The sequence below is a fragment of the Colius striatus genome, chromosome 10 (genome assembly GCF_028858725.1).
Source record: "Colius striatus isolate bColStr4 chromosome 10, bColStr4.1.hap1, whole genome shotgun sequence".
In the NCBI taxonomy this organism is placed as follows: Eukaryota; Metazoa; Chordata; class Aves; order Coliiformes; family Coliidae; genus Colius; species Colius striatus.
Genome location: NC_084768.1, coordinates 15,477,290 through 15,765,647, shown reverse-complemented (window position 1 = coordinate 15,765,647; position 288,358 = coordinate 15,477,290). Strand labels below are relative to the sequence as shown.

The 288,358-nt window shown below is 36.6% G+C and overlaps 1 protein-coding gene across 11 annotated transcripts; it reads right to left on the bottom strand.

Annotated features, from left to right (window-relative positions):
• Nucleotides 1-75,416: 75,416 nt before the first annotated feature.
• ADGRL2 (adhesion G protein-coupled receptor L2) lies at nt 75,417-236,555 on the bottom strand. Of its 11 annotated transcripts, none has more exons than XM_062003946.1 (22): nt 235,751-236,555; nt 204,293-204,464; nt 148,707-148,920; nt 126,157-126,266; nt 119,702-120,502; nt 111,660-111,956; nt 111,017-111,120; nt 110,009-110,194; nt 108,932-108,970; nt 105,871-106,054; nt 103,885-104,007; nt 103,408-103,613; nt 102,167-102,340; nt 100,936-101,145; nt 99,884-100,104; nt 98,547-98,613; nt 89,790-89,881; nt 87,737-87,905; nt 84,004-84,132; nt 83,501-83,597; nt 80,633-80,761; nt 75,417-77,302 (listed from the first exon to the last, which is right to left on the bottom strand). In XM_062003946.1, the coding sequence occupies exons 2-22, from the start codon at nt 204,363-204,365 to the stop codon at nt 76,548-76,550; spliced, it is 4,380 nt and encodes a 1,459-aa protein (XP_061859930.1). In that variant the 5' UTR covers nt 204,366-204,464; nt 235,751-236,555; the 3' UTR covers nt 75,417-76,547. The 11 variants fall into 11 exon arrangements, with proteins under 11 accessions (XP_061859930.1, XP_061859919.1, XP_061859925.1 ...); XM_062003943.1 differs by lacking the exon at nt 80,633-80,761 and adding an exon at nt 80,326-80,407 and having other exon boundaries at nt 77,214-77,302; XM_062003944.1 differs by lacking the exon at nt 80,633-80,761 and adding an exon at nt 80,326-80,407 and having other exon boundaries at nt 77,214-77,302; nt 83,534-83,597.
• Between the last annotated feature and the right edge of the window lie 51,803 nt (nt 236,556-288,358).

Here is a 288,358-nt window from a genome sequence, read left to right as displayed (position 1 = left end):
ACTACAGAACAGCAAGCAAAAAAATATGTTTCCAAGGAGCACTTTTAAACATACTTGCTCCCTTTAGGTACATTGGACTTGTAAGTACAATAAAATGAAGAATTTTATCAGTACCTGTGACATCTATAAGCTAGAAATTGAGACTTTAATAGTGCTAATTATGTGAAGACAAACTGACAAAACATCCTGCTAAATGAACAAGTAGATGTCCACCTCAGTGACTGGGAAGTTAATTATCTTCATCACAAATGGGGTAATTGCAGACATGTTTTTGTGTAGCATTGTAACAGCACGTTTCACGTATAATAGCTGGGCTTAAATATCTTCTCTGTTTGCATTCCAAAATCTTGATACATATTGCAGCAACATCCAGTAGCACTGGATAAGTCCTCTAATAGTACCCTATCCTACTTCCAGAAATTTTTGTTTGAAAGAATCTAGGTGGTTATTTCTTGTCAGTCTATTTCATGCATCATAGTCTTGAGCTATTAGTTAAAAAGATATTGAAACTAGAGGAGTCCTCTACAGAAAAAATGTAACCAAGTTCTCCTCAGTTCATTTCCATCTGAAACAAATAAACTCATGAGAAATTCAAGCAGGAGAATCTTAAAATCCTTCAAATTAAAAACTTTGTTCTGACTAGACACAAAAATGCCTGAGATAGAGTCTTGTTTTCTGATTAAATTCTGTAGCATTTGGTAAAATAAATCTATCCTTTTAATATTAGAAAATTATATATGTATATAAAATTGTATGTAAATAAAACAGTTTTGCTTTAGTGAAGCTGAGTTTAAAACATTTTATAGAAGTGTAAACCACAGGAACAGAAGCTGAAATAAGCATTCATTGAAATTCATGCCTCCAGAATTTATACACTTATACAACAAGTGTGTTGTACTCTCTCAAACTAGTGAGCTAAAATCTCTGTTTTGCAAAGATGATCCACTCCCCACACCCCACTTACAACCTTTAATTTCAAGTAAAAACCATCTGCTTCACCTTTAATTACCTTGCGCACCCTAACTTCTGTTAAAAAAATTTGAGGTTTCCAAATCCAGTTGCATACTGAAAAATTGCTGGTTTGTGTGCCATAACCGAAGTCAGAGTTCAGGTATTGATCTCAGAAAAAAATTACTGAGAATTGTGGGGATTTTGTTCTGACAAGAAAAAATTACTTTTAAGATGCAAAATTCTTTCAGTGACATGCATTAGTGGTAATCAGTGTGTGTTGCTATGGTTCAGTAGAAGTCAGCATTGAACTTCAGAAAACTCTTTCAACCTTTCCTCTCTAACTGTATAAATGTGAAAGTAACAATAAATCTTGTTGACAATTACTTCCACGTCTATTGGCAGTCAGTCAGCTGCAATGTGAACAGCATTGTGCACAATATGTGCAGCATAGCCAACACCCATTAACTATCTCCCTAGTTTCTCCTGTGACTTAGAGAACATGTTATTTTTCCCCAGTGAGCAGCCCTTTCAAATGCTGAATTAGTAATATTAGCACCAAATACTACTAATTTGTCAGCCAGGCTGTGTTTTTCCAAAGTGTTCACAATGGGGTCTGATAACTGCTTTGCAACTCAGCAGAGCAAAGATGAAAATTCAAAAACTTCTTTAAATCATTTGTATAAGATATAAAGAAGTGGTGTAAAATTCTTTTGTTTTTAGCATTGGAATAGTCAGTATGTATCCCTACTCCCAGCCCCCTCCCCAAAAAAGAGGAATTTCAACCCTATTCATCAACAGTTAAATACATTCTAATACAGAAGCATATACATAAGGTTCTGAAGAAACAGAACTAGAAACATTTTTAACAATGTGGAATACTTGTTCAAAAAGGATATTGTCAGGACCTCTGTATTTTCAGATATTAGTGGCTAGCTTAAATAATATGTATGAAGAAGAGGAACTTTTCTGCTATAAGTAACAAATTTCAATTGTATATCACGTATTCATTGCTTGCATATAGTTTTCATTGACTTCAGTATGAAATCAGAGCAAATAATTGAGTAGCATATGAAACTGAAAAGCACAAATGGATCAGAGTTGATAGTCTCATTTCTCTAATCAGTTTTCCTATGCAATTTTAACAGGCAAATGCACATACACACTTATATGTGAAACCATACACATATTGATAGATAGACCTGTATCTAATTTTCATAAATACATAGTTCTCTATCATCAGTAAAGCTGACATTCAATAGACAATGGAGACTTGTCATGGACATCTGAAGAATTAATTTGGTTTGTTTCCTTTCATGAAATTTTTTATTTTCAATTCATGCTTATTCAAATGCAACATATAGATGATATTTTAGTAGGAACTGTAACAGCTAATGCTATCCATAGTTTTCCCCATTGCAAGATTCCCAACAGGTCAGCATTAAACTGACTGATTTAGTACAAAGAGGAAAAGGTAACTACTTTGGTGGCTAGGGAAGATATATAGGGAGTCTTTGCCAGAATAGCCTAAATGTTAGAAGAAAGCTTGAGAATTATGTGTGATTATCCAAAGGATTTTATCCACATCTCTACAGCACTGTTTTTTTAAAATGAGAGGATACAATCTAACTGAAGCCTGGATTGCATCATAGGAATACTGACTGCAGGGAAAGCATATGTTACTGAGTAGCTTTGTTATCTGGCACTCCTGGAAGGTTCCTCACTTCCAGGACTAGAAAGTGGGCTGCCACACACTGGGAAGGGCCACAGCATGAGAGACTGGATGCTGTCTTCTGTGACTGCCAGTCATTTCTCAACCGGACTAATGAATCAGTTCCAATTTCTAAAGGAGTCAGAGAACTCCACAGAGTGTCTTGTCTGCAACTTGAATGTCCTTCTAGGTTTTCAGCTGAATCATTTGTGGATTTCAGTATAATTTTAAGATGATTTTCTGATCTGCTTTTCTGTGCTGTTAAACTTGCATTATAGGAAAACTATATAGGAAAAACTGTTTTGTTCCTGGTGTAGTAATGTTGGGGAAAAAAAAGAAAAGAAAAGGAAAGAACAAAATACACTGGGAAAGTTCTGTTCTGAGAATTATCACTGCTTTACTTGAATCTCAGTCAATCACAGAATCACATAATGGTAGGGGCTGGAAGGAATCTCTAGAGATCACCCAGTCCAATCCCTTGCTAAAGCAGATTCATCTCTATCAGGTCACACAGGAACGTCTCCAGGTGGGTTTTGAAATTCTCTAGAGGAGACTCCACACTCTTACTGGGTAGCCTGTGCCAGGGCTCCCTCACAGTAAAGAAGTTTCTCCTCATGTTCAAGTGAAAGTTTTTGCTTTCTAGCTTGTGTCTATTACCCCTTGTCCTGTTACTGGACACTACAGAAAAAGACTGGCCCCATCGTCTTAACATCTGCCCTTAGATATACACTTAGGTATTTGTAAGCATTGGTGAAGTCCTCCTTCAGTCTTCCCTTCCCCAGAGTAAACAGCCCCAGGTTTCACAGCCTTTTGTCATTGGAGGGATGCTCCAGTCCCCTGATAATCTTGGTAGCCCTCCACTGGACTCATGCTAGAAGTTCCCCTAGAAGTTTCCTGTCCCTAGAGCTGGGGAGCCCAGAATTGAACATATTACTCCAGATTATTGCCTTACCAGAGGAAAATAGAGATAAACTGCTTTGACATGCTGGCCACACTCTTCTTAACTCACCTCAGGATGCTATTGGCCTTCTTGGCCATGAGGGCACATTGCTGGTGCATGTATAATTTTCTGTCCACCAGGATTCCCAGGTCCCTCTCTACAGAGCTGCTCTCTAGGTCACCCCCCAGCTTGTACTGGTGCATGAGCAAACATTTTCAGTGCCTTATAATCTGGATATCTAAATGAATTTTAGACAAGTGGCCTGAATAACACCCACAGTTCTCAAAATAGTGACTCAGGCAGTTCCTTAAAGATTTGATAATTTGAAGGGAAGAACATTGCCTAGGGATTCTGGAAATAAAATAAAATTCATTACTCTCTAAGACATGTTCTGAGGCAATTAACATCTAGTACCCAATTTTGTCATTAGCCTTCCTGAACCCATTGTGTACATTGTGGAACTAATATATTTTTGACTTACAATTTTTTGGCACTGTTAAGACAATATTTTTAAAATACTATAAGAGTCTTACATTGAAATTTCTACATAACATAAATGTAGTGCCTCTTGCAGAATATACTCGATTCTACATTTTTCTTTTCTTTTACTTGAATTTGAATAAAAAAGAGTTAATGAAGTTATCCAGCACTAGTAGAGATGAAGCAATAATATGGAATATGGGTTGTAAAAACTGCCCCTGTGCAAGAGTGTTATTTTTTAATTGAAGTAAGTCTTCTGGTTTATGCTCAGCTATTGCCCTGCATTTTAATACCCTCATAAGGATCACACAAAAAAAGGATGAAAGAAAGAAAAATATAAGAGTATATGTTTTAAATGTTATGTTAACATATTTTTTCCCCACAAAGAAAAGGAACCTGCTAGAAATGTTGAATTGTTTTAAAACTTTCAACAATTGGAGATTATTGAAATACTAAATTACTGGCACACAAGAGAACTAGATGATTGTTATTCCACATTTACAACACAAACCAAATGATGGCTTGGAAAAAAAACACAGCAGCAAATATTTTGAGTCTTAATTATCAGACTGAAAAGGCTGATGAACAAAAGAGAGAAAGGGGGAATGTGTGGAATAGTGAACGAAAGGACAAACACGTTTGAAAAAAAAAGTAAAGCCTTTGTCAGGCTCAAAAAGAGAAACAGACTTAATTATTATTTTCTCTTCATTCCATTTTGGGAGCTTTATCTGAAACTATAACTTACAAAGAGCAATTATAAACAAATGGCACTCAGCATGAGTACTTCTCTGAGGTTTGATCATCTCATCCTTGGCTCTTACATCAGCACAATGATGTGTTGCACATTGGAAAACAGCATGACTAGGAGTGTAGAAGAGAAGTCATGCAGTGATTTAAACCTATAGCTTCATTTATCTGCTCCATATGGAATTGCAACCTGGACAACAGTAACAATCCATTAAAATGAAGGGCTTATTCCAATGGAACCTGGCTATATTAGTTAAAGTATTCTGCAATTCATGGAGAACAGCAGAGAATATGGAAATAATTTCCTAGAATAATCCAGAGAATTACTTTATGCGTCTGATATAGATCACTGGGGAAATAATTTAAAAGCATTTTTAAATATCTTCCATTTTCTATTATGAGCCTTTGGTTTTCCACAGTTTGTGAGAAGTGAGACATTGTGGCTTAGAAAACTAATTACAAAACATAAAATGCTCAAGTCTAATGGAACAAATCAGACAGAAAAAAGATTTCTATATAGAAAGAACAATGTTTGAACGGAAGCTACAGCTTTTACGTAGTGTCTTCCTCTCAACATCTTTGTTATACATTCTCTTTGTTCCTGTTAGCTTACTAATTAGCTATGATTTTTTTTAATGCCCCTTACACAGGGTTAATTTTGTCTTACTCAACAGCAGGGGTTTGTGTAATAATAATTCACATAGCAATGTCAATGATTAAAACCCTTTCATTAACATGGTACCTTAAAGATAATGAATGTGAAGCTTTTAGCTAACCCAATCTCTAGGCTCAGAAAGGCATTTTTTTCCAGAAAATAATAAAAAAAATCCTTGTACAGATTAGCTTTTGCCAGCAGAACAAATGAGATCTTTGTTTGGGTGTATTACAAACAGTCATGCAAATCAAAGAGCATTTATTATAAATACAGTGATGTGGCATGCTTCTTTTGACAAAAGAATCCTAATAATGTACTTGAAAAATGCAAAACATGCATTCAGAAGTGCTAATTTTCTGGCTTTTTTTTTTTTTGTAGACAGCATTGTCAAGGCACAGGTAATCAACTGAGGGGTCACAGTCCTTCGAGCTGATGTTGTCAGATATATGGTAGAAGGTGCTTTAGGCTGAATACGTCATTTCTCTTCAGCCTCTTCAAGAATTTTAAACAGGTTTATCTGTCAGGATAGAAGAAGTGTGGTTCAGTAATTAGGGACACAAGATGAAATACCATTTTGGAAAGTTTTAATAAGTGCTAGAGCAACTGTTCTACTGAACACTGTCTTTTCTAAAAAAATACTTTGCCACCTACATTCTAATGGTTCTTACATTTCAGTTTTACTAAGTGCAAAAGATGTTTGCCGGATGAATTCATCCCTGTACAAATAGACTATACTAATAAAGAAAAATGCCTTAGCAACAGCAGCAGGGCAACAGTGTTGAGAAGACTGGTAACTCTCATTCAATCCAGTCACAGCATTCTTCCCTTAATATACTGTGCTTTCACTTGTGTAAATCAAATCTTTGTTTTGAAAACTAATATATAGTGCATCCATATTTTCTGCCATTCCATTGTACTTTATATCTGGATTTTTTTTTAATGTCAAATAAGATTTATATAACAGCCAACTAATTTACATTAATAAATTCTGGCTTTGACAGTTTAACATAAAAACTAGGGAAAAACTCTTCTTGACACTGTCTTTCCCAGTTAAGATTGTAAGATTTTTGTACATTTTAAACTGTTTTTACCTAGTGCAATGGAAACTTCTTAATATCAAATTAAGGGGTCATGCTGCAAAGACTCAAGCAAATCTCTGCCTTTATTTGTGTAGATGCTGTCATTGGAGTCAGCTTTTTCCTTGCTAAGCCTTTACTGCATTAAAGTTTTGAGCAATTGATCAACATGAACAGAATTCCTCCACAAACAAGCTCAGCTGACATATTCAATGGGCTGATAGCCAAATGCATCTTTCAGATAGTCTCTCTGCTGTGTCATTCACTCAAGTAATTCAAGAAGGAGGTCAGTGAATAGGTAGTTAGTGGGAATACTTACTGCAGCTGTAGCTTCTCTGTAATTTTCCTGTGGATAATTTTATATATTTTTGTCTTTAGTGTATTGCTGTTCCCATTGCTCTCATAAGTACAAATAATTGCTTCCGTTTTTTAAAGGAAAGAAAGCAGAAGATAGCCCCCTAGAAAGCTGAGTCACTAAGCTGGCTACTAAAATTAATATAAATATGACTAAGTAAAAGTTTCATCTGATAAAGGCACTAATATGAAAACTAATATAAATGCTTTTGTGTAAGAGACTTGTCAAGACAGAGCTTCAGGCTCTGATTTACCCAGCAAGATGCAAAATCTGTGAAAATTCTTAATCTCATATATGTAACTTTCCTTATAGCTCTGTTCTCAAAAAAAACCGCTGCACTGATGTTTATGGATTCTTATTTCCCAGAATGCCTTAGCCTTAAAAAAGTGAGAAGAAAAATCTAATTCTCCAAATAAAACCATGTTGCAAAATATGGAGCAGAAACAGTTTCTCTCAGCTAGATAGGTGGTTTGTTGCAAACTGGATGTTTTCAGTACTCTGCTGCTTCTGGGCCTATGGCAAACCAAGCACGGTGCTGGAAATTACATTGTAATATGACATCATATTGGAACCAGAGAAAGGTTTTAGAAGGTACAAAAAAAGTGCATAATCATGTGGGGACTAAAGAAGGAATGTGGTGCACAGAGCAGTCACAGTTTAATGCTATTACACCAAGGTAGTTCTGATAAATTGGAAAATATACCTTTTTTAGTCACTTAGAACATAGACAGCTCAAAGGTGACACAAGGCCAGCTTTCCCTCCTGCCATGCTTTCATGTTCAGTCTTGGTACATATCTGTGTTTCAGACCTGAACAACAATGTTGTCTGATTCTTTGGATTTTATTTTATGGCATAACTCCATTAATTCTTCCTGAAGAAGTAGCATATTGAGTTTATTATGATAATTTTTTATTCCTTTATAGCAAATGCTTCCTAGACTCTTTAAGAATATCATTAAATATCACAAAAGGAATTCATTGGCTCTAATATTCAAATCAGTATTTCTGTTTCAGCAGAGACAATGAAAAAGCTAACCCAAGACCCTTCAAAATTCTCCTGGAAGTGGACTAATTCCTGTCTGTATCTGTTCAGTACTACAGGACTATTTTCTGACTAAATATTTAAATAATATTTTCAGTTTGTTTGTTTGTATATTTAGTATTTATTTACCTCCTGGGTATTCATGGAAAAAGAAGTGTTTGACAGACTTCTCTCTCCTTTTCCAGGTATGTCCTCTCAACTCTGTATTTCACTAATTTTCTCTCCTTTTTTTCCATTCTGACATGCAACACTCTCCTTACCCTTCCAAATAATAATAAGCTATTTCTTATTCTCATTGTTTTGCAGGGACCTGCTTTTTCTTGGTAACAGGGGAATGGGGCTGCAGTGCAGACCCTGCAAAAAGTTCTCAGACTTTCCCCTGGCTCTTGGGTTCAGACCCACCTCCAGCCCAGCTGGGCCAATCTGGCACCTCTGCCATCACTATTTAAGGATGGGAATTTGAAGTGCTTGGGAGAAGGTGTAAGAGTGGTACAAGATGGAGCTGATCATGAGGACTCTACAGTCACAGAAGGAGGAAGGAGGCGTGCCAGACTGGAGACCTTTCTGCAATCCATGGCAGGAGCCCAGATGTGCCCCTGCAACCTCTGGAGGGCAATGGCAGGACTGAGAGCCACCAGCAGCTCCGAGTGAGTGTGCCTGGACAGGTGAGAGACTGTGTGAGGAAGTAGTCATGGCGCAGGCTGTGCTGGAGCCTGTGGGCTGCAGAGTAGACCCACACAAGAGGCAGAGAGGAGCTGCAGCACTTGGGATAGAAGTAGGTTGGAATGGCCTGTGTAGCGCTGCCAGGTGTGTGAGGGACCCCACAGAGGAGCAGGGAGGACTGGCAAGGAGCCTGCCTGCCCTGAGGAGAGACAAAGGACAGAAGCCATTGAGAATAGACTGACTGAAACCCCCACTCCCTGCCCCTCTGAGCCTTTCAGTGGGGGAGGAGATAAAGACACCAGGAGCCTGGGAAGAGGGGAGGGGTGGGGAGAAGATGGTCTTAAAGGGCTGGTTGTGCTCTTCATCATTGTTACTACTCTGTGTTGTTTTGTGTTGGTTATGTTTTTGGGGGTTTATGGTTATGTTTTAGTTGATGTTGGATTAAATTATTTTCTGTTTTCTTCTCCAAGCTGAGTAGCCTGGTCTCTTTTGTCCATGACCATAAGCAGCAATTAAGCCCTCCCTGCCCTTTGGCAGTTCTCAAGTCTATGGTACTTGAGTCTAATTGTGGTCTTTTGTCCCTGGATGGGCCTAAACCCATAAGACACTTGTCAATAAATCTATTCCTAAAAGAATAGACTCAAAGGGATCAACATCCTTACCAACATCTCTCCATGAGAACGAGCTGTGATCAGCAGAGACATAGACAATTACCTATCAGGAAGTACTTGCTTCAATATGCCTTTTGTATCATGCTATGCCAATCATATCTTATTGAATTGAAAAATGTCTATCTCATAAGAGTTATAATTCTATTTTAAACTTGGAGATGTGTGAGTATATCTTCAGTAAAAACTACTAATAAAAGAATCAGACCTATTTTTCCTATGTGTATTTCCCTGCATTCTGATAGACATTTCAACTTCTATGGCAGATGGAATGGCATACATGAAAAAAGAGAGAGAAAATCAAGTGAAATGGAATATATGCAACTACATTTTTGATGAATGAAATATTTTTCCTCTAGAAAATATTTTGAAGCAGCTTGTTTCTGTATGAATGGGGACCATCCTTAAGTTACTAGGAAGGCGTGGAATCAGCTTTTTTTTTTTTTCAGTATTTTTTTAATCAGCTATCTTACTGGTCTGGTTGCAAAAGGAAAAATAGTAAATAAAAATATCTTCAAAGAGTGAAATAATTGGTAGGTTTTTTTGGTTTTTTTTTTTTTCTGAAATGTCTGGTTGGGGTGTTAAGGCTTCTAATTGTATTGGGCTTTTGTGGCCAGGTCTCATTGTGGAGTTTATAAAAGGCCCTATTACAACTCGCATAGCACTGCTAGTGTGCTTATTGTCTGGGTTGGGATTTAATTCTGGTACATCACTTGCAACCAAGACAACCTTGGCATTGCAGTTAATCACACCTTTTTATGAGCTCTATCTCACTGAAGTGCATTCTCCTCAGCGTACAGCCATAGCCTACTAATCTGGAAAAGAACTCTTGCAGATAATGAGAAAAGTAAAATCCTAGCAGAGAAAATTAATGGTCAGTCCTTTCCACTGGCTTTGTAAAGACTATGACCTCAGCAAAACTGAGTCAGTGTTCATGCTGCTACTTCTGCCTGGAGCCATGTAAGATTTCATACTTCTATAAATTTGGTCCAGGGAAAACATTTATGCAGCCAAAAGCCAATAGATGTTTAGATAAGGATTTGGTCTCATAGGTCTAAAGAACAGCAGTATATTCTTAGCCTATTTGTGATATAAGTAGATGTTCTGCCAACTACAGTATCTTCTCCTTGTGGTAGATCTTGCCTCCAGTCAATCTTGTTGACTTTCTCCTATGGTATAGTGGTTGTGTCTCAGTGTTCTAGATGTTCTGTAAATCTAAACAGAGACTACTGCCTCATTTTGACAGGTTTTGGAACAACTAAAGGTAAATGCTGAGATGGAAAGAAAGAGAGATTTATAACAAAAAGGTTGGCACAGTTACAGCAAAAGTTTTCTTGTTTCCCTAACTAAAACATTGTGGGGCTTTCTACTTTATGGAACAGAAACACAAAGTAGACTATATAATAATTCCTTAGAGTAACCACTCTGAATGTAACTCTTTCTGAAATACAACTCTGAAACAATTCTCTCTCCAGCAGGGACAGTGGTTGCATAGAACAGAGAAGTCAGATTCTAAGAGGGAGAACCATCACCCTCTAAGTAAGAAAAGAAAGATTGTTTGGTTTTTGTGATTTTAACTTTAAGAGAAAATAGCTAGAGTATGGAATTCATCTCAAAAAATATTTTCTGTTGGAAATGCTAAGTGGCACTTCAGTGATTACTTGAAAATGGCATCATTTTACTAGGTTTGTCAGGAGTTCAGATTTTGTGTTTGCAACTTACCTGTACTGGAGGTGTTTATTGTCCATTGTTCTGAAAAATCTTCATGAAATGAAGGAAGTGCAAGCACAGATGAGTAGCAAAAGTTAATAAACAGCCAATAGAGCCTTGCACTGCAATCTATGCTCCTTTCCTTACTATTCCTGAAATAATTAGATACTTCAGGTGTAACTGAGTACTACAGTATGATTTAAATCATAGAAACACGCTCCTCTGATCATCAGGTGATGGTTTTACATCTTCAACTTGGACTGGAAACCAAACAGGAATCCATAATTAACTGATCATTGCAGATTTAGATAGCATTAAACTGAATTTATTTTAATATACTATCCTACCTGCCCAGATGAAAGACTTAGTGCTCTGAAGGACCTCATGAAAAAAACAAGAGATAATCTCTGTACAACCAATCTTTCCTGTTAATGTTACTGATGTAACTCTCTATGGTTAAACAATGAGAGAAATGTAGCTGAGCCAAATATGTCCTTAAAAACAGATAATAATGGTAATTGCTGCATATATTTATAGCAGATTAGGAAAAAAATAGAAGGAAATATAAAAATATGATATGGGAAAGAAATTATAAAGAAAAAGAGAATATAATAAGCACAATTATTAGTGTTTCTTAGGTTGAAAAGCTTACTTCAATGTTAAATTTACTTTTCTCCATTACAAACGCTAGAAAGACACATGCCAATGCTCTACAGTCCTGTTAACGGAAGACTGATGAGGAAAGATTTTAGCCTGCAGTGTCTTGAATTCATTGCCATACCCTTTTTCCATCTCCATGATAGAAGACTCCATGGAGTTCATTTATGCTGCTTTTAATTTGGCTAGATGTGTCACCATTGAATGATGTGGACAATGTTTCTGCCTTTTCCAGCACTTCTGTTTGCGATTTCATGTCATGATGAACCCTAAGTTAACCTAAGTCTCTCACGCAAAATATTGTGGAAAACTAATCCACCATAATTCAGAAACCATTTTTAAGAAAAGGAACAAATTCTGAGGCAGTAAGTTACACTAGCTGAACTCAGAATTACATAGATTACTCATACTGACACTCATGAGTACGAAATGGCCACATACATTTGTACAAATGAGATGGAATAAGGCGTAGGAAAGATATAAATAGGATATGATATGCTTTTAGCATACATCCTGCGTGTAACTGGCTTATTGGTTCTACTCCTCTCAGTAATTTTCAACATCAGTAGGTCAAACTCAGTAGCAATGTTTCAATTATATGCTAGTATATGATTCTATGATAAATCTTATAGACTCCCCTGGAAGAAAGTTAAAAATTGTGTCAACTAAGAACTCTTTCAAAATGTATTTAGATCTATATCTCTGAATTTGATGTTGTCTGTGTTCATGTTAGTACAGATCACAGTAGATGACTTTACTGCAGAATATGTTACTCAAAATTATCTGATATTCGCAGAGTGGTATCAGAGTGGTCTTTGCTTTGTTGCAAATAGATGGTGATGGGAGTGTGATGACAGACATCAGCACAGTGACAGAAAAAAACAGGATACATAAGTCACTCTGAGTGTAATAAATGCTTGAGAATTTGACAATAACAATTTGAGAGCCAACAGGGAAGCTTGGCACGATGAAGTGCGGTGAATCAGGATGATCAAATGATTTTATTAGTTTGCTTTTATTAGTCAGATCTATTTCCATTTTTTTAATATGACCAGGGAAAAAAGAAGTAATTGTAATCAGTTTATCAAATACAACCCTAGCAGAGAGTATGCCACTGGTAACTTGATTTTGTTCCAACTGAACACACTATGTTTTGACTAATCTTCAGCATCCAAGATCATTCTTCTTAAAATGTCAGGAAGATGAGTCAGAGTAATAGTTATTTGTTTTGTTTGGGTGTTTTATTTAAAATAATCTCAAAAGTATCTTTCAGAGCTGCTCTCATTGTTTTTGGCAGACTTGGGACAAATGAAGCTTACAAAACAAAAAAACATCTCAATTTATCTTCAGACCACAGACTGAGAGCCTACCACAGTCAGATACAACATAAGCTTTGCCAGTGCCCATGCCCTCTCCCCCTGTCACGTGAACTTCACCTGAAATAATCTCATACTCAGTGGGAGAGAAAGGATTCTGTAACTGTGGTAGCTAATGCCCAAGGCTCCCCAAAGCAATGATGAACAATTATTATAAACTATTCCAAATTATAGATAGGAGGCACTGCAATGAAGACTTTTTTTAGGCTGGACTGAGACAATTACTAGATGAAGGAAAATATTATTATTTTAGGAAATGTAACATTTTAATACATTGTGAAAAATGATGAGGGAATAATAAATGGAGGGCATAAAAAGAGCTAATAATAAAAAGGAGCTTGGTGAGAAATCCTGCTGTCATATTTGCATTTACCCTGAAACTAATGCCATGCACATTTTAGAATGCAAATAATTCACAAAAGGAAGCAAAATGAGGATGTTAATAATCATTTTTCCCTTAATGAGAAGCTGTACTTTGATTGAAAGGAACTTTAAGGTGGCCTGAACTGGACCTAACAAAGGAGCTTTTGGTTTTTTTCTTCTTTGAGACTTTAAAGGAATGAGTTAGAATAATATTCTGTCTCTTAAAATCCCCAGCATTAACATTGTTATCACAAATCTTATTTCAAATTAAAAAAGACATGTTAGGAAAATTATTCATTCCATATGGGATTTTCTTTTTCACTTCAGCTATTAACTTTAAATACTTTCTCATTTGGGAACAGCTTAAGTTTTTAGGTTTATACTCTTTTTTAAAAATCTCATTCACAAAATAGATTGTTGTATCAGCTTCTTATCTCAGGACTTCCACACAAAGACTCTAGGTTACCTTCTTCATTCTTTTGCTGAGTGAGGTCTTGTTGGACACAGATGGCTTAAATGGAAACTGACCTCTTGAACAGACTGGAATGCCCACCTTCTTAATGCTGCTTAGAAACACACGTGTAATTCACACAAAACACTTTAATTAATTCAAACTAGGTTAGTTCAGATTTGAAAATACTGTTTCCAAACATTAAGAATATGGAAATTGCATTGGATTAGACTGGAGACACTTTGCCAGTGTTGACCAGCACCTTTTTATCCCCTCAAGGCAAATTCTAAGTAGATATAATTGTACTAAATTAAACACATCTTTTATTAGAAGGAGGTGAACCAGACTGATTTGTTCCTGTATGGCCTGAATCCTACCACTCTTCCTAACAGAGGAATATAGTATCATTCTCTGTGAGTCATCAACAACACACCGAAGAGCTAATAAAATATACTTCACTGTCACCCCATGTATACTGGAAGACAGTGGCAATGTTTTCTCCGAGGAATTCCAGCAAATGGGATTTTATTTCTTTTCCTATATTTGTTTTCAGTAGGTATTTTGAAAACAGCCTGTGGGTTATGTATGCTCTGCACTGCATGTGGTATGTTGCTGATCACTGATGTGGCATGTGACCCTCTCTTTGATTGCATCTGTTTTAAACAGGAAAGCGTAAAATGAATATGATGAAGCAAATAATAAACAGTCTTTTAAGTTTCCCAATGATCCAAATATGTGGCGAGAAGTACCCCAAGCACCATGGGCAGCCACCTGGGCTGTGTATCCCAGAAACCCTGACACTTTTCCACTCACATTCCAGAAATTCCTTCCCACTGCATATGTTGAGGCAGCCATTCTATTTCAGACACAAGTTTGTGGCATGGAGCCTTGTACTCAGTTATCAAATAGGCATGTTTTCAAGTAAAAAATTTGCTACAGTGAAGTGAAGTAAAACGTTTGAATATTTAGGTGGACTCTAAGAGGACAAATACGATGTAATTGAACCATGGCTCAAAAAATCAGAGTAAATGGCCACTAAAATTTTTTTATAGTGTACTTTTGAAGGGCATAATTAATATTGCCTGTCATTAAGGTGCAACATCTTTCTTATATTGACCTTAATTTGATTTCATGTTCCTCATTAGTCATCGGCTGGTAATGGCACTGCAGGATACATGCATTTTTAAAAGTAAATGGTGACTTAGGGATTGTTGTTAGCATTTTATAAAATTAGTTTCCTTGCAAACAGCGCTAGGTAATTGTCTTGGTCCATGCAAGACTGCAACTAAGCAGGAACAAAGTTCAGTAAATAAGATTCATTTTGTCTGTGTGCCAACCTTACACATTTAACTAATTTTTCTATTCCATGTTTATAGGCTTTATGATACCTCCAATATTAGTTTGGTCAATACTTTCAAACAATGCATGAAAATAGTTTTATGATAATAATGATTAAAGATTTTAACATGTTTTTTAATTAAAGGAACATTTCTTTAATTCTTTCCCCTGAGATTTTTTTCAGGCTTCTCATTAACGTTGCAGGATGGTTATACCTTCAAGTTGATCAATCAAAAATTGCCATCTTGGTGCAATGCTGCCATTTTTTTCATGTTATGTAACATAATTCAACAAGTAATCAACTTCAAATGCACTCAGATGGATTACTCAATTAAATCTGACCCAACAATGAGGATGGCCTAGTATCAATCTCAGAAATAGTTTCCCAATCATCTTAGCAAGCACTTATTTAGGATCTGTTCCTGTAACAGCTAAACTATCTTGAACTACGTGTGTGAGATTTATCCATGAGGTTGTTTGTGTGCATAAACACGTGTACAAATCTTTGCTTGACGAAGGCCTTGCACTGCGTAACTAATGAAACAAAATTATTTGTCCTCTTTTAGATCATGAGTATTTATTTCTCTTAACAAGTATGTGTGATTTTTATGGACTACTTTCTGATTATGTGTTAGATTTAGAAAAATATTATTTCATGTGGCAATGAAACTCTGCTCAGTAACTCTTTCCAGTTTTATTTTCTTAATGGTTGTATAAGAGTTCTTATATCTGTGCAATGGCTTCCCCAACATTTCTCAACTTTTAGTGCAAGTTTAATAGGTTACAAGTTTAATTATGTTTTCTAATATATGTTCATAGTGCTGCTTATATATACTGATGTATTCATGCAAAACTATAAAAAAAAATGACATTTTACATAACAAGAATATTCTGCATGTACATATACAGATGGATTCAGAAACTGTTCTGCCTGCAAAGACAACCAGTTGCAACTCCTGGATTTTATTTTTAGGAAAAAATGCGTGTAGATGCTATTCCCCTTTTCTGGACCTAATTAATTGTAGCAGATACATGTTAATGATGAGAATAATGAGTTTTATACTTATATCTTTTATATGTGTACATGTTGTGTTAATTTTGTTGAAATATCAGTATTATAAAATGTACCACAGCACTCTATTATATCAGCCAATGTCATTTAAAGCAAAATTTTTTTAAAGAGGTTAAAGTAACCCTTGGATTCCCACTACATAAAAATTGAAACTAATTTGAACCTCAAATTATTACAATCAAGAAAGCTACAAAGTCTTTGGTATGTAGTGTGTTTGTATGTGTTTAATATTTGGTTATGAGTGACAATTCATTATTTTGTGGCATTGGTGTTTACCCTTACACTGATTTATTGGCTTCTCTGTTTCAATGCACAGATGTGTGCTCTTATTTTCAATTTTTTTGTCAGTGATAGTTTCAATGGAAATATGTCTCAGAATCTATCATACATAGTACTTGTATTTGGATTCTACTTTTTACCCTTTTCCACAACTTGTGACCTTTTATCGAGGCTATTTTTCCCTCCCTCAACCCCTGAGCTTTGTCCCCACAAGACTTTTGAATAACAGGGGAGACAGAAACAATTGGATAAAATGTCACAGATATATTTCTACAGAAGTTCTCTGATTTGTATTTACTTAGTCTTTATTTTTCAAGTATATATCGCCGTTTACATCTCTTCCTTTACCTTCAGCAAATGATGGTCTATATTGCATTTGCTAATTGCAAATTTTGTTGCAGACTTTGCCATCTGATAAGTGGTGAAAGCTTTATATTCTGAGCCAAAAGCAAATGCACGCAACAACCACAGATACGTATGGTATTTCCATAAGCTAGCATTTACAATTATCCTCTGTTGTTCCTCTGACATTGTCTAAAGAGCAGTTATCTGGTATTCTCTAAGAATACTATATATTTATTTATGTAATTGTAGAATGTGACAGTATTGTTCCCTGGAAATCAGAATTTGCAAGTACTGAGAGATTAATACGTTGTCTTTCACCCATGTTGTCCATCTTTAGCTATATGTATATATAGATATATGTATATTTATACACACACACACAGACACAAAATCTGGTTCCTCTTGAAAAAATATATAGCAATATTTTAACTAATGTTAGACTTAAAATTCTTTCAGGCTGAAAATACAAAGAATATATTTTAAAAAGTAAATTTAATTACCATGTATTCCTAAGACAGTCTCCTGGCTCACAGTAATTGTCCTTATGGCTGTAAAAGTAGACATTCCCAAGATTAAAGTTTTTGTCAAGGAAGGAAAACTTTTAGTGCGTTAAAAATTATAATGTCATGCTATTTAAAGTTGTAACATTATAGCAGGTACTCTATACTGCATTTTTGTTCTTGGAATAGGATTTCCCACTTAGATAACATTTTGTCAGATTGCATTTTGATTATTTTTTCCCCTTGACAGCTGTCATTAGTAGAGAAGTCAATGGGTTCATCAAAAAGGTAACAAAAGAAGAGACCATATAGCTACAGTTTTACTCCAGAACAGAAAATGGAATTACATGCATTAGCTGTACTAGGAATGTCTTTCTTCTAGCATTGGAGGTTTGACACTTGAATTTAGATAGGTACTGATGTACCTTCAAGATCTTGATTTCTCCCTGTGAGACATCATGCTGAATACTTTTCACTGGATCCCTATTGGGAGTGGTAGAAATCATACCTTTCATGCTACTTATGGTACCTGCAAGATAATGACTCAGGAAGAGTCACTGATATGGTTTGGGGAGCTTTGGCGATTTTGTTATTGTTCTTTTCACAGCAGGCATCAGGGCAAATGTTTATCAGGAAAAAAACCTGAGAGTTTAACAGAACTAAAGAGAAAGTCAGGCATGTTTAAACAGTTTTCTCCCAGGCGTTGTTCCAGTTTTTGATTTGCATACCTCTACCAGAATTAAATGGTGTTTTAAACTTGATAATCTTTTATATCTTTTATTTAATCCTTAACTCCTGACTTGAGAATTATTAATAACATTAAATATTAGTCTTACAGTATTAGCTGACTAGTAAATGGAAAAGATATCTAAGAAGTCTTATTACCCTTACTGGAATCATTTCAGAGAGTTTAAAAGGTACAAAAGAAATGCCAATATTTGAATCCTGCTAGTGGAGCTACCCAGTGAAGAACAAGAATATTCAATATAATATCAATTAAAATTAGATGGAAAAAGTGATCTAATACTAATTGGTTTTATCTCTAAATTACTAAATAGTTATAGTCTAGAGAAACAAGAATCCTATTATTCTTAATTTATTCTGTAGCAGATAACTGCAGTGGTTTAGAGATAAAGGAATTCAGTTTTTAGGACTGATAAATCCTTGCTGGTGTTTTGGATTAGCTAATATTTAGCAAATGGAGAAATGCAAGTGACTTGACCTAATGCAAGTAAAGGTGTAGGTAATGTGATGAATAGCACTGTTATTTCAAAGTTAGACCTCTCTATAAGTAGTGTTTTGAAACAGATAAATTAATGAATATAAAGATGTCAAATTAGAAATAAATCCAATTTCTTTGTTCAATAAAGTTTATAATCTTTTCAGACTGCACAATAGACAGTATAATATGCATTTGGAGTGGTTTCTTACTACTTTAAGTCCAAGTACCGTTCTCAAAATCCTATTTGTTGATTATAAAAACTGATTAAATCTAATCTCCTGGCAGATCTTTTGCCAATAGTACCTCACCAATGATGCTGAAGTTAATTGCAGAAACAATGGTTGTTTTCATGGCATTATAATGTAGCTTCTTTTTTATCTTTAGCACTTTACTAGTTTAGGGAAATAAGGTGAAAATACATAAATGTATAATTAGCATCTCATTTCAGTGAGACATATTTAGTACTTGGAGATTTCCTTGATCTCTTTTCTTTCCTGGCACAGCAAAGGACCTTTTTGCAGGGATTCAGGAAGTCATTCCTCCATGAATGTAACATAGTTTATTGGTAACATCTCATTTTAATGTAAGTGCAGTATGCTAGCATATGTGCAACAATGCTCTAGTCCTTCAGACCCAGAATGTTTGGGCTTTATTGACAGATTTCTCTGAATATTATCATTTAATTAAATTTATGAGGTAGAGATTTTCTTCAATCATGAATAATACATCTGTTTGAAATTCATCTAAACCACATATAATGTCTGCCCAAATCTCTATATGTAAATGAGCATCAATCACCAAGTTGTCTCTTAAGCTTCCAATTTACTTAAGTAATATAAATACTGTATATTCAAAAAGATTCATGCACAAGTAACCAATTATTTTATGGTCATTACATTTTATTCTCATTGAAAGAATATCCAACTGTTTTTGTGACACTAGATAATGTCAGAGAAGACTGGAGATCATTTTCAAGAGGCAGCTAATCCACTAACCTGAATTCTCTGTCTGCCAGGATAGTTCTGTTGTGCGGTCCTTGAGCTTTCAGTGCACTAGTACAGGAATGGACCACAATGACCAACAAATTTGTCCCTAGATACTTAAAAAATGTGTTAATCTGTTCTTACAAATAGTTCATAATAGTTCATAAGCTCCAGGATAAATTAACTGTGGTTTTCTATGGATTTGTGTCTTCTAGTTGTTTCTCATATTTATAAAAATATAAGATTGAGGTGAAGTCTTGCTCACTGATGAGGTTTCATACGGCTTTCTTCCATCTGTTATTATTTGTGGCCATACTGTAGCTTTTATAGAGACTCTTTCACTACTTGTCCTCACTTTTTCCATAAAATTTGAGTGTAGTTAGTGATCCATCCTTCTGTCAAATCTGGTTAAAAATTCAACAACTTTTGGTGGACACATGTAGAATCAGACAGCATGTGTGTATGAGTTTATTCACATAAGAAAGTGATATTTTGGGGAAAAAGGAGCTTTGCTTACTATCCTTCCCTTCGGTGCAGGGAAGGAGATATTTGTGGTTTTTCTTTTTTTTTTTACCATGGAGGTCAACCTTTTCTTTAACTGTGCACTAATTGTGATTTATTGCTCTGCGTATTTTACAGTTCTGGGTTTCTCCAGAGCAGAGCAAACATGAAGAAACACAGTTTACAAATGTGTGCTTTCAGCCATACCATGGGGGGGCCATGCATTCCATCTGGCAGCACATTAGCTTCCGATTTGAAAGCCATGTGCTTTGTTCCAGCTCAGTTCTTAATTAACAGCATGTCCTGAAGTTAGTTGTCTCAAATTTCATTCATATTCTCTAATAGAATGGAAGGGTATTTCTGATATCATTAAATTTAGGGCTAGATCCTGTAACTCCACTTGAATTTAAAGTAGAAATTTTATTAATGAGAACTATATTTATATAGGATTATCATTTTTCAGTCTTTGCATGGAAAATCTTCTAAGTACTAAAGGTATATAATAACTAATGAAAAGACTGAAAAGGTGTCATTTGTTTTGTGAACAGGAATTCCAGGTGATCTTGGGTTTAGTACAATAGATATGTTTGATGTCTGTGTATCTGCATGTGTCCTCACCAAAGAAGGCAAGGCTTGGTTTGTGGAGGTTCATTGATAGGAATTCAGTAGGAGTCTTGGATATGTCCTTTTGTACCTGGCTAGCCTAAAATCATTCAATTAGTCTTTCACACATGTAAGATGTTAATTCACAGCTCTACAAAGCCTTGTTCATGTTTTAAAGAAATGTATATTTGTCCCTGATATTTTTTAAAATAGTTCCAAATGAAAACATTTATAAAATATTCCAAAAAATGTGCCAAAACAAAGCAACCTTGCTTTTTCTACTGTGTAAGGAGCTGGCTGTGTGAATTAGAATTTCACAGAATCATTACGGTTCAAAAAGACCTTTAAGATCATCTGGTCGAACCACGAACCTCACATTGCCAAGCCCATCACTAAATTGAACCATATACCTCAGCACCTCATCTATGCATCTTTTGAATATCTGCAGGGATGATGACTCCACCTCCCTGGGCAGCCTGTTCCAATGCTTAACAACCCTCTCAGTGAAAAACTTCTTCCCAATGTGTAATCTAAACCTCTCTTTGTGCAACTCAAGCCTATTTCCTCTTGTCCTATCATTCATTACTAGACAAATCTACCTTCCCTCACTACAACTCCCCTTCACGTAGTTGTAGAGAGTGATCATATGTCCTCTCAGCCTCCTCTAGGCTAAACATCCCCTGCTCCTTCAGCTGCTCCTCATAAGACTTGTTCTCTAGACCCTTCATCAGCTTCGTTGCCCATCTCTGGACATGCTCCAGCACCTCAGTGTCCTTCTTGTAGTGAGGGGCCCAGAACTGGATGCAGTATTCGAGGTGTGGCCTCACCAGTGCTGAGTATAGGGGGACAATCACTTCCCTGGCCCTGCTGGTCACACTGCTTCTGATGCAAGCCAGAATGCCATTGGCCTTCTTGACCACCTGAGCACACTACTGGCTCATATTCAGCTAGCTGTTGATTAACAGCCCCAGGTACTTTTCTGCAAGAGAACTCTCAAGCCACTCTGTCTCAAGCCTACATTGTTGCCTGGAGTTGTTGCAGCCCAAGCAACAACCCCAGGCCAGACTTGGCATTTGGCCTTGTTGAACGTCATACAATTGGTCTCACTCCATCAATGCGGGTCCCTCTAAAGAGCCTTCCTGTCCTCAAGCAGGTCTATGCACCTACCCAGCTTGGTGTCATCAGCAAATTTACTGAGGGTGCACTCAATCCCCTCATCCAGATCACTGATAAAAATGTTAAATAGAACAGACCTCAACACTGAGCCCTGGGGAACACCTCTGGTGACTGGCCACCAACTGGATTTAACTCCATTCACTGCTACTCCCTGGTCTTGGCCATCCAACCAGTTTACCATCCATCTGAGAGTGGGTCCATCCAAGCCATGGGCAGCTGGTTTCTCCAAGAGGATGCTGTGGGAGACTATGTCAAAGGCCTTACTAAAGTCCAGGAAGACCACAATCACATCCTTTCCCTCATCCACTAAGCAGGTCATCTTGTCATAGAAAGAGATCAGGTTGGTCAAACAGGACCTGCCATTCATAAAGCTGTGTTAATGGGACCTGAATGCTGGGTTATACTGCATGTGCCTCAGGATGGTGCTCAGCATAATCTGTTACATAACCTTCCTGGCACCAAGGTCAGGCTGACAGGCTTGTAGGCCCCAGGATCCTCCTTCTGACTCTTCTTGTAGATGAGTGTCATATTTGCCATCCTCCAGTCCTCTGGGACTTCCCTGGTGAGCCAGGACTGCTGGTATATGATGGAGAGTGGCTTGGCAAGCACTTCTTCCAACTCCCTCAGCACCCTCAGGTGGATCTCATCCAGCCCCATTGACTTGTGTTTGTCAAGGTGGAGAAACAGGTTGCACACCATTTCCCTTCAGGCTAAGGCGGCTTTAGTCTGGCCCTTGTCTCTGTCTTCCGACTCAGGAGGCTGGGTGGCCAGAAAAGAGCTGGTTTTACTATTGAACACTGAGGCAAAGAAGGAGTTAAGTATCTCACTCTTTTCCCCATTCTTATTCACAAAGTTTCCCCCTTCATCTATTAAAGAGGGAAGATTCCCTCTAGTTCCTCTTTTATTTCTAATATATTTGTAGAAACTTTTCTTACGATCTTTTACAGTAATGGCCAGCTTAAGTTCAAATTGAGCCTTGGCTCCTGGGCTGCCTTCTTCTTCCAAAGATTGTAAATTCTCTTTTGCCTCCTGAGCTCCAACAGAAGCTCTCTGTTCAGTCAGACCCACCTGCTTATCTTCTTGCTCACAGGGACACCTTGGTCCTGTGCCTTTAGTATTTTCTTCTTGAAGAATGTCCAGCCTTTCTGGACTCTGCCCTTCAGGACTGCTTCCCAAGGGACAACAACAACCAACTTCCTAAACAAGTGAAAGTCTGCCACCTGGAAATCTAAGGTGGCAGTTTTGCTGATCCTTCTCCTTGCTTCTCTGAAGTTTGAGAACTCGATTATTTCTTGATCATTATTCCTTAGGCAACCTACAACCATCATGTCCCCCATCAGACTTTTTTTTGTTTGCAAACACCAGGTCCAGCAAGGAGCCTTCCCTCTTTGGCTCTCTTGCCAGCTGCGTGAGGAAGTTATCCTCCACACACTCCAGAAACCTCCTGGACTGTCTCCTCTCTGCTGTGTTTATTCCCAGCAGACGTCTGGTAGGTAGGCTGAAGTCAGCCATGAGAATGAGGGCCAGCAATCCTGAGAATTTTCCCAATTGCCTAAAGAATATCTCATCTACCTTCTCATCCTGGCTGAGTGGCCTATAACAGACTCCTACCATGACATTCCCCTTGTTATCTTTCCCCCTGATTCTTACTTATAAACACTCAACCCTATGCTCACCATCATTGATCTCAAAACAGTCAAGGTATTCCTTATCATAGAGGGCTACCTCCTTGCCTCTCCTCTCCTTTGTGTTCCTTCTGAAGAGTCTGCAGCCATCCAGTGCAGCACTCCATTTGTGTGGCTCATCCCACCATGTTTCTGTAACAGTGATAATGTCAAACCTCCCTTGGTGCATAATGGCCTTCAGCTCTTTGACCTGTTTGTTGCCCATGCTGTGTGCACTGGTGTAGATGCACTTCAGGTAGATTACTGATCCTACCACCTTTTGGGAGGAAGATGTCCTCTCCCACATGACCATTTATAGATGTTTCTGTGATCTCTAATGCATTAACCCTTGTTTCTCTGCTGCCACTACGATCTCCATCTCCAGTCTCCACTGAGGTGGCAACCCCAAGGATGTCAGTGGCAGCACACCATCCCTCAGACGCCTGCATACTGCCCCCAGGCTTATCTCTGTCAAGCCTGAGTTTATGTCTTTTTGCCACAGTGCTCTCATTTGCACAGCTCAACATGTGAGATATTTTCCTAATTTAAAATTAAACTGAAAATATTTTTTTGGTACTTTTTGAGAATTTTGTAGTGTAGACATTTTTGCTTAAATTTCTCAAAATGTTTTCTTTTCTTCAAAAATTTAATCTTTTTTAATTAATCTTGGAACTTTTCCTAGGATGTTTGTAACAGCTGTAATTGGTTCAAGATCAAATTGCCTATTTTGCACCTTGGAGGTTGCTATGAACTTCTACATTTCCATTAAATGATCCTGTATTTTCTTCAGTAAATGCTATTTAACTATTCCAGTAATTAATAAAACCAAAGAATGGTTCCTACTGTGAATCTTGCCCACATGCTTTTAGGTTCCTGTATCATAGGTGAGGATATGCTTGTAAAGTCTGACATTTAATTAAGTTGTTTTGATCTCTTTTTTTTCCTCCTTTTTGCACATACTAATTATTATACCTATGAAGTCTAATTCAATTGTTTGATATGTGTTGATGTTTTCATAATATAACAAGGCTTTGTTTCTTGTGTACTGCAGTTATTGTGTAACTGTGATCACAAGATACACAGAGCTTTGTAACATACAAGAAAAATATGCTCATGACCCAAGTTTACAATGTTGATTATTTTCCTTGTAGGGTTAATGTCAGTAATTTGAAGATGTGGATTGATTTCCTTTTTAGTGACTACATTTGATATAACGGGACTAAGTTCAAAGCTTAGAGAAGGAAACACTTCTAAAAGCAAAAAATGCATGAGCCCTACTTTTTACTGCATATGATTTTTAACAATGAGTTTGCCCAGTTCATTTCAACAGGGTTCAGTGGGGCTCATGTCTGAATACAGTCATTTAAAAGAAATGTCCATATTCTTCTATAAATAAATGTGCATCTGAAACTTCTTTCCTACAAAGAAAATTTAGGCATTCAGTGCAATTGTAATTTGAATCTCCTGATGGATCTTTTGTTGTTTGTGTTTCTTTTCCACTTCCGTAGACTAGACCTGAACCCTCCCTGCCAACTGTTAGTGAACTTGTTTCTAATCAATGACAGCAAACAGTACAAAGAGCTTATTCCGAGAGTTGTCTCTGAGAGGGACTACCGAAAGGAAATAGGAACATTTTATCCAAATTACTTGAAGAAAAATGCAGTTACATTAAGCAGTGTTTACACTGAATTAAAAAATTAACTCTCAGTTCATTAAAGTAGCCACTATCCAATTGGATGTTTTACTGAATACCTTGTAAGATGGAACCTTCTTTGGTTGATGGTTGACTTTGTTGGCCTTTAACAGTCTGTACAATAGACTAACTAGGAAAGTACAGCAAAAGGTCCTAATTCATCTTATAGGAGATAAATGGATATGAATTAAGTAAATGGCTTGAGATTTTTCTTCAACTTTGAACCATATTAACTCTTTAATATCTTCCAGGTACAAAATTATGTGTAAAATATATTTGCTCATCTCTATGTGCACGATTCTGACTTTGTTTCCTAAAGCTGGATCCACTTGCCTATAAAATCAAAGGACTTACTTTTGTCTTCATCCACTGTAGTGTTTAGCAGCTCATGTCACTCAGTATGAAACTATATCCTTTTACCTTTGCTTTATGGATGTTACTTAGTGATGCACTGGAAAATAAAGCTATTATATAATACATATTGTTATTTTAGATATCTATTGTTATTTTAAAGAAAATAAGTGGTTAAAATCTTACTAACCCAAATGTGAATTGCATTTCAAAGTGATTAAGAGAATGTATTTTAATTTTCCTGAAGATTTAGTAGGTCTTAGATGGCAGGAGGTTTTCCATTGTTTAGAATATTTATTTACATCATTTGCAGAATCAATTATTTTTATTAGAAAAAATTTTAGTTCATTTGCATTGATGTTTAAAACCTTTTTTTGGTCCAGATTAAACAACCAGTTGCACTGCTAGAATCCCCTGATTATTCTAGTGAATTCTCTGATTATTCTAGTAAACTATCCCAAGATTTTTCAAATTTTTTAAGGAAATTTCCAGAAAATACTTTTTAGTGATCCTCATGAACTCTTTGCAAACTTCAAGATGTTAAGTATTATAAACTCCATTAGTATTGTTTTGCCTGAAGACAAAGAACAATTCACAATGCTCAAAGACCTCCAGATCTTCATAAGTATCCTGAATGATTCTCCAAGAAAAAAAATTCTCTGGAGTGGAAATCTCCATGTTTTTGGCAATATATGCCATATATGTGTAGTGCTGCTGCCAATTCCTGTATGAATACGGTGTTCTTCCTGATTCAGATAAGTCCCATAGAGGAGATAGGGGATAATTTTATATTATTTAGGTAAAAATAATAACTAGATTTACCTTTTATTGTTGATATTATTCTGCAGGCATGTGTTGAATCAAAACTCTTCTGGAATGCATTGTGCATGCCAGTGCCTTTATACATTATATCTTTCTCCCTTGAATGTGTATAGCAGCAAAAAAACCCCTGTAGAAACGCAACGAAAAAAATGTTCTGGAAAGCAGTAATTAGGAATAAAACTCTTCAGAGGCAGATGTCCATTCCTAATACCTTCATCTATCATGCCTCAAGTATAGAACGGGTAAGGATATAAAGTCTTTGTTCAGAAATGTATTGTGTTTGTTTTTTTCTATTAATGAGGTTTTGTCTTGTTTGCATGTCAAATTATGAACCTGTGAATATCTGTAATTCCCAACTACAAGGATATTATTATTACACAGTGATACCACTTACTATGTATCTCTTTGTATACAGTAGTTATAGGAGAAATTTTTTTAATTCAAGAAAGTTAATGCAAGTTTAAAGATGAAACATGAATCAATTTGATAATGTTATAAAATTCTGTAACATTTTAAGACAAAAGTAATTTACCTCCCATTTTGAATAAAGGCACGTTTTTTCTGGAAGGTCTCCAGAAAGTCTCTCCATTTCTCACCTACCAGCCCAAGAGACCATGGCACACTCTCCCGATTCATACAAACTGATTGCAATTGCCTCCATAGTTCCTTTTTTTTCCATCCATTTCATCAGAAATCTGCTTCAGAGTATGAGCCAACTATCCTGTTTCTATGAGATCTGCAGCAGCTATATCTGACACCCATTGCCATGCTTCTGTAGCTGAGCTCTGTGGTGCTTCTGACAAATCTCTTTTCCTCAGATTGGCTTTAGCTACTCTATTCAGTATGCCTGCAGACTCTTTTTATTATAAACAGTAGGGCTGTGTGGAGGAAGAGAATACAGAAGAAACCAGTAGATTGAAGTAAGTGATTTGAGGAGAAAGAAAAAGTCTGCACAGCAGAGAATTTTTAAGTGTATGTTATTGCAAATTTATGTTCCCTCTTTGTCAAGAGGGAAGCATCAAGTTTTAATAACACATGGCAAGCTTAAGAAAAGGAAGCCAGGATTTTCTTGCCTTCACCTCAACAGAGGTAAGCAGGTATTTGTGCATACTGACCAGTCAGAATCTGAGCAAAGGTTGGGTTGGAAGTGGAATAACCTACCTCTGACACATAATAGAAGAAGTAAACTGTGGAATTAACTGAATATTTGAGCATAACTCAGCCTATTAAAATAAATGATGCCATCATTAAAAGCTCTTAATGACAAGAAAAAGCTGCATACGGTAATATATTAGAAAAAAACCCAACAAACATTTAATATTTTCTTTTTGGACAAAGAAACATAGAAGGTAATTGTGAATTAAATCCAGCTGCATAGAGAAGGTAAATGAGGATCAACTCCAGCTGTGCTTGATTTCCATAAGTATCTAGGATTGCAGTTTAGGCTACAGGCCTAGATATAGCACAATTTGCTGGATGCTTCTTATAGCCCTTGACAAAAACCAACCACCAGAAAAAGAGATTCATTTATGCTGATATCATTTCAACAGTATGTTATTGGCATGCTTACATGGTGTGACAGAGCTAAGCTAATCATGTGCAAAATATTAAAATAGAAGCTGAACAAATGTGTTTACCTCCCAAAATGTGGTAACTTTATGATGTTTTTAGCTTGTTTGATTGCGTTACTATTAAGGTTGTTTTACATTTTCCAACGGAGTACTGTGTTTCGTTGTCATATCCATGCTAAACTATAACCCTTTTATTGAGTAACACAAGCATAGTCACAGGATACATCGACCAGCCACATAAGTAATCATTTCCGTCATAAGGATGTGTATGTACACGAAGTTCATCACTGTCATACTCAATTTTATCAGTGTCTTTATGTAATTTTAACATTAACCATTATGATTGTCTTAGTATATAGTCATTCACATATCCCTTCCTACTCATTAGTAGTATTTATGTGTCCAAATAATGTATTTCTTCTAAGTAAAAACCTATTTTATGAATAAAGCTGCAAGCAGTAAAAACCAAAAAACTAACCAACCTGGGAGTGGAAAAAAATGAGAACTTTTGAGTAAAGGGCCTTGGAATGCTAGAGGATCCCAAATGCCTATTGTCTGGGGAAGAAAGTGATTTATAATATACACTGAATGAATTTGAGGTTAGAAAATGAGCAATGGGATGAGGTTGATTGTTCCAGGACTCCTTTTATCAGGAAATCTGGCATTGTGCTATACATAAAGCCCACATTTAAATGGTCTTTCTTTGTCATATAACTGACAGAGCCCCACAGCCCCAGAGTATTTTGATGAAATAGTGACAACAGAGGAGTAAAAGACAGTTGTCATCTACATCAACTGTTTCACCACAGTGTTATTTATGTTTAACCACACATGGAAAAATTTTTTTTCTAGTGGAATTAAGTGACTATACTACTACAGTGTAACAATAACACTTTAAAATATTTTTAAAGATAAAAAGTCTCTCTCTGTGATTTCTTTCTAATGCAACTACACCAACTGTTAAGCTGAAACCATTTGTTGCATGAGAAGGGCTAAATCTGTGTTCTGATAGGAAAGTGAAATATAAACCATGATCATCCAAAAGTAGTTTTGATCAGGAACTAACTTTTAGGTGTCTTATCTCTAGATATCTAATCACTCTACATTACCTCAGTAGAACATGGTGCAATTATGATCTAAGAAAAGTTATTTAAACACCTGCATGCTAAGTAGAGGAATGTGAAGCTATGTGATAAGAAATTTCTCCTCTGTCTATAGCTAGATTGCCTGGTCTAAGGTTTTAATGTTAAACTTGATCTACTTTGGATCTGCAGTCCCACATTATACACCTAGAACTGTTCTTTGAAGGCCAGAATTATGTTAGCTTTCTTTTCAAATGCACATGTGGAGAAGAAACCTCATCAAGTGTGGGTTACTTTTTTTTTTCTGTGAGATGGGCCTGTAAATCCTTTTAGGATGAAGAAGGAATTTAACACATTTCTTGTTTATAGGGAGTGTTCTTCCTCCTAGGCTATTACACCATCCTTTTCTTGTGTTCATTATGAAAGAATATTTAGCTGATTCTCATTGAGAGTAAATTCTGTTTGTACGTTATATATGTCTTCCACTCACCCTCCAACTACTCTTGGATTGCACTCTTCAGAATGTAAGGAATCCTCTGCATAATTTTGGATTCTTATCAAGCTTAAGACAAACTAAATGAACTGCTAAAGCTGGAATGGTTCTAAACCGAAACAGGCTCCTAGATCCTAGAGAAATCAGACTGAGTCAAGCAACAAAATGCCTCTGTGGTTAAACAATTCTTAGGCTGGAGCTTTTTCAATCATAATTTTAGACTTTTCCTCAACTGCAGTTGAATTCAGGGGAGAAGAGATGTTTGTTTTTAAAAAACAAGACAAAACAAAATGCATATCTCCAACTGTTAGTGTTTTTCACAGCAGCATCCAAAAAGTTGAGGGACATAATGTGCAACTTAGTAGAGAGATAGAACTCTTGCCTATGAAGACGTTGGAGTTAGAAAAGAACCTGAAATATATCATATTTATCCAGAAAGAAAATAAAAACCAGCTTGCATTTTTTCTCTCAGAGACTATCTCCTCCTTCCCCTACCACCTCACCCCACCCCCCTGAAAAGTTACCAGTTTCAGCTGTTTCTGTTCCTCTATTTGTCTCCAATGTATTAGAAGGAGGAAGGCAGAATACATCTTCTTTTGTCAAGGAAATTATGGATAACAGTTATAGTCTTGGAGTAATCTTTTAAAATTGTCCTTGGCCAAATTCAACAATGCAACCCAGCTCAGCCAAGTACTTCAGTATGCACATAATTTTATTCACTTACTTAAATCCCTCTGACTTCAAGAGGATTTGAGTAGTGCTTAAGTGCTTTGCTGCAACACTGCCTTAAATTGGTAAATGGCAAATTTCAGACAGAGAAAGGAAGGCCACAGTTTTTGCCGCCTTTGCTGGTAGGTATCTAAAAAATTAGGGTTTTTTTTTTCAGACAATCCTGCAATCCCTATTGCTTCCAATTTTCTTTTATTCCTTTGGTTCTTTTTAGAGTTATTGTGCTCTTTTTTACTATGATCTTCAGTAATACACCACTGAGAGCATCATTCCGAAAGAAGAGATGTTCTGGTCTGCTTTGGGCAAGTGAACTTTCAGCAATTGCCAGGACAAATCAGGCATATCCTAAATCAAATTGGATGGATCTAGCAAGAACACACTTCCAACGTTTAACGAGGTAAATAAGGGCAATTTTTAATGGGTTATTTTGAAAAGTAATTAAGTGCTAACCCTAGTGATGGTAAAGTTATGACTGAAAATGTCACCTTTTACATTTTCCTTTTGTTTTTTTTCAGCTTACATAGATAGTATCTTCTTAATATGATAACTGATCTTTAATGCAATCAATTGTCATTCTGTTTTACCGGCAAAAAGATCACAACGTGTTAAGATGATTAATGTATCTGTGAGGTGAAATATTCATAAATCTAACTGACCTGCCTCACATACAATGAGATAATATATAGCAGGGTTATGTGCTTCATTTGCTTTGCAAAACACAGCCTCTGCCTTGAGTAAATCCATGCTAAATTATAAATATGAAGTGAAGGGAAAAGAGAAAAACACACACCGGGCTTTTTCTTCCTTTTATTTCAAAGTAATCTTTAAAACCAGCTCCTTTCACCATATGTTTACACGAAACATAGTTCTGACCCTGATTTGAAATTTTGGATAGAAGTTATTATTTAAAAAGTTAATAATTAAAAACAGTTTCCATGAAAAGAAAATCTATGGATCAAAAGAGAGGGAGAGGTGATATTGAAGTGTCTGGTTGGCAAAACTAAGCACTGTGTTCTTGCTCTTATCCCCACTGAAAACCTGTATCTGTTGCTCAGATTAGAAATGGAATGTGTGTAGCAGGCAGTTGATGTGGGTTCACTGGCAGGCAATTCTGCCTGTTGGAACCTGTTCTTAGCAGAATCTTCTTGGAGAAAAACATTTGTTTTCAAAAAAAGCACTTGTGTGCACTAAGCAAATAGAGGTCTCACATGGTTTTGGTTTTTTTTTTCCTGAAATGCATTTCAAGTAAGTTAGGAGGATAAGCAGGAAAAAAAAATTTCTTCAGGTACTGTGCCACATGGCATACCTGCACTCATACTTGGAACTCTATGGCTTAGGCCTGTGCTGCATACCAGCCTACATATTCTCAATCTTAACATGTAAATATGAAAGATAAGGTGATAATTGTTATTCTGAATGGCACTATTTTTCATTTTCTTCTTTTGTCCCAAACACTGCTAGCTTATTTACCCAGTCATTGTGCTTAGCTGATGAGCAGCAGAATTGAGTAACTGTGCATTTCATACAGTTTTAATTGTAGCGTGCTATATGAACATGTAAACCCTTTAAAGAATTTACCCAAAGAACTTTTTGAAAACATTGTGCTTTTTTTTTCTTTTTGGTGTTCCTTGGAATGTTATTAATAGTGTGGAACAGATCTAAGCAATTGTTTGAGTACTACACTAGAGCTTTTTGTTTCAAGTATAAACTGAAGATCAACACATTTTTGATACTCCTAGTACCAAGTGCTTATAAAGTGTTTATATCTATAATTGTGTCAAATTATGTTAATTAAGCACTGAAAGACACTACTAAGTTGAAGTGCTCAAAAAGTGCACTACTCTGAGTGTCACCCAGGGGCTCTTCATATTAGACACTTGGGGGACAATTTTTTTCCTTCCAAGCACTATGTCTTAAAGTATCTTTCTAGTATTAATTAAATTTAAAAAGCAAGTGCCAGTTAAGTGCATATGATTTACTCTAATCTTTTTAAATGAAAATGCATTTTAGACTAAAATGCCCTTTCTATTTTACAGTGCACCAGTTTCCTCCTCAATTGTCCCCCATATCTTCTCTTATTGAGATTTCAACTACTAAAAACAACCATGGGAAAGGCTGGGAATTAACTTCATTATGAAAGATTAGGCATAAAATAGAAGTACTTAAAGGATCAAATACTCATATTAGGATATCTAATACCCTTATGAAGAAAAATCATATAGCTTCTGTGTAGACTTAGGCCACTCTGAGTTTGTTCTTATGCCTGTCCCTAGCCCTCATCTTTACTCATTAAATTGATGCTACAGGTTTCTAGAACAACTGCAGCAGACAAGATTTTACATAAGTTAGAGTCATGTACGTGAGCTCCCAAACTAAATGTTTTGTCCAAGATGATCTAGTAGAACATAAACTCGTGTCCCATTAGATGACTGATGACCACTTCTGTTGTAAGATGGAAGAGCTCTGCATGGCACAATAGCTATTTAGTATGATTAGGGGAAAAAAAAAAAATTCTGAAGGAGAACAGTTTTAAGATAGAGATAGTAGCACAAGGACACCAGAATTTAGTATTTCCCTGAAGAATAAAAAAAAAAAAAAATCCTGAAGTTTGATCAAAAATAAATAGGCACTTTTTGAAACGTTATGATTGAATGTCCTACTTTAAGGGCTATTCTGTTTCATGGTAGAATATTCTTCTTTTAGGTATGCAGATAACAATCTTTACATCACCTAATTCTGACTAGACTCTATTAAAATGATTTTTTTCACTTTTCTAAACTGTATTTAATCCTTGTGTCAATGTGCTGATAGAGATAGTAAAGATATATCTGAACTTTAAACATCTTCAATCTTTTTCTTGAGCTTTAATTCTTGTTGCACAGCCTCAGCAATCAGATTTCAACACTGTTCCTCAGAAAAGCTTACAGATTTAGAAACCATAGTGAGATAACATTCTACTTTGACCCAAAGATACATTCTGCTACATCTTTGGGATGGCTTTTAAATAAGAATGTCTATGGAAATTTTCTAAATAGAGTTTTATTTGGTAATGACTAGAAATTATCAGAGAGGTGGCAGGAGTCTGCCAGAATGTAGTGGTGAGTTGTGTACTCTAGATAAGGAGATATCCCAGTCAGTCCTCACTGGAAGCATTATCTGAAAGGTCCGAATTGTTCTTAGCTTCATTCCTTGGGGAAAGTTATCCATTTCACAAGTGTCACTCTGAATGTAGCACGAGTGAAGAAACCAAGAACTGGGTAAATACTGAGCTTGCTTTATTAGTTCAAAGTAAAATGTATTGTCAGGATAGCTGAAGACTTTCTCAACAATTGCTTACACTGTGTATCGAAGTAGCTTTCACTGCTGTATAAAGCAGAAGGCTTTATGCTCTACAGATCCCAATCTAGCTCTTACCTGCAGGTTGATCCAGTTATCAGTGAAGTCAGTTACCAAGGGACTGATTTAGAGTGAGCTGAATAAAGAAAACAAAATTTGAATCGTGATTAGTTTGAACTGTTATTGTCTGCTGTTTGGAAGGAAAGGAATCAGTGCTCTGATTGTCTTCTGTAAGGTTACCTATTATACACTGAATCCCACTTTTCTATCCTTCTAGCTACTTGATTGCCTATTTATTTGCAATAGTCTTTGGAGGTAATGAAGAGATTAAATTTAGATAGAGGGCTCAGATTCACTATTGGCACAGCCCTCCTGAAATAAGTGGAATTAGTCAGCAGAGTCAAAATACCTTGTGTTCAGCAATCATAAGCTATATGGCCTGTTGATGACTTCCAAAATCCCTTCAATGGATACTAGAGTGTGGTTGTACAGTGTAATTTTAAAAGACAATACATACAGGTCTGAAAAACAGAAGACATTGAAATACAAAATGTTTTACGTTACCTAGATGAAATAATTGTCAAAATGAATAAAGGTAAGAATTTGGAGGAGGGATCTATGAGAGAATTATTCTTGCTTTTGGGCAATGTTTACTTTGTTTAGGTACGCCTTTCTTTTTAATCTTCGACTGGTTTGGATATAGGTCTTTTTAATACGAGGTACATATCGTCCACTGAATGTTGTAAGTAGTTAGACAAATGGTATTGGTTACTGTTATATAAATGATTTTCTAATCAAAGCATTAGCCAACAGATAGCTTCCAGCATTGTTATTGTTGTACATTCTGCCAGTGTTCACTAATTTCAGGGTATGACAGGTCCTGAAAATCTAAAATCGTTTGTCAGACCTGAGGACATTTGCTCCTTGCCTGTCTAGGAATAGAAAGACTGATGAGAATACAAAATCAGAGGATCATTAAGATCCAGATTTAAAGCTACAGCCACATAAAAACAAGGACAGAGAGGTACACAAACACAGTGAAGTTAAAGAGCTGTTTATAGAATACAGGAGAAAATAAAATCCTGGGAGAAAAAAGAAAATACAATTAACTAAAAATATATATGATGTCATGAAAGGGCATACCACTTTTTACTGCTGATCATGAGGTTTTCTGAGATATGCCTATACAAAGCTGTGGTGTACCAGAAGTGCCCACTTAACTTTTAGGCCTTCAACTCAAGAAAGCAGGAATGGTGAGTCTCTACTTTTACGTTTCAATGTTCCATTTGCATGAGAGAATGAAAATGTAGCCTTCAATAAAAATGTCTTATTTGATGAATACCTTATGCTACAGAAATTTTTTAATACAATATTCATACATTACATACTTGGAAATTATCTTCCATTGATCTAAACTTGTATATATCTTTCTTATGCAATCACTTGGTACATAACTCCAATTATGTGTTTTTTCCTTCTACACCTACAGTAAGTTAGTTTTCATAAGGATGAGAAAGTGCCTCCTGAGACAACACATTGCTGAAAAGAATTAGAAGACCAGAGGTAATAGATCTTTTAATTTAAGATAGAGCCACTTGCCATTTCCGTTCCTTTAAAAGCAGTCAATTCTAATTATGGAGATTTAACTTGGATTAAGAAAGAAAAATACTAAAGTAAGCACTGCTTCCTCTACTATAACTAGCATTCAGGCTTTTTGTACATGTACTGACGATGGTAAAGTGACTACCACCAAATTCTGAATTAACTTTTCATGTGACGGGAATTTTGTTGCTCTTAAAATATTTTCCTTTTCACTTTAAAAGGTTGAAAAAGTAGGTATTACTGGCAATTACTGACACTGGGAAGAAAAAAAACAAGTTGGGGAGAGGCATTTTGAAAGGAGGAAAACATTGTTAACATTTCTTGTCAACTAATATTCCTTTTAATCCACAGAATATCACAATTCCAATGAGAGAAAACACTTATGAGCTACCTTAAGTTAAATATTTTCAGAGTCCAACACAAATAGTGAAAGTTTCAATAAAAGCTACCCTGCTTGAAAAAAATCAACACGGAAAAATCACTTTCAGTGCAGTTTCAAAGACAACTGTTGCATTTCCTCATCTCCTTTTGCCTTGTGTCCCTGAAATGTTTTTGATTTTATCATATCTTCTTTTTTCCTAATAGCATTTGTTCTCCACATGGAAATTATTTAGTAATCATCAATATATCTGGTATCATTCCCTGAGATACCATTTATCTTGGGACTGTTTATCACTTTCCTTATCTGTGCCACAGATGTGCTGGCCTGTATTTGGAAACTTCATTCTTTTCCGAGCTATCAAAAAATCTGTGGAAAGGAATAGGACAACAAAAGCAAGTCACCTCCGATAATCAAGGATTCACAGTTTTTGGAACTTTAAAAAATATTCTGTTTTTCTTTGTCATGCTCCTATTCTAGGGAATGTGATCTGACTTTATTTAGTACAGTAAAAGATCATCTTTGTACCAAATTTTCTGGTATTTTGTTTGGGGATGGTGGTAGAAATGCTGTGCTACCTCTCCCAAAAATATTGATATTGATCTCGAACAGACTGTAATATATAGTCCTCATCCTGTTTCTGAGGCAGAACAAAGGAATCAGAGTATGTTTTCAGGATAGTTTATTATGGATATTTGTGATTTACCACGAAAACTACAAGCCTCTGGTAAAGCATACGGTCATAAAGCCAGAGAAGAGTTTTAACATACTCTATATAAAAAACCCCTACATGACTATTTTCTGTAAGGAACTTTGGTAGAGGATCAATGCATGGCCAATATAATAATTTGGAATTAAAATAAATATCAAGAATTGAACAGTATCTGTTTTGGTTTCTCATGTTTTATTCAGTTAGTGTTATCAAAATAATATACCGCTGGATAATTTGAAGTCATAGTCTTCCAATTGCATTGTACTTTTTTACTCATCTCCCTATTGTTATATTTCTAACACAAATATTCCCAGAGTTACACTTCTGTCCTGGGTTTGGCCAGGATAGGGTTAACCTCGCCAGCCGCCGCCAGGGGGCGCGGCCAGGCCATTCAATCCCACGTGACTTCACGCTCAGGATATCAGGGCAGCGGCCGGGCCGCAGCGGCGCTGCGGGCGGTGCGGGAACTGCAGTTGTGCCGTCGGGCTGCGGGCGGTGAGTAGTTACACTGGGCATTGCTCGTTTTACTGTGTCCTTTGGCCATCATTGTAACTGCCCACTCTTTGTGGTGTTCCAATAAATTGTCCTTATCTCAACCCACAAAGTTCTAGAACTCTCTGTGGATTCTCTTCCCCATCCTGCTGAGGTGGGGAGGAGTGAGTAACTGGGTGGTTTGGTTATTGTTCAGCTAGGGCTAAACCACCACAGTTTCCCTAAGAAAATAGCCACTAAATGAGGAGTGACCAAGGTGGAACTCTTGAAGGTCATCTATAGGCACAAAATGAATTTATGTATGAAATATCAGTGTAAAATTATAAGCATATCCAAAATTATCACTGTGCAATAAACCAAACTTAGAATGTGTCTAAGACTAATTGCAATGGTTATTTGATGTATTTTGTTGAGTGGAGATGACAGCTGAGTAACTCTTCACATACTGATGAACTGCAAGAAGAAACAGAACAAAGAAAACAAATATTGAGCCCTGTGACAGTGCAAACATCCATTTGAATTTTGACTACTGAGCTTTGCATATTTTTCTGTGTTAAATGGATTCATATACTTTACTCCAACTTGGACTTATATGGTAGAGGATGCACTAAGAATGAAAACGAGTTCAGAGAATCTGCCTAATTATAGAAATATATATTCAGTAGACTGCAACCTACTATTCATTTAAGCCTCCTCCAAAAGCATAAGGATGTGGATGAAAAGAGAGACTTGGTAGTACGGTTGGAGGTGGTGAGAAGTTTGCAGAAGACTTCAGGATCTGAATGAGCTATTGTGAGGTCCCCCTGGATTTATCTTGCAGGGACTATGTCTCTGTGAATTCCCTGGGAGATATCTGTCCAGCAACACAAAAATCTCTCACAATTCCTATAGAAATTCTCAGGCCAGCCTGGCCCTATGCAGAGATGACATTTCATCTAGAAAGGTCAGCCAGCAGGAGGGAGCTGAGCAGGCAGTGCAGGTTACACAAAGTGCAGCCTGGAGAGGAGTTGTCCAAATGTTTTTGGAGGACTACCAACAATCTTTGGTTCTAGACCTTGTCTGGGGGTCTATTTTACTTAGTTTTAAAATGGTTTCACACTGTTGCTGGGCTTTCCCAAACTAATGGTATGTTCCAGTTCCATTTAATGAAACTATTTGTTTTGCCACAAAATTTTTGGTTGCAAGTAGGACTGTGTGGCCAGTGAAGGATCCCAGGAAAATGTGTGTTTCTCCTGTATTTTGTGGGGAGTATGGAGCTGTTTTTAATTTCACTTTTTAAGAACACTGAGTCCTGAACTTGGCACGTGCTGCTATTCAGAAGTCCTGACAGAGAACTCGAAATACTGTATATGCTGGGGGGAAACAACCATAAAGTGGCAGTGACTCAATATTGTACCTATTAGTTTTTCAGGCTTGCAGAGTTAATGAATTATTAAATCCAGAACTGGGCTGAAAGAAGAGTATTTAGTACATTTGTTTATGATATGAGTACTAGGCATTGGCCAGGAGAAAAATCTAATGGATATTCTACATTTACCTTCAGAGTGACGCTGAAATAAATCTGAATGGGATGTGAAGCTTCTGGTGACACTTGTATGATCCCTCTTACTATTTACAATTGAATGCTACTTTTACATATGGCTAAACATTTCTGGATTTGAGGTGAGATTGTTTCAGATGTTTCCCTCACATCATGATTAGCTGTTTTAAGTTTCAGATTGGAAATTAACACGCTTGATCAAATATAGGATTATTACTTGCTTCTTACAGAGTATAAATGAGAAACTTTCACAGTTTTATTTTAAAAAAGAAAACAAAATGTGGCCAGAAAAATGGGTTTATCCTGCTATTAAAATAAAACTTCAATAGTGATATATTTTCTCCTGGAACTATGACATGCTGCTTTAAAAGAGCTCAAATTTTCTTTGCAAATGGAACAGCCTACGGATCTGTAGCAAGTATCCAATATTCTGTTATTCATCTGTAGCAATGCCAAGACTAAAAGAGGAGGAACTGTTATTTAAAAGTCTATGGAGACAGTACTTGGTTATTTTCTTTAACTCAGTGATGAATCTGCTTTTAATATATGTAGAGAACAAAGCAGTTCAGACCATTACACTTTCTAAACAGAATGTATGAAGAGAGGCAATTCTTCATTTATTTGAATGAGGTGCTTGTAGGCAATATTTGTCTAGCATACTACCTCTTCAGCTTGCAATCCCTACATTGTAAAAACCTCCAAATATTTACCACACTGAAGAAACAACTCCTCATCAGAGGAAATGACAGATTTTTTTTTTTTTAATAAAATCTTGAATGGATTTAGCAAATACCTAGTTAAGCATAATGGAAAATATGTGAGGTTAAAGGAACACAATGGCTCCTCAGGGATACACAGTTGTCCTTTTTGCCCATTTAAAACCCCCATCTAGCTGTGCTTGAGTGGCATGGTGATCACGGATGGTGCTGTGATTCCTCTTGCTCTGCATTCTCCTGGTTGAGGCAGTTGCATTTTGAAAAATATGCATCAGAAAGTATGAGAAGCAAATTCAGCTGTAGTGTTTGACAGCTTGTCTTTATTCCTAGCATGTCAAAATGGTGCTAATCTGCAGGACCCATGGGTAAATTCTGTCTGTACTTTATGGCTGGATTCAGTAGTTCAGATATGACTTTAAACAATACTTATTATGCATGCTGGCCTACAATGCTAGGCGTTCTTTTTCTTTTGTTTTTCAAAAGGTTCAAAGACATTAGGCAATTCCAGTCTGCCCTTCAGGCTGGGTTGCACCCATCTAGCAAGTGTCTGATTTTATCTGATTGCACCCTAAGCTGATTGGGAATGTGGGAGTCCTGGCTTCAGTTTCTGTCTGTGCTTGACAATCGAATCCACATCCCCTCGTGGCTAGGGGGTATTTAGGATGGAGATTTTCCAAATATTAATTGGATACAGAAACTGGAAGCTGGAATTCCATTCTCCCAGGTGAATACTGAATCAAGTTAGGTTTTAGAGTGATATTAGTTCTTACCTTCTGCCTTTTTTCTATGACTTCGTAGGTAGAGTGTAACAGCAAATTGTATGTGTGGTATTTGTCCCCATTTATTCATGGAAAAAAGTTTCACTTCAGTAGGAATTTTAAGCTATTTTCACTAAACCGAGCAATGTTGGGGTTTTTTATTGGGCTTTCCACTGTCAAAAAACGTTACCATCTTCCATCAAAAGTCAAGAGCACTGCAGTGTTTCTCACCTTTATAGTTTGACAGTACACAGTAAGAGAGCAGAGGTTCTACCTTGTGATTTTTTTTTCCTCTTCCACAAAATGCAGTCTGCAAAATACAGCTATTTTATGTTAGGAATATATTCAAAGGAGATTATTTCAGTAGCTAAGATGGCAGTTTTAAAATTGAACAAAAGCTATTTAAGTCGAATGTTTCTTTTTTGTTTGTTTTGGGACTTTTTTCTGTAGCAAATTCTGACCTTTTGTCATTATTTTATAAATAATAATTAAACCTAAACATATCTCTACCATTTTGGATTGCTCTTGGCTTTGAGTTCTTTAACCAGTTTACTGTTCATATATGGCAAATATACATATGGTGAATAATTTCTTTCACAAATGTAGTGATGTTTATATTTGCAGAAGTGAGACAAGCAAGAAAAAAAAGCACTATGTTACGGAATTGAAATGACAAGAAATTCTTAGGCAGTTATACTGCAGTTATTCAAGTTGTAATTTGATGTTATCATCTGTTCTGTGTTTTATGATTATTTTCAACTTCCTAACGTGAATTTTACCTTGACTAAATGCAATGCACAGTACAAGTAAAATATCTGCTACAACTATCAGAGTAAATAGGCATAATCCACAGATTCAGCATCTCAGGGGTATTAGATCATCTTTGTATGTTAAATAGAGTCAATGTTCACCCTGTACATGCCCCCTCACATACAATAAGGACACATTCTCAGTACTTATATGGCTTTACTGGTAGCATCTCAATGCCAAAATTCTATATATTAATTTTCAAGCTAGATTAAAATGGATATGCTTCTTAATGCAAATTACCTTCCAAGCACCCCAGGCTTATCAGTGTGTTACTCTGTCCCACTTCAGGAAAGCTCCCTTCAGTACTCAGGATCAGCAGTGAAATCACAGGGACTTGCAGATAGATTTAAATAAATCCATTTCTATGAATACGTAAGGAAGAAATGATCAGAAGTTCAAAGGTCAAAGCTCCTTGTTTAATTTTTTTAATGATTTCCAATTCCTGCTAAGGCTCACAGTTTCAACATTCTGCTCAGTTATTTACCCAGCAGTCATCCTATCCATATTTGATATGGGATAATTAGCAACTGGCCTTGAGAAGTGCAGCCCTTTCTACCATCTGCACAATCAATGTTAGAAAGTGTTCCACTTCCTAGGGATAACCATGTATTTTCTGAACAGCTCTTGATTTATTAAAAGGGATATAATGATCATGAAGAGTGTTAAACTTTCAGCCTTCTATTGACAGTGGTTCTGTTTAGCTTCATTTGATGTGATGCTAACATCTGTCCAATGAGATGGAGGCCACCTGCTTGTTTTATGTAAGTTGTAATAATCATTAGTTGCTAAAGACCCCTATATTCAGCATATTAACCATTGCCAATGATAAAAATGAAAGCATTTGTAGTTCCTGATCAGCCTTCCAATTTTGCTTTTTATTGCAATAATTGTATTAGAACTTTCTAGAATCTTTTGAAAGCATGCAAGAGTAACAGATTTTTGTTCTTTCAAGCTGGTAATTTAAGTTTCCCTAAGATACCAGGCTGAGATGGCAGTCCTAGTTTCACTGATTGGTGTGATGACTAGAGATTGCACAAGCTGTGAGTGATCAGATTTCTAAATGGTTTGTAAATGCTGGGGAAATAAGGATACTCTCCAACATAACTTGCCAATAGTAACAGGTCACATTAACATGAAATTGCAATAAATATAAATATAAACCCATTTTTCACTGATCAGTGACATATAAAATGCTGCCTCATTTCTTTTGGCCTTGAAAATAATCACTTGTAAGGTGTCTAGACTCCTCGATACACAACAACTTACATAATATTTTGTTAGCCAGTAGTATGTTATTTTTAAAACAACTGTTTCTTTCTTTTGTGACTGGTAAAACAGTGAAACTCATTTCCTTTCTCCTAAAGGTTTTATTTTTATGTGGTAAATAAAAGGAGAGAGATAAATGGTATTAAAGTGATGTCAACTGCAGCTAAACAAGTAGCTTTATCAAAAAGCCCATTCCAGAAATCTTAAAGGAATATCCTTTTTCACAAAGAAACTCTAACAATGTCCTAGAAATCTCTCCTACTGTTAAATTAGTATGTCCATTCAGTAGGCATGCATACAAAATGAGAGTTTATGCTGTGTTAGGCAATAATGCACTTATACAATTTTTAGCTTAATAGAAACAATGATCTTAATAAGCATATTCAATTGGAAGACACTATCTGATAATGTACATTTTATTTCGCTACTAACAAACTGAATTACATGCTAGAGGTTTGCTGTCAAATTGAAACCTAGTCAGTCCATAAAAATGATTTAATAACAGATTCCTGTAGTGCAGTATTCCTGCATCTCCCTTTAACTACTGCGGGTTTAAAATCCATTTGTCCTCATCTTATTTATGAAAATGTTTCTCTTTTGAGCATTATGAAAAATGAAAAGGGTTACAAGTGTATGGTTACAAGAGATGGTGAAACCTGCCACATATGATGATGTAAAAGCTGTCCATGCTAAAGCCATTAGAAAAACACTAGTGAGAAGGATCTCTCACAAAAACTAGTCGCATGCACAACAAATACATTGAAAATAGACAATTGCATTGTTACTACTACATATCTCCCAAACTGAGTAAATCAAGCATTTTCAGAGGGAAGTAGAAGTTTTTAAAACAGATAATTAAGCTTTGATTATTTTCTTTTTAAATGGATTATTATGAGTTAAAATTTGTTGAAATAAGTGGGATCATGTACTATGGAGAAGACTGGGGGGAAAAAAAAGCTGCTATTAAAATTTTAATTCCTTAAGATGATTCTTGAAGGCTCTATTGCTTGACTTTTCCTAGTATTTAATCATTGTATTGTGCAATTCCTGCTCTACCTTTTTGACTCTAGACAAAATATAATCTTGGAACCCAGCCCCATAATTTCAATATGCATATAATTTTACGTAGTTGATGAATCCAGCATGTGATGGTAAACAGCAGGGAGGGGCTCAATGGAAACTCATTTGTTAGTTTTCCCTCTTGGAAGCTGTTATTTTTATAAATTACTGATATTGGACACTGTAGGAGTGCCCTTTTTCATATACACTGAAGTACTTCACTGGCCCCAGGAGTCACTAAGACTAGTGGATTTTAATAGTTATAGATCTTAAATGGAGGGTTAGAAATTGTTTCTTTTCATTACAATTACAACAAGGAATTAACCCCAAGGGTATCCACTTAATTTCATAATATATAGACTGGAACGCTAATAATGTGTCTCTTCTAAAATGTAATAAAGAAGCAACTGCCCCTTGGCTCCCTGGGGTAGATTTTTGTAAAACGTATTACAAAAAAATGTAACACAAAGAAGATTTTACATTAACAAGCTTTGTAATGGCACTAGCTCCAGTGCTCAAAGTGCTCTGAAGCCCATAGACACCAAGTATTGGCACTGGTTTTACAGCAGGAATTTAGTACTAGCACTTTCGTATCGCTTCACCGGTACAGGGGAAAACTAAAACAGTGATAGAAGGAGTGGAGGGTAATTTACAATTAAGCACATAAAGAAGTGAAAGAGCAGAGAAAGGAAGAGGGGAGTACGGTAGTACAAAGTAATTACTTCCTTCAAGGTCCACTTGGACCTATCCCCTAGCCAAGTTTCCTGTGTTATTTTAATCTTCCATGCCCTATTGCAAAACAAAAATTGTAAGCCTTGGCCTTACAATTGGCAGCAAGTGAACTCCAGTACATTTGCTATTCTATTTGCACTTGTGAGTAGCAGTGTAGCCTCTGACCTCTCAGTGATTATGGATGGTGACTGTGACACAAATTCCTGGCCAAGATCCTGGACCAGGCTGTGGTTTTAAATCTAGGTTAAAGACATTCCTGTTTGCTGATTATTTTAATGGGGTCTGACTACAGCATCCTGGGAGAGCTTTGCAGGAAAGACAACAAAAAAAGTACACGAGCTGTGCCTATGCTATACTGAAATAAAAAAAAAAATGCAGTTAGACGAAAAATCCATTTTGTTTTGGTTTGATTTTTAATGGTAATGCTTCCAGGCATTTTTAACAGAGGTTTTAAGATTGTTGCTTCTTAGGGAAAATTCATTAGGGAAGAAACCTTTGGCCAGTGTTTTTTAATTATGCATGATATGCCCAGAATTCTGTGTGCCTACTTGTGTTGCTAACATCCTGCTTGTAGCAGCAGATTTGAATAATTTGCCTGACTAATCATGACTGTGTGCAAATGCTCAACTGATGTGTTTGTACCCCCTAAAATCAGATTCTCCCAGAGTTACTCAGGTGAGAATTTTACCTATGATTTTTGGCTTTTTATTGGATTCCTACTTCCAAATGCCAGGAATCCAAAATTATAATTTCAGAACTAACTTTTCTTACATAGGCTGATAGTTCCTATTTAATTTATGTAAAAATTTCTATAAAGATGCAGAAACACCTGTCTTTAACAAAATTTGCTGTTGCTGTCAGAGATCTGCCAAGGCAAGAGAGAATAGATTTCTAGAAGGCTACCAAGAAAAAGAATGAAAATGGAAAGAATGAGATAGCACTTTTTGTTCACCAAGATGCTGTATGCATCTAGCAATACATTACCAGCAGGGATGAGAATGCTAAGCACCACATAAATCTAGAACTGCCATGGTATGAGTCAGGCAAGTAACAGCATGGCAGAGACTATTTGAGAGGTCAGGAGGTGGGAAAGATCACAGAATCACACAGAAGCTGAGGTTGGGAGGAACCTCTTGTCGCATCACTAGGCACTACTGAAAAGAGCCTGGCTCCATCTTTGGGGCACATTACCTTCAGGTATTTATGCACAATGATGAGCCTTCTCCAGCATGAACAATCCCTACTCTCTCAGTCCTTCCTTGTAGAAGATGTGCTCTAGCTCCTTAATCGTCTTTGTGGCCTTTCTCTCCAGTATGTAAAAGTCTTGTTTATACTGGGATGCCCAGAATCAGACACAGTGCTCCCTGTGTGGCCTCACCAGTGCTGAATAGAGGAAAAGGATCACCCTCCTTGACGTGCTGGCAATGCTTTGCTGAGTACAGTCCAGGATATCATTAACCTTCTTTATTCGGTTAAAAACCCAATTAAACTGAAAGAGCTGGCCTCTGCAGCTGACTTTTAGGACTCACAGTGAAGTATAGAGGGTTGCTTTCTACTGAGATGTCTCTGTGCAGTTTCAAGCCTCCTCTCACTTTTTTTTCTTTTCCATTCCTCTTTTCCATGGACAGTCTTCTCTAAATTTTGACTGGTGAAATCCATCTTTAAAAAATTACAAAATAAACTGGGAGAAAATCTAAATCCATGTCTTGCCAGCTGATTTCAATTAATTTTATTTTACTAGTATTAAGTTTGGCGTTTCTGGACCCTTTTTTCCATTAGTGGTATTAAATTTAAATGGGGGAAAATATTTACATAGGAATTTACATTTTAACAGATTTCATCACTTTCTCTAGGTTGCAATTTTAGAGTTCTTAAAAGCATCCTGAAGCCAGTTTACTCAATAACAAGAGTAAAAATGTCAAGGAAGAACAGAAGAGGCAGAATAGAAGTTTGGCATGTAACTGTTAGAAGCCAAAGGCTGAAGAGTCTCTGAAGAGAAAAGATTCAGGATTCAACATTAAGGAAATGCTTGCAACCATTTCTCCCACTTGTGAGTAATTACTCCTATGCAACTGAGTAATAATTTCAATTGAAATCATATGAGTGATTTCAGTACTCAGCATTTTGATCATGGATCATAATCTGGATTTTACTCAAGGACTAATTAAAAAATAAAATGCTATGGATCTGTTTTTGTAAATGATAAGTCAGAGTTGTTTCACTGGGTGAAGTTAAGTTGAAATTGTATGTGTATTAGGAATTAAATTGGAGATCTTAGTGTAAGGGCATCTGTTTCCTTTCTTCGCATGAGAGTACCTATGCTAAGTTTCTTCCATTTCTTCCATCTATCCACAAGTGATACAAGAGCAAGTCATTTTAAGGGAAATCCTTATTACAGCAAGATAGCAAACATGATGTACTTCACAACCAGCATTATCTCCTTCAACCAAATACAGGCATAGATACCATAGGTTGGATGCCAATTTGTTTCACACAAATGACAAGTTGTAAATCACTCCTACTGTATTGCCATGTATCTAGTCATATTGCACCCAGCCTCTGTGACTCTAGAATACATTCATTTGTGAAGTACGAAATGTGTGGTAAAACTTATACTATGAAAAATAGAAGTATCATACTTGAGAGCTGGAAGAAGAAATTTGAAGCACTGAGTATTACTCTTTCACAGGTATTGTAATTTTTGCCTTTATTGTACTGCCTCCATATAGTGATAGGTAAGCACGTGCTTTGTTTTCTGGTAAGGGTGATTTCTGTGATAGACACCAGATGTTCTACAGCCTTTATTCTAAAACTCCCATTCTTTTAAAATAAAATAGGGATGCACACCCTTTCTTACATCAAGAAAATACATTACTTGTCCATTTCACAGAATCACAGAATCTTAAGGGTTGGAAGGCACCTTAAAAGATCACCCAGTCCAACCCCCCTTCCAGAGCAGGATCTCCTAGAGTACGTCAACAGGAACTCATCCAGGTAGGTTTTAAATGTCTCCAGAGAAGGAGATTCAACAACCCATCTGGGCAGCCTGTTCCAGTGCTCCCTCACTCTCACAGTGAAGAAATCCATCCTTATATTCCTTTGTAACCTCTTGTGTTCCAGTTTATACCCGTTGTCTTCAATGTACATGCACTTGATACCTTTTAATTAGGAGGGACATTTGATAAGGTGCCTTTCCCTTTACCTGGGGAATAGAGGCTAGACAAAGTGATTGCATGTAGTGGTCTAGCAGTGCTTCATTTACTTATAATCTAGGTATTTTGAGATCCTATTATCCCACCTCACCCCTCCCCTCACCTCTTCCTCTCCTGTAATACATGAAGAGTTCTAGCTGGAAACGGGGCATCTCTATCTTCTGTCCATTTAAACAATCACTTTGAGGGGATTAGAATGGAAAGGGTTTTTTTCATTTTTTGATGTAATAGAATTGAAAGCAGTTAAGACCCAACAAGTTTAATATTAGAAAAGATAAGCATGTTATTTCATAATATTATGTGGCTGATATTTACTGTAAATAAAGCTGAAAAGACTAGCTTCATAGGAGAACATGGGAACAGGAATTCTGCTAATGAACTTTATGTTCTCGGGAGAAGAAAAATGTTGGAATCTTTTCAGCTGAAGCCTTTGAAAATATTTATTTTCCCTAATCAAATGTATAGTACATGAAGGAAGCTCAGAAATGGATGGAATCCGAGAGGTAGGCTCTGGAACTTCTTCTCTAGATTGCTTATATTATGAGCTGAAGAGCACTCCCGACTTGCATGGGATTCATTTAAAAGCCTGGAGTGTGAACATCAGGTAAATATTTGAGATGTGTGTGTGTGTATATATATATATTTATATATTTATATATGTATATATATGTAGCATAGCCTACATAGTGTTAAGTAAATGAAGTTGTGTGACCTTTTGTGTAAAACATTTATCTACCTGCTTGTCCAGGTCAAAGCTGTAGAAGAATGCAAAGTCACAGATAATCAAAGAATTGAGCTCCCTTTTCAGCTCTGTGTAATTAGTAAAGCAAGTTTCTACCTAACTTGTTTTCAGCAATATAATCCATGACACTGTAGTTTAAAATCAGTAATTCTTTCGTTACAACTGAAAAATATAACAGGACATTTGAACATCACTGGAAATGGCTGAATCCTTGTGTGCTACTCTGTTTGAAGCAACTACTGCCCAATTGTTCAGAGGTGATGTTTCCACTATGGTATGGTTATGCCTAAACTTCAGTAAGATGCCACAGAGGGTGGTAAAGGCCTAACCTTTTAATATCCAATATTTCAAAGAAATATTTTTTTTAAAATATAATCGTTTCTAGAACTAGTATTCTAGCTCTTACCCTAAAAATGGATGGACCAACACAATGTTTATTTGTCCTTAACTTGTGCAGCAGATTTCAGAAGATAAGACAGATATCTGAACATTTAATGGGAGAAAATCTGTGGGACCCTTGATAATTTGTTTGAAAATAAGAATACCACTTAATCAGCTGTTAAAATAGTGAAAGGCGTTTTCAAGCTGTCATCATCAGAAAACATAAACCATCCATTAGAAACCACCTCAAAAACAATTGAAGTCATTGGTAAAGTAGCCAGAAGCGTATCAAGTAACCATCATTGTCAGAACCCTTTTTTTAACCTTCAAGTAAACTGTCACCTGACTTGACAACTAACTCTGACCTGCCTGTGTCCCACGACTCTAGCAGGGCAAAATCAGGTGAGATTTTGCACGGGGAACAGTCTGCAGTGTTCAGGGAGTCCTGGATAAAAAGCAGCAGAGATTCAGTTCCTAAATGTCAAAACGATTTCTGGAATTTTGAGTTGGTGAGAAGAGCATGGTAACTTGTTTAAGGCATTGTTAGACTGTATCTGCTTTGTGTGACTAACAAATAACAAAAGTTGTTCAATTATCTGCCCTTCTGCACTAAGTATATCTCTATTGTAACCTGTGGTCTATAACCCTTTCTGAAAATGTCCCATTCCCACCTACTGCAAAGCATTGTATGAGTGAGTTCAGACTGGCTGCTGCTTATTTGGAAGACTAGCCAAATAGCAAGATCTGTACTTATTATCAGGACAGATGTCTAACGCAATGGCTGAGGAGGATATTGTAGCCTATGGGTCTGAAAATGCCACCTAGCCCTACAAAACAAGTAGAGGGAAAAGAAACTAGAAAGACTGGTCTAACCAGACTGACTTTGCTGAATCAGTGTGAGGACTGGCAGAAAGGAAGGATATTAAACTCCTGTTCACTTAAGGACAACTTTAAGCAAGTCCATAATTTGTTGTCTTTGTAGAAGGTTTTTATGCAGTGCATGGTTCAGTAGGGACTTAAATCATACTGTTAAATCAGGGAATTTGTATTTCAAATATGATTACCGGTACTCAACAGATCTGCTAAAAAGGATTTTGGAGATACTGAAAGTGGTCTTTTTGTAAAGTTTTTTTTAAAATTCATTCCGTTTATCAGCAAAAAATTCTGTATCTCCTGGTTATAAATGTTAGGGAATAGAAAGAACGTAGTGCACCTAGTAACTAATCTTTTAGCTGCACTGAAATATTATTAGTGTGGAGGGGCACATGTTGAGAATGGGGAGCAGTTTTTAAGTGAGGGAAGTATAGTTTTTTAATGGGGTATGCCATTTAAATTTATATTTATTAATCCGTGAACATTTCAAATGTTACATTCATTTATTAAATCATACTCCTTTTATTAAGAAAGCCCAAGCAGGTGCTTCTTGCTTTTACAACACTTTAGGTATACAACGAAGTGCACTTCTGCTTTCATCACAAAGTACACCTTAGTGAGAACTGTAAATAAACTACACTCATATTCAGACTTGCAAAGCAGGAGTTTTGACACTTTTCTCAATAAAAAACAATGTGCAGTTGTACTACTGTTTTGGGGTAAAAAAACATCCAGAAGAACAAAGGTACTCTGAGGATATAAGTAGGAACAAAATTCATTCTGATTTAAGCAACTTAATTATGACTTGATTTTGGTGGAGCTAGTAAAGTTTGTGCAGAGTAGTCATTTACATTATTAGGAGATAAATGATCTGAACACAGCCATGATATTTTTCATTATCTTTCTTATTTACCTGGAGCAAAGACTGATGAGTAACAGCAGAGGCAGCTGTGCTTAGAGACAGAGATTGTGACGCTCAGACTCACAGTGTAGCTGCACAAAAACGCAGCTTACTGCTTGAAATTTCCAGCCAAACTGGAAAATATCTACACTGTATCTGTTATAAAGCACACTATTCTGCACCAACTAAGCCCCTTTACGTGAAGCAATTGATCACAGGAAGTGATAATGCCCTATCTATTTGAACTTGCATATAATCCATTTCCATATGAGCATTAAGATATTAGCTAGAAGACTTGCAGAATGTCTGGTGTTCATATTGTTTCCTTTGTTGTTGTTCAGGACCTTAGAGAAACCATAAGTGTAAGTAAACTAATGTCAGTAATAATCCCAAATCTCTCCAGTTACCTGGGACCAGATGATAAATCAGAACACTCAAGAGCTGCAGAACTGGTGTGAGAAATATATGTGAAAGATAAAAACGTAGCAGCATGATCCAACTTCTCTAATGGATTTTCAAAGAACACCCAAGTTGAGATGATATAGGAAATTACTGTGCCACTCAGTCATTGAGGCTGTCTGAAATGACCTGCATTGTCACATCTTTGAAATGTTGTGATCATAAATCTCTTCCCAGGACAGTGAAAAGGAATCTGACACTGTGGTACTGTTACACAGTTTTGTGTAGCTAGAGCAGTCAGACAGCACGTGGCAAATTGAGCACAGTTCTCATCTTCTGTGGATTTCAGCCCTTCTCTTACCTCTCAAAACAGTGTGGTAACCACCATCACTGATAGAGATGAGACTACAAGCAGTGGCAAATCTCAGTTGTGCTGTTGCTATTGCTCATGTAGTTGCCTTTACTCTTATTTTTAATCCTTAAATATTTGTCAAAACAAAACACTTTTTAAGAGTTAAGTATCTATTTTCCTCCACCTCATGACTTTGTAAAAAGGGAGGTGGAAGGTTGGACCAGTGAGCTTAAGTCCCTCTAAGGCAGAGAATTGATGAATGAGTACTCTTGTTCTGTGAGAACCCTCATCTGTTTGATTATATTTACAAGACAGGTCTAGAAGACAAGAAGATTGGACAATTGCCTAATTTAAGGATCCATACTAGGCTTTGGTGGAGGCTTGGTGCTTCTTTCATTCACAGTTATTGGATGTGTGATACATGAAAAAAATTGCTATGTACAAAGAAGTGAAATTAATGTGTCAACTGCAGTCTCATCTGCTGTTCACACAAGTGATCTCACCCATCTTTCTCTGTTGGAGGAAGCACATTGTTGATTAATGTTCGAAAATGTTTAAAATCATAAAAATAGGTTCAAAATCATAAAGTCATCCATTAACTTATCATTTGTGGACTGAGAAGCAGTAGAGAAAGACATTTTCTCAGAGGAAAATTAAATGTGTGTGGCATCCAGCTGCTTTCAGGACTGGAGAGCTGTTGAGTTGAGTAGGTGGACTACAGCTTTACATGGAGGCGTCTGTGGGAGTTGACTGGTCATGACTGTGCTGTCAGGAATTGATAATTGGAGAGCTGTGCTAATGAACCTTTTCTGCTTCAAATAACTAAAGTACCTAGTATCTTCTACTGCAACACATAATGTAGATACACTTGAACATTTTTTTATCTAGTTCTGGATATCTGCATCTTACTAATGTTGCACTAGAAACCGCTCTTTGAAGTTTAGACATTTAAATATCTTATATTACCTGACTATTACCCAAATCAAGACCAAACATAACAGAAGTTACACAAGAGGCATGTTTATCACAAACAAGCTAACGTTTCCATTATGTGTGAGCAAGGGACCAACATCATAACGTGTTGGCTGTGACACTAAATGTGCTACCCTACTTCTTTGTGTCTATGTTCAGCAGCCCGCAAAATTATGATGATGATACCTATTACACACAACTATTGAAAGAATTAATTCACTAATGTTTGCAAAGAACATTCTAGCAGAAGAGATCATTTATCAGAAGGCACTACACAATTGCTAAGTGTTAATTTATTATTCTTTATTATCAGATTCAATAGGACATCCAATATAAATCTTTAAAAAACAAATAAAAAGCTGATCAGCAAGCTCTTATTCACACTGTCAAAGCCAGTAATGACCAAATAGTCTTGTCTGTGGAAGTACAAAAAAATAACCCATGCTACTTGGTATGTTGAAGCAGCAATTAGCACACATTGTAAGGAGAAGAAGTGGAGCTAGACCAGAAATGAGCCTTGATGAGCCTAATTGCCTTTAATTATCCCTAAACATTTTCTTGTTGTCTGTCTTATGAAGGCAGAAGAAACCCTGTAGCTCTGAAAGGAAATAAGGCTTGGTTTTGTTTTCATCTTTTAAAGAGGGACATAATAGCCACCATGGAAACATGTTCTTAATCAACGACATTAAACTCCTGGCTGCTCTGCTTCTCTTGAAATTGCTTAGCTTCATTATTATCAGGGGGAAGGAGGAGGGGATGGGGTCTAATCACTATTTAGCTTTTCTTAGCAAATTAAAATATTAATTACAATGCACATTATTTTATCTTTGCTTAAGCTATTTGTAAGTATTGGTGAATGAAAGCTCACTTCATGTTGGAGTAATTTATTCTCAAACTGTTCAGACTTACTTTTTAAATTCCTTTTAAAAAATCATTGGAGCATGAAATGCTGTCTTCTGAGAGCCAGGAACTATCTTTTTCTTTTTCTTTTTTTTTTTTGGTCTTGAAGATAGCTGTATAATTAAAGGTACGTTTTCTAAAAACTAAAATGTACAATCAAATGCTATGGGAAGCTGAGCAATGGAAGGCCAGATACCTCAGGACTAATGGACGGATGTTTCTCTCGTTCATATTTACAAGACACAATGCAGTAACCAGTCTGATTCTTTTCATTTCACGGGATAATGAAAAAGAGAGGAAGAGGCTTTTGAAAAAGAAACTATCATAGGAAATCCCATGAACCCTGCATATCTACCTCTCTCAAAACTTAAGTAATATTAGTGATGTTAGTTTTGGACTATAGAAATAGGATGGGATTAGAAAAGTGATTTAATAACTTGAGCAAGATCAGCACTTCTATGTATCTTTTGTGGGCATCCTACACCTTTTCTTGATGTGTCCATGCCACTTTTATTTTTCACTATGAACATTCTGCTGTTACGTTTCATAGGGAAGAAAATTTGCAGAAAGGGAACAAATTAAAAAATGTCTCTGTATCAAATTGTGGCTCAGCAAACTTTTTTTTTAATTAAAATGTATGCTGGCATAAATCAGTATAGGTCTAATAGCTGTAATGAAGCTGTGTTGATTTATACCAACTGCAGATACAATTAATTCATCTATTGGAGTAGTTTTTGTAGAATTGTATGGAAGGCTGTGGAAAACACATAACACTATGTCAAACAGATGTAGTCCTACATGCATTGCTGTCATTGCTGTAAGTCACTGGAGAAAATCAAAAACATATTACTGGTTTTCGCTAGACAGTGGTCTATGACTTCTGCTTTCCTTATGGTTGTCTTGCAAAGCTTGTGGATATTGCTAGAAAAAGCAGGGTGTGACTGTAAGTAGCTGTGAGAGCATTTAAGGTCTATCAAGGGCCCTATTAGACATCAGATGTACATCTGTATTCTGAACATTCAAAGATGTTTAAGCTTAAGAGATATGTAGGCTGATTCAATTAAATCAAATTACCAAAATTAAACATATTGATAAACAGAAGGGAAAAGATAATAGGAACTTTTTTCTTTTCTTTTTTTTTTTTTTCAAGTCTACTTAGCAATTAAGGAAAAAAGTGAGCTGACATTTGCCAGTGGCAACTTCCATTTCAGTTCAGTTCTAGACCCGACCTCTTTTACCATTATGATCTCTTCCTTTCACCTTGAAGAACAAATACTTTAAAAGCTCAGGGTATATGTGCAGAGAGGGTCAACAATATTTTTAATTGTAGCCGTGGGATATTCATCTCAGAAGACACGCCATGGGGTCAAAGGATTTTCTTTTCTTAATTGTGGAAACCTTACACAGGCTCACTCCAAGACATTCTTGCTGACCTACATTATTGATATGGTTGGACTCACTGGTCCTTATTTATTTTGCCTGGCACCTTATTCTCCTGACCCATTGCTGTGTTTTCTGATTTTTTTCTAGTTGTTCTCTTTATTGTTGCTATTGTTCTTATGCTACAAAAAAAGATGAGAAAAATGCATTATGAAGCCAGGCTTCTGCTTTCATTTGTGACAGCAGAAACAAAGAATATGACTGTGTCTCATTCCTTGTCTCCTACTTAAGCATAGACTGAATTCTGGAGGTCTATACATACAACCTCTCACCTGATAGAATATTTTTGTTTGTGGGTGCTCTTGTGTGGGCAGCAGCCTGTAGGAACTGCAGCTGTTCCATTGGGACTGAGCAGGGTAGGAACTGCAGCTGTTCCATTGGGACTGAGCATCGGGGTCTGGACAGCAAGCATTGACACTAAGCATCATACACTTTGTGTATTTATTTGCTGTTGTTGTGGCTGTTTCTTCTCCCCTTATGGTGTTCTGTTAAATTGTCCTTATCTCAACCCAATGAGGTTTTACCTTTTTCTTCCCATTCCCCTCTACATCCTGTCACGGCGAGGGGGGAGGAGCGAGGAGTGAGTGGGCAGCTGCATGGCTGATTGTTGCCAGCTGAGCTTAAATCACAACAATGTGACAGGAAGAATTTCTTCCCAGGACCCAGATCATTTCAATGCCATCCTTTGCTTCCAACTTTCTAATAACTTTGTGAGCTGGGAGATGAAGCTGGGTCTGTAGCCCAAGAAAGTGATTAGTTGGAGTGGTGGAATGCCAAATCCGGCCCATCTTCGAGGGTTTGGCCCATCCTGTGAGATCATTAAGCCACTTCCTGAGTTATTTTCTTACATTCAAGTGAATTTTCCTGACTGCACACAAGTAAGAAATTTTCAAAAGATTTTTACCCGCTAAAATATTCACTTTCATTTTCCATAGCACAGATCTACTAACAGCAGTATCATGTGAGTTTGGTCTAAGCAATAGTCTCCCCTGTACTTGGGCTGTCACTTTAAAGAGTTCATAGACTATATGCTCTATATCATAACTGCTTTCTCCTAGCATTCAGCATGTCTAGCTTTGTATGGAAATTTGCAGAGTCGTTTAAACACATAGAACTTCTGCTATTGCCTTTATAATTCCCTCCCCCCTTAGATTTCCTGGAGTAACTCATGTAAATTCCTAGCTGATCTAAGAAATCACCTCCTTAATAGTAAAATATCTATATTATGTGCTTGAGGATGATGAATTGGTGGTTTTGTGTAGGATTATGTACATCTTGTGCACAGATGTTTGACCTTTCCTTTAGACATGTTACTTATGTATTTAGTGAGGAATGGAGTTGGCTTTCCCACAAGGGGTTGGATCAGGCCCTTTGAAGGCTTTGTTTATGCTTCCCTGTGGCAGAATCAATGCAAGAGAGCAAATGATTGCTGCCATTTGCCCCTCTACCTGTGTCAGTACAATTCCCTATAAGCTGAGAGGAATTCAGGAATTAGAAGGCTTTCTGGGTGTAGAGGGAAGAGAAGTTAATAGGAAACATATTAGTACAGCTGCTAGATACGTAACATTTTATTTGCACTGTGATCTTTGTTTGCTGCATGTGAGGCAGCAGTTGAAGGGTTTAGTCCTGAAATCAAGTTTAGCAGCTAAGTTGACACAGAGTTCAGTTTGGATTAGAAGCCAAAAGCAGCTGTTTTCACAAAGGCAAATTCCTGCATCAATCTCTCACTGGTCCTGTTGATTTCACAGCCTCTTTAGAGCTCTTATATCCTCATATTCTCAAAGGTACAACTTTATCTTCCTGAATATCTCGACTTTGAATAATAGATGGGTTGTTGTGATCTCCAGGTCAGGGGAGACTTAGTTTCCCCACTCCTGGTAAGCTTAAAGAGAGCCTAAGCTAGGATCCAGTAGCCTGTTCTAGAAACTGAGAAAGTGAGAAGAAAGCAGCAGCTGCTGCTAAGTTCCTAATGATCCTCTTGGTGTATTTTGGTTTTTTTTTAAAAATGACAATGAAGTCTGTATTCCATCTATAAGTTTGATACAAGTACCTAAAATTATGTATCACTTACTTTGAACTTAGGAAGCCTAGGAAGAGACAAAGAGAGCTTCCAGACCTAAGTGGTCATTTCACCCTGCCATCAAAACTTAATTGCATTCTTCTGTGACAGTTATTTTACTAGACTGCATCTCTGTTGCTTAAAAAATTGCCCTTTGCCCACCTTCATGGGCTGAGTGAGGTCAGCTGTAGTAGTCTGGCACAGACCTCTAAATGTGATCAGAGAAAAGCCCTTGACTTCTACCTGACTCTGCTTTTCTATTTCATTTTGTAAAAGCTCATATCCAACAGCTAATTGAAAGTAAAATTGGGAATTATACCTCTCTCTTGTTCAAGACAAAGAGAAGACAAGGGTCTTGTAGCTTCCTACTCAGTTTAACTGAATTCACTGTGACAAGATTTACGGACACTAAAACAAGTCTTTAACTTGAGACTTCTGTGTCTTCAGAGTAAACCTCACAATGTTTGGAGCATCTAAAGAAAAGCTGTTACAATAGTTTAAAGAGTATTTCTGGTAGTCATTTAATTTCTCAAGGTCTGGTCAGGGATGTGAAGGTTGGTGCAGCCTTGGCTGCAGTGACCATGAGATGGTGGAGTTCAGGATGCTGTGTGGAAGAAGCAGGATACCAAGATTGTGACCTTGGGCTTCAGGCCTCTTCAAAGACCAGATTGGAGGAATCTGATGGGATAGGTTTCTAGAAGGTAGGGCTGCCCAAGAAAGCTGTTTAATATTCAAATGCCAGTCCTCAATCATTCCTCCAAGGCCAAGATCAGTGTATCCCCACTAGGAAAAGAGAGTAAGAAGCACCTTCTGGAACAGCTCAAATTGAAGAAGGAACTGTATGGAATGTGGAAAAAGGGACTAGTTGCTCGGGAAGAGTACAAGAAAGTTCTCAGAGTATGCAGGAATACAAGCAAGGCTAAAGCCCTCTTGGAATTAAATCTGGCAAGGGTTCTAATGGAAAACAAGAAAGGCTTCTTCAGGTACATCTGTAGCAAAAGACAGACTCAGGAGAATGTAAGCCTGATGCCATGAAGAAGCCAGTCAGGACTCAATAGCCAATGTGACTGTGAAGCAGGTTTTCTTTATTGCAGTGCTGGGGAACACAGGAGATTTCTCCACCAAACGTGCCCACCTCAACCTTTGGATTTTCAGTTTATGTTTACAGACTTTAGGTTTTTTTTCTGTAGTGCCCAGTGACAGGACAAGGGATAATGGGCACAAGATGGAACACAGAGAAAAAATCAATCTGATTCTATCAATCTGATAGAATCTAAATGGTTAAACTGAGCATTCAAAGCAGCCTGACTCCAAACAAAGCTATTGTATATAAGAGTGAGTATTCTCCACTAATATCTTTTTGCAAAGTTTTAATTTGCATTTGCAGTGTTACCAATGGTGGAAGCTTCTGTTTCAGACAGGATGAAAATGGAAACCATAGCATTCAGCCAAATATCAGCTCACTAGAGAAAGCAGAAGCCTTGATTTATGTACTGCTTTCTATAAAGTGGAAAATCATATTTCTGAAACTGTTAATAAACCACCACCTATGGTCTCCAAAGGGCAATTTTGTCTTCTCTCTTATTCCGTACTTTTGTTTATATTAATTAGAACTGTCCCCATTTCTGATCTTTGCTATATTTTTTTTCTTTACCTCTTTTATTACTCAGCAGCAAGCTTGTATTTTATGTGCAGAATAAATGTTAGTCCTGTGTAAACAGCCTATATGTGGTTTATGTGCCACTGAATTTCACTTAATTGCATTGAACCGAAGGTGACTTGAAAGCTGTCTACATTTGTATCAGTTATCATAGGGTGAATGTTGCCTCCTAGATAATGTTGTATGGCCTGTTGTCGTTAAGAATTACTGTACCACCTACGAAATAGATTCTCAGACCATAGCATTTTCTGCCATAGCTCTCAGTAACAAGCTGATATCACCTGAGTAGTTTGGAAGTTCAGGGACTTTGCAATTGCAAGTTATCTTCTGTTGTTGGAGGAGATTTACTTTTTTCCAGACAAAAATGTTAAATCCAGACATGATATATATATGCACGGTGGCATACTCTGATATCAGACATACCTCTGATAATTCATCAGAACTTAGTAAAAGATAAACCAGACATATTTTGGTGTGTTTTGAAGTGTCATATAAAACAGAGACAACACAATTCCTATCACAAATTATTGTAGCATCAATGGACACATTCCTTCCGTAGTGGAATAGCCCTGATGAAAAATCTCCCTCAAGGCTCAAGTCCAACCTCATGCCTTCTCACTCGCGATGATTTTCTGGTTTTACTGACTAGTAAAATTGAAGGATCAGCTTTTATCTGGCTGCACAGCTACCTAGAAATAAGGAATCTTCAATTACAACTGAAAGTAGATTTATTTCTAGCATTTGACATAGGTTCAAGAAGTCCAGTGGCAATGAAATGTCAAATATAGTCCAACCCATTCTCTTACAGTTATATTTGACATTGGAGGATTTGATTTTATTTTATTTTTAATAACCTTAGTAACAATGCTTTCAAGATAGGTTTTTATCTTCCTCACCTATTTGACACTGTCAGCAATGAATGCCAAGTAATCAATAGTCCTGACCTAGGATTCATTTTGCAGCCCAATATTGGCTATAAAATTTGTCAGGTCGCATTTTTCCCAACTTTTTTTCCCTACACTGTAATGGATAAAATTGTATGATAACAGAGGAAGATGGAGATGAAAGCTAAGACTCTCAGGATATCAGCAGAATTAAAGTCCATCTTCTTCCATTTCATTCTTAAATATAGTGAAAGGTGAAAATAGCACACTTGGATAATCTTTCCCATAGGAAACCCCCCACTGCACAATGGAGAACAAAGCTGAGGACTAACGCAATACTTCCAGCTTGTTCTCTTAGCAATAGGAGAACTGGTTGCCATGCCATAGTTTGCAGGCACTAGAGAATACATGTCGGTCTTTCCATCGTTTTCCAAAGCCCCTATTTTTAGAGTGGATGATTGGAATAAAAAACTGTACACTCAAATGCTTCCTTGTGATTGAGAAGGACTCTGTTGACACTTACAAATAACCAGAGTCTGTATGGAAAAGCAGGCAAACTTAGGAGCAGCTTGCAGAAATGTCTGTTTTCCTCCCCAGCTGCTCCTGAACTGCAGAAGTACAGGCAAGCACACTGGCGGAGCTTTATTTTTATTCCCAAACTCTGTGGATTAAAAAGTTTATTAACAGATTGCAGTGATTTGGGTCATCTTTTTGGTCTTTTTTTTTTTTTTTTTTTGAGCCAGTAAATGATGAGATTTTGGTCACTCTAAAATGTTAATTTTCCATGTCTACTAGGACTTCAGAAAGTAATTGTGTTTTTTGTGCCACTTTTTTACACCTTCTCCATCACTTTAAGTTCCTATTTCTGAGTGTACCATATGTTTTGGAGATGACAGTGGCTGAAGCTATGGACGTTAAAACAGCTTCTGATGTTTTAAGAATGAACTTTAAAAGAGACATGAGATGTGTATTTGTATGTTATATTTAGTTTTTACACTCTGCGTAGTATTTGCTTGGTTCGGTATGGCATTTTTATGATAGCTATTTTATGCCTTTAAGGATATATATATGGTTGGAAAATGGATGAAGACTCGTAATTCACCACATTTCCAATTTAAAACATAGAATTAAATACAAACATAAAAGATTTGTTGTTATTATCTCTCTTGGTAGAACGATAATGCATTAGAATAAAAAATAGCAAAGGTTCTGAAATCTCTGGTTTTGCTGCTAAACCTTTTCATATGGTTGTGTATCTCTAACAGAAAAATGTCTGAGAGGCATGAAGTTCTAAGATGAGGTTAAATGAATGAAAGTCTTGTGGATTTTCTGAAAACTGTGAGCTTCACAAGCAGTTACATGTTATTCTAATGCCTTCAAATCAGCAGAAGTGCAAGTCTTTACTGTTTTGTGTAGTTCTACTGTGATTAGTATTAAAAATTGTGTGATCTTTTAAGGATCACGGCCTTAACTAAGAAATATGGAAGCACTGTAAATTTCTGTTTTCTGTTTAAAGGAATTATACATGTAACAGCAATTCCCCTGTCCTTTGGAATGATCCTCTAAAATCCCATCTGGTGTGCTCTCAGGGCAGATGTCTTTGCTCAGTGTCTAAAATGACACTAGATACCATTGTTTAAGCACAGAATTATTCTCATTGTTTATTGCTTGGCTGCTCCTTGTGTCTTACAGGGGCACAGAAATCTCAAATGTAATTAGGCAGCCCTGGAGATTTGCCCTGTGAGTGCAGATCTAAGTTGTGTCTTTTTCCCAGCTGTTCCTGAAGCTGAAGCTTGCAAAGGGCTCAGTCAAAAGCAGCTGTTTAAAAGTCTTGTTTTGAAGGGAACCTGCAGCAGAGGACTCTTCCCCAGTTTGCTGTCTGTGTTTATTCTTTGCTTTGTGCAAAAGGACTTTGCCCACAGCTTTTGATCTAGAAACTCACTGCAAGAGACTTGCTTGTCCAAGTCTTTCTTCAGACAAATTGCTACATGGAAAAGAACATGTAATGTTAAACAAAATAACCATTAGTGAAAGTGTCTGTCTCATAATTCTGGAAAAGTATTTGAAACAAAAATATTGAGGAAGATTTTTTTCTGGTATATGAGCACTACGTTCTCCCAAATGTCTTTTGACTTCTGAGTTATGCCACCAAGCACACTTTAAATGTATCTGTATTCTGTGCATTAATATGGCAGAATAACTGTGATTTTGAACATACACACAAGCTTGAAGAAGTATTATGTAAGAGAGTCTGGCTCATTTATCAATAAAAATAGGTTAAAAAATAATTACAAATCGAGTTCAGAAGTGAAAATACAACTGCATTTCATCTGTAGTCATTCTGTTTTGAACAGGAATTCCAGAATTTAGACCTTTTTCAGCAAACAAACACTGATATAGCAAAAAAAGAAGAAATAATATAATGCATTAGAATCATTTATTTCAGTTACCATTTATTTATTTTGTATTGAAATAATAATTAAAAATCTCTACAAGGCTGATGTTAGATAGTTGCCTGACTGTTCCTAAATCTGAGCAAAATTGTTATAATTTCTAATTAACAGTGCCACGATATTGTAGCAGGACTGCAATAATGACTAGTGCAGGAATTTGGCTAATAGCTTTTCATTGCTCTGAATATTTTAAAGATACTTAACTACCTAAAGGCACCTTTAAAAATGTACTACTTTCATGTTGGCATTCTACAAAAAAACTCAGAGAGATGTCTTTTTCAGCCTGTCAGAAAGTCACCAAATTCAGTTAATTTTAGAATAAAGAACAGTTAGACAAACTTGGTGTTATTCTTTAGGTATGGAATGACAATTTAGGGGAAACTTCCTTTAAAAGTTTTCTAGAGAACGACATAGTTTGTTGTAAGCATTGTCAGGAATATAGTTCTAAGGCACTTCAGAAATACATATATTGATTTTGCAGCTTCATTTTACGATTATCAACCTCAAAAGTGTTTATGGATATTTTTTTCATGCAGCTGTTGTGAAATGTCTTCTCAACAACATCATTATAAGAAATGTTTCCAGGTAACTTCTTTTCCAAACTAGAAGTTAGATTCACAAAAGTAAATGGGAGCTTTTTGTGATGCTGATACTGTTGAGCTATTTTTATTACAAATTTGGCAGGTCTGGTTTATTTTAAAATATACCAAATTAGCTACAATAAAGAATTTCTCCAGGTCTTTTGTTCGATTTGGTTTATTTTTGATCCCTCCTTCAGCTCAATTATGTCTTCGTGTTTGAATCCCTCACTGGACAAATACTTGTGCTTATTTTAATCTCTCTCCTCTCCTCTCCTCTCCTCTCCTCTCCTCTCCTCTCCTCTCCAACGTTTGTCCCCAATTTTTATTTCTCTTTTTTCTTCTGTGATTTTTGTTTCTCCATTGTCATCCTGGATCTTTTGGTCACTTTCCATTTTCCAGGATATCACATTATGTTCAGTGTGTTCAGTTGCCTTTCCTCGTGTAAGGCTGCAGCCACAGTGAACAGCCTTAAAGGACAGGCATCTGAGATCCCTGTCCTTTCCTCAGCTTAATTGTAAGCTATTCTGGGGAAAGAAGGGGTCTGTTAGTTTTGATTTTTGTTTTCTGCAGAGTGAACATGACCCATTGTAAGAGAAAGCAATGAGCCATGCTCTGTCACTGAGTGCTGTGGAAGTCAGTGTATGAAAATGAACAAACTGATCCTCTGTCCTTCACTATGATTTGTATTATCCCACTCTTTATTGAATTAAATGTGTTAATAAAGGACTTATGTAGCAGCTAAGAGGGAGTTGGCTGCCATTTATCAATTAATTACCCATGAAAACTGATGTTACATGGTAGTAGTAATCGCACCCATGGTGTTAGGCATATGCTACATAAAAATGCAGTCACCTTGAAATAATATGGGCAAATCAGCTTGTAACCTGCAGAATACAATTAATAATCTAGTCCTGAGAACTGAAGGACTGAAATTTGTCTCGGAGTGGTCTGTGGAAGATTGTGGAATCTTTTATTTTTGGTTCAAGTTTTGGGTGAACAAATTCATTGAGCTGCCTTTAATTCTGAGATCAGGGATTTCTCTCTTACTAGACAGTACATGTATGCATTAAGTTTAGTATTTCTTTGGGGAGGGCAGGGGTGCAAAGGTTTGTGGCAGACAGCTAGTGGAAAACCAAGCTGTAAGGGAAGTTAAAGATACATTGCTAGAGCTTGTATTGACTTCAACAGCTAATGTCTACAACAGTAGAATGAAGGCCCTGATATGATAGTGCTCTCATTGCTGTTCTCTTTCTAAATCAGGCTAATGTAAGGGCAGCTGCAGCCATTTTATTGCTGTGGAGAAAAGAGTTATACAGCTGCTAGGTTACAAGTGGTATTATGTGCTTCAAGTAATTTGTCCTGCATTAGATACTGCTACCACAGGAGCTTAGAAAGAAAATGGTACAAACCAGGAGTACATTTCTGCTTGGTAACATTAACTTGGGTTTACTACTCACTCTGGAATAAATAACAAAACTTGGAAATAAAGCAGCTATGGTATACAAACATGGCAATCTAGCTTTGAAACTGTATGAAATGTTTGTATACCTTCCTGCTCTTCTCATATTACTAATTACTGAAACGTTCTTTAACTCCCACTACACTAATGTCATTTAGCTTTCTTGCAATGATGTTGGAAGGCACCAGACTGATGGCTCTTTTTGCCAGTTGTTGACACTTTTCTTGTTATGTGAACTGCAGCAGATACCAAGACTGTTCAGAATTTGTTGCTGGAGTGTCAATGATTGCAAATGATAGCACAGCATTATGTTTACATCATTGTCAATGCCTATTGCCTTTCTCTTCTACAGGGAAAGATGTAGTCACTTCCCAGAAAGCTTACAATCCACACTTGTAAATGAGGTGCAAGGAGTGAGTCACAAATAAGAACACAAAGAGGTTGAATTAGCAACAGCAGTATGATGACCTAAAGCCTGTTTAAATCAAAAGAAATGTTAACTGCAATTGTCTTTGGAGTCTAGAAAGATGATGCAAGAAGAAAAACCTGATGGCACTTCAGATTTTGTATGTTGACTTATCTAATCTTTCAAAAAGGCTTTGAACAGAAAATACAGTGAGTGATGTGGGAAGGAGTTGGGTTTTGTTTTGGTTTAGTTAGTTTTCTATGCAGGTATTCTTCATGGTGTCTGACATACATAGGTAAAACTTTTTCATTTTCCTTCCCTACACACACCCCCCAGTAAAAACAAACTTAATATGAATATAATAGTATAAGCCACAATACAATACAATACATTTGTAGTTTAAAATGTTCTCAACTCCAGCTTTAACCTATGGCTTAATAAATTAAAAATAATATCCACCAAACTGCAAAAATTATGCACAGGCATTCATTTCAGAGTCAGAGCTATTTGGATGCAGCTATAAATGTACCAGTTGTGCCAATAACTAAGCAATACTTTTATTTTAATTTTATTGTTGGAGCATTTCACACTTCAAGTATATTATATGCCTCTGATCATACTCTTTGTAATTATGGCAATCCAGCTAGCTGCTAAGGTTGAAAAAGATAACTCTCACTAGAAATCTGAAAAAGTGAATTAATTAATACATTTCATTATGTAAAAGAACACTACAAAGTTCTCATGTGAGAAGTTGACAGATATGCAAAAATGCTACCCTTTGGGAAAAAAAAATCTTATTCCAACTACGTTGACAAAGATTCACTTCAGATTTTATTCCAAAATCATATATGTGTCTCATGTCAAAATCTGGACTATAAATGGTGCTATGACTGAGCAGTAGAACAGACATTAGTAACCTCTGGAAGCAAATCAGCATCAGGAGAAGTGAAGTCAGGATACAGGTAAAGATTATGTTGTCTGGAATGTGAAATAAGACTCTGTGACTCTTTCTTAAATAATCTGTAGCAGATAAGTTTTCAGATAGGATGTATGTTACATAAAACCTCAAATTTAGGGCACTAGCTAAAGGAAACATCTCTATTGTGAGATTCATTCCCAAACCAGGCATTCTGGTGGTCATTTTGTCAGGGTCCAGGACTCTAGTATTGCTGTAATTGACTTACTCTTCCTTGAACTGTGGAATCCATCTTTAAATCCTTTCTAGCTGATACACAGCAGGGCCTTCAAACCTGAGGTGACAAAAAGGGATGATTGCCTTAATTTTCCTGGTTTATCTCCATCTTTGTATGAAACTTTCAATGGGACTGACATGAACAACTGCTTGTCTTGTTCCCAATACTACTTTAAGCACAAAAGTTTTAGGTCACTACTGACAGTGAACATGGTTTATCTGTTTCTCAAACAGCTGAGTGGAACCTTGAGTTCCTCTAAGGACAAATGACGTGTCAGTTGCCAATTGTAAGAAAGATATCGGATTCCAAAAGCTGCAAATAGTGCTGCCAAATATCCAGGGTTTATTTAATATCCTTTTATTGTGGCTTCTTTTGTTACTTCAGTCTTTGCTAGTCAGAATATAAGTGGTTCAGTTGAATACATTCACAGAAGTATAGTACAATAACTTCTGCCTTATTCCAATATAGAATGGATTGCCTACAAGTCTTACTTGCCCTTCTGCTCTTCTTCTGTTTCTATAAGGCAAGTATCCTGTCGCTCTGTCCCATTTCCTATTTTGATCATCATCTTGTCTCCTTTAAGCTACTGTGAACAGGAACTGAAGACAAAATGTGTGTTTATATGTAGCATTTTAAACCAGCTGCAATTTCAGTGCTGGACCAATCCTCTGATTAGACAAGTGGAAAAGCTGTGTGTATTCAGTGTGCATTATACCCTATAATAAATGTCAGAGCAAAGAAGAGCAAAAAAGGAAAAAACATCCTGTTACAGGCAAGCAATAGCCAAGAAGCAAAAGAAGAACCTGTGTCAAAAAGCAAAAATATCAAGACCAAACGGAAGTTCAAGGGTGACAAAGAAAAGAATCACGGCCGTTTTGGTGAGTAAATACTTTTAGACAGGTATTGATCTAGTGGAGGAAACACAGCGTTTACTCTCCATTGTGAAACAGCACTTGCAGGGGGCGATGCACACTGGAACATGATTTTAAGTAGAGAAGAGAGACAAAGCATTTTTCCATGGTTAGAAAGCATTCTGAAAGATTGAGGTCCCTTTTCTCTTTATTTTTGACATCTGGTACCAAAGTCTAAGTATTAACAAACTGAAATATGAAAAGATCCTCTTAATGATTCACGATAGAAATCATCTCGCTGAAGTCAGCAAAAGCTTTTGCCATTGATTTGACTGGGGCCAGGGCTTCACTACAGGCTTTACTGTAATGAATAGTAATCTGGTGCTGATGGCAGAACAAAACATGACAAGAAATATGTTGCAAAAGCTCCTGTCTTCTGTTCTTCACTTTTCCTCCTGTTGAAGCTGTTGCTGTGCCCCAGTGCTGGGTTTGGGGTACATGGTACTTGTTATTTTCTACCAACTGAACTAGTTGATCTGGATTCCTTTACTTACTCATTTGGCTAATGGAAGAAACTTAGTATGCATAAACGGGAGAGTTGTCTTGTTTCCTAAGAGCAAATAATGCACTAAATGTTGTCATTCCCTACCCTCCAACTTTTCAATTATTCCTTACCTCTTGAGAGAAAAGAGATTAAATAGTAAGCATTAAATTTACCAGTGAGGCTACAAGGAGAGCATAGATGTGGAACAGCATTGGCTCTGTGATAAGGTAATAAAACAGAAGTGAGGAACAGCAGAGAGAAATGGCAACAAATAGTATCAAACAGCAAACCTCACTCTGTTGCCGTTAACCAGTGCAGATCTGGAATAATCTCACAGACCTCAATCAAAATATGCTGATTTTGTACTGGCATAAATTGAGTCAAAACTTGTTTGGACAGATCCTGCATGCTCTGCCCTTCCCTGTTGTAATAACGCCTGCTTGTGTACTAGCTCATAACTCCAATAAAATGACTGTGATCATCTTTCAGTATTCCAGTAAAAATATTCACAGAGAACTGTATCAGGAGGCCACAGTGTTTTCCTATAATTCAACAAAGCCAACCAGAAATCTTCATCATCTCTCAAGTGGAGGGTTACAGAATTAAATTTCATTCCTCATACTGACTTTTTTCAACTGGATACTCTCAGTAAATCTTGTTGCCTCTGGGTCCCAGAACTCACAAATTTCAGCATATGAAGTAGATTCACAGCTGTTGAGCCATTGTCTTGTCTGGAGCTACCACTTTTTTTCTTGCTGAGAGTATAACTTACTGTACTTTGTTCTGGGGCACATAGCAGATAGCAGCATGCTGATGCACCATTTCACATAGAGACACTTTAGATCATTTCTTTGTCTGGTTTTGGAGGAGAACTAAATACTAAATATTTGATGTGTAGGAACCCTGCTCCTTGCCTTGCTTAAGGATCAGCACCATTCATTCAAGAAAAATGCAGCTCTTCTGTAAGCAAGTTGTGATGGAGATTTGAAGATGTAGATTTGCAAGTCTGAAAGCAACTTCGTACCATCCATGGACTACATAAATCAATGTAAAAAAAGGTAATTTTCATTTCAGCATTTGCTAATGGATGTCTTCTTAACCCTATTCCCTGCTGATGTCGCTGATTCTTGCACAAAGTATACTGACCATTTCAAGAGCAGCCTGTTTGTATCTTTGTAGCGAACAGAGACCTTGAACACTGTTCTATTCTTGATATATTTAATCAGAAAAATGTGAAACATATCCATAATGAAAAAGGATTTAGTTTTTATTGGAAAGAAAGTTTATCTACATAATAAATTGACAAGCTTTTAGAACCTCACTAATTGCAACCAGTTGCTGGAAGACTCCTTTCAAATTACCGAAACTTGTAAATCAGTGTATAAAGTGGCAAACTAAACAAGGCTAGTGTTATTTGAATGGCTTTCATATCCTAGTTCTTCTGCCCCAAAGAAATAGATTTTCTGTTTCCTTTTCCTGAAAAATACAAATAAAATATTAACTGATTACCTTTTTTTGTATAATCATCCTTTTCTAGGGAAGGGTTGAGGAGCAGACAGAAAGAAGAATTGTTTGTTTTTACCAGGGCAACCAAGACCTTTCTATGTGCATGTTTAATGAATGAATCAGCTTACTTTAGCACACAATTGCTTAGATAGATAATTATTCAAGAAACAATGCTGCCTTGGGAAAATCTATAGTAATAAAAAAGAAATCTGGATGGGCTGAATAACCTTTTCAGGCAGATATTTATCTCCAAATGAAGCTATTTTTGGTAAAGTTGCTATTCTCTAGAAAATGCATTATTCGATGGTTAAAAAATAGTCAGATTGTTAGTGTTTAGAACCTGGAGTTCAAGGTGGCAGTGAAATAAAGCATTAATGGATGTTATTCGCAGATGTACAGCTGGGAAGATTGTTATGTTTTAAGTATAAAGTCAAAGTGGCAATATGAGCTGAATCTATGCATCTGTACTCTAGTGAAAACTGTTGCCATTACCAATATGATCTGATAGCAGGTTCTAATTAAAGTTACAAGCCAGAGGGAATAGACATTAGGAAAGAAAAGAATAATTCCGTGAATAAATTGCACTTGATTTACTAGTTCACAAAAAAGGTCTAAAAATTAGTATCTGAAATTACTTTAAATACAGCATCTATCAAACCACAGAACAATAATCAAGTCGACCTAATTAGAACACTTATAACTATAAGCAGCATGTAACATGTTCTTATCTTGACGTGGGGAGACCAAGTAGTCTCCTAAGTGCCAGTTAATCTGCAACAAACTTTAGCTGAGACCTAGAAGAAACCCCCTGCAGCAGCTACCTGCTTACTTTAGACCTCAAACTATCCAGAATATAGCTTCTTATACTCTCTGTATCTGCATTAAGAGCAACCTCTGTGTGCACATGATGAATTGGATCATGAAAGGTCTTCAGCAATTTGCACAGCACTTTGTAGGAGCAATTTTGTCCATAACTGTAGGCTAGCCCTCTTTATGTATGTGTTACATACGCTGTTGCTTCTAATATTCATTCAGGCCACCAATCCTTTAAATATGAGAACATTGTCTCTGCAGATACATAGCTTTTAAGAGTGGACATAGACCAGATTTCCTTAAGTGATGCTGAGGAGTACAGTACTTTGTGTAGTACCAGCAACTCTGGGTAGGTAACACGGCATTGCTGGTGCTGGTCAGTCTTGTTCTCAGAGAAGGGTGTATTCATAGCCATAGAAAGCTGGAATAGATAATTTACAGGAAGCCTATGCGAAGACAAATCCTTGCCCAGCTTTCTATTTCTGGGTGTATTGACAGTTTTCTTAATTTTCAGTGGGTTTGTGACTGGCAGAGTTTTGATCTATTGAAATACATTGGTTTGGTTAAATTCTGTTTTGAAAGCGTGCTTTGGAAAATTCAAGATGTGCTTGGAATGACAAATTTTTGGACTGCTTTCTGGAAGCATATAGTGCAAGGCTGTAAACATGAATTACCAAGATTGAAGAGTCAGAAATGCTTTACTGAACTGAAGTATTTTGTCATATTATCCAAACAGATGGACACTAGTGAGATTGTTTTGTTTTGCTTTGAAGAGGCAGCAGCTAACGGTGCTGGAAAGGAGACAAATGAGAAAGAGCAAAATTAAGTCTGTACCTCATTTTATTCATATTATCCTTTTATTTTCTTCTTCATTTGTCTGTATTCCCCTTCCCTCCCCAGCTTTTGAAATAAGGTCAAGGCACAGGCTCCTCCAGCAGCCTCTAATGCGCTTGGAAACCTTCACTGTTTCATATAAACTTGAATGTATTTTGTTCTTTGTCATGGAAACAACCCTGTCACCAGCCAATTCAGCTACCAGTGATGCTCTCCTGAAGAAGGTTTTTAGCAGTAGCTTCACATTAAGCTGCTCGTGCCTGAGAGAAGGAAAGAACTGAGTGCCCAGGTCAACATTTGCAGGACTAGCGTGACTGTAACTCAGCACAGATACTGAAAGAAGCAGGCCACTGTGAGCTGATGTTCAGTGGCATGCTGAGGGCCTAACTACTCTGGCCAGCCCAATTTTGATCCTTTGAGTTTCTTAGCTGGAAGCTGTGGTGGGAACTGGAGTGCCCTGATTGTATCCCAGCAGAGGGGCCCACTTTTGGCTGGAAAACATCTACCTGCCACCCTGCAGGCCACATGGCACAGCTGGTACTGTGAACACGGTACAACACAGTCTCTCAGCAGCTTTGCACAGCCTTCATGGGAGGTGTACGTTGTGTCAAAGTCTGTGGAGTTTTGGATCTGCACAGGCCGAATGTGTGACCCTTTCACAGCACAAACAGTAAACTTGGTATGGTCAGAGCCTTCATTTGCCTTTGATGAAAACAAAGAGCTGGGAGAAATTTTACAGCCCGTTTTCTATAGCAAAGGGATACACACAGGCTCAGTGAACTTTGGAAAAATTCACAAATGCAGCCCCTGCTGCAATGAGCCAGCAGAAGTACAGGCAGATCAGCAGGTGCTTCAGGGCTTCAATGGCAGCACGTGCATTGTGAAGTTATACAGACTCACAGTGCTTATCTCTTATCTCCAGACAAATTCTAATTATTGTCAGGACAGTAGTTTCAGCAGGGGAGGGAAGGAGCCCCTTTGTAACGTAATTTCTGGATTATGGCATTCAGAGGCTTCACTGGTATGCACGATGATGTAGTGACACTGCTCTTGGCACCTGGCTTGCTGTGACTCACCTCCGCTGTGATAATGTGGCTGCACGTGGAATGACAAAACATCTTTCCTGACAAAAACGTCTGTGTCTACAAGGTTAGTATTAATTCTGCCCCTGAAGTAATGCCTGTTGTACCTGTGGATGATGTACCTTGGGATTTCAGTGCCTAAATTCTACCTAATTTTCACTTTGAACAGTTAAGTGCTTTTTCAGTCTGACATCTAGCAGCCCCACATTGAAGCACATAGTGCAGAGGAAACACTGGCGAAAGAGATGTAACTGCTTAGGGCAAGAAAACTGTGCCTCTCTAACATACTAAAATTAAGTGGCTTGTGCAGCTTCTGAGAATAGAGAGGATGGTTGATGTAATTTCTTTGAATTTTTAAAAGAAAATTAAAAAAATCCTTGTAAAAATAACCTTACCAAGAAGTCATTAAAGTAAACTGGTATCAAGGAAGTGATAGCCAAAGCAGTCATGCGTTAGAGACTAAGAGGTAAAGCAGGATTAAATGGTCAATTTTTTTTTCACGGCAAAAGGCTAATGGCATGGTGCCCGAACACTGTCTATTCAAACTGGTGCTATCTGAGAAAGGGGATGAACACACTGTCTAGAAGTGGCACTGTTTGCTGTTAACAGGGAATTATTTCTGTTAATCAGAACTAGGGAAGATTGCGAATGACCCAGGTTAACAAAGTGAATAAATGGTCAGCACGGAGCAGATGAAATACAATGCTGACAAATACAAGGTTGGGCACACATTCAGAGGAATAATTGGAAGTGTTTGTAGACTTTGCAGGGTTCTAAATTAACCATAACTATTTAGGTCATTACTTGCTATGATCAGCTTAGTGGAAAAAAAAAAATTGTTGTGAAAGGATATGATGAAAACAGAAGATGATGTGAGACTGTGTGGGAAGGGAAAAAAAAAGCAAGCAAGCATGGAATAGAAAATACAATTCTATCCATAAATCAGCAATAACAATTCACCTGTAATTTTGTTCTTGCCCTACCTCTTAAAGCATACAGCCAAAAAGTAATTCTATGGACTAGTAACTAAGTGATTAGAGAAACAGAGGAGACTGAAAACAAGGATTTGTTTAGGAAAGTCAAGTTAATAGGAGATAAAGCATTTAGAAGAATGAGTGGTATAAAGAATACAAGCTAAGAAGTTTCTATTTATCCTGCTAATGCAAAAAAAAAAAAAAAAAAAAAGCAAAGTGGTATATTTAAATGGAATGAAAATGAATTATTTTCATGAAAACCTCATTAACCTTTGGGACTCATTCTCTTAAGCAATCATGGAGGTGGAAAGTTCAGCAGCATTACGCTATTTTAAAGCAATTCTTATGCTACATGAGGACTGAACAGCTCCAGATAGCTAGTCAATGCTGCTTATCCAGAGATCCTGCTTCTCCATTAGAAAAGCCTATACAGACACTAACCTGCTGCTTCCTATTTGTGAATCAGACCTTTTAATGTGCACAGATGTTTTTGTGCTCAGCTTTGCTATCTCTTAACTTTTAAGTGGTTGGCAGTGCACAGTCTGCATTGTGCAAAGCCTCCTTTGTCCAAAGGCTACTCAAGGCTACTTCCTTTTCTGAGGAAGAAATGGTGAAGTATTACATAATTCTGTAGGAGAATTTTCCTGATAAAACTACCTACTCTGAATGTTATTTCTGCAACTGTGACTTCCTCCATCTGGGATCCTGGACTGATGACTTCAGCAGCTGGTGCATTATGTGGAATGGTCCTTAAAATCTCCTTGCTGCTGAGTTGAGGCTTGTATGATTTTCAGTGGCATTTATAACCACTCAGGCTGCACCATGGTGTGATCCGTTTCACATGCCAGGAACTCTGATGGGGAGCAGTTGAGATTAATGATGACATAATACAGTAAGAAGAGATATTAATGCTCTTAGGCATGAATTAATGAAATACTATTGAGAATTTATCCTGCATGAATAAAAGGATTTGGAAGTTGTCGTTCTAAAAACCACATGAAGGATTTTACTATATAAAAAAAGCCCAAACACTGTTGAAACAGACAGGGTCCTAATGAACCTTTACTCCAGGTTTTTGTCAGAGCTGGATGATTGAGTTGGATCCATTAATAGAATTGCTACTAATTTCCAAACTGTTTATATAAATGGGAGGCAGAGATCTCTTGCTTCCAGGGCTGTGGTGGTGCTAATTTTTATCCCTAGCTCAGTGCAAAGCTGGGTTCCAACCTGTGATGCAATTGTGGAGTAGAGACTCAGCATCCCTGTGGCACTCATAAATCTGGGGGCCTTATCTCATAGTGTAGCCATCCAGCAGTACCCTTGCTCATTGATATGGCAGCAATGCTCTTCATAAATGTGGAGGCTGACTGTCACCATTTAAAAGAAATCTAAGGTATGCTTTAGTGTGATCTCCCTCGTGTGACCTTGCAGGGGTACAGCTGAGCTGGAACTGAAGAATTGCTGCTGTGTCCCACCACTTTTCATCCTCCATCGTCTCCTAGAGTGAGTGAGTCAAAACCCCAGTGAAGATTGGCATATATATATATATACACATATACACAACTGTCTACCTGTAGCTTCTCTTGATTTAAAAAAGAGTTTTATTCAGGGATAAAACTTTACACTAATATATGTTGTCATATAATCAAGTCTAGAAGACAAGTTTTGTTAAGTTTTGAGGCAAGGGGGATAACAGTATATTTTATTTTCTTGTTCTGTTAATGTCTGTTCTGAGTAGTTCAGAAAAACATTTCCTTAAAAATTAGGACATAAAATATGACACATATTTTACCCATAACTTATGTCAATTTGAAACACCTTTTATTGCCTACATAAGTGAATATATGTAAACTTTATTAGTAATTTCATTTCAAATTTAAAAGAAGCAAAGGTGTATTGTAGAATTCACAGATAAAGGTTAATTTTAACTATAAAGATATTACCAGTGTCGCATTTCTTCATGTTATGGTTCACTTATGTAGAATTGAGATGTATTTTATATTGAACAATGCATAGCACCATTATACAACAGTTCACTAAATGCACATCCCATTTAATCTTTTGTAGGACTTAATATAACTGGACTGAAGTTACAAGGAAGAATTGAACTGAGCCAGTAGGGTTAACACTGATACTAACAGGAGATTACTAGCCATAAGAAAATTACAGCTCTTCTGAAAGTGCCTAAAATAGCAGCATATCCTTGGCACTATCATAGGAACTGGTTAACTGATGACCCTGAAGAAACACTTGTTTCCATTAATTCTGCTGTCATTATTTCACTACTCTCGAACTCTTCCTCTGAATTCTTCTGTCCTTCTGATCCCAAGACAAGATGGTAGGAACGTGAGAAGAGAACATAAAGAAATTACAATAAGCTGTCAGCTCTATAATTATACTGTAACCTACTACACTGAGAAGTTACACCAACAGAAATTTGGCAAGGTATCAGCTGCTAGTTAAACACAGGACACTCACTAGCATAACATTAAAAAAAAAAAAAACAGGCTCACTAAAAAGCAACATCTACATTACAAAGAAGCTAACAAAAGAATGATACTTAGGTTCAGTTGGTTCATCTTAGGTTCATCAGCTACATTTTCTTCTTTGATGAATACTTGTTACATTTGAAATTGAATATATATTTAAGACTGCAATGCTACAAACCTTCTTCCAGCATGTAGTTTTGCCACCTTTAGTTAGACATAAAGAAGTACTTGCTCAAACTAGGGTTGAAGATTCTGCTGAAAGCTGATGATGTTTATTAGGTCATGTACACTGTAATTACTTGAGCACCACAAGTTTTAAATCCCTAAGAAAGAAACGATTTCCTAGGTAGAAGGCAGCAAGTATGCTTTTAAGTTGCCAGACAGACCAAGGGAATCATTTTTGCTCCAGTTTGCTGTATACCCTGAATCAGAACAAATTCTTACTTCATAGATTATTTGTATGTCAGATTTGTCAAGCATCTCTACTAAACAGAAGTAAACAGTTTCTGATTAAATTTTAAACGTTCCAGTGAATCTACCTCAAACATATTAAGTGTTTAGGAAGATACTGGCAAGAGTTATCAGGAGGGTTGATGGTGAAGATGCCTTTTTCTTCAAGAACAATTACTATAGTGTCACAGTCCTGATTACAGATATATTGAGGTCACCTGAACCCCATAGTTACATTACAATCTGGATCTTACTTTTTTTTCCCCCCCCCAGAGTTTGAATTCTCTCAACAGCAGGAAGTCTTGCCCAAAATATTCCTCTGAAATCCAAACTTTTTCAAAATGCATTGCTTTATTTTTCCAAATGGCCTTTATATATTGCAAGGCATTAGAAGGTAACAGAATTGATAAAAGTTTCAAATGAATTTTTGCTGTTATCATACGTATAGTCACAGTGGCCACACATGAAACTAATTTTAGAGTTATTTGGAAGAACACAGTTTTGGAAGTGGCGACAAATGAAGTTCTTGGCCTTATCTTTAAGAGGTCCTGGTTGAGAGGGACAAAAGAGGCTTGAAAATCAAGACAACAACAACTTCAGACTTCGAATTTGCCACTGATCTGTAGATAACATCTTGGGTATCAGCTGCCTTCTGCAGTTCTCTAGTCTGATAAAAATAGGGACAGTCATGCTTATTTATCTAACTCCAAACAGTGCCGGATGGATTAATTATTAAGATAGCACTCTGAGTGCTATCCAAATGCTGCTTATTCATGTTTTCCCCACTGCAACAATGTATCTTCATTGCTAATAATTAACTGCTAATTACTGTTGCCAAGAATAGGATAGTGGTGTTTACCACCTTACTTTTAATTTCAGTACAGATGCCTACTTAGAAGTTATGTAAATATATAAAATTACAGTACATTTTCCTAATGACCCTGCTATGTCAGAGTTTGATCCTACTCAACTGTGACTAGAGTAATGAATAGTAAAGACGACCTCTCTTCTGGAGAGCTACAAAGTTTCTGTTGTACTCTTGACGCTTAAATCATGAAATGGGAAGAAGCCATTCTAAGCAGGATATACCTGGGTCAAAGGACTGCTGATGCCAATTATGCTTCGTACATAATAATGCACATTTTACCTATTTGGAAAAAAGTTCACATTTATTTACTGTCAAACAGGTGTTAAACTTTACACTGGATATTAGTGATGGGCTCATTATTAACAGGTTTACACAAAGGGATGAAAAAAGCAGAATTTTGTTGAAACAATTTACATTTCATTAGATTTTTATCATAAAATAAATTAATTACTAAATATAGGCAGAAGGAATATGGAAGAGTAATAGTTATGTTTTATTTATTTTTTTTTAAAGGACAGGCACCTTTTATTCACGAGAAAGCTTGTGAGAAGTGTCCAGTGTCCCCGTTACCCCTTACCACCCAACCCTGATTAAAGAATGAACAGGGAATTGAGTTACAATCTTTGTTAGCTATACCAAATTTGTGCAAGGCTTGGCATAATTGGCTTCTGAAACAATCTTCTCCCCCAAATTATGTTTTTTGGCAATAAAAATTCAGAACATAAGAATAAAAACTAACTTGTCAAAGCAGAACACTGTTTACAGTGAAAAATAAGTGAAAATGGGTAGAACTTGCATTTTTAAACATACTACCGTACTATGAACAGAGTGTAAGAAAAACAGCTTATATGTGCAACCAAGAGCTTTTCACAATATTTTCTTCAAACTCTTTAAAATTATTTTTTTAATGACAATTATATCTCAGTTGGACACAAATGTATTTATTTTACCCTAGCAATAGAACAAAATATAATTTCTTTAGCCATTTTTTTTTTCATGAGAACGGTTCATTGTACAGTTGAGGAAATATATGAAATAAGGCCTGTGGCTTGATTGCTAGTGGTTAGACATGTATTCAATCTTTGCCCTAATGGAAAAGATTTGCAGTGAACTGCAAACTGATGCAGAATATCTCTCCTGCTTTTGCAAGTCTTGTCAGGAATAGTAAGGTACAGTAAATTTGTCCCACAGGATTTTAGAGCCTACGCCTTGTATATAATACAATGTAGGCCTAGAAAAAAAAATGGTGCAGCCATATTTACAAATTTAGTTCACAAACTGCTGCAGTAAAATGGCTGGAAAGTGTTTATTTCTTTTTTTTTTTCACAATTTTGTTAAATTCAGCAGCAGAAGATATCTTAAAATACCTTGTTGGTATTTTTTTCTTTGTAACAAATAATTCATTTTAGTATACTCTGTGTATATACAAAGTTTTTGTTTTATAAAAATTCACAGAACTGCGAGGTCCAGTCATCCCTGTTACCGGAGAACCACAGGGTCAACAGAATTGTCTCTTCAAGCAGATATGAGGGAGCCTGCATGGGGCCAATTAAGTCTTTTTAATACTTGTACGTGGCCTTTAATATTTCTTTGCTACACTATTAAAGGCTTGTCACTAGTTGCATTTGTCCTTCTCTAACATCTCCTTCTGGAATACATCCTTCCTTGTTAATGGGAATTATATAGCCGTCGCTATTACCCCTGCTGATTTGATAGTACATCTGAAGCTGATGGCCAGCTCCTAGGTTTGGCATGCTCTTGTAGTAAATGTCCTCATTTTCGCTCCTCCTGGAGGGGGAGAGATCTTCTTCAACGTCGGGGCTGCTCTCTGGATACGGAGAGTCTCTGAGATTAGGCATACTCGTGTAAAGGGAGTCTCTGTTGGGGGACCGGAGCTGGTCATCAGCCTCGGCTGTCAGCTGCGAGACATAGCTGTCGGTTCCCTCGGTCTTCACTTTCTTCTGGGGCTGATACAGAAGGGAGTGAGTCCGCTGAGGAATGAGTGGGGCCTCAAGCTCTTTGTGGTGGAGCTCCAGCCCAGGGGTGTCACTGTGCATCAAAGATGAGGCGTCTGCCACGATGGCGTCATCTTCGCTACTGCTCCCACCGATCACAGCTTTGGCTGGTAGCGTGCGCTCCAAGTTGTGGTTCTTGCTGCTGCCCCGCAGGTTGTTGTGCACTAATTCTGAAATGATCATTTTCTCAAAAGCAGTATCATTCAGGCTTAGTCCACAGTCTACAACTTGCACACTGTCGTTATAGTCTCCGTTGCGCAATGAGTAGCTGTTGTTGAAATTACCATTTAGCGGTAGAGTATCCATGGCACTTGTATCCCTGGCATTGTTCAGTGAATGTCCTGAAATGGAAAAGGACAGCTCTGGTTATTGTCTGATGTGCTTTTTATCACTATGCTTTGTTTTAAACGAAATTCTTTAATGTAGTTCAGGACAAAGTTGTACTTGGAAGTAAGACTTGAAGGAAGTTAGGTTACATCGAACATTCCCAAATCTAAACAGTTGCACACCTTATAGGAAAGATGCATTTTAAAAATAGTAATGTGTATTTCCTGTGGGGAATAGTGTCATTTTCATTTCTTAATTTAGTGTCAATTGTATGACTCTTCCACAAGGAACCGTTCACTCCATGCCCTTGCATATGTAATGCAAAGCAAATTCATTTGGAAACAGCTATGTTTTGAAGTACTCTACCATGATTTAGAAAAAGAAAATTAACAGAATTTGTCCTAAACGACACTAAATTAAAAAGTAATTAGATCACAGACATAACTGAAGGTAAATGTTCAACATAAACCCACATAACTGGCAAGCAACTACTTTAACAACATTTCTAACATTTTTTTTTCCTTTTTTTTTTTTTTTTGAGATGAAGTAAAGAAAAGAATGAAAAAAATGGGTAAGTACAAAGAATTTATGTTAAACAAGGACAGCCATCTTTCACACTACAGGGACCAGGGCCCACAAGCACCATCCAACAACACGATAGACAGCAGGTGGAATGACTCACTTTGGACAACTCACATCATGTCTGTCTGCTCAGGCTATCTGGCCTAAGAGTAGCTGATATATAAAAGAAAGTAAAATGATTTATTGTAACATGATGAAGAATTACTGAGCTTCTCAGCAACTTAGTCAGAGCAAGGGTTCAGCAAATTAGATTACTAAGCAATAACAGCTTTTCTTTCCCCACTTAATGTAATTTTTTTGCACTAATATTCTGTCTGCCAACAACGGCCCCAGGCTTCTAAAGGTCAAAGTTTGCCTGCAGTCTGCATCAGTCACAGTGACAGCGCTGAATGAACCAGAATAGTTAATTAAGAGCTAGGCCCACAGTTACTATGGGCATGGAAGTCAAATGCAGAAATGTTAGGAATTTCTATAAGTATGGGTCACAAAAATTAAACCAAAGAATAAATATTAGTTGTGGAATGGGAAGAGGAAATCAGCCATGGCTGATACCTCATAGCTACTGGAAGAATGACAGATTGGATAAGTCTGCTGGAAACATGAAAAGAAGTTTAAGGGGAGGGAGGGGGAAATGAAATCTTATGATGATTAAGGTCTTTATGCTTTTGGGTTTGGCTTTTTTTTGGGGGGGGGTGGGGGAACACAATAAAGAAAAGATTTTCCTACAGACACAGAGACATGTAAACTATGACAGCACAGTGCTTCCCAAGCAAAGGAAAAAGAAAAGAAAAAAACAAACTCTGAAAGAAATTAAATAGTCTGAACAATGAAAAGTCAGATGGTTAGAGCATTCCTAGGATATCACTTTATCTACAGGTACATCTGGAAGAAAAGAAAGAATGGAGTGACTTTACTGAAATGAAACTGACCACTGTGAGGCTGCTGCATTATATGCAAGGCTTGGAGGAGCATAAGAAAAAAGTTGTTTTGGAAAACATTATACATTTTCCCGTTTTAGGTTCTTTTCATAATTAGAGCTGCAGCTTATCCTAGAAAATTCAGTCTTCTCTGGAAATACTGTTTTCAATTAAAAAGTAATTGCATTTTCTCATGAAAAGATTTTTGTGTCTTCAGCTTTAAAATATAGAGTAATAATTTCCAAATAAATTCTGAGTAATTTACAAATCATTTTGTATTTGTGTTATTGCTAACTCCTCTCCATGTGTACTGATTTAAACAGTGATGAGGACTGTTTGAAAGGTCTCTTTAAGCTTTGATTAAACAACTTTGTAGTTTTGCAATTTCATATATGTTTCAAGATTTTTTCCTTGCAATGGATTTAGCTGTGCAGAACATATGGCATTTATAAAAGTAGACAACACATGGACCACATGCTGGCATTCATTTCCCTCATGAAAATGATTTAATTCTATAATTTTAATTCTCTTTTCTTCTGCTAAACAGATACCAAAATATATCTGATAATCCAAAATGAGTTTTCTATGATATACTGCAGAGCTAAGCACAATAGAATATATTCAAATTGGTTTGATGAGGCAAATTTTGTTGCCCACGATCAGGTAATTCATTTGAAATCTTTCCATAGCCTGTAGCAAGATTACCATGTGAATGTAAAAATATAAGTAAGTTGTTAAGCACTTCTGCTTGACACTGCTTTGGCTTTAAACAGCAAATTATTTCAGCATTGCATAACTTCTGTTACCAATAGGGTTTGCTACAGACCTCGTGTTGTTTCCCAAAAAGCAGTATGCAAGTACTTTTTGAATGTGGAAACATTTCTTTTGCAAATTGTGAACCACTTGCCCGCTGAGTCTACTTCATGACCACTAGTTATGTTTTAATTGTGCCCATTAAAAATCATGCTGAAAAAATTTACATTTGATAGGCAAAGTTAAGTTTTACTCCCATACTTGTCTCTCTGTAGGTTGCTAGAGGAAAGCATAAGGAAAGTAAGAAAACAAGAGAATGAAAATAGAAACTACAGTTCAGTTTAAAAGGAAACTTGAAATAAAAACTGGAAGCAAGGTTTTTATGAGCTCTTTATCAAAGATTTATCGTTCCAGTTATACTAAAGTGATCTTATGACTCATCAAATAGTAACTGCTAGGTATTTACTGATGAATTGCACTGTAGTTAAAAAAAGCAACTACATAATGCGTAACAACAAAATGTTAGGTAGTGATGACACCATTTATTCCTACAGAACTAAACTGTTCTAACTGTTAATCTCAAGATTCTCCTACAGGAAAAATGATCTACCATAAAGCTGCACTATACTATAGTTTAGATCCGTTTGACGCTGGATACAATTTTCTCCACTGGAGTATCAAAAGGTGTCAGGATGCCTTGCGCTGCTTTAGTATCTAATCCGTTCCAAAACCAGGTTTTTCTCAGCAAGCTTTAGAGTCAACCTTACATTGCATAGACATGATACCTCTAAGTGATATATATCTTGAAGATGGGCTCTCGGACCATGTGGTGTCAGTCCTGTAATAGTATATTAAGATTTATGCCACCTGTGTTAAAAACATGGATAATTATTGGTAAATACTGTTATGGCAAAGGCATTACTATAATATAGTGCAGTTTTACAAGCTGACATTGGCAATACTGTATTTCTTGAACTGACAGAAATTCAGAATGTACAGCTAGGATATTGAAACTTGAGATTCTGTCTAGGGAAAAGAAGGGATTTGGAGTGAGCCAAGACAAGCGGTTTTACTCAGGAAGAATAAGCACACCTGGTGAGTTAAACACAGGAGCTGAAGGGGCATTACATACAACTGTTTCAGCGAGCAATGTGTTATAGGGGTTGTTAGTGCCGTGTGGTCGAAGAAGAGGGTTTGTTAGTAGGTAATTGCCAGTCATTCCTAAAGCAAAAGAAACAGAAAAAAAAAAAAGTCAGTTCTTTAATTTTAGGCTGACAGTTTCAATAAAGAATATTTTTTATCCATCATGAATCATGCAGGACTTGTCAAATGTAATTCAGCTGAAAATTTCTGAATGTATTTGAGCTATGTTTTTGAAATGGGAGCAGGAAAATACAGTTAAGATTCCAGTAATTCACAGGTGCTGTCCAAATCCCCAAAGTAAACATCTGGTGAGAGTGACGTTTACTAATGTATACAAAATCTCTGTTACACAAGAATAGCAATTAAATGTGTAGAGATCAAGGTACTACATAAAGCTATTATAACTTTAAAATGATTGTATGGAACACTTCTGTCCAGGATTGAGAGAACTGAATTTTGCAAACTGAAAGGCATTGAAAAATCTTTTATGACAAGATCAGAGCTGTTATTCACTTTATAAAAAACACACAGATAGTTTCAAAGACAGTGGATGACAAACTGCAAGAAGCATATCTTAGTATATGCAGAAGTATGCATGCTGAGGGGAAAGTAAAATATTTGCTCTAAGAAGTCAGAGCATTCACATTTTCTCTCGGGACATTCATGCTGCAAATTTATCTGCCAGGTTTTAAAAAATAATTCCCCAAATGACAATTTGTTTGTAAACAATCAGTTTACAAACAACGTAAAATGAAGCAAAACACTACATGAACAAGTATTTTTTTAAAGCCATTTTACATGTTAATGCAACACTATTTAAACAACTCTTAGAATAATTAGAAAAAAAGAGTCAGCATATTTTGAGGAAATATAGAAAAGTCAATTATCTCCTATTTCTAGCTAGTAGAAGAAAAAAGGGCTTCAATAATGACCAAAAAACCCCCAAGAGAAACCACAAAATGTTGTGATTTAGAACTTAAACATTTAATTAAGGTAAAAAAGCCACTTTCTTTTCTCTTGTATTGCACAGCAGTGCATCAGGATCGTGTATTACAGACCCAAGGACATCTAAAGGCCCAGCTATATTTCTATATTATGGATACTTTTATTTGGCAAGGAACAGATAGTATATATTGCAAATATTAATGCTTTTGTACTGCCATAGATACTTGGTAGCAGAAATGAGCAGAAAACTCTCATGTTCAGAGAATTAATGCCTGATTATGCTAAAGTAAGTTTGTATCAGTGAAGGACTAGAAACGTTTTATCACAACTTTTTTCAATTGTAATATACTTATTCCTAGAACTATTGACTGAAATACATTTTGCTTGGTGGGGTTTTTTTTTGTATACTATATTTAATCTTGGTTAGAATTATTACCTGTCATTCATAATTAGGAGAATTTCTTGCCACCATTCAAAACTTTATTTTTACTTTAAAGTACAAATGAGACTTGTCATTAATTACTAAACTACCCTTGTATATCTATGTACCACTGAGATAGGAACAATATTATAGTTGAATAATGATGGTATCATTTTTTCTAATCATGGCAGAACATCTCCAGTGACCAGAGCTCTGAAACAGGGAGAAGCTTTCAAGATCTATGTTCAACTCTGGATTAAATGAGGACACAGCATGATTAGAACAAACCTCAGGAGTTAGACACATGAAACTGGGGTGATATCTCTGACATTTATCTATAGTGTATTTAGGGGTTTTCAATAACACTGGAAGGAAACGTACTTCTTTCTTTGGCATGGAAAATAAACATTCTCTACTACGAGAAGTTACTTAATTTTGATTTTGCCAGAGGAACATACAAGATTCAGATGGGGAGAGCAGTGAGACACACAGGTCTTACTCTCTTCCCGTATGCCAAACAGCAGAATGCACATTGTGCTTTCTGAAATCTTTTCTTTTTGCAAAATACCAGATTTTTTACTTCCAAAATGGCCGTGAGTTAAGTACAAGTTCCTACTATCAGATCTTTAAAAAAAAACAAGGGAGGAAGATGTGCTTGTTCTGGCTGATGAGGGCTTTGAGCAGCCCTGACAGTGGTGAATTTTCTGTTTGAAACTTTCTGAGTTGAGCAGGAACTGGTCACAATGAGATCGGGGCTAAGAGATGTGGGTAGAAGAACAGGTTTTGAACCTGGCTTGCACAGAGCAGTCTTCCCTCCACCGCTAGCCTTAGAAAAACACGGGGGGAAGGGGAGAAAGGAAGGGACATTCTGTCTTGGTAAATACCCTGTCTTCTAAATGGACATGAGAATGAAGTTACAGTTTTCAAAGTCTATTTGAGATGAGAAATTCCGACTTTTGGCTTCTCTGTGCCTGAAAATCTGGATTCTATCCCATGTGACAGATACGATGCTCTTTGAAATAGAAAAGATAAATGCTTTACAGACATCTTTTGCATAGAAATGATATCAATTAGATTTCACTGGGAAAATTTCTGCACCTAGAAATCATAGTCAAATAGGCATTAAAATGTTACTGCACTCATATTTCTGTTTCAGATTTAACCTGTAAAGGTTAGGAAAGAATTAAAATTACAATCTTTTAAGTTAAATTATTGATGAAACTTATTGAAATACATTCCCATGAATGGAGGAATTCAGCTTCTATAGCAGGGGCCAGCTGAGGGAACACGGTTTTAAAAAGCGCTGGTGGACGACTTTAAAACTCTGCTTTTAGGGAACATTTGTTCCAGATTTTTTTTTTTTTAACATTCTTTTCAATTCTCTGGTTAAATGATATAAAATCTGTATAAAATTTAAGGCTTCTAAAATTGAAATGTTCCCAGTGACTGACCTTGATTAAGTGTTGAAGTGCTGTTGATGTCACCTGAGATAAAAGACGATTCAGATTGTTTTCTCACAGTGTCATTCCACATCCTCCTTATGCGACTCTGTTAACGTAGAGCAATGAGACAGAAGCATATTAAGTTGCAAATGATCTTTTCCTACTGATGTGCTATTATGTAGAATATTTGTGTTTATTTTGGCCTAAAGTAATCCATTCTTCTACCATGTAGTGAAACTCCTTCTGTTATTAAAAGTCTAATTTATTAAATTTCATTTAGATGAGTGCAAACCTTCCCATAAACCAGCCCCAAATTACAAGTAAAGTAAGGCCTTTGCATTATCTTAAAGTAAAGGGAAATGTTTAAAAAGAAATCAATTCTACTATGCAGAAGTATGTATTTTCCATCTAAATGATAATAATGAGACAATTAGTGCTTCTGATTGGAACACATCTCAGTAGGCTTTTTATAAATAAGGTTAATTAAAAGGTGCTGTCAAAATCTCTGTTACCTGAGTGCCAGAGGAATAGCGAGCACTAGTTCTTGTTGTTGATGCCTTCACTGAACTGTGGGGACTCTCTGTCGGTAGTCCACCACAGCAGTAGGAATGTCGGAAGCATTTGCCATATTCCTTACGTACCTACAAGGAAACAAAAAATACTGTTAAATACCTTCCTTGGCAAAAACACATGAACCTGGCATTGAAACCACTCACACACTTTTCGAGCAAATGGGTAATTCTTGTCTGTTGAATTGGTGGCTATTAGCAAAGACAGGTATTTTTCCCTACTTAGCTGAAGCTGTATCAGCTATCCAGTATCCTTGAATAAATTATTTCCAAAGTATACATGAACTTAATTTAGATGTGCCTGAATAAACATTACTGAGTTACTGATGAGATTATTTTCATCTTCATATTGTAGATTAATATAATTAGGTTTAACTGAATTTAATGCTGGCTGAAAATACTTCTTTTTGTATGAGCTTTGGCTTCAGAAACCAAGCACACAAGAAGGGTTGAGGTAACTAGCTTTTGCACCACTCTGTACTGCCCATTATGTCATGCCTTCCAAGAAAATGTGCAAAACCTGCAATGACTATAAAGGCATCTTTATATAAAGTTGCTCTGTGCAACTCAAACAGCTGCTAGTTCATACAGTCACACCTGCTTCGGGATCGTACACAGGTCACAAATGTCACAGCCCTACTCAAAGCAGAGCATCAGCTATACTGGTGAAGGCATTATCTGTTCCAAAGTTTAATTTTGAACTGCAAAGGCTAAGAAATGAAGCATCTTTCACTTTCAGGACCAAAAAGTAAAATCCTCATTAGCATCTTTACTGAACCTAGAAACTGGAATACACCTATGTATGTCAGATTTTTGTCTGACCGAGCAACAAAACTAATTATCATTTGAGTGCTTTACCTGCATTTCTTCATCTTGTGTTTACCTACTGTAAACTTTAGTTTTGTAATTTATGTGTGTTAACATTTGTCATGAAAGTAATTGGGATTGATTTACAGAGCACTTATTTCTTTCATGTTGAGTGATTGTTACACTGACTACCGTTTTCAGACAACAGAAGAGTACATATACAATCTCAGCAGCATGATAGCACCAGTAAAAGGACATCCTGGATAAAATTTGTAAAGATGCATAAGTATAAATTCATAAATCTTCCACTTGAGAAATCTAAAGTGTCCGCTCTACATCAATGAGACTCCTAAGTTTCAGGGAAAAGTGGAATTTCAGCTACTTTGGAAATTCTTCTTGGCCTATGAATATATCAGACAAAAGTTATGTGTATGCAAAAAGGAGAGAGAGGAAAATACAACAAGTCAGTAGTGTGGATTTACATATGTCGTGTGCTGTTTTTAGTATTTTACTCAAGGAACACAGTGCAATGGTTCTATAAATCACAAGGCTAAAGAAAATTTGAATAGTCAATGCCTTAACTTCAAGCTAGGGACAATAACTCATCTTTTTATGAAAGTATTTGGTACATATTTGAAGTGAACTTCCACCTATCTCAGTACAAAAGACACATTAAAAAATGAAAACAGAAATGCATGGACATAGAATTACAATATTTATCTCTGTAGTGTGAAAAACATAAGTCTCAATATATCATCGCTAGATGGTAAAACACCTAAGAAAATACATTCCTGAACACTAATAGATACTAAATGCTCCAAACCACTACACAGTAGAGACAATAGCAATCAAAACTGTATTTTTACCCAAATACCACCCTCTAGGGCTGGTTTTGCCTAATGCCTATATTGCAGTGAATGTACATTATCTGTCACTACTGCACATTCCACTGTCATTATTTCTAAATTATAGCTTGTTGGAAGCTGATGGAAGCAACAGCACTATCATCTCGTCAGAACTGGAAACATAATAGTTTTCACTTTCACAATTCTATTTCTCTGTTCAATTTAGTGACCAACTAGTAATAACAGAATAAAAGGACTACATTAGCTATGCAGGCAGAGGATAGGATGATACCCAGTCAAAGGCATAGAAACTTGGAAATCTTAAATGGCAGCTTTAACATTCTTTCAGGTATCAATCTTATTGCTCTAGGTTATGCTTTTTCACACTTGACTGGTATTTTAATATTGCTTTTTGCTGACTGCACTTAATATAAAAACAATGCATAGCTGTAAAAAGAAATAAAAAAGGAATCTGTTTTTGAAGTCCAATACAAGTAGTAGAAAGGGCAACGTTATATGAAACCCTAATCTAAAAAGATTATTTGCATTTTGAGAATGTTTGCGTTTTCTTCCCTCCCTTCTTTTCTTAGGCTCAGTCATTTCTCTAAGTGTGCTTTTCATTGTCCCAAAAGGAGAGGAGTGGATAAAAGTCTTTCTGTCCACCAGTTCTCTTCCTAAAACATGGCTGAATGCCATTGTCTACACCAAATTTAGAGACGATGATACTGTTAGAACTGCTACAGATGGGAACAGGCAAGAATGTGGTTTCTGTACTTACACAGCAATGCTTTATGCAATGGTCTCAAACCATTTTATAAATATCAGCTAATTATGTCTCTAGTGAGCTAATTATAATGGGAGTTAATAATTGCTGGGTCTCCAGCTTAAAACTGGTAAAAATATTTAGATTCTAAATATTGCAAACTGGGTATTTCCAAATGTATGATGTATTGTATTTTATGTAAAGTTGGGTTTTTTTGGGTGGGATTTTTTGAAGTTTACCCTTCCGCTCATTACCTTCATTTGTCATGCCTTTTAACACAAGCTTTGAGCTTTTATCTTTTATCCCTCACTAAAGCAGTCCTAAGGTATCCTTGGAAGCAGTCTCCATCCTCAGAAAAGGGGTGCAGGGAACCAAAATAGAATTCCCACCCAGCTTCACCTTTCACTTTGCTCCTTTCGCCCTCGCAAGTTTTCTCACTCTCTCCAGCCGATCTGCTCCTTCAGGACCCTTCCGCTGCCATCGAGCAGAGGGGAGCAGAACTAATGTAGCACATCCCACTCATGAGGGAATTCTCTTGCCAGGGGATTCCAGTTTTTCCTCCATTTAAGAGCACAAAGTTGTTTGACTGCTGGGGTAGGCAAACTCTTGAAAAAAAGTAGTCATGCTGGCATCTTTGGAAAACTCTGTTAATACCTGCAGAGTTTTTTTCTAAGGTATACTGAAGTTCATAATAAAATTAATTTTTACATCTCACTTAATTTGGTAATGAATGAGGTCTTACAGTACAATTCCTGCCTGTCACCTGGAGCTTTGTGTGGCAGCTTGGAGTTTATGTGGCAGCTTAATTGGATCTCAAGAGAGGTCCTCTGCCTTGATGTGAGTTTCCAGGCTGAGATGGGCTAATATTGTAAATGATCCTTCGTTTGCAGTGCTGCAGCAGAGGCAGAATTTGTTTCATGCACACATGAAAGACTTTTGGCTGGAAATCCAGACAAATATGTACCATATTACCAATGTTAAAAAGTATCTTTTCTATAGTAATTTTCTTCCCAAAGTCTCAAAACTTTTGAAGCTCAGGTTGGAAATACTGCATCCATTTTAAACCCGCTCAGGCCACAGAGCAGTTACGTGACTCCCACAAGCACACACAGCAAGAATTTGAATCCTCACTCCCTCCTCACACTGCTTTGAAATACTGTAGTTCTTGACACTGCTGGGGTTTTTTTCTATTTTTTTTCAGAAATATATGGAGCATTTTTAAGGAATTAGGGAACACACAACTTTGTTTTCAGTAACTTACTTTCTTTTGAAGGGCGCAATGAAAGATGAAAATAAACATTCCTTGGAAAGCATTAAATACTGTGAAGAGATACGTCATCACAACAGTCCCCTCATTGATAAACAGCAGGCCAAATGACCATGTTAGGCCAAGGAGACACAGGAGAGCAAATGCACCCAGGACCCAGGATCTGTAAAAGAAAATTCATTTTAGTAACATTATTTATGGGAATGCATGTTGCCAAATTCAATATTAACATTTCAGTTCCTGCAGTTGACTTTTACTAGGTTCATATTCAAATGTAAAAATTCCTTGGGTTTAACCTTTTATCTATTAAAGAAAGAACAATTCCATTTAGTACTCTTAGTCTCCAGTGAAAACAGCAAGAGTAGATATGACCTTTATCTTTCTCAAGAACTGCACAGGATGTCAAAACTATTTTGAAATGCAGAAATATAGTGCAAGCCCCAACTACTCCATTGCTTTATCTGCTTTTAGAAAAGAGACTGATAAATCTGGCTTAGCCACTAATCACACTGTTTTAAGATTTTAAACAGTGGTGCTGCCATATGACGCCAAATAATATAACACAAATGCACAAAGGTTAAACAGCAGATTAAAAGCCTAGAGCCTGAATCTTTAATGCTCTGATAAACTCGGCTAAACTGAAGCTAGATGATCTAACTTCCGCATGAAGAAACCCTGCTGAAATGTGACAAAAATATGGATATTGCTCTACAGAGTAGTCTAAAAAAGATTCCATCATGAACAGGTTAAGGGAAAGGAATTGTAGAGAACGGCACAGAATGAAAGGGAAAGGGAATTTAGTCAGTGAATTCCACATCTAACTAATGATCTTACTTGATAAATGGCTTATTATCTTCATAGCTAGAAAGCATTATAAGCAGAAAAGAGAAACAAAATTATTAGACAGAATTGAAACAGAAAATAATAAGAGCATTTTCAATCGTGTATAAAAATTAGTCAAAATTAGGAAATTCAAAATGCAGAGGCAAGCAATTAAAAATTATAAAGGCACATAATAGTTAAAAATTCTTTAGCAAGTCAGGTATCTCAAAACTAGTTAATTAAAACTAAGGGATATCCACAATATTGACCGAGTTTGTAAAGTTAAAAATCATGCTAGAAATTTGTTAATGTAGGGTTCTATCTTACCCAGGTAAGTCCGTATTATAGTAGCCATCACAAACACGGTAATTACTGGTGTGGATGAGAAGACAGAAAGAGGAAAAGGAAGAAAAGAGAGAGATGCTAAAGATTAGCTCTCTCTCTCATCATGCAACATGCAATGAAGCTGATACTGACCTATCTAGAACATCTAGACCACAATGTTAGCCTTACTGAAAATCTCCCTCTGCCATTTTCAACATTCAAAGCAAATCTGTATGACCCTTTCACATCCAACCCTCAGTGTTAGAAAGTTGCACCATCCCTTTAGTGTTGATAAAAAAACCTTCAGTGTGACACAAAGCTATACAGAATACAGTAAAAGACTAGCTAAAGAACCAAGAACTGCCAAAGCTGTGTTAATTATATAAACCTTATATTACTCTGCAAAAGGGATAGTACAGTACAGCACCATGATAAAGTAAACACTTGTTAAATTAGCATGAAAACAACAGATAATCTTCAAGTTAACAATAATAATAGAGTCAATTCCCTTGGGAGAACAGGATTACGAGTAGAAACCGCTCAGAATCCCTAAATCAAAAAGTCATTTAACAAAACAAACTTAATATAATCATATCAGCCATGCAAACAGGAATATCATTTTTGAACTGCATTTTAAATGCAAATGAAATTACTATAGTGCTGTGGCATTTCCGTGAAACAGTTTCTTGGCACTAGTTCCAAGCTGAAATTATCTAATTCTGACCGGCGTTTATGACACTACAGTAACAATGTGACGAAAGCAGGATTGGCTGTTTGCTTCTAATTGACATCTGCAGTTGCTGGGAGACAATGGCGTGTGCTCCTAATGGAGAGTAGCTTTCAATCAGTTCAGCAATCAGAAAATAATCATAGTTCTCATACTTGAACACAAAGCACTTACTTAATGTTTTCCAACCTGCTAGAGTCTGGTTTCAAAGTGTTTGAGTGCTTCACCATTTTGCACAATGTGATCACCAGGAAGATAAGATTCAGCTGTCAAAACAGATAAGAATTACATTAAACTACTTCAAGTAATAGGTTGAATAATGATGATGTTACAGACTAAACAAAACCCTCGTAGTTTATTTTCAAACATGTAGTGAAACTGGGTAACTATATCAGTCAGTCTGTAAAACATGATTGCAAACACAGATGAGGGGAAAAAAAAAATAACATGTTAAAATCCTTGTTTCACTTAATTTTCCAAATACATCACATCATCACCAACCACAGTATTTTGCTTATGTCCGACATCTGTCATTGTCAGTCTAGGTCTGTCTTCCAGCACACTGTGCTCAGCCCCTGCTCACCTTTGCCTGTCATCTCTGGCCCTGTTTCCCCTCTCACTAACTTCCTCCAAGGACTATGGTTACCCATCTGCTACACTATACTAATTGTCTTCTTATCACCCCATCCTGGAACGTTTCTTGCCTTTGCTAATTTCTCTCTTTTTTTTTTTTTTTTTTACAATAATGTCACTTTTTCTTCACAAATCCCACTGGGGTCTTGAAAATAGCTTAAATGTAATTGAAGAAAAAGAGAACAAAAGAAAATGAAACACAAAGATGTAGCAAATGCATCAAACTTAACTATGCCATAGACATATCCTGGTGGTGTACCCTCCTACTGCCCTCTTTCCCTTTGTAGTTCAGATTCTGTCGAAGAGAAACTGCATGCCACTTCAAGGAAAGAACTATGCTGACTTATTCTTGTTGTGTCATTCACATAGATAACACTGGGGAAGATACTGAAGGTTTTTGTTTTTTTTTTTTTTACTGTCCCTATTGTGAAACAGAATCACAGATACCAAAGATAACTAGGTGCCTTCCTCCCATTAATTTCAAAGCATGCGAAGAGCATAGTTGGTAAGTGGTATACAGTTAATTTGAGTGCTTAGCACATGCTGTCCTAAATCATGCAGACAATTAAAATAAAATCATGTGTTTGAAAACAGTAAGAGCTATGTCCTTCCTGGGAGAAGACACGTATCCTTATCTACTAGTACAATGCTCCACAGGAAATGACTAAACTGATAGCTAGGAGAAGATGGGAGAATCTGCTTGGGCATCCTTGTAACACATAGATTGATTATAACCCCATTCTTAGAATCTTCTGTATATATCTGCAACTGGTTACTGATGGGAGAATAACCAGCTCAGTCTCTCATTCTGGGAAGCCTCTGGTTTAAGAGAGAATCCTCACAGTTTTTGTAACATTGCTGATACCAGTTCATACCAGATATGTTCCTACAGCTGTGCCACAATGGTCAGAAACATCACTCACATCCTTTTAAAGAGCAGGTCTTAACAATCTCAGAAAGGTGAATGTCTCAAAATCACGATGGAGAGTATGAACTGTAAGGCAGTTCTCAACACCAGAACAGTGTTTGGCAGCTTTTGACTTCATCAGTCCTGATTCAAAGTAACAGATTTTAACAATTGTATCTTGAGATTTATACAAAAAACGTCTGTGATACAAATAAGTAAACTAAGCTTTAATAATTAATTTCTATCTGTGTTTCAAGAACTGTCAGTGAGTACTTGACCTTTAAGTGGAGGTATGTATATGGTGCATTCAGCATGATTTCCATTGCTGCAAAATGTAATAGAAGTATCAATATCTCATGACCCTGCTGACTACCTTATACGATTCTTATAGGTAAGGACTAACTAGTTGACAAACATTTCATTGTATCATTGTGATCATTTTTTTTCCTCTCATCTAGGTTCTCACTGTACTGGATGTTTTCCTTGAATGAGAAAACAAAATGCTTCTCTTTCTGGCCTTTTGCACCGGACAGAGGACAGGGGCCCTGTGTGTGACGTGACCCTCAGTTCCAGGCTTTTGCAGGCAGACTTTCTTCTCCTGTATTGGAAAATGTTTCTTGCACATTTTGGTAACTGACATAACATGAACCTCTCCAGTCTACTTAAAAAAATGTAATTTCAATTTACTTTTTGTGAAAACAAACAGATTAAGAGCTAAGAGACATGCCTCATGCCAATCCTAACGTAAAACAACTTTGGCTGCAACCCATACAACTGGGAGTGAACAATCCAGTTCAGAATAGTATTTACAGCACAGCTGGAAGCTAATCCTTGCCTAAGTAGCTACCCTGGAGTATCCTGTATTGTACAAGCAACATCGTTCTTGGATCAAAAACTCATATATAGGGCTTAGCCCATAAAAGACTGTCTTATGAAACGAGAGGTTTTTATCCTCTGATTCTTTGTATGACTGAAGTGCTGGGTTGACGTACGAAAAACAAAAGCTTGTATTTACATACTGAGGTTCCTTCGGTGACATGCAAGCACACATGGCCCTGCCCCAGAGCCTGAGACAAGCTCCAGTGTATTAATCAGGTTTTATGCAGATATTCATCTCTGTCTGTATATGTGTCCTTGTTGTACTAGGAATAAATGCACATAGTTTCTTAATACACACTTTCATTCCAATTTAGGTACAGACCCCTAAAAGCAGCCCACAGAAATAACAATGCTGGATCACAGTAGCTGAAAAAGTGCTTCTAAGAAAAAAAAGCGAAAAAGAGCAAAATACTGCACTTTGAAGACAAAGTAACTATGACAACAGAGCATATGATACTTGTTTCTCCGTCGCTGTGAAATATTGCATAGTTTTCAGTTTTCGCAGTCAAAAGACCGTGGTTTGCCACTTGTTCAAACATGCTGGCATCTCTGTTACACACCGTATCATTATCAAAAGCTTCTTTTGCCCACTTTACAAATACTGTAACCAAACCTTTCAATAAATTCGCTTTTGGCTCCCTTACTGCTTCTCATCTAGAAATTGATTGTTTTGGAGGAACTCATGAGTCAAAGGCTTTTGGGCATCCTGCCATTTTATTACACAAGACACTAAGCAGCGAGGGAAGTGAACTTGTTGGAGAATAATTGCTTTTAGAAGGAATGGGTGTATTACTTTTCTTGGTAAGACGTATGTTGCAGGAGGAGGAAACACACTCAGTGCTTTTGCATTCATTTGTACCAACTCTGTAGAAGGAAAGCTTTTTCAGCCCTGAGGAACCTCATCTGAGCTCAGAGCTGAGTCTGTTTTGAGCAGAAGGCTAGACCACAGATCTCCTGAAGTCCCCTCCAACCTGAATTGTTTCATGACTATGTGAAGACTGAACTAGTAAGGATCTAAGCAAATGAGTCTGTATATGTTTTCCAAGCTTTACAGACGGTCTGAGTACAACACTCTTCTTTAAGAAGAATATTCACCACAAACTCACAGTCCTTTGGGGTCACATAAAGGCTCATATGAATAGCAAGATGGGCTTTTGAAAGCAAATACAATGATAATTTTCATCACTTTGTGTAACATAAGAGGCTCAGGACTGGCTGTGTGTCATCCTGACAACTCGGCTGCATCCACCCCAGATGACCAAAAATCTGCACCTGAAAAGTACTGCTCTCCTTCAATGATAATAAAAAATATAAACACACCTTGTGAACACACACACACAGTACATACATCTCAAACAGTCGTGAAATTATACCCTTGATAAAGTCAATAAAAGCTCTTTCATGCTGCACTTCTGAAAAATCAAGCCAACATTCTTTTGAAGGCTAAAAATAAGAATTTACAAAGCTGGCATAAGGTTCAGATTTGAAGATACTGCTGTTATATGAAGTGACAAAACACACAGTTACAGTAGGTGGAGCTGTAATGTGACCTCTCTAAAAACATCAAATGAAAACAATAAGCAAAAACTTCAATTAATACATTTCCTTAATGCTTACACTTTTTTTGCTGTAATTTTTTAAAATACATTATCCACTATAAGAGACAGGGTACTGAATTATATATATAGAATTAGTTTAACCTATATTCTGATTTTAGAGATGTAAGTAAAAAAAATGTCAGTTCCTACTTTTCTATTCATATGACGAGTGTAATTGGATAGAACAGAGTGAAAGACAGTTATGTAGATACAAAAAACCCAAAATTTGAAGAATTTTTATGGTAATAATCAAATTCAGTACCCTGGAAGATCGTGCTTTTTTCACAGGCAACACATAGAGGGCTGTTTCTGTTTGGAAATAAGAAGGTGTTGGACATGAAAAATAGTATACGTAGGAATTTTGTCTTTCTGGTTCCTGGAACCTAAATATTTTTGATAGAGGGAGTGTCTTCACATCAAATTAACTTTTAAAAAAAGTATATGGAGTAACCTGCACAAGAGACTAATGGATTGGAATCACTTGCAGGTACAATGAATTAGTAGCCAAATAAAGCTAGATTTTGCAATAATTATGATAAATTTCCCCCTGTAATAGATGAATGCCATTTATCAAATGTCTATTACAGAAAGATATATATGCATTATTTATACACACAAGCTTATTTATACACATAAGTCCATTTTCATATGTGGAGTTAAGATTATGTGTGCATTGGTATATACACATCCACTCTGTTGAAGTAATGCCTCAATCTGAGTGAAAAGCAAAACTACCTTCTCTATGTTAATGAAATAGAGCATCCTGGGATGGAACAGAACAGGAATTTTTGCTTCAACAACCTTCAGTAGCCTAATATGTTGTCTCCACCTGCAAGAAGCTGTGAAAGGTTTCTGTGGAGCTGCTTGTACCTGGTAACAGGAGGAGGGAGCTGCAGTGCTGGTCCCTGTAAAAAGTTCCCAAAACTTCCCCTGGCTCTGAGTTCGGACTCACCTCCAGCCCGGTTGGGCCAACTTGGTACCTCTGTCATCACTGTTTAAGAGAAATTTGTAGTGCATAGGACGAGGTGGAAGAGTGAGGCAAGATGGAGGCGACAACACAGACCCTGCAGTCTGAGGACGATGAGGGAAGGAAGAGCATTGGACTGGAAATGCCCCTGCAGCCCATGGTGAGAGTGCAGCTGTTCCTCTGTGACCCATGGAGGGCAATGGCAGGACTGACAGTTGCCAGCAGCTCTAGGAAAACCCTGTGCCAGAGTGGTTTAGTGTTTTGGACCTCACCCCGAAGGAAGTGGAGAGGAGCTGCAGCCCTTGGCATAGACGCACGTTATAGTGATCTAGGAGTGTAGAGGAATGCTCGGCAAGTGAGAGACCCTGTGTGCTGGAGCAGGGACAACTGGTGAGGAGTCCTCCTCCTTGGAGGTCATACAAACTGCAGGAGCCATTGGGCAAGGACATACTTTACCCCCCATTCCCTGCCCCACTGAAGATGGGAGGGATGCGGGCAGGGGCAGAGGGTTGTACTTTTCATCATCAACCTACTCTATTGTTTTTGGTTGGGTATTTCTGTTGGTTTTGGTTGGTGGTAGACTAAATTAAGTTTTGTTGCTTGAGTAATCTTGTCTGGGACCATAAGTAGTGAGTGAGCCCTCCCTGTCCTTAGGGCATTGCGAAGACCCTCAGTACTTTTCACTGTCCAGATGGGAGGGGGAGAAGTGAATGAGTGGATGATTATGGTCCTTTGTTCCTAGATGGGCCTAAACCATGACAGAAGCAAGCTCTAGTAGTTTTGGTTGAATTCAAGTCAATTCAACATCATTCATTCCTTGGATATGAATGAATATGGATCTACAGAGAAGTCAAAATACTCAGGCTTTTCTGACCACAGATTACAGGAGTGCACTGTTTGTTTTATAGCCGTGAACCTGCTCAATTGAATCACGTCTGCCTGAGCTTAGCAGCTTAAAATTCATTCCACACAGCCTGCAGTGCTGACATGGATATGATAAGACAGAAGAACAGAAACACCACTCTGAAGTAACCTAGCTGAACTGCACATGTTCTGACCCTTTTTGAACTCCCCCGAGCTTTTGTTACCTGGCAAATGCAGCTCTAAAACTGCTCTTGTATCTCCAGATCTTTGCTCTTAGCCATGCAGAAGCCTATTTCTCTCTGGGACTGGCAGCGAGAGAGGTGCTCTCTGAAGAAGGCTTCTAAATGAATGTGCACACTGAACTCTTACTGAACTGAATTAATTATTAAAGATGCAGATGGAGCTGTCCAAATGATAAGAACAGCTCCTGACGTATCATGATCCAAGCTTTCATTAAATCATTTCAGGCATACTAATGGTTTCCCACCGCTCATTACTTACATGCTCTTTTCTCATAGATATAATAACCCTGGTGCCCAAAGGCATGACAGGCTATGGAAATAATGAAGTTCAAAGTTCCTCAGAAGACATACTGAGGAACTACATACTTCCCATCCTCATTTTGTGCTGACCTGTATACAGATACAAGTGCAAATGCTTACAAACTCAGAGAAAAAAATTGTAAATTACAGTAGTAAGCAATATTGCCAAAACCCAGTTTATGTGCACTGTCAGTATTATTAAACTGAAAATCATAAAATAGATTTGATCATGTCAAAAAGCTTACCAAGGCGCAGTTCTCACATGCTACTAACACCAAGTAAGATACGCAAGAAATATGTCTCTTTGGTTACACTGCACATGATATTTTCAGCCATTACACTTCTCACACTTCTTCCTTCAGTCTCTCTTGCTTTCTCAGTTGGGACGATTAGAGGGCAAAGCAATTGCTAGAGAAGAATTACTCCCAGGAACTGTGCTGTGATTGCTACCTGCTGTTACATATTTTTGAAGTTGGGAATACTGCTCCCAGAGGCCTTTTGCGTCTCAGACTAAATGATTTGCTAGAGGATAATAATGTCATGGCCAGTAAATAATAGTGAACTATGTCTGTACATGGTCAATATGACTAAACGTCCTTCACCTCTATTCTCATTCTGACCTGGTTACGAGGAAGTGAAAAAGTCGTCAGCAATGCCCAAAGGTTCCCATGTGAAACGTTATTTTAAAGCAAGGAAGAGAAATAGAGGTGACTTAGCAAAATAATTCTCAGTAACAATAAAAAAAAAGCTAGACAAAAAAAAAAAAGCAAAATTATCATTACCCAATCAGACTGGAGGTAACTGAATTATTGTTGCAAGAAACAGCATAATTTTCTAGTAATGGCTACAACAACCGCAAGAAACAACTTTATGTTGAAAAATAGTCTATCGTATTGAAAATACTACTTATATCTTTCAAATGTAATTGCAGGTTTAATTAAAACAGAATCCCTATCATCCCAAGATTTGACTTCAATGTATTTTGGATAAACTCTCCATGTTTATTAAGGCCTATACTTACAAACACTGGGTTTTTTCTAATTCAGCACATATGCACATTAGTTTTGGCATCTAATCATTTTCCCTTGAACACAGGCCAATGAACTCAAACAGCTTCTACATTGCACAACTATCTTTACTTAAAGTGAGTGACTGCTTAAGGATTGAAATGTTTTTTGATATAAAGAGGGTAAAAAAACCCTAAATATACATAAGCTTATTTCAATATTGAAGATACCAGGAAGGCCTAAAGTACCTACAAAAGACTGGCCAGGTACATTTTTAATAGAAAGTTCCACAGTCAAAGTATCAGTTTATTTTTACAGGGATACGTCACATACGCTATAAGCTACAAAAAGTGTTGAAACAGTACATCTGGTGTAAAGACCTGCAAAAGTCTGAAATATAAAAATTATGCCTGATGCATGTGCTTCAGGCTTAAAAATAGTAATGTCAAAATAGAATTCCTGCATTGAGCCTTTGTTAAACATTTCACAACTCTACTGTTGTATAAAGGCAGGGGAATAGGTAACTATTTAGACTTTCAAAAGTACAGAAACAAATGAATTCATCCTTCCTGACCAACAGCAGTTATGAGAAAAGCTCTCTATGTACTTAAGTGATGTCCCCAGCCTTCTAGAATACTTCTCCAGAGTAGCCAGGATTCAAACATGCTGAACTAGCAGAGAAAAACAAGGTGAGCCCCAAACGCACATCTTAGATTTACTTTTCTTCCAAATTCCTATGTGGTGCAGTGTTGGTATTATTAAGTCTGAAAAAAACAGCAAGATGTTTTTGCCCTGGATTGACAGATGACTCTGTGCTTTTTACTTTGAAGTGCCCAGAGATTGGATAATGGGTGTAGGAACACAACGGACAATGGGGCCCAGGGCTGTGGGTATACAGATGGGTGTGCATGCAGACAATGATTTTACACAAATTAAGAACATCTACATGCTTTCCACTGGTTACATACTAAAACAAATGAAATTGAATGTCTGGCATACATTACATGTAGCATAAATACACGCACAAGTTGTCATGGAAAAATATACATATGTATATACACATACAAATACTGTGTAAGTTTAATGAAATAGAAGATTTATTTAATTATCCAATACATTAGTAGACCATTTTGAGATAATTACGTTGGATAATTAGCAGTTAAATTCTGGAACGTGTACAATAGTGACTCAATTGAAAGCAATAATAATGGTTCCTCTGAAAAAAACCCCCTGTGTTTAGTACTTCATTGATTTTTCATATGACTACACATGTCAATATGACCTTCAGAGTTCAAGCCATTAGGAAAAAATGGCTATGCTGAAGTGCCACCACAGCTTTGACAATTATTCATTTGGTCAGCACTCTTTAAAGATTTCTGAACATTTATATAACCATTGGTCACATTACAGATCTTTTATAAGCATTTTCATGAAATGACTTGTGAATAAGGATGGTATTGACTGATGTTATCTAATCTTTATAACTTTGCTGTGAGACAATCTAAAAGGAAAGGGGAAAAAACAGAGTTCTTACCAGAATAATAAAGGTAACAGGTCCGATGAAACTCCAGATAAAATAGTTATCTACATGGAGCCAGCAACTATGATGGAAAAATGAGAATGAAAAGTGAGTAATTTCATTAGCGCCCAAGTCCAACAAATGTAAACTTCAAAAATACCTCTTACGCTATCATTTTGCCAATAATCAATGACAAACATTGCATAGGACCACTTAGTCCATTTGACAGTTTTTCCTAACCTGAAACTCTTCTGATAAGTCCTGTTTAATAGCACTATTGAGCTTGAAAACATAGTATCAGGAATAGCTAACGTAAGAATAAACAAATCTAAAACATGCTTTCACTCCTTTCTGTCAGAAGACTTGGTCACAGGTGCTACCACGGGCTAATGAATCTAACATCACCAAGTATTTTTCACAAGTTTTCCGTGTAGTCTTCAAAATCTGCTTTTAACCTTGTATCATATGCAAAGTGTTTACTCCTGAGGAATATGAGACAGAAAATGTTCAGGTGGCATGTTTTGCTGAAAAAGAATATGGTATAAATAAAATGCCCCGACTGGGAGTTGAACAGTAGAGAAAGATACCAGACTAAATGATGTGTAAACCTAGTAGGGCTGACTTCACTTAGCGATTCGCTTTTCATACATCCCAGATCCCTGCTGAATTGCTCTTATTTGTCTTTCATCAGTAGCAAAACCAAGCAGCTTTCTTGTAGTCAACAGTATCTTCTCATTCTGTAACTAATTTCATCAAAGGACAAAGTAAACACTATTGGAAGGCAAATTCATGCCTCCAGCAACTCAAACCCTTTGTCTACCTTCTGTCACTTTCTATATATATGAATCTGTATTTTTGTAAATAAAAAGCAGTGGCTAATTTCAATCCTGCTCTACTTGCCTGATAAAATATTATCGAAGCGAAACACATGGGTTGGAATATCGTACTGTCGTAATTCAGGACGAGAGTTAGCTAGAGGGGCAGTTGAACAAAGAGATCTAATGAAGCATTAGCTTAAGACTGGGTGGTTAGGCCTGTCAGATGCTTTAAGTTGAGAATTTTTACTTAATATACATTTGAAGCTAAAGAGTTATTTACTTTTTCAATTTGTTTCAGGTTAATCTTTTGTGTTAAAAGAAAGACCATAATTTAGAATTGGTCTCTCTAGAGTACAAATCCTCTGAACCTAGAGAATTACAAAAGACTTGATTGTAATTTGTGCACGGCATTGCCATTCTCTTACGAATAAAGCTTTCAGATGGTATTTTAGTCTGTCAGGGACCCTCTGACAGCTAATAGGCTTTAAAAAATTATTCACTTGAAAAACACTCAGGTCACTTGCAATTACTTACGCTTTCTCTGTTCCATAGCTCTTGTAGTCAATAGCTGCTGAGACACCAACTACTGTAGCAGGGAAGAGGTAGCCAGCAACATAATAGTACTTCTTCCTAGAATATTCACTTTCAAATACTTCTACTAACATTAGATAAAGTTGCACTCCTTCTAGACACATCCAGGCAAAGGCTGCCAGGAAGAAAAAGTGTAAGAGACCTGCAAATATTGGACATGCAATCTGCAAAGAAAAAGAAAGATGGAAATATAAACCACAAAATCTTCACATCATTACATCTCCACTTAAACAGTCTGTAAGAGAACAGCATACACTTCTGTCAGAGATCTTTCACAAATTCAGGAGCATCTTTCTTGCCTGAAAACATACACTGAACATTTTTAAATACTAATGTGTGCTCAGTCGCTAGAGAAAGTAAATTAGCTGAACAGTGCGAATGAAGATAAGGAAATCGTGCCTTCATCCCCCTCGTCTTCAATTATAGAGTGGAATTTTCAATTTACAAGCAATTTTTCATTTTGAAAATGATATGGTTTTAGGACCAATGGATTGCTTCAGAATTAATTTTACCAATACTGCCAAAGTATCTGCATGAATGTGCAGTATAAAACATATAAATAAATATTTTTATACATTACTTATACATATAGGTAATGTTCTGTACTGACAGATATATAGAAATAGACACAAAAAAGTAGTCAATGGGTGTTGAGACATATGAACATAAAGAGAATACATATGTATGTTCCTTGTATGTCAACATTTTATTTCATCTCCTGTTTCAAAAGTTTAACCACCTGCTTCTTTAATAGCCAATATTTCTCAATTGAAATGAAAAATATTGCAGTAAGTGGGAAATTAAGGCCACAGTGATATTTTTGATGGATGTAAATACTATTATGAACATGTCTATCTTATTTTCACACTGAGCTTTTATTTCAGCCTTGCTGTGTCAGAATGCTGAAATCTTGGCAGCATTGTCATGTTTTAATTCAAATCCATTTCAAATAGTCATTTCAGAGAACAAGATCAGTACACACAGAGAAAACTTACCTTGTACTCTGTCTTATCGATGCCTATTAGGAAAATGAACTCAGCAATGAATAGGTTGATACAAAGGTTCTTGTGAATAGTGTTACGATCACTTTGCAGGCCACGGAAAAAACAGAATGTGAAGATGCAGATGGCCAGGCAAACAAGAGAGATGACAATTCCCACCCAGGTGATGACAGTGAGGAGCAATTCGTGCACTCCATCTTTGTACTAGGAATAACCAAGAATGGAGAAAATTAATGTGACTCTTTATGAATATAAACAAATCCTTCTTTTTACAGGTAGTATCCAGAAAAGGTACTTGTTCATTACATGAGATGGGCAAAAAGTACTCAGTAATTTCTTGGTCTTGGGTCAGCCTCCCAGAAGAGCAAGACTGGGGCAAGTAGAAGAGGAGCAGGTCTGAGGGAAAAATGTCACTATTTTAGCCAGATCAGACAGCACTTTTGTTTTTCATGTATCTTGTTGTAAACTTGTCAGACGTGAACAAGTAGAGAAACATAACATTTTGGAAGTGCCACAAGGCTCTGATCCAAAGAAAACAGAAGAACTTTTCCTGGGACCTCCCATAAAAGTACATGTTCTTTCCCATGGACCTGCAACTCTACAACAAAGAAGCAAGCAATACCTCATATATCAGTTAGGAGGAAATGCAGAATATATTACATCTGTAACTCCTGATCTCACAGTTCGCTAAAGAAGGTTCCTTGCTTCAGTTGTGGCAGAATCTCTTTTGTTACCTTTTCAGCAATCCTACCAAATACAATGGCTTCAGGAGAAGTTTCCCTTACTGATATTCAGTAAGGGCTTTAACTAGACAACAAAATTTCAGAGTAGGAAGAGGTATTTAAAAACAACCAGTATGGAAGCTTCTTGACCTTCCTCTCTATGGAGGCTAGCACTTGCGCTTCCAGGGAACAGCTTGCAGAGCTGCCCCTACAAATACTCTCTCTGCACTGAGATGTCTGTAAAAAGTTTTAAGGATGGTCAGTAACTTCAGAATAAGATTTGAAGAAAACTCCTGTCCTTCCTTATTTTTCTTTCATATTATTTTGCTTGTAACTTTATGAGTGAGGAAGAAAAGTGCTACAGAAAGCATATTGCTTTGGAAAGAGTGGGTAGAAGCTATAAATACATAAAAAACTTCAGCAATTTTCAATCTTGCTAAAAATTTAAAGTGAAATCTTTCAAAGTTTGTTCCCTGTCAGTGGCTATAAACATCATTACCTACCACAATTTCCCGATGAGCCATAAGAATTGCAAAGTTGGTTAGGTGACTGCAAGCACATGTTGTATGAGTTTTATTTGTGTCAACCAGTTTGCAGCCTTGAGTTGACCAGTATCCCATCATAGTCCTCTCTGAGTAGTTCCAGAAGGAACAATTTGCATTGAAATAATTGTCAGGCTGGGAGATAAAAGGATAACATAAAATGAGGATTTTACACACTAAAATGGAAATAACAATTGTTTAATATGTGTAAAGGGTAATTTAGATTAAACTTTGCATGTTTCGGACAATAAAGTTTTTCATCAGCAAAATTGTGGACTATGTTATACAAGGAAGAAATCTAGTTTAAAAGGGACTTTATAGTCCGAAACACTCTAAAGTGTAGTCTCAATTACTGCAGACCCAATTTCAAACAATTACAATTTCCATCTTTTGATTTTATGCACTGATGGTACATTATCGCCATTTTTGCTTTCTGCAAAATTAGGACTGTGATTTTTTTTCTGCATATGTTTCTCCTGTAATTGAGAATTGAATATATGACCTTTTTCCTTTGATTCTCACCTTTGGTCAGGCCAAAGTCATTTGAACAGACACCAGGAAAAAGTTCACTCCTCAATGCCTATCTATTTTGATGAAAACCAATAAAAACACATGTATCGAAAGAGGCAAAATGAGAGGAAAAGCCAATCATATTTTCTCTATCATGAAAGTGATTATTTACTTTTCCCATGTGAGACATGAAAACAGAAAGGACCAAACACATCAAATGAAGTACTATCAAGAAAATATACACAAATTTCAAATACCACAAACCAAGACATACTACTTTATTCTTCACTGAATAAATGCATTTAAACAATTCCCACAGGTTTACAAAACTCAGCTCAAATTTAACATAAAAGTTAAAGCATCATTAGAACTTGCTACATCAGACCATCAAGAACCTTCACAGCCATTTGCTACCCTGCTACTAAGGTAAGAGTTAATTTTCAGTTAGAAATAAATTAGTCATTTACATTTTCATGTTGATTACTGAATTAGCTTTCATTAAGAATACACTTAAGTTCTAATAATCACTGAACCAGGCTCATTTAATTTTATGTTCATAGACTTAACTAAGCTTGTGTCTCTGACCTAGTCCAACATTTAAAATTCAAATGGAAAAAAAGGTTAGTTTTCTGCATTGCTTTTCTCTCATGCTGATTTTATGACCTTCCCATTAATTCATTAGCACAACTCACATCAATGTGCTCCAGCGTAAAATGCACAGGATCGGTCAGGTACACCCGGCTGGACTCCTTGTTGATAGAGGCTGCGATGACGTGGGAGTTGACTGCAATCGTGCTGTTCCGCCCAGCAAAGTCATTGCCTAGCTTTATGGTTGCATTTTCAGTACTGAGAAAACGCCCCAGACTTTTGTAGATGATGAAAACCAGCTTTGCTAATCCTACAAAAGGAAAAAAAAAATCCCATCATCATGCCAGAGGGCCTCAGAAAGACAGCAACCTGTACTCCACAAAGAACTGACAATAAAAGCATCCATAAACACTGAGGCATTGTTAGGCCATAGATCTGAAGAAAAACGCCCAGGTACTCATGATCTTCAAGAAAATGCCACAGAGCATTTCTGTTGTTTCGTTTTGATATTTTAACTAGGGGAGGTAATGTAGGTTTTGTGAGATTTAATGGAGTTTCAGTGCTCCTTGCCCAAGACTCACCGTTCCTGCTGTTCTGTTTCACGGTGCTTGCAGAGAGCTGAATCGAGTTGCCTCCTTTACTGCCCTGAGGAAATTTCAAGTCCTGCACCTGGCCCTCAGTAATGAGCACTGCAACATCCAAAACTAAGCAGAACAGAATAAAGAAAGAGTGACAAAAAAAGGGAGAATGCAGAGGAAGTCTCTTGGACAGATTGCAGTATGTCAGATAACAATTTCCCCCTGCTCTTTATTTAGTTTTCTCACACTGCTGTCCTCATTTGCCAGACAGATTTTCACTGGGTTTCAAGCACACAGAGTTGGGTTTTTTAACTAAACCTAGTGCACACTACTAAAACAACAGCACTTTAGCAGTAATAATATGATATCAAGCCTTGTTTTTATTTGTGCCTCTAAAATGTTAACTTAAAAATAACACACATACATTGCAGAGAAATGTTTTAACACTCCTAACGTCCATGCAGTATCCTGGTAACAAATGTAGAGCTTTAAATATTGCTTTTGATATAAAGAGTTTTTGAAACAGTCAGCAAATAAATACCTGTGCCATGTATTTAGCTAAATCAGTATTTACATCTAAAAAAACTTAATATTTTTCTTACATTCAATTTGCTATAAAGATTTATAGGAATCCATTTTATAGTTCTGCTAAAAAGTATCTACATTTGAAACTTAAGATGCCACTCAGCCTTAAGGCTTAATTTTATAACACACTGTATACATGGACGCTTTCCATAAGAGATTACCATCACAGGCTGGATTCCCTTGGATATGTAAAATCACACAGATCAGAGAGGTTAATTTGTTGACAAATATCTGCATTATATTAAACTGGTCTATCTATAGGTCTAAACTATAGACCGACAAAAGGTATGAAATTAGGGAATGTTTTATCTTTCTCTAAGCCACACTTAATGCATGTCTGCTGGGAATTCAGTCTTGCATGGCATCAGTAATATGTTACTTACTACAACTTGAAGACAGCTTATCAACAGAAGTCATGATCAGATAGTCTACCAAGCTCCATGGAACTGCTTGTGTACATCCTGAGAGAGATTTTCTGTGATTCTACCAACATTCCTCCAGAAACAACTGATGCAGTTACTTTGAAAACGGACTGTAACACCTTTCTCAGTATCTTCCTGCTCAAATTAAATACTAGGTAGAATCACCTTCTAGAGTTACAAATGTCCAGACATTGAAAAGTGGTAGGTCTCATTTCTGCAGTCTACCCCAAGTCTGCATCTTAGTATCCCTCAAATTAGCAAACTTTCAGGCTCCTTGAGACCGAAACTACATTAATCGCTGTAATAAGATGAAGGAATTTTAATTTTATGCATAGCAATGATTTTTGCTTTAACACATCTCACGTAGCAATATTTGCACATCTCTAATACCAAATCCCTTCATTTCTCTGTCACCACTTAAATTCCAAATTAGGCTCCAATGATCTTCAGCTATTTTACAGTCTCTGGAGCATAACTATTCTGCATTATGGGAGATGTAGTTCACCGAACACATTTTTACCTGAAGGCAGTCATGTTTAATATAAACATTTGGCCTATGTTCTGAGTGCCTAAAATATTTTACTGGCAGACTACGTTGCAAAAAAAGTAATTTAAATTCATTAGGAATCATTTATATATAGCAGGAAAGCATTCCTGCAGATCTTCAGAAAGTAGTTACCTCAAAAAATCCATACTCTGCTACTTAAGCACTGTTCGTATCCATACATTCTGCTAATGATTTTTCAGTGCTAAATCAACTATTTGCTATTTTACACTGTATTAATGACACTAAAGAGGAAGGCTAATTTTGAAGTACTAAACAAGAAAGGCATGTCTCCCCTGCTTAGGAGCATTACCTTTCCACCAAATGTTGCACAGCTCAGCTTTCAAAGAGTATGTTGATGCCTGGGATATTTTTTCCTGATTTTGCATCAAGCAATGCAGAGCATTTTAAATTATGCTTGTAAAGAAGGCTACTTACCAATATTTTCCGTGGGCATTGACACTCTAGTTGGTTCTAAAAGATTATCAGCCAAGACGAAAGCCCCTTCTTCTAATGTATCAAGTAGCATTGTGGCTGCATGGGCTTGTTCTGAAGAATTCATGTCCTTCCAGGACTCCAGAGCTTCAGGCCTGAGCAGGTTGTCCACTGTATCCACAATTGCCTGCATTTGTTAGAAAACTATCATTAGGTCTTACTGCCCTAGGCAGCTGGGGAAAATTTCCAGCGTTATCTGGTGACAATTATAATACTTAACTGTCAGAATGATTTACTGTGATTTAATGGCACTAGAAACTGTTTTCAACATAAAAATATTTTCCATCCTCTCGCTAGATTAGCATCAACAGAAGTGCAGTTAGCCAGTAGCATTGTGTGTTAAGTAGCAAACATGCAGATTTGACTCGTCTTGTGTCACATATACAAACAGCCCTATTTAATATGCTGTCAAATTTAAAAATAAATGCCCAAGTTTTGCCTGAAGCTTTCATCTTAAAGTTAATGTCAAAATCTGTAACTTCTATTTTAAAAAACTAACACCAAAATTGGCACTCTGCAGTTTAGGCTAAAATGACAATAATGCTCTTCTGGAAGCTTACCCCAACTCACATGGCCATAGCACGATAAACTACTTCTGTATGACAAACTGCCTGCTTTATTACAGGAGGCATGAAATGAAGCTGACTCAGTGGATATAAATTAGCCTGGGCCATTCTCACTCCCCTTCTTGTTTCTGTACCTGTTCATAGATACTTTAAAAGATTACTAACTCCCATTCCTGCACAAAGGTTAGTTAAAAAAGGAAATCAATAAAGCAAACAAGATGTCCACTGACTGTCTCTGTTATCAGTGAAGGCAGAACTGTAAAACTGAATAGAGTTGCCATTTTTTAAAGTCTTTCTTGTAACAACTTTATCATCATGTTTTAAGGTTCATTAGGCTGCGTATAAAGTAACAGTAAATAAGGAAGAAGAAAAATTCAGTGACATGATTACATTATTTTTACAAAATAATCCAATCAATCAGAGTAATCAGTTAATCAATTGAAGGCAGGCTCTTACATTAATGCATAATGTAGCTGTGCATTGAGTACACCATGCATTGCTGAAACACCATGTTTACTCTGTCCCATTTACCTAGTCATAATGTGTCATTAAGCATATAGGTAATTTGTTTGATCAATTTAAAACATTAGGAATGGAAACAGAACACATTGTACAAATAGAAATATGTCAGTCTGCAGTATTATATTGTGCAAATAAACGAATAGGAAAAATTGGTCAAGGCTATTGCCAGAGCAAGATTAATTAGCCTAATCCATTTTAATATCCTCTTTTTGTCTCCTTGTGAACCACCACGACCTTCCTGGTAGGTGGAAGATACTTCAAAGTGGCATTAAAGCCTTTTTCCGTTCTCAGATGGGAGACAGAATAGTCAAAATGCTCACACTGATACTGCTGCAGCCATTAACTAGAGTGGAGCAGAAATTGCTCTGCAGAGGCCAGATTCATTAGTCACCAAGAAATACAGATTGGAGCCTCTAATCTGAGGTACAAATGAATCCTCTGTCATAAAGTGGGAACTTGCTTCATTTGCATAGTGTAAGTCAGCTTTTGATTTGTAATTTCAAGAGGTTTATTAGTCTTAGGTAAGCAGAGAAGCCCATTTGAGACCTACAGAAAATGACACTGGTTGGGAATTAAGGTTGTGCTACAGTTTCTTGTGTATCTCCATATAGCACTGACAGTAAGCATTCATTAATATGAAATGCTTTTTATTTCATATGGAATAATCTAACTGTATTTTTCCTGTTCCTGTTGAAAATGATCACCTGCACAGTCCTATTTCTGAAGCATGCTGTCCTCTGAGACAGAGGCGGGTGGGTAGTGGTAAGACCATGCAGTCCCTGTCACACGCTGTTGGAGCAACCCAATTACAGCTCTTCTTATGTTCGTATTTACTATTAAAAATGAGGTACAAAGACTCAGTCTACACAAACCATATCTGCTGGATTTCACTTTACTATAAAAACAAATTTCTCATACAAACCCACTACAAATATTACTGAGAAGTTAATTCTCTCCAGATCTTTGTCTCTTTTTGTCAAATTTTTGCCTAACTCCCATTCAATTTCTGGGCTGCAGGATAAAAGGTAGAAGTGCCCTGTACACAGAAATATCTTTTCAGCAACAGTCTGAATTATTTTATGTAGTTGCAAAGTACTTCAAAGTTCCTTTCAAAAATCATTCTTACATTCTATCTCAGAGAGTACAAGTAAAAATCAGTATTTTAAAAGAAACTTTGGAAAAATGTGCAATAAAATTTTTCAGAGCCAGACACAAACTGTTCTAGGACTTTTTTTTTTTCTTCTTCAGAGGTGTGAGGTGCTATTCCTAGCATTGTACTGCAGAGCAGAATCTGGCCACTATGGACAACCACTCTAGAGCAGATGAAAGAAGCTGAAAATTAGGTAGCAATGTGTTACATGCCTTCCATATAGCCTGGTTAATGTGACATGTGGCACACATTTTACTAAAAATGTCTGTCTTTATGTTTTATCTCAAAGCCACTGAATCGAGCCTTTGTAACAACTCTTAGAACTGTAAGAAAGAGTGATTTTACTAGCGTAAGAATACACAAAGAACAAAGCAGGCTAATAGAATGTACATATTTCATGCAAGCAAATAAACTCTGAACAGTCTTTGATATAAAATACTACCAAGCTGAAGTGATTTCCCTTAAGTTGCCAACGTTTTCCTCTACCCAAAGTTGTATTATGAAAGAGATGTTACTTCCAAATCAGATAATAACCATTTCTGCTCTTTTAGTTTTGAACTAGTTGAGGTAAAATAGTCACAAACTTTGATCTTTAATTCTTTCTTCTGAGTGTTATGTCTGTGCAAAGCCAACATTTGTACAGTTGATATGGGGTACAATACACATTTATCAAAGACTGAAATACATAGGATCATGCAGCAAGATGATAAAGCGTGGCAGGTTGCTGAAACAGGGAGAAAGCAGGGTGACAGCACAGGAAAGATACCTTAAGGTAAGCCCTGCATGTCTTCTCTCGTTTTTGGAGCTTTTTAGTAAGAAAAAAGAAAATCAGAAGTTAGACACATTCTGGACATCTTCAGAAATAGAAGAAAAATTAGTCTGGTGTTTCAAATCCTGAATTTGAACTATAGCCTGAACATTCATCCAGTTTCTGTCCAGTGACAAGTTTTTATAAAAAACACCACACAGGCAATTTTCCCCAATCTTTATACAGGTGCCCAGATATCTGTGCCCAAACGGTGGGACTTCTGTTGAAAGTTCAAAGGGGAAAATCCCTGTGTGGGCACTTGATCTGTCTTGGAAAACTCTTTTAAGGGTGGGTAGGGATTGTAAATAAAACTACTGTCAAAATAACAAGAGGAATGCACTGCATTGTCTCTCTAAAAGAGGTTGAAAAAATCTTTCACTTTTAGCTTGTTGACTAAGCTGATACAAGCAAGGGGCTGAGAAATAACTGCAGCAGTTAGTTCAAGAAGGAGAGGAATTGTAATAATACTTGTGACTTGTACCTAAACCACAAAGACACACACTTTCTCTGAACATCATTTCGGAGAAAACACACCATGTTTCAGACATATGTATTAAGGCATTTTTATAAAGATCAATTATAAGTGACATTGGCATCTTTAAAAGGCGAAGAAAGTGCTATTATTCTGCAGGAAGTCAGATTAAAATAAAACCCTGCACTGATGCAGAATCCCACTGATTTTATTACATGTTCAGGGTTAAAAGGATCAATGGATAAACATGCTGATTTGTTCCAGAATTTCTAAGAGCTAATGCACATTTTCCTCACACTAGTTACAACGCATTCCAGATTTTAATAAGGGTCATAGCTACAAATTTTAGGACCAATGAGTTATTGTGAACTGTATCTTATTCCATAAAGAAGGTAATTGCAACTTTCTGCCATGTATTTACTGTTGTTTTCTCTTACACATTTATTCCAGAACTATAAATACACAGGGACAAAGTATAGATTAATACTTCTGAAAGGAAAAAAATAAAAACCAAACAAGGGCACTGTTTATCCCAGCAGGAGGAGGTGACGGGAGGTGTGTACCTTGTTATAACTCCTTCCAGCAGAGTCTTTTTCACTGGGTCGCAGTTCCTGCAGCTGAGCATCCAAAATGTCCACGAGTTGCTCCATCAGTCTCACTGATGAACTAACATCGCCAGCGAAGACTGGTCCTTTGGTGTGTTTAGCCAGTTCATTGGCCAGACTAGCAGCATTTTCTCCACTTCTGATCTGAAATGACAATTTATATTATCTCAGCAGGGTCTCTTGTTCTGCTTGCGGCTCCTAATTCCAATTCCCCACGTACCTTTGTTGTGGTGAAATAACCATTTGCACATACATTGAAATCTGCAACTAATTGAGACCAATAATGTTCTCTTTATCTCCGAAGATTAAAGGTTCTTAGATCCATGACACACAAAAGCAGTTCTTAACAGCCATCAAAACCAGAAATCAGACTGGGACTTAAAGGCTAGATCTTCTATTCATCCTCACTTTTATTTTACTGCCATTATCAGACAGTAAGAAATCTATTTGTTCATACTAGTGCTTGAGGCATTTGAAAGTCAAGTAGCCTGGTACTGACAACAAATTAGTCAGTTTTCATAAACTTAGTAAACTATCTCAGTAGGGAGGGATAAAACAGAAAGTGTCTCTGTACTCTAATCATACTGTTATTAATGCACTCAGACAAAAATCTATTTATTACAGAATAATTTTTCCTGAACAAAAAACCCATGCTGCACACACCAGTTTTTGCTGATTTCTTAAGCAAATACAGCTTTTGTTTTCTAAACACCACTAAAGCTACTTTGCTTTAAACAGAGATGAAAACACATAATCACAGATCCAAGAACTTTGTGGGAGAGCATACCAAAACACACACAGGAACCTAACAGTTGGCCAATGCTTTGCATGCGAAGTACACACAACTCCTTCTACTTTAAATGAATGCAGAGTAATAAAGATGGCTTCAACAAACTGAATTGTTAATGCTCAGAGTTAAAATCCTTAATCACCAGTGTACACCAGATTAAATGGTTTTCAACTAACCTTCTGAGCCAGCTGATTTACCCAGTGTGAGGTGCAGTTGCTAAGATCAGGGCCTTTGGGGTTCCATGTTCCCGTTAAGACCATGCAGAGATATGAGGCAGTTCCTACAACAGATGTAGAAAATGTAGTGAAATGGAAACCATTTCTCTGCATGCATTCAGGAAATCGGCTACACTGTGCTCCTGAGCAATGTTAAATTCTGAATGCTGCTAATGGCAGTAGTTGACAATAATTGACAAAAACGTCAGGAAATAATGTAGATTACAAACGGCAATAAAAGTCAGTGAAAAGTACCAGACGTTTTCTGCAAACAAACAAAAAGCCCTTGATTTTTCCTGGAGCTCATCCAGAGGGGAGCTCATAATGAGAAAGGCAGCTGTAAGCATATTTCACAACGGTCCTCAAGCAAAGTCCTAAAATTTGACCCAGATTTTCAAAAGCGCATGTGCAAGGTAATTCTGTGGCAACACTCAAATGCCATTTGCAGATTAAAACTTGACCATTGCCTGTAGACACAGCATGCTCCAAGTAACAAAAAATTGTGTGAGAGACATCATGAGATTAAAGTAAAATTCACCATGGGAGTAGCACATTGCTTTTGAAATGTCTGCTTGAAATCAAGATATATTTTTAAAGGCAATACCTCGTGTTCCTTTGGGGCAAGGGCGTTCAACCATCATTCCTCTTTGTGTCTGAGGCCAGCTAATCCCCCTGGCCTCAGTCGGTTCACAGAATCTCTCTGGCAAAGGGAAAAAGCTTGTCACAGGAGGAATTTTGGTTGTGGAAACTGGTGGCGGTGGCTTGGGTCCTCTGCTTCCTTCCTTTGTTCCTCCAGCTAATGTTGTGCTTATGGGACCTTTCTGTGACGTAGTACTAGTGGTTGACACTGTGGTTTTATACAGCTCTGCTGAAGAAGTTATTGTCACTGCTGTGGTAGGCACTGCACAGAGAAAATGAGAGTAATAATAAAGTAAATTACTTCAGAAATATGAAAGAAAAGGTTATTTAAATCTTATTTATGTAGTTTTAAAGGATTCTCTGGTGTCTCCTTTCCTTTATCTTAATATTATGCTTTTCATATTGCTACTCTGTGTGCTTAAGATATAACTGAGTGGTTGGGGTTTTTTTTTTTTGACTCCCAGCTCATACTAGTATCATGTTTCAGTATGTTGTCCAAATAATCTCTTCCCATAATAAAAGTTGATGGTTAAATTTCAAAAGGCTGTATTACTGAGTTATCAGTACATAACAAACACGCTCAAAGCAATTAAAGATTACTTAATCACTTTTGCAGAAGGAATAACTCAATAGACAGAATCATTTGAATCTGCATACCGTAAACAATGCAGTCCAGCTTTAACAACAAAGGCAGTGGGTTGTAACTAACCCACACCATTCTATAAAAGAACAGACCCAAAAACTTCAAGTCACCCGGTACACATCTTCCAGGAAAATAATTACAGTAACATCTTCCTACCCAGAAGTCATTCTGCTTGAGAGGGCTGCAGCGTACTCGATTACCTCCAACAGAAGCAGTGCCTAGCATGGATGTGTTGTTCTCACGTTTGAACATTCTGGACCTTAACATCCTTTTCTGATAAAGCAGGTACAAACATAACTCATTCCAGCCAGTATCAAGTACCTAGTTTAATCTTTTGTGAAGCACTAGGACTGGCTTAGGCCAAATCACTTCTGCCTGGAACTCACAGCTGTTCACTCCACTGACTCAGGCTGGGTACATATAGATGGAGCTGCTGAGGTACAGCCCAAGCTCTGCTGCAGCTGTGAGGCTTTGGAGAGATAATACTTGTTAATGCTACTGGAGATAAAAGCCCATAGTTCCTGTTCATCACCTTCAAATATATATTGAGCAACAGTGGAAACAATGCAAGTGAGTAAAGCAACTGAAAAACTTATCATTAATTATTTCCAAATCTTCATCAGTCTTCACAGTGTTTTATAGGCACATAAAAGCACAGATCCTTGTGCTGAGAACAAATAAGCCCATATCAAATATTTAATAGATTCTAACAGATACAGAAATAAATTTAGTTAATTTTAGGATTAACTCCAGTGAATAAAGTGGATTTCTGCTTTCTATTTTTCTTCTTCTGTTGGGCCTTTGAACCTCTGACTTACTGGACAATACATCTTCTCTAAATTAAATCATAAACAAAAACAAAAGAAGAGGTACCTCTCTTTTCTTTCAGCAGACTTACTTTTCTGGACAGGATTAACTTTCAGTAGTTTGGCAGATAATGACTTTGAAACCCTTCTTCAACTATATTTCAGTTATAATATATTGCTAGTCTCAAATACGAACTTATCGGTTTATTTTCCTATGACTTTAGAGTGGAGTTTTTGAACATCACAATCTGGTTTTAAAGACTACAGACAAAGATGTGCTTTTCATCCCTCTCATACTCACAAATGAGAAACTTCTTTGGAGGCTGTCTTCTCTTCAGTCTCATTCTTGGCTGCCTGAATACAGTCTGTGTAATTGTGCTGCACTTGTGGTGTCGCCAGCTACTATGAAACCTATTGAAATCCTCAGATCTGTTCTGCAAGTGCTTGCCTGACATCTTGTGAAACTGCTGTTATTTTTCTTTGATTATGATGCATCCAGTCTTCTAGCACTTTCCCAATTAACATTTGTCAAAAGCATTTGCAATCACTTGCACAAGTGTCAGGCAACGCCTGCTGAATCAGGTACTGAGGAATGGGTAACTGATGGGACCAGAGAATGATGCAGGGGACAACCAATTATTATTATCTGTCCCCTAACACATTGTGCTAATTAGTACACATTTAATCATCAAAATGTGTATTAGCATTATTGCAATTACTACTCAAAATCTATAATATTTAGGATAGCTTTGTCTCAGGAGTAAAATATCACTCTAAGAATGTGTAACAACTCTCTGAAGTTTAGTATCAAGGTAACAATTTTCAGAACACATTTTGTGCAGAACCTCAAGATAAAATATCTTGCTATCATAACATAACTTAGGTAGAATGATTTTAAAGCTATCCATTAAAATCAATTTCAAAGCATATCGCCTACGATTCAAAAATGACCTGCACAGCTTATTAGCAGTACATACTTTAGAAACATATTTATAATCTCACATTTTAAGAAGACATCAAACCGTCTCTCTCACAAAACTAAAAAAATGCTCAGATAATTTCTAAGAGATTTCCTGGTGAATTTTATTTTTTCAAAGAAGTCAGTATATTTATATATATATATATATATGTTTGATTATTTATTTATTTACATAATACATCTAGCTTTTAGAAGACAGATCGGTTTTTTTTTTTTCTAATGACCTGTTGGGGAACATAAATCTGCAAGGTCGTTCTCCTCAGCCACAAGAACACACATGAGAACTGCCACCACCTGATGTGTCTCTGAAAGCTAAGGGTGATGACATCTGCAGGTTCCCATGCTCTGTCTTGCAAAATGCTTTACCAATATAAGATGATGGCAGTGATGATTAATATGCTGCAACTAAGAAGAACAAACTCCATGTTGAGGTTATTAACCTATTGTTCCAAGCAGCAGGGGTGAGCCTCTACAAGACTGAAGATATGTAATTTTTGTCCAAAGTCGAAAAACCTGCTTTTACAATGTGAGATTCTATTTTTTACTAAGATTGACACAGCAAGAAGAAAACCAAAACCTCTCTGTCTCCTTCCTTTTTGTAAGAATAAGTGTGTCTTGTTATCAGATAAATACAGCCTTCACAAAATTAAAAGTAAAAAAATAAGAGTAATAGGAAGTAAATCCAAAGACTCAAGTTGAGGGTAATTAATTTACATTTGATTCATGCAGATCCTAACAGCTGATTTAAACAATTACGCATACTAACTGTTCCTAAAAATGAAGACACCACTGGAGTAAAACTTAACACCTGTTTAGCAGTATGATGTCTATAAAAAACATAACACAATTGCTTAGGACAGCAGGGGAATAGTAACTTTGTTTCCCCAACTGACAGCAGAGAGCAGATTTAAAGAAGGCACACAAGCTATCTAGTATTTCTTGCCAACAGGTTTCGCTTCTAAGCAGGTAAAAAATATTTAAAAAAAAAACAAAACAAAACAAGCCAAATCAAACAAAAATCCCCAGCCAAAACACAACTACGACCTTAGATCTTTAAATGTGTTGGAATTCCCTGATGATGCGCCCCTTCTGAAAATACTAATTGCTCCATGTCCAGCACCTAGGCAGTTTCAGAAATCAGCTGCATGGATTGTTCAGTTAAACACATGCTCTTACAGGTTAGGTATTTCAGTGTATTTAGACACATGAAAATATACATGCATGGCTTCATTTTCAAATGCTGTCATATGCTGAGATACCATGTAAAGTAACAGTGACCAGAAACCTGTTCAAATCCAGATTTCCTTGCCTTGTGCTTATTACTGCTGTGTGCCTGTTTCATGCTCCAGTGAATAGCAGGGAAGTCACTAAGACTCACCTAATTACCTATAGGTTCCAGCTATTATGTTAGCCAGTACTCTATTGACCCTGCCAAATCCCGTTTAGTTGAAAGTGAAATGTTTACACAGCCATTTATCATCTTATACCATGGAAATGATAACAAATACGGCACAAAATTAGCCAAATACCTATGACTAAGAATCCTGCTATCTGGTCCCCATAAAGTCGTCCTCAGTTGTACAACCTCTCTTTAATCAATCTGCAGTGTATCAAATTCAATATAATAATAAAGATCTCATTTACCTAACAATTTACTGCATGACTTCATCACAGATTCTTGGTGCTGTAAAGATTCAGTTGCACTAGTTTCCTATTATTTCAAGCTATCACCAAGGGTGACAGTACTCTTTGAGTTTCTGTTCTGTCCACATGCACAACATCCCTATTTTCCTGCAGTGATCCAATAAAACTTAATGATGGGTATCATGGTACAAAAGGGGAGACAACTTCAGTTTGAACGGTTTGCACAGTTAGCGCAAATTGGGATGAGTGTAGATGAAATCTCTCCCTAACGCACTAACACTCAACAAAAGGATTTATCTTCTTTTTGTTACCAAGGAAACCTTACAATGTAATGCTCATATTCACTTTTTTTAGGGGAAAAATTCCCTTCATTCTTCCTAATCTTTTAACTTAAAATTCCTTTAAAATTTCCTATTTCAGTGAGGATTCATTTAGTCTCTTTTGGATACTTTCTTTTGAAAGAACACAACAGGACATAGCCACTACATTCACTAAGGACATAAAACATCCGCTTTGTTTCTAATTTTTCATAGTGGCTTTTTGCATGGCCTGACATATTTTATTTTATTTCTAAATTAAGGGTTTGATTTTTTAGACATAATTTTTACACTTAACCTTAGAAAATGTGCTTTTCTGCAATATCTGAGTGGTACTTGTCAGCTGTAGCTCTGAAAACCATTTCTACATCTATCGACTATAATTCTCACAAGAGAGAAAAAAACCAACATGTAAAGAAAGAGTGAGGTTAAGGGAGGCAGTTAATGGCAACAGACTTCACTGTCAGGGTAAAACAGTAGCTTGGCTGCAGCATCCACAGTTTTAGAAATTTGAAGAGTTCTCCTGAAGATTAGGAAAATAAAGATATGGAGAGAATGTAACAGGGAGAGTTGCAAAAGGAGAAAATGACATAGATGTGCATCAAGTGCACGGTCAATATTATGTTAATTGTAGTGGTATTTCAGAATTTCAATAGGCAGATTTAAAAATCAAAAAAACAACAGAGACAAAAAAGGCAGGTTTTGGGTCATGGATGAGTCCAAGATTTTGACCCTTGGAGCAAATGAAACCCTTGAGCTGAAAAGTATGCCTCAAATGAGAAAAATCCATCTTTCATGTAGGAAGAAAGGCTGTTGTTTTTTAAACACTCAGTAGCTGGAAGTTGTGGTGTTGACAAGAATTGATAGCCAAGACAGATAAATGGGAAAAAAAAAAAGAATCAGTATGTGTCTATATATAATTACTTGTCCCACAGCAACAGAGAGAATAGAGATTGCCAAGTTGCCCAAAATGGCCCCAAGTTAACTATTCGAAAAGAAAAGGCCATGACTTCCAATTTCAAGGCACCGACCCTGTGACACCATTAAATAACTTGATAGTAAAGTACCATTGCAAAAGACATTAAAAGAAGGTTCTTGCATTAGGTAACTTTAAAAATGTTATCCTAACACCTATGTCTTTGAGTACAGGATGATGAAATCTGAGTCAACCACAAAAAAAAAAAATCCCAAACCAAACCAAATGAAAACAAACACAAAAATACTCTTAATCAAATGTGCTGAAAATCTAATCTAATTGCATATGAGATAAAAAAAAAACCTACATGTGCACTACACATAGACATTCTTTAACTGTGTAACAATCAGAAGACTGTATTTTCAATTTCCACAGACTTTATACTGAAACAACAAGGAACTGAGAATACTGGACAAATAAAATAGCGTTAGAAACTGTATAGAATCTCTTCTTGATTTTACAGCAGTACATCTCAAGGAGAATCATATTAGATAATTTTACCTTTAATTTAGTAGTCTTTAAGTAAAGGCAATTGGCTTAGGCAAAAGATGAAGTGAACTGAAACTTATGCTTAGATCTGCTACGATATAGAACCATACAAAAGTAATTATTGGTTACTGGCTTTATATAAGGCAAAGTACCATTTAATAACACATGTATCACATCTTCAAAAAACCCTAGTGTCTTCATGCAGTTTCTGTATTTTAAAAAGGCCATAATAAAAATATATTTACTGATGTCATAATGCATTTAAAACACAAACTCAAAAATCACTCAAAAATCTTTCTCTTCACGGGTGAATGGACAAAAAGCTCAGACGAGAGGCAAGCATCCTGCAGTGTGCCTCGGACCCCTTCCTGTCGAGGTCTGGCTGGAATAAACCATTTCTGCCCCTGCCTTGCATGGAACTCAGGAACATGAAGGGGTGTTGGTGGATGCCTAAATAATCTTCTGATATTAGATGGGAAATGGTCAGCACATTTACTGTAACTTAGGAACTTGGAGACTCTCTCATAATAAAAATATTATGATATGTCTTGCTGGAGACCTTGTGGTGGTTTACTAAAGCAAAGAAATTATTCTAGACAGCGTTTTCTTCTCTTCTGCTCTTCCTTAACACTTTTCCTTCAATGCAATGATTTAAAGATTAGCTTTTGCCACATTCATGTCAGCTGCCTGAACTGTGAAAGCTACTTAGAGTGTGCACTCCATTTTCTCCTCTTACTATTAAAGCTTAGGAGAATTTAAAATGCATCCTCATCTCAGTTAAACCGAATGAAAAGTGACATGTATGAGAATGCATGAAAATGAAAGCTTTAAGTTTTTTTCTAATTACATATGGAGGTATAGGGTATGTTTCTGCTAAGAGCAGTCTCAAAGCCTCCCTAGGGAATGGACTAGGTTGGGTACAGACAGCAAAGCTTGCCTGGACGGCTATCCTCATGGCCAGAGGACAGTCCCCAAATACCTTGAAACTGCTTGAGCCTGGCAATGTATTGCCAGGGAGGTCTGCAGGAGACAGCCTGGATAGATCATCATTTGGCTCTGGAGATAATGAATGTACTGGTTTGAAACGGTCTTGTTCTGCTTGCATCTTAAGGACATTTGTACCTAGAAAAGCTGTATGTGTGCGCACACTACACACTATGCATTACTGTGCATGAATCAGCTTCACTGAAACAATACTTTCATGTGGAGAAGTCACTAATACTTCTTTTTGTAAGTAGGAAAAATGGCTGCTAAACATACATGTCAATTAGATGAGAAATGTGAAGTATTACCTTCATAGCTAAAGCAGCTTATCAACATTGTATTCCTTGCTATCATGCATTTTATGCCAGAGAGCATTTCTATTGGTATTTTCTCTCCTCTGCAGATGTTAATATGTGGCTGTGCCCATTCACACCATTTTTAGGCATTTTTGAGACCTACAGATCTCTCTTTTTCCTCTCTTCTTTTGACAGTTAGTGTCTCTCCTTTTAGGTAGTTGTTCTAACATCAAGTGAGCTGAACTGCAATTGTAATAGACTTACTGAGAAACCTGTTAAAAAGATGATGTATAATCTTTCTAACCCCGGCATTAGAAACTGTGAAAATAAGTTTACAGAAAAATATTTATGCTTAGTATTGCACATTAACCCCATACATCTCCCCTGGGACCTCCCAGCACACACACCACTCTCAGCTGCTGGCGCCAAGAAGTTAAAAGGTCTGTATGTATGTTGTAATCAATTCAGAAGTCATGTAACACCAAATGGATGGGAACAGTCCTCTAGCTCAGCATGAATTAACTCAGTTTAGCTACTGAAGCTAAACTGACTGATGGTCTAAAGTAAATAAACAATTCCCAAACTTATTCTGAAATGTGGAAAAGTTAAACATATCTACTGAAAAAAGAGAAAAGAAAAAAAAAAAAGAGAAGCACAAGTCTGTAAACCAAAAAAGTAAACAAAATAATTCTCTCCTCACAGGTTCTGCAAATCTGCCTTGCACCACTGTGATGCTGTACTGCACAGCAGAGCACAGTCAAACAAACCCTCCTTGCCTTTCTGCCCACAGCTACGTCTAAGACCAAACGTATGGTAACAGTTATCTGAAGGGTAACACAAAGATACTAAAATGAGAAAACACCACACTCTTACCTTGGGCAGGATCAGGTGGACCAAACTCCAAAGAGTATCGCAGAATGAAGTTGTTATTCCACACATACAGTTGGTTGTCTCTGGGGTTGTAATCCACTGCGGCAATGTACTGGTACTGGTTGGGGAAAGGAATGTCCACGTGCTCGCCTCTGCTTAACCTGGTGTTGTAGATGTAATCAATGGCGTTCCTGCCGGTCTCGCTCTCATTGTCCTGATACACTGACCGCACTACGTACAGGACACCACATATCATGAAAGCATTGGATGCTGCCCGTTTGTCGTATGTCGTTTCCCAGGTGGCTTCGAAACGCAGGGTGTAGGGGTTCAGTTGGCTAATTACTATCATCCCGTTGTTTTGCTCAGTAGCATAAATTACCCATAAGCCATTTTCATCAACTGCCAAGTCAATATCAGTCTTTCCTCCCCATCGGTACGGAGAGGTATCATGGTAATTCGCATAATTGATTATGGCCTCTCCACTCTTAATTCTAGTCCTCAAGTCAAATTTTACTATGTTCCTAGTTCTTTCCTTGTTAAAAAAAACAGCGCCATCATACACTACAAATCCAGTACCATCCACTCGGTTTGGGAGTTTATACGTTGTCTGCTGCCGTCCGTTTTGGAAGTCCTCTAAAGAAGCGTATTCTATCAAAGTATCGGTGCGATACGGAGTCCATGGCATGAAGTATATTTTATCTGCGGCCTGGAGAGGATCTTTGCACCAAGCACCTGCTTTTTGTTCGGCTTCATATAAATACGGTGAGTCCACAATTGCTTTCAACGTCCCCGGGCAAACAAAAACTAACAGTCATAGAGAAAAGTAAAACAAGAATTACGTCAAATTAAGATTGTCTCATAATAAAAAGAAAAAGAAAAAGAACAAAAAAAGGTAGGTAAATCATAATGACTGTGTCAGGAAGAAAAAAAATCAATTTAATTGGCACTAGATTATACCTTATGTTATAATTAATGCAATTATCACCCTCTATCATCCACTTTTCTTAAAGTTACCATGTTCTTGCTGTACCAGTATGGAAAGTGGATGGGAACTGTTTTCACTAGTACAGACCAAGGCTCAATGGCATACACAGACAGCTGAAAATGTCGAGCTACTCTTGCATTTTCGTCTTAGACTTTTAGTGAGTACACATTAACGCTCCAGAGCTTTTAACTGGTGTGCAGCAGTGTGCTAAGTCATTTCAGTCCAAAAAAAATCACATCAACTTGTTTAGAACTTTAAGAAGTGGTGAGGCTGAAAAAGGAGGTGCCTCGATTAAAAATAAAGGAACAAAACAAATCATCAGGTATATAGAGAAAGCAATTAGGAGCAGAGAAAACAAAACACAACCAAAGCAATGAATGAAACAGACCAGGAAACCCTGTAACCATGGCATGCTATGGAGAGGGTTCTGGAAGCCAGGCAAGATGACACTTGATTAACAGGAATTTACCCAAGGGTGAGAGAAAGAGAGGGAAAGAAAGACAAAGAGAAAGGGAGAGAAAAAAGCAAGGGAGTCTTCCCTCCAGCCCAAGTATTTCAGACACTATACCCCACCACCTACTTTAAGCAGCCAAGTCACTTTATTGCAAACAGTCGACTTCTTTATGAGGTGTACTTATGAGATCCTGCTGATTATCATAATATAAGAGTGTTGTGGGGAGGGGAAGGGAAGAGGTTAACATCCATAAGGCACATAACAAGGAGCTGGGGTTTGGACTGTATACGTTATTTACCTTTTTGCTCCACTTCTATTTTAAGCATCGGAAGAAAAATAAAAAAGTGCAAGGAAAAAAGAAAGAAGATTAACATAAATTGACTATTAATCTAAAGATTAAATTAGTAACAGACGCTAAATATAGGGAGAATAAGAAGTGCACTATATTGGATAAAGAGAAACAGACAACAGGAAAACCTAGCAGGAGAGAGAGTCTACGGTTACACAAGTGAATATGGATCAATCATTTTAGTAGATTAAGGAGGCAATACAGACATGTTGGCATGTAGTTTCACTTAGTGAACCTGAATAAATAATGAATGACTGTACTAATGCATGCTATACATACTCTTCTTCTTCTCAAAGTAAAATGCTATCAAAATTGTTTTTTAAGTGACCTGTTAATTTATCATATATGTGCGAGTGCACATGTATATATTATCTTAATTAGATAATTATAAATGCAAAATGTCATCTATTAATGACATAAGTTTATATGTGTGCTTATTAAACCTTCCCCCATATTTGCCCCAGACATCCCTCTGCTTTAGTTTCTTGAAAATAAAACAGCTTGCATTCGTTAGCTCTCCTTAGGCTTTATTTTATTTGTTTTCCTGAATGTTAATCTTGAGAATTTTGCCACTTCTTAGTCTATAACCGCAAAATCAGACTAGAAGGAATAAGCAAAAACATCTAGAAAAAAGAAGCAAAAGCACAGTAAGCAAGAGGAAAAGAGAAGAAAAAATTAACATTTAGCTCATTCAGATATTCTCCAGCATCATCGATTAAGCCCAAAACAGCAAGCTAGTATGCAAGGAACAGTCATACTAAGTGTTGAAAACAAACATCCAACCCATCACCATACATGAAAAATCTAAACTGAACCCAATTAACAAAGTTATAGTATTATAGCAATTTTTCCCCAAGGAAGTTTTAAGGAACATATTATAAGAAGACACGCAGCTGAAGTCCAGCTAGTAAATAACTTTCCAATAATTATTTGCAACAAAATCTATTTCATATACTCAGTAGCCTTTGAATTATGCTGCCTTAGTTTCATAAAATGACCTGGAATATGACAGATGTACAAATCTGTGTAACAGTAGCTGCTGATACAAAAGAAGTGTATCAAAACTATTTGCACAGCTATTACATTTTCTGTATTATGGCATTATCCTGAAGAATGTATTTGTATGTTTCATAAAAAGTTTTGGATTTTCAGTTTCATTTAATAAAATTACTTATGATTATTTTGAGAGAATGGTATTGGCTGAGCTGATCTAGTGTTTCTCCACGGAACAATTACAAAACTTTATGGGGGAGTGGGAGGGGGGCTAATATTCTCAAATGAGCAGTAGTCTTCCCAGCCTTTGTTCATTTATATATCTTTTGGTAAAGTACTTGTTTTTCTGCAATTTGTAACTCTTAAGTTATCCAAGTAAACAGAAGATGTATTCTGAGGTGAATTCCCGGGTTTTGCAATCAGTGTTAATGACTTTCAGACAATTCTGTTTGTGAACTTTTCTACATAAGTTTATTCTTCGTCAAAGAGCAATATTGATATTGAACCTGCTTAGAATCAGTAATAGGAGAGGGGAGAAAAAGACAGGGATAACTAAAATCATTACTGGCATGTCTGCTCTGCGTGCATTGGTGTACAGCTGTACATTTTTCAGGGACAGATGGGCTTATTGAAATAAACAAATGCTGCAAAGTCCAATCAATACAGAGAGAGAAAGAATAAAACACTGTTAAAACGTTTTATATTGAATTCCTGGGTCCAAAAAAAGGCTTAAAATAAAAATGCACAGATGTACAAAATGGTACTTTTGATGTTCTTCTTTACAAAAGGGCTGACTTCTGTTATTCAGTCAAAGCGTCAACATACATTGTGCAGTGTAATTGAGAGAAATGTCAAGTATGGTACTCTCAATTTCTTTGTAATTTACTTAATCAATAGCAGTCTTATTTTAGGACAAAGCAAAGCCTATCAAATTTGTCTAGAATTTTAGTTTTGTTGAAAATCGAATTGAGCATCCAATAGATTTTTTTTTGTCTACACTTTGAGATGCAAAAAGGAAGCTTCTCATTAAGTCCTTTATTATGAGGGTGATGAATACAGAACCCAGAAAAAGCTCAATCAATATGTATGATCAGCAAAGCAGCGATGTGTTTCTGGACGCCAGCAAGACATAGAGGAGCTGATAAACTGCATTTTGTACAAAGGTGACACCAATTCCATTGTGTAAGAATTCGCATCTTTTACCACAAAACTTGGTATGATTGCTATTTGTGTCTCAGACTGAAAGTTGCCACAGCCAGGAACAGCAAATTTTGCAGTCTTGCAGTAACTGATCGTGAAGTTCAGAAAAATTAAGAACCATAACTGAACTTTGGTTAGTAGTTCTGTGATCACTAAAAACCTCCCTTCCTCAACCCACAAAAGTCCATCGTATCTTCCTAACAAGCCTCTTATACTGGGGTAGATGCTATTTGTAAACCTAATGACTTCAGTCACTTTGTATGTTTCAGTATGGAACAGTGAAACAAGCAAGGGAGAAAAAAATCCAGATTGAGTATCTGGAGTTTATCAGGCATCAAAAAAAGAGACTTGAAAAAATACTAGGATAGGCTTTGTGTGACAGGGAAGAAAGATAGTCAACAATTAAAACAGCTATGGAAGCACGATGTGGTTTGAAATCAAACTTCAAAACTGATTTTAGTAATAGTTGGGGTTTTTTTTCATGACTGCTGGTAATGACATGTAATGCATCTTACAGTTCTGGAATTGGTCATTATTGTACATGCTGCAGCTGAAAAACTCCAAAAATCAAAGACTTTGAAAGACAAGAAGTATCCAGAATCCTGAGTTATTATAGACAAAGAATTACATGATTCAAAGTGTAGGCCAATGCAACTGACAATAAACAAACACTTCAAAAGTAGAACAACTACATGTTAAAAGTACAGAGTAGGCCGTGCTGTGGCACTATACTTCTGAAAACTGGAAAAGAAAAAAAGATTGCTGGAGATAACAATACCCAATCAGTAGAACATATCCACACTTCTCTTCCTAAAACAGCATAAAAAATTATATAGGAATATTATTTGCATTACACTTTTTCTCTATGCGCTAGACTAATGGAACCGGAAACACAACCTCTTGTCATTTGACTGACATGGTTTGGAATCAGATGCACTGCCCTCTTTCTGAGAATTTAGGGACGAAAATAGCGCTAAAGTAAAAATGATCTTTGTGAAACAAAACTTTGGTTAGATTGGGGTAAGCCATCAGTCCTTAAAAGTGGCAGGAGAAGAACAGTTACAACAAGCCACCAATACTACACACAGCAGTAGTGGTAATAGGGATCATTGTATGCAGTAGGCTTCCAATCCTACAAATGGTACAGAAAAAAATAAATCAGCAAGCAACCATTTCACAATGACACAGCCATAATGAAGGAAAAACAGATGATCTGTGTTTGGCCTTTAACAACAGTGAAGGTTAGATGTGGTGAAGCAGTACAGAATAGTATTTAGATTTAAGAAGTCTAAATTCTAATATTATGCAGAAACAGTATGGACAGTTTTGACATAGCTTCGCTTATGCCAGAACTCCTTTCCTTCCTTTTTGGATATATACTGTCACCACAGTGTTTTTGCATCTCAGACTTGGCCTGTTTCCTGTACCAACAGAAAATGCGGCTTTGGTTAAGGATTACTGCAGATCAAGAAATTCACGCTTAATAGTAACTTAAGGGAATCGTCAGTGCACTGCTCAAATTCCATTGCAAACACAGCTATTTCTCTGTTGAGTTACGGGACGAGGGAGAAGTCACTGCAAAGAATGACCTTACAAGAAAGCAAAACCAGTTAAAAGGGTTGAATCAGCAGAACTTTTATAAACATGCATACATGTCAATAAATAAAAAAAGACAAACCACATCAATTATTGCAAGGAAATAGTAAGTATATCTAAAACTACTTAATTCTAACATTAGAAAGAGTATTGTACAAAACAAAAGTAGTTGTAACTTCAAATATTTCTACCTCAATATAATTTCAGTATTTCGTTTGTTTCCAGTGAAAACTTCTGATTTGGCAGCTGATTCAAGCCACAATTCATATTCTCTCTTTATATTAAAACTGAACAGTCCTTTCTCACTCTTTTCCCAATTGGTTTTAAGAACCAAATTTGAGTAACCTATTGATGAATTATTCACTCTGAATCTGCATTCACTTATAATGTGCCCCTGAAGCACAAAGTACCCTTACAATGTCCCCCCACTGGGCATTTGCCTCTGAGTGTCACTGGTGGGTTTTGATGTGCACCCAAAGTCACCACAACAGCAGGTAGCCTTTCAAGTAGATCATGATTAAAATTGAAGTCAATTCCTGCTTTAGAAGCCTGTGAGCCAAGCCAATTTGTCAGCAACTGGTAGCGGGCAAAAGTACAAAATTCTATCTGGCCTATTGAATAGCTAATTTGAGTTTGTTTTCTGGAAAAACAGTAGCCTTAAAAGCCAAACACTTAAGAACACAGACAGACACTTGGCCAGCATCACACCATGGCTTCCTTCCACACTTCGTGAAGCTAATTGGAGGCCCTAGTCTGGAAGTGCTTTGCATGCATAATGGGTCTGTGGGCCATAAACATATGCTTCTTTTCCATGTAACAGCACTCCAGCTTTAATTGTGAGGGCCAGAGGAAGTGAGTAAGAATAAAAAGATTATACTTACTGTAAGGAACACATTCATACTGAACTTCTAGATATTTGTATGTTCCAGGACAAGGATCAGGAAACACATCTGACCCAGTAACTACTATACACTGTGTTCGGTTGTTGCACCTGTAATGGGAAAAGAGAGCAAGCTAATTAATTTAAAATTACTTTTAATTTGCAAGTTCTCACTGAAGTACTACATACAGGGCTAACTCTCTTCACACTTGGGCAGTCCAATCCATAAGACAACAAAGTTAATTAATACTAGATCAGTCAAAGTCCATAAATAAGGCTTGAAGACAATGGTCCAGCTCAGGCTTTTTACTTTTAAATGTGGCGAGTGATGCTATCTGAAGTGTTACTCATTCCCACCAGCATACATAGCTGTCCCAAAACCATACTGATTTTATACTACTGTTCAATAAAATAAAAGCAAAATGCAAAGATGATCAAAATGAAAAATGTACAATTTTAGATAATGTACAACACCACAAATGAGCTATTCCTTCCATTTTAGAAAATATACATACTGCTAAATGTTTTTTATATCTCAGAGAGACTTTTGTTGTGATTCAAGGAAATTTATTTTGGTTGGAAGACTTAGTGCAGACAAAGAACATTAGTATTTCCATTTTTACTATTTTAGGAGCAATTGGTGGACTCTAAGCTTCCTCTGTTAGGCTACAGGAAGAGGTAAAGAATGACTATCTGAGGAAATAATAGAAACAGTTAAAAAGAAGAACTGCAAGAAAATCAATTAAAATGTATTTTAGAAGAGACTAAACACTGAAACATATGTGATTTGCTTAACAATGGGAGCCAATGCATTTTGATATAAAGAACGTTATTACAGTGCCTCTAACCACAAGAGTCTATTGAATTTAATGTTTTGTTTTCTTTAAATAATAGTAATAATAGCAAATAATGATGATGATGATGATGATAATAATAATAGAAAATTTCAACGACTATTCATTTTTCCAGAAAATAAAAATATATTAGGTTGAAGTTAAAAGTGGAAAACCAAATCATGCAACCCTGAAGAGATGGTCAAAATGTAATATAGGAAAAATAGTCTAGGAGAAGTAGAAGAGAAAAAAGAGAAGGTCAGGGAGTTTGGTGACTATAATAAAAAGAGCTTGGCTGATCTTCTCAGGGGTTAGTTTTGTTTGTCAGCAAACTGAATAACAGAAGTCTGAACTTAAGTAATAGTCTAGCCTTTGACTCCAGCTGTACATCAACTTTTCTATTGCCCTTCTACTTCCTACACGCCCTCAATACCACATCCGAAGTGAAAATAATATATCTTGTATCAATAGCTTTCCACAGCTGTACACTCCCCACAGGTATAAGAATAATTCACACTACCACATAAAAGGTAGAGCAAGTACATTTGAAGAACTCTGATATAAATCACTTTCCTTTTTATATACTAATCAAACTAGCACAGACAGGGCTGGTCAGGACATGCTGTGCCTCTTGCTGAGAAAACCTGGGTACACCAACTCTTCTGACTTTATCTTGATGGAGAAAGTTCAGTACAGGGCTACGAGTGGAGCATCTCCCTTATGATGGAAGGCTGAGGGAGCTGGGGCTCTTTAGCTTGGAGAAACAGAGTCTGAGGGGGAATCTTATTAATGTGTACAAATATGTAAAGGGTTGGTGTCAGGAGGATGGAGTCAGGCTGTTCTCAGTGATGTCCAATGATAGGACAAGGAGCAATGGGTGTAACCTGGAACAAAGAATTTCTTCACTGTGAGAGTGACAGAGCACTAGAATGGGCTGCCCAGATGGGTTGTGGTGTCTTTCTCTGGAGACATTCAAAATCCACCTCGATGAGTTTCTGTGTGACCTGTTCTAAGTGGTCCTGCTCTAGCAGGGGGGTTGGTCTAGATGATCTTTCTGGGTCCCTTCCAGCCCTTGAGATTCTGTGATCACTTAATTCTGCTTTTCTTTTTCCTTTTTTTTTAAGTTACTTATTTCTGGTCTCATAAGACTCATAATTGCAGAACTAATTGAAAATAGCCAGGGATTTCTGTATATATACACAACCATGTATACAGATAAGCTGGTGAGGAATTCACATATCACCTCTGTGTCGCATGTGGCAGTGACTTTTTAAAGCGCACAGGGAAGTTTCCTATACAGCTATCATACAACTAATGCCACACCACTCCTGACAGCACTATTATTCAGTGCAATAGTTCGTGCAGAACCTTACAGTCTAGAACAAGTATGATGCATCCAATGGCTTTCAGACCCATGTTGAAGAGATGAAATCCGCACTCAACTTACAGAGAAAATTACAGTATTGAATCTGCAATGCTGAAAATGTACAATGCAGCCACTTTGTTGTTCGAAGGTAGAAGTGCTGCAGTCATTTGTGTTGTGTAGGAGCAGACTAGAAGCAGGAGAAGGCAATATAGCACCAAAAGTCATAGGCCTCTCTGTTTTAACCCCCAAAGAGTGTTATGTCTCACATCTCAGGCCAGACTAGCCAGCATGAGAAAACATCAGATGCAAGATTTTGTAATTAATTTCTTTACATTTATTTCTGCTTCTTTAGTGAAAATCTCAGGCTGAAGTCAGAGTAATGCCTACAAAAAGACTTTGTGTAGTGCATCATTCAGTATAACAGTTTCCACAGTTTTGAGTTGTATGAAAATTTCATTTTACACTTGAATGAGCAGCAATTAAGAGAGAAATATTGATCTGTTACTAAATAAAATGGATACATATTGGAGAAACTGCTTAAGAAAGAAACTGATGAAGGTCATATTTAACTGTGGGGAAAAAAAGTTCTACTAGCCATTATTTGTAAATCTTATGAAAAAGAGACTCTCTCACTTCTCTCTGAAAAGTTTTTTTCTCTTTCATTTTCACTCAGTGAAAGACTAATAATGTTACTGTCAGTCAGGAAAGTGAGAACAACTTCATGCTACCTTGCATTGAAAGGGTGTCTAATACTAATTCAGAAGAAAATGTAATATTTTTTTTTCCTTGTACGGCAAATGCCAGTGTCAAATTTCATGCACTGAGTGGTGTTTACTGGAAGCTGTTTACCTTCTACAAATTTTTTACTATTTCTTCATGCAGGACTTCACCAGCTGTGCATATGGTCACATTTTACTTAGATTTGGCCAAACAAAAGGACACTCCAATTCTGAAACAATGAGCTATACCCACTGCTGCAGCACATAGCAGTGCTACAAAGCACACCATAATCTCCCCAAGACAGTCAATGTCTTGTATAACTAAATTAATAGATGGATTTGTACTTTAAGTTGTAATTTATTCACCCCCAAAAAATCACTATTCCATTCAGATCACTGATTTTGCTGCATTGCTGGTTGCATTTTATAAAACCTGAGTATTTTTCATATAAGTTTCTGATTTTCATCCATTTTTAAGATATTAGACACTTGATTAAGATACTCACAATTTAAAATGTTGCCATCTGGGTAACTATTTGTTATACAGCTAGCAGTCGTATTTCAGTTTCAATGAAACCTTCAAAAAAATCCCAAGAACTACAGCAGCTGCCAATCCCCACTCATGGGTTAAAGAGAAGAGACGAAGAGTAGGTGGATTTTGTAGAGGTAGTTCTGAGACAAGTAATTCAGGGAATTTATACTACTGCGATTTGTTCTCTGGATAAATTTAAGTCTTCTGTCTCTTGCATTGTTGTTTTTTGCTTTGTAAAACCAGGGATACTAACTACTCTATTAGTTATTGTCTTACAGTTCTGTTGCTGGCTGGAAAGGCCATTCTACAAATTGATTAAAGGACTCAGTTGAGTTTTTTCAAGACAAGTAGTGAATTCTAAGGTATACTAGACAAAAGATATTCCCCTTTCCATAAACCAGCACTAAACAGCGCATTATCCTACATGTATACAGATTACCAGCACTACTGCATCACTGTCATAGCAAAGTTTCATAATTTTGAGATATCTGTTGTGGTGGTTCTGCCCAGCCAGAAATGAAGCACTACTCAGTCTTTTGCTCACTGTCCCTCATCAACCCCCACCCTTGTTAGGACAGTGGAAGCCCCAGTGAGATGAAAGAAAAAAAGATAACCAAGGACCTGTGGATCGAGACAAGGGCAGGGATGGCTCACTGCCAATTATGGTTCTGGGCAAAACAGACTCAACTGTTTGACTTAGAGAGGAAGTAAGAAAAATGTATTCCACTACCTATTAGAAAGAGAACAGACAGAAAGTAAAACCCAAGCAGGATGATGATAAAAAATACAGACAGAATTTTAAGATCCTTCCCCCACCCCTCCTTCTTCCCAGGTTCAGCTCCATGCTCTCAATATCTCTACCTCCTCCCTCCTTGATGGCAGGGGGGTAAGGGAATGAGGGATGTGGTCAGTCCCTCACAGATGGTCTCTGATGATTGTTTCTTCTCAGAGGAGGAGGACTCCTCACATTCTTCCCCTGCTCCAATGAGGGGTCCTTCCCATGGGATCCTTACTGAACCTCTCTGGCATGAGTTGTTCCCAAGGGCTGCAGCTTCAGCTCACAAACTCCTCCAGCGTGGGACTCCTCTGCCACCAGCAGTATCCCAGGCACCTTCTGCTGCAACCCTGCCCTCCCACAAATTCACAGACTCCTCCGGACACAAGTCACCACCCCTGGCATGGGGTCCTCTACTAACTGCCAACAATTCTGCTTCACCACTCCTCTCCACAGGTGGCAAGTGGACTGCCTGCCATTTCCTGACAGAATGCAGGACAGTCTCTGCTCCAGCACACCTCCGCCTTGCTTTCCTTGCTGACCTTGGGGTCCACATGGTTACTTCTCTCTTCTCCAACTCCTTCCATCACCACTAGCCAGAAAAAAAAAGGAAGAACAGGAAGAACTCTCCTTCATAAAAAGTGATCGTGAAGGCATCTAATTAGCTCGGCCTCAGAAGTGGGTCTGACTCAGAGCCATCTGTACAGCCGCTTCCCTATTACCAGAAATGGCTCCACACAAACCCATGACACCTTTAACACTTAGCATCACTATGCCCAAAGAATATTAGAAGAAGGTATATTACACCGTTATAGCCTTCAACTCAATCCTGTTGTCAATTTTCATTCCTTTTTGCAAAGCGCAAACCCCTTCTGAGTTCAGACAATTCATGAGATTCAAAGGAAGACCATAGTGGAAATAAAGTTCCTAGTGATTTGCAAAATTGATGTAGACATGGTCAGGAAGAAACAAACAAATTCAAGCCTCAAAAACTGGCAAATAACTTCAAAGTGTCTCCTTCACTTTAACCAATATTATTTTTTCTGCACATTATACTGTTAGGTTGCTCCATCTATTCAAACTCTTTTATAATTATTCAATGAAGGCGTGATACAAACACTTTAGTATTTCAGTGTCTGTAATCAAGAGTTTAAGCTTTCTGTAGGTTTTAAGTATAATTTAAGAGTTCTATAATCTATTTTGCTTCATATTTCCCTAGTATATGTTAAAACAGAAAGATTCTCAGTTTTTTATCTAGAATCTTAACATTCTTATGATCTCCCACTGAGAAATGTCTTCATGCTTAAGATATTCACAAAGATTTATAATATGAAGTTTCTGTCATTTACAAGGAAATAAAGTAAAGAATTCTATACAAACTCAGAAACAGTTGATTTAGGAAAGGTAATATATGAAGTAAATTTGAAATCCTAGTTAGGAAAAGTCAAATTGTAGCACTGTAGGAATGACAATTCAGGTTTCTGTGGTAACAGTGGCAAGACTTTTGCAAGGGGAAATGTAGGAAGTATCACCATTCTCACGAATGCAAGGAGCAATTGTGTACTTTAACACTAATTTCTTCAGTATTTTAGTATGAATGAAGGATACACTTTCATAATGCAGATGCATCACTTAATCTAAAAATCAAATGGAGTGTTTAATTAACAGTTACAGTACAATGTCTGAACTCCTTTCACCTCAAGAAGACGACTGTGCAAATGAGGAATGGCCCTTTCACATTTCAGATGAATATAGAAAAAAAGGAAAGTTAAGCAATTATCTTCTGCTCATGATGTAGACATGTCCCTGCCGCACCCATCCTCTTCTGTTCTCAGCTCTGAGGACAGCTGTACTTTCCATGATAATTTGTTAGGTTTTCTACCCTAATCTTGACTTGTACAATTCCCAAAAAACTGCCTTTGCATTTTTTATTATTATTATCTTATGCTCATTATTACACTTTTCCATGTGCAATGTATGGAGATGAGATTCCATGTGCAATCTATAGTGTGAGGTGTTTTAATCAATAATTTTGTTCTGCTGATTAAGCAGGGGCTTCTGTTTTGGCAAGATAACATTAGTTTCTTCTGTCATGCTCCAAAAGCTATTGGGAATCTTCAGCAGATCATTAGATATGCTACAATAAAGCTTTGGTACATTCTCTTTTCTTTCTTAAATTACTTCTTCACTGTCCTATCATTCTCCGTCACCGCTGGCACTGCATTATTATTACAGCTCCCCTGAAACTTGCACTAGAGCTATGTCTCCAGGCCATTGGATGCCATTTTCAATTGAAGCTTCTGCTTGAAAATATAAATTAAGAAAATTTCATTATCTCCTGCCAAGGGCCATTATTCACCACTGTTCTAAGGAAGATTAAAAATGCAAAATCTATGGACTTGAACAAATACTCCAGCATTAAAATGAAAAACACAGTGTATTATGCTGGACCAGAAAGAGAAAAACTGGAATCTGACAAGTAGATTCTGGAAAGATGTTAGCATCACATGGATCAAACCAAATGACTGAAGGAAGAGGTCATCTTTATGGGTAAGTCACATAAATCACATAAAGATACTCACAGAGCCTTTCCAAGTGGTCTTACAGTTTGCAAAATTAAGGTATGTAAGAAATAATGTCCACATTACAATCTATCCTTCAAATGCTTTTGTTTTGCATACATAACTTTGACAAAGGTAATAACATAAAAGAAACACTTTGTTATTCTGAAAAGGATAGAGGTTAATGTCTAACCAGAAACAGGCTATCAAAATATTTCAGGTATTCCTAATGTTGCATTTCTGTAAGTGCAGTGTTTCACTAAGAAAGGTAAAACTGGCAAACACAGAAAATAGTCAAGTGAACTTCACTTCAAAAATGAATTTTAAAAAAAAATACACAGTATAAAGGTAAAGTTTAATAAATAAAACTGATTTCTAATATAATCTACAATACAGTAAAAAAACCTACTGGTATGTCTTGAAACTTTTAAGCCAGATCTGACAATACTTCTCTTTCAGCATATTGATTAAATACTTAAAAGCTAGCATGATGACATGTTCCTGCATATTGCCTGCAGCAACCTGCTTAAACACCACTTGAAGCACATAAACTCAGAGTTGTAGCACCACATACTCCATATGGTAGTCTTGTTCCTTATTCATGCTGGGTGAGCTGCAGTCTGAGTAAAAAGAGATGGGAATGTGGGATGACTACATTTCATGTATTGACTTTTAACAACAGCATATTTTAAACTGAAAAATTCCCGAACCTCTTTACCCAGAATAAGTGGTTGTCTTTACATATGTATTCCTAGTGGTCTACAACTGCCACGTGAGATATGCTTCTGCTTTTGTATGCATATTCACTAGACTTCTACTCTGTTATTAAACTTGAAGTTACATATGTATGAAGATGTCAGACGTTACTTAAATACTATGTTTTATTAATTTCGTCTTATGAAGTATGTGCAAAACTTACACATAAAATAGTCAGAGAATAGAGATTTTATTTTAGGGGGTGTAGAGATAAATACATATGCTCATATACATATCACAGTGGGTAAAATTATTGAAAGCAATGTATTTAAATTCCAAGTTTCAAATTCACCTCACAAGAAACACATTATTATATACTGAAACCCAGTGAGTTATATCATATGGGACCTAACCAAAGCCTGAAAACAAGACCTGCTAAAAGATCCCAGCTTTGCAATAAAGCCCTGATTTGAAGCAGCATTGGCCGCCTATCACCACGATATCCATAATGCTCCAGCAGTAGTACAACCTTACTCATGCAGGAAGAGTGAGCATATGCATCCCCACAGAGCCACCTTTCCTTGAGAAAAGACAAATAATCCTGCAGCTGGATTTTTAAAAACGAAGTATGCAATTTAACTTACTCATGTATAAGATTTTTTAAAAACTATTTTTGAGTTAGAATGCCTAAAACTATTATGGTGGAACAAGCATGCACGAAAAGAAAATAGCACCCATTTTACCCAGCTCAAAGGGAAAACAGATTTAGTGAGCTGTGGTGGCAGCTTTCATAATCTAAGAAAAATATGGAGGTAAGTGAGCATATATGAAAGCAGAATTTGTCCTTAAGAATTGTGTCTAGATATTAGAGATCTTCCTGTAAGGCATGCTAGAAATTGGTTTAATTCACCACATATCCCTGGGATTTTCTATGCACTTGGCAACATGACCACTACAGGAATAAACCTGGTGGTTTTGGATGAAAAATACTAGGGGGGGGAGGCGGGCGGGCGGGGGGGACGACTACTGTGAAAATGTTTTTTCTATTTTATTTTTAAATATAATATTGATATTTTGTTGGATCTTCCTAACTACTGAGTAGAGATGACGTAAGGAAGCTAAATAGTACATAATTAGTATTGTAGAAGAAGGTGCACCATAGCGTAGCTTCCACTTGCTCAATAAATGTGCAATATTTAATTGTGTTTTCTTTATATAATGTAATCTTGTGGGAGTCTAAGGATACACATTAAAGATGAAAACTCCAAACAGACGATAAAACACAACAGAAAATATGCAACTCCCACAGGCCCTTTCTTCGGATTACCCAGTCGGATTCTCTGTCAATGAATGTGTACCAGACTTGTATGGCAAAGTAATTTAATAGAGTACTTCTTGCTTTCAACCTCTTCTTACAATTTTAATACATTTAGTTATGACCCGTTTGCTTTTTAGTATTCATGTTCTCTAAGTTCAAAGCAGTCACTGTTAAATAGATGAATCTTCTCACTTACTCACATCTAAGCTATCAGAAATACATCTTTTTTTTTGGCTACAATTCATCCCTGTTCCAGTGCTTTTGTTTACTGGTGTAAATGCTATTATTATGGAGTTATTATGAACCTGAAACTGAAGCATCAGATAAAAGGGGTGGGCGGGGGAGAGGGATGAAAAGGTAATGTAGATTCCAGTGGAATATGAAACTCTTGCCTTCTCAGAATTTTTAAAAATGCTTTTATAATCCCATCTTTCCACCCCTACTAATCTCTCTCACATATATGAAAGACCTACTACAACTACCAGAGCCTGTGAGGAGATGATAATAAATCAAGGACAGGAAAACTAAGTATCAAAAGACGCAATGAGGTGTGTAAAGTAAACGGAAAAATTTCTTGATGAGGTTTGTGTAGGTGCAAACTAGGACCTTCTAACTGTATGAAGCAGAACAGACTTGCTGTTTAGAGAAAATGTTTCTAATGCAACTCTGTCTGAGGAAGAAGAGATGGAAATAAAGTAATATTCATAATCTTGTCATATTATTTACATGTATGTGTATTTGCAAGCAAAATGCAGCATGGGAATACAGGCAGCGTATGTTTTAGTGTAACAACTAAGTGAAGCAGATCTGCACTGCTGAAAAGTAATCAGTTCAAAAGATCCAATTAAATGTTTCACCATTTAGACAAAATAAATAGCCTGCAGCTATGTTTATTTACTAATGAAAACTTTAGTAGAGCAGCATCATAGTATCTGAGCAATTTACACAGATTATTCACACTGCATGAGCGTGAGTGCCACAGCATTACGCCTTGTGGGCTGGGAAGGTTTCAGGGTAGAAATGTAGGGTTGGGTAATATCTGAGCTTTATGAAGGGACATTTATTTCTTAGGCACAGTGCTAGAGCAGAGTGTATACAAAATCCAAGTGAAAATCCTGAAGCATAGTGTCTGATCCTTAGGCATAATGCTGTAACAGATTTGTAGGAGAAGAGACTGCCTGGTAGAGAGCACGGCATAAGAATAAAAAAACCTTTGAAACTCTTTTTTGCAGCACTGTTGATCTTTTTTTTATCCATGGCTTGACATGCAGCATATTCACAATGTAGTTAAAAGTTACGTAACTTAAGGCAGCTTCTGAGTCATTATTAAATGAGTAACTTGAAGAATTACAACACTGAAAACCTGTAGCTTTATCCTTCACATTAATTTGCACAAACCTTAGGATTTTTTTTTTTTTAAATCACCCACTTTAATTAATACTGCAGCTTCTGAATGTAGATGTCTTGGTGCACTTTTAATGGTCATGCTTTGACTGGACCTCTAGGATAGTTCAATGCAAATTCAGCTTGACTCACTATGGGTCTCCTGAGTTTAACAGAGCTCTTCTTTCTGCAGAAATGGATATTCAACATAAACGTATCTTAGTGCTAACAGGAAGGTAAGACTCACTGATTTACAGAATTGCCTGCCAAGGTAACATGACTTCATAGAGTCCTTTGGCTTCCCTCTCCAATGCACAGGATAAGGTCAATTTTAAATGGGAGGCGTGACAGAGGCAACCCTAGCTGAACTTCAGCACATGCATTCCATTGAATAATTAAAAATATTATAACCTTTATCAATTAGGAGCAATTATTTAAAAAAATCTTCACCTATTGCAGTTTGCATACAGAAAAAATGATCGCATTTTTAACAAGGGAAAACGGGAAATCGCTATGGGATGCCCTACTTAAGATCAAATTAGCAAGAAACTTGTTATCAGACCATATAAAAGATACACCATAATAAGACGTGACCTTGCAGAACCTTGGAGCCAATCTGTGATTTTTTTTCTCCCTGTAATCCTTCCTAATTATCTGCAAAGTTATAGACCCTTTTGTGTCAGGTTATTTTTCTGTGAATAGTGAGAGTTTTGGGCTTTTAAATATTTAATTAGTCTTCTGATATGAGAATTGTTGCACATGCCAACTGCTTCGATTTTCAAACTGTGTTCATCCTAATTACGTTCAGATTTAGATTGGTCATCCCAAACCTCTCACTCTTGTAATTATTTACTCCTTAAAGATCATTCAGTGGAGAAATATTTTTCACCCTTATGGCTCTTTCTTTCCACAAATGGCTTTTCTGGTCCGTTAATTACCCACTCAGAGGATTAGAGTTTGTAATAATGCAAGTGATCCTGCATGTAAGATGAGTTTTACAGGGTGAAAAAGAATAAATTGTTTTTTGTAAACTTGCCTTGGGGAATATCCCCTTTTTGGGTTATAATTTTCATCCACAGAGGCCATGTGCCCACCGCTGCATATCTACCAATTCCACAGGGCAATGGAGTGACTAATTTCTCTGGCTCAACAGAACTCGAAGCAAAATGCTGAGCAAGAGGCCAAAAGACAACTCAGTTATTTTATAAGATTTATAAAAGCACAATCTGCTAGCAAGATGGTACAGTCCTTTTTCCCATATTTTTAATGCAGATTTTAGGGCTTTAAAACTATGTATATTTAACAGATAACTAAGAATAAAATTATCACTTTTCTTGTTTCGTCTGCTGATTTTTTCCAGAAGTGCTGTCCCTTGGTAGGTCTTTAATCAACTCTGTAACAGTGGTGCCATTTCCTATTAAAACACGTCTGAGAGTCCTCACTACAAGCACTTTCTTTTCTTCAGAGAGGAATGTCTGTCACAAAAGCACTGTTATTCATTACCCACAGTGATGTCTGGACCTAATTATCATCTGGAAAGCTTGCAGAGCTTCCAGGTAAAGGACTTCCCCTGCAAAACTTTCCTTCTGCTCTAACTTGGAAACCACAATCCTGCTTTCTGCTTCACGATTTGAAGCTAAAGCATCAAGTTACTGATCTGAGCTGTGCACTCTGATTCCTGGAACATTCGGTTTTAAGCCCAACAGCATTCTAGGGGGCTGCTTTCCTTTGCTTGTTTTTAAATCTACAAAAACTCTGTGCATTCCGCAGTTGGTTTTTATGCAAGTCAAGCAAATTCACCTTTGTAAAAACCACATCAGAAAATTCACTGGCTTCACTCTGTCAACACACAATCTTTAATTTTGTCAAAAATATTCATGATCTAATCCTTTTATCAAACTGTCTACCACTGAAGGAGTCTCATGTGCCTGCACAATTAAAAACCCCATGTTAGCCGTATATAATACTGTATTACATTTGATGCAAATCCTTTTCTATTGAAATAAGCACCGGGCTGACAGCAGGAAGTAGCTGATAAGAAAGCAACAAGGCATTGCTGATGGCATTCATGATAACTGAGCACTAACTCATATGTGTTCTGTCTACAGTACATTACCCAAAGCGCTCCTGCTTTAAATGCGACTCCAGGAAATGTTCTTTTGCTGTATCTCTGTCACAAAGGCAGCAAAATTATCTAAGAAAGCTAAATTTACAAAGTAAATGATGGTTTTCATATCCACCAGTGATGCTGGCACTAGAATAATATACTCAGGGCAATATTAATGGTATTATACCCTAGATGAGAAAACACCTTCAGGTACCCAAGTGTAATAATACAGTTGAGTTCAATGCTGTTAAGAAATTCAGTAAACAGGGAAAGATTACGGCTTCAGAACTGTTATGTTATTGTTACAGTTGCAACTCAGCCTAAATGAATGTATTAAACAGAGGAAAAGGAGCACAAACTCTGTGTTACAGTGAAATGATAATTTTACAGTGCTGGAAAAGTGTGTGTATTAAATACACATTAAAATTGCCCCTCCATCATACAGATATATACCATAAGAAGCAAAGTACATGAGAAGCAATGAACAGTAAGGTTAAAGATCATAGACTACTTCTAAGAAAGAAATACAGATGCCTTTGCACATACAATGGCAGGATACATATCTTGCTAGATCAAACATTATATGGCTCGGTGTCACTAAGAAGTAGTAAGACTTCTTTCTCTCAGATGTTTGTACTGTATGTCTTTGGTCAGGGTAGCTTGCTCAATTAAATGATTCTGCTAACTGATTTCTTTTCCTGTTTTGCATATCTACATGTGTGGTTGAAGAAACTGAATTTTTTTTAATAAAAACCTGGGAAAAAATACAGCTTTCAATAGTAAATTCGTAGTAAAGACTCTGCATTGCAAGTGCATTATGTAGCAAGTTTGACATGAAAAAATTCTGTGTTGTAAGAACCTTTCCTCCCAACTGATGTGTCTACAGCAGGCTAAAAATATACTGAATACTCAATATTCAGGCTATGTAACACTCTTAAGACTGCATTAACTTCATTGCAGTAACTTGTTTTATAGGCTCAGTTCATCATGACCTATAAAATGTTAGGCTGAAGTGCTTTAAATATCTGCTAACACCATGTGCAAGCCTGGGAGTACAAGGCACTGTGCTGTGAAGCGGCAAAGACAGTACTCTTCTGAGAAAGTAGCACGCACTCTCATGTCACTGATATAAACGGGGTAAGCATGATAAATAATGTATGAAACAGACAGTCAATCTTTATATAAAATAGGAATTCTAGATGAATTCTTTGTTTGATTTTATTTTACCAGAACAGCACTAGTTTTTAAGATTGCTTATTGAAAAACACAGAAGTTGACTATCATACTAAATAAAAGACACATGCAAAGTCCTTTCATTCACATCTATTATATGAAAAAAACCCAAACCTCTCTCAATTGTGACCATAGTATTTTTGCTAATTATTCTGCCATATGTAGAAAATAAAATGCAAAGAGGGAAATTATCTATGTCTTTCAGTAATCATGGCCATTTATTAAGCAATTAGATTGTAATTTTATTATTAGAGAGGAAAAAAACCAGAAATGCTGCAAAATACTGTTATTGCTTGTATCTTTGATCCTTAAACTTTTCCATTTCAGAAATCTCATTAATGTCAAAATGCCATGAATATGGCCACCCATTTTTAGACTGTATACTCTGGGCACAGGCAGAATCTATGGTATTCAAAAAGGAAGTTTTTTTCTTGTTGAATTCAACTAAAAAGCTTAATTGAACCACAAAGGTCAGAAGGTTATTTTTAAGTAGGAGATTATTCTGTGACAGAAGGAAATTTCCAGAATATGACTTCTGCTCATTTCTATACTACTCTGTAGCTACTTTTTAATTTTTAAACCTGTTACTCTTCCTTTCCTCTGAATTAAACAGCTTCACTGTAGTAACTTTTAAATTCTATTTCTTTTGTGTTACTAATGAAAACTTTTCACTTTCATCCTTACTGTTGACTTTGTAACAGTAAAAAGTACTCATAACTTACTTACATATATTTAATTCATATTAATCTCCCCTAATTTATGATCTATACCCCACTCTGCCCATCTTCATGTACCTTTTCCGTGACAGTTCTGTTTACTAAGTGATATTCAACGGATTTCCTGTAGTGCAATGAACCTTAACAGGCAGCTTTTAATTGCCTTGCATAGGAAACCACATCACTATTAATTCCACAGCAACAGTATAAAATAAAACTATTGCTTCTCAGACTCTAGAGCAATTAGACCTCTCGGCTATTTGGCTAACTCTGCTTCATGATACCCAGTGCAGTTAATTATATTTTTTGATGTTAATAGTCTCTGTCAGTTTCAAGCATAACTCCTCTTTGATGAATATTTAAATTATATTTGAATAAAAAAATAATCTTGGTTACATTTCATATTCAGCAGTCATCACAGCTTAATAAAGGTCTCCTCAGCAAGGGTTGAGATAAATGGCTATATGAACACACGTATAAAGTCCTGAATCAACTTATCAGATAATATAGCTGTTTTGGCTAAGTATTATAGAGGATATATTGGGGTGGGAAGAATTAATAAGCTTCAATTATTACAGTATTATGCTATATGAACTAAATTTGGCACAGCAATATATAAGTAAATCAGACTATTTTAATAATAACGTTCTGATTGCAACTGAACCAGGAATCTTAGTTAGACTATAAATTTGAAAACTATATAAAATTAATACAATTCCATCCAAGAGAATGGAAAATTCAACTGAAAAGTGCTGAACATTAATCAATGTTGTCTCAGCCAAGTTTTCAAAAACATGAGTGAATTACCAAGAGAGGTAATTACATGCTCCAAACAGGTAGTACATGATTAACTGTAGACTAAACAGTATGCATATAGTCCATTTCAGAAATCAGAAAAAAACCAGCCCAAAAGACTCCCAGGAAAATCACAGGCTGAAGCATGTATTTTATGTAATGCTCAAATACATTAGAAACAGCATATAATATTGAAAAATGTATGTATATGCATGTATAGTTATATTTATTTTTACCCATGAACACAGCAAGGAAAGATTGATGAATATGTATATACTATCCTGCCAGATAGGATATACGCTGACTTGAGAATTATAGTGTTTTTGCCAATAATAAAGGAAAGAAAATAAGACACAAAACCACTAAATAAAATATCAAGCTACACAGTGGTAAAATAATGAATCCAGTCTTTTTCTGAAGTAAACTAAATCTAAATTTTAAACGTCATTATTTGTTGTCAATGATTCTTTTGTTGTTTTCTTTGTAGCTTCCCCAGCACTGTGACTACAGCACCACACGTGTGCTATGTGCTTGCACCAGTATAATGCCATTTCTTCTGCAGAAAAATAATAATAGAACACACTGCAAAAAGACAAACAAGTAATGCTGACAGCTCTTTCACCTTACCTGACTGCTCAGAACCTCGTAACATGAGGATTTGTATTTAATATACTAAGTAATGCCATGATGGAACAATCTCATTAATAAAACCTCCTATTTTTCATCAGTAAACTAGATCTACTACATTCATATTAAGTATTAATGATAGTGAAAATGCACAATGCCAGATAAGGTCTTTCTCAGTCATGTGTATGACTCTTCTTTTTCTGCAATAAAGCCAAACACTACAGTATGCTTCATGAATATTCTAGGCTCTGTGATTATGCCTAGCTCATGAAAACAGGCTACATGTATTTCCACTTTTTTCTTTACATTTGAGTCATAACTAAATCTTGTGACTAACATAGAGAAAACAAAACAAAGCAAAGCAAAGCAAAACAATAATCAACCGAGCCATGCTCTGGTACTCTAAAAACCTTAGTTTAAAAACAAAGAGCACTTTAAGCTTCTGATACATCAAAATACTCAGAGCGGTGACTGCTGTGCTAAGAGCTATGTCTGTTTCAGATGAGAAGGAGCTTTCATTTTTAAAGGATGCTTAAAAAAAAAGATATCTAATGTTGATAATCTCATATAGTAAATGTTTCATAAAGCAGTTGTCAGAACGCTGAAACAGAAACTGCTAGTATGACAAAGCAAAAGAAGGACCTTGTACATGAAATCAGTATTAGTACCACAGCAACTCCCATGTGCACAAAATCCGAGAATTACCTTATATATAAGATTAACACCTTACTCACATTAGGCTGTGCTATCCTATCATAAACACCAGTATTCCTCTGAAAAGGACATATATGCAAGTTCTTAATGATCAGAAAGTAGGAAAAGGCAAGGTGCATCTCTTATTCCAAGACAGTTTTCACTACATCGTATCTTTACCAAAGGGAGGCAATCTTTGGCTGCAGAAGGAAAAGCAAAGGAAAAAAAATAAAATAGCAGTAGGGGTCAGCAGAGCCCTTGCCTAAACCTGGCAGACCCCTGACATGAAGTGCACCATTATCAAAATCACAGTCATCTGTGAGTGGCAGAGGATAAAATCCTGCCCATGAAAACTGTTTTCATTAAGAAATGCAAATCTGAAGTGTGTTACAGTTTAAACACTGAATGAACTGTGGGCCCTGCCTGAGGAAGCTATTTTTGAGGTACTAAAGTGTTCCTTTGTGGAACTCTTGGAAAGGCTTGAATTCAGCTCTGCGGTGACCCCACAGCAGGCTTTGTCTTCTACCAGCAAAGACACCCTGTACAAAGTTTGCTTTTGGCTAGATCGTTTCACTCTGATGACTGAGATGATAATAGATTTATTCACTATCCATCCAAGATTGAGTCCAATTGAAGATTTTCTTTATTCACTCAACATGATGGAAGATCAAACTTTGTTTTCTCCTGAAAGGACACTAATACAGTAAGACAATGCTTCCTCTGCAGACCTGTCAACCAAGAACAAGAGGAGAGCTTGAGAGATACATCTTTTTCAGAGGGGACTCGTTTTGTTTTCCTCTAAAAATGTCTCACGCTTATTTATATATATTATTTTAAAAAATGACTTATTTCTTGGATGTGTGAATAGGTTAAAAAGAATGAACATGTCCATCTTCCCTCTCTCCCATTGGGAAAGATTAAGAAAAAAAAAAGTCTCAGGAGATGGAATGGATACCGTGCTTCCTTCAGCTCTTCCCTGACCGCCCTGTGGAGCAGGAGTCCCTTCACTTATGTTCTGAAGACTCTCCATTTCAGAGCAGCTGTCTTGCAGAGAGATGATGGACATAACAGGTTAAGAGTATTACCATGTGAGAAAAGTTCATGGTAACAAAAACCCAAGCGTGAACTCTTCACTGGTGACACGATGGACATGGAAATTGAAGGTACATGTGTTACATGTGCTATAGATAGGACAGGATACTTGCAATAGAAAAAAACACTCACTGTTGAAGAGGATTTATTCATCTTCTAATTATCTCTCTTTTTTTTCCCTCTGCAGTAATGTTTCCAACAAATTATTTTTTAAATTACAGTTACCTAAGTTCATCTACTATACATGTTTATGCTTACATAACATAATAAAGTTTGGGGGTTTTTTGCATATTTTGAAAGCAAAATTGTACTGATTAGATACGTTTAGTAAAGATGTAAGGATCATATAAAGGTACAATTAGAATATAAATTTTAGATGAAAACAGAATTTCAAGTCCATTTCAGTACAGAACTGATGTAACCTCCTTTCTCTTGCAGATCAAAAATTAAATCAATATACCAGCCATGAGATTATTTTTTTTTTAATGTGCATGTTTGTATAGTCTGCAAAGGCCAAAGTTATCAACATTTTCAGTGTTTCTTCTTTTTAATGATTAAACTATGCTCTTTATCAGAACACAGATGAGAAGTTTCTATTTAAAAATTCAAGGTATTTTAGCCTTTGTTAGAAGGGAAACAGTGTTTTCTCTGAAGTTAACAGTAACTTGGCTGTCAACAGTAAATGCTCGAATCTTGAGTACAAGTAAATGATTCCACAGATTAAGAGTTAATAGGCTGTATTTTCTTTAAATACAAAATGTCAATTTTCTTCAAGCCTCATCAATAACTGTAAATAACAAATAAGGTGTGCAGATTGGAATGGACCTGAATCTAATATATGATTTTTCAGGGTTTAACATTAGATTATTCAAAATTATTACCTGTCACCCTACACAAGTATTTATTTAAATACATAGGTTAAAAAAAACCCAAAACCATGAGCTAATTGCACTGTATTGCATGAAGATAATTACAATGTCTAACCTATAAAATAATAGGAACTTTTCCTAAACAAAAAGTTTAGTACTAAGAAAAAATGATTCCTATTTAAAAAAGCCTATTTTTAATTCAGAAGAGAAAGGTCCCAGCACGCACAAGTGTACCTTAGCAGTTTATTGTTCCACTCTAAAATTACATACACAACATGCCTTTGCCTTTTAAATGTATTTTAAGTATGTACTTACAAGTATTTTTGAATATCTGATATTATTTTAAGCTAATAAAACACAAACCCAAACAGGATATGGCATCTATGTAACCCTTAGTGCCCGTCCTAACAAAAGCCTATGGTCATCCTTCTGTAGTTGCAGATCAGGACTTTGAAGTTGACACTGGAGGCAGAAAGTCCTCAGAAATGTGAGGGCAGTTTGAACAGAACTCCTGCAATCCACCTGCAATCTGCTTACAATGAAAGTGGACTTAAGACTGGGTCATAAGTAAATTCTATTGTGTTAATTTTCAAATCTCTGCTGTGCCTATGAAGAGCACTACTAGTCAGCTTTAACAGCTTCAAAGTCTAGTGACAGTTTCAGGCTACAGCCACACAAACACACTTCGTAAGACAGCAACTAGAGCAATTTCCTGAGGCTGCTTTGCATGTTCTGCTTTCCTGTTCTTTTAATTTCTTTTTAAACAAAGAGGAAATAGATTTGTCCCTGCTAAAGGACAGCAAAGCACTAAAGAGTCTGACTAATTTAAGATCTAAGTGCCTGAAACATAGGTCCTCTGCCACTCGCTTACACTACTCCCTCCCCAAATATTCTAGAAATAAGCTTATTGCTATACTAAACTTCAGCATGTGGTAAGATCTCTCAAACCTGATCGTATGCAAACGCTGGGGTTAATTATCAGAGAAATGTGAAAGGGGAGAGGGATTTTCTAAAGGTCTAGTCTCTTTCTTCAAAGCTTTAATTTTAACCGTGAGAGTCTGAAGTTTGCACGGAATCTAAATACATCTGAAAGACTTTATTCTGGAATAATTGGGATGTAATTTCAATCAGGGACTAAAAATTTAATAACTACTTTACAAAGGTAAAGCAAAGCAATGAAGTCATTAGTGTTCTAGTCAGGCTTCCTAGGAAAGCATTAAGTTAAAAATCTTTTGAGAACTGCAGACAAGAAAGCAAAAGAAAGGAGAAAAGATTAAGTAGCAGATTGTTCTGAGAAAGTGGAGCTGATGCATCAGTAGAGAGAGAGTAGCAAAGTTCGTGTGCTGGTATCTCAAATTCCCTGGAAGGGGAATAGGGCATATGATTACATGGCTTTGTGTTTAAACTGGAAATCTCATCTTATTTTTCAGTCTTCAGATTTCACAGTATTGATCTCATTACGCTATTGTTTTCACATTTTAACTGCTGTAAATGTAGTTGCTGTGCAAAAGCTGTGGAGCAATGTTGCAAAAGAGTAAGTATTAAATAATTGCCATAGAACTACATTTACCTGCAGGTTTAAACTAAATTGAGTGGTCAAAATCAGTGGTAAAAACATGGCTGGCTGAAGTGATAAAAACATGACATTGGTCCTTAAACACTCTAAGATGTTAAGCAGCAATGTAGAAATTATTGTTGTTTATTTCTAAAGGTATCAAAGCAAACTCTTCCCTGTAATCCAATATTCTAACAGATCCTTTTTTTCTATGATTTTTTTTTTTAAAGAAAAACACCCAATGAATCTGATAGTCCTTCAAGTGAGATTTTTTATGCAACTGCTGCCATCAAAATACAGCTGATATGATACTTTTAGATATCAGATCAAGGACATATGCTGAGTACTAAACAAGTTTGCCTTAGACAACAAAAAATTATGATTACCGATGCAGTTATAAATATTGAGATACAAGAACTTTTAATATTTCCTAAGAAATTTGCAACATTCTTCTATGCTTGTAATATAGCACAAATTAGAGCATTTTGATAAAGATTACACAAGGCAAGAGACAGCTTTTCTACTTATTGACAGGATCTGAGAAAGGAAACTATGAAAGCAAACTTCCAAATTACTATAAATGCCAGACAAAAATAGAAAGCAATGTGTCAAACAATCTTTGCCATTTGTTCAGACAAAAATAAGAAAAAGACAAACGAAAAAGAAAAACTGTCTGAGTCTAAATTATCTGAACCAAAGTCATACATGTGACCACAACTTCATTTTAATCTGTGGAAAAAAAGGATAAGAGTGGAGGACTGGGCAAGTTTAAAAACTGCTGTCATAAACTTACAGTTGATTAACTGAAAGGGAAAGACTGAAATTTCATCTTTCCACTAACAGTCTGATGTCACTTTAAGCAAGATTGTGCCTCTAAATTTGTCTCTGACTACCTTAATCTGTATATTTGCAGTGAACATAAGGAGGACTTTGATCAAAATACAACATGCATTTTACACAACAAGGAACACTACATTTACAAAAGCAATTGAAGGTGGTTTCAAAGGGAGTTGACAGATTAGAAGATGATGACACTGCTGCTGCAGTCTCAATAGAAATCTGGCTTGATCTAATTAACAATGATGAACTAGAACCATAAAAAGATAACTCTAAAAACTTAAAGAAGTTATATTACCTTTTTACTAGTGTAGCAATGAAGCCTATCCTTACTGATGACCAAAGTCACAGGTTGCACAGAGAACAGGAATAAAAGGCCTGATATCCCTCATTTACCTTCAGCATTCAAAATTGAAGTCTGAGATCTAGCCCAAATACTTGATTACAGAAGTAGAGAACATCCACATGTTCACATGAAAATGATAAAAAAATTTAAGAGTCACACTCATGATATCTTCAGTGAATTGGGAAATAAAAGTGGAAGATGTGACTATATGTAACTATATGAGTGCTACCATGTTCAAACCAAACACAGTAAGTGGAGTACAGCATGCAGGACAATTTCAATGTTTTATTCAATACATTTATGCACACGCCCCAGAACGTTCCAAGGTTATTCCCATCCCCTTTTTATTCAGATTCCTCATCCTAGGAAAAATGAAAAGGGAGGAAAACTTTTCACTGATTCTAAACTTATTCAGGCTTGTAGTTTAAGCCACTAACAATGCCAGGGACTGATTTGTGTCGACATTTCCACAAGTGTCAGTCCTAGGTGACTGCTGTCCATATGCAACCTGTAGCACAGGACTTTCTGTGAACCACAGAATGGTTTAGGTTGGAAGAGATCATAAAAATCATCTAGTTCTAACTCGTCTGCCATGGGCAGAGACACCTTTCACTAGACTAGGTTGCTCAAAGCTCCATTCGATCTGTCCTGAACATTTCCAGGGATGGGCATTCACAGCTTCTATCAGTAACCTGTTCCACTGCCTCATCATCGTCACAGGGAAGAATTAATACCTAATCTAAATCTACCGTCTTTCAGTTTGAAGCCATTACCCCTTGTCCTGTCACCACATGCTCTTGTAAAATGTTCCTCTCCAGCTTTCTTGTAATCCCCTTTTATGTACTGGAAGTCTATTAGGTCTCTCCAGAGACCTTCCAGAATCTTAGTTTTTATGCTAAAAAGACCTTGTACTAAAATCACTTTTATTGACTTTTCTGACTGTCTTTTCTGAATGACAACTGCTGTCACTAACAGGTAAAGTAACTTGTGCTTATATGCATATATGCTTCTGTACACACATGTGTAATGATATACAATCGTCTTGGTATTTAATCATTCCAGCATTTTTCACTGGATGAATTTTACAGGTGGGAACTACAGCAATGATTTACTGCATTCATAGGAAATGTTTAACTTTGGCAGGAAATGCAGAAGTTGCTGAAAAATGCAGTAGCCATTTGGATATGTTTTGAGTGCTGTTTGACTACCTAAAAGACAAGGAGACAGGAGATCTCCAAACATACAAATTGTTCCCCTCTCCTTGCAGTATCTCCCTGCTTTTTAGCTTCTGCTAATGGATTTTTTTTTTTTAGAAAAAAAACCTCTCTAATAGTAACTGGTAGTTTCTATTTGCTTCTAACATTACTAGACAGAAAGAATACTACCTTAACAGCAAACTCGCAACTACAACTCAGCATTTCCTACAGTATATAACTCTTACTGTATTAATTCAGGCACTTTTCCTCTTTGGTCCACAAAATCATACTTATTTTTTTACCTTTGTGTCATAATTTTGTAGGCATCTGGAAGGAAGCATTCTGTGTTTTCCATTTGGAAAGGGTCGGCATCACAAATCTTGTCATCTGTCCGTCCATAGTTAGCACTTTCTATCATAATAACATCGCTTCCTGGACACCGGAGGTCGATGGAGTAGCCTTCGCAGGAGAGTTCCCTCCTAACCAAACCAAATGGTAGTGCTGCTCGGCTGAAACCTAATGAAAAACAAACAAAAAACCAGGATTGAGCATAAAGGATATATGGCATAAGACTATCCTTTTTCTGTCAAACAGGCAGTAACTCTATTCAGCGTGCTAAAGGAAGTACACCTTTAAACAGCTTCACCTGGTACCATGTTAAGTGTCTTTCATGAAATTGTCAAATCTCTTCACACTGCCATTGTGTCCTTAATCTGTGAAAGGAGGAAATTCCCCTTCACTTCTAACCCTTGCCAAGGCAGACAGTGGTGCCCGTCTACACAGCCACATTGCACATTTCCACTCCCACTACTTTTCTCTCTGCTTCTTTCTCTTCTCTTTGGACACAGTCACAGGGAAGCAGTGCAGCAGGTGGGATTTGCAAATGCCAAAGTGACTTTAAAGAAACCCAAAAAAACTCAAACCACCCCTCCATCCCAAAACCATAGTTCTCACTTCATTAATCTTTATTTATATCCTTCTTTTCCCAAGAAAAGATGCTTTCTTTTGCTTGAATAAATATATGATTGTTACTACAAACTGCAGATGTGTAATTTATAAAATCTCCCTGTCCTTCCTAAAAATGGTATATGTTTAATGAAGTCTCATTTTAACAGACTTTTCTGCATGAGAGAATTCATAAAACTAGGTTACTTCAGACGTATGAAACACTCTAGAAATAAAACAATGGTTCACCTGTTTATCCAGATGTTTAGTATTTTACAGACCTTTATGTAAAAAAATACATTGCATCAGAAAAACATGTCTTGTATACTACACTTTCTCGTACACAGCTGCTAGTAGATTATTATTAAATGGAGTATGTATCTTTCTGATAAAATGTGTGCATTATTGCCTTTTGGAAGACAAGCTGGGTAACATGGTAGTGTTAAATACCTATTTCTTCAAAATTGTAAACCCTTCCTATACTTTCAGCAGAATTACAGATATTTTCTATTTAAAAAAAGAAAAAAAAAGTCATCCTAATACAGTAACACAAGGCCATGAATATTTCAGTGCAGGCTGCTGTAGACAAGTTGTGACAGCAAAGAGAAATAGCTAGCAAGTATGGAAAGTTGGAGCTCTACAGTGTTTTGAAGGCAAAGAAAATAAAACTTTTCTTAAAAAGTATGATACGTTAGAAGAGGCAAGGAAGCAAGGATCTAAAAAGATCAAGAACAACTTGAGATAACCCCTTGATAGTAAATTTTCACACAAACTGGAGGCTGTCACTTTCTCTACTGAATTAATGATCTGTGGATTAAAACTCCTACTGTATGAAGATTATTATCTGTTAGGACTGCAAATAAGAGCTGTTGATAATTATCACACCAGTGTTGGGACATGGCTCCCTGGAAAGCAGAGCTCATCTTCCCATCTTCCCCACCTCTACCTGCACGTCCCTGCTTTCCCCCTTGCACCAACAATAGCTCTTGTCCAGCTTGGGTAGTAAATTAATGTAAGGGGCTGGACTGACTCTAACCTCCTTTTACTGCAGAAGAAGATGAAGTATTAGAGGACCAGCTCTTTGGCTGGGCAGGAATTCGCCCTAGTACAAGAGGCAGGGGCAACTGTGTCTGCCTATGTATTTTGTGGAACCATATCTTACATGAAACGAGTACCATTACTCTGCCAGTACATTTCAGTTAGTATAAGAAGAAGCCATATTGGTGTGGAAGACACCATGGTTCCATCTCAAATTCATTCCTGGCTGTTGGTTTGGCTGCACATACCATGCACAATCACAAACACTTTTATTAGAAGCTTGCTGAAGTATCATGAGCTGAAAGCTGGAAAGAGCTAAAACATGAATCCATGACATCAACACCCTACATATTCCTCCCATGCAGCAAATTAATACAACAAAGACAGAAGCTGATCACGGCTCAGTGAGGGCGTGAAATGGGCACAGAGAGGGGTACATGCAAAGCCCCCACCACATATGCATACAGCAGCTCCTTTGATTAATTACCATTACGACAGCCACAGTGGGACCAAATATAATGTTGCTGGCGACTGCCATTCCTACGTCCCACTGCTCCTGTCAAATTTAACGCCGTCTACACAAAGCTCATCTCTCCAGCTGGCAGCAATCGTACTTGTATCTCCTGTACTCAGCAGGGCTGCCTGCAGTATGTGTCATCCCCATAGCCTGGCGGGGGGAGTCTGGCTGTCCCCCCCCCAACTTTTGGGTTTTAATCAACAGCAAGGGAACAGCATCTTCAACTGTTGAAAGGGCATTTTTGCCTGAGGGAAGGCGAGGAAGGGCAGGGAGTGCACAAGGTACAGTCACTGAGAAATTAGTGCCCATGCGAGTAGTGTGTGTGCAGCTGAAGGACACACATACAGACCATAATGGGTTCAGGGCTGTCAAACCCACACTGAACTACCCGTGACAAGCATGGACCCCTTACTGCAGAACCTACAGCACAGTCTCCAATCCTGATAGGAAATATCTTGAATTCAAACACCAGACCTCTGCAGTTTGTTACAGAGATCAGCTGCCTGCAAATCTTATTTCATCATCTATGGCAATTGCTAGAAGTACTATGAATGTGTTTTATCCTCCAATTTTTCCCCCTGCAGGCATCCATGAGAAGTTTGTATTAGGACAAACATTAAAAATACTAGAGCAAGGTTAGATTGTTTCACAGGCAATAGAGAACAGACACACCTGAGATTGTAATGTAGGTGTTAGATTGCAAAAGCAGCAAGCAATAAAGCAAAACAATACAGCATGTGTTAGGTGGGGAGACTGCTCTAAGGAATGCTCTATGGCATAGAAAGAATTTTAACTAAAAAAAAAATAATTAAATGTCCACTAACAAAGCTGCTGTGATCTTTATGCTGAAGCTTTGTTTGTATTTTTTTCCCATTAACAAAGAAAAAATAAGCATATCAACAAGGAAAGTGTAATTCAATCCATCTTGCAACCCTGACAATCGAAGAAAGAACTAGTGGGAGGCTCTGTGAGCAAAAAATCAATATTGCAGCTTTGTGCCGTGCAAATGTGAATACTGCCAAATAGCAGTGCTTAGGGTAAAATGAACTGTTTTGCTCCATTTTCTCCTCTCTGAACAAATGATTTTGAAACAACAGCTTTTTTTTTGGAGCTATAAAACGTCAAGCAAAAAACGTCCCTGTGCTTTAGGCAAGTGATTGGAATAAATACCTCTTGGCAACAGGTGCAATGACTTAGGACTGAAATTCATTTACATTCAGGAGATAATTCCTGATAAACAGATGTACAGGATGGAAGTTTGAACGACCAGCATCTGAATGCTACTGCCTGCTTCTGCATCATGCCAGGGCTTTTTAGACGTAAGTATGTGTCTCTGTCAATAATTATTGCTGCCAATGGTAACTTTCTATCTCCAGTGCAATTCCTCATTAATATCTTCAATACTGTATTTTCTAACCAACCTGTGTTCAACCTGCTGCTTGCCTTACTGTACCTTGCATAAACCTATTTTGTTTGGCTGTCCTCCTGCAGTTGAAATCAACATTCCTCAAATAGCTGCTAATTGCCTTAAGGCAAACTGTGCCATGGATGACATAGCTCCTGCTGTCTGTACCTGCAAAGTGCTTCCTGATTGCAAAGACCTTTCTAGTGCCCAGGATGGGACTTTCAGAACAAACTAAACATTAACTCAAGTAAGGCTCTATTACCAAATGCAACATAAGGTGTCTTTGATGCATTTGAGTTGCTATGTATTATAATCAGTGCTGTGTGAGTTTTTTTTTTTTAAATGGAAAATTAATACCTAATGAGAAAAAATGAGTGTGGTTGCTGTCCTGCTATTTTTTACTATAGAAGAACTTCCCGGCAAACATATGCTTCCTGCACGTTTTTTCTGTTCACAAATTAGTTGAGTGTAGCCTCATTATTCAAAGAAGAAAACATACTGCTTTTGCAAAATTGCATTTCTAAGAAAAAAAAAAAACCAAAAAAACAGAGGGGACTTCTAGCAGTAATATACATTCTTTAATGTACATTGGTCAATCCATGTTAAAAAAAACACTGATAAATTTGAATGAAACACCACAAATAGAATTTTTTTCTCTTATTCTTTAGTCCATAAAATGAAAAAAATCAAGTCCTATGGCAGAAATGTGACTCGGAACAATGTTTCAGAAATATGTTAGTTCAACTTCTGGCTAAAAATTGTTTTATATAAATCTGTAATGCCTTACTTACTACTCTACTGTGTTGGTTCCTTCATAGAAACTATTTGCCTTTAGAATGATAACCTACATTTGTCAAAGTGCAAGGAAAAGTTAATAATTCACAGCATCCTGCCCACTAGCATACCATCTTTTTGAGCTCTCAATAATGGGAGTGTGTGCTAAGTTTGGTAGATAAAAGCAAAAAGGCACCACCGCATTTGAATGTTCACCCCATACAGAGGAAAAATAGTGAAATGTAAAAACAGGCTAACATCAGTACTTCTCGACATCAGAAGCAAGGAACCTTTGATTAAAACTTAAAGCATAGAGAAAGTCAACATGGAAATACAAAATTATTTCAAAGAATGTAGCTATTGGAAGAACTGAGAATCCAAAACAAATCTTTGCAGAAATAAATATATATGTCTCTACGAGCAAGGAAATATTGCTTCTTGTGTTATTTGGCTCTAACAGAAAGGTCTTTTGAAAAGAGCACATCTTTTCAAACAGAATGTTTACAGTTGTCTCTTTCACAATCACTTTTATTTTACCAAATCATCCAACATGATGATTCAAGTTCTACACAAGATGAATTGATGCATCTTGGACAGCATTTCAATAATATATGTTCAGCAAATCCAAAGCCCGACGAAAACTGTGCTAAGAATCCTCGCCCTGCGACGTGTGTACGTGTGCGCACGGAGCGTGCACAGAGACAGCTGAACATACTTTGCCATCTGAAAATCATGCAAATGCTCGACATGGGCTCCACAAAGCTTTTATAATCCCACAGAAAAGCCTCAGCATCCTGCAGTTTCTAAAGAATCCCATGAACTCTGTCAAGGGAGACTTTTCTCCCCGTCTCAGCGCTGTATGTATTTCACACAGACAAGCATGTTATTTTGTGAAAAAGCTTTTAAATTATCCAATCCTGGTCAACAGATCAGTACCAACTACTACAAAGACAGAGGCAATTTAAATGACAACTGTACTTACTAATTCTGTCTTTGAAGGAAAAAAGTCATTCTGGCAAGCATGTCTATTAAAAGATTACATTGGCACAGTAAGAGCTTCTGATACTGCACAAAGGTCTGGAGTTCACAGCACTCAGCTCTTCTTTCAGGGAAACTCAGCAGCCAGCACACAGCCCGGCAGACAAAACCCCACTGTTCAGTCGGGGTAAAATTAGGCAGGAAGCGATCATTTCAAAAATATTCTCCTACAGCTGTATTCTCTGCCATTGTAAGTATGTACTCATTATCTCCATTTAAGATGCTGGAAGGAGCAGACATCTAGAGAAAAGGGACTATTTAGTCAAGGAAATCTATCTTCCACTAAGAGACACATTCCTCTTTTTTTTAACTCATTCATAAAAATGATATTAACTCAAAACAAGCTACATTAAAGTATGTTCATTATCTGAACCTTAACAAAGAAGTCCAGAGTCCTAAGGAACTGACCTGACCATTTAAATTACACTCAAGTAATGCAACTGTTTCATTGAATAAATTAGCTGTGAGGAGTGATTCTTGGAGTGATTCTTAACACTGGTTTCTAGATTTCTGTTTCTCAGGCATATTGTTTAATATTTTACTATTTGCCTAAAATTTGGAAGCCTGTCTCTTACAAAACAGAAATACAAATTGTTATCAATAAAAGCTTTTAGAACTACCAAGTAACTAATAATGTTTGGGATTTTTTTCCATTTTATTAGAACGTGATTGATTTTAAAAAAAAAAAAAAATTCACTCATATTTTAGTGTTTTCCAAGACTCAGTGAGAGTAGCAGAATTATAACTCTAAGTAATTTTCTGTAATTATATACTTAATATTTAGTGTACATAAATGTTTAGCATGGTATGTCTGATTAATGAAATTCAGGACAGAAGCCTGAGTTACACCCTCTGACTCATACGGTGACAGGTCCTGCCTTCCAGGTTCACTGAAACTTATTACAATTTTCCTTTCACGTTTTCCAGTCTCCATGCAATTCTCGAAAATATCCCTGTGAGGCTCTCTTCATCAAAAAAAAGAGTCAGGGCTTACCTGCTTTCTGCACCTTGTTGAATGATTCAGCAAAACCTAAAGTGAGCAGCAGCATCTCAGCCTTCTAATGCAACTGCACTGATCCTTCCTGTGTACAACTGGAAAGGATCTCATTTGAATTCTTCTAAGCAGCTCTCACCCCTCATTCAGAAGGGTGAGAACATGTCTCTCTAAGGTAGCAGAATTAAGAGAGTTTTTTGGGTTGTGTTTTTGCTGGGGTTTGCAGGTCTGTTTTTTCTAAAATAGCAGGAGAGGAAAAACAGTGCTACATTAACAGACCTGTGGATCAGAGTCCTTCAATCATCCAGAACAAGAACAGCCCAGACAACAGCCCTGTGCACATCCCCACATTAGTCCATCATGTCTCAAACCTATTTTGAGAGAATCGCCACTATGGGAAAAGAGATAGTTTGGTCTTCATGCCCATTTAATCCTTCACCTCCCTGCTGAGGCCACCACAAGAGTGCTAATTAATGCTAAACTGTGAAAAAAGGCTTCAATTTCAATCCAGCCACACTGAAACTGGAGAGAAACCACTAATTCCTTTAATGAAAGTCACCAAACCAGAGCCTGGTTCCTGGCAGCATTTTAGCAATGCCTACATATGGCAGATAGAAACCACGTGATCTAAACATGAAAGTCTAAATATCTAGTGTAAAAATATGCGTGTTGTTCAGTTCTCACTTAGAACCTTTTTTTTTTTCTCATACGCATGCACCTTTCCCATCTCTTTCAGTGGGAGCTGTATGCATGAGACCAAAAACTTTGCCCTCTTGATCTAAAATTATCCCTGTTTGAAGCAGTATTCATCTGTCAATGATACTTCTTTTCTTTGCCAGCCAGATGTCTGTTCTCAGGCTGCAAGAATCTCTTTCCTTTTTTCCTTCACATCATACACACTTGATCCTCTGCCAGCTCACAAAAAGTACTCTACCCTTTTCTTTCTTGCCGTTAAACACATCACATCTTCAAAATTTCTTGAGGCAAATAAGTCCCATGGTCTCTGTAAATCCCCCTCCTGGAGGTTATCTCTAGTTTACCAACTGTAAAATCTCTGAGCACACCACCTGTCAGGAAGGAGAAGCTTCTGAATCAGAACCAACTTCCAAAACAAGGAGGTAAGACACATGAAGGCTGATCTGTCAGAAATGTTGTGTCAACAGGATTTCCCGTTGAATTATTTCCTCTGCACAGGATACTGGTAGCAGAATAAAAATAAATATTCTTTTATTTTCTATAACGATGAATTTGGATAACAATTTATATTTCCAGTTATCTCAGCCATTTTTGACCGGAAAACATGTGTTGAGGAGAGGCAGAGGAAGAAAGGGGAATTTTCATCAGCAGTACTCAGTGAACAGATGAGGAAAAAAATATGCTTTAAGAAACCCAAAGCCTTGTCACCGCAGAGGCTGATAGAAACCATGCAGAGATGTACCATGTCCTTGGGTATATGTGTATTGATGAAAAATCAAATCATTCCAGCAGGTGACATGTTGGGTGTTGTATACCTGGCCTTTTTAAACGAGTTCTATTCTAACCTGTGTAAGAAAGCAAAACATTTCATCTCGCTAGAATGTTGAAACTGAACCCTGATAATTCTAGCTCATTCTAATGAAATTGTTTATTCTACAAGTATCAACACTTTACAATACCAAACATAGGCCTAGTACTAAAACTCATCACAGCTTCAATTAAAAATATTTTACGACTGCTACCACATGGTAATATTTGAGATCACAGTTGCCAACTTACAAAGGGGGCGTTTTCTTGTTTAGAATCAGAATTATACATACATTAGACATGGAATCAAGCAACAATGTAAGAATTCATATACTCTCCTTTGTTTCAACAAAATGATGGGGTGGAGTTAGTTGTCACAGTATAATTTACAGTGGGAAAATGATGTGGTTAGCTTTAATGATGGCAAGCCACTTAAAGAGCTCTTATGAGTATGCAAATAGCACAGCAATGCCCCTTCTCATTCAGTATAGCTTATGAATCATTTCTGAGGACTTGGGAGTAGAAAGAACCATTGGAAACAAAAAGACTTGAGAGCTCACAGATGAAACTGCTAAACCAAAATACAGAGTCATACCTTCTGAAAACACAGAGAAGAGCATTTTGATGAACGTACTTAAAGGTAAATGTGCCATCACTTCAAATATTCCCACAAATAGGTATGAGACAAGAATAGCAAGAAATCTTGGAAAATGGCTGTCAGAGGAAAAGGCTTTCTACCTGACCTTATCTTCTATGAAATATTTGTGGTATTCTAAAGGCCTGTTTTAGAGAGGAGAGGGATATATGATGTATAGTTTTTACAACATACTTAAAGTTCTGGTACATTCCAGGAATGCACAGATACTTGAGAGCATCCTCTGAATAATAAATTGCGTGATGTCAGGAAACCATTTAATTGTTTACAAACAAATAGGTAATTTTTTAAGTCCTAAAGAATACACACAGTTCTAACATGCTTCCTGGGTAGCAGTGAGTAAAAAACTGCAACAGAGGTACTATTTCCAGAGTAAATAAATGTGTACCTCTGCAACCGTGTCACACTGTTGTTAATCACCATATCCATATGCCTCATTGCAAACATTAAAGAGGAGGAAGATAATGTGACAGGATAGCTAAATTCCACCTGGAGTCAAATTCAGGGCTTCTGAATTTGGATCCTGGTTTTCAATCCTGGAATTTCTGAACATCCAACTGTCACAATGTGGATGTGAGAATGCTCTCAGCTCTTTGAGAACCAGCCAATGAGTGCTCAAACGAAAGAAATAAGAACCCAAGATCCCTGAAATCTCTAAGTACTATGACAGAAAACAAACAAATTTCCATAATTATGTGATGAGAGTTCCACAATTAATATCATTTACATTAGAAAGTAACAAAAGGGATGAATACACACAGTAATCCAACACAGAAAGGAAAACTTTGCATTTGTTAATTATTTCTATTTAGAAGCACACATCTCATAGCTGAAAGAATGTGCTTCCAAAGTTCCTTAATACAACCAAAGAGAAACGAAAGGACTAGAAAAGCTCTGCACTATATCAAGCTAAAAAATCCTTAGATGCTCAAGTATAAGCTTAATAACCAGCAAGACAGAAGTATTGCACAGTTAGTACAGATGCAGAACGTAATCTCCTCAGCAATTAATGTATCTTGCATAGTGCATCATGCCAGGACAGTCTTCTTTTAAAGAAATGCTTCCCTGTGTCTCTAAAGGATGAAGCAGCTGTGAAGTAGAAAAGATCTGATCGCTCCACTTTTAACCACACCACCTAAAACGATGCTTTCCACCGAAAGCACCGTGTTTCTCCTGATACATTATTTAGGTGTACAAACTGCTTTTGCAAGTCAGAGAGGATGGTTCCTGATCCAACCACTGGATCGGGCAGGAGCAATGGGGCCTCCCAAGAGCCTCCCCGGAGCTGTGCAACCCACAGGGTTGCCGCCTCCTTGCCATCCTGGAGCAGCAAAGCCAGCCTTGCCCGGCTGACTGCCAGCCTCTGCTTGCACCCACGGGGTCCCTCTGCTCGTTGATCCGTTTACATTGTTGTTTCTTCTACAGCGGTGAGTTTTATTAACCAGGATAATTCCAGAGCGAGCCCAGAGCATGATCAAAGCAGTCGTTATGGCAGTCTAATTGAGGAGGGAGTTGTTAATCTGCTGGGGATGCCAAGGAGGGAAGGAGAAGGGTGTCCAAAGGAGGCAGGAATAAGCAGGTGTTAGGGTAACTATTTAAATTAGGCATTGTGACATAATCATTTACAACAGAGGCTTAAGACCCCCTAGAAGGCACTAAAACTGGATACCCTATGTAACTCCACTCATTAAGCAACATGCATTTCTTTTGGTGCAAACAGAGACTATATAGTAAGTCTGCATTACCACAAAGAAAGCTGCATTTAATAAAAATATTCTCTGCAACTTACAGAATCCCATGGTACTACTGCAGTGCCGCTGCTGAATTTGATGTCCAGGTCCTTACTGGGTTTCAGCAATGTATGACCCATGTTATCTTCAAATATGCGATAAAGACAACATTTAAACTCCAAAACGAACCCTTTTTTTTTGAAGGACAGTTTTGCATTCAGAAGCCTTTAGAAGATTACATAGGTACTTAATGAATCAAATGCAAAATACAGAAATAGTAGTATCTCCCATCAAAACGCTGTCATCTCTGAAGGATGTGTTGAGATCTAACATTATACAACTCTTCACAGTAGTAATTTTGTAATATTGTATCTACTTGAAAGTATCTGAGAATTTTAGGTAAGCAGAATCTTAATTACCCCAATTAAGTTCTCATTCGGCATCACTAATATCAATGGGAGCTTTGTCATTAACCTCAATGAGTGCAGGATAGATCCCTTAGAATTTAACCTGGACACTCAATATTCTTGTTCTAATGAAAAATGCATTAATAAGCTTTATTAGACTACTCCATTCTAAAGAAGCATCTTCAGCAGTCAGTTTCCCTCAATAACCTAATGGGGCACCGGTGCATTTGTAAGCTAGGACCTGACACAAGAGTGTTTAGGTCACTGCAATTCTTTTTATTGCCTCAATGAGCTTCATGTTTAGCCCACCAAGGGAAGAGCAACACCTACTGACTCACTTCAGGAACTCCCTGTGGTAAAGGTGATGAAACATATGTAGACTTTTGAAATTAAAACTGGGGTGGTACAGCTGGAAAACTATACATTGTGAAATAAACATAATTAAAACTTAAATACCTCCGTATAATTAAAAAATGACAAATTTTCTATATAGTCTGGCAAAGATGATCTCAACCTGTTTCAATAACTATTATTTTTCCAGTCATCTACTGGGACACATTATTGGGAAACTAGTGATCTTCTGTGACCTTCATTTTACTTTATTAAATGCAGCAGACACCTCGTGGTGTATGCAACCCAGGAAAGTACTTTAAGAAAAAATGTCATTTGGAGGACTTAGTTTCCGTCTTGATACATAATGATACAATTTGCCAATGACATTTGACTAAAAATCTTTATTTTATATATATTATTGTGTTAAAAATTCTATTCGGAATTACCAAATTTAGAACATGTCCTGTACATCACGATTCAGTCAATGCTTTATAAATGCAGGAAGTACATATTCAAAATACATGCAAAGTTAGTGGAGACTAGTTGTACTTGCCATCTTTAGCCTCATTTTAGGGGAGCATTTCTGTTTCAAATAGCTATCCAACTGTAGTAGTAAAAACCTCCCAAGTATCAAAGTACACTCTTTGTTTACACAACAGTGGCTGATCTATTGGTAATAAAGGCTTCAAGGAGAAAATAATGTGAATTGCCCAAGCAAGGGAAACTGGCACTTGCAGATACTATTTTATCTTTCCCACAGCTCTAAGGACAATTGAGAAGTATCACTTGTTTCAGCCCCTTGCCTTTGAAAAATGGGGGCTGGAGGAGGGGAGGGGAAGTGGTGAGTGTAGCTGTCTATTATTTCTGCTAGTAAGTGCAGATTAACAGGTCATAACCCAATATCCACTGAATTTCAGTTAACTGTTGTCTGAGCAACCTGCCTAAAATTCCAAGCACTAAATGTGGAGCCTAATTTGCAGCTGCTTTAGAGCCAGATCTATTTGAGATAGGTGTAGCTGGTCATAACAGTAGTGTGGGGTATTCAAATTTGGATGGGAGGGGACTTATGGAAATTCCTCTCCCTAATTAAATCAGAGAATTAGAGTTTGAAGTGGTAAATAATAAATCACAAAGAATCCTCAATCTGGTTGTCAAGGAAACCGGTATGCCTCTGCCATAATTGCTGTAAGCCCAATCTTGCCCTTTTTGACACCAAGCCTTATCATGCATTCTGGTCGGTGACGGAGAAAGCAGCTTTTCTGCTCCTCTCAGGAAGCCTGTACCTGGCAGCGAGCTCGCCTGAGCAGGCCGCACTGCCGCACATCCACCAGCACCAGTGCCGCCCGCCTGGATCCGTAATGAACCGCAAGCTCCAGTACACTGCTGTCAACTCCGAGCTTAGAAATGGCACTGACCAGCTTGATCATGGTATTGGCAGGCCGCAGCAGCTGTGTGGCATTCCTAATTCACTGTTGCTAACATCTGGAGCCTGGTATCTTGGCCTGTCATAAAACCCAGGAATTTCTAGTTCTCCTGTGTTCCTACTCCTCTACCTCTCCTAGAAGCCAGAATCAGCTGTTCATAGAATCACAGAATGGTAGGGGTTGGAAAGGACTTTTAGAGATCATTTAGTCCAACTCCCCTGCTAAAGCAGATCCCCCTAGATTAGATCACATAGGAATGCACTCAGGTGGGTTTTGAAAGCTTCCAGAGAAGAAGGCTCCACATCCTCTCCGGGCACCCTGTACCTTACAGCAAGATTTTCCTTGTGTGGAAATTTTTGTGTTCCAGCTCATGTCGATTACCCCTTGTCACTGGAGAAAACACAAAAAAGTGTCCAGACATCTTCTTGAGATTCACCTTTTAAATCCTTTTAAGTGTTAAGTCTTAGACCTTCGTTTTCTCCACACTAAACAGCCCTAGGCCCCACAGCCTTTCCTCTTACAAAAGATATCCCATTCCTCTGATCATCTTGGTAGCCCTCCACTGGACTCTCTCCAGAAGTTCCCTATCTCTCTTGAGCTGGGAAGCCCAGAACTGGACACAGGACTCCAGATGAGGCCTTACCAAGGCACAGTAGAGAGAGAGGAGAACCTCCGTTGACCTGCAACATGCATTTTACTTCTGGACATATAAGATGTTTTTGAAAGAGACAAATGGGGAAAGGGAAGTACAAGATAAAATAAATGCTTTCAAAAGCACAACAAAAGAGATTAAAAATTGACTCCATGCCAAGTCATTCAGATAGCTTACTGCATCATTGTCTTCTCCTCTGTAATGATAATTACCTTTTATAAACATACCCAAACTTGTTTTTTCCTTCTGCTTTTGGTGTAATCACATATCAACACTGGATACAGACCAAACTATGAGTATAAGCAATTCCCAGTACTTCAACACCAGGAAGGCCAAAAGGAGGGAAAAGCTATATTAGTGTCACTATCTCATCCTTCAAGAAATCCTGAAGCAGGTTTTAGAGGAAGTATCTTCAAAGTAAGGAAACAGGAGGAACAACAGGGAAGTACATTATGTTCCCAGCTGACTTTAAGCAAAAGAAAATCCAGAGAACAAGGAAAGACTGTGGGAAGGGAAAAAAAAATCTCCCCTTAGGAACTAGAGAGAGAAAAAGACTGCCAGAAGGGTTTCTAAAGGAAAAAATGCAACTGATTCTTGTTTGAAATGCTGCAATTAGGTGATTGTCTTCTTGTTATTTTACCAATGGATAAATAATCTTTTTTCTCCTAATCTTACTTCAAGCAACAATCACCAAATCCAATTTCTTTACTATATTTTAATAAATTAAAGATTAGCAAAATATGTTTAAGATTGATAAACTGTGCCATTCCAACATTCTTTGTTTCTTTCAGTACTTAAAGAATGCAAAGGACTCAGGTCAGGATCCAAGTGGATCCAGTGGGAAGTTCTGGATACCCACTAAATAATTCCTGAACTTTATAATGACATCACATTTGGAAATATGTCATTTACACATTTATTTTTATCCATTACTCAAAGGGGTATGTTAAAAGCACTGTCTTCTGTTTGATCAGGAACTACTCAAAGAAAGGTATTTATTTAGTTTTGTTGACTAGCAACTGTCGTATCTTTTTTTTTCTCCCCCTAACAGAAGATAGTTGGTAAAAAACTTTGTTCACCAGATCTGTAGACAAACAACGTGAAAAAAAGTAATAAATACTTGTTCCAGAGCAAGGTCAGTCAAAACAAAAGGAACCCTTCTCCAAACTGAACTCAAATCCCATTCATACTCCTCTTCATGGGAAGCACAGTGTAGGTGTTTGGTAGCTGAGAGAGGTTGGGCAAATTTATCTTTGACCTTTGTTTCAAAACAGTGCATAGGGTCAGAGCACCATGAGATAATTGAGGCTGAAACATATTTCTGTTTATTCCTATTCACTGAAAATATTCTTTAATCCAAATACCTCATTCAGATATAAAAACTAAATCACATATAGGAAGTAGTCTTCCTACAGAATTTAAAAATGGAAGGCCTTGTAGTTGTTATCCCAATTATACAGGTACAATTATTAATTAATTACATCCAATTTCAATAATGGATATTGCTATCTGTATCACTGTATACGTCTTTCAAATACAATCACCTTAAGGAAAAAAAAAAAAAGAAAGAAGAAAAAGACAAATAGGGGTTTCCATTAGAAAAGACAATGCAAAACTAAATGAATGTGTCATTTGGGTATAAACACATTCATTTGCAAAATGTGCATGTAGCATTCCTCAGAAGAAAAACAGTCTTTAGCTGATTTACAAATCATTTACTATGGCACATTCTTACCACTGTTTTACTCTTATTTGAAAAACTAGTTTAGATTCCTGAGCACAATGACAGTAACTAGTTTATTTTACATCTTTTGCTAAATTTCAGTGATCTTGAATCTTTAGGGCTAAATATCCCTGTGACAATCTATTTCTGCCATACAAGAGTTTCATGTTCTTTCTTCGATATTCAAAGAACACTGTCACTGGATTTCATAGTGACATAACATGTTGGAGAAGGAGTTAGAAATTACCTAGACCCTGCTCCATCATAATCCACTGTGAAAAAAATACCTCTGTTTCTTTTGTTGGTAGGAAGCCATAACAACCTGATATTTCTCCTCAGAACACTTTCCAGGTGGTCAATTTGATTCGTCAATTCTTTAGAATTTTTATGTCCTCTGTTTCAGCAGTCTCTATCCATCATCTTTTGTCTTCACCTTTTTGCTTAGACGCCTGCAGTTTTGTACAAAGCCTTCAAACTTATTATTCTCTACAACACTAAACCTTGGACTTTGATAAACTTGCTATTATGTGGGGAGTTTTTGCAAAGCATTATTGGCTCTTTATCGGAAACCAACTTGTTACTCATATGTTATGAACCGAAATGGAAGCAGTTTGTCCCATAGCCATGGAAGTCAAGGGCGTTCCACCTCTGCACACTTCAGCTCATTGTCGGAACTTCAAACTGACCCAAAGCTGTGCTGCAGGGCAGTGCCCAGCTGACCACTGATTGTTGCCTGAGCTTGGTTTATTAGGTTTGGCATGGTACCACTACACTGTAGACAGGCAGCTCCCAAATAGTCCTGAGCTCAAATCTAATTTTGATGTGTCCCTGTACAGTATCATGCAGATATATCCACAACTCCCTCCTGCAGTAGTCATGAGAAATGGTTATTAATTTTAATTGTCTAAGCTATCTTTTAGAGAAATTATATCTTCAGGCTTCATCACCTATCTGAATGGCCTCTTTTTGTAGTTACCATTTCTATTCATCTAAGAAATACATGCAGTGTGTTCTGTATTTTCTCACAGATTACCAACTATATTAAGCAAAAATGACTGGAAGCAAAACAGAAATAAAAAGTTAAAGGCACTCTGAAACAAATTGGCTGTGATGCTTATTTATAGGCAACTAATCCACAGGCTTCTTTCTGGGAGAGTAGGATGAGACTGAAAACAAACTCCAAAACAGCAAAGCACAGTACTCCCCTTTGTGCAAATTACACAATCTTTATGTTGAGGAATGAGCTCTGGGTGCAGACAATGTTCCAGTGATTCTTTTCTCTCCCAACTCTCCTTCCAGGTCCCCGAGAGAATTAGATGTAGTTTAAAATCCCCCACTCATAACAAAAATGAAAATTGTCTTGGCATCAGATTGAACTCAAATTTATCCTAATTGCACTGGACTGATAATTTTAACCATTACCACTAATAATGATTTTGAAAGACAAAATATTTCCCACTGTCATGACGACTGTACAGACTTAGAAACTCTTTCATTTTTCATTGAACTCAGTTCAATTTTAGGCATCTCCTCTTAGTCTTTGAACATCACCCCTGCTAAACAGCTACAGATGGCGGTGTATCAGAACAAGAAATAACGGTTATCTTACCCAGACGGCTAGTGTGACCCTTTATGAGAGCTTTCCCATCACCTTTCTCCACCTGCATAGCAGTAAATGAGCTTATGAGACAGACAGGGGAGCTAAATTCGTTCAGGTCTTGCTTGATAGGGTTGCTGGAAACAGGACATCACAGAACATCTTAGTGGAGGCAGTTTCACCACAAAAAAACCCCAAATCTGGCACTAATATGAAATATCTCACAGTTTAGATTCTAAAACTCAATCACTTCTGAAGGTCTATGCATTACAAAAATTAACCACTAAGACACCACCAGAATAATTCAATAAACTGGAATCTGTGGGTTGTGGTTTTTTTTCTGAAAATACCACTTCTCTTAAGCTTGCAAACACTGGCCTCTGCAAGTGTAATTTAGTAAACAAAATATTACCTACTGAATTAAAACTACTTTAAATAGAATCTATTGTGACCACAATTCATATTAACATGGCATGCTCTTACAGAACGCATTTTCAAGGAAAGAAATATATTCCTTGTGTGTTCAAGTATAGAGCCATAAACCATATGAGACCCTATTTATTTCAAATTTCCCATGATGCCATTTACTCCAGCTTTTAACCTTTTATGTGACATTCAGCTATTTTACAATCATAAAATGGTAGAAAAAACGACCTGTTAATTTGAAAGGGACACATTACAACTTCTCTCCACGGCACTATAATATTTTAATTTCTTTTTTCAAGGCAAACCAGTTGGAAAGTGACCATCTGCTAGTCTGTTAGCACTATTCAAGCAAAGTAATGTACAAAATGTCCTCCTTTCCCAGCAAGAGTAAGACCATTAACTGAAAGGAATTTAGGATATTGTAATGCGAGTTTAACAGATTGATTCAGCACAAAATAAAATCTCAATTTCTTTAATTACTGTTAAATATATTGACTATAAAGTGATGAAACAAAACTTCTACACATTGTGTGACACCTAGAGCAGTACAAAAAATCTGAACCTTTCAAGGAAATAAATTACTACTATCAATTTTCCTATGCAAATCGTGTTTTTCTGTTTTGAGTGTTGAGCTAAATGGAAGCATACTTTTACAAGTACAGTTCTATTTCTCACTTCAAAATACACAATGTGCTTTGGACACTGGGTAAGTTTTCAATATCACTTAAGGTTTTGAATATTTAAAAACAGTTGATAACAGCAGTGAAAAAGGAAACTCGACAAGCTCTCCATGCTGATAAATATAGAACTTTTTGGATGAGTAGTGCTCAATGGAGCTGTAATCTTGGCTGGCACCTGTACATGATACATAACACATACAGCTAGAACTGCAAGTTTGTGAGAATAAATTAAATGAAATTCACATTCATGTTAGCACTTTAAAAGATGTTGTCGGTACAACTTTGTATGCATGCAAGCCACTGCACTTTTGAAAGTTTTACCCGAAATGTTTAGAATTCAAGCACACTGTCTCTAAGGGTTAGGAGATACACTGGCCTTATCTTAATAGGCCTTTATCCACATTATTCATACCTGTACCTTCTCAACATACCTAACTAAACTGCAAATTAGGCTGAAAACAAGTAACTGCACTTCCAGTTGTTGAATTCTACAAGAGGCCATTGCATCTTGTATTGTGAAATACAGCAGATGTCAAATGCCATTACCAAAATGTATTCTACAGTTGCCTTACATTTGTGATATGTTTTACTTTAAAAGCATTTTTCTCTTGTTCCTCTTCCTAGTCTCCTTTTCCCTATCAAAAAATAATCAAGCAGTTCAAAAATTTACACTAGTAGTAAAATACTTGCTAAACATAAAAGATCGTTTCTTAGCTGTTTTCTGGAACAAACAGATCTTTTTGACCAGTTATTAACAATGTAGTAGTCATATCCATTTGCCCAATAAATGTGGAAGTTTTACCACTTTCCTTATTTTTATTTATAAATTTCACAATGGCAGTAAGGTACTTTAAACTGTTTATTTCTCAGGGAATACTACACTTCAGGGACTGTTAAAGTCACTCAGCCTTCAGCCTTTATCACCCTACATGAGGTACAATAAACAGTGAGAAATGTGCTGCCTATTGTGTGCCTTGTTATAAAGTTCGTGTCCAGCAATTCTCCTATCCTTTCTGTTTGAATTTCCTTTCTTCCCAAGCCTTTCTCAGACGTGTTCTCAGTAAGTCTAACTGATTCATAATGATTTTGGACATCAGACTGGTGTTGAGCATTACAGGCTCAAGTTACTAAACAGTATCTACTGAATACTCCACTAAATCATGATTAGGGAGTACTGTTCACACATTTATGCTGGACTCTGGCTCTTTTTTTCCTAAAAACTTTCACTATTTCATAAGAAATTTCCTGTGCTTGTTATTTGTGTTGAATTTTCCCAATAACTACACATTACTAGGCTTTGAATAAGCCAAGCAGACCTTGCTCTCAATGTTTCTTCAGATTCGGGTACTTTTAATAGAAATTCAAGGAAGGTTGTATGTCATTTCTGTAACTTCTTCACCAAAGAGTCAGCTAATTTGGTGCTATTTTGCAAGGTGCAGACAAAAGTTCTAGGCAAGCAGTATATCATCTATGCAGAATATGAAGTGATCCTCTAAACATGCTTGCATGCCATGTAGGAATGTAAAAGTGACATTTCCTACAATTGCCCCAGTTCCTGGACTGACTGAATCAGACAAGAGGGAAGGCCAGATGACAATACAAATTTATACTGCTGTGAAGACATAGTTGTTAATTCTCCATGTGGCTCTACTTCTAATGCAAAAAAAATAGGCACACATATAAATATGTATTTATTTGCCATTATGCTAATTTTGTTAAAAAAAACCTAAACACATCAATAGTTGATCAGTTGAAAAAATGTGTGCAATTTTAAAAGGCTTTTGAAATCATACATGTCTGCCTTGACCTTATGACCATTTTCTCCTTCAGGCAAACCAATATTATAACCAGAACAACACGAGAGGAAGAACATTGTTGGGGAGTTGCTCACTGTGCCTGTCATACCCCGTTAATGCAACTTTGATTTGCCTTTGTTCTGACAGTAGCAAACAGCTGCTTGTAAATGAGCCACAGTCCCTGGGCTGCCTCCCATTATTCCACACTTTTGTTTGACAAGGTCACTTGCTGTGGGGATTTTGGGGAGAAAGAGTGTGCAGCCTATAGAATTAGAGTTAAACCACAGGCAACCCAGCTTGAATGCTCTTATTATATTTTTTTTTCATAGCAACGGCAAAGCAAGAATAACAAAGAGAAAATCTTTTGCTCTGTGATCAAGTTAAACTTTTCTTTTTCCCAGTGTTGATTTCATAATCCTTAAACTATCTTATAAAAAGCAAGTCATGTTTTCATAAATCCCCTTTCACTCAAATCTAACAGAATTTATTTGAAAGATGTTTTTAATTACAAAACAGGATTAACAAAACCAGATTAATATTGTTTTGTTCATCTGCTGCTACTATTCATCAGGAGACAATACCCAGCTACAGCTAACAGCAACTCCAACAAATGCTGCAAAAACATGAAGAAACAATCTGAAAGATTTATGCTAGTTTCCACAGGAAATTGATTTATTTTTGATATGAACCAAGACTGACTAGTCTTCCAGAAAGAAAAACATCTCATAAACATATTACTACTATGATAGCCGCCCATTTAAGAACAAGCAGATATTTCTCTGACTTGAAAGTTTTATAGAGTTGAATTAAAGTGTGAAATCAATTTACAAAGACATTAGGATAGTATCTATGCTATCAAATCATTCACAAACCTTTCTTTTCCATTTTGACCTATGATCTTAAAAGACAGTGAAACTGTCATTTAGAATAGCCTGTTTCTCTGTGCCAACTCCTTGCTTTTGAAGCCATGCATAAACAAGGAATAGGTGGCAAATATTCAGAGGGATCTCCTATGGGAGGAGACAACCAGTGGCAGTCTGCAACCACAGATGAATCACAGTGGAGTGCTTTCAAAATTTACAAGTGAAGAAAGAAGAGGTGTTAACTTTAAAAACGTCTTTCAGGCTGTTTCAGAAGGATCACTGAAAACAATGAATGTAAAACCAGTCCAAGCCTCCACCCCCAACTGCGCTATTCCAAAGGGACAGTCCCAATTGTTCAGATTTTTATCTCATCAGCCCAAAAAGTGACTGAGCTCTTCCTGCTCTTAAATGTCTGCTTCCTAGTTTTTTGTTAGGCCATTGGAAGAAATGTCTTGATCACAAAGGCCTCTGCATCCATATTAAAAGAAAAATTCACAGACATTTCTGTAATCTTTGATTTAATTTCCTTATGATGTTCTCAGTAGAAAAGCGTGGACGACCATTAGACAAGTTTACACATTTTCCCTGGTCAGTCTGAAAACTTTGACTGAGCTTGAAAGATTACATTTACAACCACTGGATAGGGATAGGCAGCCTTCTACTCTTCTCCCTCCTTCAGCTAGTTCAGCTCTCCACCACAAAGCCTTCAACAGCCACCTATACACAGGTGAGAGAAGCTTTCTCAAGTTTCAGATGGAATTAGTTTTCCTTGTCAAATGCTGGTTGCAAAATACATAGGCACTGCCATACCTGAAAAATTAAAAGCTAATTACTCTTGAATTATCACCTGGTAACAAGCAGTCACCACCACCAACAAAGTCGAATGATAATTCATGATGATAATACATACTTTCCAATGAAGCACCTGAAAACAGTCTGGTAGTTGACTGCCAGAGTGCAGGAGGGGAGGTTGTTAGCCTCATTTGTATTCAAAGGCAGGCAAATCACTAAAATTCATTTACATCCTTCCATCTTTCTTAGTGCATGTCAACAGCAGGTGGTCTATCCATACTACCTTTGAAATAAGTAGGTGGTTTAAATTGCCTTCAAATTTCTGTAAAAACCCTGAATTATAGAATAGACCTCGAGTCTTAACTTTTCTGTTTTCTTTGTGTGGGCTGTAATAGAACATGAATAAGTACTGCACTTACTTTGTTCGTGTTTTAATCTACATTAAAAAATATGTTTTACACATAAACCTAGGCACCTTAATCTTGAATATTAGCAAAGACAGTCACAGACACAACCATCTCAGGAAAGCAAGTTACAGAACTTTATTTGCAAAGGCTTGAGCAGAATCCCCAATAGATTACAAAAGACTTCTATATTTGAGTTTTTTGAGTTTTTAAAGCAGACATTTTTAGGATAAGCAGAAGACAACTGACTCTTGAATCCTTCCATGCATGTGTTTAAGTTTCCCTGCTGCTAGCCCACTGGAAAGTACTACTCTGAATAGATTATGTTCACTGCACACTTCTAGGGACATATGTCTCCTATTTTTCTTTGTGGCACTGTGACTATTCCTAACAGTCAGTTTAAAAACACAAATGTCTGTTGTCAATCTGGACCAATTTCTGATGAAGTGAGAAGAAACATTGCCTAAGACAGGAATCAAGGACAACTTCATGCCCGAAAGAGTACACAGCCAGCAGTAAGCAACATCACAAATGTGTTTATACAAAACCAGAATAGATTAAAGTAAGTAAAGCCAGCATTTGGTTGCTTTTCCTCTGTGATGTTTGCTTTCACATTTTGACAACTCCCTCAGAATTTCTATGAAATTCAGTGTCCATCAAAATTAATACTTTGATGTCTGGCTTCAAACTTCTATAAAGAACGGTGCCTTTTGAAAGCTAACAGAGAGGTCAGTAATAACTCCCTAGACTCTCTTTAGATTATGCTAAATTAGCTCCAACATTTTGGAGAGCGGGTGGAGAAAGCGTAATACATTGTCCCAGTATCTCTGAAAGATGAAACTCAGGTCAGTCCCCACAAATCCATCACAACCTGAGAGGCTTTGATTACTACCCTGTCTGGCCTCAGTTGAACATCAGTAAAAACTGACATTCATGATTCACATTTAAAGATTGGAGTAAGGTTTGGTTGCTAATAAATACACATACTTGCTCATACAAAGGGGATTTTTCTATGTGCAAAGAGCTCAGGATACTCAAGCATAAAGGAGCATGTACTTCATGATGAGTTAAAAACTATTTAAAGACCAGGGCAGTCATTAAGCTGTATTTACTGTCTAGACAGGAATAGCTCCACCTAACCATTCCCAAAGGTTGTTAGCATTTCTAAAAATTAAGCAGCAGCAGGAAAGGTTAAGATCAACTCACTAATTAAGTTACACTCACAGAAATCTGGAAAGAGGAAGGGAATGTAAATTTGAATGGCATCCCCCAGTTAGAGTACCAGTTCTCAAATACAAGTCTTCCTCCATGAAGGCAAACCTTAGGACTGAGTGTCTACATGCAAGATTGATGACCAGACAGGGGGCTGCACAAAAACTTCATCAGCTTGAGACACATAAAAGAAATCCTTTGGACTTTATCAAAATTATTGGTAGACACGAGAAGTGTTTTCATTTTATTTCCCTATTGTAAATCTGTGTTCTGCTGGTAAACACCTTCTCTGGTCTTTTTTAACTTTTGGTGTTAAAAGGTGAATTCAAGATAACTGCAGAGGAAGCATGTTTGATGCCTAAGGTAACTGTATGGTAAAAGTAGAGATTTAGGTCACTTCCAAGGTGCTTAGCAAATTCCCATGGGTACTTGACAGGAAAACATAACTCCTCCACCAAGCTCCACTAAGATAAAAGAGATCCCTTCTGGTGACAAGCATTACTCAGAAATTCCACAGCAAGCGGTGAGACAGGATTGTGTGAGAGCTGCCAGGACACACTCCCAGGACACAAAAAAACTCTTCAGCTGTACAGGTACACATAGGTGGAAACCTTGAGTAAAGCTCAGAGAAGTCTTTGGTTTCCATTAACAGACAGTGCTCCTATACATGATATGCAATATCATTTGTGCTTGTTTACATAGAGGAGATCAGAGAGACTGTTGATAAAACAATAATTAAATGCTTACTCAAGAAGTAACTGCATGAGTAAAGAATGGGTGGCAGCAGAGCCACTGCCATCCACACTTTTGGGAACAGAATAGGTGAATGTAAATCAGACTGTTTAGAATCACTTAAATCACTGTTTAAATCAAAGTTCAATTACTTAAATTGTTGGAAAGAATCATATACTTAAAGAATCTTTTTATCCTTTCTTACATCTCTATTATTAATGAAAAGATAACTCAGAGATTGATAACCATAGATTTTAAACAGAATGTGCACTTCTTTTTGCCAATTTGGAGATGTACCTATCACTACGATATTTCGACTGAGATTTTTACATCATTTCTCTGTTGTTATATTAGAATGGGTAAATGAGTTTGGGGTTTTTTTAATTAATTAATTATCAAATCTTACTCACGCTGGACCTTTTTGGGGGACCAAGCAGACTGAAATTCAACTGAACACATATCTCTTCAAATCTTGTGAATTATTGCCATTTAAGTTATGTTATGCAATTTATCTACATTACAAATCGACATATTTTTTGAAGTACAGCATCTTCTGAATGAAAAATTGAATTGCTTGGGTTTGGTGACTAGGTCACAAGAAGTTTTAAAATCAGTTTAATCTCATCCTCTAATAAAAAAAAATTACAGATCAGAAAAAAAAAAATTTTTCTGCTTTTGCTCTTCCTAGATAACTTGTCATAGAAGTAGAATCAACAGAATAAATTGAAAGCAAAAATAAATCTCAAACTATTTCTGTTCCAACAGAGGAAGCACTTATGCCTGAAGCTAGTTTAGCACCTCCCAGACTTCTCTTCCAGATCAAATTGATGCTTTCACCATTCCCCTTCCTTAAAGAGGGAAAAGGCAAACTAGTAGTGTTTGAATATTGCTTATTAAATGCAAACTGAGAAGTGTCTGCAAGGGAATCACAGTATCTGCAAGCTGCACAGCAGTGTGCCTGCCTGCCTCCCTCAGCCTCCCCCTGCTTGTCTTCCTCCCTTCCCAGGCACTGGAGAATTAATAATCCCAGCTCTGACTCCTGACATCACTACTGCTAAGCAGACACTAATGATTTTTTTTTTTTTTCCCCTACTTCCCTGTGGGTAGAACTTGATAATAAACTCTGTATATGGCACTGGCATTCTGACTGGGGAGAAATAATAAACTCTAATTCCACCTCTTCTCTACCCATTGCTGTGGGAGGGTAGATTAATGGTGAGGCCTACATTTGCTCTCCACCTCCCTCCCATAAAAGGTTAATAAATCACTCAGCATTTGCTTTTCATGGAAAGTCTATGTGCAGATTAATTAGCATTTCCTAGGTAACACATTAATACCATTGTGAGCGCTCAATACCAGGTTGTTCCAGAGACCTATTATAAAATTGTAACCCAAAGGCAGTTGCGGATTCATTCATTTTAGGACCAAAGAAATAATTCTGGCTATGACTACAGCTGTAACTTGGCCTAGAACTGAGCACAGATACTACTGCCTGGTATCAGGCGTCTGTTCAGGTGCCTGATTCACGGACGAGTGACCTAGTTAGAAGCTTTTACTCGCTTTTGAGATCAATGGCAGTAGGCTTTCATGCTTTAAGGCAATTTATACTTGATCAAAGTTGGAGGATTTGTATCTAACATCAGCATCAGGTAACTCAAGAACAGCACCTTGCAGGCTTTCTTGTACCTTCCCCAAACAAATTATTGACAGGAAGGGCAGAGCAGACCCCTTCAGCCTGGAGTTTAGGATGGCCTCAGAGCAGATAAATGTCCATCCCCTGTCAAGCACAGAAGACACACTCCAAGTTTCCAGCTCCTTATGCGAGTACACCTACATAGGAGTATTTTTGTGTAAAAGGTGGAAAGTAGCACCAGTAGCAAAACCAGAACCACTCCTGACAGGTTCACCTTTCAAAGATTCTAAATGCAGGAACAAGTGTTGACTTCCAGGTCTCACATGGAAAGAGATGCCTGCAAGTTATCCTAAGTGCTAACTTACAGTTCTATATATACATATCATAGAATCATAGAATGGTAGGGGTTGGAGGGGACCTTTAGAGATCATCTAGTCCAACTCCCCTGCAGAAGCAGGTTCACCTAGATCAGGTCGCATAGGAACATGTCCAGGTGGGTCTTGAAGATCTCCAAGGAAGGAGACTCCACAACCCCTCTGGGCAGCCTGTTCCACTGCTCCATCACCCTCACAGTGAAATAGTTTTCAAGAACAAAGAACAATATGCCAAATATGCAAAGAACAACATGTCAAAGAACAAAAGACAAAACTAAAAATATACTGAATATAGTACCTCAAGTGATCTATAGAGTTAGTTTAATATTACTTGATTATACTTCTAAGATGGTATTACTTGGCTTCAGAGTAAGGTACATGCCAAGCTAATGAGAGCTCAAGAGTCAAAACAAAAGTACAAATAAGTACTAAAAAAAAAAAAATCTTCAAACTGTAAGTAGACTGTACTGTCTAAAACTGCAGCTGCTTAGGAAGAAACTAATTCTTAACTGTAACATAAACATTTACAAGAGACATTTTTTCTTCATCTGGTGTTCATCAGAAATTTTTGCTCAAGTCTCAAAGCAACAGTCCACAATTTCTGCATCTTCCAGCACAAAAACCCAAAAGGGTATCACTGGGGATGGGAAAAACAAAACCTTTAAAGAGCTGGCTCAGAGTAACCAAATACTTCAAAATCTAAATTTTAGTCACTTCAACATGTTTGGAAGCAATGCAGGTTGGCTGAGAGCCATCCTCAACCCAACAAGTGTACCTCACCAGCTGGTATGACATAGACAAAAGCCCCCAACACCTCAGGAGAGAACAGTCAGGAACAGATCGAGTGAATTAATGCAGTGCTCCAGGTTGCGTGCCTGGGCAAAACTGTTTGTTCTTTAGTTCCCATTTCAAAATCACTCAGTGTTTAAACCGCTTGCTCTTCAGCTCAGATTTCAAAATTAGTGTTTACATTTTATTGTTTTACAGTTCGGCAAGATCAAGCACAATTAGCTTATAAAATACTGTACTGCCTTTATTCAAGGTTGAGGGAGGGTGAGGAAGCACAAGGTAACACTTGGTTATACACTTGGGCAGAGCTCTGGGCACACTCAAGTTTTATGCCGTAGTATAATCTGGCAGCTGTTGAAGTTACTATGAAAACCAAGACAAATAAAACTGTGCAGTCAGCATCAAAGTAAACCTTGTCTGCATTTGCAAAACCAGGCCAGGCCCACTAAAATGCCACATTTCTTCTGCACTGGTTGGAGCCAGACCGGTGGTTGGGGAGGGACACTAATCTAGGGCAACCTAGGGATGCAGGAATGCAGCAGGGCCTGGGGCAAGTTACTTATTGTAAAATTTTACTGATTGATTTGTGGGTTGGTTTTTTTTTTTAAATAAAGTTTTTGGAGCAGTTGTCTTGGATCCACACTGAAGTTTCTGATCAGAGGAGGGATGAATATACCAAGCTACCAGTTACGATATCGAACAACAGAAAACGGAGTTTCAGAACTTTCTTCTGCTGGAAACCCGGCCCGGGGGTGGGTTGAAGCCCCTGCGTTTCCTGTGAGAGCTTGTAGTTTACTACAGCTCATCAGGGAGAGTCTGGAGGCAGAGGGGCTCTGCGTGCAAAGCCTGAAGCTCCTTTGAGGCAAAATGTCTATTAAAACATCACAGAAATAGGTCAGAATCTATGAATTTCTATTACATGGGGTACAAAATGAATCCATCAGAGGGTGAAGTGGTGATGTATGTGTCAGCATCTACAGAAAGGAGAGCTCAATAGTAACTTTCCTCATACACACAGCAAGCAAAGCTAAAGGCAAGCAGAACACAAGACAAAGGAGCTGTGCACGTTTAAAAGCGGTACACTTTAAAGCAATCAGTCACCACACTTAGAACACAAAAACCAGTTCCTTCTGACCAGTTCTGAAACTCCAAGTCCACCTAGGACACATGATGTGGCACATGCACATATAACATGAATCCCTGAGCTTCTGTACAGTTCAAACAATACAAATAGTCAGCTGTACCCTGGGTTTGAAAGGGTTACTTCTTGCAGAGTAAGTGTTAGTCTCAGAGCTTTTTTGTTAAATTATGACATTCAGGAGCTTTCAGAGAAATAGCAGACCCCACCATTTCTAACAGTAAAGTTAAAATACAAAAAAAAAAAAAACCCAAAAGACAAAAGAAAATAAGAAAAAAACATCAGAATTACTCCTCCTTAGTTATTTAACACAAGAAATATTTTTATATAGTTAGCAGCTACAGTTAAGTAATTCATGCTTAAAATAGTATTTTAAGAGGTATCAATCAGTGGTTCATAAATACTTTTTGATGCACTCATTTCAAAATATGTGTGCATGGGCATTCCAAGTATTCCTAAAACAGGAAAAAAATATTAATGAGAAAATTGTTGTTATTCTACATTATTTTCCACAAGAAATGTGAATTTAGACAAAGGCTATCAATCCTAAGAGAGAACATTACTTTGGAAAGCTTAGTCACAAGTTTTAGTTTATACTTTATTCTATTTTCTCAGTAGAAACTGACCAACAGGTTTACCTGAGCTCCTGGCTCAAGACACGCAGTGAAAATCCAAAAGTTGCATGCATGCAGTAATTTTTTAAGATCCTAGTTTATTTTCTAGCATTTACTACTCACTTTTTACAGTGACACATTAACAGACTACCCATTCCAATTGTTTATTAAAGTGAGAACAGGGTATCTCAAATCTATCAGACATAATCCTGGGGGTGCCTCTTCTGGTCTCTGAACCACATCACACACATCCCAAAACATCAGTGCTACATTACCCTTTCAGTTGCATGTGGTACCTTCTAGCTAATAGCCCAATTAATCATGAGGATGTACTTGAAAAAAGAAGTCAAAATCTTATTTGGATAATGAAGCAGAGATTACAGTATGCCTAAGAAGAAATTGTGCCATACAAGCACAAATTGAACATGTTCATTATTGTGGTGCAATACACTTCTTGGAATTAAAAAACAAAACAGAAAAAACCTTAATTACCACTTTACAAAATAACAACTTCAGGTAAACCTGGATGAGGATATGTGAAGAGGTCTGAGGACTCTAAAAGGGTCAAGTTGTATGCTGTTGAGAATCCAAACAAATTGGGTTATTTATATCTGTTAAGATCCAGAAAAATGGTAACAAAAAATGGCATCTTGTTTTACACACACTGAAGAGGTTGAAAATTAAGACGAACATGTATTTCTAACTGAAGACTAAACACCTTTTATGACCTACAATTGTGGAGCATAAAAACCCATTTTATAGTCCCTCTTCAGAGTTCCCCGATACATTAAAAACTATTTGAGTACAGCCATGTAAGGCACTGGACTCTTGTGAAGTTGGAGAGAGGACATGTCCACAAGCTCACGCTGATGTTGTTCTCCCATAGAAGATATTACATCTGTGTTACTTCTTCCTTAAAGGAAAGGACTTCACCAATACAGCATGAAAAATAATCTTACATGAGATTTTGCAACCCACATTTACATTCAGCCAAGCGATAATTTGTTGCTTATTCTTACTGATAACTTTTTCGGTTTTTAAACTCTTCATTGGATTCAGAACAGTCAAACCTCATTACCTAGTTTCTCTGAATTTACTTTCAACTATGAAAGTACAGTTATTGTATTATAATTGCCTGTATTCCGGTAATTCCATGAAACTGGTAATATAATTATTTAAATGTGAGAATATGAAGGACCTGAATTTTCTTCCTGCTTCAGCAGTAAAGAGTACTAATCACAGAGAAGTCTTGCTTTATTATCATTTTGAACACCTACTCTTCATTGCTAGCAAACAAATAACTGGATTTACATACCTGAATCAAACTTTCAAAACCGCTATGACAATTATACATACAGTGGTTTTTATATGACCAGATGCAAACCTACTGTAACATTGGCAGAAGACATTGTGCTACTGAATAATCAAAGGACAATAGCTTGACCTTTTCCATGATGTTACCCAATTCACAAATAAAGTGCATTAAAAGAGATTACAGGAAAACCTTCAAGTAGCATTATACAGCACTATAGCTGTTTAAGTTTCTGTTATCTCCAAACATATAAATTAGTGGATGCACTAAATGCCTGTCAATTCTAAAGCTTATGTATTTTCAGACTGTCAGAAAAACAAGAGATATTTACCCCAAGTTACAAAAACAAAGCTTAATAAGAGAAAGCTAGAATTCAATTCATGGCTAGTACAGTCATCGCAATTAAACTTGTTCTCATTAAATGAGGATCTAGTCTGAAATTTCTCACCTGCAAGAATAAAACAACTATCATGATGGTTTCATTTTCCTATTTTACCTTGGCTTAATTTCAGTATTTTTTTAAGGAAGCAAAACCTTACAAAACCAGACCCATTAAATTACTTAACAAAAAGGGTATCAGACTTCTCAAATGGGCACCAAATTCTGCGCTAACATACAGTTTCTCAGAGGCTGGTAGGCTCTGCTTTCATGGATAAGCACATCCTAAAGAGATTAAAACATCTTAGGCAAAAGACTATTGAATTACAGTGTGGATTAAATGACAGAATTTGGTAAATGTGTGGTATCATGTATCAGCACATCCAACAGTTTAGTTCAGGAGATAAATTACTAAAACTATGCAAGAAACTGAATAGCCTCTTAGATGCATTATTGATCTTTTTGCCCACTTTTATTTCCAAAACAAATTTCATTTAATTTTCATTATTTAATTCCCATCAATTCAGGCAGTTCACAGACTTTTTTGGTCATCGAATGTCTTTACGCAGAACACGTTTAAGTAACTGAGTAGAAAATTCTGTCATAGCCATGTTTTTTTCCTTCTAAGTATTGGCAATTTATTCTCCCAATCTACTGATAAGAGTTACAGCCAACTTAATTTTTATGTATGAAGACCAGAGAAGAATTTTTTACTGGAACAAAGACAGTTATCAGTACTGCAGCATTCTGGGTTACTACTCATCCAAAGCAATAATTATCCCATTATCCCTTGATTCAGCCTATTAGGAAGTCACGTATTTAATTTTTGCCCTTCTGTTTTAACAAAGCCTTCATAACACAATTTTTGTCTTTTCATTTTAGTTGCTTACACAGGATACTTCAATGCTAAAATAAAATAACCTGATTAGATCAACCAAAAAGCTCATTATTCATACTTCAGGCCAACAAAGAAAAAAAGTAACTCACAAGCACTTGGTCCCATTAGATCTTAATAACAAAGCATGCCAAGCTGTAATAATGAAGAATAACCAATTTAAGTATTTACAAAAATATGTCTCTTTATGGGAACTGTTCAAACATAATCCAAGAAAGAAACAACTATATTCAGCCTCTGGGAACTTTTTGCTAGATAACATTGTTTTACATTTATATTACATTGTAAACCCTAATTGATATTTTCAGAAGAACTGTTAAAATTAGATGAAGAAAAGCTTCTGCGGCAGTAACTTCATGCTGGTCAACCAGAATGCAATATCCTCAACATTTCCTATTCGGATATACACATTTTGTATTTGGAAAAAGTATTTCATTGAACCCAAAGAAAACTACCAGAAACAGATGGAAACCATCACAATTAGCAAGTAAGTTGTTAGTTATTTCTTACCTCTAAGAATATAAAGTTATAAGTGTATGTTAAGACAAAGAAAAACTAGCAAAACCACATAATATTTTTTCCCTGCTAACAGAACATATTGCAAAATATATTTTACCAGTTCATGTGGCCTGAGGGGCTACAGACTGTACAATGATGGGGCCTAATTGTATAATAGCACAGAAGAATCTGGCATATCAAGATTTCCTTTTACCTGTAATAAACCACTGTTCAGTTCATTCAGCAATGGAATATTCTACTTGGGTCAATGATAGCAGCTCAGGCAAACAAAAGAAGGCTTTATGCTCCATCTAGACGTTGGAAGGTGCTTATTCAATTTCTTCTGCATCAGAGGCACTGTTCCTTACCTAATATGTATACATTTGCTGAGTGTTATTCAGCCTTTGTTGCTTCTGACCCTCACTTGGCATTTAATTCCCAGTCCACTGGGGTATTCATGCTTGATGGCACTGATGCACACACTGAATGCCTTATTTATTTAATGGTACAGGGAATGAAGCTATAAACTGTATTAGACAATATCCTGTTTAAAGACTCCAATGGTGGGTGTCACAGTATTACTGACCTAAGTCTACAGCAGTGAATATGTCATTGGAACTTCAGAGGACAGTATGTAATAATTACATTGCAATAAGGAAAGAATAAGATTTCAATTCAAATACTATTTAACATTTTTCAGGAATATCATTACAGTACTGAAAGTGTTACACATGTTTTTATGTTCTCTGGTTTTCAAAGATGCACATTAATCTTCACTGTTAGTGGCAAAGAAATTTTCCTCCAACTACTACAGTCTCTAGTAAAAAATGCTGATAATACAATGAAATTTAAGATACATTCCCATGTAGTTATGCAGAATTGTTTTAAAGCATAGTGCTCTGTGTCTAAAGCAGTAGAAAGCTGATTGTAAACAATTCATGTACAATTTGGTAACTACTGAAGAAAAATACTGACCTCTACTCAGTTGAACAACTTTGTCATTTATAACAATAGAAGTAACTTCACCTCCACTGGCACAGTATGGTCTTTCTCCTAGTTAAGGTAAGGTTTTCAAAACAGCAGAACTCAGGAATGTTATTCAAATATTCTCTCAAAAATCTACTATCTAAAACCAAACAAACAATATTTGACCAAAATATTACAGAACCATTGCGACTTGACCTACTGAAATCTCCCCATTCGAACACAGTGACTAAAGGGAAATATAGCACAAATGCTAATAGGTAACAACAGCAAGAGGTATTTTAAAGGAAAGTAAATTATTCTGTAATCCTGGGACCTAAGATCCATAACAGTCTGTATCATCCGTTGTTTTTAATTATGTCTTTTAAAAAAGCTCCCCTGCTGTGTTCCTGAAATACTAAATGGCCTCCACAGCTACTTGGCATAACTCATTGCAAATACCATCTTGTAATCATGAATTAGAGACTATTCCCTCTTTCCTAGCAACTAGTTAAATGGAAAAGAAAAAAAAAAAAAATTGTCTCAATTCCTACTGAAGCCATCCATTTGAGGTATAAAATTTGAAATGCAATAAATGTCAAGTCAGAGTATATAACACTTACATTATGTTTCTGCAGAATTCCTATGTAAAATAAATTTTCGAAAGTTAAACATGCTGATTTTAGTATTTGCTTTTAGGAAAAAATCAGATTTTACTTTTAAGCAGGACAGTATGAACTGAATAAGATTTCATTCCAATTTTTGTTCTTCTGTGCAGGATACAGAATTATAAGATTACAGTCATATGTTAAAATTAAAAGGTTCTGCTAAACACAGTAGACATAGCATTTCCTAACTGAACTTCTGCATTCAAATGCTAAAAGTTTATATGTATATTTAGCTTTTAAGGTGGTTGTGCCCTCGAGGTTCAAACAAAACACACCGGAAGACACACTTAAAAAGAAGAGATTCAAACACTTTGTATGATCTGTCCTCTGCAGGATTAGTCTCAAACTCTCAAAACCTTTTTCTTTCTCTGATCTCTTCTTATTCCTAAAATACTACTGATTCTTTTTAAAAGAATACTGCCATTAAGAAGTGTATCATTTGCACAGAAGAATTACCATGGTTATAGCCCTGAGAAGAGTAAGGTAATGGAAAGGGAAGGGAACAACTGAACACTTGGGGTCATAAGGATTAGGTCTTAGACAAAGACAGAATACAGAGTATTCATGAATTTACAGCTACTCAAAATGTGCCAAGGACTGTGTTTCCTCTCTGTAAGCTCTTTTGTGCCCCATGTAAGCAAAAGTCAGACTAACCCCAAAAGAAGTAGTATCTGATTTTCTGGACAGTTTTTCTGATAGGATGTAGCTTGGACTCCGTTTATCTGGAATAATGTTTGACAGCTGCATCCCCCAAGCACATGCTCCAATACAACGTCCCAAGACGGTTGAAACGTGTATAACAAAATGAAACTTAAAAGTGAGACAGTCAAGTCAGACAAAATCCCTGTTTCTTTGAGCCTTTTCTTGACTGAAATACATGTGGATTGTTTCTTGGTAACTTACAGAGAAACCAGCATCTCTGGGAAGAAATATAGTGTCATTCCTTGCTTTTTTCTTTTTAAAACATTGATTTTGAACAGCACATTAGAAAGAAGGATGACAGAATCAATAGAATTTAAGATGCTCTTGTAATCTGGGTTTAACATCATAGTAACACCTCTAATCAAAGACAGGGAACCCTTTATGACATTTTGACATCTACATCTATCATGTGGATGTGGCTTTTATTGAGCTGAATTAACAACTTTAGTCAAATAATTAAAATCTAGCTGCCCAAAATGTCAGAGTAAAAGTGGTTTAACACTTCATCATTCTTGTAAAAGTGCAATTTTAATCTGTGCAAAGTGTCAGCTGTTTTGTAGGTTTACAATAAAAGTAATCAAGCAACAGAACAGAAAGAAACTGTAAAACAGCAAAAGAAATAACATTACAGTAGCCTGCCACATGTTGAAATTAGCACCAATTTTACTCCATGGAAATTAAATCTACCTATAAAAACTGATAATACCACAAGACTATAAGCAAGGGAATACTTATAACATCAAATCTAACCTGGGTTCTGTTTTTCTCTTTAAAGAAAGAAAGTCAAAAGCGGGAGTAAAAAATACCATGGGTTCTATCCTTCAATTTGTCTTCTCATATCCTGTTGCATCAGGTAAATATGATTCCTAAAGCACAAACTGTGTTTAAAAAAGACCAAGCCTGTCTTACCCGATAGCATAAACCAGCATCAACATAAGAGAAAGAAAAAAAAGGGGTGGGAAACAGTCTTTCCTCTTTGCTGCTCCTCTCTCACTTTGGATCAGTGTTTTGTGGAGTGCTGGTGTTGGGGTTTTTTTTTTTACAGTGTAAGTGGATCATCCATGCTGCATAACTGATCAGGGATCAGTCCATATTACTGTAAGGAGTGGCAAACTAAAGTTGGAAACAGGTCCCGGGGTGGGGGAGGAGAGTGGGATCATGCTGTCTTATTTTAATCACAAATAAGTATAATCTCAGTTTTCTATTACCCTCTGCAGTAGAAGGATTTGCTAATTAATAATAAATATAGACAAGGTAACAAGTATTGATAATTCTCCATAATAGAGATTCCTTTGCCTTTCCCTTTCTACTATTATTAGTACTGGTGTATAAGATCATTTACACTAACAGATATGACCTTTTCAAAAATAAGTAAGTGTGAGACAGGAGAGGAAAAAGAGATGAAAGCTGATGCCAGTGCTGCAGTCATTTTATGTTAAAGACTCTACTTATATGTGTAATTCATACAGCTGAAGTCAGAATAATTTGAGAGTTGAGTTTCCAACAGCCTAAAAAAACCGGTGTGTATTGTTTCAGGAAATGTCATCCTCTCTGAAATGCTGGTAACGTGTATATAATTACATCAAAATAAAAATCACATTTTTTTAAAAAATTCGATGCCTTAATTGTAAAAATAAACTATATCTTGGTGACTAGTCTCTTCTATAACCTTGACACCAATTATCTCGAGGTTTACTAATACATATCTTTGTTTCAGCCTTGTTTTTACTAATTGCATTAACAACACTAGCAAGAGAACCACACTTTCCATATAGATGAATAAAAAACTTCACAGTCATGTCTCTTTTTTCACTTCTCTTAAAATACAGAATCGGTATTTCAAATGATGAGATTTGAAGCATAGCAGTAGAGACTCTACAGCAAAACACTTTTAAAGGGCCAAGCGCTGTCCTCAGATGCACAGCACAGCTTCTTATTTATTTTAGTGGGAGTCTTAAACACGGAAAGAAGACAAAAAATAGTAAGCACCTGGGCTACAGATTAAGTAATAAGAATAAAATACATCCAATCTTAAATATCTCTACTCATTTGAGAAGATGCTGACACTCATCTCTGCGAAATGAAGAGTAATAATGACTACGAAGTCATGCTCTGGCAGGGGGAGTTGGGCTAGATGATCTTTCAAGGTCTCTTCCAACCCTTAAGATTCTTTGATTCTGTGACACAACTTCTTTCATATTTCAACAATGCTAGCTATGCCTAGAGACTGCAAGAAATGTTCATTCCTGCAACTTGGATTCAAGTCCCAACAAGCACCTAGGCTGATACAGCTCAGATAACTCACAGATCAAGTTCCTAAGTCAAATTAATACATCTCTCTACTACTCACTTCAGGCTAAGGCAGTGAATTTCATTAAGAAAATCTGGAAACTGCTGTTTGAATTAGCAAGAAATAAGAAAGGATTGTGGGTGGCAGAGAGTAACAGCTGAACACATCTATAGCCTCAACTTCAACTCTTTCTAGAATATCACAATCCAATTGGATGAAGGGAGGAAAAAACCAAAAAAACCACAAGAACATCCACTAAAGAATGCTCTCTAATCCAGACTGGCCACTAAACCAACATTAACTTGAATACCTTGATGCTTCTGGGAGATTAGGAATTGCCCCAAAAGAAAACACTGACAAAGAAAAGGATTAACAAGAGCAAGTTCTATTTTTTTTTTTTTCTTTTTTAACTGTAGACAAGTCAGAAAAGACAACAGCAGCTGAAGGGGAAATTAGAAAGAAAATGAAACTCCTACAGATGATAAAGAATTGAGAGGGTTCAGATCTCTCATGAGATTATTATGGCTAACAACCCAATTCAGAGAGATATGAGATACATGTTACCATTTCTATCCCCTTATAGCATTAACAAATATGACTAGCTACAATATAGAAAAAAAAAATTACAGGGAAATCTTTCGACTGTAGTGCTAATCCAGTTGTTTTTGTTTAAAAGTACACTGTGTTCATATCGCAAAATGTTTTCATTTGGGGTTTTTTTGCATCAAATTCACTTGAGCATACCACTGTAGAGAAACCTGGAGTGGGTATTATAGGCTTTTCTCCCTCAGACATCTTCCAAATATTCTCAACCATGCAAGAAATTTAACTACAGAAAATCTGTACAATAGTTTTTCATTATTTTAGTACTCCATTTGAGAAATTGCATGTTACTCCTTACAAATGTCTCTCAAGTACAATTATTTGGACTGAAAGGTTGCAGCTTTTCTTAGATAAGTATTTTCTTCCTCACCCTGCCTTGCTGCTGTCTGCTTCTCACCAAAGGGGACATCTTGCTGCCTGTAGGGTATCAGCCAGGGGAGCATCTTCCTCCTGCCTGACACTCCCATTACCACTCACCAAGCTGATACTAACAACTTAGCAGGATATACTTCCCACTGATGCTGGTCTGAAGTCTTGGACACTCCCTGTACATGTTGGATAGACAGACATTTTTAAAAACTGGAAAGGATGAGTCACATTCTTGACAACAAAATTGGGAAGTTAAATAAGAAATATAAAATACCGAAGCAAAATTCTAGAGCTTGCTTCCCAAGGAAATCCTTGCTAGCTCTGCCACTGTCTTGATTCGCTTGACAGCTTTTTGAGCTCCTCCTCTAACTTGCTTCAGAGACTTACTCGAAGCTACATTTGCTCTGTTCCTTTGTTAAAGATGGAGTCCCCCCAGGGCTGCTTGAAGCACTTGCTCAGGGCTATCTCCCTCTCTCCCTTCTATCAAAGTAGAATATCTCAGTCTCCTATCAGGCATCTCTGCCTTTCCAGCACTAGTCTGATCAAATATGGCTGTGGAAATTTGTATTTCCCTCACCCCACCCCCCCAGCCCGCTTCCTGGAGCAAAATTTTTTCTTTTTTATTTTTTTAAAAGCAATGAAGTGGGATGCAATTGCTTTGCACTAGTGATTCAAGTTTCATTCAATTCAGAGTCAGATTTACCATAATGTACAAATCCAGATTATAAATCTTACATATTTCAAAGTCTTCAGCATATACATAGCTTACTTATTACCTAATGACTCTTTTTCGTGTTTTATGGAGGTCACATGAAACATGAATAATATAGCTAGCATCTCAAATGCCTTTTCCAGATTACTATCCATTAGTGGTTTACATTGGTTTGGGAGTCTTGTCACTACAAAATGCTGTTCCCACCAGCTGAATGCAAAGCAAACCTACCAATACAACAAATCTGTATTTCTGGTACTGTTCTAATACAGATTCTTTCTCCAGATTCAAATCCATTATGCTCCAATAACAGAAGGTATGGCACATTAAAAAGGCAGAATATAGTCCATGTTCCTTAAAATAATAGTAAGATTTTAATTTTGAATTGCTTTAAATGTTTCCTATATGTCCCAAAGGAATCTGCAGCCTTCTGCATGAAGCATTGTACAGAGCAATCTGTACATAAAAAATGCCATGCCTGGGCACCAACAGCTTGTTATCTGAATAATCAAATCATAAGATACTTGAGAACAGTGACATCTATACCTACAAAAACAACTGAACTGCACAATAATGTATTTAAATACTTTCTGGTTGTTGACATTACAAAGGAGATTGCATGTTGATCATAGGAAATACCAGTATGATGAAAACAACAGAAGAGCTTACTTCTACAATTCAGTCTCCATCTCCCTATGAATATATATATTTATTTTTTTTATATATATTTATTCTTCAAAATATTATGTGGATGTAGTCTTAATGGTATTAAGCTGATGAAAAGAAACATGCATTGTAACAAAAAAAGGGAAAAACGAAACCTATTCTTCAAATCATCATTACACTGTAGCTATAAGACATAACAAAATAGAGTACTAAAGGCGAACAGTAAATTTTAATTACAGGATATCAAAATTTAATTTGCTTAATATGATACATTAAAATTTTCTTTTAACTTTTAAATCATTTTAAGAATTAACAGATCATGTCATACACATTACTCCTATAATTACTTTTTTTCCCGAAGATTAAATATTTTGCTATGAATATTTCCCATTGGTTTCATTTAGAAGCACTTTTTCTCTATTATGAGTTTTGGAAAAGAGTTAAAAAAAAAAATCATAGTTTTGTACATGTGTATTTTACTCTGAATTCAGTTTGTTTCTACATGATCAATCCCAGCTGAGCTCATAAATCTCACAGTAAAACTTATGAAACAGCTACAACAAATATGAGAAAGACAAGAAATAGTTGATCTGACTTTCTGCTCAGGCTATGGCAGGATGAACTGATCAGTTTCCCAGATGTCTATTCATGCCTGGACTGGGGAAGCCATTATAATGAAAATCAGAGTTAAAAGGTTTGGGGCCTTACCTGGCCTGGAGGTATTCTCTGAAAATCCTGTTTTCCTGGTCTAGAGAGTCACCTAAAGAAGTGACCCCTTGAACAAGGTAAATGAGTTCTTCAGGGACTGAAATAAATTCCTAGGTGTGAGATGCTATTTGGTCTTTGCTATTTATCCATTTTCCTCAGGTTAATGTACTTCAGTAGAAACAAGACCTGGTAAACGCCACTCTCACAGTCTCCCATGACTACATTTTAAGCACCTAAAATGCAAATAACAGTGCCTAACGGTATCCATAAATATACTTGTCATAACATCCAAATCCCTACAGCATGCACCTATAATCAAGTGGTTGCCCCCATCTCTAAGCACATCAATGCTTTGAAAAATATCTGTCTCTTAAGACAGAAAACTGAAGTTTTGCAGAAACATGGACATCGACAGGGGATAGAGGAAATCATTTCAGAGTTTGATTGAGCATGAAATTGCACTGCCACAGAAAGGAGTAGCCATGTGTTCTCTGTGTCCCCATCAAGACCCAGCCCCTAACGCCACTCCGGGGTCTGGGAAAGGACCAGGGGCCAGCACCATGACTGGGGTCAGCCCCTGCACAGGGCTGCAGGGATAGCTGGGCCCATTGGGGGACCAGCAGTCAGGGCTGGGGTGGAGAAGCATCCCCATTCAGTGTGAAGGCAGACCACTACTGGGATTGAATTTAACGAGAAGTCAGGATATCCATTTTAAGTCCACAAAGTCCATGAAGCAAACTGACCAGTGCTGCTGTTGCATTTCAAGCAAACTCCAATCTTCATGAATAACGCAGACAATTCTACATCCAGAATCAGATTAAGATTTAAATTAGAGTTAATTGATTGAAAAAATTCTTTGAGAAATTAATTGTTTTCTGAGCTTGCTGAACTGCTGCCTACAAACTCGGAGACAGGAAACAACACAGATTAAGCACATGAAGAAAGTTTAATTTTAAGGAGCTGGATCCAATTATTATGAATATTTATTTTACTTTAGATTGGCACTAACAGAAATACACATTGCCAATAGTTTAGATATGCAAAACGAAGAGAAACATCCAGTCTACTACATCAAAGCCCACACAATGATTTTAAAGGCAGTTTGGTTTGCACAGAATAACTGCACACTCAAGCATTATTCCAGACTCATTCCTTTTAGGACGACAGATTCAGGCGAGTTTTTCCACCTGTAAGACACAAAAAACCCCAACCAAACTAAAAAAATACTCTCCTTTCAGTATCTGCTGAGTTTTTTAAGTCAAAGCTAGTCATCTATGTATGTATATTTTATGCAACAGATGCCAGAGGAAATGACTGTAATTGAATTAATTTATTTTTTAAATAGTATTTTCTTTAGCATTTTTAGTTTGAGAGGAAAAGATCTCTGCATGCTTATCAGGGTTGCAATGTTTACTCCTTCTGCATTTTAGAGCAAGTAATGACCTTTTGTTCCATGATTCATTCATTTATAAAATAAAGAAATGCTAACAGCACTAGAAGTTAACCGTTCATAAAGTGTTCTGACGACACTGTGCAGGGGAGAGCTGTGCTACACCCTACTGCACATCTTTCCAAGCTCTCAAGCTACTTTTTTTTTCTTTCTTGTTAAAATTTTTTTACTTTCCTCCTCCCCCCTTCCCCTAATTAGAAAATTCACTTAGAACCAGTTTGCTAATACAAGACCAGGCTTTAGCAGGAAGGAGATAAAACTCAATGGATGCACACAGCTGCTCTCTATTATCAAAATTATGTGCTCTTCTGCAGAAATTTATGCAGAAGAGAGAGAGGTAGGGAAAAAGAACGTACCAGCAAATGGGCTCACGGTGGTTCAAGGTGAGAAAGCAAAGGAAGGTTTCTGAGCGCTAAGTTTCCATACTGCTCAGTTCACTTCACAGAGTCTGGTCCTCTGTATAGCTAACCTGATCCTGCAGCAAGCTGCCTCTGCTGAGCCCCCGAACACCCTCCAAGGTTAGAACCAGCACAAAAGTAGAAGGGGATGAACACAGCCAAGCAAGAGTGAAAGGAAATAATGATTAATTCAGCATAATCTGTGCATGACACAAATATGACCTAACTTTGATTAGTCTTCCTAATCTAAACAAAAGCAGAGAGAAAATAATGCATTTATGAGGAAGTATTTCTCGGTTAAGTGAGAATTCTTATCAAATGCTATACTTTTCAAGGTTTTTAAAGCATCTAATTCTCCCTGATTGAAACGGAAGTTAAACATCTAATGCATTCAGAAATACAACCATAATTGTCAGCCTTGGCTCATGTATTAACTAGAGTTATTACCTTGATCAATTTTACTCCTACTCAAAGTGATAATAAAATGTCAGGTCTTTTCTAGCTATTAAAACACAACCTCCTTGTTTTCTCGCAGTAACACTGCAAATCAAATAGAAAAAAATGAAAGAAAGGAAGACAGAGGTATGTATGGGGATTTGTTTTCACAGAACCATGTGAGAATTAACCTTTGAAACAACCTGAGATCCCTTAAAATAGGCTTTGGGATCGATAGTGATGGTTTTTGAATATATTTAAGACCACTATTTTTATACACAAATAATCACATAGCAGTATGAACTCAATATGAGTACATCAAGAGATGGTGGGAGGCATTTTCAAGCTAGTTTTAAAAATCCTGTTCATTTGCAAGGTTCTGTAATTAACAATATATTAAATATTAACTCATCACAACTGGTTTTAAAGAGTGTGTCATTAGTAACAAAGTTTTCTTCTGGAATCCAAACTCTGCTCTGAGTTTTTCAATTCGAAATAAAGGTACTGTCATCCATCAGGCTTCTTTTTTGCTTTGGGTTGATTTTTGTGGTGTTTGGACTTTTTTTCCTTGTCTTTGGTTGCTTGGTTTTGGTTGCAGTTTTTTTTAATTAACAAGTTGCTACCTGGTGACTCCTTGAGTGCTATGAAATATTAACTTGCGAACTAGAGGTAAGAAATACAAGAGTGAAGGTGGAACTACTAATGAAACTGTCTTGTGCATACATATATAACTGAACAAGTAAGCATCATGAATTTTGGACTGTATAGAATCCCTGTAACTCTTGTGAGGAGTGTGGAAGAGTAAGAAGAGATTGTAAAGAAACAGATTTGCACTTACTCTTACTAAGGAATTTATCTATTCTATAAACAGCAGTAAAGGAACCTAAAAGGGAAACCGGATCACATCATCCCTTCTAAAGTTCCTTGGGATTCATTTTAATAAATATCAGGTAAAGGGAGGTGTAATTTAACTGTCTGAATCACTATATTATGAATTAAAAGTCTCCTATTACCATTCCATACTCAAACCACAGTCATATGAAGCATAAGACTGTAATGTGAATTCTTAAAGAATGAGAAAATATTATCAGTTCTGCAAGTGATTAAGTCTAGCCCATAAAGAACATGTAAGGCAAATGCTTTGGAAAGCCTGCCTTTTTGTATAAATGGCAGATCAAAGTGGTATTAGTAAAATTACATAATCCTGTTATACTGGATCCTGGAAAAGAAGTACTGAAAGGCAATTTAGATTCTACCACTTCCTTAAACCAGCACATTCTATTTATTCTAACTTGCAAGTCCTTGCAAAACTCTTGCTGGCATGTACATATTTTTCTTTCCGCTGAAATCACAAGACAGGACAATCAGGTTTGCTATCAAAAAACCTAACAAATACATGCACACATTTTTCTTAGGCTGAAGGACAGCAGTCTTCAACTTTTCAACACTGCCAAATTTTACAAAGACAGAAAAACTCTCTCAATTTTTTTTCCTGCTCTCCATGAAAAAAAATCCCAACCCCAAACACTGCTTCCCCACCACCAAAAAAAACCCATACACAGATGGATGACGATTTCTTATATGGTCTGCACACTGCATTGTCAACACAGGACCACCTGCAATCCTGCACTGTCCAGATAGGTGTTCTCAAAAACACCTGGGTAAGCTATTTGTCCAAGGACTATGTGCTAGAGATGAGATAATTAGAAAATGAAACTATTCCTAGCACTCCTCCTTCAACATTAAGTGCAGAGCTGCAGCAGCAAGTTGGCACCTGGTAGAGGGAAATGCTAGATGTGATCATTTCAATTTACACATTCAGCACTACATCCCATATGCTTGTCAATGTGAAAGTGTCAGTGATAACAGAGATACCCTAAGAAAATGCTCTGTTGAAATGCTGACATGAAGTTTTTACGTCTGAAGCAGACCCTCTCTTCTCGACCATCTGTAACTTCTTTCTCTCATGGGGTATGTTGGCTATAAAATCTTTTCATTAAAAAAAAATTAAAACTTAAGTTTAACTTTAAAGAGAAAATTATAAGCCCTTAAGCCTCCATAAACCACGTTTATATACCCTAGTATTATTCATATGAACACACTACTTGCTTAGCAGGAAGAAAAAAATCTGCTGAGCAGGGAGAGTTTGCTGCAATTAGATATAGCAAAATTTATAACTGTGCTGCAAAATTAAAGTACTTGGCACTATGGTTTGTGTCACTATATAAATTTAACCAAATGTAAAAATCACTGGTTATACCTCTTGGCTCTGTGGTGTATTTTTCCATGCCTACGTTCTGTGCACATCTATAAACTCTGAGGTGTTTTCCAAATTTTTCCAATGATTTCATAAAAAGAGATTCATTAAGTACAACAAAAGTAGGAAGCCTACTTCTGTGTGAGAAGTGATGAGTTGGCTGACTTAAGTGACCAACTAAGGCTAAGGAAAATGATGCAGAGAAGCTGAATGACTTCTTCTGCACAACCAAGCTTTGTGAGGCGGTACAGATCACCAGAAAAGGATGATGGAAAGGACAGAGAGAAAAAAACAGGATGACCAAGTTTATATGAGGCAACAGGGTTATTCAGTATATGCCTTAAACGATATGGAAACGGGATGAGAAGAGACAGATGGAGAAATCTACTCCATTATAAAGTCTTTAAAAGGTAATGCCTACAGAAGACAAAGAAATTCATGACCACAATAATGTACTCCAAAACCTAAATACATAACTCAGGATACTAAAGGAGTATTTAACTAAGCAATAAGTTAGGATATATTTACTGCAACTCAATGTCAGTGGATAGAAATTTTCACTGTAAGCAGGCTACTTGGTACATTTCAGTAATATGCTACCTTCTCTGAAGCTTCCAATACTGACTACCAGTTAAAGAGAAAAATCTGAACTAGAAGGACCACGATCCAATGAGGCAGTTTCAGCTCCTGTAAAAGTGCACACAATCTTAAAATCCCTAAAGTACCTTTGAAAGGACTAGCTTATCTGGGAAATCAGGCCTTCGGAAAAATTTTGGTTTGTTTTCTTCAGGAAAAAAAAACCAATCACATGCAACTCTCCCATCTACCTTAACACATTCTCATAAAGCCTTGGAAAGTCTTCATGTTTGCACTTTTAAACACTTGCACACAATTTGGGATATCCTTCACCTTCTTCGTAACTAAACCAAGGAGATTCAGATTCCAGATACTCTGACTTTAGATGACAGAGTCCTGCAAATCAGCATTAATCATATTAAGAGTCAAACTGATACTAGTTTATAACAAAGAGTGACACATTTGAGACCTGTGTTCATTACAGAAAATAAAAAGGTCATTCATCTGGCACAGTGGTTTTCCAAGCTCCAGTGGACACACAGATTTCACTACTGTGCACAGATTCCACTGACGTGCATGTACCCAGAAGCAGAGCCGTGCCTGACCCTCGTGAGGTTTGATCCCAGGACAGGCACAGATGTTCTCCTGCCCAGGTGCACGGAAGGCACCCACAGCCTTGCCCTTGATAGTCTTCCAAAGGCACACTGCCTACTGCAAACATCTTCTGATAATTAAATCTTAATACTTTCACTTTGGAAAGCAAACACCTGACACAGTGAAGCTGTGTGTATCTCTGCATGCTCCAGAGACTTTCCTAAATAACTTGTCAGCAGTACAAATTGAAAGTGTGTAATATTAGTATGTTAACAGTAGACATTTGATCAAAAATATGTTTTCTACAGAAAAATGGAGTTTGTCAGGGGGAGGGAAGAGATACTATTGTGTACATTTACTACTTTCAAACACTTAATTTAGGATATCATTTAGAAATTTTTACACATTCTAACATCTATGCTTCATAGGTGGTTTGGTTTGTTGTGTTTTTTTTCTGTGTTTAAACAGCATTAAAGCTTTACATTGACCTCATCAGAGGTACTTCCAAGTTCTGATCTCCTGAACACAACATACATAGAAAGCAACTGCAGTGCTGCTCTTGAAGTCCACAACTATAGGGTTTAGATGTCTTTTCAAATGACACAGGCAAATCTGACAGCTCTAAAAACGGACTTTGCAGTTTAGGATGCAAACATGCTATTGCATTGTCTATTCTCTACAGTCAGCAGAGAAAGTGTTCTCACAACCTTCAATACTCTGCTTGAGGAATCAAAAGTTAAGTGTGAAATATCCAGAGAAAAACAAAAACAAGATTCTAAGTGTAAGGAGGTTAGTTTGCTCTCATCTAAAGGATATATCTATCAGTGCTGCAGATCTAATTTAGGAGGCATAACTTTATAAATGCCCAAAGAATAAAGATGGAATTTTAGATGAGTATATATGTATAGACTGTTAAAAACGTTATATAACATATTGGTCTTAAGTGCAAACTATGCAGGCAATTTGTTCAAAGACTAAGTCTCAGAGAATGGTCTATACTTGTGCTTGTAATACAGATGGAAATTGATTTCAGACTCTTAAATTCCCGTAACTCCTTCACCTCCAATTCCCCGCAATTATTTTAAGGATGCAGCACAATTGAGAATTATTTTCATATAACAGTGATCTTAGATGAATAGGATACTGGAGATGAGAGTTGTATGTCTAAAAATGCTTTCATGTCTAAAACATGAGATATCACACAGCAAACATATCATGTTTCAAATACTGAAATGGTATAAATAAATACATATCAACTAAAAATCTTTTAAAGAATTTAAGTTTTAGTTAACAAGCTTCTGAGAAAAGTCACCTCATAAAAACCAAATTAAGGTACCACAAAAATATAAATTGCCTTTTTAATGACAGATCTATAGTTAATACAAAACCCACTTGCTTGTGAGCACTAAACTAACATCACACTATCAAGATACAAACGTGTTGTATAAAAATTATCAAAATCTTCAGTAATGAGCTTTTCTCATTTTGTTTCCTCATAGTGTCATTGGAAACAATTCATTGGGCCTTATCAGAAAAGAGTTCCTATTTTCTGTCATTCCATTTTAACCTGCCTAATCAGTTGAACAAAAGTACTTTATGTAAAATGATTCCTTTAGTTGCCTTAGCTACAAATCCCTGCAGTATTGTATAATTGAAAACTACTCACGTAAGTTAGGAATAATTAGGACCCCAAATTAAGCCAAACATAAAGTTAATTCAAATAGTCAGCTGCTGTCATTTAAATGGTTACAGAGTTTTATCGTTGCTTAACATCTTTGAATGCTTTTACTTGTAACATCTTTTTATTCTGCATCCCCACCCCACATCCCATTATGATCTGACATCTTACTGCAAACAGAAATAGGGTGAACAGAATATATTTTTGTCAGGTCATAATCATTAACACCTTGAATAACAATTTTCTTTAGTAGAGTTTTCCCCCAATATTGCCACTAGATTTTTTTTTTAAATCAGCGAAATAAAAAGTGGAATTAAAAAGAACTGAGGTAAATAAAGTTAGGATCATACAGTTTGTCACAAATGGCATCAACACGATGACAAACCTTTAATAGCAAATATTCAGAAAATCTCTCTCCATACTTCAAAAAAAATCCGTAAAAACAAGGCAATATAGAAATGCTGTTAAAATGCATCAGTAACAAACCCAAGAGATAAAAAATAATGTATCAAATTTGTAAGGTTACATATTATTACTGGATTTGTAGTTAGGACTGAGTTAGGATTGTGTTCATGTAACAGACTGAAAGCCAAACTAATGATAAATTAATTGCTACACTGTTACATTTAATATATGGGATAAAATAACTGTTATATTACCAGATTACAGGGTAACTGGTAAAGAAAACAATGGTGGTTAGATGCATTTCTCCTTTTTTTTTTTTTGATAGGCACTCAGTTTACACTGCAGAATAGAACATTGTATATTATAAATCCTTCAGGATAGTTTCTATATGGATGACTACCAGACATTTGTATTCTGAATTGTTAAAAAATCATTTACATAGATTTTTTTTAATATATGAAGAGAATGTATGTATCTTTAATCTAGTATAATGATACAAAAGATTTAAAGTTTTTTAATTCTAAGCAGGATTTGAATTGAAGGCTTAAACCAAACAGTTTGTGCATGACATGCTATGCTGATTTTTTTTTTTTTTTTTAAGCTGGTACACTAATACATAAAGTGATGTTTTGTGGACTCCGTCCATGTTTATGGCCAATAATCCACCTCACAAACCACCTGTCTGCCCTCTAATACTTTCCATGCTTCACTCTTAACACATGCCAGCTTCATCTGTTCCAAATTAAGGGATGCAAAAGCGTAAGCAGCAAACTGTTCCATTTTTATTTACTAAAAGCATATTTATCTTCAGCCACTAAAAAGCATGATAAGCTCTAAGCAATACAAACCCACATTTTTCCAAAAGACTTTCAACGATATGTGTTAACAACAGTAGAGAATAAATTCTGACTTTATTCTTAAATGGTATTTTACAATTAAAAAATAAAAGAAAATATTAAAGACAATCCACAAGCCTAAGCAAGAGAAAAGAACCAGAGCAGATAAATGGGGAGAAGTAGAAGAAATTAATGTGAAATACTGTAAACAGATCGAGTCAGATGCACAGTCAAACAGCATCAGTGGCGAACCGAAAAATACAACTGAAGCCCATTAGCAAGATGTTAAAATGGAAGTGATATGAAGTAGCACTGAAGTCTTTAAAAAGCAAACATTGTTTTTCCAACTAAAAATGCAGTAGAGAAGAGAATCTGCTTTCAGTGTCAACTTCCTCTCAGGTTTCCTAAATGAATTACTGAATTGAAACCTAACAGGAAAATTGCTCCAACAGCACCTTTCATTAATTGTACTTTCTGCTGGAACAGAATAAAACTACCTAACTCCTGAGAGAGACATCAAGATCCCTGACAAGGAAGAATACAAAAGCCATCTCTCCATCATCAAGGTCTCTCATAAAACTTGTCGAGTGCTGTATCCAACAACTCAAAAGTTATGTGATCCCCTGGGACTCACATGTATGTGTTGCTCTGGCAACAGATACAAAAAGAAAATCATTTTGCTTCCTACTAGTCTCACACACACACATTTTATACACCAAGAAAACATCAGTGATTATTATATTAATATAAATCAGGAAAACAAAACCAGGAAAAAAAAACAAAACAAAACAAAGAAACATTCATAGCCACTTGAATTGGTCCAAGCTCGGGAGGAAGGACGAGAGAATCTTCCCCATCATCACCATCAACACACTTGCATCCATTTGCACTGGTTGCCTTCAAGTTAACCTGGACATGAATGAATCATCTCCCTGACTGAAAGAGGGGCCCACGAACCAAGCTAACACTCATACAACTCTGTTTCTTTACACTTCAAAAGAAAGGAGAGAGAGAGCATAGAAACACAAAGAGCTTTAGCACAACTGGGCTTTGAAAGCCAGTGAGGTAGTCCAAGACTTTTTCTGGAAGGGCAGGAATTTGGGACATCTTGAAACAAAAGGACTTTTTCAGCTCCTATCTATCAGAAAGAACTGCATACTAAATTTATTGTATGATTTTAGATATGGCTCACTTACAAAATCAGCCACATTATCCTGTGTTAAAAACGTAAAAAAGTTAGTCTTTCTGAAAAAAAGTAGTGAACTATGATTGGAAAAGTATCCAATGTTCATGCATGTCCTTCAAAATGTCAATCCAAAGAAACCATTAAAGTAAAACTGGAGCTGATTCATCTCTGACAGAATGAAATTTTATCAAATTTGACATGACTAGAAAAAAAAAAAAACCTCCAGTGTGATTCTACTAACACAGACACATAATAAGTACTATGTAAAACTGAAAGTACAATAAAATTATTCATAATAATTTACTCTGTATGTGTGTGGTTTTCTTCTTTTTCTTCCTTGGTATGTGTGTGTTTTTCTTCTTTTTCTTCCTTGCTTCTAATTTTTTACTTGGACTGTGTAAACACAATGAAGTGCTGCTTTAGATATCCTGTTACAAAGTCATACAATAAAAAAAAAAAAATCCAAGGCAGTAACTATAAATGTCCTTTAACCTAAAAATGTTGATGAGTAAACATGACACTGATTAACCACCGTAAAAGGCCAGACAATCCCGAAGTGCTCTTCCATGAGTGTTAATGTATAAATATACTGCATACCAACATGTTGGGAGTTACTATACTATTAAATGCATCTATGATAACAGTATGGATGGACAACAAGCCAAGAATTTCTCCCTGTGAATCCTTTTATCTCTTCTTCCTCACCTAACACAACCTGGTATGCTGTCATAAACACAAAAGTAGATACACACATGCAACATTGATTACAGCTGTTTTCAGAAATCCTTTTTCTGATGTGCTTATGCCTCACAAGCACTTGCTGCTATTAAGATATTCGTACAACACACAATTAGCACAAAATTTATTTCTTTTCTGTACTGTTTACTCGCAGAAGTAGACTGTGGATATCAATGGATCTGCTTACAAGTATAAAACTCATGATGTGCTTGTAGAACTTGTCAAAGACTATTAAATCTAAAATCATTATATTTTATGATATTTTTTATAATATGATCATAAGGACATTAAATGTAATAAGCAAGCCAGTGGTGAGGCACTCAGTGATATCAGATGCTTCAGGCAGTTATACTTCCACTTTACCCTATGACCTATAAATACAATATATAAACAGGGAATGTTGTGAAAGCTATATAAAAATATATTTTACTATGACAAACAGTATTATTTCACTTGACAAAAAAAAAAAAGAAATTAAAATAATTCAATACTTTGAAAATATTGTTAATTAATTATATACTTTCCCCTTATTTAGTAACAGAATACTAATGAAGCTTATTTGTTTTTCAAAAGATGGGTATGACCAAATTCTGCTACTGAGTTTTTGGAAAAGGTACTTTAATGTACTAAACTAATATTAAATATACCCAATTTGTCTTTAATAAAAGAAACACACAAAAAGTTCCATTTAAACAGAAGAAAAAACTATTTTATTGTAAGGGTGAGGGAGCCTTGGCACAGGCTGCCCAGGTAGGGTGTGAAGTCTACTTCCTTGGAGGTCCTTCAAGACCCACCTGGACACCTTCCTATGCGACCTGATCTAGGTTGACCTGCTTCTGCAGGGGCGTTGGAAAAGATGATCTCTAAAGGTCCCTTCCAACTCCTACCTTTCTATGCTTCTATGATAAGCCCCTTAGGCAACAGTGTCAGTGCAGTTTAGCTGAAGTTTAAGTCAATCCCCTCTCATTGCAGCAGTCAGCAGCATGGCTTGCTTCACTCATCGAGACCCACCAAGGTTACAGCAACAAAAGATAGCAAACTGAAGTAACAGCTTAGAGGGCTCTGAAAACAGAACATTTGCCCTTACAACAACTTAAATGTTTCTACAGTTTTACATGTGACAGGGTTCTGTCTTCTGATCACAGAGCTCAAGAAGATCCCCTCATAAAGGAAAATGTTTTTACATAACTGAAGAAAAAGCATACCAAAATAGTAATACTATTATTCATCTTGTAGTAATTATGCATTTATACTTTTTTCTTTGCTTAAGTTAACACAGTATTTAAAATTATTCTTCATGCCGCCTTCTACATGGTTCTATATTTTAAAATAGAGGTGGTTTTGCTTTGCCTTAAAAAAATGTAATGTTACAGCACAGGATCCTGCAGATGTCACTGCTCAGGGACTATATGAAAGGATATTCACCAGCATCATGTTATGGAATCTCTGGCTTTTCCAAGCATTCAGTCAGTCTCTATTTTCTGGAAACGTACTTGAAAAATTTAACAGTCTAAGAAGTTTGGTCTCTCTGTTTAGATAAATTTTCTCTTCAGAAGCTATGTTGGGCCTACACCTCCCCCAGAAAAGGAAAAAGAGATGTCCCAGATAAGTATGTATGAGAATACCCCAGTAAAAAATGGTGTGCTCTTCCAAGAAATAAAACAGTACTCAAGGCAGCAGCTGCTTTCTGGAGAAACCAAACTCTTCCTTTCACACAGATACTCTCTTCTGTATAATCTGCATTAACCAATTAAGAAAAATAATTTCCTAAAGCATCATAAAACATTTTAGGTACACATGATAGAAAAATAAGAAAGTATTGGAAGGCTTATTATAGTGACTTTTCAAAGGGCAGGCAATACCTAGCTGGCCTTAGTACACTGGATGTGCTTACAGATGGTTTGCAACTTAGGGTAGGGTAGTTGCCTACTGACTGTGTGCTGCACAGAGCTCTCACTGTGATAAAATCCCTGGCTAGAAATTAAATTAGTGCTCGTACTTACTCTTGCGTGACTCCATGATGGGTTTCATCCCTTGTAGAACTTAAACCCACTAATTAACAGAAGTTGGTATCTTCTCAAGTCCAAGGTTTAAGATTTTTTGAATTTTTATCCTGGGCAACATTCTACTAATACCTCCCAGTAAATGTGTAGGAAAACTGACATGTTTGTACAGTTTGTCAAGTACCTGTGCCACCTGCCTTAGACACTCTAAATCTAAGTGACTTTGACAGGAGGCTAAAGATCTGAAGCAATACAGTAATATAGCAAATATCTTTGTAGTGGCCCAAGGTACATTATCCATATTCAGCACATCTTCTCTTAGCAAATGCACTAACCTTGAACACACACTTAAAACTGTCTCCAGTTTAACACTCCGCTCCTTAGGTGGCATAAGTGGAATTTACAGAAATTTCTATTTCCCAGTGTAACGTTAATTAAAATGTACATTCAGAGGCAAAGATAGGCTAGACATTTAGGAAAACAGAACTACATAATGAAAGCATGACGCTTCTTCCTCTGGACAAAGCATGGATAATAATTCATACTAAAATGAATTAAAATTGTATTAAACTGTGATTTTAATGAAATGTAGGAGAAATAATTTCAGTGCTCTCCAAGCAGCAGAAAAGAATAAAAATGTAAGGCACCTAAAGTTAGACAGACTTTGTAAGCAAGAAAAAGACTACAACACCAAAACTTGTACAGTCCAAAACCCAATCTTAATCAGAATTTTTCTCTCTGACATTTTTTTTTTCATATGCATATTAGTGTATCTGTCTTAACTTGCTTGAAGAGAAACCAATAATACATATAATAAGCTTTTTACCCTGCTTTGCTATGGAAACAAGGCATGTGTGATCTCACTCTCTGACTTTCTGTATTTTCTCAGATAATTTTAACTTGTAGGATGACTTCACCTAATTAGGAAGGGGGGAAAAATAATAAAAAAAAAGAGGTGGTGTCAAAAGTAATTAATTTCCTACAGTTCAGAGAAAACAACTAAGTAAAGGTGCAGGAGGCAACTGCAATGCACTGACAGGAGCACAAGCCCTTTTCTTTCGTGAGACCAGAGACCTGGGATGGGGACAGAAGCTGGCACAGTTGTACTAGGAGCTCCTGTCTCCACCAAATCATCAGCCACACTACAAAGCCAGGCTTCACAGAGATACCTGCATAACTCCCATTTTCACTACTCTCCAAGGTATTTCTTTCAGTCTCTCTTTTGTAATAAAATTGTAGTTTTAAAGACAAACCTATAGTAGAATATGCTAGAAAAAGAGAAAGATACCTTTGGAAATTGGATTAATATTCAAGCTCATGACTTCAGCTTTCCACTCCTTTTTCCTACCTCTCATTTTCCTTATTTAGCGCTGCAATGCTTCCTGTTGATGGCAACAACAATGTTTTTCAAGCTTCTGAACAATAATATTGACCTATGTTGACCAACATACCAGCAGCACAAAATAACTCGGTGGGGTTTTCCTCTCCAGCTGCAAGTATTTATCAGTTCCAGCCTCACTGTACCTGAAGGAAGGGACTGCTTCAAAAGCAACCCCACCTGGACTGTGCTGGACAAGAAAAACAAACCAAAACCAAGATCTCCTAAGCTGACAATAGGATTCCTATCTGTACAGGCAAATCTAAAATAAAATTGCAGCCTTCATTTAACTGTGCCTGCTTACTAATTCCCTGATGAGTTAAACTTAAGGAACTGTGAGAGCAATGAAGTCTTTATCTTGATTGGAGAATGTTTCATTATATTAATAAATTAATCACTTGTCCACATCCAGAATCTCTTTTTTTTTTTCCTTCTCTGTTTAACTGTACAGACACATTACAATAAAACATAAGGAAATTCAGTCAGGTTTGTCTCCCCCAATTGCAAGAACCCGCTTGTACATATAAGATTTCTATGAAAAAAAACTAAGTTCCAAGTGAAAGAATTAAAGATTTCCTTATTTCTAGCAAAAGTTAGATGCTGGTTTTTTAACCTTTGTTCATGTTCGTACTTCGAGGCATGAAGTGCTACTAAAGCATGTTACAGTTGGCATCTCTTATTACCGAAGCAGAAGGCAATGTAATCTTGTGAGAAAGTGTAATAATGCAGTATTCATTTTGCTTCTGTGGCTGAAAGCCAACTCTATATTAATATTCAATTCCAGTATATAGAGCCACAATATTTCATTTATTTTAAGAATTTACAATTAATTTGGTACGATTCTGTTATCTGCTCCCAATTTCCTTCCCTGTTTCTTTTAGCTGAAAAGCAGCTCTCGTATAGACTTTAAAAACATAAACTCACAACTGAAGCATCAAAAGAGAGCTACTGGCTACTAAAAGCAAGATAAAATAAGGACAGAATAAAATGAACTTGAAATATTACAAATTACAATGAAAATCAGCTTTCTGAAAATGGCAAAAATTCATCCTGCAGAAGTTCAGTTGACTTTTCCTTCCAAAGTCAGTAGATAAAACACTCTTCACAGAACAACATTTCCTATTGTAACCAAAGCAGAGAAAGATGTTTGTCTGCTTCTTCTTTCCATTTTCAAATGTTTTCAGCCACCACACAGTAATAAACTGCAAGTATGTCAACCTTTGTAAAATGCACTAGATTTGAAACAATTACAGTAACAAATAAAATCCTTAGTAGATGCCTCTTACCTGGTACACCTTTTGTTTCAACTAGCACAACCATTTTTGCAATGTAAGTGCATTTATAATTAACACAAATTATTATCTAACCAGCCAGTCGTAAGAGTCATAATTCTATTCTCTTAATATGCATTTACCTTCCTTACCTGTGAAAGAGGCTGAAAAGCATTTTACCTTCCAGTTGTTGGCAGTTTCTTTTCTATAAAAGTGAGATTATACCCAGTCCATAGACTCAACGGATACCAAGAGACCAGTGAGCACAGCAGCTACCAAATAAGAAATTCTATCAACAATTTAACCATCCAAGACCTGCAACGTGCTGTGGGAAATGCCAGTTTTCTAATATATCCTCGCATAATTTAAGAAGAGATGAGGGAGTGGAAACTGACTGTGAAAGCTATTTAAGTGAAATGAGACTTCATGTTAAGAAATCTTCGTGAAGACTCCTAGGACGCACTCCCTGATAAATGTGTATGCTCACACATACATATGAACAACTTATTTAGCAAAGCTTGTCTGTCAGTACAACACAAGACTTGAGTGATGTTAGACTAGAACAAATGCTTAGGAAATTACACAGTGAACATGGAAGACTGTATACAATATTGCAATTTTTAATTTTGGGTTTTGATATTTTTGGAGACTAGATCCTTTTTGCTTGTACAGACTTGGGAAAGAAGAGAGGAAGAGGCAAAGCAGCTTTCCTGAAACATCTCTGAAAATGTAGCCTTAAAATTCTAAGAATTTTGACAGGGTAAGGTACATATCTGCTTTGAAAGATGGTGAGATCACGCCACAGATGCACCAAAGAAGCCTATGTATTATATACTGATTGCTGAATTATGTAAGAAGGCATGGAGGTGCTATTTCGTTACTAAACCAGTCTTTCCATCTGCAATCTAGTCCATCAAAATGATTACAGATAGAAAAAGCCTCAAGTTCTATACAAATATTTGTAATTAAAAATTCATAAAGTATGGGCTCCTGGTCATTCCTTTTTGTTTCTCTGTCTATTATGAGGGCCACAAGAACAGCTGGGGAGACAGACTAACTGGATAAAATAAAGAGTTTATGGAGAAAAACAGATAAAGAATAGATGAAACAACTTTGCTTTAAAAGCTTTTTCCTTCCTCTTCAAGAGCCATTTGATAGCAGTGAAATTTTTTTTTTTAAATAACAAAAAATATTTTTAAGTAGATGCTATTTCTGAAAGAACTTTCAGTTTCATTTCCTGAATTTTAACTTACATAGCTCTAACACAAGAAATGTTTGCCATTTTATTTTCAGCCAGCCAAATTTGAAAAGTACAGCAGCTATTTAATTTGTGCTGTTATATCACATTTAACATATCTATAAATATATCTAACACTATATCTATATATCTAACATTGTTTCTAAATGGTTGCCCAATGAGAACAACAACAAAAAAACCAGGAAGAGTCCAAAAAATAAGACACCTACCAATCAAGGATAATAATTCTATCATTTTGGTTGCCTGAATACTGCATTATGATTTCAATATACCACACAGTATCAAAACCAAAACAATGTATTCTCTTTTCTCTTTAAAAAGGAGACAATTTGAATCCTATAAATTAAAACTAGAATATGCTACAGATACTTTCAGTTTGAAATAATAAAACTTCCAAGTCATCTAACAAAAATTAATTGTAGAGACCATTCATCTGATCTGCAAACTCAAGTGAAAAATAAACTAAAGCTTACCTTCAGTACACTGCAGGAAGCTGATAATGAGTAGAAACCAAAAACTTTGCATTCTGCAGTCAGAAGACACCATTATTGATCCCTGTAAGAATTTCCTTGTATTCCTTAATGAATCCAGTTATAAAAGCCCAGCATCATCGAAACCAGTGGTCTGCATTATTCATCTTCATACCTGGAGAAGCAGAGGATTTGGAAGAAGTAAAAAAAAAAAAACACATCAATAGCTGAACACCAATAATTTGGAATACAAAATTTTACTTGACATGAAGACAGAAATTTTTAATAAAAGCTGACAGTACACTTGTACTGTAGCTGGGATTTTGGCAGGTTTGTGGGATGTAATCTCTCTAGGTCAGTGATCATTAAACAGAATGTCAAATAATGATACACGTTGAAGTTGAAAGTATTAATGTTGTTTATGTACCTGCACTAAGACATAAAAAATAAAAATCAAAAAAAGAGAACATTTTCTTTGAACATAACGAATTGTATTTGCAGATGACTAGGCTAAACTTTTCCCCACCTCTGACACAACCTGCATTTCTCTATCTCAAAGAGCAACAAAAAAAAATCAAATGCAGAGAACTACCATACTTCTTAGGGACTGGAAACATGGAGTGGCTGAGAACAATGGATGTCTCGTCCCCGCCATGGCTCTGGCATTTCCTTCATGCTATACACAGGCCACTTTCCTTGGATGAGTAGCAGTAACAGCAGCTTTACTGAAAAAATACTCTCTTTAGTGAGGAAGTCTCTTCAAAAGACTCTGAAGTTTATGGTGCTTCTGTCCAATAAACACCTTTAGAGAAAATGGAACAAACTTCACAGATGAGATTTGTCTCTGAGAACCAAACTGCTTCTATAAATGATGCACCAAATGAGGAATTCTTACAGCTACTATTTGCATTTGAAAAACAAAAATCATAGTGATAGAGTACAGTAACTGTGACAGAAGACTTGACAGCAGAGTTCACTCATTTGCCAATGACTTCATTTTCTCATCAGCCAACTGAGTAACTATGTACCTACCTCCTTTTCCATATCTCACTCTATGAAGCTAGATCATGCTTCAGCCCCAACAATTTGAGTTTGAGAAGCTAGAGAAAAATTAACATCCATACAAAACCAAATTCTTTTTAATTACAAAGCTGACTCTGTGTACTACAGATGTGTGAAAAAACTCTGGAAGTACAATGTTCTGAACATTGTAGCACTTATAGATCGAACAAGCCGAGTGTAGTTCACCTTTGGCATTGTCTCTCCAACACCAATGGGCAGGACTGTGTGGATGTATTTCTGAGATATCTGAAATTAACATTACTTTAGAAACATATAACACCAACTATGTAAAGATTTAAGTGACAAGATCCAAGGGTCACTTACGAGTCTTACAAGTACTGGAGCACGACGAAGGCTTTAAAAATGCATTTACTCTTTTGACAAGGAGAAGTGGAAAGGATGAAGAGAATAAAATGCCAGACAAAGAAATTCTATGAAATGCAGATAACTTTCAGAAGGAGAAATTGAAACTCCTTTTATACTAGTCAATGTTAACATTAATCAATGGTAAGTTTTCTCCCTAAGCACACAGACAGCGACAAGACTGACACTCACTTTTTTCCTCAAGGAAGAAAATACACGAATTAACAGACAACACTATGGAACAATTTCTCTGGCTCTCAATGAAGGCAATGTAACTCTGGTAGAAGATTATTAAATAGTCAAGTAGCCTTCTTTGCTTGGTTCCTGTTTAAGAGGAGGGATGCTACTTCAGTGTAGGCATCTCTCTTACACAACACAAGCATGTTTGTGATTTCTCACACAGGGAAATGAAAGAGAACAGACATCTGAAGCTGACTTACTTTATGTTTATTTATACATAAAAACAAACCCTTTTTCCAATTTCCAACTACAGACAGGTGCTCTTCAATCACAGGTGCTTTTATCCACATATATTTCAACAAACAGCATGCAAAAGCAAACAGAGTTCCTCAGTGCAGGACAGTCAGAGTGTGGCTCTCCCTAGAACAGATTCATATGCCTAAAGGTAAAAGATGTGCCCTCAATTTAGACGGTGATACATCAGCTGCTACAGGACAACCCAGAAGCAGTTATGAAAAGACAGATATATTGTATCTCTTGATCTTTCACACTGAGCTGAGAGTGTTTTGCAACTCAAGGAAGAAAAAAAAAAAATTAAAAATACACAAAGGATGCACTGCATTCAGCAGAAATTACAATTGCAAAGGAGCTCCTGCTGAGTAAAAGAAGAAAAAATTGCCACCATGATATATCCAAAAAAACTCCTGGAGACAGTTCAGCTAAAAGCTTGGGAAAAGCTTGGATTAGTTTCTTTTACCTGTGGCACCCAAAGGAAAAATCATGAAACTATTTCACAGATGCTACAGGCTAATCAGCATAATTTCAGTAAGCAATCAGAATAATCCAAGAGAATAGATGAGAAACAATAATGGCTAAAAGTGAAATTAAGTCAGTCTTCTGATTGCTCCCAGGCTGTCCAGAAGATTTTGACTTCCCGAGAGTCAAGTTTTATCACTATTTCCATAACATATCACTGCACACACAGATTTTGAGACGTCTTCCTTCACCTTCAAGTAGTGACATACCTTGGCTTTGCCATCCTCAAACTCATCACTTCCTTGTGGGCTTTTTTTTTTTTTTTTAATGGGAGTGTAGAGGGGAAAGAGTTGTGCTAAAATCAAAAACAATAATCAAAGCACCATTTGCTGTACCCAACGTCTCTCCAGGAAACAGATGTAAAATTTATGGCAGAGAATTTTTTAAAAATTGAGTAAGAGTCTCTGACCTTGTAAACTGACTTATTTGAACTATTTTTTTTTTTAATCACTGTTTCTGAAGAGATATTGATGTTTTCGTTATAACAAAACCAGCAGAAACTATTCAACTATGAATAAAAGTAAAATATTTTACGGTCAAATTTAAGTGCCCTGTGGAATACATTGTTCCCTCTAGATTGCTGTAGCCTACAGACACAGAATTTAACCCAGTGTGCTGCTGCAAAAACAATTCAAAATAAAGAGCCTATACCAGATTATATGTAACCTGTTATTCTAAAAAAGTAAGAAAAAAAATAAGCAAGGTTTGAAAACTGGTAAAACTAGGTTTGGTTTTGCTTCTTTCTTCTGAGTTAAAGTTAACAGTTTGACAGTGAATCATTTTTAATGCAATCTATATATTTGAGAAAGTCTGTGTGGATCCAAGTAAAAGAATGCTGCAGTTCTGAAACAACCATTCATCAGCATAACAAAAGCTAATCCTGAAAAAGGTACCCAGACATGAGCTGGAGCCAGAGAGCATTCTGCGGTCAGTTTCATCCCCCTGACCATTCATTTATCAGCAATACAGAGACTGTCGGTGGCATCTCACAACAACAACAAATCCCAAACCAAACAAGTAGGACCAGGAAAAGGCAGATAAAGTTACTTTTTTTTGTAAACAGAAAAACGAGACCACTTCGAGTGGCTGTCCTGAACAAATAACTTATTTCCCCTCAGACCTTAATAAACCTTTTCTCTGGATCACTGACTGCTTGGGCTTGTGGGTGGGGCAGAGAGAAATTCCCTAGAGCAAAAGGTTGCTTGAATTTCAGAGTGCAATAAAAGCTACCCAGAAAATTTCAGTTGTAACTTAAATCCCTACCTCTAGGCCATACTGCAGTCTCTCATTGAAAAAAAAAAAATCTTCCACTGGAAACAGAGTGGTTCACCTTGTTAAGTTTCTTCGCATATGTGCTGTAAAAGAAGACTAGATCAGTAATGGAAATGTTAATGTTCAAACCTATGCACTGCAAAGGTATTGGGCATCTCTTCATACTGTATTCATAAGGTGTGCTCCAAATCCTGAGTATCTTAGTGCCCCTGCATCACTTCCTTGTTCTTCTGTACTTCTGAAATACCTTACAGACAGAACACGAACGCTGCAGAATACATGCCACTGTTGGCCATCCCTCTCTCCGTAACACTGCTCAAGAGCACCTCAGAGATAAGAGAAAGCTGCTCCAAGCATGCTCCTTGAAATACTTTAATCTTTCAAGAGAAAGACCTCTAAAGGACTGCCACATCCCGACTCTACTCTGTTTAACCTTCCCAAGGTTTTATTTTCAAAAGCCAAAAAAAGGCTCTTTTAAGAGCTTCCGGACAACTGACACAGCATGCTCAAGAGCTGTCTTTTCCCTCCTGTTCCATCCAGCTTTTCAGGCAATTAAGACAGAGGCGAACACGAGAGATCTTTCCAGCTATGCAAGGACATTTTTCTTTAGCTGAAAGTCTTTCAGACTAACACCAATGTATTTTCCAACACATATTAGAAACATCCCAAAGTACCTGCAACCTCAGTTAAGCTTTAGCATCCGTATTACAAAAATAAAATTTACACTAGCTTTACAGACAAAGAGACACAGAGAGGTAAAGATCATCAGCCACAGCTGCACAGCTCATACATGCCGAGGAACTAAGCACGACCCAGGCAGTCCTTCTTATAAATCCTGTATGACCTACCTTGCCACACATGCAGCACCCCCACCGCCTTTCATAACCCAGTTTATGAAACTAAGTAAATTTGTAATATATCTGAGAGACCCTGCAGAGGAAAGGAGGGGGAAGAGGAGGCAAGGGTGAGTAGACATATATTCATATAATGTAATAGACTACTTAGTCTCCCGAGAAATCATGTGTCCACGTGCTTTCCCATCATGAAGCTTTCCCAATTTAAAAAAAAAAAAAGTTAAATTTCCTATAATCTGTAACATAAGAATTTAATTAGTGCAGTGTGATTAGTAAAACTGTCTAAAGCCACATTAGTAAAATACTAAAATGAGACCGTTTCTATAGTTTAATAGGTATCTGCAATGAGACATAGATCTAGTTTTCAGCATTGAACATATCTTCAGATGCATTCAGTGTTACTTACTTCTAAGCCTTCAATGTGGTTATTCAAAAATTAACTTACATTAATAATGTTACACTAGTGCTACAGTACCAGATTGTCTTCAAAGTTCCGAGATCTTACAAAACACCCTGAAGACAAGTAAGATCTCATGCTATTTTAGTTAGCATTCTTCTGCTATCTGTGGTAAACAATCAATGTCTGATCTGTTCCAATTAAAAAGCTGTATATTGCAAGGAGAAAGGCTAACGCTTCTTTGTATAAAACTGGTTAACAAAGACTTATTTTCCATTAAAAGCAATTCAATGCTTAAAATGTACCAGAGGGTCTTACCTTCAATTCTGTATTCAACAGATCCTATTAATTGTCACCTTGAACACTGGATTTCTAACCCAAAACATCTCTTCTCAAGTTGCATGGAAGGAATAAAGTATCAGGGAAGGGAATAATACAGCACGAACAAGATTTGACCAAGGTCATCCAATCTTGCAACAACAAAAAAAATCACTTCAATGCACTCAGGTATGTTGTGCTCTGCAGTGACATAGCCATGTCTGAATGACTGAAACAGCACACAGTAAGCATGCACCCTACATTGAGAAGAATCGCAGAAATGCCCACCCCACATCTGCCTGGGTTTCCAGTTCATCAGTGCAGCAAATTGTTCAAAATACCAAATCCACCTATGCAGATATGACACTAAACAGTACACTAACACTCTTTTAACGGTGCAACATCACAGTTTAATCCATCAGTCCACAGCAGCTCTGTGGTCTACCGCAATTATTCACAAAGAAAATAAACAGGATTTGAGAGGAAAATACAAAGATTTTCCTTTCTCATCAGCACTCCAGTTCAGCTTGGCCTCACTCTTGTGTTTTACAGCCACATTACACGGTGCACCATTCCCAACAAGCCAGCTTTGCCCCTTCTTGTTAACACAGGATAAAGCCTGGACACTCTAGGGAGTTTTCATTCAATAAGCCAGCAAAGTAAACCTTTGCTAGTGCTAATAAGAATGGCTTTTTTTTTGGCTTCAGGCACTCTCCTTTTGCCAAGTCTGAATCTCCTTTTTTTGTCTTTGCTAAATGCTCAGAATCAGAGGGGCTAGGGGATGTCACTCAATCCTCCGTGCCGCTCCATCAGACCACCTCCACTCAAACACTGCAGGTAGAATCTTTCTAACAGTTGTGCCCTCTGTGTCACTACTTCTTCCTGGGGTCTCAAAGATAAATCCCCAGCATCCAATGAAGAAGGGAGGGAAAGGGATGCTGTAAGTCAATTACAACCGTTATCGGCTGTAATATCTTAGTGTCACACTGAGGATGTTAAATAGGCTGATTACTTTGGACACAAGAGGCACAGTCTGAGGCTGTTTGCCATTCTCTTCATTAAACTGCAAAACAAATAGTTCTCATTTTCAAACCTACATAGGACAGATTTTATGAACATCAAAAATAAACAGGAAAATAATGAATAGCTATAAAAACACCAAGAGCCATATGACAAACTAAAAAGCAATCCTAACAGTTGACGAGAATTCAAAGGCTTTTCAAACTTCTCACAGAAGAGAAATTCTCAAAATAATCTATTTATATATTAGAAGATATCATTTCTTTCCCTATTAAAAAAAAAAAATATGAGTCTAACATCAACCAAAGACATTGCAGTCTTGTAAGACAGTAAACTGTTTGTTGACAGCCTTGACAAGGCTTTGCAAAAGCCCACATTTCTCAAAGCTGTTATGCCACTTAGCTGATCTGTCTTTTTTTTTTTTCCTCCCATGTAGTGTTTTTCACAGCTGAGAACTTGTTTGAAGTGGAAGTAGACTGAAAAAGAAAATAAACAGAACTAAGTCCTGGGACTGTGGTCAGACATGTCCCTACCTGCGCAGAGACATGGTGCTTCTGGCTGGAAGTATCTGCCTAGTAACTATTCATCCTTGGGCTTAAGCAGGGAAATGAGTTCAGAGATGCCTTTCACAGCTGACACACTGAACTAAGACAACCTCATTAGACCAGCAAGGAACCACCAGCAAAACACTCAGGAGCTACTAATTTCCAAAATAAAAATCAAGTTACTGGCAAGAGCAGACAAGAACACATTTTCACCCCTGCATTAGAGAACATTTATCCATGATGTAACTAGGTTCATGGTAGCTGTAGAGCCCCAATAGACTGGACCTGCAATGGAACCACAATCCGGGATTGCTGTGCCACATAGCCTTTGCATCTGGTATTCATACACATGCCTCCAGTTTGGTAGCATTCTATGGAATCTGCTGCACCGAACACTGCTTTTCTAGGCATATGCCAAGGAGTATTATCAAAAAGATTCATGAAGGTGCTGTTTTAGCATCCATTTTAAAGCATTCCATTTTCTATCAGTTGTATTGAAGATCAGTGTACGTGGCCTGTATTCAATATAAATTACATGGCTCATGTTTCAGGAATAAGCTTGTGTAGGCAGCAAAGTCACTTTTGATTATTTTAAAAAATTCTAGGAAAAATCTTTGTTGTTATGAGAGAAAGATCAGCTCTTTAAAAAGCAGCTGAAGAATATTTGTTATTTTTTTTAAATCAGAAGCAGGACACACATACATACATACAATTCATTGGGTGGAACTTGTGGCACATCTGCTTAAAGGAATATGGTTCTTACGTTAACATTTGTGAGACCATGGCCTAATCACTGTGCAGTGAAATATGAAACAAAATCAATGGTGGCACATAAGATGTAATCTCTACTATGTCTGGCTCACTGCACTGAATCCTTGGCTCATAAATCATTGTTACCAGCCCTTCAGTGAATCAATATTCAGATTCCCTCTTGGTCTATACATATGACCACTAAATGAAATAATAATGACCAAAATCTGTCACATATTAGGTTATCAATATAACCAAAAGGGATTTCTTGGGAGCAATGAGGTAATCTAGGTTAAAATACAAGAGATGAGTGTGCAAAAAAAAGTGAAAAACCTGAGACTAAATATAGACAGCAGAGGAGAGGTATTACTTCTTCCATCATATCTTCAAGCATTAAAATTCATCATAGCATCACAATAATGCACTTCATGAAAGATCGTTTCAATAATGCATGCTTTTAATTATATTTTAAAACATGCAGTACTCGGGCATTTTTCTTTTTCTTCTTTTAAATAATCCCTTAAATTCTTACTAGTTTTGTTTCTTTTCTCTGAAGCACAATTAGTATTTCAGTCAGACAGTAGTATTTTCTCACCAGAAGTCTGATAGTTATGCATTTCAGAAGGCTACATTTTAATTCTACAATAAATCAACACCACCAAACAAACTTTTAAGAGTAATTCCACAAAGCTCTATTTTCTAAACCATTCACAAATCATTTAGCTACTAAAAGGTAATGGATCACATCTTGCATCACATGCTCAGCCATAAGCCACATCAAGATTTGTTATTTTCACAGTGGAAGAAAAGAAGAAATGGTACAGACCTCAAAGACACCACTTTTGAAAGAATAATCAACTAAGAATAGTCTATAGCTACTTTCTAAGCACACAAGAGGTTCTCCAGACAAGTATGACTTACAGGTAGAAACTTCACTAGATTTACATAATCCTTTGGAGGACTTCAGTACGTGTATAAAGTACAAAAAAAAAGAAAAAAGAAAAAAGTAGTACACATTGACAGAAAACATATCTCAGGTTCACCAGTTTTACATACCAATACCACTCAGAAGCAGAAGGCTGAAAATTCAAAAATCATGAAATAAAAATCTACAAGCTCTGTTTTTCTTCCCCTGTAATTGGCTTTTCTCATACAATCACGGTAAAAGCAAGAACTAATGGAAACCTATGACAGTACTGCACAGAGAGCACTAACTCTTTTCCTTGCATCCATACACAAATATATGACCTAATTACATAACTATCATCAAGAATGTCTGAAACATATCAATAAGTATGGCAAATAAGTCTTTGGTATCTATTCAGAAAGCGTTTGATTCTGCAATGAAACAAAGAATTCACTTCTGTTACTGGACTATGGGCTCTGGGAAGATGTACAAATTGCCCAGGCATCTAATGGTTCAACTACAGCTAAGAGGACTTTCTTGTATAATTTAATAAGCAATGAACATTCAGGTGACTATTTTTAACTGTGCAAGGCAGTTGAATGACTACCAGTCATTCACTAGAGCTATACCACTCTTTTAATTGGGGTGAAGTGTGGGCTTTCTTATTTATTCAAACTACAATAGAAAATTAGAAAACTATTTTAGTTCACGTTTTATTCCTTTTGTAGAAAGGCTAAGTCAGAAAATTATAATGATTACGTTTAGAGAAGTTACGAGCAAAAACAGATCTAAATTGTAATTTAACAGAAAGGCTCCTTCTAGTTCCATGTACCACCGTTTAAAATTCTTCTTGCTCCCTGGTACTCATTCTACACAGTATTTTCTCTTCCCTGGGGGGTGGGAGGTGAGAGAGAAAAAAAGAGAAGGGAAAAAAAAAAGGTAGTGGAAATAGTGAAGGCGTTTACCATGCACTGTGAAAAGGAAAGTGTGAAGTGATACCTTCTCTAACTATTAAACAAAATGGAACACAGGGTATCTCCAGCACTTGAGAACAAAGTATCCCTAAATTGCTTCCATTAGAAGAATTTTCAAAAATAATTAATACTTTTCAAAGTATTCAAAATAATTAACTCTTTTCATTGGAGTGACTGAAAACATATTTCCCAGGCATTTTAATTTTTTTAAAAATCGGGCATACAGCACAGATGAAACTTAAGATACGTTTTTAACATCATTATGAGCAGCAACACGACCTCTGGTATTCTGTGATTTCAATAAGCAGACCAAGAATTCTGTGTCAAGTATTTACAATTTCCTTTAAATAATATAGGTCTTGGTAGCTCACAATGACAGTGCTACTTTGAAAAAGAACAGTGTTTCCCTTTAATTATGCTGTGTTATGATTCTAAATGATTATTTACTCTTTCACAATTACTAATACTTAATGGCTTTGATTTTATATCCTTTTAATAGAAATTAAAGAGCAATTTTTTCTATAAAGAATGTACATTCTGCTGCACTTTATGAATGGTACAAAGAACTAAAAGAAAAGTCTACATTTGACTATCAACAATATTTATAAGTGAACAGAGTGGAAAGATTACAAAATTTTAATAAGAACATTAGATTACAGTAGCAATAATCTAGGTGTTTTACTGGGAAGTGAAGTGGATTACTGTAAATGAAATTTTAAATGTCCTTTCCATTTTATAGATAACACAAAATGACTCTTTTCATGTCTCCAGCGATAAGGATACATGTGCCACACATTTAAATAGTGCCTTCACCCTATCCAACCCTGCTCATGAATTAATAATTCAGTGACATTAATACAAGAAGATAAATGATAAAGAGGTTACAGCACAAGGGCCAACGGTACACATATACTCCTTTTAGAACAGCTAATACCTCTCTGCCAATTACAGTTAGAACTTTTTAACAGTTTTCAATGGCATTTTTACAATCTAAATAGCAGCTTATGCACACACAATTTCACACAACTCAAGCTTAATAAATCTCCTGCTGCTACCAAACAATCATTCTGGGGGATTAAAGTGCAACATCTGCTAACATTAATAAGCATTTTACATAGCAATATGTATAAAAGCAGTTGCTATCAGTCTTCTGAAAAAGCTTCTAGACTGGTTTGGCATAAATTATACCTTTATCGTTCAACTGGTAACTTTAGCTTACGGCAACAATAAGGTAGGTATATTGCTTTATAGTGGGGAAAAAAACATATACTGACTGCAATTATAATTTGTAGTGGAATAAATTTTCAGAATATTTGAAAAACAAACAAGAAATATATGTGTGCAAAAAATTTCAGGTAAGAACCTGGTAAAGTCTCACGATTTCAACACTCTGAAGAAACCAAAGCTACCAATCTGTTTGCAAGACACAATTTCTCTCCTAACGCCAGTTACAGTTTTTTAATCCACCTTGGGCTTCTTTAATTTTTATTTGCACTCCTACAACAGCAGCATCTACTGTGGAAGAATGCATGCCTTTCCAAAGCATAAAATAAATATCAAGGGTTTTATTTAATTAGGAATTCCAGCATACATTTTTAGGTACAATTTGGCAAATGAGCATGGTTTGGAGTCAAGAGACGTGTAACATCAACTTGAGCCAAGAACACAGTTGGCAAACACAGCACAAACTTTTATGTGCAGACCTGCCAAGGCAACTCAAGCCCTGCAGTTCAGTCATGGACAGCTGACTGCCAGCGCCTGCCAATCACCGCTCCTCTGTAGTGAACAAAACCAACAAAGTCACATTCTAACTGCTGTGACCATTTTATTGCAAAGTAGATTTTTTACAATGCTTTCAAAAAAAATGGAGGGGTACAGTACTTCAGAATCCTACTTCATACACCCTACAACCTTAGCCTTTTTAAGAAACTGAAAAGACTCAATAGTCAATTTTGCTATAATAGATAATATAATACTTATTATACCTTTGTGTTGCACTCCAAAATAGTTTTGTTGTGTGGACATGCGTCAGTCAGTATCTGCAAGTTCGTTTCTTTCTTTTATGCAAAACCAAATTAGTATCAAAAATAGTCTGAGATATCAGAGGGAAAAAAAATGGATCAAATAAGTACATGGAAAATATTTAGGTCTATTTTTTTTTAATTAGCAATTAATTTCCTCTGATTTTTTAATTATGAATTGCCTAAATATAGTCATATTGACATTTTTTAAGTCAAAACATTGTTTTAAAAATCGCTATTATCATATTCTCCTGACAAATTCTTACTTTATATGTTATAAGAGAGATGAAGAAAATCAAAAGCAATAAGATAATAAAAGATTCCAATAACACAGTGTTTGACAATGAACATTCAGGACCTTTTGATGCTATTAGGCTTTAAAGTACCCAGAACTAGGGCTGAAGGCAGGTTTAGTCAAGAAGAGGAAAAAAAAGTAATTTAAAGACACAAGGATAAAGCTTAAAACAAAAGGTAAGTACATTTAGTATCTCCTTTTTCCTCAGACTGATGGATTTTTTTAGGCTGAAGTCTGCACCTGCAAATCCCACACATATTTCAAAGTTGGGAATCACTATGTAGCTGGAGGTAGCATGTGGGGATTAAGAACCCTAATGTCTCAGTGCCACAAACAGTCTTTCTCAATAGCATCAATTTTAGATTATAGTTTTAAAATAAAAAATTTTGAAGTTACTGTGCATTGCCTGTAAAAACAAAGCTTTAATATAAAATGATAAATTCTTATTTTTTTTCTTTTAGAATAGAAAAACATTATATTGGCATATGACTTCGTTTTCAGGCTATTTCTCCACCCGCACACCAATTCTCACATCAGACACCCTGTCATGTGCTAGCTTTACATGTCCTTGAAGATTTACTGCTGCCGTGGTAGTCTCGTGGCTACTTCAAATCCAGGTCACAACTTTCCGCATCTACTCAGATTAACATTTGCAATTTAATCTATTTTAACACCAGAATTCAACAGCACTGAGATGAAAACAAGGTGACTTTTCTGCTCAAAGATGACTGAATATTAAATATGAAATTTAACAGGTTTTAATCATAACAGTTTGTAAACACTGTAATATATATATGTCTGCTCTAATTTAGTAAGATGGAGTTCTCACATAACACTCATCAAACTGAGCACAAAAAAACTGTTCCGGCATTTCACTAAATTAAAATCTTCAGTCCCCACAGCAAGAATGCACAAATTTGGATTTTATTAATACCTTAAATCAAACTCACTTTTATGAAAGGCAATTTACAAGTCATCTTCTCTTGTGATAGTGAAGAACAGAAGAGGATCTTAAACATATTTTTACAGACACTTTGATGATAGTCTAACCCTTCGGTCTGATTGCTATTTTTGACAAAAATAGCATTTTCTTTGAAATCCAGAAAACTCTTGTTTTCATGAATACAGTTTAAGCCTTCGGTGACAGAGTGGCTGACAGCTCAACATACGGAACGTAAATTTAAGTTGCCCCTGTTTAGGAAATGCTCGTCATTTCACTAGCTTCTCATTCAACGATCTGAAAAACTTCAAATTTGATCTACCCCATCCTATTTAGACATCGTATTGTGCAAAGCTTTCACACTCACAAAACCATGCAAGTTATACACATGCTCGACAAGCCACCTTGATTTAACTAGTGCTCTATGTACTTTAATATTTTAAATTTCTAATGCTAAATAACACTATCAAGCCTTCTACATTGCAGGCACTTCTGCAATAGATTACAAATCAGATGCACAATGAAACCATCATCATCAAGCAGACTCCCCCCTACTGCCAGTTACTCACCAGAAATCAGTTAGAGTCACAGTGTGGGGCCAGAAAAAAATGAAGAACATAAAAAAAAAGGCGGGGGGGGAGGGGGGGGAAGCAAAGGGAGCAGGCAGAGCTGGAAGATGACATCTCCCCAGCTAGTTTCAAGTGCAGTGGATGTGGGAAAGCCCTTGGGTTCGGGTGCAGAAGGAAAGGAAGCAGATGGAAAAAGGAAAGCCTAAGGAAAGCTGCAGTAGCACAAGCAGGCTAGCCCTGCCGTGCCATGGGTGGATGTGTCAGGAAGCATGTGCAAAATAAAGAGCAATTGAAGAAGCAGAGGAAGACTGACAATGAAAGAAAGCAAGTCAACAGGGAACAGAAAATATGCAGTACAGTGCAGATAAGGGAAGGACTCACTAGTACGAAATATCTGAGTGTAATTTCATTTCCTGCAAGTGAACTGCCAGCATTTAGGATCAGCTTGCATGCTCACAACCCAGTGTACAAGACTTAGTTTATCCAGGACACAAACACAAGCTACAGTAACTGCAACTATCCACTTTTAATCCATGTGAAAAGCCCACCGATCCACATTAGAAGCCTCAAATCTGTTTGAAGAACGAGTCAAAGCAGTAATAAATGTAGAGACAGAGAAACACAACTTTGGCACTAATGATACAAGAGGAGTTGACACAAACATGCAACGAGTTGTACATCTGCCTGTGTACCTGCATACTATTATTTTAAAACACTTGTTGTTCTGCGAGTAATGCCATTCTATATATGACTGATGATTTCACAATGCAACAATAATAATAATAATGTAAGAAGTCGATCATAATTTCAACACATCCATTGCATATTCTGGGTAATTTTTTTGCTTAAAAATCAAGTCCAAAAGAGGTTGTGACAGTAATAAAAGTACAGTTTATTTATGGGTCATTATTGGGCTGAGTTAAGATTTTACTATTTGAAGAAGATAAAAAGAAAGACAGGAGGATGAACAACAAACAAAAATGAAAAGGGAAAAAACCAACCCAACCTAAAGGCCTGTCTTCTCAAATACGTGAGAATTTGACAGAATTTGACGTGAGGCATGACAGAACACTTCTCCTGACACTGCCTGGTTATCAACATACTCTCAAGAAGTTACTCAGTTTTATTTTAAGATCTCTTCAGTTAAAAGCTGATTCAATGTTTTTGACCTAAAAATAGCAGCTTTATAGGTCTGCTAAAAATACCTAAACTAAGATTACTACAGTGTATAATACAAGACTTTGCAGCAAGCACAGTGTAATATTTCAACAGTCAGACATTTCATCCCAATGACTTCTAGTCACCAAACTAAAAACCAAATTCACTGTTACAGTACTATTTTATGACAGTGAAGTAAATACCACTTTTTAGCTTTTCCACAATGTTGCTATTTACTAACTAGAACATGTATGCATACAGTCCAGCTGGCTGAGAGTAGAACAAAGGCTCTTCCCGGTTGGCAGCAACCTTCATCCATGACTCTGGACAAGCACTGCTTCTCCTGATCAGCTTCACAATTTTATTGCATGATAAACTGAATTCTTTGCATTTTTTAGTAAGTACAATATTAAGACACACTCAATCATACACACATTCACAAGTAGATATTAATTTACTACTGTTCAACTTGTTATTATTTCATTCACTTCCAAAAATATTTATAAAAATACACAGTCTCTAAGATAGTTAAAAATAAAACTGTGTTTATACAAATACTTTCAAATGTTTAAATATACTATTAAATGCTGCATTCCTCTCTAGGAAGTTATTAATCTTGCAATGACCACTACTGACTCTAACTTCTAAACAGTAGGTTCAACATTAGCAAAACACCAATTTCTTAAAATCTAGACCTACAAAGTCCATTTTCCCCTTTTCCTTTTGAGTCTAATTCAATAAGCCACAATTACCTTTCTTTTTTTTTGCATTGCTATTCTATTCCAGAGATGGGCAACAAAGCTGGCAGAAGAGTCTACAGAACAAGTCTGATGAGGAATGGTGAAGCAAGCTGAGGATGTTTAGCCTGGAGATGAGGAGGCTGAGAGGAGACATGATCACTCTCTACAACTACCTGAAGGGAAGTTGTAGTGAGGTGAGGGTCAATCTCTTCTCTGTAGCAACAAAGGATAGGACATGAGGAAACAAGCTCAAGCTGCACCAAGAGAGGTTTAGATTAGACATTAGGAAGAACTTTTTCACTGAGAGGATTGTTAAGCATTGGAACAGGCTGCCCAGGGAGGCGGTGGAGTCATCATCCCTAGAGACACTCAAAAGACACATAGATGAGGTGCTGACAGATATAGTTTGGTTTGGTTTAATTTAGTGATGGGCCTGGCAGTGTGAGGTTAGTGGTTAGAACTGATGATCTTAAAGGTCTTTTCCAACCATAATGGATTCTGTGATATTACAGGTACTAAGATTTAACTCATTAAACTCGGATTGAAAACAACGTGGTGTGGGAGGAAAAGTACCACCATCCTTTTACTAAGGACCAGAACACCAATAATTCAAGCTGACTGGGAAACACTAATCAACAAGACAGTTGTGGGGATAGACAACAAACCTCACTTCTTGTTCCAAGTTAAAAAACCTGGACTCAAGGAACCATGCTTCTGGAATCCAGCAAAGCTATGAGCATCACCAGTGACCCAGGCTGCTTGCGTTGGGGTACTCTGCTGCCTCAAGTATGCTCTATTTGTGCCATATACTGTCTTGCACCTCTTAATAAGTTTCGTAAACACAGCTCTAAGGGTTTTTTGATGTTAAAGCTATTCTGTTGTAGGTTCCCCCTTCAGCAGTAAGCATTCAGTGAAACTGAATTGTCACCGAGGATGCCCAAGAACATACCAATTGGAGAGGAAAAAAAAGAAGAAAACATGTAAACATTTAAAATGCAAAATACAACTATCCTCCAAGGTGGCTCCATTTCCTAAAACTCCACAGACTCCAGACATGCCATTACTCGAGAGCTCCCGCAAGCTTCTCAGAGTCATCTGGATGAGGAGCATGGCCGAAGCCTCCCCCTGCCCTGACACATGCAGGCAGAGAGATAAGCAAATAGGAGCTTCCCATGGAGCACAGGATGAACCTTTCTGTTCCTAAGAGCTCTTACAGTTTCCATAGTGAATGTCATTTACATGAAGGCATTATAAAGGTTCCCACATGAAAATGTATCTCTGGTATAATTACATTCTTTCAAGTTACTTTTCCTCCCACTTGCTATAGCTCTTAGGTGAACAGAAAATATTGACAAAAACAGGACATCAGGGGGACATAAGATAACCACAGACTGGAAAACATGAAACCACCAAGCCATTTACAACTCTCTTTAAAAATTTTAACTCTTCATTGCTACTGGGTAGCCTGAGATCAACTACACAGGCTAAAATACCCTTTAATTTATAGCCTAAGGGTTCTTTCATGTTTAGGAGGAAGAAGTATGTAAAGAAATGCAATTGCTTTCTCAACCTGTCTGTTCTTTGAAATGTCTTCATTAAAATGGAGATTTTGACTTTTTGACTGTGAATAACAGAAAAAGGACAAACCTGGTTTCTGAGGATCTTCATCTGCAGACAGAGCATACAAGACTCCTCACTTTCATCTCACAACGACCAAACTTTTATATCACAGGCAGTTTTTGAGGGGGAAGGGCAAATGAGACTATCTCCAGCTCACCATGCTTAGCTGCATTAGTCCTAATTACATCTTTGTCTCATTATGAAGAAACTGAAAGAAACTAGCCACAAAATTCAATCCGCAGCACTGAAGGACTCATACTCTCCCAGATCTGAGTGGCAGCCATGAGAGACATCCACCATGGCACACAGCATGACAACAGTTACGTATCGGACCATATCACCACAGAGCTCCAAATCGTAAACCCACAGTAAAAAAGGTGCTCCCTAGTTTTTTTTTTAATGGAAACATTTTGTTTGGAAACATTGGTATTCACAATTTTTCATCAACACAGTAAAAATGAAACTTGTTCAATGCTTTAGAGCACTTGAATGAATTTTATATAACAATAGCAAGAGTTACTTCTTTACACCATTTGTGAGCCATAATAAAATTCCACCAAGCATATTTGCTTGGTTGGTTTAGCAGGAGCTAATATTTTCTATATGTACAAGAACTGAACAGTTGTTATATTAGGCAACTTAAATAACGGCTTCAATTAAGTGCCTGAGGAGATATTAATAGTATCTCTCAGCTGTGTCAAAGTCGTGAACACAGTTGTACAAACTGCTTAACCATAGCACTGAAACAGTGACAAAATCTCCCACTGCCCCATATATTTTTTGTAAATTCTTATCCATTAGTTTTAATAATCTGTTAACTTGTAGCTTTATTTGGTGTAACAGTTATTATGCATGTATCTTCCAGCAAATCTACTATAAAACTGTCATTTGATTTTCCTTCAATTAATGTATTTGACTTCAGTAACTTTAATATATAAAACTATATATTTAATTGTTTTAAATAATTGTTTCACATATCAAGTGACTTTCTGTGAAAAATACACAAAAGCTAAGAAATGTATTATTTACAGCATCTTAGCAAATCTCTGTCATGCAAAGATTAGCCAAAGATGGATTAAAAAATTAAACTAAATATAATTAGAAGAAAATCAAACTTTTAAATTGGCTATTAATTAAATGGGTAACAGAAATATGCTGGTTTCACTGTAAGTCATTATTATCTTTAAAAAAAAAAAAATCTGCGGCACTGTATATTGAGAAATAAGCTCAAAACAGAAGTTTCTAATCATGTCACTGTCCAAATGGTGTTGTATATATCGCAAAAATCGGAAATAAGATCACTAGGAGTGAATATGTAGTAAAAATATTAATTCCATACAAGCGAGAAACATAAGAATTTCATTCACACGTATACTGAAAAGGTTATACCGCTTTTACGTGCTCTATCTTGGCTGATTTCTCAGTTAGCCAAGAACCACTGCTTACTTGCATCCCATTTGCCAAATACAAAAGCTTAAGAGTCATAACAGGACTGCTGTTCCGAACAGAAAAATATATATAAATAATAAGAAAAAAGACAAAAAACAACCCCAGGAGAGACGGACTTAGTTCTTCTTCAAGGTTAGTTGTCTAGGGACAATTAAGTATGGCTTAGAGGGGCTTCATCTTTAATGTACACTACAAGTAAAATGACTATAGTGTGAGTTTGTGCTTTATTATCTCGCAAACAGAAGACTACTAATTTTAGAAGCCATTCATTACAGTATTTTACAAGAAGAAAAATGGTTAATCTTTATCTTACTTATACATACATATTCCAAAAATGTTTCAGGAGAGTACATAAGGCTAACAATTTGGTAAGAATAATTCTGCATATATTTTCCTCTTTCAAACACAGAAACTGTCTTCCAAAACATTTGAAAACTTTTAAGATTACAAATGTGTAAAACAAACCCACTGAAACCTTTTTAAAAATACTTTTAAAATATAAAGGTAATATTTAAAGCACTGAGAAAAATGCTTTACCTCTTACTGAATTTTTATGCATTTTTCACCCTTTTATTCTAAGTACTGGCTTAGGGTATACAAGCAAAGCACTGTCCTCAACAATTCAGTCACAGTTCACGCTCTTAAATCCTTGGAGCTCCACATTCATCAGGGGGTAACACTCGTCCTTTTGTGTTTTCTTTTTACTTACAGACAAAAGATACAATCGTTTTCCACAGTTCAAAATGAATGAAATGTGAAGCCAATCTAAGAACCTACGGGAGTTTTTCTAAAATAGAAAACATTATTCTTCAGGTGATAATTCTTGTTCTGAACATAAGACTAAAGACAAAGATCTAGAATTTTGCTCTAGTTGCATAAATACAAGATGTGTGAGTTAGTGATAACAGATGAAGTCATATATTGCTATCATGATAACAAAAATACTGAAGTTTTGAATATTAAGGTCCTAGTTATTTTTCAGTAATCCACCAGAAAACATTTAAACCCGTGAGCAATGTTCTTCTACAATCGGATTTCCAGAAGTGGAATATCTCACGTCAAAAGAAACAGGTGCATCTTTCCTCTAGCTTCTCATAATCAGTAACATTTTAGAACAGATGGGTACAGGATCTTTCTACATAAACACTTAGACACAAAGTTAATCTACAACATCCAGGAAAAGCCGTGTCTTACAAATTTAACTAACACTATTCATGCACACATATAATACAGGAAACACATATTGGAAAGTCCTACAATAAGAACTGCCATCTACACATTTTCTTAATTTGGAGTGACCTAATTATTTTGTTACATCAAATCGGGGAAGGAAAGGTATTTAGTTTGTTTAAACACTCATTATCAGTGTTAATTGAAATATACCTCTAAGTATCATCTTAAAACGTGTGGCTGTTTCATCACACTTGGCCATTCAGCCTGTTGTTCTACTCATTGCAGTCATTCACAAATGACTATATAACCTAGTGTATTTTGTTCAATCAGTCCCTAAAAGTAGGTTTTTAGAATTGATAAAACATAATTAGTTTTATTAAACGTGACTGGTTCATCGCTTCTGCAAAGTGAGTATCAATGTCTCACTTTTTTTTGTTTTTAAAAAATCAGATGGAAAATTTTAAAAATTAAGGAACAGCTTGAAAGTCACTTACATGAGAACTGTACGACATTATTGTTGCTTTCATTGCTTGCAGTAATTTTAAAAAGTATTTAAATTACTTATCACCATAAAAACCTGGTGCTAATGAAACAGAAAACATGTTACGCGACAACTAAAACTAAGTAACGTGATTTTACTCAAGTAGGCTCTTCCAATGTAGCCAGTAAATTACCATTGTTCTACCATCAAAATACAAATGTGTTAAAAAACATATCTTAATCTCAGCTCTATTATCCTCACAACAGAATTCCAATAACATACACGTCTTGATTTCCATATTGTATGGCAATCTCCACTGAATGGAATTTCTGAAACATCTTTACCTCACCGGGAAAAAAAAAAAAACACACTATGTAAAAAAGGGTATGTCCATTGCTTCCCTGTAATTCCTCAATAAGATTAAACTAAGAAATCTCTCTTTCTTCATCATGACTAATGCATCAGTATTTTCCCATGCAAAAAGGATGATGTAACTTTTCAACTCCTAACATCTATCAAAACCTCTGCAAAAGACATAATTTATATATTTTCTGTAAATCTTACCATTATAATCCTATTGGAGTGTAATTGCTGTGGCTAATATTCTTACCGTTATGAAAATGCTCAACATAAATGTGGCGCTGAGTTGTTAAGATAATACATGATCATGCTGTGAGAGGGTAATACCTATACAATAGCCCTTGCCAATACCATAAATCTCTTTATTAGACAACAACCTATTACAGGAGATCTACTTAACTGTTTCCCTACTTAGAGGGCCATTTGGTGTTACAATAACAAGCTGACTTTTCACATTAGCAAGGATTAGCCAGTATAAATAATAAATCGACACAGAGTTGAGGCTCTTCTAGATACTGTAAATCTTTCCTGGTGTTTAAAAAAGAATCCAAACTAAAACCGTAAGACCAAGTTAGGCGGAACATATGTGAAGTTTAAAGTTCTGCTAGTTTAAACTAATAAAAAAAATCAACTCTCAAATCAATTTATGTGGCAGATTTATTACAGAAGAGTACATTATGGAGAGCTGTTTCTGTTTTATGGAATGTGCATGCATACTGCTTTATTTCCTAACAGCATCATAGCACATCATCTTCAAATTTACTGTAGTATTTTAAAGTAAAATGATTGTCATCATTTTTTTCAGATATAAATAGCACAGAATTCATCTATTGTGCTTCTTACTCAGCAAGAAAAACTGTACTATAAATTATTTTATTAAGTCTTAACTTTTTGAAGGATCATACACCTTTGCCATCCAGATAACTGTAATACAACTTATAAAACCGGCAATACATGAGATCCTTTCTTTAATTGTGAAAAATTAAAGAAAAACCACTATTTATAGTAAGTATTTTTGATTCTTCAAGCTAGTTTTGAAGTTAAAATTTACAAATAAACTTCCCTTGCTCTTTGCTGTCAATATTTTTCTAAAGCTTAAGACAGCAAACCTTACCAGTGTTTGCCCACTTTAGTCCAGCTATATGAATTCATCAATTATATCTGGGTGAAACTCATTCACCTTTTTATTACAGAGAAAAGACATAATCTTGCATCTTCAATCACCTTGATTATGATTCTTAACACTATTTGCGTAAAAAGAAGAGACTTACCTACTGCTCTTTGGACAGCATACTACACTGCATGAGATGTACGGAGACCTGAAAGTACTGTGTTGTCTCTCTCATGCCGACATGACATTTTTAGAATCAGAAAAGATAGCTCATGCAACAAAAATCTCCTCTCTGTCCTACAGAGTACCAAAGCTGTCCTCTTGCACCTCAACATGCCAGAATTGTCATCCTCCTTTTCTTTTTAAATGTTCAATGAAAAGCCACTTCTTTGAAATATGAACTATTTCTAATGTCAGCTTTTGCTTACTGACATTTTAAATTTTTTTCCCATTGTTATTTACTGTTGCTGATGGACAGACTTTCTAAAAGCATCTTGCAGAGCCTTTCTGCTCTGCATAACAGAGAAGACACTATGAAATGAAATTGTACTTACTGGAAACAATTCAGCCCTGAATGCCTTGATTACTCTGATTATCTCATATAAAAGCTCCCTCTGCAGGTAATAAGAAGAATGAGTAAAAATATGTGAAAAATGTGGGTAACAGCCAGCATAGGAATCCAAATAATTAGTCATCTTTTTAAAGAGCCTCCCTCAGAAATCCTTCTTTGATGCTATCTGACCTAAGGAGTTAACACAGAGAAGATTCTTTTTTTTTTTTTTTTTCAGCTCTGTGTCTCATTCCTTCAGAAAAGTTAAACATTCAGCTTTATTCTTTCCTATATCAAAATACAGAGATTTCTTTTTCGAAGCCCTCTAAATGCTTTCAGGGCAGGGAAAAAGAGAAAAGAAAAAAAAAAAGGGGGGGGGGGGGGGGGAGGAATGGAAGGAAAAAAAAATTGCTCTGCTTACCTAGAACCAAATAGAAATGAAAGACTACCCCAAACAAGAAAACAAATTCATCCTATCTGATGCATCTCCTCAACTCAAAATCAAACAGAAGCATCCCTCATTCTACTTACTGCTGGCAGATAAAGCCCAGTGCCACTTTTGGATACAATTACACATGCACAACACCAAAGTTTCAAAAGTAACTGAATAGTAAGTCATCCTGAAAATTAAAAGTCTTTGAAGTAACAATATAGTTTTTATTTAATAGGAGGTAATCTGCTTTTCTTCCAAAAGATATTACCCTTACGTTAAAGTGTCTTAGAAGTTTGTTCACTTTAATACCATGAGCTTTCTAGATAAAAATCCCTTAAACACAAATGGGAAAATCCTTTCAACACAATGAATGACGCTAAAAAGCAGATCAAAATTAACCCTTCATCCTATCTAACCTTTAGCACACATTCAAAAAACTGGGAAGTCATCAGGCAACATTAATTTCACTTCCAACTTGGAAAGAATGAAAGTATGCCTGTGGTTTTGTTTCTCTTACAGACCCAAATTCTACTTTCTACTTCTCCAAGTAGAATACTCATAAAATAAATGGATATGCATAGGGCATAATGACACATATGCCCTGTGTGATTTTAATTTTCACTGGAAAAATAAACTCCAAAATAAAACCTTTCAAGGTGTCAATGTCAGTTTTAAAAAATAAAATAAATAGTGGAAAAAAATCTCACAGTATTCCAGTATGGCTGCAGTCATTACATGGGATAAATGTAGGACAAATTTGGGCTGTTCAATGAGACTCTTGCATTCAGAGCTCTTCTTCTTTGCTGTTGGAGTATCTTTAATAGTTGGATCAACAACTGTTTTTTATCAGATACTACATACATCTCCTCAAACGAAGAAAAGAATGAGGAAGTAAAGAAAGCAGGGAAAAAAACCCAACCTCTAACATTTGGAGAGATGCTGCTCTACTCAAGCATTGGGTAAGACTATTGTCTGAAGAGCAAAAGGATTTTTTTCTCACTTTCAAATTATTTCAGTCTGCAACTCCTATCCCTCTCCAAAACAGCTCCCAGTCTCAGCCCATTTTACTAGCACAGCAGCTCAGCCAGGAACACACCTAAACTGCAGAGGCACCTCCTCTCCTTTACACAGTTTATACTGATTTACACAGGCATCAGCCTCACAGATTGACAGCCTACATTTAATACCTATTTTGCTAAGTATTATTCTGAAGTAAATCAAAGCTGCAGGAGACACTGCCCTGCAATATTTAAATGACAAATTTACCAACAAAATTGTTACGAATTGGTCTTTTGAAGAACACTCATTTTGTTCAAACCAAAGATGCAATCATTATTCATTCTGGGAAAGCAAAGTTTTCCAAATTGGTCACTTCTCACAGAAGTCTAAATTAAGCTTAGAAGAATTAATAAAAGGATGCCTGTATCAGAAGAAAATACTTTTGCCTACGATCAACACAGGCATGGGGAATTTTCCAGAGAAATGCAGAGTCAACAGTAGAACCTGTTCTCAGAAATCTTTTCTTAAAATGTAACTTTATTTAGAAGCAATGCTGCCTGCTGCGAGGGAATTGTTTCTCTTCACGCTGGTGTAGACTGCTACATCGCAAAAAATGACAAATATGATACTGTAAGAGAATATACAGAAAGGTTAACTAAAGGCTCCTTCTGGCATTTGATCTCTCTCCACCACTGCAGCACTAATTTCAGAATAAGGCTTGCTCTCTATTTACACCAGTTCCCATTAACAGCAAAGCAAGTATGATAGTCAGAAACAAGGTCGGTCATCCCCTCCCCAGCTGCCAGAAACAATTTTTAACAGTAATCGGCATCAGATTATTCTGTCATCTGGCTTGAGAGCAATCATCAGTTTGAGGTGTCGACTGATAGGAAAATATCAACAGAGGGCACAAAGGAAAGCAGCAGCCTATCCTAAATGAGAGATTTGGGATTGTATCATGTCCAGAGGCAACTAAATAAGCAGAAGTAGACTAATTTTTAAAGCACATTTCTCCAGTGATAAATTGTTTTGCTACAACTTTGCTGATACTATCTGTTTTTTAAAACAGTTGCAGATACAAATTTAACTGTACATGAAGGAGATACACCTCTCTAGCTGAGGTGAGCATTGAGTGCTCAGCTGCTCCAGACACCGTCCCTTCCATACAAAGCAGTGAAGAAGCCCATAAAAGGTATGAACACTCACAACATCTAATGTATGCATCAAGACATCTCTAATTTAATAATTAACATATGAAAAACACTCCTGTTTGTACAGTATCAGAATTCAAGATCTTAAATAGCAGTCTTCATTCCAGCTTTTGTGGCTCATTGTAGCCAAGTAACACTCATTAAAATATAATCATAGTATAAAAAAAACTTACATACATTGATCAGTGTCAAGTCATATCTGCATTACAGTTTAAAAGCTGTTCCACTTTTTCCTTGTATTGCCAATTGGCCAAATGGAAATCTCTTTCTTGAGTAGTAAATATGTTGTGAAACACTGTCAAAAGTGAAAAGACAGTACTTCCAGAGTTACTTAGCACACGCAGGGACAAAAGAGGCAGACCTAAACTCGACTGTATTTGTATGAGGAAATAGCGTAAGATAAATCTCCTGTGACAAAAACCAAAAACCGGCATTACGTTAAAAGGAAAATATTTTTAATATTGCACCTACGTAAGAAACCTAAGTAGTGTCTTATATTTTCTCAGAAGGTAGCTACTTTCACTACTGAAACACAGACATGGATATTTAAATCTTTCTGTGTAAATGTTAGTGTTTATAATGTGCTCCTAAGAGATTAAGATTAGAAAAAAAATAAAAATAACCACACAACCAAGACAGGTCCTATTTTTCTCAGCCCATGATCACTTGTCAAGCCATGATTAATGCCGTGCTCTGTAGAGGGAGACGTTACATCTAGGCTACAACAGACCTAAATTTTACCCTAAGGCAGAAGTCTGATTTAAACATCTCTATTCAAACTGACATTTGTCCTCTCTTTTCAACCAGTTTCCTCTGAAATTCCAGTAAACTGACTTTGTGACCTACAAATGGTCCATTGATTCTAACTTGTCGTCTTGCCTGTCCTTGTAGCAAAGTTAGTTTTGGTGACTGAATGAAGCAAGATGTTATGCATTCAAGAAAAATACAGAAGCAGAGTCCATTAGGTGCTCTATTAAATGCTCGGTTGGATAACAGCGACTAGAATTTACGGCTATAAGGATTCCAGCTTACACAGAAGAGCTAAAGATAAACATGGAGGTCAACATTAAAAATCAGAAGATATTTTTATATTCAGAAGTAACAACGGCCTTCATATTCTGAGGTGATGAGCAAAGATATTTTTTTTTGTATTACAGACAAGAACATGGGCATCGTCAGGGCCACCCTGAAAAGTAATTACATTTTATCTCTCGCCTTTCACTCCGAAAATGTCTGCTAAGGTATTTACATTCGTCTGTTACAAGAACAACAAGCTAGACAGACGAGGAAAAAAAAACTAGTTGTGATCACCTATCTCAAGTAAATACTATTTCTCCAGTGAATGGTATTATTCCACTATTTTATAATGTTATTGTTAGATGCTCCTATTTATCTGTAACTGCCATTGTAGGAATAAAAATAAGACATGCTTATACCTCATAAAGAAATAGCCAAATAGCAGACCTAGACATGTAGAATAGTCAATATCCTTCTTACTGAACATGAAAAATGGCAACATTTGATAATATTAAGCAATTTAGACAGTGCTGGCAAGTTCCTACTAGCCAAGGTAATCTTATTTCTGCTGCTTTTCTGGGTAAATTGATTTTTTTTTTCCTCCTCTTAGCTGCTCTGATAATTGAACAAATTTATACAACCATGATGGGATTTTACTTAGCAGACAACACATAAACCATTCCTAAAACATGAAGCACCTTACTCATAAAAACGAATTTTTATTGTAATTAAGCAAACTGTATTTAAGCTTTCTTTGTGGCAGGGTAACAATCAATAGCATTTTGTTGGAGACTGCACTCTACCTGCAGGTGTTAAGCACTGGGCTTGCCTCATCCAAGCTGCAATGTTTTTGATTATGATGCCTTTCTAAATAATTTGGATAAACAGCAAGCTAGAATAAGTTGAACCATTACAGTACCTTATGAAAATCAAAAAGAAAGAAATCATGGCATGTATAGATTATATTTTCTTCCAAAACCCATAAAATACTTAATTTAATGTAAGGATCCATATCCTGGAGTTCCTACAATTCCCAATTTGAAGGTTTTGAGGTTTTGTTGTTTTTTTTTTTTTTTTTTTTTTCCTAAGGAATCAATTTCTGGTTAACAATCAGTCTATATCTAAAGAATGCTGTAAGACCTTACCATTCATTAAGTGTACTTCTGTAACTATATCACTTATAGCAAGCGATGCAATCTTCCCAGCCTATGTTGTAGAAACACATTTCATACATTACAGGTTGAAAAATCTACGAACTGCAAGAAAATTATCTGCTGGGTTTTACGCCCATCTTTCACCTTTCACATGGAAGATGTTAAATTCATATTTGTTAAACAAAGACTGTAAGTATTTTCTAAACCAGGTATATATTCACATTAAATATCATCTTACCAGCATTCCAACAGAGTCACCTAATATTTTATTTTAAGAACTGTTGGAAACAAAACACAGCCATCTTTGAAAACTATTTAATTATTAAACATGATTGTTAGGAGTATTGAAAATGGCCTTAAAATAGCTTTTTGTTTTTACAGTTTTCTTGACATCCAATTACAACCATGACGGTTTAAATCTTTTACTTGTTTCAAATTGAGAGTTTAGAAAAAAATAAGAGAGCTTTTAACTTTAAAGCTTCACATAAATACTTTAAAAGGTGAATTTCTTGCAATTTCAATCACTTTTGTACATCACAAACATCAATCCTAAAAATGCTTCGAAAGAGTCTGTTTAATATGACACATCCAAGTAACATGTCTGAGTACAAATTTCACTAGCCTGTGCTCTAACGTATATTACTTTATAACTGACTGCTTGTCTATCTATGCATGAATATGATTTCAATTATACACCAGATGTACTTTAACTTCCCTTGCAGTTCACCAGGTAAAATCATTAACCGTTACTTCCAGTTCTCGTCTTATGTCATCCACAGATACTGCTCAGTGGAAATGCTCAGCAAAGAGAGCATTTTTCTATATAAAATATCTCCAAGTAGTTATTAGCAGGTTCTTCTTCTTCATTATTAGGCATGGTGCTGTTCTCAACAAGAGCTGTAGCAGAAGTCATAAATATTTCTTTACATGTATGTCAACATCTTAGATGGACATAGGATAAGCAAAGCCTGGGAAACACATAAGCTTTTTTGACAAAATTTCAGTAAAAAATTGTGATTATTTCTCCCCTCCCCAAACATGAAACAATTGTTTATATTGGATGGGTATTATTATTTGTATGAATTTATGACACACTAAACAGATTGCAAATTCAACTTTGACAAATACTTTGCTAAATTGGAGGCTTCTCTTTGCAACATCCGTAAGTGAAAATCATGGAACTTTCTGAAAAGCTGACATTCGAGACGGTAGCACTTTTCTTCATCGTTAACTATTTTAAGAAATTAGCATTTTAAGAAATAAAAATGATCATATTATTGCATATTATTAACCATAAAGACTACAAATCCCTAAGACTATACTGCCTTGCTTAAATTTTAATCAGGTGCTTCCTTACTGGAGACTAGAATTCCTGAGTAACCCCCTTTCCTGACCTTACACATTAAAAGCAGTAAGAGATAAATAAAACATTGAGAAAACTTCTGAGGTGATCAAATAAGAACTAAGCAAACTTTGGCTTTTTAAAAGCTCTCCTCTTGCTCATTTTAAGAAGGGAAACACCCAGAAGCCTGGTGTTAATGTCTCTGCTGATTGTGAAAATTGCAGCAATAAAAACTCCAACTGCTTGTCTTAAATTAAGACTTGCAAGACTACATGTGAGATCTGTATCTTTACATTAGTTTTTATAACATTTGGAAGTTTGGTTGCTTGCTTTGATGTTGGGTCTATTAATGACCAGGGGAGCCAAAAGCCAGAAAAAAAAAAAAAGTTTACTGGAAATTCTCAAGTCAAAACCTGAAGTAATTGGTTTGTTCTACCCCACGACTCAATATCCTGATTCCCCCAACTACCAGCTCCCTCAGCTATCTGAACATCTACACTTTTTTGCTGTTGCCAACACACAGTAACCCACAGTGATTGAAAATGGCAGCTGAAGTGCTGCTGCAGCACATTAATTTTTCTCTAAGTGGTCCAATTTTGTAATCTGAATGTTGAAAATCTTCTTTCCACTACGTTTTTTTTACCTTCAGAGATTTATCGAATTTGGTGTTGCCATCGTATAAACCGAACTGCAACATTTTCAAGACAATTTTTAGATTATCCCTAATAGCTGAAAGGATAATGCATTTTCTTTATAGCACTCTGCATTCAAAGCAGACTAGTTAACAGCAACTTAAGTGTGGTAATAGCAATTACATCAATATGTTCCTTTCATACCACCAAAAGGTACTACTTCAGACAGCTGAAGACCTTAGGTAAATAAGTTGCTGAAAACAACCTGGAAGTAATGACCTGCGTGTTTAGGACCACTAAACAGATATATTTACACAATACCCAAATGGTCTCGTCCAGAAAAGAATAACAAAAATATAGACAAATTATCTTATTAAGTACAGGGTCTTTCACCAAGACATTCCATATGTACTCAGTTTCCTTCATGAAATGAAAGAAAACTGAAGCACGAGTGAAGACATCCTACTCTAAAGGCACATCACTTTTATGGTTTAAAGAGACAAGAAACACCCCTCCCAACCATCAAATGAAGAACCAGGAGAAAGGAGAAAGAAAAACAAACCCAAAACAAAAAACTACAACAGACCACATGCTACACACCAAGCATTTAAATCAACTTCTTAAAAACAAGGAAAAAATGTTTGAATATCTGTATTATTAAAGAAAAAGGCTTGGAAAGAAGGAATAGGCAAGGAAGGCTTAGGAAGTTCTTTTTTTTTTTTTTGCCAGAGATATAAACCAGAAAACAATCCCCAAGAAACACCTGGTCCCTGGAAAAAGTCCCAACTTATTGACAGATAACTTGTCTTTGCTTGGCTTTTGGGTTGTAGATTATAATTATTGATTTGCAAATATATTAAGATGGTAGGCCTGGTCACATCCCCTTTCGGGCTCAAGAAATACTAACAAAAGAAATTAAAAAACTGAAAATATGTAGTAACGTAAAACAATTCACAACGCAATAAATGTTCTACACAGCCACCAAAACAGCACTCCTGCCATACTTGGTTTCAAATTATTTATTACGGGGTAATACTAACCGCAAATTAGGTTATCTCAGCAAACACACTATCACTGATTAAATAAGATTACAAGAATTACTCATTTTCACTTTTTCCAGAACAAAAAGGAAATGGAAGCACATGGACCGTGGAGATCAGAACTTCTTTTAAAACTCTCCAGTAAAATATCTATTATTCCAGACTACCCACCCATTAAAGGGGGAAACACATTTGTTTCAAGGGTCCAGAATCGAGAGGTCTTTTATTACAAGATTTCATTTGTTTTCTGAAGTAATTAGAAGGTCTTCCCCATTCAGTTCCTGCACGCAGTAACGTATAGGCCACACTCAGAGCATGATTGCGGTAGAAAGGGCTTTCTAAATCCCCTAACAGAGGGGAAACATCAGAAACCACACAACAGTGCCTATCATAAAAGGTCACTTTTTTTTTCTCCTCGGAACAAACCATTAATCAATGGAGTGTAATTGTCCGAGAGCTCGCAAGGGCTCTGCAGCGAAGGGACCTTGTTTTTTTCACTCGCATAACTGAAAAACAGCAGAAGTTCAGAAACATAACCCAAATCAACCTCCCCATTTTACCCCTTTACAATTCCCACTGCCCTTTGGGCCTCTGCTTGGAAGCAAATGGAAGACAAGCTGAAGTTTTCTCAATTGAGCCGGAGCTAAGAAAGCTTTGATATGCTAATACCCTCCTTCAAACGGTAAGAATTCACACTTGCATTAATTCAAACAATTTGTGCAGAATGATGCGAAATGGCACCTCTTTTCGTGGCAAGCAACAAAAGGAGGCAGCCAGGGTGTCTGAGGAAACCAAACAGCAGAACATTTGTTCTACAGGACTCCTTCCGTCGCGCACAGGGGCATTTCTATGCAAAGAAAAACACACCTGAGCACCAGTAGAGCTCTTTACTTTCTGACAAACCACGTTCAAACCCCGGGAGGGCTAGTGCAGACTAACAACAAGATGTTATTTTTAGAGCCAGACACAGCAACGGTGCCTCATGACACACTCCGTTTTCTGTCTCCAGATGGCCCCAGATTTCTACACGTGAAAATAAATAGAATTTAAAAAAAAAAAAAAAAAAAAAAAAAAAGAAAAAGAAAGGAAAAAAAAAAGTTGTTCTCACTCCGCAGCTGACAAAGGGTAATTTATTCCTCTTCCAAAGCTACCCACCCCCCACGCGGGCCGGTGGACGGACGCTTGGTTTGAGTTACAAAAATAAACCTGCAACAGGTAATTATTTACTGAATGGACGCAACTTTCCCTGCAGCGCGATGCGCGCCGGGGAGCGCCGAGCCGCGGGCAGGCCTCCTGGGCGGGTGGACCCCGGCCCGCGGCCCGGGCAGTGGGGGGGGCCACGGGCTCCGCCGCGGCTGCCGCAGGCCCCTCTCCGCAGGGCCGCGGCTGGTAGGTGCGGGGGGGGGGGGGAACCGGCCTGACTCCGCGCGGGCGCAGCGGCGCGGAGCGGCTGTGCAGGTCGGCGCCGCCGCGCTGCCGGCGCCCCAAGGGCCGCGGCCTCACCGAGGGGGCACGTTCCTGCGTCGGGGGCCCGGGGCGAGGGGGGGCTGCCGGACCCGCGGCACTGCGGAGGGGGCGGGGGGCGCACCGACAGTGGAGGCAGACCCTAAAGTAAGTGTTTCTCCGTCGGCGGCTCCGTAGAGACCGCCAGAAGTAGGGAGGAGGGAATAAACGAGCGGTGAGGCTGCAGCGCGGGAGCTCTGCTTACCTCTGTGTCTGGGAGCCGAAGGCGGGCCTGGATCTATCGCCCCAAGCCGGGTCACCCCGCCGAGCACAGCAGGGCTGCGGGAGAACGCGGCGGAGTTAGTCCCGGGGCTCCGGAGTGGGGAGCAGGCGGGCGGGCGGGCGCCGGGCTCTGGCAGCTGGAGGCAGCTGGTTCTGCGGCTCGGCGGGCTGGGGCAGCGCAGAGCAGAAGGCGGCTTCTCCTCCACGCAGCCAGCCGGGAGGCTTTTCTGGGGCTAAGTCAACATTTTCCTGCAGTTTCCGACACACCGCTCCACACCAAACGTACGATGCAGCCACACTCCCGCACGTACGCACAGGAGAAAAAAAAATTCAATCTTTTGAAAAGGAGCGGAGGGGACGACGGGCGCACCTCGGTGTGCGTGCCCAGCCTTTGGAGTCCTTTCTGTGCAACGATCAGGCGGCGATGCCAGCAGCAGGAGTAGCGGGGAACAACTCGAAAATGTTACAATGGACCCCCCCCTCCCTTCTGTCTCTCTGTCGCTCGCACCGACTGGATTTACATATCCCGGGATGACATTCTGGCCTCTGGCGGGTTGCGGGTCCAGCCCCTCGTCGAATTTTCTCCTTTTCCTCCCAGTGCTGCTGCCCCGCCAGCGACTGGAGACCGGGCGCCGAGCTAATAACGCGCGCGGCAATGGGAAAAACGCAATACATACACTCCAAAAAAAAAAAAATCCCAATGAATTGTATCGCAGCCTCCGTTTTGCTCATGCACCTCTCCGTGTGTGACTGGGGATTGCGAAGTCCTGACACAGACTCTCCGCCGGCTCTGAACTGGAGTCACCTCCAGCCTCCACCCCCTCCAATCTCCACCCCCTCTCCCTCCGCTCCCCACCCCTGAGCACAGCTAATCATATAAACATATTACCACGTAGAGTAGCACCGGCAAGGGACAAAATTCCTCCCCTTTCTGTCTTATTTTTTTTTCCCCTTCTCTACCCCTTTCCCCGCCCTTCTTTCAGCTGGGGGAGATTCCGGCTAACAGCAAACGCCCGGCCGCTCGGCACCAAAGGCCAAGCAGATCGGCTGCACGTCAGCGCTGCCCGCTGCCCTCCGCATCGTCGCGGCTGCCGAGAGGCGCGCGCCGCCGCGGAGCCGCCACACGCCGTTGCCCTGCGCGGCGAGCCCCGGCGCTCCACGAGCCCGGAGCCTCGGCCTGCCTGCCGCTCCGTCTCCCTTCCCCGGCGGCTGCTGGCTCGAGGCAGGCCGGCAGGCGTCTCCGCGGCACCTTCTCAGCTGTATCCTCCAGCGCGGCCGCGCACTGCTACCGCGCACCCAAACTTGTGCGGCGGTCGCTACTCAGGTGCTGAGCGGGCCGCGCCGGCTCACCGCACCGCCGCGCCTGCTCCCTCGCCTTCCCCCTCTGCGCCCAAAAATAATTCAGCAGGCTAGGCGGCTAGCGAGGGAGAGCAGGCGAGGGGCGGGAAGATAGGGGGGGTCTCGGCACCCCGATGGTTTCGCGTCTCTTTGGCCCTTTCCCTTCATTTCCTCGCACTGAAGTCTTCTGGCTCCCGCCCGCCGAGCGCGGTTCCCCGCGCCACTCAGCCCGCGCCAGCCGATAGGGCCAGCGCTACAAAGCATAGGGATACGTTAGGGAAAACATGTCGGGACAGGGTAAACAGCACTTGGAAACGATTTAAAGGATACTAAATTGACTCATTCCTGTGCTCAGATACAAAACGCGGTCTAGTAGCGCTGCTGCATTCTTTCCCAACATCTGCTCTTAGAAACCAGGGTTTGGGGTTGTCGGTAGGGACGGTTTGTTTTTTTTTTCCCCCTCCGTATTGATGCAAAATACCGAGGATTCGCTCTGACCTTTCAAGATATACAACACGAACAATTTCCAGCTCTCAAGGTCAAGCAGAGGCAGCTGGCCATCAGCAAGGGCTTGGTTACTGCTAGGAGCGCAGCGTTGCCTGGCCCTGGGGGTGCCGCGGGGCCCGCAGGATGCGAGTGCAGCTGGGAGCGTCCGCCCGCGCGTCCCGCCGGCACTGCGCAACTAGCGCGGGCTGCGGTGGCCATTGGGGGAAGCAGAGGTACGGGCACAGGTCAAAGCAGCGCAGACCTGTCCTGGTGACTCTCCCTTCCCCGTTGTTAGGGGTTTTTTTAGCCACCTCCTCCCTTTTCTATCTGTAGCACTGAAAGGAGATCATCTCCACTGAATCTGTCCACAGAATCGCTTGCACAAGACAGGACCACTTGGGGCTTGATGAACTCTTTAGTTCCAAAACATATTGACAATTCAGTTTAAAACACCCACACTACTCTAGGAAATCAAGATCATTACCTTTGCTAATGGTAATTATTTATTTTTTAATTTAATTAGACTTTTCTGAATACCTGTGCAATTAGTGTTCCTGTTTAAAAAATTGTGATGTGTATTACGAGAAATGAGACATGTTCAAAAGGAGACTGGATATTTAAGACCTTACAGCATGAGGCACTATGAATGATGGAGCTGGTCCGGGGCTCTTCAAAATCAGATTAAAATTTCAACAGTGCTAGCAATATTCCCAGGGATTAGTATCTAAAAATCCCTGAAATATGGACATGCCGTAGCCACGCACACCTTCCTCAACTCACAGTGTCTGTCAAGGAAGTGGAAGAACAGTCCCAGGCTTTTAGGACTAAAGGAGTTCTTCTATAGTCAGCAGTACATCTTCTTGGGGCCAGTTTCAACTGGGTTACATCTGCAAACTGCCTCAAAACTCAACTCAGCATGGCATGACAGGAGATCATATGTCTGCATGATGGTTTTGTACTTACTATATATAGTTAAAAGTATGTGTTTCTGTGAGAGCAAAATGTCGCAAAAGAGCTATTTCTCTATTTTTTCCCCATTTTTTGAAGTCGTTTTTGAGTCTCTAGTAAAGCCAGCTGCCCTGTCTTACTTAAAATACCCTTAGAAATATCTGTTCATGCCCTAAATAACCTCTTATGCGTTTCTAATGGAGTTAAATCATAGAAGCATTTCTATTTATTTTATTAGAAACTGATTTTCATTGAAATTTTTGGATGCATCTGTTAGAGAAACGTTTTAAAAGACAGTCATAGGAATGTAAAGGCATACATATTGACTGGCTACCATTCTACTGGAGTTTAAAAACATCAGTAACAAATCCTACTTTTTTAAACGTTTTTCAGTGAAATAAATGTAATTGCAGATAAGCAGTGATAGCACAGTTAACAACTTTTTGCTTAGCTGATGAGAGTCAGAAAACAGTCAAGAATACAACTATGGGGCTGGAAGTTTTCCTTTCAGAGGATGTAAGAGAGGGGAATTCTCTTAATCAGAGCAAAAAGTCTGTTGGTTTCTGTATTTTTTTTTTTTTCCTACAAAACGATTGAAAAGAATTGCAGAACTAGGCCTTGTGTCAATATTTGCTGAAGTTGAAGTGAATTCACCTATGTGCACTCTGCAGGACTAGAGTTTATTTTCCCTCTTTTCATCAAAAATTTCTGGAATCATATTTCTTTCTACATGCAGAAATGGAGTTTTACAATGATAAGTTTTGAAACTCTCAGTTTTAAACAACTGATAAAAATGGAGACAGAGAGTTTTCATTATTTGTTTAGAAAACGTGTACTTCCATCTACTGTTATTAAATCTGGATTAAGACACGGAGAATACCTGGCAGAGGTGTATCTTTTTGTGAGTAAAATATTTCTGTTCTAATGGTTAATTTTACTATGCATGACTCAGCATCTGTTTCTTTAAAACAGGAAAACTGTTCACAAATATAGCCATAATATACTTCAATCTGATCCTTCAGTTTTTACTCCACCACAATTATTTCCGGATTTAAATATTAATGGATAAGAAGGAATTATAACAAATCAAGTTTCTTTTAATCATTAAAACTGCTTACTATTTGCTTTTTGCCATATCCCCATAAAATATGTATCTTGTTCCATATGGACTCCACAAACAAGTAGAGAGAAGTAGATTTCCTTTAAAATCTTGCTTTACTGCAACGGTGCAAAATATGTAGCTTGAAAACACTACAATAAAAGTTATAATCTTAGCAAAATCATTTGATAGTATTTTATTTGACCCTTTTAGTAATGTTATATTTTGTAGTATTTAATGTTAAGCTGCATATTCTGTGTGTATTGCTCTTGAATTTCTTTGGTGAACCTGCTGGATTCATGTCCTTGAAAAACTAAAAGCAAATTCATAGTAATATTTGAAATAATCACAAGAACTGTGACTCAGTTAGCATTTCTAGGGACTACATGTAGGACAGTAACAACTGGAAAAGATTTAACTGTCAGCTGTGTACTTGAAGGAGATGCATCTGAGAAAGGTGATTTAACTTGCAGCAAAATTAGCCAAATTAGGATATCTGTAATATGATCCTGTAGACTCCACTAGTGGGTTTTTTTGCATAGAACTGCAGCTTGCTTATTCTTAAAAAGGTTAATTTAAAACGTTTTAGTATCTTGATAAATAATATTTTGTATTGCCTTAAGTATCAATTCCCCCTTGAGAAATGTTCTACACAGATTTTATGCAGCGTATTTTTTTATTACTGGAGTTTTATGACTGAACTTTAAATACTAGCGACTGACATTTCCTCCTATCTGTATGTACTCCTGTGAATAACATATCAATGAACTTATAATTAGATGTAATGTTAGCGAAGACTGACAGAAGAGGTTGTATATATGTAGTGCAGTAGCATCAGCTGAAATTGGTGTGATATAAAGACACGGTTTAATTGGTATAATGTAAAGACATGGGTATTTTTTTCCCATGGTACATGGAAGAGTAACAAGCCATTACATGGTTTTACAATTTCAACACAAAACAGAAAAGGCAACTTTCGTTATTTTATTTAGGAAAATCCTCAATTAACTTTGCAGACAACTTTATGGAAATAAAGGAAATAACCAATACATTGTCTTAAAAATTTGGAAATATATCTTGACAATTACTGGTCTTTTAAACTAAGTAACTGATTTTAGTATCACTTGGGAAAAAATGAAACCCATCAATAAAATTAGAGAATGATGCAGCTGTTCCTAACAAATAAATGTAATATGAATTTGCATTTCACATAGTTTACTTCAGTAATCAATTTTAATGACTCATAATCTATATCATTATTTTAGAAATGACAAAATCATTGACTTATTCATAACACTTGCTAATTGTTTTTAAAAATAAATTCTACAATTCTACTAAGGAAACACCCATTTCCATTTGCTTTATGTTAAATCAACATCTAACCACTCATGGTGATTTCATTCAAAGAAAACAGAAGGAACACATTAGCTGTGTGGTTAAAGAGATTGATGGGCTTCAAACATTTTAACCATGGATTTTTTTTTCCAACTGTAGAAACTCATGTTTTTAATTTAAATAGCTTCAAGAAAATGAAGATCATTTTATTCAACAAAGCTGTTGCTTCTTGTTTCTTAGACAGAAATTAATTTAATTTTGTTTAATTAAGTAATATTAGAAATAACCTTGTTCAGAGACAATGCAGCCATGAAACAAAAGCATGTGTATGTATGCCATATTAACTAGGTATTCTGAAACAGAATTTTTATATCACATTAATAAATTATAAGAGATCAATACAATTTTACCAGTGAATTTAGATGCAGGTTTTTTATATTCATGCTTAGATATTGCAGCAGCCTCTCCCCTCTCTGAAGGCTAAATCTGAAGGAGCTATTGAGCTCAGTATTATTGAGTACATTCCTTACTTTAGGCTTTGGGTATTTATGGTGTATGTTGGTGGAGAAAAGTTGAGTTTAATGCTGCAGGCATTTATAAAGGCCAAAGAGTTTTCAAGATTGAGTTGTTGGGAGTCACATAGCAGAACATGTTATAAAAGAGACGAGTACAATTCCCTGTTTCCATATGAAAAGCTCAGCACAGAAGCCAAACCGATCATACCAGGAAAGGAACTGCAGTGCTGAGCTTTTGGGGAAAGAGATACGTCATGAGATCCCAATTCTCCAAATAGTTTAGCACATTTCTAGATTCCCTTTTCTCAAACTGCTATATCTGCATAGGCATTATATCTGCATTTGGGCAGCAAATAATGTTTTTTAAAGAAAGAAACAAGGCCTAAGAAAATAGTAAGAAATTAAATAGATTTTTCCATTTAATATAACTGACTTTGTCTAGAAGGTAGGGAGCTCCTTCTCCTCTTCCCCCTTACACAACTATACTAAACAATTTGCTATGACTTTGCTAAATCTCTGAATCTCTTTCATTCAGTAATTTGCAGGCAGAGAAGTATCCCATATCTCAGACTGGCATATGTGGAAGTCGCATATTCTCACCACCTCTCATCACCTCTTTCTACCCTACTGCCTGATATAACAGAATGGAAAGATTTGAAAGCTAATGGGAGAAGGACTGGATATCTGTGCTAAACCTCTGTACCTCTTATGATTTGGTTTATCAAACTCCAGTTGCAGATCTAGAACTTACACTCATTACAGTGTTGTTAACTATAATGTTGCCTAGGTCACTGGCCACTCTTCTGTTGCTTGTGTGTCACAAAATTAAAGGTGCAAAGATGCAAAAAGTTGAACAAAGGATGGAGAATTTAAAAGCAAACCATTGTATTTACAAGTATGGATCCACAAAAGCCCTTTCTCTTCTTACCCAAGTACCTAATATAATGATCCCAGGCACTAATAAAATCCATCTTCCTGGTGCATAGGCCAAGATTTGAAGAGATATTAATATTTATCTGCACAAATCTACAAACCCATAAAGATTTAGATGTCTGTGTTGGGAGTGAGGTTAAATTTGTTTTCTTGAGAAGTTATGGGATAAAATACATCAAATTCTTGGACCACCAACCAGAACTCAGGCCTTCCCATTCCAACTGATTGCTTAAACTGTTAAGCTATGGAGTTGTGTTCCCTCTGGTGCTCTCACTTTCTGGCTCAGTGCATCTTGAATCGCTTTCTGCCCGGTGCATGACTTTACCAGGAGAATTGGAGAATATCTCTGTCTCTCCATCTCCAATCATGCTATGGGTTAGAGAACTGTTTAACTAGGGCGAAATATGCATTCAAATCCCTTTAGAAAGAGGAGACAACTGATCCTGTTTCACACACTTTGTACAAGTTTCTAACTGCTAGTTGCAAAATAAAGCTACACCTTTAAAAGAAAGTGATGATTATCACTGGGTTTAGTGACAGGCTAACTGTCTTGGTGGGTGTCAGGTGCTCTTAGAGTATGACTGTCACCTTATCTGCTCAGCTTTGTTTTACAGGCAGCCTGAACAACGATGTAGGTGCAGAGCTCCTTAGTCTGGTTTATCTTGACTGGAGCAATATTCAACATGATGAGCATTAGGGCTACAGGAAAATTTTATGTAAAACCACCGAAGTACCTATTGAACTGAGACATTTTCCCCAGGCAAACAACATTGAAGCAGAGGGGGTTTTAAACTTAAAGGCTTAATTCCTTTTGGATTTCTCTTTAGGGGTCTAGTTGTTGGAATTCCATATGATGCCTACATTAAAATTTGTTCCATAGTCACAATAATCAAGCTCAGAGATACGGTAATAGGTTATGAACAGGAAAGAACAGGGTGCTCATGGCCAATCATGAAGAGAAAAGAACCTCCTACTGGGACTTCCTCACTTCATGATTGCAACTTTAAAAATTCCTTTATCAAAAGGTAGGGCATGAGAGACATATTTGCTTCCAAACTTGCATATTTCAGTTCATATTTACTGTTTTCCCAGTGTGCCACCAGGTGTTATTTTGTAAGAGCAAGTGGAAGGGTTGTTGTTTTCTTTTTTAATTTAGATTTCTCATTTGTCAGCTTTAATCAAGACAATGTATAAGTCATACTTTACATACAGTTCATCTGGTTCTGCTTCTCAGTTTCCCATGCCACTCTGGAAGTGCTCATAGCCTCAGTTGATTGGTTATACTTGCTTTGATTTTGTTTTGCGGTTTAAACCAAGGACTTGGTCCCTAGTAGTTTTTTTATAAGAATATGTTTTTTTCCTCTTGGTACTGATTGCCATTGAAATGCTGACAGTTATGTGATTGGCTCCCTCTGGAGCAGATACCAGAGATGCATCATGGATCACTGGTCTGAGAGCCTAAGAAACAGCAGCAAATTCAGTCTCTCCCTGCTCCCCATCAACTTCGTACATCAGTACTGCTTTACAATCCATCTCAGCTTGCATGGGCAGAACATGGAGACCTAGATTTGTTTCCAGGCTTACATCTTCTAGTTCACATTTTGTCATGCTTATGTTACATTGCCAGGTGTAACTCTGGCAGCTGTAAGAACAGTCATTTTCCTTCATTGAAACTGCCTATAAAAGCCTCTGTTTCAGTAATGATTTGTTATACGTTACAAACACCTGCAGCACATGGGAATTAATATCACTAAAATATAGGGATCAAAGATATTCCACCTTTTTTTTCTTTAATTAAATGATCATTTACTTCTGACAGACCTCAATGTTTTTGACAAATAGTATTTGAATCTGATTGAAGGTATGGTTACGCCTTTCTAAAAACACTGCAGTCAAAGAATGATATTACTACCATCCTCCTGTTGTGAGGAACATCGATTGACTGCTCAGTACTACTGCTAATTATAAATATTAAGATATATTCAATAATTAATTAAGATGACATTCCCCACCTCACTATGAGCATTGGCTTTTGTTTGTTGAATAATCAGCACCAAAATATGTTCTTTTCATATATCTGGTAAATTAGAATACTACATTTAATATATCATTAAGACAAGATACTTAAGCTTTTATTGCATGCTTAGAAAACAAAGTGGTAACTTTGTATGCATTTAACACAGGAATAGTAGAATTTCCTGCATATGCAACCACTGACTCCTACAGAAGAATAAACCACAAATTTGCATTCTACCATTTAGATACCCAGTTTTGCCTTTCTGTTTTCTTTTTCTGTTGCCTTTCTATATGGCTACCTTGGCTTAATTTGCTTTCTTTAGGATTTTTGTTGATAGTAAAATTAATGTGCAAATTCCCTATCAGTTGTATATATTAATATAATTCCCTCTCAAATACAGTTCATTGAAATTAGCACTGGTAAAAAGTGAGATACATATTCATACAGTTATTTACATAAATCCCATTCAGCTTTATGCACCCTAAGACTTAATGCAAGGTATCTAGTACCGCAATTAATTTTAGCACAAGAAAAACAGCACATAAGTGACATCTGACTTTGCAAAGATACCTTAAATAGATTATTTGAAAAGAAAGAAAATCTATAAGAAATTACATTTTTTACATTGTAATTTTTAGGAATAGATATTTACTTTTTTTTTCATATTTAAATTTTGTCCCTCAGTGAAACCCAGTTTTGAGCCCCCAAGGAATTTATTGGTCATCTTACACTCCATTATCATAGTAAAGCTCACAATTTAGATCATTCATTACAGTGCTGTAGTTGACAAACCAACTCTATTCTGTGTTGCAACTGAATTCAACTACTTTTTCTACATTAGTAACTATATGTTAATATATTTTTTTCTTTCAGGGAAACTATTGTCTTTATAACCAAAAGTGAATCCCAGTGATGTATTCTTCCAGTGAATCACACACAATTGCTTACTTGCAAATTGTGTAAATTGTGGGTGACGCCTAATTTGTGATACAGTATAAGATATTGTATTAATCCGTTAATAAACTAAACTTTTCAATGAGAACTATAGCATGAAGCAACTTATAAGATAGTGGACATACTAGACCATGAGGTTTTATAAAAAGAAGTATGTATTAGGAATGGATTTATGCAGCACAAAACTTTTATCAAGTTGGGTGACAAAAATATATTTTAAAATCAATTGCAATATGCATATTGATCTGCAGATTATTTACTTGGATTATAGAATACTAGAAATAATAAAAGGCAATATCTAGATAGGTTTAGGGAATTAAGACATCATCTATTCCTTGTGAAAGACATTTGCTACTAAAAATATAAATTGAAATCTACTATGTGCAGGTGCAGATTCTACTTAGCGATGCAGCTCTGTGTAAGTGATGTTCTCCCTAGTAAACAGAGGAGCTGCAAGGTCATGAAACAGACAATGGCACATATCTCTCAGAAAATTATGCTTTACCTTATAGGCTTGAAATTTTTATATTTCCCTTAACATAATGAAGCAACATTGTAAATTGCAGCAGTCTCTATTTTTCACAATTTTCCAGTTAATGAAAGTAATGTTTAAATACTATGAAGTTAGATTATTAACTTCTACAAAATAGAAACAGATGTGTGTCTTAGTATGCCATTACATTTATGATTTACATAGTATTCTTGAATACAGCTGAGCAGAGGCCAATGATTCTAATTTGCTCTAGATTTACAATAACCTGATCTGGTTTTTGTAAGTACTGAAACACTTTAAACAGAATTAGAAAGCTGTTGTGCTTTGTGTGATTAAAGATGCAATTCCCTTTGGGATAATGAGAAGAGTTAGAACATGGCTTTTTTTTCTTTATGGATGTTTCTATTATAAACACAAGTATCATATATTATGTATTTTTGTTACTATTTCCGTGGTTTTAATTATAAAATAAACTAATTGAGTTGTACTGGAGTTACACTGAAACAATGCCAAAATCTAGCTAAAGAATGCATTCAGAGGTTCATAAAAATCCTTAAAATTCTTCTGAGGGTCTTAAGATCTTATTTAAAAAATAATAGTTCCTTAGAGTTTGCAGAGACTGAAACATCTCTCTGATTCAGAACTGCACAAGTTAAAAATTTCTTTTAAAAGCTAACACATTTCCCAGCTTCTTAAACTATTTTAATGTACAAAATTTTTCAGGAGCAAAGTTCAGTGGATTCATAGCAATTTAAATCTGGAGGTGCAGATTTGCTGTATCTAATGGCAGAAATGACAACTGGAATGACTGTTATAGTTTAAAAAATGGTCTATCTATGTATAGAGATCAAGTTATGTTTTTGGTTCACTAAATACTTTTTTTTTAAAGAGGCAAAATAAGAACAGATGTGTCAGATATAAGTGAGTGGCATGTGAGAGTACTAACCTGTGTATGAATATTTAAGGCCCGACTCAAAGATTCTGTGAAGCAGAAGTAGGCCCATAAAGATGTATGGATGTGGCCAAAATGTACCACATTGTAGTTCATTTCTCACATGGAAAGGTGATGTAACAATAAAGTCTAAGCATCTGTTTCGTAGGGATGTTTTATAGTAATTTTTAAGGCTACCTCAACTATTCTTTGTATATTGCCTCAAAAATATCGGATAGATTTTATGAACACAGGAGTACTGAAACACGCTTTTAGTTTACATAGTACTCAGAACATAATATTATTTCATATATTATGTTATTAATTTGTTATTTTACATGATGCATTGAAGTTCATATATTCTCAATATTATATATTCATATTTAATCATACTACAATGTATGTATATTTATCTTTACCTCTGATTAAATGTTTTATATTATTAATCCTTTTATTTTAATTATATATAATTAACTATCATTAAAACAGGAGCATTACCTTTTAATAAAAATTTAATTGTACATTCACTCAAGCACAGGATCAAAATGCTACACATGGATAAGATGTCTTAAAAGTTATTGAATACATTCAATTTATTTGGTCACTCACTCTTCCAGTGCACTTAGAGATTGCCATTTGTGCATCCCTCGAGATCTCCAAGGGTAAACTCTCACACTCTTGCCATGTTCTTTGAGTTGGGATTAGTGTTAGATAGTCATGTAGACTGAGCCACAAACTCAGCTCTCAGCCTTTATGTTGCTCCAAATTCACCTTTCAGTTTTACCACTGCATTCCCTGATAACTATAGCACATGGTCTGTTACAGATATTTTTGTATTTGGCCATGAATTGGTATAATGCAGCACTAGTAGGATTTTTGACTCAGGTAGACCTATGTATACATATTTCATTTTAAGAAAGGATGAGCATCACTGTGGATTTTTGCTGGAGGATCAGACAATGGCAACCGGAATGAAAAAAAAACAGTAGAAGAGAAGTTTTCCTTCATACATTGAGGCTGAAGTACGTATAAGTGGACTAGTTTTGTAGTTTCATCTGAACTGTGTGGGAAATATTTCTATTTAAATAAAACAACTACCCATACAAGAGGCATTAGGCTGACAACAAGAGATTCACAGACATAGTAATTAATTCAAAGTCAAGTTATGTCTAGGGAAGAATTAATATGAGAGAATTATTTGTTTCTTTCTTGAAAAAAATAATACGGATATGGAATAAATTATTAGTATTAATGAATGGCATCAAGACATTGGAACTTCATACTTAGTTTTCATCTGTAACTTAAGCTGAGGTCCCACTTCTGCAAATGCATAGGTTTAGGTGCTGAACCAAGACCATATCCTCACTCCTACAAATACTTGTTTCTGTTAAATCCTATCAAAAGTTTGACTTAGAAATGACATGTATAGAGAAATGTGTCATCTTAAAGTTTTGTATTAAAATTGATGGTGAGTTTTGGAGGGATTTTTATTGTTCTGTTACATTCATACTAACTCACTGAGTCCCAAAGTATGGAATTGTGTTTGCAGCAAAATGCTATTCAAGGAGCCCTGTGTGATTAATTTGGGGACTGGATGTAAAAGCAGCAGATGAGAATTCCATATGTCGGAGGGAAAACACCTGAAAGGAAAACTCACATTTTAATGACAGAGCATGGGATGGCCATTATAGGAATATATTGTATTGATAAAAAGGGAAAACACCTGGTCAACAAAGGGTTTGCGATGTTTTTTCAAATTAAAGTCATATTAAGCTGTCAGAAGACTTTGGTTCATTATGAACACTCTGCTTTTTAAAGATGCTCCGTGAGTCTGGATGCACTTAGCATAATTTATTTTTCCAATTGACTCTGAGTTGCCCAGTCCTACTTCTATTGAAGTTAACTTTTTACCTTTTTTTCTCCAAGAGAATTAAACCAAGGTTAATTTTTCTTCAGAAAGAGGCTATATTCCTTAATTGTCAGTTTTCTTCAAGCAATTACTGCATGGCAACATTTTTTAATAAATGAAAATCCAATAAATGTTTTGATTCCTTTTTTGAATACACTCTAAAAACATTTGTCTGGTGCAATTACTCAGCAACTCAGAATGAGTGAAAAGTTCAAAACTACATTGTATAGTGGTTTTGAATGTTCCCAATGTGATTTTAAATTACCTTATCCCAAAATACATTTAAATCTCAAAGGGTACTGTATTTAAATGTTTCCATGGCTGGAATGCTTCATGCATTAGAAAAATATTAACTAAAAGTACAATGGACCCTTTCCTACTCTTTTCTTTGTATTTCCTGGAGCCATTTCATATTAATATTGACATGGATAAGACAATTCAACAAACTTCAGAGTGATAACTAGGCCGTTTTCCAATGACTTTTCTGTTGAGCAATTAAGCTGTGTAGAGAAAAGTAGATCTTGACTATGCATTTCCTGCCATTCTGATCACTCTGTTGCGTAAGACTCGGGTCAGGAAGTTTAAGTGTCTAAAATTCATAGACTGCCTGTTTTCAGAAAATACCGAAACAGAGATTCTAAGTAAAACATCTGTAGGAGAACTTTCCATCTTCAGACAAGACATTTGTTACTTAAGCAGAACTGATCTTTGTTGAAGAGCTTCTGTCTTCATTATTTAATTTCTTTGTGGAGCTTATAGTCAACATGATCCCGTTGAGTTCTTTATTTAATATGTTTCAGAGCACAGGACACCTGCCGACTTCTTTAATAACGAGTTGTCCTCAGTTGGCTTATATGTGAAAACTGTGCAGCAGAGGCAAGTAAAGAATAACCTTAGACATTAAGACTGATTCCATTAAAAAATAAAATAAAACTCTGTCCAGGCTCAACACCCGAAGTCCCTAAAATAAATTTGCAAGGGCTTTTCACAGCATGGAATCCAGGAGATTTTTTTTTTAATTGAATTGTGTTCTGTGTAAGTGCGGCTCAGTGGAATTCAATTTCCATGTAGGCTCCCAGGAAAGAAATACATGCTAAGTATTTTTATTGCTAATGTTTTGGATTTAGTTTCTTAAGTATTATTTAGATTTGACTGTGGACAGATATGCTAGTGTTTACCATAACACAGTGCTCTATGCCTGTCGTTGGTGAAGAGACTCCTTAAAAAAGGATTGGTTAAAGCACAGAAATTTAACTATGAATAAATTCCAGGGCTTTGTACTGAATTAATAAAGCTCAAACTCTACTTCTTTGTACAAACCCTATGAATTTGATGGAAAATCTCTGTATTCCAAATTCAACTTTTTTTTTTCCCCTTCTTTAATATATTTTCCCTACTTTGTTGGAGGTCTCTTTCATACTTTATTAGGAGAAATATAGGGAGATACGGTTATAGATGATTCAGGGAAGCTGTACAGTCTCAGTCCTGCAGTTCCTAAGTGAAGAAACCCTACTAAGATCAATAGGACCTTCTGCTCTGAGTGGATGGCAGCTAAAACTGAGGAACCAGACTTTTACCAATTAGTTTATCTTAATTGGCTTTATTCTGCACTCATTCACATTAATTTCTTCCATAATTCTTTCACGTCTGCTGAGATACACTATTTTACTACAACCCACAAAACTCAGTTGATAAATAAAAAGTCTCTCGCAAATGAAAACTACACACAGCCTGTTAGCTGAAAGTTGGACTGATTTTCTTAGTCAATAGAATCTTTTAAAAAATGCTTTTTACATCTTCTTTACAACTGTAAAGAAAAATGTTGACTAATAAGACTGTTAGATATCTGAATTCTTTTCTTTTTTTTTTTAACGTTAACCCTTGAATTTAGACAAAGAAATACTCTGAACCAGAAGTTCAGCCTTGTTAAATATTTCGTGTTACAATCAATAAGTTAAGCAGCCTTTAGACATGCTTGGTGTTATGTGAAGGATGCTCACCTTGTAAAGGAACATGTGCTCCCATCTTGGATTCTGTCACAAAATTTGGACCTGATGCAAAGAACAGCTAAATCTGAATTAGAAAACAGACTGTGCACTGCTCATATTTAAATCTGCTTCCCTTTTCTCTAAGAGGAAATGTCTCAATTTACTATATTGTCTACTATATGTAGTCTATAATTTCAATATATCCATCTCTATGTATTCTATATTACATATATATTGACTATTTGTGTTATATTGCCAAAGAATCTTGAAGTATTAGGTTAATAGACTTCTCTTTTTTAATGGTGCATTTTTATAGATAAACTTGTTAATACATGTGTAAGGTTTATTAACACTTTTGTTAAGTTTATCAGGAATTTGAGATATGATCTTTTAAAAATTTGTCTCTCAACATCCTGTGCACACAACCTCTTTTCAAATTCTACTTAGGAATAATCAGTTTATATGTGTTTAAATTACATTTTGATTTTCTGTAGACAGTTCTAACTATATAACATGTACCCTTACTAGTTTTTGTAAACATATTTTCACTATTACTTCAAAGAAGTGAGACAAATTAACAGCTAATCTGCTGGATGATAGTGACTAGGACAGCCTGTGCATATGATTAGCAAAGGATTCAAATCAGGATTGATAAGGGACAACACACTGAGCAAACGGCAAACCCAACCCAAAGACTTTCCATAGCCCTAGCTACTTTTGTAGCTGTACAAGCTTTACTTTTCAGTTTCAAATGCCATGGGAATGGGTAGAGAACGTCCGTGAGGAACCAACACCAAACCCCACAGAAATCTCAGAAGATGAGGCCTAGCAAACCCCTGGTTTCAGCTCATGGTGCAAGAATGGGTCTACAGGGCCATCACACTCTGTTTGCAACTACAAATCAGCAAAAAGATGCTGGATGGATTTAGGTCTGAAAAAATAACAGAGGCAAAACCATTTATGAATAAAATAGTGGCTAGTAATTTAGTTGGAATTTGGGTCTGATTTCACACCAAATAGGCATCAAAGTTATGCAGGCAATGTGGAGCTGCCCAGGGCAGGGCAGACATTTGGGCCTTGCCCTTCTCTGTAGCTCCTTGCAGACAGCTTCATCAGGATGGCCTTCAGGAAGAAGTCTGCACACTCTTAAGATCCTTTTTTTGGTCATAGTTCCTCTTCCTTTTATTTTATTGTAATTCTATATGGTGTAGCTAAACTGTTCTCAAACAGAAAAAATTATATATATATTTTTTTCACTTCAACTCAAATCTCTTCTTCCTGTGCTGCATACAATTATTTTGTAGCACGTAAGGAAAAATATTTATGTTCTGTCTAATTCAGTCTAAATAAAATGTTAAAAGGTGACAATCCCTTTAAATATTACTGATCATTACTTACAAAACTATGTTTAAAAATTGTGAAAACAAATGCTTTGACCTTATGAGCTACACAAATATTTAAAAAACAAATCTGCTGTGCTTTTTTGGCTAATAGTTGTGATTTGCATAGTTGAACCTTGAATGCAGTCATAAATAGCTACAGAATCCAGCTTGGCATAATGCCCAGCAATGTTAGGGTGCCAGACAAAAAATCAGGTCAACCACTTACCAAGTAAGTCATTCTGTCTCAACAAGGTGATGTCTAACAAAGAAGCTACAAGGCTGAAGACAGATAACATATTCAGCTGCTGTTCAGAAAGACAAGAACTTTTCATTTATCAGGATAATCTACCACTTGTAATCACTACATGGAGTGAACTCCCCCTTGTAAAAAAGAGAAAAGACCATCAATTGTTTTTGCTAATTAAGATGAATATTATTCCTGTGAAATGAAGCAAAAAGTTCTGTGTAACCAGAATCCCAAAAGAGATCTATAATCTAAAAGAATAGTTGCACAGAGTCTTAATTGAGAGGAAAGCTAGAACTATTTTTTTGTCTTCAGTTTTCAGCTTCAATGGTCTTCTGCATATGTTAGTGGATCTTTTATGTTCTCAGTTTATCTAACATGATTTTCCATATATTAAAGGTTGTGGAATTGAAAATTAATGACAAAATGTTTATATATTTAATGAGATACTACCACTAAATGTTACATATTTAGGAATAATTTGAGGTAACAGATCATTTATTAACTTACAGAGGAAAAAGTCCTTTTTTAGATTAAAATCTAGATGTTGTGACTGTTCATAGTAGTGTGCTTTTAATCTTTGTTCATTAAGCACAGCTAGAGTTAGAAATGAGAAGGAAAGTGTATTTTCCTAAAGTGATATTAATTATATTCATCAATTTATTTTCCTCTGTGATATTTGTCTTGTTTTTAGGATTAAACAAACCCTTGCAACGTTGGAAGGGAGTATGAGGAAGCTCAGTTTCACATTCCTTAAAAGACACTGAACTTGAAAATATACTTATATTTTAATTAATATTTACATAAAGGAAATCCATAATCAGCAGAGTAACCCTGTATTCCCAGACAAATCAGGGAAAATTGATTGAGGTGTACATGGTTATACAAAAATTAATTGTCCCCAAAATAATCTATTACATTCTTTGTTGTAGTAATACTTAAGGTCCAAGCCTTTGTTCTGTATTTTTTCTTATGGTGTTAATCACACAGCCTCTAAATAAAAATAATTATAATTTCACTTAACATGCAAATTTAGAGTTATAAATTACCTCAAATCAGGATACTGGCTGCATACATCTATTTTCTTGAAAAATGAAATGTGTCTCTCTTCTGCCCTTCCCCCAAGCCTTCTTCACAAGATCAGCCTCAGGCTAAAATAGTTTTAACTAGACTAAAGCTGCTGGTAAACACTTACCTTTGACAATATTATTGCCTAATGAACATTGCAGAGAAGGGTGTATGCAGTGCAAATGTCTGTAGCAGCAACCTACATATGATCCTTATGCCAAGTACCTACTGCTAATAGGCAAATATACACAAAAGAGACAGGCCCTTTGATGGTTTAATCCCAAACATACTTAACTGTCACATAGTTAATCTTTTTGATTAAGAATGACTCTTGAGTTCTTCTTGAACGTTTTTATGTTTGTGGATGAAGGAGGTTAAATGTAGTTCTCAGGCCTGTTTGGATTGTTCTTTTTTTTTAAAAAAAACCCACCTCCCCTCCCGCCTTGGTTCAACATGTCTTTTCCCTCTTTTTAATTATAGATATGCTCCTAAAGCAACCTCAACCCTGATAATTCTGAAATACTCCCTGAAATAAGGGGTTTTCTGAAATAGGCTCATAAACATACATTTCAGACTTTGCCAAAGCAGATCTCATTATTATTAGTGGACTAGATCTACAGGTCAAATCCAAGTGTTTCCAGCCAGTTTCACCTGCATGTTACCTTCGTAGAAAAAAGTTTCAAAGAACAACTAACCTTCCATGTTCATCGGAAATCACATCGTCATTCTAAAAGTTCATCAAAAAACTTGTAGTTTGCTATTGGTTTTCTTGAACACTGGCAACTGTGATATTGTTTTTGTCAAAGACAACAAAAAATCCATCCCACATATTTTAAAACTATAATTGTTTTAAGCTCTTTTGAATTAAAGTTTGTGAATAATCTCCTCCTTTAAAAAGCCTTGAGTTCCTTTTGGGATTAGAAGGAAGACCTTTTAAGTGTAACTCTAAGAAGCAGTCACGTTTCAAGTCAGAATTTGTGCTCCAATGGGATATTTTTCGAGTAATATTTCTTTCCACTTTAAAAGTAGTTTCACTTCATGATGGTTTTATGTTGATTTCAGACTACAATTTTATGTAGTGGAAAGATTTTTTTTTTAAAGTGGATGCCCAAGATCTTTTGGAAAATATTGCTCCGTAGCAACATACTCATAGGATTCAATATAGTTTGCTCAGAAGTGTTATTTTAGGATGACCTTTACAGATACAGTATGATGAATTTTTCTTTTTATTTGATTGTAAAGATGTTATGATCAAGGGGCAAAATAAATATTGTCTTTTTCAGCCATAAAAAAAAAAAAGACTGACAAATGAAACTTATCTTTTTTAAACAATGTGATAGAACATAGAAATGATGTCTACGTTTGGAAACTATGTATTTTTAAATTCACAGATAGAGAAAAGCCCCAGTGAAACATAAAATAAAGATCAGTTTTATACGATTCAAATAGTAACACATGCTTATGGAACTCACCCTTTCTCAGCCTAAAGAAGAAAGATATTTCTGTTCTACGCTGGTAGAACAATGTATGTATGTTTATGGGAATTTATACATTATAATAAATTGTTAATAACAATTTAAAAGTTCAGCATTCTAGGGTCAGCAGCATTTCAAACAAGGATGTTAAATCCTAACATATTTTCTTTTGAATAATTAGCGTAATGTTCTGCAAATATTTTCTAGATGGCTTACAGGATTTGAATATTCAAATATTTTCAGTTGTATAAGCCATATAATTATGAAATTGTACAGTACAGTTATTTTTAAAGCAATTTGGCAATCTTTTCTTACAGGAATTTGCCTTATGTTCTTTGTTCTCAGGAACAGAAATAGTTTTCTGCTTACCATTCTGGAAAAGATGGAATTCATCCTTCTGCCATTAGGACCCTATAAAGCAAAGAAAATATTATTAGTTATTATACTCTTATCTTCAGGGATTCTAGCTGCCAAACAGTGCCTCAGCATCAAAACAAAAAATGAAAATATGTGTTCAAATTGTAGATCAATAGTTTATTGCGGTTCTGAATTTATTTCACATGTACTTAGCAGGTACTGGGTTATTAGCAAGCATAGCAGGCTATTGTGGAAATCTGTATTTAGAATTACATTCCAGTTGGAATTCACCTACATAGTGTTCATAAAATACATCTTGGGCATCCAAGTTATGACTGTGCTTTTGAAAATAAAACCATAGGCTTGCTGTCACCCTGCTATGGAGTTGGAGAAAATAGAGTAAAGCATGTGCCTAAAGGGTTAAGATGAGAAGAGATGATTATCATTGAAATGTTAAAGATTTTCTTCTTAACTCATTAAGAAATTTGTACTATGATTTTTTAAAAAATCTTTTCACAGTTGTTAAAATAATTAGCTTTACACTTTACTTTAGACAAAGATTGTCATGGGTTATAAGTGTGCAAACGGGTAGGCTGGGATACTGAGAAAGTACTGAGTACACCACATATCTCATCAGCATGCTTTAACTGTGATGTGGAAATGAAAGAATGGATAGTAGTTAACTCTCTTTTCTTCTTTCTTTTCTATTATCCCTTTCAGTCTGTTTTATACCTGGCATCATAGCGATTCTGTTTTCTTTAGAAAGAAGTGAATCTCTACTACCAGTTCCTTTAACTAAAAGCTGAAAAGAGAGTGATCACTTTCACTCAGTATCTACACAGAGAGGATTTTAACTTTTCTGTAATACCTTGTGCTATAGGTCCCAATTGTGCAGCTCGAGAATAAAAAGTTTTCAGGATAATAGGCTAAATTCTGCAATCATTTCTCACACTGAATACAACTTTACTCCTGCTGAAGTGGCCAAGGTTAGGTACAGAATCTGCCTGTCATCTGCCTCATACATAATTTTCAGAGGTAAAACAGTTTTCTGCAGAAAAGGGGAGAATACTTAAAAAACCACTTGTTACTCTCAGATATTTTCAGTCATTGAAATCATTACATCTTAATGTAAACATGCAGGAGAATTAAAGAATTCAATTAAAATATATGTTTTCGAAATGTTACCATAACGAAGGGATACAATCACAAACCACTTTAGAAAACAAATGTCATCTAGGTAGGGCTATTGTCTTTAAAGAGGAAACAAAAAACCTAATATAAGTGATACACTGGTTCCATGTTCTCACCATGATTGCATATACTAGATGAAATACAGGTATTTACACATAAGGTAATATCAAGATAGAGAAGAATTCCCTGGTACTGTACAGGAGTTATTTCCGTTCAAGGAGTTTACCTTGGGGAAAAAAGGGAGTTTCCAGGGTGTTCAGTGCTGCAGAAATTCAGATGTAATCTAGGTTGCAAGCACAGCACAAGATATAGGGAGCCTGGATAAAGTTAATGTAAACTACAGAATCATAGAATCATTTCAGCTGGAAGAGACCTTTAAGATCATCAGGTCCAGCCTTTGTCCTAGCCCTATCAACCACTAGACCTTTTCCCTAAGTGCAATACCCAACCTTCTCTTAAACACTTCCAGGGTCAGTGACTCCACCACCTCCCTGGGCAGCCTGTTCCAATGCCTGACAACCCTTTCAGTAAAGAAATTCCTCCTCATATCCAGCCTGAACCTCCCCTGGCACTACTTGAGGCCATTTCCTCTTGTTCTATTGCTTGTTACTAGGGAGAACGAATTCTGCCTTGCTACAACTTCCTTTCAGGTAGTTGTAGAAAGGAATGAGGTCTCCCCTGAACCTTCTTTTCTCCAGTCCCTGAGGGCTGCTCTAATTTACAGAGATTCATTGGCCTGTATCAGGTCTTGAATCTGAGCATCTACAGAGATGGCTTAAAGCCACTTTTGCTCCATTCTTTGTGGGATTTGTCTTCTCATCTTCTATGTGCTTCATGTGAGATGTAGCACAGAATCTTTTTTGTTTTAATTATGAAATGTAGGAAAAGAGGGTCTCCCTCAACCAAGGAAACAGTATTTCACATAAGCTTAAAATGAATCCTTTGAACATTCATCTCAGTTCAGCCAAGTTATCACAAAGCAGTGGCTTCTGTATCATTCCCAGAGATCTTTACTCCTCAACCTGCACATTTTGCAAACTATGATGTTTGGGTGAGGTAATCATTAATCCACTGCCTGTTCAGGACTGTTACATAAAAAATCCATTCATTTCAGCAAAGCAGTAGTTACCTTTCCTCCACACAGCTTTTGAGTTCCCCTGCCATAAAAACCCTTTTTTTTTTTTCTCAAAGCAATTTATAAACCAGCAAAATGTCACCATTTCATAAATGAACAAAAGTTCTCATTGACTACAAAAGATACTACATTCACAAAAGAGTAGATTTTGCCTCTAATTGTTTCTTAAGATTCTACAACATGACTTACATGTTTTAAGATGTGAACTGAAAACTGTGGCCTTTCCCCTTCCTGTCAGCCATATAGGCAAGCTTCTAGACTGATACGCAACTTGTTCAATACTTTAATAAGCAATTTCCCCTTAAGTCATTGCAGCAGTGTTTGTGCGTGTATGTTTTAATGTTCTGCTAAATCATGGCTTAAATCCTTACACGGATTCACATGAGTAGAGCAGCTGAAAGTAAAATAAGTTTAATATGACAGCTAATGTATGAGTTCTTTTTGGGCACTAATAATTTTTAATAATGGGTTATTTGCTGGTATATAGAATACAGAATTACTATGTTACAAGAAGTGACTCAAGGCTTTTCCTAGCTTTTGCTTTCACTGTCTGAAACAAATAATTTAAGTGTCTAGGAGTATGACCACCCAGTTGTCAAACTTTGTTAAAAAATGCTAACAAGGTTTTGTTTCCTTTTTTAAAATCGGATTTGTCTATTAAGGTTGTAGCTACTCTCAGTGACTCTGGCAATGGCATTACAAATGTCAAAAAACCCCAAACAAACTGACTTGTACAGTTCCATAGTTCCTGTTTGCTCACTACGGTTTCTGAATCAATAAACAATTCACCTTATTTTTAATCACTGGCTCCTGAAGAGGGCAGCACGTTCTAGATATTATTGAACTGTAAACTTTGAGATGACAAGCTGGGCTTTAGTGTACTGCACACGGAGGAAGGGGGAAGGAAAACTTTCTGGATATTTTTTGTAGACAGTTCCCATGATACAGTAAGTCAGCAAAAGTTCTAGGCTGCTACAGACCAAGGTCAAAACTGTATTTGATTATTAAAGAGAACATTCAAATTAGCTACCTGAAGCAATGCATTTAGAAAGAGAGCAACAAAATACCAGCAAGGAGTACTTCCACGAGGAATATGTTTTATCTTTAACACTGTAGATAACTTTTCCTATTGGCAGTGCATTGACTATCAAAACTACTAAAGGGGTTAGATTTAATTATCTCACTTCTTTGCACATTTCATCTCAATTGCTATGGCAACATTCAGTTGCCTCAGCAGCAATGTACACTTTAATCAGATATTTCCTCACTCATTTCTCTGTGCACCACAGCAATGTAGTCAAATTTACAGCCAAACCCTGATGCATCTGATAACACCTCTTAGGAATTAATGGCTAGGTTTCCCCTGCCCCTCACCCATAGCCACAAATATTTCTGGAGAGTTTTGCAGCCTTATGGCAAAGACTTTAAAAAAATGAAAAGTGTGTGTACTTCAAATCTTTCCTACGTCACTGATTTTATGTTGTTTTCTGCCACCACTCCCCTTTTACACGGCCTCTGCTTACTTGGGAACTCTTCCCATCAAGCTATGGGCAGGTCTTCTGGTCCCTGCAGGAACTCTTTCAGGGCTGAGAACAGGAAACACAGTAATCGGGCAGACAATATGGTTCCTCCCATATTCCACCCTGCCCTGAAAAGCTTTTTGTTTGATTACTCAGCCATGATTAAATGCTTCATCAGAGTACATCATAGTTCGTTAAACCTCTTGGCCCAGAAATCAAGAACATAGGCTAAAATAAAAGTAATTAGGGGTGATGAACAGATACTGGGGACTCCATATTGACATGCAGACAGTAAGAAGAGTCAGGAAACTAAAAGTACACAGGAGTTACATAATTCAGGTTACGGGAAGTCTTGATATTTCTGAAAAAGAATATTATCTGGTTTGAAAACATGTCAGCACCAAAATAAAGTGGGAACAGAGATAAGTTCCTAATGGTACCTAGCTTCTATGGTGAAAAACACATTAGAAATGCATTACATGGATTGAATTAGATTGAGTTGTAGTCAGACATATAGGAAAGAACAAGAGATATAAGGCATTAAAACGTAATTCTGCATATTCTGAAGATTATCTTTAAATTGTCAATTAGTTGATTTTGGTTTTTTCATTCAATGAATATTCTACACTGCTTTTGGCTTCTACATGCATTTTTCATAGCTGTTCCTCTGCTCTCATGTAATGAACTATCACAGCCCATTTTCAAATAAGAGTTTTAATTTCTGCTGTCTGAAAGATTTTTGGAAACCGTGGGTAGCTAGAGAGTTGGGCCACTGGTGTCCCAGAGTAAGAGTCAGAACCACTCTCTATCTTGTCAGTGATAACAAAGTCTGATCAGCCCCCTTGACTATGCAATACTGTCACTCTCTACAGTTTATCTCCATGTGAGCCATGGCAGCTTTTCCAGAGGCTTCATAACTCTATGAAAAAGCCCATAAAAGCATTAATGTATTAGGAAAATGCAGGAAAAATGTGCCCATTATGCTTTTCATCTATGACAAAGGATCCGATAATATATAACATGAAAGTCCATGTTACATGAGAAGTCTGTTGCGGATCTGGGGAGACTTTTCCAGCTGAGGTACTGAAACCTACTGTTTGTCAGCCCATGTCATATGACAACACTGTCTCCTAATCCATAATTGAAGTTCCTGTATTTTTAGGGTCCTGAAGGAGAAGCTACAAGTGACAGAACTTACAATACTTTTTCACATCAATACTTCCAAAGATGTACACATATATCCTTTGAAACCAATAGGTCTGATCATATAAATCGAAATCGTTCATGTTTGCAGGGCTAGTCCCAGTAGTATTTGTATATTATATATAGTATATTATATAATGTGTAGGTATTTCCCAGAAGCTATGTACATAGAAGTTTTACATAAAACTATGCACTATAGGTTTTAATAATATGTCCAAACAACAATTCTATCAAAGAGGATGCAAAGTTCATTTGAAGTTCAGAGCATGCAATTCTGTGCTAAAATTAAAATGCAAAAACCCCCAAATTTTATATCTAAAAAATCCAATATCCATACATAGCTAAAGACTACAAAATGTTTGTAGTTTAACTTGTTCCAACTAAAGAATTCATTTAAAAGTTGATTCATGTAACATGGGAAGAGCTATGCTGATTTCCACCAGCTGAGAAGCTGGTTCATAGACTTTAATAATTTTATAGTGCTGAAATTATCTATGCTGTGTACAAGTGGGAATCTGTGCCAGACAATATATTCCTTGTTTGAATAGTTTATAAACTGGAGACTTTTGTAAAAGACTTTGCAAATTGGCCTCCAGAACAGTTCTTTGCCATTAGAGGATGCTTCTTGGACCTTGTGGGATTTTATTGCAGTAGAGAAAAGAGGAAATTTGACTTTATTCTTTATGGGCTCAAAGCCCATATGAAGAAAGATGTATGGAACAGGAATGATCAGAACATATGGAAACGGAAAGTTATTAGATGTTCCTCTGTGCACATTCCTGTTTAATTTGTTAACTTTATGAATTTATGAAATATGACTGAGTTAAAGGCTGATATATTTGTAAGTATTCTTCTGTATTTTCAATATAAATACTCCAATTCTGGAACATATTCTCCTATTATTTTGATTCTTGTCTAGGACTGTATGAAAGACCTACACCAAAAATATTTAGAATAAGTTACCTATAAAAAATGCAGATTTATTGGAGATAAAGTATTTTAAACTGTAGCAAGCACTTTACCTGTTCATGTTTGTTTGTAATAACTCAAAGTTAAACATTTGCGAAGGAGTTTTTCCTTAGTCTCTGTTTTAATCCAACCACATCCCATCTGTCATTTTGAGTGTTATAAAGTACATTTTTTATAACCTCCAAAAACTCACTTCAGTAATCCTGCAGAGGGAATTTTCTTTCCCTCCAGTACCAGCAGAGTTCCTGGAATCTTCCTACTTCCCAGCATCACCCTGCTCTCTGCAGGCACTTTCTTCAAGAACTGGTGCACTCAAGGTATCCATGGCAGGCCCTCTTCCCAATCAACCAAAACAGAAGTTTTCTTGGGATTACCTCCCATTTCCCTTGACCCTGGCTCTTTGCAGCCTGTATGTCTTGCCTCAAGAACAGGACTTTGAGTCTGGCACTAGTAGCTGTTGCAGCTCTGTTTTTTATATGATTGCCAAAGAAGGAAGAAATTTGTGTGAGAGAGAGACAGGGCAGCATGACAGGAAAATTCAAAAGATGAGTAAAATTCTCCAGAGCTTCATGTTTTTTGATTCCCACTTCCAGGTACTCAACAGATTCTGCTTCTACCTCTCCCCAGGGTAAAGACTCACTGCTTGGTATACTGCATGGAGCAATTTCTGCTCAGTTCTCTAGTCGCTTAGTTCCAAATCTACTGGAGTTTAAAGAACCTTTCTATAAAGCCTAATCAATAGAGTCCACTTTCCTTGTGACTATATTATTAGTTTTTTACAGTTTAATGAAGCTGGAAAGTGGAACTTCTACAGAGGAAGTACTGCTAAGTTTTTATGTACATTACACACACTCACACATGTATATATATGTATATACAAAATCTATGTATGCTCTTACTGTAGCACTAATACTTCCTAAAGGTATTCTTATATTGTTAGTCAAATTAAAATGAAACAAGAAGTAAAAGTACACTGGAGTTAAAAACTGTAAAGAAGTGCCTACAGGCAAGACAAAAGTGAACAGCAGGAATTTATCCAGCTGTGTGTGTCTAGGAGTTCCTCTGAGCCAACGGTCTGTGCTCCCATTTCTACTGCAGGAAATGCAATTTAAAAAAAAAAAAAAAAAAAAAATCATATTGGTGGTGTGACTTCCCAGAAAAAATAAATGCACTTTTTTTTTTTTTTTTGGTCTGCCTTCTAGATAAAAATGGAGGAAATTTCTGTCAAACTCATTAAACTAGAGGACTGAATGGAGAGGTATGGTGGGAATATGTAACAGAAGAGCCCAGAAACAGTAAGACAGAGATTTACTCAGGTCAGAAATGTGATGGCAGGTAGTTTTGCTGACAAGCACATCTAATAACATCTGGAATCAGTGGAGTATGCGAGATGAACCTGGGGAACTTTTAAAAAAAATCAGTCCCAATATAGCATTTCTAAACCAAAATGCAATAGAGGCCTTTTTTGTGCTGGGAGTTCCAATGAAATCCCATAAAGAATACTTCAGATGTGCAGGACTGACATGGCCAAAGGTCTGCATATTGAGATGAAAGACACAATCATAAAAATGAGTAGTAGTAGCATATGTTAAATATATGCTAAATTTGAACTTGCAAATCACATTTTATGCAGGTGCAAATGGATGAACTCATTAGAGGCGAAGGTGAATAAATGGAATAGATCGTTTATTGTTAGGTTTACTACTTCTCTTCACTCAAACCTCAAAATAATGTAAGTCACAGAAAGTGAAATAATTTGCTGTGTAAATTATTATATGTTATATACTGAGAAAGAAAAATGAGATGGCATGATATCCCAGTCACGTGGTGAAATAAGGAACTGTGCTCTAACAAGTTAATGCAGAATTTTTATGACAATGTTATCCAACAGTTATCAGCCTATCCGTGCATCATTGTTGACTTAGAATTGCTCAAAAATCAAGCAGCATTTGGACCTGGAGAAGAAGATACGAAGACATAGTAGCAAGGAAGACTAAAAATATAATTCTGTCTCATTTTTACTGTACTATAATCCCAATGGTACTACAGAAAAAACTCCCAATTTGCACCAGGACACAAGAAAGCATATATTCCTCTGATTCTATGTACTTGGAAGCTATATTACTAACAGCTATGTTTACAGTCCAACAGCTATACAATGAAAGGAAATATGTGAAAATGAAAACAAAAGAAATATTAATGCATGTATCAGAATAATACAACAAATAGGGATGTGGCTTTCTCCTGGTAAAAACGGAAATTAAACTTCTCTTCTGCTTTGAGCACTTTGGCTCTAAGCTCAAGTCTTATGGTCTAATTAGTGCGTCATGAATACTAAATGCAAGTAGCTGAGTTTCATATCATTCTTTTAATACGAAACAATTTGTATATGAGAGACTATTTTTCCTCCAGAATAGAGTTCTGTGAAACAAATCTAAACTTAAATTAAACAATAGCCTCAAATGCATTTGCCTTCATAGGGACTTTGCATGCTTAAATCACCCATGTAAAACATACTGGTTTTGTTCAACAGATCTACTCTTTGGACTAAATCCAGATTTCAAGTTATTGGGAGAGACTTTTACTTCTGGATCAGGCCCCTTGTGTATATTCACATTCATGTATGATTACTTTAGTGGAAAAAGTGTTTTTATTCCCACTTCTGATGGAGTGAATTGAATTCTCTTTTGGCATTACTTACTGTATCAACAATGAGATTTATGCAGTCTCAGTGCATTTAAATTCTGTGTTATGTTAAAACTGAAGTATCCCTATGAAGAGTAGCAAAAAAACTGCTAAGGTTTGACTGGGAGCATCTTTAGTAATAACAGGATGCATGAGATAGAAGTAACCCAGTTGGCCTCTTGCAGCCCTTTTAAGTTTTCCAAACTTTGTAGTTAAAAGCTGTAAAAAGTATTTATTAGTGAAGGGAGAAAATTAGATAAATCCTCTGAGACCTAAAGCATGTGGAAACTTAAAGCATGTAGAAACCTATTCTACCATTCTAACAGTCATTTTTCATGATGCAACTGCACTAAAATTGTTCCTTTTGTGAAACAATTGTTAAATTATTTTTGTGTATGAGCAGAACACATTTAATAAAATTCACTTATACTCTTTTTATACATTCACATAATAAACACTCTGCTTACACTATATCCTTGTTACTTTCTTTGACAAAATTCAGCATATGCTATGGACTGATATTTTGTTTATTACATGCAATATTTCAAGAACATTTGTGGAAAGGATATAAAAAATAAGGTTCATGGGCACATGCGTATTACAGTTGAGATTGCCAAAGGAGTATGGAGAAAGTAGATCTCTAGCCCTGATTGAAATTCTGTGGAAGGCAGGCTTCTGTGGCAATGCCAGACTATGTATAGAGAATTTCTCAATATTTATTCAAGTATGCACCTTCAAGCAAAACTTCAGTGTGACCAAGTACCGCACACATAGTAATGAGTTTTGCAATTTCCTGAATAGCTTTTATGAGGAGAGCTCATGTCTCTGTCTTTCTCTTCCCTTTGCTTTTTATGTCCTGCTTTCTGTTTTCCACTCTCTTCTTAAAGCCTCCAGAGCAACCTGATGGACTTAGCAGGAACTGGGGTCATCATGGTGATCAATGACTTGGGCGGTTGTGCATTCAGCCATTGATCACACTGAATAGATTCATATATCTTAGGCATGTCATCACAAGCAGCTGCTTCTACTTAGCTTGCCAGCTTTCTGTCACCTCGAGGATTCAATGAAGTTCAGAGGCAGTGTGAGAAGGTTATATAATTCTGTCAAGAGATCATGTCTTTGATTTTTTTCATCTCTTAGACCTACGTGTCTACCCTTTGGGGGTCTATCACAGACTGAGAACTTCCAATATACTACATACCATAACAGAGCAGAATAAAGAGTGCTATATAAAATATATAAATGCTCTTCCTTTGAACAGAATAGCAGGAGCCTTCACTCCTTTCTTTTATGAAATAACATTACCTAATGTAGAAGAGAAATCACAGCTGTATTCATGTGTGCATGCACATGCTTTGCTTGTAATTTGAAACACATTCCCATAAACTGTCAGATATTATCATATCTAGCATTCCTTCCCTCTCTTATATTTAAATATTCTGTGCCCAATTTGTAAGAGTAAAAAGTAACTTTAATTGCTTGCATAAAATATTCACAGTTTAACAACTTTACTGGGAAAATAAAATATATTTCACCAAGCCGTTAAAAGGATACTGGGAACTTGAATGCCACTGTCTCATCTAAAGATTTGTCATGCAGTGTAGCTGAGAAAGATTAAAGACCTTTTTTTGCTCTATTTTTTCCTATTTACTTAGCACAGTTAGTTTGTGCTCTGGCTCACACACACAGAAGTACAAAGCTGCTACAATTTTGGATGTTACCACTTCCCAGCTTTATGCCCTGCCCCTCTGCTGGAAGATCATAGAGTCTGGAAAATTAGGGCAAAGGCATTTTCACTAGCGATGTGAATGTAGGTGGCTCAAGTACAGGCACATGCTTCTCTCTCTTCTCCCTGTGGGTTGACAGTAATTTCCAGCAGAATTGTAAGATGGACAGCTGTGAGCGTGAATATCTGAAATCATGGCAGCAACATCTGGCAGAGTTTGTCTGTCAAAGCTCCATGACTGAAAGGTTGGTTGGCAGTGTGGCCTCTGCAGGCAGGGGTCTGCTGGAGAGAGGAGGTAGAAATCTCAGGCCTGAAAACCCTCTCCAAACAACAGGCAGCAGTCAAAGAATGAAAATAACTGCAGTGCACAGGACAAAGCGATGTTGTAATAAAGTCCTATTTCAAGTTTTAAAATAGTGCTAAAATGATTTACAGGACTCAGGCTGGTTGTATGCACTGGGCTGAGTTCCTGTTAGAGGAAAGGATGTGAGAGGGGGAATATGAAAGCGTTCATGATTAATAATGATGGCTACGATAGTAATGTTCTGTGGTCTTACAAATGAGTCTTAGTTCACAGAGAAAACAAAAATGTAGATATTTTCTAGGAGTTAGGAAAAAATCTCCAACATTCAAAAGATATATTTTTTTTAAATTGTTCATCTTGAAAAAATTCAAATTGACAGTGTCCCTTTTAATAATACACTTCAAAGCTTTATGAAATCTCCCTGTCAAAAAGGCTACTACTTTAACACATATTCAAAGAGGTGTATGCAGCCTGAAAATGGATTAAACAGCCAGGAAAAAGATGCAGTTTAGAGCTTTAATGAATCTGGAGAATTTAACAATAAATACGGTACATAAATTAAGTTGATTTATTATGCAATCTGCTCCTTAAAAAAAAATGAAATAAAGACTTAAGGCTTCTTTTCCCACCACTTTGGCATTTTTATACTTTATCATAATAAAAAAATGAAAAGAAAATGGTACCAGTCAGTATTACAGGATTCCATATTAGCTTTTCACATAAACCAGGTGCAAGCTACGAAGAATATGCTTCCTTTATTTTTTTTAAAAACCCTCTTTGTCTGTGTTGTTTATAGCCATTCAATTAGAAAGGAAAGAAGTGTCCAAAACCAATCTATACAGTTGGGATTTTTGGTGTCTGACTTGGCTATCTGGATGCATCAACACTGTTCCTAAGTACTTGGTATCTCCTAAGGCCTATTTGAGTTCACATTAGAAGATATAAAATTTTAATAGAAAGCCACGGGAGTAGTGTTTTTAACTAGAGTAATTTTAATTCAAGTTAAAACAAATGCAAACTCATCTCTCCATGTTAGGATTGGTATAACTCATTTCAAAACAAAATCCATCACTTGGACTAAAACTAAGGTGACATTGTCACTTTAAATCACAACTCTGTACTCAGCAATTGGCATCTCATGGAGTGGTTCTGCCATGTGCAAAATTTTCAAGGACAATATTAAACAACATCTACAACCTTCCTAATGTTATTTAAAAGAAAAATCAGGTTTTCCATCTCTCTAATTTCTTAGCCTTTTCAAATACTCTTATTAACATTCTTTTTCACACATCCTCCTTCAATTATTATTATTACGTTTCAATTATTTTTTCTTTCTAAATTAATCCTTTGTTTGAACTTTTACTTTTGAGAGAGAAGAAAGTTGTACAACGAATAGTGAATACTTGTCAGTTTGCTTTGGGTCCTTTCATGTCCCTTCTCTGAGGCCAGATCCTAGAAGGTGCTGAGCATCAGGCAAGCCACTATAAACTGAAGGTGCTGAGAATATCTAGGAAGAGCCTAGCATATTGCAGGATCATGTCTTGCATAGCAAGTTCTCCAAGTGATGACTATTTATCTTTCACTGAATAGACTTAGCATAAATTTTAGCATCTCTGATATGATTGGGATTTTTTTATGGGCAAGGAGGAGGTATTTTTCATGACCGTATCACTCAGCAATTTGAGAATGAAGCGTATAGCAATGCCACCCAAAAAGTCTGGCAAAGAACCAGATGTCATAGTACAAACGCACACAAAAATTGGAATACATTAGAGGCAATTACAAGGTATGTAAGCTCTTCAGTGCTGAGCAGGCATACAGATCATTTTAAGTGCTGTCCTAATCAAATAATAATTCAAAACAAACTTACACACAATCACCAAGAAATCATGGAATCGAAGCATGAATGACCCTCAAAGTACTATAAACTTAGTTATCTTCACCTGCCTTGTTGTTTTTTTCAAGTTACAGAAACAGAATTAAAGAAAATGGTAAATATACATATGAACTAAAATAGAAATGTTGGTCTTTTTAATAATCTTTTTGATTAAAAACAGTAATGGTAACCTCAATTTCTTGCTTCTGATTTTTCAACCTGTTACACAGATAGTAGGCATATTTGTTGTTCCTCCACTTCTCGTAGATAAGCATATATGCTTTATTTCACAAATGCAGTAAATAGTCACAGAGCCTACAAATGGATCTCAGTAACGCCCGTATCATTCAAATCTAAACTGTACAGGACACTGTGCTGGGAAAACCCACTGCTGCCCTTGCTGCTTGCTGCTTTACACAGGCAAGGCTGCAGCAGCTCCGTGGAGACTGCTCTTATAGTGTTGTTGTGACACAGTAAGTCCCTGCAGGATAGAAACTCATACAGCTCACAGTTATCTCAAGTTAACTGTAGCAAAAGTGCATTGAAATCTTTGTGGTTAAAAGCTGTATAAGTTTTCCCAGGCATTTCCTTGGAACAAGAAAATTATTTTTATGGCTGTATGTTCACAGTTACATCTACATCCCAATGACTCCATAACCTACAAATATACTGTTACGTTTTTGCTTCAAACGTGGTCAGTCAGATTATACCCAATGTATCTACATATGTCAATATATTACAGAGATTTATGTTTATGTGTAATGTTCTAGCTATACAATGACTATAATAATAGAGCAATATTGCTCTAGCAATACAATACAGAATCTTTCATTATGAAGAACCCCAAGCATTTAAAAATGAAAATCTCACCCTCTTTTTGAAACCTAAGTCAAACAATCCCTTCTCATCACAAAAGTATCGATATGGATAAAGATATATTGCAGAAACGATGTGCATATGGGCATGATGAAAAGCTGAAATATTTTTATGGCAAATATGGTTTAAGATGTGGTTTGTCTAATACATAAAAGGCTCTTCCTATTATTTGCAAACTCCATGGGAAAAATCTCAAGCAAGCAAAGAAAATTTACAAATCTAACTTAAGCAGATTGCTGCATCTACTAGGTATGCAGCAAAGCCCACAGACGAGAATCACTGCTGTAAACCTCACCCTGAACACCAGTAATCAACTGGGATGTTTCCAGGGAGCTCTTGGTAAACATTTTACTGATGATAGACTCCCAGTAGTTTACTGTGCAATAATTTGTTTAGAAAATACTAGCAGTATGTTTCCATTCAAGAATAAATATAACCCTTATCTAGTTCCAGGATGACTTTCCAGCAGTTATATCCTTTCATGATTCTAAACCAAAGAACATTCATTCACCCTATATATCATAAAAATCACCTATTAAAATGTCACTATCTTGCCTTTCAAGGCAGAGAAATGCCAAGCACTTGTTCTGAAATCTCACAAGTTAAAGAGTTAAGAAATTCTAGACTAGGAAGTAGAAAAAATCAGGAAAAAAAATGTTGAAAAGTTTTTGATCCTAAAAAAATTATTGTTCTTTTTGTTTTCTCTCTGGTTTTCTGAACATAAACATGCCTGCATGTAATTTCTTTGAGTTTCATACCTTCTTTCATGACACCCCTTATTTCCATCTTTTTGGGGGTTTTTTTTGCACGTCATTTCTACGGGTGGTTCTTTGCCTATTTTGAACTTTCAACAGCTTAGACCTGAGGATTACATTTCCCCTTTATCATCTGCACACACAAAAAAAGAAGAAAATTGTATTTCTAAGTAGAAAACTTATTGATGTCTGACTGAATCTACAAACTTCTCTTTGCATACTTATATTGGTCTGCCATAATCAGTCTCTCAGACTTTTCTATCACTGTCTTCTTTACTATCTTCTACTCTGCCTTTTCTCTTTCTGCTTCATGTCCATCAACTGCCTCAACAGATTAAAATTTAAAAAAAGTGAATTGCTTTGTTTAAAAAAGTTACAACCCAGGTTAAAAAAATGTTCTGTTTTGCTTTATCTTCTTACCTTGTTTTTAATGAATTTAAGCAAAATTGAAAAGAACCACTTGGAGATAATACAAGGCTATCAAAAAAGGATCTGAGAAAAATTTTGTACTACAGTATAAACTCACATTTTTAATTAAAATATTTAATTTCTGAGTAGAAATAGCCTTAATAATAAATATCTTTCACAGTATATTTCACATGAAGATTACAGAGTACTATTAACTGAAGAAATCAGTTAACTGCAACTTCGTAGAAATGGCACCACTAAAGATGAAATGATGCTCAAACATCAAGTCAGACACAAAACTTAAAACTGCACCAGCCTACTGCTCTATCTGTTTGCCAATACTATCTCCTTCCTGGCTTTGTTTTCTACTGGTAAATTGCTGAGGATACTGAGTGAGATAGGAGATAAGAGGAGATCTAGAATATATTCTTAAATGAATATTGAAGTAGCATATTGAAAGTCTTACCAAGTACATAATCAAACTGGTTGAATATGGGTTGAACACAAAACTCAACTGAATTAATATGGGAGCTGAACAGAAGAAATTCCTTATTCTATGACTTCATGCTTATCTAAACTTCATTTGGTCTATTCCTCAGAACACAACAATCTAGAAACTTTGCAGATAAAACTAAATTAAGATGCTTGGCTGGGCTCTTAGAAAAGAATTTTACTCAAAACGCTGTTACAAAACATACCTGCTTGAAGTCACGAAATCACCGGCAAGACTGAGATCATACAGTGTTGTGAAGGTTTTGGCTGGGGTAGAGTTAATTTTCTTCATAGTAGCTGGCATGGACCTATGATTTGGATTTGTGCTGAAAACAATGTTGATAATACAGGGATATTTTTGTTATTGCTGGGCAGTGTTTACATAGAGTGAAGGCCTTTACTGGTTCTCACCTCACCCCACCAGTGAGTAGGCTGGAGGTACCCAAGAAGTTGGGAGGGGATATGGATGGGACAGCTGATCCCAGCTGACCACAGGGGTATTTCAGACCATATGGCATCATGCTCAGCATTGAAGGCTGGGGAAAGAAGAAGGAACAAGGAGGGGGTATTTGGAGTGATGGCATTTATCTTCCCAGGTAACCCCGCTTACACATGGTGGACCCCTGGAGATGGCTGAATATCTGCCTGCCATGGGAAGTAGTGAATTAATTCCTTGTTTTGCTTTGCATGCACAGCTTTTGCTTTGCCTGTTAAACTGTCTTTATGTCAACCCACAAGTTTTAGCACTTCTAGTCTTCTGATTTTCTCTCCCATCCCACTGGAGGAGGAGTGAACAAGCATCTTGGCTGAGATTAAATTATGATATTTGTGAACATATATTTAGGGAAAATTCATGGATAATTTCAATGCTTTAATGATTTTCCAAAGTTTAGTGGAATTTTTAATGTTTGCTTTATTCTTCTGGATTGTTTCTTATTTTATTGTGTACTTCAGTTGTTACCCATAACATACACACTGTGTTTTTACAATTTGCCCTGCTTCCCTTACATCTGTTTTCCTTCCTCAAAAATGACATAACACATATTCTATCAGCAAGAAAAGCTTCTGGTGAATTTTTTGATCCTTTCTGTCTCTTAACAGTTATTCAGCATCAGCATTTATCTATACATCAGCTCAAATCTTCTCTTATCTTGTGAGTTTCAAACATTAGATGGTCACCTCTCCTGGAAAGACAACAGATTAGTTTGTTCTGTAGATGGCTCGCAGTGGAGTTCTCCTTTAGAGTAACTTCCTAATGAGTAAATGAATGTACTGGTTTCCGCTGATTGAAAGTGCCTCCATCAGGGTATAAAAGCAGACTGAGAAGCCTTTTCATATTTCATCTGATCTCAGGTCATTGAATTGATTCTTTATATAATACTGAATAGACTTGAAGATTCTGTAATTAACATTCAGGGTACTGCTAGTACATGATCTTAGACTCTCTATATTACGGAAGGGATTACTTCTTTTTTTCTTGCTAGCTGTTCCAAAGTTTTACCGAGAGCTAGATGTTTTTGCCCTACAGTGCAAACTCTAGTGCAACTCTAAAATTGCTGTATCGATAGAATTATTTTTTTTTAGTTATCAGACTAGGAAAACACTCCACTTTAAATAGTAAAATAAAATGCTGGTTTTTAACTTGTCTCAAAATTAGCCTAGGTGTTAATGTAGTTTATTGTCTTTGTATTTTTCTAAGGAACTCTGGGGTCTTTAAGAAGATGCTAGGTGTGCATAGGGATGTCTCTTTTTTTTAAAAAAAAAAAAAAGTAAATAACTTTAGTGTCATTAAAATAGAAATATCAGAGGTGCTTCAAAATGACATTCATGAGAATTGAAGAGCAAATGACACTAAAAGTTAGAGGACCTCAAAGGGTATAATTTAACAATACACAAAATAAGGAAAACACAACAAAAAATTCCCATATCAATTCCTGTTCTAAAGACCTGTATTGAAGCTGAGATACCTGCTGTCTTATCTAAACCTCCAAAAATCATTTTCCAAACACTAAAATGTTAAAGGTGGAGTATCTAGCTACTGAAGTACTTCTTTAGGATCTCAAACCAGAGTTTTAGGGCACTAAGTTAGCATTTTTGATAGTGATCTAACATTAAATTGACCTTTTCTGGTGAAAAGATGTATTACCTGCAACCAAATGCTAACCTTTCCTTGACCTGCCCCAAGTCCCAAGGCTATGGAGATGTAATATATTGTTTTCTTTCTTTTCTGCAGCATTTTTCCCAGCCCAAGTAATTCAGATTCAGCAGTGTGGGAGGCCATGTGATTAAGTAGGAAGAAGGAAGGAGTCAGAGCACTCTGACTTTAATCCTGATTGAGCCACCTGAAAAACATGTGACTTTGAGGAACTGCTTGACTTCCTTAAATCATCATCCAGTTTAATGGGCTAGATAAGAAGTCCTGCTCTGAAAACCGTGGCCATGTCATCTGAGTTAAGGAGTACTGTAAATGAATGAAGAGGAAACAAATCTCTTTTTCTGTAAAATGTTTCTAAAGAACATTGTTAAGGAGGCAGCTAGGGCTCAGGAAATGCAGCTAATTCTGCTCTGCAGTACAAAAGCAGTGACAGATCCTTTCTTTCGTGAGCATGCAGATAATGCTCTCAGACTCCTATAGGAGAAGGTAAAACCTGATGATTGTTTACCGTAGCCAGACAGGAAAGGTTGCCTATCCACCAGTGATTGAGCCCCAGCAGCACTGGCCTTTCAAACAGAAAGAGACTCAGAAGATATTTATAAACTAGGCAGCCTTCTGTTCCTTGAGGGAAGCACACCCTTAAGCTGAAACATGGGTAGGATGCTGCTAAACAGCCACCTCATAAGAGCCTCTTCTTGGAGGTAAAGTGGTGGAGAATAAATAAAAGGTATATAAATGTAACACGTTTATATAAAATGCAATAAAATATATTTTGATACTGATAAAAGTATGATCAAAGGTTCAGAAAAACCTACTGAATCAATTATACAGCACTTGTGTACTGAAGAATACATTTAAATAATGGTTGGTTTGAGAAAATACTTTGAAGACAGCAGAGAACTATATAGTTCTGTTCATTTTTTATCTTCAAAACGGAAGTTGTTTTTGGTAAGACAATAGTGAGAAATATTAACCTTATTGGATGGACCTGAACAGTTTACAGTAATTGCTACTGGAGTCTGCCTGGTGATTGGCTGTCCATATTTTCATATGAGACTCCCTGCAAAAAAAATGTGCTCTTTAGCCTGTACTTAACAATAACAACAACAAAAAAACCCAACAACAGAGAATTTGAGCAAGGAGCTGGAAAGTAACATTGTTCTGTTTACAGTGAAAACCACTGCAAATAGAGCTAGCACACTGACAATGTTTCCCTATGTTCTCTGAAAACAGAGTTCACTTCGGACTGAAGTCCTCCAGTGATAAAAAAAGTGCTCTCTTGCCAGCTGTACAAAGAAGGGAAGTAACATCACTCTGAAAATAAATATAGAAATGGTTTTTATGGAAATATTTATACTTTGCTCATGGATAAAGTGCTGAATGTACAGCCAAGGAGAATCTACTGCTCAGCTTGCACCACTTGAAAAGGATAAAGTTTTTAAATTTGCAAAGATCCTCACTCCAGGGACTTTTTTTTCCCTTTTCTTTTAAAATAACTGACTCTTGACACAACCTTGTCTGTTTTAAAGGCCAAACATTTTACTTACTCCCAAGTGCTTTGTATGCCTTAGGGATGTATTGTCCCTGGAAAAACGGAGGTAACAATATCCTGGGAATGGGTGATTTACATCAGGGACAAGGAAATCACTCCAAACCACATTTTATTGTGGTTACAGCATTTTAATAAGATTTACAATCCCTCTGAGATGGTTGCAAGAAACATTCAGCACCAAATCTTCAACCAAAGTTTTTCTAATATCTCAGTGAATGATGGATCCTAACACTCCAGGATTGCTGTTGCATTTCTTACTTTATAATTTGCACTGACTAATTAAGGAGTTACTAAGTATTGACCTCTCAATTCTGAAAGAAGCCAGGTGACTGGAAATACCTACCAACATATGAGAAGGACCTTCTCCTTCATTATTTCCTGGTAAACAGCTTTCAAAAAATATTTTTCAATAACTTCCCAACCTCTTCATGATATGAATTGCAACTTAATCAAGAGAGCTACTTTTTATCTAATAAACACATAACATCTTATGGGATGTTATGAGCATCCTAAGAGCAAGAATTTGTGTGGAAAATAATAAAATCGTAGCAAGCAATATAACTTTTAATGTGCCCTAAGTGTATAAATATGAATGCAAAAGAAGGCACTATCATCTATCTCTCTATGATCATGCCTCCATCACTGTTTGCAAAGTGTTACATGGATCCATAGACTGCATTGCCTCAATTCAGAGTGAAAATGCAGCTGTTAGAGAACAAGTTCTGTGACACCATAAGGATAAAATAATAAAGGGTCTGAAAGACTGTTAAAGCAAAAAGGAAAAATGGGATTTTAATTTCATAAGAAATAAACTGTGATTCGTATTGTGCTGTTTTTTCAGTTTGCATATTTTAAATCAATGTAGCATGAATTATGTTGCATAAAACAATGACAATACATGAATTCTACTCATGGAAATTACCCATCCATCAGCCAGTGTCAGGTACATTCAGAAGCATGTGCATTAAGTTCTACACTGTAAGTGCAAATCATTTGTATGTGAATAATGCTAGTTGCTAAAATAAAACCAGAAGAGATAAGGAAACCTTGGGATCCTTCTGCACTGACTTTTCTTTGACCCAGGAAAGAACAATGACTGTTTGCTTTCTCTTGGAAGGGGTGCCGACAAGGCTACACAAACAAAGAAGCAGAAGCTCAGCTGGTGCAAATTAGGACACTTGCATCGACTTAATGGAACTGCATCTTTTGCACTAGGCTAAAGATGTGGACTCAAATATTAAAGGTTCCCTGTTACTTTTTTTTTTTTTCAGTAGAAAGTTCAGTCGTGAATCCTTCCAGAAATCTTAAACAGAGCTTTTCCCAGGTGATGATTTTACAGATCTGAGTCTGATTTTCTGTCGAGCTTTTTAGAAGGCACCAAAATATTCGATTCTTCTCATAACAGTGCTTTTATTCATTCAGTTTCCACATTATTTTGTTGATTCTGTAGTACTGTAGTTAAAAAAAAGAAAAAAATTGGCAGTCCTTTCAGTTCCTTCTCAATTTACCAGCACTGTGCACTCATGAGCAATGTTCAAGGAGGCTAGGCCTTGCACAGCTGTATGCTTCCTTCATTCTTTCTCCCAAAAACTAACTAGTGTCAGAAAATGAGAAGACAGTGGCCAAGCCTATATTTACCTCAATAAAAAATGCTCTACTCAATTATTAAGAGTTCCTTTCAGATGGAGAAACAACTTCCATCCATATAAAAGCATAATAAAAATTAAAGTAGATCATAAAAAGAACAAAATTTGCCAAATTTTACTGCTGTCCAAAGATATCTCTTCGAAATAGGTCCAAAGAGAAGTGATACCATATTTGTCTGGAAAATTGGACTTTAAATTTTGTTTTTTAAATAGTTAAAGAAAGCATATAATAACTTGTTTTTCTCATCTTGGCTGTTAGTATTAAGTAAACCCATCCTTGTAAATCCATTGATGCCAGAAGTTTCTGTGAATCCTTTTCTAAATGAGTGTAGAGTTTGACATAGTGGCTAAATGGGGAGATTCAAAGAACCCTAGTGTACAGTTCTTGGACCTCTGTTGTGTTCTCAGTTAGAAAGTCCAGGAGTTTCCTGACACTATTAATTGCCAAATGCCTTTTGGAAAGAGACAAAAGACTGTTCTCATACTGGCTCTTGGGAAGACTGGTACTTCAGTAGAAATCAACAGTGCTCAGTAAAAATAAAGGAAACCAAATGCAGATTTCTGTTAGTGACTTAGCAGCTTACATGTGTTCTGCCATAGTAGCTCGGTGTTGCTGTCCAGTGATAATTAAAATGAACACCACTGTTAAAGGGATTATAACAAAGAAAAGCTTATAAAAATAAATGTAAAAGAAAATAGAAAAAAAAAATATGAAGACAACAAGAAGAAGGAAACAAAGAAGCAGAACTGGGAGACCAAACAGGAAAGGAACAAGAGTCTAATGACCAGAATGTGAGCACCGGAAGTGGATCCTTCAGAGTAAAAAAGGTAATTGAACCTTTATACAACTTTATTTTCTGGAGAACAAAAGAGCGTAGGTTCCTGAATGTTAATTTTAAAAAGGCATTTTTTCCTTAGGCAGTAGCAGCTGGATGCTTTTTGTTAAATCAAGAGCTTCTGCAGGGGGGTTGGACTAGATGATCTCTAAAGGTCCCTTCCAACCCCTACCATTCTATGAATCTATGAATGCCCCTGCAGTGTGTGTATCTTTATCTGTATCCCTTTTGCAAGGGTCACATAAAATCATAACAAAATTATTTTTTGCCATTCTGATTTTGACGTTTTGCTGGAGTTCAGAAAATGGCTGCCAGCTTAAACCATGAACTGCTTTAAATCACATCTATCCAGGTGATGATGAATACTCTCTAGATTTTATCTGTAAAGTGGCAAAAATAAACAAGAATACATTACTCAACCTCTAAGATTTTTTAGAAGCTGAAATTCATCTAAAAGAACACTTGAGTCCTGTCTACCACTCACTGAAGTGATTAGGAATTTCAGCTAAATAAAGAATGAAGGTGAGGCTGAAATGCCCATGTAATCAACCTCCACAAAAAATCTAATACAGAGTTAAAACTCTTTTGAGATAAGTGCAAACATGAGAGAACTGAAATAACACTGTAAGAAGTTAAGGGGGCTTTTTAAAATTCCCAACTTGTACTTTCCTCAAAGTATAATTCAAAACTGATTAAAAGTATTAAATTCTTTTTATGCAAAGGGTTAATATAAAAATTCAAATAGTGGTGTGATGTCCCATGGATACTCAATATAAAAATTCAAATGCTCATTTCTTTAAGCCTTTTGTATCCCTTTTCTAGATAATTGTTTTTTTGGGTAATTTTTGAGGCTATTTAATAACACCTCCTGCTAGACATTTCATGTAAACTCAGCAAGAGGAAGCATCCTGAGTAATAGAAAAGACTTCTGCTCATTTTAAAGCTCAAATTCATACTTTTCTTAACAAAGGAGATCCCCACTGTTAGAGTTTGGCAACCACCGGGCCAGCTGCATTGGGGAAGATTGGATTAGGGGGGCAGCTGACTGTGCGGTAAAGTCTCCACTCTTCAGCAGGATTTTTATGTAAATTCCATTACAATTCATGCTTTTTGGACATAATGAAATGGATACAAAACACTCCAAGGTTTCCAAGTCAGCAAAATAATGAACAGGGGCATTCAGAAAGCTGATTTAATACATTTTCAAAGTTTGGACCTTTGCATGAATAGGATTGGCATTTGTGCAATGTATCACATGGAATTTCCTTTTAATACCACTGTCTAAAACCCATAGCTTCTCAGGTTATTAGTGATGTGTGAACATCAGCTATCAAGAGTTTTTCTCAGTTTAAGCTCTAATAAGCTGTATCATTTACCATGCATTTGCCCGAAGGCAACTTTTACCAAAGAATCAACCAAATGTATTTGGAAAACAGAATATTTTCAACACAATAGCTTTAAAAAAGTGTTTGTGAATATGTCATAGCACTTATTACCAATGATCTTCAAATAAGAAGATTCTGGAGTTGAGAGGGGCCATTACCATGATGTTCTCCTCTGTTCTCCTGCACAGTGTATAGAATTGAATTTGTCAGTATTTGCTCTGATCATAGTTTGTTTGAACTGGAACCTGGATTAATGTTTTGATATTTCTCCAAATTTGCATGCTTACAAAATTAAAATGTGTATATATTTGTAAAACCATGCGTAGATAAATACCTAACATACATAAGCACACACTAAGCATTTTTTAACTCCCACAATGTCGAGTTCTGTCTTTTTACCAATTCACCTGATATGAAAACCTCTAGTGCAAAAGGTGCAGTAAGAATACTTCCACTATATTCAGGTACCCATGGCATCCTGTCTATCAGTCAGCTTAAATAGTAGAAAGACCATTTAGAAAGTCATGGGAGGGTCAATACACATGTACTGCTTAAGAGCTGTGCAAGGTCTTTGGGTACTTCTCTTAAAGGGTTTGTGTGTTAATTTTATATTAACCTATTGTTAGTGATAGGTTCACAGTGCTCAACAGCATTATATATTCAGTAGCAGTATTTAAGGCAAAACTGGACTGCTAATATTGATAGTGCTCTGTGTTTCTATACACAACTTCCCTATTGATCCAAATTAATCTCTTCGGATAATGGGGAAAATATCCACTTTTAGGAGCTGAATGATGAAAATTATTAGCAATTATCTAAAGTACACCTACAGAAAGGTTAGTAAAATTCAGAAATTATAAAATACTAGGGCCATTTATGTCTAAGATAATGAGATTCCCAAGACCTTTTGGTCTAAGTAAGTTTTCTTTTAAATAAGCATCTATTCATTTAAGTAAAAGAGTATTCACAATAAAGTTTCTCTTTAACAAATGTATCAAAACAGAAAGTGACTAGTGTTCCAAACATCTTTCAAAAATAGAATTGACTAAAATCTGAAGCACAACAGATTTTGTATGATATGAACATCTAGCTATTAAGGTTCATTATGATGATCAATGAGGTTAAATGGTGAGTTTATGAATTAAAGTTTACAAGTTCTGTTGTTTAATGAAAAACATTGAGAAGCTGAAGAAAGTAAAATCTGAGAAACAGCTATTCTTATTGTTTAGATCACAAGATCCCACTGATCATATTGTATCATTTAAGAGTGAATGCAATAGGCTTTTCTGAAACAAACAAAAGCAGTAACAAGTTATAAACAAATGTGATTGGTGTTTTTTTGTGGTTCCAAGTTGCTCATTTGGTTATAATCACATACCTTGCTTTTTCTGGGGAAACATTTTGCCAAATACACTAACTTCAGAAATAGAAAAGAATGTGAGAAGCAACAGAGAGAAAACTTGCTCCATTATGCTAAGGAGTAATTACTCTGGAAAGTATTATTAAGCTAACTACTCAGTGGACCAGATTTGGCTACCTATATTCAGTCAGAGTAAGATACTAGCCACCGGTTAAGTCCTCCCGGGCCATGCGCTGAACGTCATTACATGGTGAGCAGTTACTAATGTGAATAGACCCATTGATTTCAATATCATTATTGACAAGAAACAGACAGCTCAGAATGGGTAAAACCAGCATCAATATCAATCTCACCAGGAATAAGGATGGCAGAATCAAGTCTGAGTGCAGCCAGTTCACTTAATGCTATAGTCAAACACAGTGAAGGTCATGTCTGATAAACTAAAAACTGGGATAAAAAAAATCTTCTAATTAAGAACAATAGGAGTGGAAATTCTTATTTCTTGCCAGAAAATTAAGAATATACCCAAGATACATCAGAATCAAAAGAACAATAAAAGAGCCACTCTTGTGTTTGAGAAATAATCAGAATTGAGTAGCTCTTTGTCACAGACATATAATACTGTCTTCAGGTGGTCATTGTTTCCATGTCACCTTTGAACCACACAAAACCTTCATCAACATGCTCCTCAAATCTTCTGTTGTTTTCTTTCAATGGATGGTTTATAATGTTTCACAGCAAGGGAATGTGCCACATCCATTAAACATTAATACAAAGTAAGGGTTTTCTAAATCATAGCTATCTGCTTTGTAGTCTTACTTGACTTCTGTTTCAGAAAAAGTGTATTTTTGTGTACTGTCAATTGTTTATTCAGCACTGGGCTGTACTGAAATCTCCTGAAAACAATGTGAAAATATATTCTCGTTTGCTTTTTAAAATATCCGAGTTTGCTTGAAATATACAATGAGAGACTGTATAAATATGATAAAATCATTTGATGAGATTTGAACAGAGACCACAACACAATATATTCTCATAGTTAGGACAGCTCCTGGAGGCTGTCTAAAGAATTCCGTCCAAAGGAAAAACCCTGCAATGGCCTTAACATGGGAGGATGTGAGAAATCTGGAGGAATAGGAATTTTCTTTTAACTGGAGAAGGATAGATCTAGTCATTTTGACATGGAAGAGAGATATTTCCACTGGACAGTTTGTTTCTAGCTGGCCCATCACATCCATTGTTACTGCTTCCTCTGATGCCTTCTGTGAACATAGTTTACAAAATTATTTAAGCACGTATTAAAAATTGTGTACAAGAATATTCCTAGTAATGTGAGTGGAACTATTTATGTGTTTAAAATTAGACACATGCTTAAATGTAAGGCAGGATGAAGCACATAATCCTCTCAACTTGATCTTTTTAAGTTGTACTTTAAACTTGGTGAATGAAAACATACACAGTCCTAGAGCAATTCACACCTTACTAATCTTGTCTCTGTGACACTCATTTCAAGCTATTAGACTCTGAATCCACTGGGAAGATGACTTTGCAGCATGCTGGAGGTGTAGACCTCCTTGAGCACTTTTTACTGGCTATGCATCAGAATCTGCTGTGCTCAGAAAAATGTAAGTCTTAGGGGAAGGATTTGGAACTAATGCTTTCTAGAGCATTCTTAAACTTTTGGAATCAAGTAATCAAATTTGGGGTTTTTAGAGCATTGGTATTTCTCCTCACTGAAATCTAAGTAAAACCTACCACCTACCATCTAGTTATACTGCACTTCCCTCTTAACCACCCAGCACCCTAAGCACGGTAAAAAGATCTGGTGCTTAACAGAACACTCTGGAATTCATTTGGGGACCTTGGGAAGCCCCAAACTGTAAATGTGTGTAGTATATACTGTTTATAGTCAATTGTGTAATCTATGGTAGTTATTACATTTCAACTATAAAGAAATCTGCACTAAATAATGTGAAAGAGAAGACAAAGCAAGCCCATCTCAACATGTGCAATAGACAATAAAAGCATTCCTGTACATGCATATGAGGAAATTAACAACATTCCCCACATATTCATTCAAAGCAGTGAACATGCTGTGCTGGATTCATATATACAGTAGAGAAACAAAATTGCTTTAAATAATCAAAATACACAAAGGAATGGTTTTCAGTGTGGCTGGAAATAACTCTGACAAATGTTAATGTTTTGCAAATGAAAAACATTCTTTAAGAAGGAACAGAAAAAACCCAGCAAATTTTCAGATGCATCCGCAGTAAGCTCCTACATTAACCTCTGTTATACTACCTAGATGTATACAAACAAATTGTGTGATGAACAAGTACATTCAATCTTTTCCTTTTTTTCTTTTTTTCTTGAATTATGAATGTATTTTGACAAGATCCATAGAAGGCTAACAGCATGATTAAAGAGATGAAGAAGCTTCCATATGGTGAGACACTAAAGAAGAGTGGACTATCTGAGTTTAGAAAGAAGAAAGGTAGCAGCAGATGTTGCTGATGTGTAAATTAATGAATGACAAGAAAAGACCTTTGGATTTTCCCCTATGTGTATCAACAGACAAAAGGGCTTCATCTAAATTAAGGAACAGTGTTTTTAGTGTTCCTGCTATTTCCTCATTTGGCATATAATTAATCAGTGAAACTCATTGCTGCAGTAAAATACTGAGAAATTGACTGCAAACAGGATTAGTTACATGTGGCTGAGACCAACACACCGACTGAAAACTGGACAGGACTATATACAACTTCCATTTCTTGGGCCTCCAGTTTTGATGCTTTTGAACATAATGCTGGCAACTGTCCTTGGACTGATCTTTTTAGGGTAGGGGAGAAAAAGCTACATATGGTCTTTTGTTATTGTCTCCAAAAGGTACAAAACATCACACGAGAGAACTAATTTTGCTATGACAATTTCTACATTACGTTTGCCTGCAAGCTGTTTGTTTCTAATTGAGAATAGTGACAGTATGTAATAAGTAAATAAAAAATGAAATTGCAAAGCAAGATTGAGTTGTAGCTGGTGTCTACAATAAATGAAGCTCAAATCCTGCTGTTATGTTTCTGACAACTTTAATAATAATAGATCATCTTGTTTTAGTTGCTCGCTGAGAGTGGGCTACAAGGTATGTCACCCACAAGAATGACTAATATGTTATGCTTATCACTTAAGAAGCAGAAGTATTTGAATAGGGCAGTGCAAATTACCCTGACAGCACTGTGTGTTCTTTCTATACCTTGCTTACAGGCCAAGATTGCCTAATCCCAATGTATTAATAAGTAAGTGCAAGTATTTCAACAATCAGCATTTTAGAATTTGCATGCAAACTCTCATGCTGTGTAATTACACACAGTGCTGGCACTCAAATTAATTAAAGCTGATTTCTCTGTGACTGCAAACTGGTCATATCCCCAGACTTGCTCTAGTATGAAGTCATCACCCTATATTCAACATGACACTTTATGTCCCTAGCATTCTTAGCAATGCTAATATGCAACAACTGTAAATTAGGCAATATTTTAGAGAGCAGCTAACAACCGCTGGTTAGCTGTTGAGTTCCCTCCCCTCGTCCCCCCCCTCCAACACTTTCCACATAAAAGTAAGAAACCAGTTATTTCCATTGTGCTTGCTTTGTAATTATCTCAACTAACAATGTAAACAAATTACATACATTGTTTCAACAGATACTCACCCATATTTGATTAGGGGTTACAGAAAACTTATAAAACATAAAACCCAACAACAACATCAACAGTGTTTGTTTGATGCTAACATACAATTAGTCTCTGGCAATTTGAATGTTAATTTAAAAACTCCTTTTCTTTCTCTTTTTTTCCCCTGAAATAGCTTTTTATTTTTAAAAGGCATTCTCTTGCTGATCAAGAAAAGGGAGCTCAGGAGAGAGCTAAAAGCTGACAGATTTCAGGAATCCTCATCAAATAGAGTGGAACTGCAGCCAAGACAGTTCGTTGTATCAGAGATCCATAAACGCTGACTTCTGGGGCAGTGCTGAGTTCCAGCTTCTTTCACAATAAAGTCATCTGTTCTGATTTTTATAATTCTGCTTAAAAAAGTCCTTTCCTAATACTGTTTTTCATCAGAGATCACCTCTGAGAAATTAAAATATTATAGTGATCTTTTATCTCACAAATATATCTTCAGTAAGACTGCCCTCCTATTAACCATTAACAGAAAATTTTGCATTTACAAAATTGCATACAGAATGCTTCTTCAATTACATTACTACATTACTCTAGAGTGTTTATGATTTTCTTTGGAGCCATAGACTGGTCTGGTGCAGAGCTACTCCCTGAGTGCTTCTCCTATCTGTACCAGTAGATGCACCATAGCAAGGGACAACAAAAGTTTAAAGAAATGACCTAACTCTCCTACTAAATTTAAAAGTACACTTCTAAATAGAATTGGATCTTTTTTGGTCACATAATCTGGCCCTAGGTAAGGGCAGAGTCAGTTATTTCAAAAGCTGACAAAAAGGAAATGCTCAACTGGATATCCCAATAAAGTAGTTGATGTTGTTCAAAAAACAAAAATGAAAAAGGATATTTCTCCTGTTAGTGTTACTGTCATCACTTCGTTTTTGCAGCATTGTGTTTAATGATTACTTTTGTCCTTGTCAACTATTTAAATGTGAGGCACTGGGAAAATGTCTATGACACGACACCGTTATCAGTGTAAAGCACAAGGTCTAACTTCCAAGACAGCTCTTGTTTGACAAGTACAGTTAACTGTGGCAGTAATGACAAAAGACTTGGTTCCATATCATGCCAGCTCATCACTTGAAAAGGATAACCCTTAAATACACTGGAAGACGTTGGTTCAGAAGGAAGACTTCTGGATGCTAACAATCTAAATTAGCACAGTAACTTCTTTTCCCTCAATTCACATCGTAAGTGCTGAAATACCACAAGGAGATCAAACTCCACTTTCCTTATTTTGAATTGAAACACCATTGTGACTGCTATACTCATCTCTTTAGTGTTGAGCATGTTCAGCTTCTGATGGATTTGAGGTCTACATCCATCACTTATAAAAAAGCATAAATCAGAACTAGACATGTCAGCTCAAATGAACTTGTAGTAAAAATATGGAAATGTTAGAAAGACTTACTTTGGCTTAAGAGAATCTGAACACACCAGAAATATAGGGGGATAAACGTAGACTTGGCAAATATTTGCCAAATCAATTAGCTTAAGCAATAAGGATAGTTAGAATGGATTTTATGACATTTTAAAACTTATCAATGGCCACATATTCTGTGATGTTGAAATGAGGTAAAAGCAAAAACTATTCACATCTATTTCTAAATGTTGACTTCTGCTCAAATGCTACCGTGTGTTTACATACTTCTCTACTTGGACATTCAAGGCTCAAAGACTTGTCTCTATTGACATCTGAATATCCTTACCAACATTGCTTCAGTTCAGATAGCACTAGAAAAAAGTTTTTGTTAATTATAGCATAGCAATAGCATTCTTTGAGCCACATCTACAGTACTGATCCATACAGATTTAAGTACCAGCATCACTAATGCTCCAATTGAGAGAGTAAGCATTTTTACACACGTAGCTGGAGTTTGCTCCCAGGGAAAGCATAAATCAATACAAAAAATTTTAGACTAAAGGGAATTATTGTGCAGCTTTCCTTCTTCATCACTGGAGATATCACTCTTGGAAGTTTTGAAAGCTCAGTTTTATGGTACTGGCTATAAATGTTATAATATCCATTAAATATTTCAGAAGACCACATTCAGCATCAGTGATAAATTGGCCATACAACTGGGGCAGCACGGTCTCGGTGGTGGAGTAAGAACAGGATTTTGACCACAAAATCCTTCCTGGGGTATTATTTCTCAAAAATGCTAGTGAATTTATGTCTCTAGTTTACTAATTCTTTTCAGGTCTTCCTTCACAAACTTCCATAAGCAGGATCATTTCAGGATGAATCCTCAGTTTAGCACACATCTCATTCTTAGCCAGATGCAATTTCTTGAGTTGGGATAGGAATGAGACTAGAGGTCAGTCACTGATACCCAGACCTCTTTGCTGACCCACCACACAGGTCCTGGACTTACAAAAGGAGATGACAGATGCAACTCAGAAAAAACATGCCTTCAGTATAAGGAGGTCTTCTATTCTCAACGTCTGTAAGGCCTCTCATAAGTGCTAAGATGAGGTGAGATATAAGACAAGATAAGCTCTGTTCACCATCTCTGAGCTTCACAGGCATGTCACTACCAATCAATTTAACACCAGAATTACTTAGAGAAAAGTCAACAGTATGTGCTATTATGCTCCAGAGTGTGCTGTATCTCTGAGGTGACTGAGCCATTTGAAAAAAGGGATACACACTGTGGGACCATTGGATGAATGTATTATGTTGTTACCACTGCTATGAAAAAATAAATAGATGATCACTGTATTAAGTAAACCATTGTTCTTCTCAGGCATTATTTAGATATGTCCTATCTGTCTGGAGCAAAAGAAAAGAACTCAGAATATAGACCTTTAATGAGCCAATCTACTTGTTAATACAAGAGCAGGTGTGCTTCTTAAGAAATTACCAAAAACTCTGGAGACAAATTTTTACCTCTTCTTGTTCATTAAAAAGTGTATTTCATAGGCAAGGTCTATGTAGTCAAGGATAGTAGAGTATATGAACTTCTCAAAAGGATGTATGGAGATAACAACACATAAACAATAGTTCATTGTTAAATCTAGTTCCTCTCCACTCAGTTAATGTTAAAATAACTGCTAGAAATAAAGTCAGAGATTTTCTAATCCAGTAACCCTGATTTCCTTACAGGTCATTTGTGACCTAGAGCACAACTGGGTTTTTATGAGGTAGATCTGAAGAAAGCTTACATTGGGCTAACTTTACAGTTAATAAGTTTAAATGAGATGCATAAAATTAACCCAAGGCATAAATATCTGTTAATGTAATCTGAAAAGAGTAACCAGATACAAAACCTGTGTGAGACCAACAGCTCCATGGTCTACCGCATTAAAAAAATGCAGAATATATGCCTGGAAAGAACCTTTGGGTTTTCAAGGCTATAAGTTGAAAAACTCTATATATCTTGTACATTAATCCAAAATGTGGAAGCCTAGAAAGGAAGTGTGCCTAGCAAAATAGCCTTCCTAGACAAAAAATACACTGTTTACCCCATGGACACTATGAGATTACTCTGCCATGCCATAGTTTCATAACTACTGATGAATTAGTAATTCAGTTAATAAGAAATTTTGGCTATCTTAAAGCATAAATTGATCAAAAAATAAGTGGATGAGATTTATTACACTGAGTTTACTTTAGCAATTTGAATAAAAGCAGCTAGTTGCTGCTTAGCTTTTATCTGCTTGTTAATTTCTATGTTTTGCAGCTCAAGAATCTCAAAGATCTACAAAAAGTTAACTTCAGAGTCCTAATAAGAGATTGCTGAAGCTGAGAGAAATTGTTGAGACTGATTCTGCAGCTCACTCTTTGTGATTGAGCAGATGTAGTTCTAAATTTTCCTTCTCATCATTTACCAGCTCTTTCTCCACTATATTTAGGATTTAATGCTCATTTTCTGAACATTTTCCATGCTGTTGGGTTTGTTCCACATTTGAGAATCAGTAGGTCAAATGTGATTCAGACTATTTTGATAGACTTATTAAAATAAAATCAAAACTGTATGATTAATGATATGAATCATCTGTGGGTTTTTTTTTTTTTTTAAACAGGAAAGTAAACAACTACTTGTCTAAAGCTCCACCTGCTTTGCTGCTGTTATGGTGCTGTGCATATCAGGGAAAACAATTCCCCCTTCTCAAGGCTGAACTAAAATTAGGCTCCACCTGCAAGATGTTAGTGAAATCTTACACAGCTGCATTCCAGAGACAAGTTCCACAGATTGCTTTTGGAAAGCACTGTGTATTTCTGGCAAAATCAAAATCACACTTGTTAGCTTTTTTGCCTAACTTTTCAGAAATGTTTTATTAATGATAAATGTAATTATTATCACACTAATCATGCTGATAAGTAATCTCAAAAATAGATCAATTTAAAATATAATTTTACACCCACATCTCACTGTATTTAACCACTTCTTTACAAATGCAGGCAGTAATCATAATAATACTTAGCACTTAGACAGCACTTTATTCATTTATAGACACTTCTGTGGCACTCATCACCAGAGTAACTTTATTTTCTTTATTATGTCTTCAAAGTGCTGCACTGACATTAACAAATTAATCCTCACAGCACTTCAGTGAGAAGGAATAAGTCGGATCATGCAGTATTTACTAAGCAAAACTCTACTCTTACCCACCTTCAATAGCCTTTTACTCACAAACAGAATGAGTAGGAACATAGATCAGAAGGATAACAGAGCTATTTAAAAAAATTCCAATTCCAACTTTGAAGTGTCAGACAACATTGCTATTGACTTCAAGAGCAAAAAGGCCTAAATATATACTCCTACCCTTTTTCACAATATTTCTTTCTGACAAGTGAATACTGAATATTTCAACGTATGGAACTGTTGGAAGATGCTGTACAATCGTAAACATAGAGAACCTAAAATAAATCAGTATTTCATTTAGAAAAATGGGAGTGAGCTATACAGACTTTATTTTTCCAGAGTTGATGACTTTTTAAAACCTTCATTTAAAATTAGAGCTTTTGCATATTGAAAACTTAAGTGAAATTTGTGTCTGTTTTCATTTGCTGTATTTACAGAAAGACAATTGCTTATATGGGACTTTTAGTAACAAATTAAATTTAAAGTGGATTAACTAGATGTAAGATAGTTGATATAGTAAAAAAAGAGATGAAAATTGATACAGTCCTGTTATGTAGTCGATGGCTCCTCTGCAGATAAAATTTAATAAATAAGAAAATATCTTTTCAAAACAAGGTTCTGGGATGTATGGTGTTATTAATCAGTTGCAACACAATATAATTGATACCTGTAATTCAGGACAGACTCTCAATGGATAATTAATGTCACCATTTTGCATGCTA

Coding starts and splice junctions, on each gene's coding strand:
- ADGRL2 (XM_062003946.1), bottom strand. CDS start 204,365: ATGGTGTCTTCTGACTGCAGAATGCAAAGTTTTTGGTTTCTACTCATT. Junction 100,105..100,935: donor TCGATAAGACAGAGTACAAG/GTAAGTTTTCTC, acceptor TTTTCTTTGCAG/ATTGCATGTCCAATATTTGC. Junction 98,614..99,883: donor AGCTATGGAACAGAGAAAGC/GTAAGTAATTGC, acceptor TTTCCATCATAG/TTGCTGGCTCCATGTAGATA.